General features: G+C 33.6%; 13 protein-coding genes across 30 annotated transcripts; 7 read left to right on the top strand and 6 right to left on the bottom strand.

Annotated features, from left to right (window-relative positions):
• Positions 1–3536: 3536 nt before the first annotated feature.
• LOC129807284 (DNA repair protein RAD51 homolog 3) lies at positions 3537–4839 on the bottom strand. The gene is made up of 2 exons (XM_055856451.1): positions 4800–4839; positions 3537–4478 (listed from the first exon to the last, which is right to left on the bottom strand). Exon 2 carries the CDS (start codon positions 4456–4458, stop codon positions 3616–3618), a length of 843 nt encoding a protein of 280 aa, XP_055712426.1. The 5' UTR covers positions 4459–4478; positions 4800–4839; the 3' UTR covers positions 3537–3615.
• Positions 4840–16115: 11276 nt separating this feature from the next.
• Positions 16116–35434, bottom strand: LOC129807283 (probable ATP-dependent RNA helicase spindle-E). Its single transcript, XM_055856450.1, has 7 exons — positions 35183–35434; positions 26771–28045; positions 22241–23911; positions 22061–22180; positions 16925–17595; positions 16474–16701; positions 16116–16370 (listed from the first exon to the last, which is right to left on the bottom strand). Exons 1-7 carry the CDS (start codon positions 35363–35365, stop codon positions 16229–16231), a joined length of 4290 nt encoding a protein of 1429 aa, XP_055712425.1. The 5' UTR covers positions 35366–35434; the 3' UTR covers positions 16116–16228.
• Positions 35435–35535: 101 nt separating this feature from the next.
• LOC129807281 (NECAP-like protein CG9132) lies at positions 35536–40266 on the bottom strand. 2 transcript variants are annotated; one of them, XM_055856446.1, is made up of 5 exons: positions 40055–40266; positions 39580–39785; positions 39319–39515; positions 39058–39251; positions 35536–36141 (listed from the first exon to the last, which is right to left on the bottom strand). In XM_055856446.1, exons 1-5 carry the CDS (start codon positions 40138–40140, stop codon positions 36084–36086), a joined length of 741 nt encoding a protein of 246 aa, XP_055712421.1. In that variant the 5' UTR covers positions 40141–40266; the 3' UTR covers positions 35536–36083. The 2 variants fall into 2 exon arrangements, with proteins under 2 accessions (XP_055712421.1, XP_055712422.1); XM_055856447.1 differs by having other exon boundaries at positions 39319–39509; positions 40055–40256.
• Positions 40267–42796: 2530 nt separating this feature from the next.
• On the top strand, positions 42797–44004 carry LOC129807279 (zinc finger protein 60-like). The gene is made up of 2 exons (XM_055856444.1): positions 42797–43556; positions 43618–44004. Exons 1-2 carry the CDS (start codon positions 42888–42890, stop codon positions 43942–43944), a joined length of 996 nt encoding a protein of 331 aa, XP_055712419.1. The 5' UTR covers positions 42797–42887; the 3' UTR covers positions 43945–44004.
• A 2945-nt stretch (positions 44005–46949) lies between these two features.
• On the top strand, positions 46950–48356 carry LOC129807280 (60S ribosomal protein L7a). Its single transcript, XM_055856445.1, has 4 exons — positions 46950–47138; positions 47207–47354; positions 47434–47804; positions 48001–48356. Exons 1-4 carry the CDS (start codon positions 47124–47126, stop codon positions 48304–48306), a joined length of 840 nt encoding a protein of 279 aa, XP_055712420.1. The 5' UTR covers positions 46950–47123; the 3' UTR covers positions 48307–48356.
• A 3492-nt stretch (positions 48357–51848) lies between these two features.
• On the top strand, positions 51849–127544 carry LOC129807275 (active breakpoint cluster region-related protein). Of its 2 annotated transcripts, none has more exons than XM_055856425.1 (9): positions 51849–52333; positions 72395–72990; positions 102875–103418; positions 108445–108903; positions 115443–116048; positions 119701–120591; positions 122385–122694; positions 122758–123007; positions 126105–127544. In XM_055856425.1, the coding sequence occupies exons 1-9, from the start codon at positions 52028–52030 to the stop codon at positions 126286–126288; spliced, it is 4146 nt and encodes a 1381-aa protein (XP_055712400.1). In that variant the 5' UTR covers positions 51849–52027; the 3' UTR covers positions 126289–127544. The 2 variants fall into 2 exon arrangements, with proteins under 2 accessions (XP_055712400.1, XP_055712401.1); XM_055856426.1 differs by lacking the exon at positions 51849–52333 and adding an exon at positions 60111–61330.
• LOC129807278 (protein Notchless) lies at positions 127545–134083 on the bottom strand. Its single transcript, XM_055856443.1, has 2 exons — positions 132523–134083; positions 127545–127739 (listed from the first exon to the last, which is right to left on the bottom strand). Exons 1-2 carry the CDS (start codon positions 133820–133822, stop codon positions 127600–127602), a joined length of 1440 nt encoding a protein of 479 aa, XP_055712418.1. The 5' UTR covers positions 133823–134083; the 3' UTR covers positions 127545–127599.
• Positions 134077–139708, top strand: LOC129807282 (ADP-ribosylation factor-related protein 1). Its single transcript, XM_055856449.1, has 5 exons — positions 134077–134390; positions 134467–134637; positions 134708–134789; positions 134849–135020; positions 139500–139708. The coding sequence occupies exons 1-5, from the start codon at positions 134298–134300 to the stop codon at positions 139582–139584; spliced, it is 603 nt and encodes a 200-aa protein (XP_055712424.1). The 5' UTR covers positions 134077–134297; the 3' UTR covers positions 139585–139708.
• Positions 139709–139998: 290 nt separating this feature from the next.
• On the top strand, positions 139999–179958 carry LOC129807276 (AP-1 complex subunit gamma-1). Of its 14 annotated transcripts, none has more exons than XM_055856429.1 (15): positions 140027–140311; positions 141383–141444; positions 147635–147965; positions 152769–153007; positions 155737–155813; positions 156331–156348; positions 161555–161650; positions 161722–161882; positions 166423–167018; positions 171350–171488; positions 171611–171875; positions 174702–175004; positions 175082–175222; positions 175337–175444; positions 178558–179958. In XM_055856429.1, the coding sequence occupies exons 1-15, from the start codon at positions 140256–140258 to the stop codon at positions 178657–178659; spliced, it is 2694 nt and encodes an 897-aa protein (XP_055712404.1). In that variant the 5' UTR covers positions 140027–140255; the 3' UTR covers positions 178660–179958. The 14 variants fall into 14 exon arrangements, with proteins under 14 accessions (XP_055712406.1, XP_055712412.1, XP_055712404.1 ...); XM_055856427.1 differs by having other exon boundaries at positions 141383–141450; XM_055856435.1 differs by lacking the exon at positions 140027–140311 and adding an exon at positions 140507–141293.
• Positions 179959–185388: 5430 nt separating this feature from the next.
• On the top strand, positions 185389–191226 carry LOC129807273 (brahma-associated protein of 60 kDa). 2 transcript variants are annotated; one of them, XM_055856421.1, is made up of 3 exons: positions 185389–185611; positions 185684–187091; positions 190769–191226. In XM_055856421.1, exons 1-2 carry the CDS (start codon positions 185495–185497, stop codon positions 187067–187069), a joined length of 1503 nt encoding a protein of 500 aa, XP_055712396.1. In that variant the 5' UTR covers positions 185389–185494; the 3' UTR covers positions 187070–187091; positions 190769–191226. The 2 variants fall into 2 exon arrangements, with proteins under 2 accessions (XP_055712396.1, XP_055712397.1); XM_055856422.1 differs by having other exon boundaries at positions 185394–185611; positions 185687–187091.
• Positions 190671–192944, bottom strand: LOC129807274 (sorting nexin-29). Its single transcript, XM_055856424.1, has 2 exons — positions 192776–192944; positions 190671–192700 (listed from the first exon to the last, which is right to left on the bottom strand). Exon 2 carries the CDS (start codon positions 192695–192697, stop codon positions 191264–191266), a length of 1434 nt encoding a protein of 477 aa, XP_055712399.1. The 5' UTR covers positions 192698–192700; positions 192776–192944; the 3' UTR covers positions 190671–191263.
• A 4711-nt stretch (positions 192945–197655) lies between these two features.
• Positions 197656–222733, top strand: LOC129807270 (chromodomain-helicase-DNA-binding protein 1). 2 transcript variants are annotated; one of them, XM_055856418.1, is made up of 9 exons: positions 197656–198106; positions 198840–198919; positions 198988–199255; positions 199377–199465; positions 205589–208577; positions 212674–214136; positions 217378–217608; positions 217675–217773; positions 221899–222733. In XM_055856418.1, the coding sequence occupies exons 1-9, from the start codon at positions 198098–198100 to the stop codon at positions 222104–222106; spliced, it is 5436 nt and encodes a 1811-aa protein (XP_055712393.1). In that variant the 5' UTR covers positions 197656–198097; the 3' UTR covers positions 222107–222733. The 2 variants fall into 2 exon arrangements, with proteins under 2 accessions (XP_055712393.1, XP_055712394.1); XM_055856419.1 differs by having other exon boundaries at positions 197678–198106; positions 221902–222733.
• Positions 222718–223510, bottom strand: LOC129807272 (mitochondrial fission 1 protein). Its single transcript, XM_055856420.1, has 2 exons — positions 223349–223510; positions 222718–223229 (listed from the first exon to the last, which is right to left on the bottom strand). Exons 1-2 carry the CDS (start codon positions 223391–223393, stop codon positions 222825–222827), a joined length of 450 nt encoding a protein of 149 aa, XP_055712395.1. The 5' UTR covers positions 223394–223510; the 3' UTR covers positions 222718–222824.
• Between the last annotated feature and the right edge of the window lie 1947 nt (positions 223511–225457).

Below are 225457 nucleotides of genomic sequence, written 5' to 3'. Positions count from 1 at the left end.
GCCTTTAGACTAAAAGTTTAGGCCAGTTTCCAAAGGCGTCAAAATTCTGAATAACGAGCATTTTTATTGCTTTTTGTGAGACTAATAGGTCATTTATCTTTAATAATTCAATCCTAATTAAAACGGCTAAACGGCTTATACGACCAATGATTCGGGATTTTCTGCCGTCTTACTCGATGAGGTCGGTTGTGAAGTTGACGGCAACCGCAGATGAAAAAGGAAATAAATTTATTATTACTAAAAACAAAAAACAAAAAAAAAACAAATAAACAAATTTCAAAATTTTCGAAAAAATAGTGATTGATAAGAAATTAGAGCAGTTAAACCATATGGCGAAGCATTAGGTCTGAAGCCCATATTAGGGTCGAAGGAACATCTACTAGCACTTTAAGAAATCGTATAAACCTATTGGCACCCTATTTTGTACCATCTGAAATATGAAAGTTTAACGCCTTTCCTTATAAGAAAAGGTAGATTAATTTAAAAAAAACGCCATATTACTTGCATTTTATTGGATTACATTAAATTATGATTAATATTTTGACGATATTGCTAATAAAAGTGTTCCCGGCCAAGCAGGTGTTCCTCCCGGTGGCAGCCAAAATCCCGAAAGCCAAAATGCCGAACGCTAAAATCCCGAAAAGGCCAAAATCTCGAAAGCCAAAATCCCGAAAATCCAAAATCCCGAATGTTAAAAATCCTGAAAGGGATGAAATTATGTGGAGGAAAATGTTTAGAATAATTTCCCAAGACACAGAAGATTTCCCTGAAGCTGAATTCGGGATTTTGGCTTTCCGGATTTTGACCGGGACACGTTCCTCCGATCCCATATATTTTCTGACATTTTTATTTAAAAATTCTGAAAATTTTTGCATTGGGACCTGAAGTCAAACTCTTGAAAATAACCATTCACTAGTGGTTACTGGTTAATGTCTGTTTAGTTTGCCGATTGCCTAGTTAATCAGAAATTTACCCACGATCAAAATTAATTATCTCGTACAACACTCCATTTTGTATTAGTCCGAAACAGTTTCCCTTGTTTTAAACAGTCAGACAATAGGGGAAAGTACTCTCCCTTTGAACGGTCATACCTTCGAATAATGTGATTTTTCTTTTAGTTTTCCTAAGAGATTTACACATTTTTAATAAATATCAGTTGTCTTATCGTCGATTGTTGATAAGTCCATGATAATTTAGTCCAAAATTTCTTACGAAAAACAAAAGAAATTCACATAATTCGAAGACATGAACGTTCCAAGGGAGAGTACTTTCCCCTATTATTTTTCTAAAATATATTAACCAGCAACCCGTCAGAAACGTATCTTGTTACGCTCGTAAGGTACAACTCTGAAAAAAAACACTTTGCGGTGGACAATGCATCTCAGAAGGTACATTATTATGTACTTCTAAACTCAAATCCAAATATATCCTGTTATCTGAAGAGTTAATCGTACTTAAAGAAAGAATTTTTGTTTCCCCGAAATTTCTAAAAAAAAAAAACTTAGTTTGTTATTTCAAAAGTTCTTTATTCAAATCGATTTATTGATTTATCTTGAAGAGAATCAAATAATAAGATTCTAACATAGATAATATTACTAAATAAAATGTTATTACTGTATTTATTAGGGAAAAATGTAGTGCCTCAAATAAATTACACACAAATTGTCGTTCTAATTAAAAATGTTTTATTCAAAATTGAAGAGATTTGTACAAGAGCCATGCTGCAACTGACCCAGTGGCGGAGGAAATGCTTATCTTCGTGGCATTCCTCCGCAACCACCGCAAGTGCCATATACAAAAATTTTCTTAATCAAATTTTCAAGAAATGGACTTTGATTATTATGAATAGGTTCACGACAAAATTCTAAATTTCCATTAACAGTGAAGAATTCCGATTTGAAAACGATACTGAATTAAGCTATTCTACCACCTCAAATAAATTTTATTATGTTAAAAAATAGAGATTATTTATAAAATATTACTGTTTTTCAGTCTTCATGACCCATGTAATCCCTTAAGGGGGTTCCCCTAATTAGAAGGCCAAAAACAAGTTGGTTTTCGCGATTTTTTGAAGAACAAAGAAACGACCAATCTCCTTAAAATATCTGGTAAATATTTAAAGCGTTTAATTTTTTTTAGAAAAAATATTAAATCGCGGATTATTACAGGGAGTCCAGGAATTATGCAATTAATATGGCTGAAAATCTGCAGCTCGTAATTTTTTTGAGAAAAAGCAACAAAAAAATTTAAATTCTTCGAAGAAAATCGTGAAATCATACCTTTTCTCAGGGTTTTTTTAATGATAGAGAGACAAAAGCAACCGAGTTTGATCGATTAAAATTATGGCTTATTCTCTTTAGAATTAAATTCTGAAACCGTAATTTATTTAAATAGGTCAATCTCGGTAGCTCTTGTCTCTATCTTCGGAAATTACTTTTGACATTTTTTGAGAATATCCTGAAGTCATTTATCTATCTAGAGATAGATAGATAGTTTTATTCATCACAATACTTTAGTAGTACAATTAATGAAGATGCAAGAGTGTGTACGGTTTTCTGCGGCCACCGCCGTCTTAGTGTTGATGACCAACCTCCAGAGTGAAAATGGTGGAAAACTCTTTCACAGGTTGTATATGCCAGTCATATACAACCTATTTAAATTTAAACAATAGAAAACATTCTTTTTTAATTAATAAATTGTAACAATAAAAAATAAATAATAAATTTAAATAAAAATCTTCTTTTGATCTTGTAATTAGGGGAACCCCCTTTAATAATATTTTTTAATCCCATTGATTTGTATGATTGGCTACTATTTTGAATTCTTCGAAAGCTTTGAGGACTGAGGGTCTATCCAAAAGCGCTATTTTGATCTTAAATTTTTTTTTAAATCAGTTAACAGAAAAATTAGATTTTTAAACTCGTAAAAACTAGTAAAATTTATAAATCCGTACAAAGTTAAATTCTTAATAATGATAACCAATTCCAGTAACACTTGATTAGCTTTAAAAAAATCAACTTAAATAAATTTACAACAAAATCAAAGTTCAAATCGCTCCTTGGAAATTACATAATTACTAATTTTCGGCCACTTTTCAGGAGACAGCATGAAAGATTCAACTTTGTTTAAATAAGTATCTCAATTTAATGACTTAACAAAAACAATTTATTGTTTATTTATTTAATGTTTTTTTTTTAATGAGTTAGCTCCTTGTCGTTCTAAATGATGTGCCTGAAATTAGAATGACAAGGGATCAACTTGCTTGAGTTAGTCTCCTGTTTCACAAAAATTTGAACGATGAATATATTTTGTGCCCCTAAACAAAATTATGAAAGTAATCAAAGATTAAAATTTTGAAAAACTTTTCTAATAACGAAATTTAATGATTTATATCATCTGAAAATTTATTAAATTGTATTTCAAAGTGCATTAGAATCTCAAAATCGCAAAAAAGTGAGTTGACCCCTTGTAATTTCCAAAGAGCGAAATTTACCAACTAGTTTATCCAAAATTCCAGATTTTCAAGTAAAAGTCAATTTTATATTATAAATTTTGGTATATTTTTTTATTTACATGAGATTTCTTAAAAACTACATAAATATAAATCTCAATATTTCAAAAATATGAAAAAGTAACGATTTTTCCAGCATTTTTGAAATTTTTCCTCAGCTCCGCTGCATATTTCCTGTCAGGAAGTTCAGTGAGGAGAAGCATATAGGAAATCTTGTGGCGAAAATATGTCCCCAGTGCTGGAATTACTTTTGATGATCCACCGGGTAAAATTCTCGTGGTCATATCATTAACAATCACCACAGCAAGATCATATTTTACAGCGAGATCTTCCAGGCGAAAAAGGACATCCATAATAACACAAACCCTTTGATAACTCTTGCCCTGGTAGCCGTGAAAAGGCATGATGAGAGAATCAAGAACCAGAAGTCGCACTCGTGGATGCGTCTCCAAGAATCCCTTAAGGAATTCAATCTGTCCAATGAGTTCTTCATGAGTATTATTCTTCATGTAATGGATTCTCTTCATAACGTCCTCATAGTTCATCCTGAAGCCAATCCTTGCAAATTGCTCTTTCATGGCTTGATTTGTGGACATCACCAAATTTCTCACGAGGTTGGGATTGAACAGCCGGCGACTGTCTATGTAAACTGATTCGCCATCCAGTCCGTGGAGAGATGGAGGAACACAGACGCTGATGCACAATTTGACACACATGGCTGTCCGGCCAGACCCAAAGAGACCACAAATCTCAGTGAGGTAGCCCGTCTGGATTCCATGAATTGTCGCAAAATCCAACTCTTTGATGTAATGCAGAATTCCGCGGGATCCTCTGTGATATGGATCTTGATACATATCCCACAAAGATTGCTGGAAAAAGTCTCTGAAGATATCTTCTGACGGTAGATCAGGAGGATCCAACAAATCTTGAGTGCTTGAGCAAGCCATGGTCAGGAAAACACTCTCACCTCTCTCTCTCTCTTCTTTTTATGTTTTTGGCTGTCAGACTCAATCAGGTCCATATTAGCCATTTCGCTCACTCTTATTTACTCATCTCTCCTTATCATTTTTCTTTTTGCTCCATCACAAATCCTATTTTTTGCTCCCTTATCTTTTATCATACTTCCTTCTTGATATTTTTACGTTCAATTTGGAGCTTTTAAGGACGGTGAAAAATTGTTTTCCAATTATTCACCGGACGCGCTTCGATCAAGGATCGAACCGAGGGCCTCTGCGTCACAAAGCCAACACTTTGCCTATTGAGCTACCGAGACCCCTAACACTCTCACCAATTAAAAAACAAACATCACTGACAGAAAAGGTTTTACGCGCGAACTGTAAAACGCAACAAGGTTATCACCCGTCTGACCAACCATCATCATCGGCATTCCTCTCACAAATCTATTACGATACAAATTATTAATAATTTCAGATTGCTTTTTTTAATAAATTTAAATGGTAATGATTTATGTGAAATACACAACATATTTCACATAAATTATTATGCTTTGCTATTGTGAACATCCAATTTTTAACTGTAAAAACAAAACAATATAAGATGTAACTTTAATATTTTGAAACGATACAACAGTGAACTAATAATTCTAATATTAAAAAATAATTAAATTTGCAAAGAAATTTTAAATTTCTTAAACATGGCTAAAAGCAACATTTTTAAACAGAGGAAAAAGAAAAAAATAAAGAAAAGAAAAATATACAGTAAATATATATATCTTTAATATATGTTATACTTAATTAAAAATATTTAAATCCGTCAGCCGTATAAATTAAAATAAAAAGAAAAATAGGACTTTGAGTCAAGAAACACGTAGACCTATAGGTCTATACCGGTGTAGGTCTATACCGTGTATCTTGACTCAAAATTATCCACAAAAGACCGAGAATACAATTTAAAAATAGAACTTTTGAGTTATTATTCATGTTGGTAATGAAGTTCTTTCTCGGAACATCAAATAAAAATAATGCTCTTAAAATTCAAACAATTTTAAGAACTATTTTTAATAATTTTCGGAACTAAGGTTTGTTAATGAGGTTTAACTGCTGTAATTATTTAATAAAATAATGTATTTTCTAAAATCCGAAGTCAATATATTAAAGTATTGTATATTAAAGTAAACTGATTTAACAGATTCCAATACATCATACTGCAACTACTTTGAATTTATAAATTCTTGATTATTTAAACGATTTAAACAATAAACACTGGGCTAAACTTTTCGTCTAGAAAGATCGCTTTATGGTAGCTAAGCCTTTTTTCAAGAAATCTTAAAAATCTTTGTATCTCGGAATGCATCAAATCGTCTGTGAATTGATTTTTTCAGATAAAGAGCTCTCCATCAGGGAATAATAATATTTTTGCTAAATTTTAACCGATATAAAAAGGAAGTGAAAAAGAAAGATGTGACAAAATCATGGCAAATCGTTGAGAGAAAGACGCTTTACTGGGCATGACCAGTGACTATTAGCAACCCAAGTACGCAAATTAAGTGATTTTCATTGCTAATTTGAAGTGAAAAGATTATCAAATTGTGATAAAAAAAAATCCTACTTGAACTTCTTTAGTGATCAATAGAATTTGAACCACTAATGTGCCCCTTTTTCACATTACGGGTCAGCAATTTTTCTTGAAGGTCTCTTGAAAACTCCGAACATACATTTAGCGAAAAGCTTAACATAAACGCACAAGCTTAGCTTTCTATAACCAATAAGTTATTATTCATAAAATGTTTCAAATTTTCGTTAAATAGATTTTACGCTATTATCTCACTTACTCATTAAATTTAATTGCGATTATTATTAATTGACACTAAATTGCGTTCAAATATATGATTTATGTTTCTATCTATAAATCACTTAAAATTTGAAACTCGTTTAAACCTAGTTTTGCTTGCTAAGCTTACCTTTTTATTTTAAAAACATCAATCACTCCAAACAGCAAACATCAAGTGATTCTAAAACACAACACAAACACACTTGAACGCACATTTTAGTATAACTTAATGTGAATCTTAATATCGACGGCTCAGAATATAAAACGAATAAGTTGAGAATGGCCAATTTTACAAGAAAACGATTTCAAGCTGAGATTTTACATGTTGAGTATAAGACTTTCAAGATTTGCAACCCATATAACTTTGGGAATAATTAACTTTCTGGTATAATATTCATAGGGTACATAGAGGGTATCAAGGAGTACCCGAAAAGCGAAAAAACGAATTATTCGACTTATTCGAATTATTCTGACAAGTCGATATGCAAGTGAGACACCGGGGTTAAGATTACGCCTTGCAAAAACAAATTATGAGAAATAAGACCCATTCCCATGCAGGAATTGGGATTCAATCCCATGCCCCATGGAATCTATTGCAGTGAAGTTCACTGGATGCAATTAGGACACCTTTCAGAAAATGTCTGGTGCTTAAAGGGGATTCAAACCCATATAATAATGTCATCACAGAGCGTGTACTCTACTACTTGACCGATAGAATAACCAAAAAGAATAGGAGTATCAGAATATGGCTTTGTTACAATGCAAATATTTTAAAATTCCATAAAACAAGGAATCTATACCATTTTTAGCACCTAGGATAGAGTACCTTTATCACCTACACAAGAAATACTTTATTTTGTATATTAAAACAACACGTAATATAAAATTTACATAAAAAATAGAACTACGCCTTATTTAACAAATACATTTAGAGAAACATTCAAAATATCTCAGTTTCAGATGATTTTAGTTTGTCCCGAACTATTATAAATTCATTCCACCAACTCTTTAATAAATTTTGTTCAAAATTATTCGACACACCCTGCATCAAATTTATCCCCCTCTACTTCTTTTAAATCTTTGGCGTCTGCGCCACAGATCTTGCCAAAAAGCAAAGGTACACGCAGCATCACGTTAATTTCAAAAGATTTAAAGGAGCATTATGAAGAAAAATGAGAAAAAATATGTTGTGTAGACTAAAATAAAAGAGTTATAAAAAAATGCAATAAAATACTTTTTTTCTAGACATTTCCTCTTCATCGAACATTTCACACAATTGGGAGTCTTCAGAGATTTTTGAACTATAATTAAAACCAAGACGGAAATTATAACAAAAATTTTCACACTTTTTGTCGTCACGTCAATTCACGAAAGATCTTATATATTAACATGGGAAAAAAGAGTTATGTTGTCACTAATTTCTCCCCTTGACAGATGCATAAACATATGATTTGCGACCAGGTGTGTCAACATCAACGATCACATGGATCTATCAACATGGTACTCTTCTAGGACATGTTGATGATGCACGAACACTACTCAAAGACATCACCGAGAATCACAAAAACCTCATGAAAATCCTCCTTCTACCGTAACTCAGACCATGAAATGTCGGAATCAACATGAAATTCGCTCAATCATTTTAACCATTTTCCCACCCAAAATCACCCTGAATTGCCATTATTGTCAAGGTGGACATCCCCAAAAATAGCTTGTTGATTCGAACACAAAATGTAATTATAAAACTGCCTGGATTATCACAAATGCGGTAAAGAATCCTTAATCCATAGGATAAAATTTTAATGAGTAATACATTATACTAAATCATATGTTTACGATTTAATAAATGTCTCCACTTATGTTGGACTTGAAAATTCAAATTTATAGACCAATTTGCTTGATTATTGCTCTCGAAAGGTTTTCATTACAAAAAATTAATATTTCACAACTCAATCTTGGTATTGCTATTTATTTTGAAATACTTTATTGCAGATGACTTTTCACCAGAATTTTTCTCATTGTGACTTGCTATTTGCTTATCGAGGTTAATTTACCATTTAAAATCTCTTTCAAAGCAAAATTAGTGACGTTAGAGAAATTTATCAACCGCTTCGAATGACCTCATTAGTGACCTATTCAGAAAATAAATCATATCTCTACTTGAGAACATTATTACAAGAAATAAGATGTACAGTAGAGTCTCCTAAATTCGAACGCTCGGGGGGTATTTTTGACATTTCTCACCTCCCAAATTCGAACGATTTTTTTCAAAACTAACGAAATTTGTGTGAGATTAAATTGTACTTTGAATCAAATTCCCGTACTTTCTCGCAAGTCTTAGTGGTAACATACTTCCTTTTCATTTTGCACGACCATAATGTATGTAAACATTCAGGAAGAAGCACATAAATGTGATTTTCATTCACCAAGAATACGAACTTTCTAACATAACCTCACAATTGACATTTTGAATCCAAACGGCGTTCGAATTTGAGAGATTCAGATTTGAGAGACTCTACTGTATATGTGCAATATATTAATACAATTCATGCATTACATTTCAATGCGACTTCATTACTATTATAATACAGTGAGGTTTTTATTTAAATACCGAGCCTATGATGGGGTTAGCAGAGTTATCAGTCCAATGATATTTGGAATTTAGTGAAATTAATCTCACTCGTTGCACGTTTAACACTTTAAATTCCAGAAAATCACTGTTGACATAAAGAGGATTTGAACCTGAGTCGCTTGGGTGGCTTAATAATAATAACAAACATTTTTCTGTCCATGAATTTTTTTGCAGAAAACTTCTGGGGAGCAATCTAGTGTAAAAGCACAATCTTCTTCCTCAAAAATCCACGATTACTACGGAGGAAGGAGCACTCAATGGAACAAAGAGGACGGTAAAGTACTTAGGGGAAACTGGGGCACCACCAAACACGGGGTACCACCAAACACTGCGATTTTTTAATCGGATATTCGACTTCAGAGGATTAGACCTATAGGAATTTATAGGCACTATAGGGATGGTTGTCCACTGAAGGAATGGTCGAGATAGTCCAAGTAGTTTAGAAATAAAAATTAGTGTTTGGTGGTGCCCCAGTTTCTCCTACTCTGTCATGCAATTGCTTTGTAATGTATTGTATTGTATTTATTCCGAATTAAGGACTGGATTTTGCCACATACATAAATAAAACTGTCAATCACACCTCATGATTTCACTTCCGAATATTATACAAACAGCAGAAGCCACAACGACAATAATATGTTTTATTTAACTGATACTAACGATTTAACACTTTAGAAAAGAATCATTGCGTAAAAAAATGTCTCCTAAAAATACTCACAAGAAAGAAATTAAAACAAGTATTTTAGGGTTGTTGTTCAATGTTACTACACTTTTGCCTACACGAAACACAGTGCCGCATATTTATTATTATTAATAAAATCACTCAAATAGCACAGAATCACTAAGAATCTTTGAATTACGGTCTAAGGAACACCTCTTCGACAAGGAACCCACTGACTGACACTTTTGTCAAAATGATGAAATTTATTTAATATATTTGGTAAAATGCAAGTAATATGATGTTTTAAAAATATCCTAGATTTGGACATCCTTATAGTTTGTAATCATCCACAAGAATCGGAATTTTATCGATTCTAAATAGTCCAAAAAAATTCTTTTTTCCATGGGTACCCAGAGTCCCAAAGGAGACGAAAGAGTTAAGCAACATCGAGCATATGTTTTCGATCGGTCGAGCGAACATAGAAAACTTTGAAACACGTATTCTCCCCTTTTCACTTTTACAAGTTCTCCAAATTGGCGGGAAAGACAAAAAACTTATTGACTGAATGAAACGGATAAAGGCTTCTCTTTAGAATTAAATTCTCTTCTAGTGGAACTAAAACAAGTGTTGAAAACCTCATTTTAGAAAACCCAGAAAAAAGTTCAGATTTCACGATTGTCTTCGGATATTCTTAGTTTAGATGTGAAATACATTTATATGGAAATTTATTGTTTTTAGGTTATTTTTTCACAAGAACTACGAACTGCATATGAACTAAAGCAATAAAATATATTTTAGTGTATAAAAAGATATACCAAAACTTGAAAAAAAAAACTTTAGTCATTTTATACCTTCTAAAAAAATATCGCGAAAAACAGCTAATTTTTGGCCTACTAATTAAGGGAAATTCTCTTAATCTTAAAGGACCCTATTCCAAAATTTAAACATTTCATCTCCAATATTTCTAGTACATTGTCTGAATGGGTTAAGAAGAGATAAATTTGAGATAGAATGAAATAGAGCAATTATAACTGAATAACTGAATAGTATAAATTTGCAAGAGTCATCAGACTTGCGATTTCCGAAGTAATCTATCAGCACACCTTTAACAAAGAAAGGTCATGTTATTTCGGTCTTTTGGTTCTAATTTAGCTTCATCTGGTACAATATGCATTTTTTGGTTTTACTGAAATTCTCTTTTAATTACACATACTGCAACGATACACTTGAAGATTTATTGCTCAATTTCAGCGTAAGCATATTTTTTTTTTTATTAACTATTTTTCAACATCTTGTTATAGTCAAAATGAAATCAAGGTAAATGACGAGGAAATAACATAAATTTGGTTGGATGCCACACAAAACGTTTTTCGTTTATATGCCACCTAGCGCCTGTGTTGTTTCTTATTAAAAATAATCCATATTCTAATAACACCTTCATTATACGGTGAGTGAGATTTTTGATAAATCATTGTATGTCCAATTCAGATAAATGATCAACTTATGTCAAGAAATAACTCGACTTGCAATAAAGTATTTTTAAACACACGAATATAATATCTTTAATAATATTAGATTTACCGTGTCCGAGTTGCATTTAATATGTACTTTGTGAATTGAATAAATGTCAAAGCAATTTACAACATCCTCGTCAAGACTTTTTATTTCTCAAATTCAGATAGAGACCATTTTGAATTGGTTGTTTTTTTATAACCGTAATCCCTTGCGGAATTCTAACTCACGAGTACTTGTCGTTATCGGTTTACTATCCTTCATAGATCGTAAAATCAATTGTATTGAAAATATTTAAAACGTACGAATTTTTATAACTTCCTAATTCGAGTGAGATTTCGGACCCAAATGCCTGAATTTGAGAGAGCCTACTGTACATACAACTCTCCAATATTCGGGTGACAGCTGTCAAACACGTAAAAAAAATCCCCCTTCACGAATGGGTGTCATTCTCAGACCCAATCAGCCGAATATCGGAGAACCCATTGTAGTCAGATTGGAAATTTTTATGCCGTTCAATAAATTTCAAACTTGACAAAATCGGTTTAAAAATAAACTCTCCATGGAGGTTAAACTTTGGTTTTGAAAAATTTAAAATGGCGAATTTTCCGTCATAAGTGTTTATGAGTGAAATATTGATGTGAATTAATTATAAAATCCGGAAATGAATTATTAGGTAATTTACCGAATCATTTCCAATTTAAACTGATTAAGTCTGAACGGAAATTGCGAGACCATCCCAAAAAATCCATAGAGGAGGGTGAGGCAGCAGGTTCACACATGCATTACAGTAGAGTCTTCTAAATTCGAACACTCGGGGGGTATTTTTGACATTTCTCACCTCCCAAATTCGAACGATTTTTTCAAAACTAACGAAATTAGTGTGAAATTAAATTTTACTTTGAATCAAATTCCCGTACTTTCTCGCAAGTCTTAGTGGTAACGTATTTCCTTTTCATTTTATGCGATCATAATGTACGTAAACATTCGGGAAGAAGCACATAAATATGATTTTCAGTCACCTAGAATACGAACTTTCTAACATAATCTCACAATTGACATTTTGAATCCAAACGGCGTTCGATTTTGAGAGACTCTACTGTACTTTCGAAAATACGCTTTTATGAGATATGGAAAACTTTTGCACCACCGAACATGGGGTAGCACCGAACACTGATTTTTATTTCTAAACTACTTGGATTATGACGACTATTTCTTCAGTCGACAAGCATCTCTATAGTTAACTATGGATTTATAGTACTCGTTCCCTGAAGTCTAATTATAACATTAATGATTTTGGGATAAAGTCAAGGAATAGCTCATAAGGAATCAGAGTAGCTTGACTTCTCGGTTCCCTGAAATAATGTATGCGGTTCCCGACATTCCCTTAGGTTCCCTGGAAAAATTTATGGATCCCCATGAGTGCTCCGGGTTTCTCGTAAATTCTTGGATTTCCCTGGGTGACGAAAGTGGCTCAAGTACCCCGAAATGAGTTTCCCTTTGGACAAAATAACCTACTTTGGAAGTATAATTTCAATAAATTAAAAATTTAAATTATTATACAGGAAGTTTGGCCAATCTAAGAAAACCAACTTAACCGGAACTGTTCCTCTCGTAACTCGCGGAACCTTGTGTGCTCGAGCACTTGGAAATTTTTTCTTTGCCATTAGTTTCCTTCAAATCCAAATTACACGTCACCGCCATGCACAGTTTCGCTACAATTTTAATTTTCTAAATGTCATTTTCGCAGATGGATATATTGTACTCATGCAAGGAAAAAAGTCTGCATTTAATAAAGTTTAATGTTAGTTTTGGAAATAAATGTGACAAGTTGCATTTTCATTCTGTCTGACACGTCTTACATGACTGAAAATGGATTGTAATGAAAATGTTTGTCTGCACATAAAACTACATGAGCAATTAATCAAATTGTCACATTAATATTGTCAAATTAATTTCAGTTAATTACGTGAAGATGTTGACTTAGGACACTCATTTTCGAACACTGCACTCCAATGTGCATGAACTTTTTAGTAATATCAAAGAAATTTGCGCTAAAATTAGGTACTTCTTCAATGAATACCGATGACACCCCATCATATGTCGCCTTTACATTTTCGTCAAGAATTTATATTTGTGATTTAGAATTTGCACGTGAAATTATTTTCCTCAATTCAGTTTTTTTTATTGGGGAATTTTTATAATTCCGAAAATGTGTTTCAGAGGCTGGAAATAACATTGCAATTTTTTTAAAAGATGCTCAAAGCCAGCGATTTGACTCGACTACGTTACACATTATAAACTTAAAATTGTATGCAAAACATTAAAGCCACTTTAACTCGATCAAAGCTTGATCACAGCAACGTCATATTTAAGTCATTAAAAAAATTACAAAAATCTGAGATTGCAAAAACACAACAATTTTCAAATTACACAAAAAATCAACAAGTCCAATATTAACCAAATTACATTCAACTCTCCATTAACCAGGCTGAAAGTGAAAATGGCAAAAAAATCCTATGTGGAAGGGTGATTTTTTGAATTTCTCGAAATTTTGACAGCTGTTAAAAAATATTGGCAACTGTGCAGAGAGGACACTGGGGCAGAATTAGTCAGGATAGAATTTCTCAGCAGGGTTTCTTTTAGGAAGTGTTGTTGTCTATTTATTAAGCGTAGTTAACTTCCTCTCTATTCATTGAAATTTTTATCAGTCCGAATCTAATATGTTTTTCACAAATTATACGTAAGGAGAAATTTCATTTGCTGACTAATTCTGCTTACTTACTTACTTAAGTGGCCACTTACGTCCCTTTAAGAGACATGGCTTCCTGCGCTTCACCTCACCATTCCACACGATCTAAAGCCAGTGTCCGCCAGCGTCGTAGCACCCCCAGGATCCACTATGTTTTTCCGTCTCGACCGGGGACGCCCCCTCCTTTTCGACCCCCTCTGGATTTCGCTCATACAGTTTCCTGGGCATCCTCTCCTCTGGCATACGGCAGATGTGACCGAGCCAGTTCAGTCTTCTAGCCCGAATAGACGCCACTATGTCGGCCTCTCCATAAAGCTCCTCCAGTTCATGGTTCATCCTTATTCGGAATTCCCCTGTAGTTTCCTCATGGAAAGGCCCGTAGATTTGTCGTAGGATCCGTCTCTTAAAGATCAACAGCTTTCTCTCCTCTGTACGGGTCAACGGTACTGTTTCCAGACCATACATTATGACTGGCTTCAGTTCTGTATGTTTTGATCTTTGTTGACCGCGAGACGTTCCTTGATCGAAATATCGACGAGAGTTCAAAGAAACTTCTACTCTCCGCCGTGAATCTCTCGTTCACCTCTATTCCGACTTCATTACCCGTCGTCAGTCAACACCGATCCGAGGAATTTGAAGTTCTTAACAACTTCAAAATTTCACTCATCCAAAGTGACATTCTGACGGGATCTGGAAGTTTTGTCGCCAGTGACCATGTACTTCGTTTTACTTTCGTTAACCTTGACTTCCATCCTCTCAGCTGCTGCAGTTACTTCGACGAAAGTTTACTTAACTGCGAGTGCGAGCATATACACACAGACACATTTACACACCGACATATGCGGTTGGAAACCATTGCGTTTAGACGCTACTGCCCTGTAAAAAGCCCTGACATCCTACCTTTGCTGTAGCGCCTCAATGCCTTCAAGCTGCTGTTTCAGAAATAGCCTCTTCTTACGCCGAATGAGCTTATGCGTTTTCGACCTCACTTAATTGTAAACTGCCGTCGCGCTCCTTGAGCATTTATCCAGTGCCCTACGCCGAGCTTCCGCTCTTTTGTTAAGTGCGGTCACACACTCTTCATCGAACCATGGCTTCTTTTGCGAACCGGGGTGGGGTCGATGTTGGTACTAGCGGCTTCGGGGATTGCATCCTTTATGGTCCTGCGATTTGCTGCATATGTGCTCCTCTACCATCTTTTGATAGCGTTCCGTACGCTCTTGCAGTTTAAGGCAGCCGGTGTTCCATTTCGGGATGGCTATCGCCTTCCTTTCACATGCAAGTGAGATTTTCCTTCTAACCATCGCAACCACAATGAAATGATTGGTATCGCTATCCGCTCCTCTCCGTGATTTTATGCAATTCTGTTTGCTGAGGACCTACGTCTCAGACGAATACGTGAGGACTGGCAGGATCATAGTCCTATAAAGCAGTAGCTTAGTATTTATGCTTAAGGTTCTGGACCGGAAAACTCTTGATAGACTGAAATAGGCCTTGTTGGATTTCAGCAGCCGTGCGCGGACTTCTGCTGAGATGTTGTTGTCGGCTGTGATTGTTGACCCATGGTTCAAGGAGTTGACAACTTCAAAGTTGTAGTCCCCCATCGGGAGCCCTGTTTGACCGATGCTCTCCGTGGATGTTGCCGGAGTTGCTGCTGACAAAGTCACCATGTACTTTGTTTTGCCTTCGTTTATCTGTAAGCCCCAGATTTCGTTTCAATCTGGATGAAGGCCTCCTGTACAGCTCTGGGATTGCGTCCCATAATATCAATATCGTCAGCATAGGCTAGGAGCTGCGTGGACTTATTGAGTATGACCCCCCTCATGCTCACGCCGGAGTCACGGATCGCTTTCTCCAGTGCCAGGTTAAAGAGGACGCCAGATAGTCCGTCCCCCTGTCTGAGTCCGTTGTTCACGCAAAATTCTCGTGACAGCGATCCATTCACCTTTACTTTGCTCCTCACATCGGTCATGGTCATTCTAGTCAGTCTAATCAGTTTGTTCGGGATGCCGAATTCTCCCATGGCTTCGTACAGTTTTACCCTGACTATGCTATCGTAGGATGCTTTGACATCGATGAAGAGATGGTGAAGGTTTAAGGAACAATAGGCGAAAAATCCATGGGAGGTGGTCTATATGGGATCCACAGACGGGACTAGGCGCATTTTATAGGTAATGAGTAAGATGAAAAAATGCCAAGACCCAGGACAATATTCGCCGGGAGTCCTTGTAATGTTTACTACTGCCTCAGTCTCCTCTAAATAAAACACTTTTTTCTTTTGTACTTCAATAATATTCTGTATTTCAAGATACTTCAAAATTGTCAAGAAATAATAATAAAAAAAAAGAAACTAATAATTAAAAAAAGTTTTCAATATTTTTGCTTAATGAAGCCAATTTCAGCCTCGCGATCCTGATGAAGTTTTGTAAAGACATGAAGTCGTACCTGAATAACGCCATTCAGATAAGCATCGCAGAGCAAGCATTTAACACCGTCCTTCTGGATGCGGTTGCTGTAGAAATCATAGAAAAATTGAATTTATAAAATAACATTATTACCAATTTAACAAATTTAACATCTAACAATCATTTGAAGCTAAAAATCACGCAACTTACATTGAAATAATCTCGTAGAGTTCTTTGCAACTCTTATTCAAACGCTCAGTCTGTTCCTCAGTGGCCATTGGATCCAATTTCAGCGAAGTCAGAAAGGGAAAAATGGAAGCTCCATTGTGAAGATCACTGATCTGAAGCAATTCCGTTGGCTTCACATCACATTGATTCCAAACAAAGGGCTTTGGTGGAAACTTCCTCTCGCAAAGTGGACGAGATCGTGTCAAAATGCTACGAATCAAAATTATTTTTATTACAGCTCTGGCACATCTTTCACATCAGGAAATTTTCACGTAACCGAAATTCACATCTCTTTATCCGGATATCGACTTAACTCTTTATAACCCTTAATTTTTCAAAAATGATCACGCGTTGGAATTTAAAAATCACTTAATAGGAAGTAAAATAAAACTTCAATAATCAGAAATTAAATGAAAATAAATTGAAAACTTACTTGAGCGTAAGATCTCTAATCTTCTGCTGCAACTTATATCGAGCATGATTCTCAAGTTCCGGTACATCCTGACCATTTCTCAGCAAGAGCAAACTGCTCATAGAATACCTCAGTTGATTGATGCACTCAATATCATCATGATCCAGTTTAATATCTAACGGAATCTGCATATCATGTTCCTCAAACATGGGAATCTTCGTACCAGGCTTACTTCCCAATCCCGTCAGCACTGAGATGAAACGTGAATTGTCAGAATCACGACAAAATTCTGCCGTTGGGCAGAAAATGAGCGACAACAGTGCCATAAGCCCCGGAATGTTTGGCATCACAGTGGTTTGATAGAGAAGTAAATCTCCATTGCCTGACTTCTTAATGTGAGTAGCCACCAGCATCTTCTGATGGTAATCCTGATAGTTATTATCCAGGAGTACACTGTTCACTGAATTCCTCTCTATCCTGCAATTTTTCATACTGGCACTCTTGGTAAGGGAAAAAAGATTTGCAGTCAACGGACTCGTTGGACCTTTGAGACTCAATTGTTTATCACAAATATTTTCCGGTGGTGCATTCACTTCGGCCTCTTGTGGCTTCACAATGGCATCAATTTGAACATCATCCAAGATATAGGGATGCTTGAGTAATTCACAAGCCATTCGACGGTCATGATCAAACTGAAATGTTTTTAATAGGCAACAAACAAATATAAATTTACTTGTTCTGAATTTACACTGTTGCGAATTTTATAGAAATAATGCATTAAAACAAAGAGAGATATTGACAACCGGTTTTTAGCAAAGGTTAAATGTCTATGGACGACTAGAAGTTGATGATTTTAGGTGCATACCCCCTCCCTCCGCCATTTTGAAACATCGCCAAATTTTGTTTTCTCAATAACTTATCCCCTATGGCATCGATCGGTCTCAGATTTTAGTATGTTATACCCGAACCTAAAACCTTTCGATTAAAAAAAATTGATCCACTTCGTTCCTCTGCCTGACCCAAGATTATTATTATTATTTATCGTGTCGAAGCATAAAATTCACACATGTCTTGCCCAATAACGGGCTACGCCAATGGTATGCGAGGTTGCCAACATCAAGTCCCCTACTTCGCAAGAAGCAGGAGACAAAGGACAAACACACAAGTGTGGGGTAGTTTGAACCACCCCATAGTCACCAGTGACGTCACATTCCGAGAAGCCCCATCGCCGCCCGTTGCCTCTCAATCTCGCTACGCCGCTCCTCAAACGGTTGAGAGACTTCCACGTGTCGTCCAGTTTTGATCACCACCAGGAGGAAGACTCTCCCTTAGTTCGACAAAATCTGGTGGAAAGACTTCCTTCCACAGATTAAGTCTAGCCTCCTCCGGAGATTTGTCAAGTGGTTTCACAGAGTGGCAAAAGCTCTTGCGAGACTTCAGCCTTGCTCTTGGTTTTTTGTGACCATAGAGAAGATGCCTTGGTTCAGTGAGAACCTTGGTCATCCCTCTACTGGAGATGATTTATCTCCTCACCCGTGGTGGAGCAATTCCTGCTAAGGGATAGAGTTTGTCCACTGGCGTGCCCTTTAGGCACCCTGTTACTATACGGGCGGTGTCGTTGGCGTGCGACCACCTCTCCCATACTTCACCTGCGTACTCTGATACAGAAAATGATATCGCAAGCGCAGACGTACGCATCAGTTTCGGCTGAGCTCCCCATTGAGCGTTGACAAGTTTTCGCAGTAAGTTATTTCTAGTTTTCACCTTGTATTTAACATTACTGCAGTGGGTCTTGTATATGAGAGTTCTATCAAGGGTGACACCAAGATACTTGGGCGTGAAATTGTGCTTCAGAGAATTTCCTTCCCATCTAACATTCAAGCGAGTTGTGGCCCACTTGTGACGCAGATGGAAACAACTTACCTCTGTTTTCGAGGGATTTGGCTTTAGTTGGTTCTCCTCGTAGAATTTCGAAAATTCAACAAGGAAAGTCTCAAGCTGGGATTCCACGTCTTGAAACGTGTTTGCCTTAACAGCTAGAGCCAAGTCATCCGCGTACAAGAAGGCCTTGGATGGAGACGGCAGTGGCTGATCATTTGTGTAGATATTAAATAAGATTGGAGCAAAGACACTACTTTGCGGCAGGCCATTTTTTTGCAATCTCCATCTGCTTTTCTGACCACGAAACTCAACAAAGAATCTACGATTCTCTAAAAGAACCCCAATCATCCTTGCGAGGCCGTAGTCATTTGTAAAATTGTAGATCTTGGAAAGGAGAATTCTGTGGTTTACTGTGTCAAAGGGTGACGAGAGGTCAACGAAGGCAACACCTGTCATTTTGCCTTCTTCGAAACCATCCTTAATAAACTGAGTGAGGTTCAAAGCTTGACCGGAGCTGGATTTTCCAGAGCGGTACCCAGCTTGCTCTCCAATCAGCATGTTCTCTACAGCAGGTGCAATCCTTTTCAACAGCATAATTTCAAGCATTTTAAAGAGATGTCACATTAGAGAAATCGGGCGGTAACTCTTCGGATCGTTGACATCTTTTCCGGGCTTTGGAATTGCCAGGAAATAAGCTTTTCGCCACTTATTCGGTATTTCGCGATAATACAAGGAATGCTTAAAGAATTTAAGGATCCAGTCAACAGTGACGGGTCCAAAATTTTTTATCTGTTCAGCGGACAGGCCGTCAATGCCTTCCGTCTTCCTGTCGCTTTAATAGCCGAAGTGAGCTCGTCGGAGCGTCGGCTGGTATACTACAAAGCTCTATCTAAGCATCACTAAAAGCATCCTCTTCAAAAGCCCGGTAGTACTCCGACACCAAATCAAGCTAAGTTAACTTTTAAGAATGGAGCCATCGATTTACACTGAGAAGCGCGACCTTCTAATGCGTCGGACGCCGCTCCTTTCTCATGACCTTTGTACTTGCTGCATCTGCCTTCAGATCAGAAATGCACCGCTGATGAAAGTTGATCCTTTTGTTCCGAAAGCACTCGCATCATTGTCCTTACATAAACTTCAGTTCAAGATTTCAGCAATAAATGGGAAAATTGGTAATGAAACCTATCTATGCCTCATCGCTGATGCTGGCTTAATCCCTAACTGGACTTCTTCCCTTTCTATATGTCTCATTTACAACAATATTTTGTAACTGAGTTCTAGACCTTTCCAACTATTCTTTCTTGAAAATGGGTATGATGACCCCATCTTACCAGTCCTATGGTGTTCTCCCACTTTGCTAAGTCACCTTAATGACATGCGTTAGCCAACTGACACCCGCTATACCCATGAATTTTAGCATTTCGGGACGTATTTCGTTAATTCCTACAGACTTTCCATCCTTCAACTTACTGATCGCATACAGGACTTCACTCTCTGCAGAACTACTTTCTTCCCTGCCTTCACTCGTGCGTACGTCACCATCAGTGCTTTGTTGAGGGTTGAGCAATTCTGAGAAGTACCCTTTCCAGCGACTCAAGACCTCTTTGTCTTTGGTCAGAAGATTTTCTTCGCTGGATGTTACTCCTTGGATGGAATTGCTCTTCTTCCCTCTGAGTCTTCGGAGTATTTGTCAGTGTAGGGACCACACGAATTAACTGTATTGTTGCGAACTAGGGGAGTCTTCTCGCACCTCTCGCAACGTCACGGATTTTAGTTACTTAAAATCCCCAAAGGAGATTTATTCCACAAAATAACAACCCTCTCGATCTTCTGGGGATTCGGCAGACTATTTAAATGGCGGTGGCTAGATCCCTCTTTCTCCTTCTGACGCACTGCGTTCAGCCTCTTGTCTTCTATGACGAAGGGGAATTTTCCAGTAGAGAGAGATGTCTTGATGAGTCACATGCCTCGTGGCAAAGGCAGCCCACAAGAGTCCCCGATAGATCCCCCACCGGGGCAGATTCTCATAGAATCACCCACGGTTCACCTTCCTCACGATGACATCACTCAGCCCTCAAGATTCCTCTATCAATTTCCAGTCACCGGGGGCGAATTCTCTGGGAATCGCCTTTGGATAACCGGGGCGAATTCTTGGCGAATCGCCCACGGTCAACCTACCAGAGATGACCTCACTACCCAAGGGGCTGCACTCTCCTCTCGTGCGTCGAACCACCTTCTCCAACTGCAACCAGAGTCCATCTAATTGGAGAGAGTGGTATCCTGTCTCCCCATCACCTTTCAATCAATTTTCCCCTGGTCCAAAATTGCCACTTGCCTGGCGCCCAACACCCACAAAATCGTAACAGTATTTATTTAAAAAATGTAAACCCCAGACTATCCGCGAGAAGGCATTCGTAAAAACGTCTGCACTGCACGACGGTCCACCATTCGTGCGAGCTTGATAGTCTTTCGCGCTTATCGTAACGATCACGAGAAAAATAATCGAAATAGTTACGTTTTATGTACAACTTGTAAGCCTTCCTTTTCTTTCTGAATCTCAAGTCTTTCCGACAATTGTCTTTAACGTGAGAAGCTGATCTGTGGTGTTTCTACCAGGTCTGAAACTGCACTGTTCCTCACTCAGTCTTGGCTCGATTATGCCTCGGTATTTTCTCTCAAGGGCTTTGCCGAGCAAACTCAGAAAGGAAATTTCCCTATAATGGACCTCACACTTTTCACTAAGGATCTAAGACCGTCACTTTTGATTTTTAGGAAATTTTATATTACACTTTGTACAGTCAAGACTGTATCCCAACCCTTACTACACCAAAGTGACCGGGCACAGTCTCTGGCGTTTATTAATGGATTTCTATCAACATTTATACTTTTGTTGGGATTTCTATCAAACTATTAAGATTAGGTGATGGTCAGGGTTTAATCCAGGTCAGCTTATATAGTAGCTGAGGTTCTTTTATAATTTCTTTTCGTTTTCAGTGATTTTCAAAAGAAAAACTATTCTTAAGATTGGTTAAAAACTTAGATCTTAATTTTTCAAAATTTCAGATACAGCATTATAAATTTTTAGCATTGTGATTTCTATAGAACCGGACGGACGGACGGGAACGGTTTTTAGCCATCCATATATTCGTGATCAGGAAGTGGCCAAACACATTCTGACAAAGTTTGGGGCCGATAGGAGGACATGAGATTTTGTTAGGATTATAGTAGGTGAGATTGTTAAGAATTTCACCTAAAAAAGAAATTAAAAACACTCACCTTAACCATGTAATTCTCATCAGAGTATTGGGCCAGTTTCATCCTAATTGCCCATTCATTGAGACTCTCTCCACCGTGATTGAGCGTAACGTAGGCTATTCCATCCACGAAGGCATAAACCTACTCAAAATAATTCAATTAGAAAGAAATTCTCAAGTCACCAAATTTACATGTTCTTACATCAGCTCTCACTTTGGAGTTAACAGGAATCTTATTGGTGAATCTCCTTATGGTCTCCTCCGTCCAACGTCCTCGAATGGCACTAATGGCTGTCGGGGCAATGCAGGCTAGACGACATTCTATAGCTCTTGGTGGCAATTGTTCCACGAGACAATCATTGGCGTGAAGTCCTTGGCGAATGAGCCGAATACATGCCATGGACAAATTAGCTGTATTGCCAAAATCAATGAAGAATACTTCAACTTTCTGTGGTTGACTGAAATCATTGTCAATCACACGAGCACGACAGAAGTAGAGATTATTGCCAAATTGACGCTGAGCAGCCACCATCATGCCAACTTTGAGTTGTTCCTTGCGCACACTTTCGAGATTTGCTGAACTATTGAGCAATGTTCTGATGCGATCTTCATCCTGAGCTTCCTCACGTGGAAGAATGAAGAATTTGTGCAAATGCACAAAATGCGTCAATTTGCCGTCAATGTAGTTCTTTCGAGGATAAACCACATAATCACGATTCATCTTTTCCTGCTTCTTCCACTGAAATTCACCAGATGTCCGTTCAGCAACACCATGATCGAGAGCATAATCCTGAGCTTTTCCCGGATTTAGCACATTCAACTTCAATCCCCGATTCAATTGACCATACTTAACAGCCTTATACACCTCCACCAGAACATTTCCGGACACATCGTGATTGTCCTGATATTCAGTGAGGTAGGCACCCAATTGGGAATCAATGTCACTCCTACTTGGAGTAAAAGTCACATAGACCTTTTCTGAATTATCAAAACTCACATCAATCTTCGTTGAACGTTCGAGAAAATTCCAAAATATCTCTTTAATACTCTTCCTGTACAACTGCCCAATGTGCTTACTGGGCAATCCCTGTAGTATAACCGTATTGCAGGGATTTCGTCCATTTGTAATACGAAAAGTTTCCTTCTCACTATCAGCATCATTTTCCCCATAAACGGCAAAATTGGGATAAAAAGCACCAGCAAAGACAACCTTCAGAATAATACAACGTTCATACTCATTCATCACACCGGCATATGGTGCAGGAATTGGCTGTATATTGAAATATGCCAATCTATGATTGATTTCCTGCACCAATTCCACCACTTCATGCATCATCCTCAACTGTATACCACATCTTTCAGCCCATCTATGATCAAATTCCCGCTGATTTTGCCTCACACGCTCCTGATACACCTTATAAGCCGTCAATAGGGCTATCAAGTCACTTCCTGTTCCATTGGCCCAAGCCAATTTTGTGGCATATGTCGTCATCTCACGATTGTAGTGCTCCGAAAAGACTCCCTGAACACTCAAAGCCGCCCCAATTATTACTGCCTCATCCACAACACTGAATGTATGTCCCAACACAATAAGTCGAGATACACGGATATCTACCGGTAGATGAGCCATGACTTTACCTATAAATGTCATATCTCCATCATTGAGCACAAATTCACCATTGACCGTATTCAGAAGGCCTCCCAACTCCTTCAGTTGCAGAATGGCATTGTGAATGTCAGATTTCAGTGGAGGATCCATGGCAAGGCCCAAAACTGTTTCAGGAGCACCCATATCGATCAGTTTGGACTTTAGGACAACAGTTTCGAGGGATTGACGCTGCATCTCTGGCGTAATATGCCTGGGGAGACCCGACTGAAACGCAAGATTTAGTTATACCTAAAGCAATTGCAATTATTGCAACAATAACGTTGCAATAACTCTCAAGTGGAAGATGTATGCCCTGGGAAAGTTTGAGACACTGCGTATTTCAAAATGGGTCTAAGCTGTCTATACATTAGTAGACATAATTTATTGAAATATTTCTTTTCAATATCAAATATTGACAAGGATTACCTCCACATTGCAAAGATTTATTGACATAAATGTTTCAATATTGAAGAAAATTGTCCAATGTGTAGGCAAATAATATTGAAATATTTGTTTCAATATGGAACATTTTATTCAATATTTTATTTCATTATTTTGAATGGCTACAAACTAGGCCAAATTATGTCAATAAAAAATTTCAAAGTCACATTGAAATAAAATTTCAAAGACATTGTAAATATCAAATTGATTTGATATTTCCTTCAATATTTTTTAATGGTCAGGAATCTTCTTCCTTCAGAACATCACAGAATTGCCGAATTTTCCTTGTTCATGAATGAAAACACATCCAAGATCAAAATCCAAGTCAAGACACATGCTCTCCCCCAGAAAATCTCTTCTGCTTCCCCCAGAAAATCCCAGATTCTTGGAATTTGGTTATATATTTTGTTCAATCCCCTCAAGAACCCAACTTGGTCAGCACTAATCACCTGCTTCCTCCAGAAAATCCCAGATCTTCTGGAATTCTCTTGTATATTATGTCAAAAACACTTCAGAAACTTTCTGTGGTCAGAGGATTCCTGGAGCTTCCTCCAAGAAATCCCAAATCTTCTGGGATTCTCTTGTATATTATGTACACTTAAACACACTTATGGACAACACAAAAATCTTTACTAAACAGTGGTCAAAAAGAGTTAATTACATCCTAATAATTTTGGAACTTTTCGAAATCTCGAGAACTTAAGATTCTCAGCTTCTGGGATAACATCCTCTTGTATATTATGTCAAAAACACTTCAGATACATTCTGTGGTCAGAGCATTCCTTGAGCTTCCTCCAGAAAATCCCAGATCTTCTGGGATTCTCTTGTATATTATGTCAAAAACACTTCAAAAACTTTCTGTGATCAGAGGATTCCTGGAGTTTCCTTCAGAAAATCTCAGAACTTCTGGGATTCTCTTGTATATTATGTCAAAAACGCTTCAGAAACTTTCTGTGGTCAGAGGATTCCTGAAGCTTCCTTCAGAAATCCCAGATCTTCTGGGACTCTTTTGCATATTATGTCAAAAACACTTCAGAAACTTTCTGCGGTCAGAGGATTCCTGGAGCTTCCTCCACAAAATCCCAGATCTTCTGAGATTTTCTTGTTCATTATGCCCAAAGCACTTCATATAAGTATGATTTTATTATACTAATTGGAATCCTACAGAGGGAACGACGGTTTGTGGTTGTGGCCATCCAGTCCTTCTGCTCGCGATTGTAAACTCTTCTACGATATGATACGAAGCATGATCTTGAAAGTCTGTGAGAATTCAAGTTATTAATTCTATTTGGCTTTTGTTTCCAATCTGAAGTGTTTTTTACATAATATACAAGAAAATCCCAGAAGATCTGGGATTTCCTGGAGGAAGCTGGAGAAATTTTCTGACCAACTTGGGTATTTTTGGGTGGTCTTGACAAAATACGGAAGAAAATCCCAGAAGATCTGTGAATCCCTAACTAGACTGGTGTTTTTAATATTGAAGTTTTAATATTGAAGTCAATTTGTTCAGTTTGTAGGCAATTATTGAAATATTGGTTTCAATATTCGCTTCAATATTGAAGTTTCTTTTCAATGTCACTTTGAAATGCTATTATTTCAACAATTTATCTAATGTGTAGACAGATTAAACAGAATCTACGTTGACAGTCTATAAAGAATATCAATTTACTCTCAATCTCGAGGACTGTTGTATTGTTTTTAATGGACTGTATTTACTTTTATCAACTGGATTTCACGCGTGGCGGACTGCAAGGATTTGAGTAATTGTAGCGGTACCCATAAACTCATTTCGGAAGTCTACAATTTCACTAAATCTTTTAATTTTAAATTTTTAATACGTACCGTCGTTGCGGGTGACTTTGCACGTTTTTTCGTTGTTTTTTCGCTGTCTTTGCCCTCTAAAAGTGGACAGTTAAAGTGAAGGGAGGGGAGTTGATGGGTAAAATTATTTATATTCAGTTGTTAATGAATGGATTTTGTGCCACTAGCATTAATTTTATAAAATTTTACTATGTTAAAAAAAAAATTAAGAGAAAAGGCTTGCACTTTTAGCAATTTTAACTGAAATCATATTCAAAATTTAACGAATTTAGTGTTAAAATCTTCCAAAAAGAACAAATATTTAGATAGAATTCATTATTCATCAAATGTTGAAATAAAAATCCATTATTTTAATCAATTTATTTTTAGTGTCCGATTTTACCCTCAAAGTGTCCAAATTTAGAAACTGTCAAAATTATGAGCTTACACAGTTGCGACCGCTAAATTCGCCATTTTGAATTTTTAAAGTCAAAGTTTAACCGCTTTGAAGGGTTCATTTTTCTATCGATTTGCTTAAATTCCGATTTTTTGGAAAGGTCTTGATATTTTTTATTCAGCTATATCAGTCCCAATTCGCAATATCTTTTTTATATGAAATTTTTGCTATTATGATGAACAGAAAGGAAGGAACGTTTTAGAAATTATAAATCAGTGACTAAACCTAAATCAGCTTCGTTACCTAATTTTTAACCTCGAAAAAAAGTATAGCAATTAATTTATATTCTGGTAAACATATAAAAGGTTCCAATGTGAAAAAGAATTCGCAGTGTTCAAAATCGTTATTAATATTTTTTTCTTATTTTTTAAAGTCACTCGACTTACCCTGTAAAACTGCTTCGTCACAAGTCGATACACCCTTCCATCCATTACACGTCCAGCACGACCAGATCGTTGAATGCAGTTATCCAGGGAGGCCCATTCCATCTGCAGAGAAGAGAAATTGGTCGTGGTGTCCACCCGGAGATTCTTGGTGAGACAAAAGTCCACGACAAACTTAACATCTGGCACCGTGATTGAACTCTCAGCAATATTCGTGGACAGAATGACTTTTCGTGCTGTGGTGAAGTGTTTGAAAACTCTGTGCTGCTCTTCATGCGTCAGGGAAGAATGAAGTGGAATAACTTCGCACCTAAAGTCTCCTTCTTGATCTGTCAATTTGTCCAATTCCTTGTGCAATTGATTGATCTCATTAATTCCCGGGAGAAAAACTAAAACTGAATTTCTCGTGGCACTTCTCGAAGATGACCCTTCTTCAGATTCCTGTGCCTCTCTCTTCTCCAAATTGTCCAATCCCAAAATCAATCGAGCAGCAAAAGAGTACATTTCGGCTGAAATTTCTGGTCCATCGGAAATGACAGCTTGATTGAAGCCAATCTTTTTGATATCATCAATAAAGTACTCCTTAACAACATATTGTGAAGTTTGAGTGAGATTAATAATGGGAACTCTTTCGTTAATCGTAAAATAGTCAGCAAATTTTTCAGATTTAATTGTGGCTGACATCATGATGATCTTCACGGGATTTCGTGCACGAAAGAAAATCTTACGGATCACAATCAAAAGGAAGTCCATGTCAATATCTCGTTCGTGAACTTCATCGAGTATTATGTGCGTATATTCACTCAATGATTGACTCTTCACCAATTTCTCCAGTAAAACTCCTGTTGTGCAGAATGTTATGCGTGTATCCTCTGTCACTTCCTTCTTCCGTCCAATCTGGAAACCCACCACATCCCCCAGCACCCATTCACGCTCCTGAGCCACCCTCTTGGCCACACTGACTGCCGCCAAACGTCTTGGCTGCGTCACAACAATGTTAAAATATTTCTTTTTGGCAAATGCATCTTCCATGATATACTGCGGAACCTGCGTGGTCTTTCCACAACCCGTTGGTCCCTCAATCACCACCACGGGATTCTCGGAAATTGTATCGAGAATCTCTTTGCGGTGAACCTGAATTGGGAGACGTTTTCCTGCTGTCGCCTCAAATTTGTATTTAGAGTAAATGCCTTGATTGAGATTTGCACGATCATCAAAATCACTTTCCTCAACCATACTCTCCTCATCTTCATCGGCATCCATGAATGCCTCCTCATCCTGCAAGAAATCCTTTCGTCATCAACCCGGAAAATATCTCTAAAAATTCTGAAATCTAATTTTGATTGTCACGAAACGAATTAAAGAAGTTTTTAAATTTTTAGTCTAATCGCAAGTAAAGGACTTTATCTAAATATGTTACTGTGCATCAATTTTAGTTCTATGATTAAGTTAAATATTAATTTTGATTCTTAAAATTGAAGGTGTATTTCAAATATAATGTTCGACAATTCGACGGGTCTACGAATCATAGTAAGTGAAGCTTTTTTCAGTGAAATATTGTTCTATTTTGCAACAATTCCTAAAAGTGTGTTTTCCTATTTTATTTTAATGAATTCTTAATTTTAAGTGTTATCCGTGAGGTATACAAAAAGCCTAAGTTAAATTAATCACTTTATAGTTTTGTGATTAATTTAATTTTAAGAAAAAATGGGTGGTCAATTAGAGAAAAACCCAGGCGGTTGAGTAGAGGCACTCTGATATCAAAGTGGTGCAGTAGAAGAACACTTCGCATTTTTGAAACATTTTCGATTTTAAGCGCAATCTTAACCGTTTTATGATTGAGCTATGTGTGTTTTTAAGTGCAATATTGACCGTTTTATTATTGAGCTGTGCGTGATTTTAAGCCCAAGTTTAACCGTTTTATGATTAAGCTGTGCGTGTTTTCAGCACATTGCAATAAAATGTTGCTAAAAAAATAAATTTCACTATTCGTCTCGTTTTCTGCGTTGCAAAATCAATGCAGGGTTTTCTAATTATCTTTTCAAAACAAAATTAAAATATGCATAAAAGTATGCATTTCAGAAACTCTGTTGCTAATTCTTGTTCTAGTAGTAAAGTAAATTTAAAAAAAAATGTTTAAAAGAGAATGTAAAAAACTTTGTAATAAAATATTTTTTAACCTTAGGTATCTTGCAGAAACCCTGTTAAATTATTACAACTCAAAAACCAATATTTTATTCTGTTTCTTAGAAAAAGTCTAAAAAAAAACGTTAAGCGTTAAGTTGAAGAGAAGAAAAAATTGAATAATAATATTCAGACTAAGGATTTCTCACTTCGACCCTGTAAGAAACAAATAACCATTTTTTTTTTCACCCCGTTCTGCCCAAATTCACAACATTTTCATAAAGAGATGGGAAAGAAGCAAGAGAATTGCCTGTCCAGAACAATTCTGGGGATAGTCACTATGGGGATGGACTCAGAATTCTAGCAATTCAGGAATGTTGTCTTATGTTCAGAAACCCTAAAATTGCTTTTTGTTTAAAATTTCAACTCAGTTTTAGTCTTAGAAATATGTGTTAAATGGTTTTTATAAATCTGTAATTTTCCATAGCCGTTTTTAGTTCGCAGGATTTCTGCAGAGGGTTTTTGAAGTCACGACAAAAGTTACAGGTTTTTTTTTTGGATAAAGAGAATTATTATCGAAATGTTTTTTACTTTGTTGGTCCACTCAAGTTTGTGCTCCATGAAAATCACACTCGCTAAAGCAAAAATTTATAAGTTTCCAGCAATGTATCTATAAAACAGGATTCCTTAGCACATTTTTCTTTAGTCTAAATTGATCTAAATTCTCCTTTTTAAATAAAATAATCAGGTATTTTATTTATTTAATTTTCCGTTTGTTTGATGAGTTTTTCAATTTTTTTTCTTAAGACATCCCTAAATTTACTTCGGCTTTTTGCTTGATCATCTCTGAATACACAATGATCCTCGTGGCTGCCTACATTCACGAGGGAGAAAGGAGAGCAAAGTGACCTGTCGCCCGAGAGATTGAATAATCCTTGCGGAGAGTAACATTCCGAAGTAGCAGGCTAAAAATGATGGCATGCGACCGAGAGAATGTCTGAAGCCCTAAAACACCCATTTTTAGTGCAGTTAAAAATATATTTAAAAATTGATATGTGGAACCGGTTCCTACCCGGGTAAAAACTTCAGTGTAACCGGGTACCCGTCAATTTCAAATTACCCGGGTATTTGCGACCACTAGATTTAACCCATTTCCTTGCAGTTGGGAATCAGAAGCATTTATTAGCAATGAAAGAGAATGAATAAAAATAGTAAATTTTAAATTTCAAATTATTTATGGCCATACTTGTGGCCTCTTCCCAGAAATCTTCAATTTTTTCTAACAAAATGATTACAAAAAACCACAAAATTATCAATATTTGGTATGCTATCAGTAAATGAAAATTTTAAATTGATTTACTTTAATATTTCGGTACAATAATAAATAATTTAAGGAAAATATTATACTGATGCGAATGACGATTAAAAATACGTCAAATCGTTAAGAAATTTACTAACGATCTCAAAGATTTTAACAATTAAATATTGTACCTTCAAGTGAAAATATTTAGTACTAATTTTCAAAACTTTTTTCCTTAATAACCATATGTTCTTTTACTATTAGATTTTAATATTTTTTTTAACAACAAAAAAATTAAGATGGGGCCATAAGTTAGGACCAAATTGATAGGATTAAGGACTTGTGGCCACGGTATTTGTTGACGTGTGGTGCCCTCACATATGCCACTATTTTGATTTGTAGAGTTGTCAATTGTATTGTTTTTATTCAATAGTTCGGTGTTTTCTAGCAAAAATTTAATGAAATTTAAGGTAAGTAATGAAATTTTAATATAAAATTGTAATATAAAATTGTTTGTAAATAAATGTGGTGTAAAATATGATCTCAAGATTACTCGAGAGTTGCAGATTTATCTCATGAATTTGTATTTTGCTACAGATAACCTAACTTTTATTTTTCTCTCTTTTAGGACAATGATACCAGTAAATATAAAGAAACCAAAAAGAGCCTCAATATTCAACTCACAGGTATTAAGAGGCATTGATAATGCAATGACCGCAACCAGAGTATTTTAGGTGTATCACATTCCTCTCACAACTCTCCTCAATAAAGTCTCCGGGAAGCATCCGGAAGAAATATCAGACCACGAAGGCTTTCACAATGCCCTTACAAAAGGAGACAGAGGGAATTATGAAGCAGGTTTTTCATGCAGTCATGGATTTTTCATTATGAAAAATGGATAGCGGGCCTCAGTAAATAGAAGGATGAGAAGCAATTAATAGTGCAATGCTACAATCATGAATAAAAACTATAAAAAAAATAAGAAAAAAAATAATAAAAACATTTGAAACTACCTAAAATCTTCTTTTCTTTTGCACTTAAAATATTTTATTTCTAAGTTTATTTTGCATCATTTTACATTGTGGCCATATGTCATTCCACGAGCGGCCATGAGATCGTAAAAGTGGCCACAAGTTATGAATTTTACATTGTTGGAAAAATCATACTTTTTCTGAGACTTAAGGCAATTTCCTCATAAATTCACCTGGATATATCGAAAGGAGGTACTTTAGAGAAATTACAGTTAAAATTGTATCTTAATTGGTCAAAAAGAAAAGAACCTGTGAGCAAATCGCTCCTTGGAAATTACAAGGGGACAACTCAATCTGAGCCATTTTTCAGGAGACAGCATGAAAGATTAAACTTTGTATAAATAATTATCTCATTTATGTATGTTAATAAAAACAATTTAATTCTTTTCTATTTGTATGAGCATTATTATAAATATCGAAACATACATATTTTTACCTTTCAAAGTATGTTTTTTTATGAGTTAGCTCTTTGTCATTCTAAATGATGCGTAAATTTTCATGAAATTAGAATGACACGGGATCAACTTGCTTGAATTAGTCCCTTGTTTCACAAAAAATTGAACGATAAATCTATTTTGTGCCCCTTGGCTTCAAACAAAACCGCGCAAGCAATCATAACGAGTAAAATTTTGAAAAACTTTTCTAATAACGAAATTTATTGACTCATCATCTGAAATTTTATTAAATTCTCTGTCTGAGTGCATTAAAACCTCAAAATCGCCAAAAAGTGAGTTGGCCCCTTGTAATTTCCAAGGAGCGAAATATATCCTTAATGTGGCCATAAATAATGCCGCTACCCTATATGAAAGTTCTAAAAATTAGCATAAATTTTAAAGCTAAATTATAAGGACAGTTATGTCGAATTTCATAATCTCGAATAATTTTTCTATGATCACCATCAGATTATGATTTTTGGTATACAAAAGTTTTGGTACTCAAGAATAAATAGAAGAAAAGACTCGAGCATAAATTAGAAGAAGTTGACATTTTTATTACCCTTCCAGGCTGAAAAATGTAAACTCAACCAAAAGGGAGAAATTCAAATACAAAGATCTCATTGATGACTCACACTAATCTGGTGATCTGTATATTTATACTATTGTTTCTTAAAGTTGGGAATCAGAAACATTTAAAGTAGGGGAGACTGGGGCAAAAAGTCACATATCGAAAAATTCAAAATTCAATATCTTCCAAGGTAAAAAAGATAGCGGCTCAAATTTTTCTCTATAGATAGCCTCCATAGATCTTCTTCAATGTCGTAAGTTTCTTAGAATTCGAATAAGGAAATTAGAAAATAAAAAATATCGAAATTTTAGCCCTATTTTTGAAATATTTTCCTTACAGAAGATAACAATTATTACCTATTTATTTTCCAAAAATGATGCACTGGTGAATATTTTCTAAATAATTTAGATTTTTTGAATACGAATCCGCTATATATTTTAGAATTTCACAAAAGTTCTTTTCCCCAGAAATCCTTTTATCAAAAATGACCACTTGGGGTAAAAAGTAACAAAAGGTATAGAGCAAAAAGTAACAAAAAAGCAAAGCAATTTCTGATGTCTCACGGCGAAAAGAAACGTCATTATCATGTCTCGCCGCTTTTTGTTTGCATTGGTCAAACAATTTGCAGTCCTTTGTGTGTTTTTGTAAAATAGCTTGAAAAGCGCTTTTCCCGTTTTCTCACTTTTCTCGCAGAAAAAACGCTGTTTTACAAAGGTGTAGATGAATAAATTTTCTATGAAAATATGTCCTCTAGGTATTTTTTCAAATTTACGGAAGCCCGTAGTGAAGCGAATCAAAATATGATAATACCCAATGTCTGATACTTAGGGGAAGGTTTTGCACCTTCGTAATGTTACAGCTTCGTAAAAATTGATTTTTTTCCAAGTTACTGAATGAATTTCATCCATGGACATATAATCTAAAAGCAAGTCCTACTTCTCATATTTTCTGACAAACTTGGAAGCCTAGGCCTTTTTTCCTGGGTCCAAAAGGCAAAAATAAAAAATGGGCCTAAAAGCGTAATTCTGATGTGTAATATTTTATGCATTTTTGCACAGTGCAAGTGTCTTTTCAAAAAAGCAACTATACCAAGTTATAGAAGGTTTATTAGGGTTAATATTTACCGTGAAAATCTTTTGCTTGAAGGGGGTCGTTTTTGTGGGTGGAGGAAAATTCATAAAAATTACCACCCATGCAGCTCAGGAAAATTAAATTTTGCAGCTTCGTAAAAACGTCTATCAAAAGTACTGACCATCGAATTTGAGAATTCCTCATTGTTTTGGGTCACACTGTGCACACCGCTCGGGATATTTGACTCATCAGAGATTCCACTGAATAAATTCACAATAAAATTGGGATATTAAACAATTTTCACTGAAATCTCGAAGGAAAACATGCACTTCCTCATCAAAATGAGACTTCATCAGATGTTTTTATTTCACTTCTGTCAGATTAAACATTAAGCCTGAATCTGCTTATGGTAGGTGTGATTCATGCGGTGGGGTTTGAGAATTTTTCATCCAATTTGCTTTGTTTTCAAGCGGAATTTTTCACATTTTACTTTAAATTAATCATTGGTAATTCTAAGAATCACTGATGTTCAAAAAATGTTCTGTAAGATAGATTCGACACGTTAGAGAAAAAACAAGGATTACAATAGGTGTGATTACTACTTTCTGATTTGTGCAGTGATGAAACTAGACTGCTTATGGTAGATGTGATTCTTTAATTGCCACTTCGATGTATTTTGAGTATTTCTCATTCAATTTTACTTGTTTTAAAGTGGAATTTCCTACATTTCGCTTTAAATTGGTGGTTGATCATTTTTAAAATCAGTTACGTCCGAAATATGTTCTGTAAGAACCATTGGAAGTGTTAGAGAAAATCTGAGGATTACAATAGGTGTGATTATGAGAGAGTCTTACGTAACCAAGCTCTTAACTGACTGTCAGAATGCAGGGAAAAAATGGTTTTCCGAGTGTCAAAAAACATGTGTTAGAAAAATAGCTTAAAATTGATTTTTTAATGCGTGATACCTCCTACAAATGGTGAAAACAAGTAGATGAAAGTTCCATCTAAGTAGCGATGCCCAAATTTTTGTGTCGGGTGTAATGTTTTCGGGGAAAATGAGGCCTACAGAGGTGGGCAAAATGTTGTACGAAGCTGAGTTAACCAGGGCACCTTCGTAAAAAATGCCGCTACATTTTCATTTTCCTGTAGAGGAAAATCCAAGGACTTCCAGGAATTTTATGAGACAGAATTATGAACCCAATAAATAAGAGATTTTTTTGATACAGTGATATAATTGATTCGGTGTGTGTGGCATTCAATTAAAAAATCTTAAATCTTGGACTCCTTTTTTAATACGAACCTTCAAAACCTTCCCCTACTTGCCCCAAATTTTTGAGAATAGTCACAAAATTACCTTTTAGAAATTGGTTCGATAAACGTATTTCCTTACAAAATAGAGGAATATTACTTTTACATAGTTGTAGAGCGGTAAATTTCCTATAAAACCACTAATTCGACATTTTTGAAGCGCTCGAATAGCTTGTAAAAAAATAAAATATCCGTTTTGTGACTTTTTGCCCCAGTCTCCCCTACGGATAATTTTATAAACGCTTGAGAAATTTATTTATTTAATATTGGATTTGTTTGTAATCTCCACAAAACATCCGAGTGACCACTTTAAGAGTATTCTTCCACAAATGGGGATCATTTTTCAATAGTTTTTTTTTGCTGAAACAGCGGTTTCACCAGAAAATTCCCCGGAATCCAAATTGATGGTTGCCTTCTTGGCAATCTTTTTTGGCTTCCAGAAAATAATCACAGACAGTGAATGTAGATTAAGAATATTTATCAGTTTGAGAAGCAAATGTTTTCTGTTTTGAGCTAAGGAAATTGTGAAATAACTGTATTTTTCGTGGGTAAAAAAGAGTCAAAAAATTTGCTTACTTTGACATGGCGCATGGTGCGAAGCTCATGGTCCTGGAATTTTTCCGCATAACTTCTGTTGTCTTCTGGAATTGGCCTCGAAATCACATTTGGCTCCACGAATGTATTCACTCGGCCACCGGCAATGATAGGCCTTCGCTCAATCTTCTTATTTGGATTAAAGAAATCCAGGAGATCATCCATTTTTCACGGAATTCTGACACTTTTTTGTTTGCGAGCCGACTGCGTTTTGTATACTTCATCGATTTTCTCTTGGATTTCCCCTCTAATCGACTCTCCGACTCATCGATGTCAGCCATGTCAGCATTTTAAACGCGCCAAAATCAAATGCGCTGAATATATGAGAAAAACAATTTTCTTGGAATGTTTTCATTAAATTTATTTTCTCATCTAAATAATACATCTTCACACGTACTATCTTTCTGTTATAACGTCAATATGCAACATATTTTCCATTTTCTTCGTTTCTTTTTATCATTTGTCCTTCAAAAATAAGTACATTTTTTCACTACTCTTTTCGCTATTTTCTTTATGTTTTTTTCTTAAACTTTTCTCTTCACCTTTCATTCGTGATAAATGTTTTCTTTGTTTTACTTTGAAGCAAATATTCTCTAGAGCAAGATTAATACCAACGATATATTGTACAATCAAAAATACAAAAAGAAAAAAATAAATGCCAAAAAATATAGTTTTGGAAAATATATAAATTTGAAAACTTATCCTAAAAAAAAAAGTTTGCGGGCATTTCTTTGTCCTTACCACGTTAAATATATAAACTATATCGAGAGAAATTAGGTGTATACATGCTATATCTCGGAAATAGCGTAACACGTTAGTCAACGATATATTCCTTTGAGATGATTCCCGAGAATCCATGTCCATCAATTTTATGTCCAATTTATTAGAACTGCACCCAGTTTGAATTTGCCTGTTGGGGCTGCTGCGGAGCCTGTTGGCTTCTGGAATAAAAATTAAGCACGGTCAGTAAAAATAATAAAAGGGGTAAGTCAATGCAAAATTGAGAGCTAATTTGACCAAAAATGTTTCAAAACCAGAAATACATTTTCTTTATCATTCTAAAATCGTTACAAATTACGCGTTTTTCAAAATATTATTTACATTTACTGAGATTGAGAAATATCATCTATTTTATTTCCTCCAAAAAATTAACCTTTTGAAGAATTTGACTGTATTATCAATAATAGTCTACTGCTCTATTTACACTTGGCTAATCTGTATCCCATATCTGCAACTTAACCGTAATATTTTTCAGAAAAGTTCAGAAGAAATCTGAGAGGCGATTATTCCAAATTTTCATATCAAATATATCTAACCTCAATTTAACATTAAAATTTAATCAGTTCCTAACGTAAAAAATTATTTTCATAAACATACGGAACTCATCATGTTAACAATAAATCGAAATTTAAATCAGCATTTGTCGTACTTTCTTTTCACAACTTTTCAGGAAATGAAATTTGCCGTTCAGGTTTTTTATTTTCCTTAAAAATGAACCCCGAATGGGACACTTTTGAGTCAAAATAATAAAAGTGGCACTAATAAACTGTAATTTAACTCGAGAAAATCTTTATAAAATTATTTAATAGCTGAGATATTGAGATATATATTAGAAGAAACACAATAATATTTTATCGTAACTTCCACCGTTTATAAAGCCGTAACCGCCGTAACTTCCAATGTATGGAAATTTTGGAAGTTATGACAATTTTCTAAAATGCATAATATCAATTTGAATTATTCTAGTGATAATAAGCGCCTTTATTTGACTAAATCAGGCATCACCAAAAACTTTTATTTGATAAGTTTTATTGAAGAAATTTGTGAGGACACGGAAGATATACCCACTTTTTTTCTTACCAGACATTACCAAAATATTAAAAAAAAAAAAAAGAAGTGTCCTAAATTATTTGTCAGGAATCTCTTGTCTTTTTTCCATGAATCTCTTGCTCCCACCGAACTATTGTAAAAGCCATAATCTAAAGTTATACATCTTCATCTATCGCAATGTAATTCTGTGTACAGCCCCATTATCGTACTAATCTTTGTGCAGGGACACGAATCAGAAATATTTTATTATTATTATATTATTGTAAATATTGAATTAAATTGAATTAACATCGCATGATTAGCACTGTCTTAAGATATTTGAAAAAGTTTATGAATGTTTTATAGAGAAATATTAAAATTTTGCTGCAAATTACAAGCCACGGAAGTGAGCAAAAGAAATTACGGGAAATGCTGATTAGAGAGAAATTTTGTATTGAAATTTGTCGTAATTTCACAAAAAATGGAAGTTACGCCAAATTCTGATAAAGGACAATGGGCAAAACGGTCCAATCTTTCGAAACGATTGAGACCTATACCATCGAATAGGTATTGGACAAGGTAACAACTTTTGTTCTGGGACCAACCCTAAAAGTATATAGAAAAATCACTAAAACATAAAACATATGTATAAGAATTGTAATGATTTTTTTTGCAAAACTCCTTTTATACAATAACGGTTAATCGTATATTGATCCTTTTTAAGAATAGTTTGTAAATAAGGACTCAAAGAAAATTTTGCTGGAACAAACCATATTTTTATCTCTTCATTTACCCTGCAATTTTCCAGATGTTCCTTATAAATCTTTTACCATCCTTCAAATTCATAAAAAAAAGGATTGTATCTGGAGAAATGTCTCTTGTGCAGTGATATTCTACTTGAAAAAAAGAGTTAAAACCTCTAAAGATCGCAGGGTCCTAAAAGATACCGTTAATTGAATACTTTGAGTAATAAATTCAGAAAAAAAATGTTTTAATTATACTCAGAACCTTTTTTTTTAATCTTTAGTAACGGTACCTTTACAACCCTATGAACTTAAGCAATCCTAGCTCCTTTTTTCTGCCATACATTTCTGCCCATTGTCCTTTTATTAATTAAGGGAACATACGATATTTTTTTTAAATGATTTTTATTGGGCTTATAAAAGTTTCTTTATCGTACGTGCATTTAATAAACAAAATTACGCCGATTTCAAATATGTATATATCTCAAAATCGCAAATATAAAGTTACGACAAATGCTGATCTAACTGACGAAATGCAAAAATACCTCAATTGCGCTACAAACTAATTTTTAAATTTAGATAGAAGTTACATATTTTGGTAAATTCAACTCAAACTGTAATTCAATCAAATTTTGTCTAGAGTTAAAAATTGGATACGATTTTCTCCACCAATAAAATATTACAAAATTAAAGTAATATAAAGCACAAAAAAGTAAATAAAAACATAAGTTAAGAAGAAAGAGACAAGATAAGGAAAAGCAATGGAAGTTCAGAGAAATCAAAATGAGAAGAAAAATTAAAGCATCAACAAAGAGCAAAGAAAAACAAAAAAGAAAAAGAAAATGTAAAAATTTGTAAGAAGTGAAAGTACATTATGTGCAATATGGACCAGTGTACTGTACAATAAGTAAAATAAGACCTGTTTTTTTTGGTAAAATTTCTAAGGTATTATAATTACATAAATATATTATTTTTGTGCATTTAGGATGAAATTTAATTTTCATTCAAACTATTTTATATTTAATGCCTTTTATATTTTTAAGGCATAATAGGTAAAATTATTTTAAAATTCTTAGGTTTACGTGTAGGGTGTTAAGCCTACACCCGCTTAACCTAAACATTTTTGCTTAAATTTTTTTAGTGAATGAAAAGGTGAGTTCGTGTTCACAAATTTCGTTATTTGACCATTAAAAATATAGGAATGGAAAATATAATCCGTATTTCGCAGATCAGGAATTATAAGGAAAATAATCTTTTTATGAGTTGCCCCTTGATCAAAATTTCGAAAATTGAGGTTAGACTTACCCCGCGGAAGTGAAATCGCCCCATTCGGTCTGACCAGCGGGTCGATGGGAGGGTGAGGCTGCGGGGCTAACTTTCGGCTGTCCCGGTGGCGGAGCTATTTTGCTGGCCACCCCAGGAGGTGGAGGAAGAATTCCCACGCCACTGGCTCCTTTAGCCTTGCCAGTTCTCGATGACGATTCACTCCCGTCTTTTTTCTTCAAACACAAAGTAGTCCTTGACATTTTTCCGTGCGAACAAAAAATAATTGAATGTGCAACTTACAGTGATTTTCATGTTAATCTTGATAGTTTCGCCCTCTTTGAATCCCAAATCCAACTCCTGTCGTGGTGCCTCCTTTTCCTTTTCTATCTGCTCCTGATTCTTCACCCACTTGAAGTGATCCTGAAGTGCCACATTGAGATCAAAGGAATCAGATCGATCACCAAAACCCAGCCCGATGAATGCAGATCTTCCTGTTGCTCGAAAGATAACAAAAACCTCCTAAAGCTTGACCAGGAATTTAATAAAACACCCAATATCTACCATTATCGTCCTGAATCCGAATGACAAAGTATCGGGAACTGTCTGTGACTGCCTCAACAGCAACTCCCGGATATGTTTCAATGGGACAATTGGCAAACAAGGCTCCGGATGTCTTATCCTCCAGCTTCATGGATATAGCTGTACCTTTGGACACCAGACGCATACGCCCCGTCCAAGTCGGTTCCTGCAGATTCCAATCCGCAGCCCTGAACAACAGAGAGGCAATTGAGCAAGAAAAAAAAGCAGAGAGCAAAAGAGAAGCTGCGAGAGAAAGTCCCCAAAAGACTATCGCTGGTCTTTTTATCGTGTTCTGTGAGTGTCGAGGAAGTGGAGAGAAGGAGATTGAAGCAAACACCCCATACACAGTGGAGAGATAAGAGATTTATGGGCTAAGAATTTTGAAATATCATAAATCCCAGAAAAAAGTGTTGCAATGGACAAAAAGACAATGAAACAATTATTTCTCTTCTCACACCTGTATCCCCTGTTGGAGGTACGTGGGGGTATTTTGTACACAAACACCTCGGGCTTCACCAGCAGGATACTCTCGTACGTTTCCATTCTTTCACGCACGCAGCACAATTTAACACTGGGAAACTTCCGTGAATGAAGAAAAAACTCCACCAACAAATTCCAAAACCAAAACTTCGTGACACAAGTCAAAACTGAGAAAACCCAGCGGACAAACTGTACGTACCATTTAAATTTCTACTATTTTTGTCCACACGCGTAGGCAATTTGTGTCATGGAAAATTTTTGATTCGAATCACATACACAACCGACACAATTGCAAGAAAAATTGATAAAAATATTTTGTGAATTGTAAAAATCCAAAGTGAATATTTGGAAAGAAAAATTGTGGACTGATACAATATATCTTGATATTCTTTATATTCAAAATTCATATATTCTTATAAACCTTAGGGCCCAAATAGACTCAGGCTGATCCTCGAGAATATTTAGCCTGTATAATTTAGCAATAAAGATTTATCCCAAACTGGTTTACTTAGGGCTTAGGATCATCAGTTAGAGGTCCTTTGCATGAATTTCATTTACTTGATCCTTTATTATCGATTTTTAAAAGCTAAATATTCTCGAGGATCAGCCTGCGTCTATTTGGGCCTTCACTTTCATTTTATTTTTTTTATTCATTTACAAATTTTGGAAATACAGTCGAGTTGTCGAGTTCCTCAAATTTGAACGACAGTTGCATTCAAAATGTAAAATATAAGGTTATGTAAAAGAAATTTTAAATGGAGTCTGAATTAGAACTATTTTTCTCTGGTGTTTCCTCAATATTGTCGTATTATATTAAGTTCCTCAGCAAATTCCATCTATTTAACAAGAAATTCAATTGATAAAAGTATCTAAAATTATTTTCCTAAATTTTAAAAAGTGAAAAAGCATTTAAATTAATTTCGTTACATTTTTGAAAATATTGTTCAAATTGAGGAGTGAGAAATGTCATCTATACCCCCCAAATGTTCAAATTTGAGGAACTCTACTGTACACTCGACTCTTCGTTGCGGCTGACGTGGAGACAAAATGACATTTTGGTTTTTTGAATCTGGTCAACGTTTTTTTTCTATTTTCTGCTGTGGGAATTTGTTTTCTGTCGAAAAACAACAGAATTTTCTTTGTGGTGTGTTTATGTTTCATTTTGTAGCACGATTGTGTGTTAGAAACTTTAATAAAATGAAAATAACACATTAATTCACTCTGGACAAACTGCATGCTTCGTAAAAAAATCATTTTGAATACATCAACCGCCAGCGTTTGGCAGATGTCACCCGGATAACAAAGTGCCGGATAACGAAGAGCCGTGTGTAATGTAAATTATTTTTTTAAATTAACAACAGATATTGTATCAAATTCATTACTAAATAATACAAAAAAAATGGATCCGAAAATCTATTTTACAAAACAAAATGTCTAAAACTGATAAGATTAAAAAAATATCAATATAAAAAAATTGAACTTCGTGTTATATTGAGAATCAAGGATGAAGAGAATTTGATCAATGTTGCATGGTGATCAGCCAACTTATAATTTCGGCTACTATCTTTATTTCTCACAATTCGATATTTTTTAATTTTTTTTTCATTCACTAATGAAAAAATACAGAGAAGTGTAACCTCTACAAAAAGACTGATGTGGAACAGACATTCGAAGAGTTCTGGAAGGGCAAAGAACTACGGAAATCAGTTGGCTGAAATATTATCCAAAATACTGTCAATGTCTATATTTTTATTCGTTTTAAAATGTGATAAGAATAATTTTAAGGAAAATGAAACCGTCAAGTCGTTTTTGAAAAATTGATGCATTTACTTTTTGATTTAAAAAGAAATATAAACAAAATTGATTATTTTGAAGAAAAAAAATTGACGGAGCAATGAGTTTTTTTTTATAATATTGTGAAAGACAGGGGCTACAACTAGATTTTTTCGGGCGGAGAAATTCGGGCGAATAATTTTTTGAAATGCAACGATTTTTTATTCATCTGCATACACATATTGAGTTCACTTACTTATATTTATGGTAAATTTCATGAAAACCCCTTAATAATGCAAAAACACATCAGAACTATGACAAACCATGGAAAATTTGAGCATCTTCATTTGATAATCATAATCAAACTTGAAAAATGTAAACTAGTTTTTTCAAATTTAACTGCTGCCCGAATTAAAAAAGTATCCCGATCTTAAAAGAGCCGAATTAGCGATAGTCTACTGCATAACTGAAAAAGTGTTAACATTATTTATTGGGTTTTGTCAATTGAAAATTCATACCAAATTTTCGCAAAAATAGTGAAAAATGTGAAAATATTAGGAAATTAATTCATGAATCCCAGAACTGTTGCAAGAATTTTGCAAAATGAAAATCAATTGAAAAGTGTAGTTTTTTGAAGAGTGTGTTCACTTGGCATTTTATTTCAATTTGGTTTCCTTCATGAATTTTTTGCCTTGAATTTTTAACACGGTTGAAAATTTCTTCAAAAATAATTAATTATCCGAAATCCGAATTTTTCAATCTTCTGAAAATATCCTACAATTCGCATCAAAAGCTTTGCTGATGTTTTTTGTTATATAAAAAATAATAATTTTTAAATTTACAATGCTTTTCAAGTTGCACGTTGCAATTTTCGTTGCGACTGATCACAAATTTCAAACCCATACAAAAATAATACAAATGTGGTGAATAGCAAGATGAATGCATGGCACACCGGGATGTTTTTGTCAGCAAAATGTCATTTCGATTTCGATCGTTCCTAGGGAAAAATTGTTTTTAAAAGGAAAATTGTCTATAAAATGGCAACAGCAACATCCAGGAAAAGGCGGAATGAAATCAATCAAAAGAGTGATACTTCGACTACGACTGTGAAGGAATTGTCGCCAGAGAAAAATACTTTTTCCTGCATTATCTGCAACAATGAGTTCAGCGATCGTGAAGAGCTCCGGAAGCATTTTTTGAAGCACGGAAGCAACGAAATTGACTATCGTGGACGCCCAAAGCCAACACAGAAGGCATTAGCGAAGAATATTCATCCAGCAGCCAAGAATACAGCCATACAGTGCGAATGGTGTCCGGAAAAATTCCCAAATATCTCCCAAGCCATTCAGCACAAGCATCGGAAGCATAATAATGTAGCCACGAATTATCACTGTGAATTCTGTGGCAAGTTGTTTCCCTTCCGGATTTCACTGATTCAGCACCAATTCAACTGCCTGAAGCAAACGGATGTTCCAATGATGGGTATGCCACAGACAACTTACAATTGTGAAACCTGCTCAGCCATATTCCTCACGATGCAGGCAAAATTGGCCCACGAGCAGAAATCCCATTTTGCCGAATATCATCGCACGACAATTGTGCCTCCTCCATCCAAGAAGCTCAAACGGATGAACGACGGAAACTTCTATTCCATCTACTTTTGCTATCTGTGCGGAGCTGAATATTCAATGAAGCACAACCTCAAGGTGAGCTTTTTCTTGTTTTCCTCTCAGGAAATTCTAAACGGTTTCTTTGGATGTCTTTCAGACACACTTGGAGAAGCAACATACTCTGGAGCAGAGAACAATGTTCCCTGCCAATGGGATCATAAAGTGCAAGGTCTGCGATGCTATTTTCCACACAAAGAATGCCTATCGTGTCCACAATTTGCATCACAAAAAGGACGATGTAATTATAAAGTCGGAAGCAGAGAGAATGAAGTTGGTACAGCATGTTGACCAGGATATTGATATTACGAGAATTGTGCCCAATCCCAAACTCCCAAAAACGATAAGTCTAACATACCAGGGAAAGATTTCCAAAATAGTAAGCCAAGGAGAAACGTCTGCAGAAAAATCTGCAAAAAATAAATAAATAAATTTGACTTAATTTAATTTTACAATAAAATAATAGACTTTTTTTTGATTATGCATAGATGCGTCTTTTATTTGGTAAAGGGGTTAAGTGTTGAAGAATTTCAGGTTATGTATGACATAACCTTGAAAATCACATTTTCAATGAAGATCTTAAAGAAAAGTTTCGCGAGTATATTTGATTTGAGTCCAAAAATCGAGACTTTTCTATTGAAAATTGCTATTGCTTGTCTCACTCACTCATTTGCTATTTCCAAACAAGTGAGTGAGAGGTTATATAGAAATTTGAGGTTGCATTTCTAAATTAACCCCTTAAGGACGATTGGAACACCGGTGTCCCATAAAGAAAATAATTTTTCCTGACTACCTAAAGTTATTTTTTTTCTGATATCTGTACATAATTATAAAGTAGAAGGTTGAAGGAATCTAGAATATTTTTTACAAATCTCTAGCTATTTGCTATGTAGTAAGTATTTAAGCTCAAAAATGGCGAATCTTTAAATTCTCAAATTCATCAATGATTTTATTTATTTTTCTTACTTCCAATTTTTTTTAAGCTAAACTGTTTTGGCAATAAAAACTACGATACTCTTACGTAATATTTTTTATTAAAGCGAAAAATATTATTCATTGGTATTGTCAGAAAAATTTTTGGGCTACTTTTGTCCTTATCATTCATAGAAGCACAAAATACACCGAATTAGACTCTATTGGGCTTTACAAGGTTAGATGTAAGGGTTATCATTGATTATGTTTCTCAGTTTAATTTTTATTGTTGATTTTCAGTCCGTAAAAAGTGTCTCGTCGTTAAAAGGTTAAGCGACGAAGAAAGATTAGATTTTCTTATTTATATGAAGGATTATTCACGAATTTCAGGTTATGTATGACGTAACCTCGAAAAAACGGCAAAAATCTACAAGCAATTTCTTAAAAAATAGCCTTTTTTAATTGTGAAATTGCTGCCTACAATGAAAGATAAATTTTCTTTAAAAAGAGGCGTTTAAAATGCCCCTAGAACGGTTATGTGTTGTGGTAAAGAGGTTAGGTTTTTAATAGAATGTCTGACGACCTAAATCTAAAAATTGAAAAGGAACAAGAAAAGAAGAGTAGGATTTTCTTATCTACTTGAGGGATTGTACTTGTATACGAATTTTAGGTTATATATAACGTAACCTAAAAAAAAAAACAAGACAGGAAATTCCTAGGTTCGATATAATATTAAAATGTTTTTTTTTAATCATTCGAAGGTGTTTAGTAGTATTACAGTAGAGTCTCTTAAATTCGAACGCTCGGGGGGTATTTTTGACATTTCTCACCTCCCAAATTCGAACGATTTTTTCAAAATTAACGAAATTTGTGTGAGATTAAATTGTACTTTGAATCAAATTCCCGTACTTTCTCGCAAGTCTTAGTGGCAACATACTTCCTTTTCATTTTACATGACCATAATGTATGTAAACATTCAGGAAGAAGCACATAAATATGATTTTCATTCATCAAGAATACGAACTTTCTAACATAACCTCACAATTGACATTTTGAATCCAAACGTCGTTCGAATTTGAGAGATTCAGATTTGAGAGACTCTACTGTATTACTGAATTAAAAGAATAATATAATATTTATTTAAAAAAAAAACAGATTCTGCTTATGTTTCTTTTATTTTGAGGTTAAGATTTTGCATTAAATACCTTAATTGATTTTAAGATTAAATTTTAGCAATGCAATGGAAAAAGAACAGAAAAGCCTTTTATTCGACAGAAAAGAGATTCTTCCACACAAAGTATGTCCTTATTTATTTTTTTTTAGTTAGACTTATCATAACCTAAACCAGAGGCGTGCAAGAACCGTTGAAACAGACCTAAACCTAAACCTTATTGGATTATTCTATTGGTTAAGAAAATGAAACCGTATGACAAGAATTTCTCCCATAAAAATAATTTGCATATTAAGGGCCTCTGTAAAACGCCTGTGCAACGTGAGGTTATGGTAGCATAACCTCTAAAAGACATTTTTAAATTTAATTCAAATAGAATGAAGTTTAAACTACCCTTAGGAGTCAATTTATGAAATCATTTTTGAAATACGCCTGAATGTATACTATTTTACGATGCGGGAAATTTGAAAACATTTTGCTACTTCTTCAGAATAAAACTTTAATTTCTTTTATTAAGGTAGCTTTTTTAAACATTCTAAACATTTATTGAAGAACACTCTGGCCAAAAAGTATTGTTTGTTAATGCATTTCTATTAATTAGTTGAATCTTTTTGTTTGAACTACTTTTACTCCGCGCGAAATTCGTTCTACGGTCGATTTATTTAAAAGAAAGCCACTGCAATCCTGAAAATGTCCCGAAAATGTGCATAATGCCGGGATCTAGTGTAAAAGGTTTTTATGCAATTTAGAGTTATGTATCAATTTAATTCAATTTATTTTCATCTCATTTCATCTTTTTACTGCCCCTTTCATGTGTCCGTCGCCGTTTTAGAGTTGATTCCAACCTCTTAGGACCAAACGTTGGAAATACATTTAAAAGAAACGTCAGTTTTTCAAAATATTGCCTCATTTTTAAGGTTAGATGCAACATAATTTCACAAATAAAACAAAACCATGAGAAAAATATCTTCAATCGCTAGAATAACTTGAGAATTTGAACTTTTGTTCAGAATATAATAACTTTTTAAAATATTTAAAAGATATTTTGTGTTTTCGGATTATTTTTTTTCGAAAACGTAGGTTCGATTATAGTTTTTTTGTTTTTACTTATAAGATTCAGCTATAATTAAAATGTGTGAAATTTTTGAAGTTATGCCTTACCTAATACTTTTCATATTCGCTTTTTGGGTAAAAAAATCACGGACATTTGTTTAAAATTTAACTTTAGAAATTTGTTTCATTCTCATTTGCATGTTTAGATCATCTAAAAAATCTATCCAACCAGAGAAAGCGATAAAATTATTTTTAACCCTTTTAACCTTATTTTTTTACGAAATTTCATTGCAGAGCCGTTGCAAAAATTCAAACAATGTAAATTCAGCGAAGTCAGTTAATTTGAATTCCACCGCTAGAGGCGCTGTGTGCTGAAAAAATTCACCATTTTTGCTGTCAGCGCCGCTGTCGTTCTTTTCAGTAGACTTCCGCCGCGTGTCGACATTGATTCGCAAAGTTTTTGAGCAAAAATGGTAATTAAGAAGGTAAATATCCAGGAGAATCGTGTGAAAAATGTTAAGAGACAGTCTTGCTAACGTTTTGTGTATTTTAGGGAGGACCCAAAGGCCGCCCAGGAGGCAAACACAAGAAGAAGCGCGTGGGAAAGAAAGTTGCGCCTCCGCCCCTCGCTGTGAAGAAAGTGGAGCCCAAGAAGGTCACCAATCCACTCTTTGAGAAGCGCCCCAAGAACTTTGGCATTGGTAAGTGTTGAAATAATTGTGGAAAAGTGCATGGGAGGGCATCAAAACAATCACTGAGTGACATAACCTCAAAATGCAGGTCAAAATGTTCAGCCCAAGAGGGATTTGGCCAGATTTGTCAAGTGGCCCAAGTATATTCGCATCCAGCGGCACAAGTCAGTGCTGCAGAAGCGTCTGAAGGTGCCCCCGCCTGTCAATCAATTCACCCAGACCGCAGATAAGCAGACGGCCGTGCAGCTGTTTAAGCTTCTGGAGAAGTATCGTCCGGAATCTGAGATGGCCAAGAAGGCACGTCTAAAGGCAGCTGCTGAGGCTAAGGCCAAGGGTAAAGAGGTTCCACCATCCAAGAAGCCCAACACCATTCGTTCCGGAACAAATACTGTCACCAAGTTGATTGAGCAGAAAAAGGCTTCGATGGTGGTTATTGCTCACGATGTGGATCCCATTGAGGTGAGTTCTCAAAGTCAAAAGGTCCAGCCTTTCATCCTCCAACTGTGATGATTATAATTTCTTCACCTGAAGTGTGAGAAATCTCACAATTTCTCACGCAATTAAAATGTTGCAATTTTGACCCTGACTTTATCCGGAACTTATAAAAATCCTCTTAATCTGGGTTCTGGGTACTCAATTTCGATCTATTTTTCAGCTGGTTCTCTATCTGCCTGCTCTGTGCAGGAAAATGGGCGTTCCCTATGTGATTATCAAGGGAAAGGCTCGATTGGGTGTTCTGGTCAGACGCAAGACCTGCACCTGCGTTGCTCTTACTCAGGTGGATGGCAATGACCGTGTGACTCTTGGTAAGCTCGTGGAAACTGTAAAGAACAACTACAACGAGCGATACGATGAGATCCGTAAGCACTGGGGAGGAGGACTTCTGGGCTTCAAGAGTATCGCGCGCCAGAGGAAGCTGGAGAAGGCTAAGGCTCGCGAATTGGCCCAGAAACATGCATAGATATCCCGTGTATTATTTGAAATTTGAAATATACAAGAAATCATGGGAAATTTGGTGTTTTTATAATGGAAAATCGGGAAAATCTAAAGAAAATGATTTCCGGAAAGAACATTCAATCAACCCGGTTGACCATGCGTTCATCCTCTCGAAACCATTATTCGTCATCTCTTGGAAAGTGATTTATATACAAGAATTGATTCGCAATTCGCGAAATTCATCCTGTTTTTCGCTTGCTCCACCAACACCGCGTTTAAAAAGGCACAAGTAGGGGAGACTGGGGCAAAATTTGTCAAAATGAAAATTTCAATATTCACTATTTTCTAAAATAAAAGAGACTGAGGCTTGAAATTTTTATTATAAATAGTCTTCATGAATTTTCTTAAACTTAAAAAGTTTGAAGGGATTCGAGGAAGGATTATTTTTTTTGTCCCCCCTCCCCCTTACCTCTTTGTAGGTCTAAAGCCCTTCGGCTTATTATGACCAAGAACCATGCAAAAAATACTAAATAAATAAATAACAAACAACACAAATAAATTACAATTTGTCTCCTTATAAAATTGACTCACACATATTTAAGGCTGTCTCTCGGAAGGATTATGTAAGATAAAAAATAATGAAATTTTGAGCCCTATTTTTGGAATATTTGAGCACTTTTCTCGTTAAGATAGAGAAAAATTATATTCGACAAAGTTATAGAGCACATTTCCTATAAGAATATGCTCATTATAAGACATTTAAGTTTTCTCAGAGCTCGTGAAAGAATGAAATATGCGTTTTGACAAGTTTTACCTCAGTCTCCCCTATATGCAGAGCAGACTGATCCTCAGCATGTCATATTCGACAGTGAAAATTCCATCCAAACTGCCATACAGTGAAGACTTAGGATTATCTAATTAGAAGTCATTTGCATAAATTTCCTTTACGTAATCCTATACTGCCAAATTTTACACGCTAAAATATATTCTCGAGGTTCAGCCTGAGTTTTAGTCCCCAATTGTCGTTTCTGATTTATGGGATAAAATAGAAGATCTCTTCTCGAGTTGTTAAAATATATCAATTATAATAATATTATTACAAATTAATCTAAACAGAATTTGAGAAAACCCACTTCCGATCCTGATTATGGAATATTATGAATATTCAGATTATGGAATATTGTAAATACAATTAAAATTAATCAAAATTTTAATAACTGTCCACCAAACACTATGTTTTTAGTCTTTAGTAAAGTTTGAGTAAAGGAATCTACACACTCGGAGTAATTCTCGTCAAAAATTGCATTTTTGACTGAATTTTGACGTTTCAACTTACACATTAGTGCGGACAATTTCCTTCAAGAGGAATTTTTGCGAATGGCTTAAGTTAAGGGCATATTGGGGCATATGCGAAAAAACAAATTCTAAATAAATGGAATGAGGAATGAATATATTTAGCAGCTGATCACCATACGGGATCAGTAAATAAATTAAGGAAAGTCAAACAAATTATGGAAAATCAAATGGTCAAGTTCTATCAGAGAAAATAAAAAGAAGAAACATTACTCTCTATAGAATCAGGATCGGCTATTCGAGAGCCACTCATGGTTATCTAATGGAGAGAGGACACTTACCTTCAGTTTGCGATGTTTGCCACGTTTCAATTAAAATGAATCATTTAATTTTTAATTGTGCGAAATATGATAGAGGAAGAACTTCAAATTTAATCAATCTAAATCCTAAAATAGCTTTATCAAATGATGAAAATGAAGTTAATAAAATAGTTAAGTCTATAAATTCCACAAATTTAAACCAAATATTGTAACGACTATTTTTGTATTATACGATTATACGGGAAATCGTCCAATCAGAGGCCAGTATGGCCTCTACACACTAGGACAAATTTCTTTAAAAAATGCCTTTTTAAAGAAAATTTCCCCTATCATTGTAGGCAGAAACGTTTCAGAACTTTTTAAAAAAAAAGACATTTTTTTACGAAAATTGCTTCTAGTGTGTAGACACCATTAGGGGGAAGTTGGGCACCTTTGAAATTATGATTTTTCACCTATTTTTAAATACCATTGAGCATCATCGTGATATAATTTAGCTGCACAAACATATTGAGAAGCTAAATTACATTATGATATGGCTCAGTTCCACTTAAACATAGTAAGAGAAAAATCTTAATTTTAAAGGCGCCTCACTTTCAAAGGTGTACCACTTCCCCCTAGCTCAGGCCTGTTTTAAAGTAGGGTAAATGCCCTAATTCAAAACCATTTCCAAACGCTTTTACTTTGACAGAAGATTTAACACATTAAGTTCATATTTTTTTCTGAAGAGAATTACATAAATTTGCTCCTTGACTCTTCTAGAATGTTACTGTTTAGTGAAAATTCTTCAGATATAATTTGAAAACTTCTTAAATACAATAAAAATACGCTAGCGTAAAATGCTTCTATTGGAAACATATTAATCCAAATGGAAACAAGGGAATGTTTCTAATTGGAGACAGACAGTGAAAGTGAAACTACGACGAAAGGATTACAAAACCTTGTTGAGTTGCTCCTGAGTACAGGATTTGTTCTTATTCTTGGTATTTTCTCCTTTCCCATCTAAAACAATAAGAAAATCTCTTTAAAAAAAAATTATATTTCCGGGGTTTCCTATTGAAGCATTTGCAGACACTTCAGAAAAACCTTTTTTGTTCACGAAACTTCACGTACCGTTAACAATAAAGATTAGCACTTAATTTAACAAAAAATAGCCAGAAATATGGCTTAAATGTTAAACGAAACGAATAAAAATCAGTCATCTTATTGTGTTTTTCATTGGAAAACATGGACGATCTATGAAAAATTCGATGGTGAAAAGGTACACTTTTAATTTTTCTGATAAATTAAAAAATTACAGTAGAGGTCCTTAAATTTGAACATTTGGGGGGTGTAGATGACATTTCTCACTCCTCAAATTTGAAGGATATTTTTAAAAACGTAACGGAATTTATGTGAAATGCACTTTCCGTAAATTAGGATAAACAACTTTAGAGAATATATCAATGTAATTTATTGTGAAATAAATGAAATTTGTTGCGGAAGTTAATATAAAACGATAATATTGAGGAAATACCAGAGAAAAATGGCACTCCACGCAAAACTTTCTTCACATAACCTCAAATTTTACATTTTGAACTCAACCGTCGTTCAAATTTGAGGAACTCGACTGTAAAATTTGTTCTCGCTTTATTTGGAGCAAAATTAACTAAATAAAGAAACTGTGGTATAGAAAATGTATGAATATAGTAATTTAGTACTGTATTTATCATGAAAACAGTGACATTTCCATTTGGAATAGTGAAAAATTTCCATTTGGAGCAGGTTTTGAATTAGCTTAATTTACCCTATTATTTGATATTTGTAATGTGTGTGCTAGCTGCTAGTAAACACAAACTGATTACTGTTGGTCAGCCGGGTTAAGTTTTCTCATATTTTCCGTTGGCGAGCGCTGCCATCAATTTCCGATCGTAGCGCCACAGGTGACGAGAACCGCAGTATCAGTGACAACAAAAAAACAACGTCAGTTGTTTTCGGAGAGTCTGACGAGCAAGCGAGTTTTTGTGTATCCTCTTCGCGAAAAAGGAAAAATAGGTGGAAAAGTGGGTGAAAAATGCAGTGAGGTGAGCAAAAAGTGCAGAAGGATGATGAAAAAAGTGTTCTCAGTGTGTTAGACCAGGGCAAAGTGTGTGAAAAATGAGTGTGTTCAGTGACTTTCAGCGGATGTGGGAACAAAAGTTCCCCCACAAGTCCCTATCGGTGGCTTGGGAGCAGGATGTAAGGGCGAGCCTGTCTCGCCATCGTCAGAAGATTGAGGAGCTTCGGGAGGAGCTGGAGCAGGAAACACTGTATGTGGAGTACCTCGAAAGACTGCTCAGTGATGTGGAGAAGCACCGGGAGGCTGGTGGTGACCCCAAAGCCCTCATTGAGGCTGCTACACCATCTCCCGGACACCTCAGCTCCACCGATGCCGCCAATGATGGACCCAGACCTGATGATGACGTTAGTAGACATCTCTTGTGCAATATCCAACAAGTTTTTTTTTAATGTTTTAAAGTTCGTTTTGGTCGATTTTTGGGGCCAACCCAGTAAGAGATCTTTTTACATAACTCGGGCGCCTGCGGTGAAAGTTGCTCACAGAGACGCGATTTCTGTGGCCCCGGGCGTGTTTCCGGAAGTATGTGTCCACTCAACTGACCAATTTGCCCAATATTTCCTCGAATTTGCAATTTGATTGCACGGAATTTCTGTGTGATATGGTGCTAGCAACCAAAACTTCCTGTTCAACTTTTCTGCAATTTTTACTCTGCCAACACAAAGACACCTTCCACTTCTTCTTTAACACCATTCTGGGTTCGATTTAACTTTAGGCTGATAGGGCAAAAGGCAAAAGTAAAACCCTCTTCTGCTTACCACCTGTTTCTCAGGTAACTTTCGAACTTCTCAAAAAAATTCCCAGTCTCTTCAAGAAAAATCCCCTGAAGCATCCAAGTGTTCTAATTGGGTCTCAATGGGTGAAGAATCAGAACAGGTTTATAGTGGGCAGGAAATGGTGACGGTGATGAGGTAAATATGTTACCGCAAAAGAGCAAAAACTTACAGATAAGACTTGACCATTTCAAAGTTGCTGTGAATCTCCAGTGAATTAAACTGAATTATTTTTGGGATTCCTGATTAAAATCTTTTTAAAATTAAACTGGATTAGGTTTTAGTTCACGCGATTTTCAATTTTGAATTTTCTATGTGAAAAATTTAAAGTTTTAAGCAAAATATTTTAGTTTATAGGTCAAAGGGTACGAGATAATGATTTCCTGTTTTAGGAACCCCCCCCTCAAATAAGTGAACATTCTCTCGAGACGTTCGAGACGTATTTTCTTCCTTTTTTTTTTATTCCAAAACTGTAGAAAGACATCACGTCCATAGATGAGTATCACCAGATAATTTGCAATTTTTAATTTTTCAAAATCAAAATTGAATTAATTTAGAAAGTTCTAAATTTCTTAATCGATTTTGCTGAGACTTAATTTATTTGACAGACATTTGTTTCAAAAGAATCGTAAAATCAGTTATTGATTCACTAAAAGCACTCAAATTTTCGATATCCGGGTTCTCTTTATTCGGATAATACCTTTTGAAAATTAGAACAGAGGTTATTTTCACCTACAATCACCCGGATATCGGATTTGAGTAAATCTCTGTTTTTTTTTTAATGTGGGTTTTTAATGTGAAAATTGCTTAATTTCTTAGAGGTTAGTTATTTTCACAAGAAAATACTTTTAATAATTTAGTTGAATACAGTTATTTGGGTTAATTGTGAATAATTGTCGATATTACAAAAAAAAATTGGGATGAAATTTTGAGCTGGAAGACTCATTCTTTTGAGCTGTCCCAAAATTCAGGATAGGTTTGAGAAAAACCCTTTTGTACAACCCTATTTTGGTTAATAAGGAATGCAAAAGTACATCTTACAAGAAGGGACACGACCTGCTTATAAGGATAAAATAGAGAAGAAAATATTTTGTCGCATTTCAGAGATTTTTTGCAACCGCAGCGCCGCCAGACGTTTGTCAAATGAGTTATTTGTGTCTCAGAGAAAGCCAAAATCTCGAATAGTTAAAATCCTGAAAGGGACGAAATTAGGGTAACATGCACCTTGCAATTTCGACCACTTCTTTGTTCCCTAAATTTCTATGAATTTTAGTTTTTATAACTCTAGAAATTATGCAATTAAAAAATAATAATAAAAAATGACGTTTCAACGAACGAGATGATGTAAAAAAGACTTTAAAAATATTCCGGAAGGGCAAGGAACTATGAGAATCAAGGTGGCCGAATTACTCCCAATATTTTTATTATAATTATTTTTATTTATTTTAAAATATATTAAGAATGATTTTAGATAAAACAAATACGATAAACTATTTACAAAGTTCCGAGCAACACTCTTTAAAAATAAGTAACAAAAAATTTCAATTTGTATTAAAAATATTACGTTTCAAACTCAAGACCGTAAGCGCGGGTATAATAGTGATTATACTTATGACACTTTCAAGAATTCGGGATTTTGGTTTTCGCAATTTTGACATTTTCGGGATTTTGGGGTTCGGGATTCTGACCGGGATCTATTATTTCTAGTATATAGTTAGAAATTTGTCGTGTGCATTTTGTCATTCTACGGGACGTAAGGGACAAACTGTAATAGATATCGATTTTCAGCTTTCAGTGACCCCCCTCTATGCCTAGAATTTTTCCCCTTAACTTCTCTTTGACATTCAAATTAAATTGAACAAAATTGAATTTATTTTGGCATTCAGGAGAAGAAGAAGACTGCAAAAGAATGGGATAGACATATCAAAACCTTTGAGAAAAAAGTATCTTAATTTTGATTTTATAAAATGTTCCTGATTTAAAAATTGTGAGGCATAACTAATAAAGGAATGGCAGCTTTTCTTTAATTTTTACTCAAACTTACTGCAGCAATGTAATTTTGAGTGACAAGTAATCTGACCTGAAAATTTTAAATTATTCCAAAACTTCGTAGAATTTTGAAAAAAATACTCATTTTCTAGATTTAAATATTTTTTTTAATGTCATTTAATTTTTTCCTTAATCAAAGTGTTTTTACTTTGTCTTAAGTCTAGCATAAAATAATTTTATATTAATTTTCTTGAAAATTTAAATATTTATTTACTTTTAAATAATTTTAATATTAGTTTTGACGTTTTTTTTTCAATTTTATCACTAATTTTAATTTATCACTAGTTTTGCAAGATTTTACCTTGCAATATTGCCTTTTGTTGATATGGAGTGTTTGTTATCCATCTCCACGTGAACTTACTTTTTTTACAAGTTAATTAAGTGGAATACTTAAGGGAGATTAACATTGCGGAGTTAGGCAAGATTTCAACAAGTTACAGTATCTGTGACTTCTTAATTGTCAAAGGCACAAGCAAAAGACCACGCCAATCGCGGCCTAAAAATCGAGGAAGGAAATTATTGAGTTAAAACAATACTTCTGAATTACTCACTCGGCCTTATCTAATATTGCTGTCTCCTCCCTCTTTACTCCCTCTTCTGCTTCGCTACACTCTCTCCCGGGAATTCTGTGCGGAAGATAAGGCGCCTCATTGCAAAACTAATACACCATATTTACATTTCTGCCGCAGCGATAGACTATAGTAGAGATATACAGAGACCGAAGATTACCAGGAAAATTTGCCATTTGTACGAAAATTCAAGATTTTTTTTTTGCATAAATGCCCTCGGAAGTTGTCAAGGAAGTACTTCAAGAAGATTCATTTAAAATTTTCAATGAGGATCTCACGTTTAAGTGTTTCATTTAAACTTTCTTCAAAAGATCCTCTAAATTGTTTATAATTTAAATCAAAATATTTACCTACTAATTTTCAGAGCATGAGACTCTCAAAATGATAATTTAAGCGGCTTTAGAATTCTAGCTAACTCTTAAAGAAATTTTTGTATAGAAAGTTCGGTTTGTTGTATAATTACAAAAATTCAAAACTATCAAAACGTTTTCTTTCTTGCTATTCTATTTCTTGAGTAACATGTTCCTAAAAAAATGTTACTAAATTGTCGAGAAAACCTATTGCGATTATAAGCAGTCTTTAAGCAGAAAAAAAATACTGCAATGGTGATTAATATACGCTTTTGAGAAATAGACCATTGAAATAATAAACTAAAATGTTCTTTCTCACCAGAGTAAGTTTACGATTGAAAATTGCTATTGAAGCTCATTCAGTTGAATGGAAAGACTGTATTTTTTCAAGTGTGCTATTAGAGTGATTTTTATAATGTCATTTATTACCAATTGTCCTTCATTTCTGTGAAGTTTTTCTGCAAATACGATTTTGTGAAAAAAAATACAAGAAAATTTCTTAATGTTTTTAGGAGAATATGGTTATACCTTTACCTTTTTAAATTGAATTTATAATTGATATTCATTATCCTGGTCTCCCTAAAATCCTGAAAAAAGTTCTTTTTTATACTATTTTATAATATTTTTTATATTATTTCAGCCTAATTTTAAAGTCTTTAAATCAAACCCTAATTCCAGAAATTATTACCACAGATGGAATTTTTTTTAAATTTATTTTCAAATAGTTTTCAATATTTTAGTCTTTTAGTTTTGCTAATATTTTAAAATTTAGAACGAGAGTATCATATTAATTACATATTTCTGAAACCAGCGGTCGAAAACCTGCTACTCTTTCATAGATTTTATAGATAAAATAATTAATAACTTATTTTATTACTTTTTTAAAATTTTGATTTTTGGAAACCCGTGAAAATTGTTATAGTACACTCTCTTAATCGGGCATATGGGGCAAAATGTCATCCAAATTATCGAGAGATTTGGGCATGAAAATCATTGTAAATTCCACAAAAAGCGCTCAAATATAAAGGATCACGATAAAACAAGAGGAATTCCAGAGAATTTGAACAAATTTCCTTTGAAACCAAACGTGAAAATTGTCAAAAAAAATTTGCGCCCGATTGAAAAGAGCCGATTGAGCGAGAGTCTACTGTACATTTTTTTTTATTATTTTTAAATTTCTTTTTGAAATCTTCTTCAATAAATTTTCGTAATTGTTTTAAGTATATTATAGACCTTTTTTAAAACCTTGTCATAGATTACATCGATTTATTTGCCAGATGTTAGAATTTTTTATTTTATTTTATTTATGATTTTCATATGTTATATAGCGCAAATGAATCCTACAAATTAGAAGAAAGATAGATACTTGGTAGGGGAATGTTCCCATGCTTCGTAATGACTAATTTTTTTCCAATGCTTCTGGATAAATGTAACTTTCACAATATATTTTAAACAATGGACACGTTCCCCAAGTTTTTAAAATATGGGTGCGATGATTCAAATATTTTCTCTGTTTATAAAATATATATTGTAAGATTTATTTTATTTCACTCTTAACCATTTTAAAGACCCACGTTTAGACTTCTTTTCTGAAAATTTGGATTCAAAGTCTTCAAAAATTCAGCTGCACTTATTTTTTTGAAGATTCCGTAGATAAAACCGTCTACGAATTGTCTAAGAACATCTAAAACCAAAAAAAATATATTTTTGCTATTATGTACAGTAGACTCGCTATAGTCCATATTTGGTTTCAAATTTGACACTTGGGTCGCACTATAGTCCATATAATTTTTTAAAATTATCAACGACTTTTAGTATTGAAATTGCTCGACGGCTTCCACTTTCTTTGCGATTGTGGTACTTGTCCTTTCTCTCTTCATTGTGGATCACAATTATCACAACTATTTAATAAAGTTTGCCAAAAATATTAAAATAATTATGCATGTCGCATACTAAAAAACATAACCTAACTTAAAATCAGTGTTTTGAAATCAACGGTCGATAAATTGTGGACTATAGAGCGATGGCTTATAGCGAGACTCTACTGTAACTACAGAGCTCTTGATTAAAAAGATTTTAAAGAATTCGAAATTTGAATTTCACAGTGCAAAATTGTCAATAAATTTAGTGTAGGAATTTATTGTAGTTAGAATTGTGAGAAATTCTAACTAATGATTCAAAAACGAATTTTAACTTAATTTTAACTGATAATAATATATTGTGTCGAAAATATTTTAGAAATTCCAACTTTTGGGATATGAAAAAGCAATTTTAGAACAAAATTTAAAAAAGTGAAATTTTTGGGAAAATATAAATACTTGTATAAAATTTCTGATACTTGTGCAAAATGCATGAAAGATAAGATTTCCAAAGACAAAGTTGCCCAAAAACAAAAATTACTGAAAACAAATATTCAAAAGACAAACTGTGAAAAACAAAATGGTAAAAACAAAGATTCCCGATCCCAGAGTATCCACATTTTCTTTTGAGTAGCCCAGAGTTCCAAAAATGGGAAAGAGTTTAAATAATTTTTATCCATTGCTAATTTCAACTGATCTTCTTCCATCACAGTTTGACACATATCTAATTTCAAAGTGACTTTTCTTTCTTAATTTTTTTATATAGAGTGTCCCATAAATTACGCAACATTTAAATTAAATAAAAACACATTTTTTTCTCAATTAAATTTTTTTTTATAAATTGAAAAATAAAGTACATAAGATAGGGTTTATGTATTAAATATCGCATCCAGTAATTAACCTCCATAGCTCTGCTGGCATATGAATCCTTTCGTCGAAAGTTTCCCTGACATTTTTGGACAAATTTCGATGATGCAATGTTAAAACTTCTCTTTTAATGCACAGAGGTGGATGTAGGCCTGTTGACTTAGGCTTGTGACTCCGAATAACCGAATAAAAAAAATGTAGTGGTCTAAAATTACATGATCTAAGGGACCAATTCTAATCCCCAATAGAGAAAATTACAATCAGGAAATGTCTTAAGGTGTCTACACTACACATTGAGCACAATTTTCGTCAAAAATTGCTTTTTTGAAGGAAATTGGCTGCAGTGCTGTAGGCAGAAACGTCAAAATTCTGTCAAAAATGCAATTTTTGACAAAAATTGCTCCCAATGTGTAGAAGCCTTTATGCAGGAATTGCATTATTTCATAGGCTATATGACATGTCACACTATCATGCTAAAGCCACTTGTCCTCAATATTAATGAATTCATAATTAATTAATTTATTAATGAACAAATCCTCCAATTTAGGCTTCATAAATTCGTTCATCATGTCGCGATATCGAACGCCAGTAACAGTAACGTTTGATCAGCTTTATTTTCAGATAATACACTGCTTCAATATTATTAATCATTTGAAGGGCTTGTTCTTGGATGGCAAGTGTATTTGCCTCCCCAATTGACTCAGTTCTGTGAATTTTTCATTTAGACTCTTCATAGTTGACGAAGTTAAATCAATTTTCTGACCAATTCTCGAACCAAATTATTTAATTATTTTTAAAAAATATTTTTTAAGAATAAAAACGCGTTGGTCTGGCATTTAGTTTTAAAAACCCTAATCTATAAACTGTCACGTAGTATTTTTATTATTCGGTGCGGACCTTTATTTCAGAAATGTCGCTAAATTTAAATTTTTCGTGATTTTTGGGACACCCTATAGTTTATAATTTAAAGCAAAATTCTGAAGTATTATATAGATTTAAATCCTTATCTCTATATACTTACGGCTTAAACCTCACTCACGACTTAAGCCGAGAAACGGCTTAACGTAATTATAATCAAAATTATGATTAGATTACGTTCTTTTAAATTTCCCACTAACTAAGCCATTTCTCGACTTAAACCGAGAGGCAACTTAGTCAGAAACTGATAGAAAAATAACTTGATCATTATTTTGATTATAATTTCGTTAAGCCGTCTCTCGGCTTAAGTCATATGTGTGTCCAACACATTAAGTGACTTGGCTAAACCTCTTATCTGAAGACTGCTTTAGAATTGTACTTGTCGAATGGCATAACATCCATAACATTTCTCAATCGTATTTAACATTTAAATGTCCAAAAATAGAACAAATTGCAATTTAACAATTTGATATTCTAAATGGAAATTTGGGCTTTTAATCAATGTCAAGTTCATTGAGAAAGCTACAGTGTATTTATAAAAATAAAATACTGTAGAATTTCCGCTTATGTCCAATCATTTTCATCGGAGTTTCCAGAACAAATTGAGATCCACAATGGGCCATTCATATAAGTTGGCAAGAGAGAGAATTCAATTGTAATTGTTTCCTGATAAAAATCGAACATGATTCTCCTCTTGTGCGGGTGTTAAAAATATGAGATGGGAGAGAGAGAGTGAAAAGATTCAGTGTTGATGTATATTTTAATCTGAATGGACGGTTTGGTTGGTTAACATTTTCTGTGTGCACATGTACTTGTGGGTAAAATTCCAAATTAATTTATCAGAAAAGTCCCCCAAGGGGGACAAATACATATGCACATATATATATATTGGCTGATATGCTTTTTATTTTCGCCACCTATAAACGTCTCTTTTGAATTCCGGTGGAGCTTTTCCCACTTTGGATAATATCATCGCATTCAGTCGGTGACACTCTATCGTGGAATAAAGTCACAAAAGAGATTTTTACTATCACTTTTGTGGTGGAGGGAGCCCTATTTCGCTCTCATGTATTATTCTGCAGTTTTATTTTTTTTCGCGTGATATTCCATTGAAATTTTCTGTTTTAGTGTGACATCGGGAATTGCACAAAAATTAATTGTGAATGTGATTAGAAAACACAAAGAGTGCTGTTGAGGTATTTTCCTTTCCATTGAGCTCACACGTGAACATAAAAAGAAATAATTTTAACTTTTTTTTTTTGGGAAGTCTGTCAACCGTGAAAATTGTCGGACACTCGAGATAGTGAAAGAGTTTTTCGGTAGTGAAGAAAACACATTAAATGGTGATACGCGGGGAGGAGAGATATTATAGAGAGGAAAAAAAAGTTAAATGTAATTTAGGAAATTACCTCATTTACTTAACAGAGGGTATTTTCCCGCATTAAATGCGTAAAGACTAATGTAACAAAGGAAAATTTAACTATATATTCCTAGTTTTCTCCCGAGGGAAAAACATTTATTCTCTCTCATACTCTCTTCTTCTTTTTCTCTCTCTCATGTGGATTTGAGGAAAAATCAATATCTGGAATTTCCAGTATATAGATAGTTTTGTGTCTGTGTAGCAATTTTTCTTTACCTCACACCTTAGCGCAAAAAATATATGTGCAAAGTGAGCTCAAAGTTTCCTAGTCACACGATGTGAATATTTTTTTTTATCATGAGTTGATAAGAATTTTATAGAAGAAGTGGACGATACAGAAATGTTATAGTCTAACAGCAGTGCTGAGTTTTCCTCAAAAACCTCCACTTGTGTATTATATGGATACTCTTCCAGTCAGTACAAAAAGTGCCATACTCTCTCCCAATAATACTCTCAAGGACAATAAAGGATATCATTTAAAAAAAAAAGTGGAAAAAATGCTCTCAGTGTCGGATAGAATAAAGTTGTGGTCGAATAAGGTAAAAAGCAAAAATAACAAAGATTTTTTTTATCTATACTAAAATGACAAATAGATAAATTATGAAATTTTTCCTCAATAGATACTTATCATTGTAAGCTTTTTTTTTGCGCAATTGTCTGTCTCTCACTGTATCTCACTCTGTCAGTTCAAGTTCAAATTCACTGAGAAAAATTATAATTAAAGATTTATTTTTTCAATGTTTTTTGTTAAAGAAAAAGAATCGCCGTGAATTTTTATTACATGTTATCGCGTGCAACTCTCAATTGTGATTAATATAAAAAAAATGGTGGTGTGATAGTGTTATCCGCTAAAATTATGACCACTCATTCTGTTTTTCTTTTATGTTCCACTCTCTGTGAATCAATCCAGGTGTATCAAAAGTTAATGTTCGAAATTTCTTGAACAATCTTTCAAATCAGTTTTTACGCAATTGCTGGAATCTCACAGTGTATTTTTTCAGAAAAACAAGAACTTTTTTTTGGATTTTACTTAAATGTTTCATAATCCATTTTTTACACTTGAGCTCAAAGAATTGGTTATCTAAAGCCCTACAAGTTTTCAGAACGTAAACTATTCGTCCGAATATCACTAGTGGCGTCAAAATCCTTTTTTTAAAGTATTATATAACAATAAAAATAAATCAGGGTTACAACATCCCGAGAAACTAAGCCCTTCCGTCTAGGCTAGTTTTCTAGATATGCAAATGCATGATAATTTTTCTTTAAGATAGAGTTTTGAGTCTCTTATTTAATTGAATTACAGTAGAGTCTCGTTATAGTCCATATGTGGTTTCAGATTTGACACTTGGGTCGCACTATAGTCCATGTAATTTTTTAAAATTATCAACGACTTTTAGTATTGAAATTGTTCGACGGCTTCCACTTTCTTTGCGATTGTGGTACTTGTCCTTGCTCTCTTCATTGGGGATCACAATTATCACAACTACTTAATAAAGTTTGCCAAAAATATTAAAATAATTATGCATGTCGCATACTAAAAAACATAACCTAACATAAAATCAGTGTTTTGAAATCAACGGTCGATAAATTGTGGACTATAGAGCGATGGCCTATAGCGAGACTACTGTAAATACAATGAAGTTTATTGGATACGTTTTGAATACGTTTAGTGGGAGTAAGGTTTTATCGGTTTTATCCTATTTTGAAATGAAACTGAGCTTCATCATAATTAATCTGCGAAGCTAAATTAAAAGATGATAAGCTCAAGTTCTTATTAAAAATCGGACAAAGAGTCCAATTACAAAGATGCTCAACTTTTCCCTACTGCAGAAGTTCTAATCTTAAAGATGGCCTAAATGGAAGTTGAAACTGGAACACTTAGATTATACCCTAGACACACTCACGGCTTAAACCGAGAGAAGGTTTAGTGGGGTCTAATCATTATTTTGATTATAATTACGTTAAGCAGTCTCACGGCTTAAGTCGTAGATGTGTCCAGCACATCATAAAGCTAAAAATACTACTTAAAACAATGAGTGGCTATAATTTTATACACAAACTTGTTCTGGTTTATGCCTATATCTTCAATAAATAGGGCTCGCAATGGGCAAGTGCTAGAGCTCTTGCTCTATGATGCAAATTGCAAGTGTCCGGAGTTCGAATCGACTTTAGGTCACCAGGAATTTTTCTGGCGTTAAAACGCAAACATTACAATTTATAGCCAAAAGATAATTTAAAGATCTTTCAAGTTTGTAATTTCGGGTTAATAAATTTCGAAGAGAACTGAAAGAATCCACTCTGTCATTCACTTTTTATATTGAAAACTAAATAAAATTTAATTTAAATAAAACACTACCTATTTTCATGCTAATTTAAAGACAGATATCACATGTGATAGATAAGAATTGTAGCAGTTTTATGATATTATTAATTAAAATGTTTGGAAAATAGTAGTCTTCAAATATAAAATAAAAAGTTCAGTTTGCTGTGAAACGAGAAAAAAACAAGTGTTTTTTTTTATGAAAAATTCGGTTAATACAAGATTGCAAGTTGCTGATACAAGAAGAAATAAGGACTTACCCAAAGAACAAAATGCTACAATCCACAACAGCTACAATCTTTTTATTCAATTTACCAGATTCAATTGAAATTACTAATTATATCTCGGATTTGACTACAGGTATTTAATTCTTACTCAAGAATAATTAACATTTTATTCTTCTTATCTTCTATGTTTTTTCTTCACACAGTAAATATGCACAATATTTAAAATGGTCAAAGTGTATAGGAATTTTTAATTTGTTTTGGCGAAAACAAATTCAAAGTTCCTACAACCTTTAATAACCCTATATCTTCATCATTTTCAGCCGCTTATCCCTATTGGGGTCGCGGGACATAATAATCCTATAATATCCCCTTATTAATATTTTTTATTTCTTAAAAAAAGTAATAATAATCAGGAGAAGTGGGCCACCTTTTAATTGGAATACCTTCAAAATTATGACTTTTATCGCATTTTTAAATGGAACTAAGCCTAATTTAATTTATAGCTTTCCAATTGGTTTGCGGAGCTAAATTATGTCATTGTAAAGTCAAGTTCAATTTCAAAATAGAAGAAAAACCCTATTTCAAAGGTAATCCAATTTAATCGTGTCTTACTTTCCTCTTTTCTTACTTTTTCTTACATTTAAATAGGGGAATGTAGGCATGGTTCGCACGGAGTGAACCTTCAAACGATGCGAATTTTCTTCTTCTTTGAAAAGAGTCGACTTACCATTTCTCAATTTGTTTCATGAGCTTAATGATTATCTGGCTAAGAAATGACGAACTAGCTCTATACAAACGAAAAGAACAACTTTTTCATGTTAATTTTACCCTTATAAAGGTGTAAAATTAACATTAAAAAATGTTGATACGTTTTTACACCTAAAAAGTGTTAAAGTTATGAGGAAAAAAAGTTAATCGCACCCTCTTTTTTTTCTCAGTGACGGAATCTTAATTCTATCAATATAGGAATTTGATTTTTTTTCATACGCCATATAATTATTATTTCGTAAATCTGTATATTAGATCTTGGTTCGAAAGAACAGTTCACTATTATTGCTGTTCAATCATTTAGCATAAAGTAATATAAGTTGCACATAGTGTTACAAGTTGGACAATTCGCCGGTACAAGTTGGACAAGGCTTTTTTCTTAGTAAATACAGTACAAAATTTGTTTTTAAGCACAAGGAACCAAATTATAAAACTAAAGCATTAAAAATATACAAATAAAAATGAAGTACTAAATTTATCAAGAGAAAAACTCCTGTCCAACTTGTACAATTTTACCCTACTCTCAAAATTCAATAATGACCAAACTTTGTGTCCTGGCTAGATTCACTCTCATCTTTACTTTTTCGTTAGATGTGTCTTTAATTTTATTTATTCATTTTTTTTAAATTTTATGTAAATTTCATAAAACCTGTTTTACGGTATTAGTAAGGATTTTATGTTGAATATTAATCACTCCTTACCTGAAAATAAACTACAAATAAAACAAGCGTTCATTCAGCTACAATTAAAAAAGCGTTCATAGTTGAGACAAAAACCTTTAAATAATATTTTCTCTCTGAATTATTTGTAAAGTGTTAAAATGAAACTAAATTTGGTTTTTTGTCAATTTTTTATTTTAAATTGTGATAAAAACGACTGGGCCATTTAAAACTTTCAATTAAGTAAAAAAAATTATCAGACACCTGTATCAATACATCCAGCATTATACTAATTCTGTTCCTTCCTCTATTTTCTAAACAATTTTATCCATTTTCCTGGCTATTTTAGGGATATAAGGTGTCACGCAAAAGTGTATTTTATACCAATTTATCTCCATTATATTTTCTTTTCACCTAGTACTTAGTGAAATGTCCGGGAAAAGTGAGGTGGCAAAGAGAAGCACTATATAGTAAAAACATGAAATCAAGTTAATTTGTCAATGAAGGAAAAAAACACGAGCATAAACGAATAATAAAGTGAAGGAGAGAGAAATTTCATGCGAGAAGTCAAGAAAAAGATGTTGAAAATGAGTTATTGTTAATATTTAATTATCATCAATGGAGTGGCGCCTTTTTCTTATAATGCTCTGTCTCCTCTGTCTCTTGTGTAGTAAGACATCCAAAATGCATATCAGAAAGTCACTCAGTCGAGACATTCTCCTACTATATTAGGAAAATTTGTAATTTTGTTAAGGCACACTCACATACATTTTATAACGCAACAGTAGAAACTCTTACAGTGTTGCACACGAAAATGTAAATTGAATGAAGATATGAGCAAGAAGGAAACTTTGACGACATTACAAAAAACATTTTATTTCCTCACTAATGTTTTTTTTCACTTTTAGATGTCTCACATATTGTTTTTTTTTCTTGCTACTTCAGAGAAAAAAATCAGTAGAAATTTGATTTAATTGAGTTTGAGTAGTTTAATTTGAAAGATAAACAATAATTTGAGTAATATTTCTTCATACAGCTGATCATTATGGATATTCAGTTTTGTGTTTATTTTTGAAGGATTTTTTTCTCTTGTAAGTAGTGTTTTATTGAAAATTGTCTATTAACAAAATTTATTCATAGTTTTAATCTAGGCGTTTAAAATAATTAGTAGGTAATTGAAAGATACTCCCTCCGTTCCGAAATAAGTCGTACGTTTGGCGAAAAATTAGGGATTAAGGAATGGTTTCAGAGAATATTTTTGTTATTTGCAAATGTCTTGTGTATGAACTATCCTCCATGTTCAGGGATAATATGGGGATCCTATCACGATGGTAAGTTGAGGAATCGATGTGTTGAAGATGTCCGATTTTCGCGTTTTTTTTCAAAGAGCTCCGGTAGATAGTTAATTACTACATAATGGACTGTGATTAACATTACAGGCTAGAATTTGTTCTACATTTTTAGTATGCACAAGTAGAACTCAACAGTTATTACCGATATGACATTTTTTATATCTCAAATTTTGCAGAATGAGCAATAAAAAGAACATCCTTTTTTATGTATTTGAATATCTGGATGCAAAATGGTGAGAGATAGGGATTTGGGACCTTCAGCGGACGCTCCATAAGTTGACCCTGGGACCATTTATATGTTTCTCTAAAACATATCCAGAATTGAAAAAAGAAATCGCACGACATGCTTTCGAGCAATCACAAAAAACATGATTTTGGAGGGTAAGGGGAGGGGTGGGGGCAAAATAAAGGACATATTAATGGTCCCAGGGTCAACTTATGGGGGGGTCCCCCGAAGGTCCCAACTCTGTATCTCTCACCATTCTGTACCTATTTTAGATTGAAAATAAAACGCCAAAAAAAAGACATTTCTAAGACATTCGTTCCTCAACATACCATCAAGACTGAACCCCAATTTTAGTACTGGACATTAGCAATAGTTCTTTACAAAAGATAATTGTTGAGACACAAAACATTTACCAACAAACTTTCCCTTAATCCCAATTTTTCCCAAACGTATGACTTATTTCGGAACAAAAATTTTTCTCAAACGTACGACTTATTTCGGAACGGAGGGAGTATTACGTAAATCTCCTATAGAACTTCCTCGAACTCTAATATGCATCGTGATTTATCGGTATTTAATCGGATTTAAAGACTGTACCTGAGACACATTATAAGGTATTTTATGAGTGTAAGTAGAACACTCGCTCAATGATTTAATTGTTCCGGGTTCGAATCCCCTTGTGTCGTCAGATATTTTCAAGTAAAGAGTTTGATTCTAAAGCTTTGTTTGAAAAGTATTTAAATAAAAACTATCCAAATATACGAGAACTTAAGACAAACTACTATACAATTCTCCGCCATTTTGAATAACTATCAAAACCTAAAAGTCAACCGATTGAGCTGAAATTTTAATATGTTGTAGCTGATATCAAGACCTTTTCAGAACATTTATGTAATCTGATATAGGTCAAACGACTGCCTAGGTATAGGGGTTACAAGTTGGAATTTTTGACACTTGGATCAACGCAGAATACAGAACGATGAGCCGATTTTTTATAGATACCATAACAAAAAAAAAACAGCGCTATCGTTAGGTGACAAGATTTAGCAAATAAAAAAAAAATGTTGTTTCTGCTTACAATGAAATGTTATTTGACGATCTGAAAAAATGTTGTTGCGAATATAAAGAAATAAAAAAAATGAACTAATTTGTTTATTCTTTCAAATTTTGTAACATGAAAAGCTTCAACTATTTTTAACGCATATTGAGGCATTTTGTTTAATCTTCATATATTAAAAATTATATAAAAATGACCGAGAAAATATGATTATTTAAAAATTTTAATTTTAATTTGAGCCTCTGTATCTTGGTAATTACTTGACTTAGACAAGAACATAGATACGTTTTGAAATTGAAACGGTCTTATGGTATCAGCTACAACATACTAAAATTTCAGCACAATCGGATGACTTTTAGGTTTTGACAGTTATTCAAAATAGCGAACAGGAACGTCAAATCAAGATGTTGACCGAGCTATCTCGTGGATTTTAAACGTCTTACTCTTGGATGTGAAGACCTCCATTGACGTTTATTTTATATTATGTAAAAATCCAAAGCCATCCGCATCTTATCGCAAATGCAAGCCTTTTTTCTTTATCTTTTTTAACATAGTAAAACTTTATAAAATAAATGCTAGTAGCACAAATTCCATTCATAAACAATCGAATACAAATTACTTTACTCATTCACCCGCCTTATTTCATTGTAATTACCGTAAGTGCGTCATCCCTACGTCACGTAAGGCGGTCAAAATCAGCCTTACGGGTGATTTTGACCCCCTCCTGTTCGTAAGCTTTCTTTTACGGTATTTACCAGCATTTACGGTAGGGTAAGTGTGTCAAATTCCGGCCAGCTTGCAATTTCGGCCATATTTTTTGTTCCTCTAATTTCCATGAATTTTTAGTTTTTGTATACTTTTGAGATTGTACAATGCAAAACCCTATGTACAATGCATTACCCTATGTACTTTTATAATTTGAAAAAAAAAAACAGGGAATACTTGTAATTTCACCCGCAACAACGGTATGTTGAGTGATCCTCTTACTTCATTCAACTTATTTAATCATTTTATTTAAATTAATTCGTTAAATTCGTCACTAATAAATTATTTCTTATCATTATTGCTTTTGTAGCAATAAGGTAAAGCATTTTCAAGCACAGAAAGTCTTTTTTTTTAATTCATTTGTTAAACGTTTGTGAACCATATTCTTGATAATTAATTCTAAGTAGTTTCTCTTGGATTTTGGCTATTTGAAAATATTCAGAACATTTTTTTATAAATTGTATTTTCAAAAGTCATGCATGTCTACAATTGCCTCACCTTCTCCTGTTTGACGCATCAGAAAATCTTTGTATCGAAATACGGAAAAATATATTAAAAAAACTCGTAAAATCATGTTATTTATTTTGACTGTGATTATGTTTAGCCCTAAATGCACTATAAAATTCAGCAATTAAAAAGTTCAAAATTTTCGAAAGTTGAATTTAATTTTGTTAAAAATTAATAGAAGATCCTCTTGTACGATTGTACACAAACATTTATTTAACTTTCACTGAATTTATTGGAATTTTTGTTTTTATATATTTTTGCACATTTTGCGAAAAATTTCTTCAAACACTCTTGTTTACATCACTCTGCGCCACATCTCATTGAGTTCGAATCATGGAGATTTCTCACAAATTTCTTCTTCATATGAGAAAGATGGTCAAAACACATTCAATAGAAGTCAATTTGAATTAATTTGAGATAATCTCCCAGATGAGACAGTTTTGTAACAAATTGAATTGATCTTTTCAATATAAAAAGTCACTCAAATAAATTATATTGAGACAGTTTTGGTAGATATATAAATGGAAACAAAAAGCTCTGCAAAAGGAGAAAATAGCTTGCAATGAAAATTTCTTTCCGTGACTCTTTCAAAGAGCTAAATAAAAGATATCAATGAATGTTTTTTTTTCATTCTACATTATATTTGTCAGAGGTATTATAGGACAATAAGTGAAACCAATACCGTACCTCGGTATATAAGGAGTTAATATGAAAAATGAATAAGTAATAAATTCAATATTTGTGTTGTTTCAATAGTTGGCAGAGGGGATAGTGGGTTAGTTTCACAATGCATAGAAAATGAGTTTTTTAAGTCATAAATTGATAAGAAGTGTGCAGGATTTTTAGGTATCTAATCAAGATAAATAAATAAAGCATAGGGTAGAATCACAGTTTGATTTAATATTTCTTTTATCCGCAAATTAAAAATAGCGTACGAAAGCTATGTGATTTACTTATTAATGATAGTCAATGTTTTTCCTGTGTCCATCGGTAGAGGGCAATACTAGCATTGAGATAATCTTTGAACATTTTGGAAATATTAAACGATCATTCTGAGAGTTTTTAGGCTCTCTCCAATGTGAAGTAATATTTTCAAATTTATCGTGACTCGTAATGATTTTGCTTTTAACAATTTGTTTTAATATATTCTTCAGAAGAAAATGGGCAATAATTTTTATAATCTTTGAATTAATCATTGCCTTTTTATATTTTTTTTACTTTGCATTTTTTATTTACTTTAGAGAATTAATAAATCAATTTGTTCTGTGATTGACAGTTCGTATTTTCCATATTTTCATTTGGCACAAAAGTCCTAAATAAAACGCGCTAAGTTATAGAAAAATTGCCCCATATTCCCCTATATCAAATATTAAATAACTTTCATACGTGACTCAAGTTATTGGTCGAGGAAAATATTGTGAACTGTAAATTTTCTAATGCTTCCTAAGATGTACTTGGGAGACATTGTTAGTGTAGCGTATTTACAGAAAATAATGCTAAATTGATTTTCATATTGCGTAAGAAAGCGGACGCGGATGACAACCGGCCGAATTGAATAAACCTAAATATCGTGATATTTTCTGAATACAATTGTTAGTGTGTTATATGTGTTTAAAATTTACGTGACTAATTTGTCGCGAAGATGCCTTTTAACAGAACTTTAATCAACACACACCTTATCGCTAAAACCTCTCTCCAACACATACTCATTAATCTCTTTCGGTGACTGGGTCACAAGCAGTATTCTTGAAGAAACGGTTTTTCGTCTTTTTTATATTCTCCTCCACCTGTGTTTGCCTTGTCTCAATTGAAAATTATACTGGTTGAGAAGAGCGAGAGATCTTCCAGCTTTAATGGGGAGTAGGAAGTTTCAAAAGAGAGACGAGTCAGTTGCAAAATGTGGGTAACATGCAAAGTAATGAGAATTTACAAGTATTACCCAGCAATGGGAAGTTCAATTTCAAAGTGAAGAAATAACATGAAAACAACACTTGTCACATATAATTCTCATCGTGACACTGTTGCCAGACACTTCTTGTATTAAATCTTCTAAAAGCAATGAGATTCTTTCCTATTGAATTTCCCATCAGCAAGAGATCACGATGAAAGAGAGGAAAGAAAGAAAAATGAAATGGATAGAGAAAATTTGCAGAGTGCTCGAAATCAAAAGAATTAGCTTAGGGTAAAAGGAAAACTATTGACACTTTAAGAATTTATCATGCCATATTTATTGACAACTTCAGTACTAATTTAGGATATAAAATTTCAACATTTCTTTTTATAAAAAAATGTAGATTACAGAAAAAATGTCGTAGGGTAAGTGTGCCAAATTTCGGCATAGTTTGCATATAAGCACCGAAGTCCTAAGTTTGAAATGCAATATTTTTAATTCATATTGATATTTTTTGTTACTTCCTTTTCGGGAGGGTTGTGTGGAACCTTGAAAACTAGTTTATCATCTTTGTTTTCTTTAAATCACTTCCTAAAATATTGAAAAATTAATAAAAATATGGACCTTGCTTTGGGTAATATTCCGAACACTTTGAGTGAAATACCGGCCACCTTTTTTCTGACCACCTTTTGTGACGCAACGGATAGAAAATTTCAAAACGTCAAACGGAACGAGTTTAATATTTAGTTTAATACGTTTATATGACCCACAAACCCTGAGATCTTCCGCTTCATTTGTCCTGAAGACCTGAAGAGTAGCATCTCAAATTTATGCGCAGATTCCTGTAGCAATTTGCCCTTCCTGAACTCTTCCAATGCCTTTTCCACATCATCTTTTTCATAGAAGCGATGGTTTTTTTCTCTGGACATTGTAGAACTCAAAAATTGAGAAAAAAACATAAAATGAATAAGAAATTTAGGAAAGCAAAAGATGTTGCCGGAATAGGCAACACTACCTTATCGGAGCGACGCTCACAAAGTATATACTTTTTTACGCGAAATACAGGATCTAGCTGCGAAATTTTACCCGAAATTCAAAGATTGATTCACTATTAATATAAACAGAAACAATCTTTAATGAAAACTAATCAATTTTCATGAAAAACACCGAAGGAAAACCTTCTGCACTTCACCAGAAATCACAAGACTGCTAGAAACACAATCGATCTGTCACATTTTTGTAAGACTTTCCAGACTGAGTTTTTACAACGCAATTTATATTCAAATTATACCTAAAATTTAACGATCTTTGTGTTAATACATACTAAAATGAATAAATATTTAAAAGCAAAATGAATTCATTGACTCTTCGAAGATTACATACATAATTTTAATTAATTTATTTGCATGGCCGAAATTACACTCAAAGTGGCCGAAATTAGAAGCTAGACGAAATTTGGTACACTTACCCTAGTACAACAATACTTTTTTTTTACTTAAAATCTATGGTTTTTTGTATTGTTGATTTTAAATAAGAGTTCGAGCAATAGAGTAGCTTGCGGAAAGAACGAGTGAGTGTAGATAAAGTTACGGTCAGAATAATTGAGGCGATAAGTTGGAGCGGAATACACAATTAAATGATTATCATAATAATGTGGAGGCAATGTGTGTGGATTGTTGATTTTCTCAAATTACCAACTGTGTCTTATATCTGTGTTGTTTAATGTTTTCAAGTTGATATAATTGAAATTGTTATTAATATTATTATTATTATTATTAAATCAACATTACTTCATCGTCCAACTTTCTTCATCCATTTTCTAACCATATAGAAGACGCTGATATCGGCGGCACCGAGTCTAGACACGTCAAATACATCAAATGGATCAAAGTCCTCCAGCAATGGCAAAAGTGGTGAGGGTGATGAGGGATCAAATAACACAAAAAGAAGTTTAGTGCAATTGCGTCGAGATGGTCCACTCAATCAGTGTATTAATGAATTGTCATCGAGAAAGTGCTTCAGTGAAGTGCCACAGGAAGTGCGAGATGGTCAAGAAAGTGTGGCTAGTCCAACAAAATCGCGCAGAAATAGCCAAAGTGATGCAGTCCCATCTACACCCTCGCACTTTGTCACTGTCATCGAAGTGAAGGAAACTAAGCCAATCGATACGGCTGCATCTGTGGCTCCAACGGCGACAGCCGAGGATGATGATGAGGATATTGGGGAGGAGATGGTGATTACGACGAGAGATAGCTCAGCTGCAAGGAATATTTGTGATGGTGGGGATGATTTTGGCGCCAGTAGGAGTTCATTTCTGAGTGATGGACGCAATGTGGATGCAGGCGAAGGAACTTTCTTGGATAAGAAAGTCAAACCATCACTTCCACCTGGATTGCCCCAGGATGTTAAGAAGAAAGTTCCACCTCGGTAAGTTTAATTACTCAATTTCTTTTATTAATTAGACTTAGTCAATTTACAGCTTTCGAAAACCGTTTTTAATAAACAAATTTATTTATTTGCATTATTTTAACATTAGGAAAATTTAGGAAAAAGTTAAAAACGGAAAAAAACCGATAGAAAGTGCATTATAAATTTTATTAGACATCAATAGCAAGTTGTGTTCAACTACAATTAAATGCAAAAAGATATTTTTTACTGAATTTCTTTTTTCACAAATTGACGATTTTTCTAAAGTTATAAAAAAGTATATATGTAGTGTATAAAAAGAATTATTGAGAACCATATCTTTTTTCCCTTGTAACACGCTAAATGCGTAAGATCACTAGTTGCTTTATGGGCATACCCATATACGTTGCTCTCCCGACGTATAATATTAAGTGTAAAACTATGAATCCAATTCAAAATACTTCGCTATTACCCCTTTAACGACGAGACAGTTTTCGCGGACCGAAAATCAGCAATAAAAATGAAACCGATAAACAAAACCAGTAAAAGGTCTTATATCTAGCATTGGAAAATCCAACAGAGTATGATTCGGTGTCTTATTTAACTCTATAAACGATAGGGATAAAAATAGCCCAAAAATTTAAGTATTTTTTCTGAAAATACCAATGAATGAAAATTTTCACACTAATAAAAAATATTATATCTGAGTATTGTAGTTTCTTTTTCCAAAACGGTTTTGCTTAAAAAAAATAAGAATTACAAAAAAAAAAATTAAAATTAATTTTCTTTGTGAGAATTTAAAAATTTATCATTATTGAGCTTACTTAAAAATTTACTATATATAGCAAATACATAGCTGTAGACTTGCAAAAATTATCCTAGATTTCTTCAACCTTTTACTTTGCAATTACGTACACACACAAGGCAAAAAATAACTTTAGGTAGTCAGGAAAAATTATTTTCTTTATGGGACACCGGTGTTCCAATCGTCCTTAAAGGGTTAAAGAATCGAAGGAAGCAGAAATCAAAAACATTAAGTTGTTTATTTAACTCTTTCTAGCATTTGAAAAAATTAGGAGAATATTTGAAAAAAAAAACATCAGAAAACCAAAAGTTAGGACAATGCATTATAAATTTTATTAGAAAAAAATAGCAACGTTTTGTTCAGCTGCAATTAGATTTAAAAAAGATATTTTTCTGTGTCTGAATTAATCACTGTACAAATGACCAGTAATGCCTTCTCAAAAGATTTGCATATGTCTATCTCACTCTTTCGGTATCAAAATTGGACTGAACTAAATTTAATTTGGTGTGATGTTCAAAAGAAGAGAAGAAGAAGTATGCGAAAGAGCAGGAAAGAACGGGATGTGAATTTTGATTTTATGAAATTTTCCTGATCAGAAAGGTGTGCCGGAACCATAAAAAATTAAATTTGGTCAGCGAAAAATCAATTTTGAGCGTTAATTGATGTAAAACTTTGAAAGCAGAGAAATTATTAGGCATCTTTTTGCATAAAGAAAATAAATAGTTTTTCATTTTACTATTAACTATCTTAAATGTTAATGCCCTGAGGACACCTTTTAGAATGTATATTAACCAAATTTCACAAAATCAAAATTTATGTTACTTTCTCAATTATATTGCTTATGCTTATGCCTTCGACAAACCTTTTAGATCAGGAAAATTTCATGAAGTCGAAATTGGAAACCCTTTCTTTCTTACACGTTTTGCGTATTTGTGTCTCATTTTTTCGCTCTCTAAATTAGATTGAGCTAAATTGAATTTGGTGTGATGTTCAAAAGAAGAAGAAGAGTGCGAATGAATGAGATAGTCATATGCAAAACGTCTTAGAAAGAAAGTGATTCGAATTTCAACTTCATGAAATTTTCCTGACCTAAAAGGTGTGCCGGAGCCATTACGTCTATTTTACTTTTCGCATTCAAATCCAAATTGAATTTATTGTGATGCTTAAGAGAAGAAGAAGAGTGCGAAAGAGTGGGATAGACATATGGAATATGTTTGAGAGAGAAATGGGTAGAAATTTCGTTTCATAAAATGTTCTTAATCTAAAAGGTGTTTCGGAGGCAAAATATACAAATTAGACTGCTTTGTGATGATTTAGGTTTATTACTGATCAAATTGACTAAAAGTAAATTTTTCAAGTCTCCGGCACATCTTTTAGATCAGGAGGATTTCATGAAATCGAAATCCTTTCTCAAATGTTTTGCATAAGTGTATCACACTCTTCCGTACTCTTCTTTTTCTTTTGAACATCACTATAAATTCAATTTAGTTTAGTCCAATTTTAAGTGGGAAAGAGTGAGATGGTCAAATTCAAAACAATTCAGAGAGAAAAGGATGTGAATTTTAATTTCACTAAATTTTACTGATCTTAAAGGTATCCTGGGGTCACTATTGTTCAAATCTAAATTTTATTTAAAAAATTAAGTTTTACTAACCAAATTTAATTTTTTAGGTCTTCAGATCAACTTTTATTTCAAGAAAATCTCATTAAAATCAAAATTCACATCCCTTCTCTTTCTCAAACCTTTTTTACATGTCTATCGTCGTCTGTCGCGCTCGAACTTGGATTGAACTAAATTCAATTTGTTATAATGTTCAAATGAAAATACGAAATAATGGGATAGATGTACACAAAATATTTGTGAAATAAATTGATGCAAATTTTGATTCATGAAATTTTTGTAATGTAAAAGTTGTTACTGGAGCCAGTTCTGATCAAATTTATTGTTTTCCTTAAGGCTCAGGCACACCTTTTAGATCAGGAAAATTTCATGAAACCAAAATTCACATCCTTTTCTTTGTCACAACGTTTTGTATATGTCTTTCTCATTCTTTCACATTCCAAATTCGATTAAGCTAAATTGAATTTGTTGTAATGTTTAAAAGAAAAAGAAGAGAGCTAGAGAATGAGATTGACATATGCAAAGCGTGTGAGAAAGAAAAAGATTCGAATTTCGACTTCATGAAATTTTCCCAATCTAAAAGGTGTGCAGGAGCCATTACTATTTTTTTCTCATTTTTTTAAGTCTTAAAATTATCGTAAAAGTTCTCTGAACATTTATAGCTTGAAAGTTTCTACAAAGGGTGTGTTAATGCCGTTAGAGGCAATTTTTAAGCAATTTTTCAATTTTCTTGTTTAGGTCTATCGTTGATATATTTTTCTTAAAGTCATGATGAAATTGTTTCCGTCTTTCCGGTTTTACTTGACAAAAACGGATTTAGGATTCACATAACCTCAAATATCTCGTTGTTAAGTTTGAAGATGATCTCTTCGGAATTATTCTAGAATCTAGAAAGTAATTTAGAGATATTTTAGGCTATGTTTTTGAGAAATTGTCCATTGCGACTAAAGTCCCTCTATACTTAGTTTGTTGAACTTTGAAGTGTCAAAAAGCGTGAAATTTTGACAAATTTAACGCAAAAACCATAAAATTGTAGAAACTGATTCCATGATGAGAATTTTAAACAACTTTCACGTGCATTCTAGTAAATTTACAATTTTCATAATAAATGCACTTTATTCATCTTGACCTCAATTGTTTGACTAATTTCTTATGTGGTTTCAAAGCGAGAATTTTGCGTGCCTGAAAATACGTGGCTTTAACGTCTATCGAAGATTAAACTCTCAATTTCATTGCAATCAATCATTTAATATTTAACATTTATGAATGTTTGTTATTACATATTTTAATAATTAAATCAATAAGATAGTAATTCAATTAAAATTAATCAATGAAATTTTAAATATAAAAATCATTCAGATGATTTGAAGAAGATCTTTTGAAAGAAAATTCCTCTCAATGACCTTTTTTTTCGTTCAATTTAGCAACTTTAATTGCCATTAATAAGGTATATTAGCAAAATAAGTATGGGATAATTCTATTGCGAAAGATTTAAAACATTTTACACGGAATATTTTGTGCAGAAGAAAAGTGCATACAATTGAGAGAACAATAAAATGACTCCACATTGGCATTTGATTGTTAATTTCATTGAAGTATTTTAGCCAATTTATATTTTTTTCTGTATTTGTTTGCTGTCTGAGTTTTTTTTTCGATATTATAAAGTCTGTGTTGTGTTTTTTACTGTCAATGTGCTTGAGTAAGATCTCTTTCCACACATTTTTTGCGATTATTTACGATTATTTGCTATGGAGAATTTTTGTGGGAGGTTTTTGCATAACTGACTTAGAGAATAAGATAATTTTTCCGATAGAAATGACGACAAAGAAAGAGAGTTGATAGATAAGTAAAAAAAGGCTAAAGAATTTATCTAGGGCAGTGTGATATTTGCATAAATTAAATAACATGCTTGTTTTTTTTTTAGTTCGTCTTTGAACAATAAAGAGCCTCTTTTAGTGCAAAAAAAAAAGATTGAATCTGTTCTGTTTATAGAATTCTTGGGATTTGCCGTTCTGAATTCAATTAAATTCAAGCTCATATTATTGTTATTTCTGTGCCATGTAAAGACGCACCCTTTTTCATTTTGCACACACAACAGAGTACTTTCATTGAGAGAAGAATATGATAAGATAAGAAATGTATAATGTGAATAAGTTATATTTTGCGTCTTAAGAACTTTTCATGCAACTTTGTACAGTATTCAGAAGAATTGATTGCTCTCTTATATACGCAAAAGTTTCTATAAGAGATTTTTTTTTGTGATGTATGTGGGAGAAGTTGAGAAAATGAGAAGAATATTAAATGTTTACTTGTGAGAATATTGTTTCAATATCGGTTTATTCAATTAACTTTAACCACACAAAAAAAAGTTCTGTGAGAGGAAAAATTACTCATGTAAAATATCAATTGGTTTCTCTTGGTAACATTATAAAAGAAAGAGAGACGGTCTGAAAATTATTCATTTATTTTTCCTCTATTGACTTGAGAATATACATTAAATATTGATGCAAGATTTGTGTGGATTTTAGGATATATCTTTTCAATAGAATTTTTCCAAATGGCCTTCGTGTGAGAATGTTCTTTGGAAAGATGTCTGCAAAATCAGTGTTGAAGTTATTTTAGCTTATGTTGCTTTAGATTCTTGATTATTCAATGTGGGAATGCAAGGAAATACGATTTAGAGTTGGAGTCGAAATTGGGTACTTAAGGCTCCGGCACAACTTTTAGATCGGTCAAATTTCACGAAATCAAAATTCACTTTTCTTTCTTTCTTAAAAGACTTGCATAAGTCTACCCCACTCTTACGGTCTCAAAATTGGACTGAACCAAATTTAATTTGGTGTGAGGTTCTAAAGAAGAAGAAGAGTGCGAAAGAGTAGGATAGACATATGCTAAACTTTTAAGAAAGGGATGTGAATTTTGATTTTATCAAATTTGACCGATCTAAAAGGTGTGCCAGAGCCATTAGGAGTTACTTCTGAAAGTTTTTAAGCCTCTAGGATAAATATTTAGAGGGGTAATTAGGGGTAATTTGTGACATTTTGATTCGTTTCATTGGTCATCAAAAATGAACCCCGATGGTTTGCAAAATTTTCAACTGGATGCAACAACTTAAGGACAGAATCACATTGACAGTAAAATGCTCACCGTATTTCGTTAATTTACGCATTTTTATTGCAATTCTTACACAAATTCTCGATTACCGTATTACCTTATCTCATACTCGGTGGTACTAGAAGAAAATAATATAAGAAAATTGAAGAAATAAAACGAAAACTCGATAAATGGCGAGCAAAAAAAACTGTAAGAGAAATTAATCGTAGTTTTTTTGCTCACCGTCTATCGAATTTTCGTTTTATTTCTTAAATTTTCTTATATTATTTTTTTCACCTAGTGCCGCCGAGTATGAGATAAGGTAATGCGGTAATGGAAAATTTGCGTAAGAATTGCAATGAAAATGCGTAAATTAACGAAATACGGTGAGGCTACGGCGAGCATTTTATTGTCAATGTGATTCTGCCCTAAAAGTACTTTCGTGCGAAAGTACTTTTAGGGCAGAATCACATTGACAATAAAATGCTCGCCGTAGCCTCACCGTATTTCGCAGCATTTACCATTTACACGTTCATATTTGATATGTACAGATTCTTAAATTACTCAAAAGATCACTGAAAATAATTGAGGATGAAGAAGAATACAATTGGTTTCCGGAAAAATGATTATTGATTTATTACCGCTTCATAACGGATTGGAACTGATTAAATCCGATTTAGACATGTTAGAAATTCAAAGACCTTTCCAACGAGCCCAATCATGATCCTCTGTGGTTGAGAATACACTCTCTAGAGAGCCTCATTAATCTTTTACCTTGTAAAATCGATATTGGGAATGATCCAACTGCATTTTCGAATATACATGAAAAAGCCGCATAGGTCATCTCTAAAACAGATCGAAAAATGAGAAAAAATCGATTTGAATATTTGCCAAAAGCGTGTGTTTGTAGATGATAAAGGGTGGGGTTGGGGAAAATGAGGTTATGTTAATGATCTTATATGAGTTTCCAACTTACGGCTTAGCTATTTGGCTTAACTCCTCAAATTCTTTATCAGGCATGTTTATTTTTTACAAAAATTTTTGTTTATGATTGGATATTAAGGACAAATGATCCATAAGATTTTGAAAAATGAGTAAAAATGCTTGTTTTTTTTAGATTTTTGAGACCTTCAGGAACTGGGCCAAACCTCCAGTCTGAAGTAGGGTTGACTTATACGGGCTTCAGACCTAAGGTTTAGCTATATGGCTTAACTACTCTAATTTTTTTTTATCAATTACGATTTTTTGGAAAAACTTAGGATTGGATTATTAAGGACAAATGATCTATTATGCTCTCAAAAAGCAATAAAACTGCTCGCTATTTAAGATTTTGAGACATTCGGGAACTGGGCTAAACCACTAGTCTGAAACCGGCCTTATGGGAGACTCCTCTTAACATTACAAATCGCTAGACTTGTAAAGTTTAAGACTGCTTAAATCCCAATTTTTTCCCAAACTTGCGACTTTTTTGGAACAAAAATTTTAACCAAACGTGCGACTTTTTTTTATCCGGAGGGATTATTATTTAGGACGTTTACAATTACGAGATCTTTAGAAACTGGACTAAACCCCCACTGTGAAACTCATATTACATGATAAACGATCTTCAAGTTCAAATGGCTGAAAATATACTCTCAATGACTCTAATTTTTAAACAATTATCTAGTTTGATGATTTGAAAGATTCGGAAAGAACTTTTTCCCCTATTTAAGTGTTGAAAGTCAAAAATTCTCCTTATTTTTACTTTTTACGAAAATAGATAAGTTAAATAATTTGTGGTTAAACTTAGTTTCTTTACAAAAAAGAACACTTGCGCCTTCTTTTGTACTGTCACAAATTCTTTTATATACAAGAAATAGAATATTGAAATATTAAAATTGAAATATAAGTAATTTATCAGACTGCAATTTGGTTTTCAGAAAAACAAATTATTTGATATCAAAAAATTATCAAAAAAAAATCTTGTAACTTGTTGCTTTACAACATTCGAAGTAATTTTCGTCAAAAATTGCTTTTTGTAAGATTTTTTTTGCACTTCTCTAGGTGAAAACGTCAAAATTCTGTCAAAAATGCATTTTTTGACGAAAATTGCTCCTAATGTGTGGACCCCTTTATAGCCAAAATCATGTATGTTACCCTCCCGAAGTATAATCGTAATTGCAAAATTTTGTCAAGTTAACAATACTTCGAAGTTAAACCTGAGGTAGTTATGTGCGAATGTAGGAGAAGCTTGTGAAAGGAGTGTCATACATAATTAACAAACCATAGGCTCTAACGTTGCACTATGATAATATTCTAGTTAATTTATCTCCAGTATATGAAATATCGAGGAGGAACATTTGAGAATCAAAGATATTGGGATCCAACTAAAATTTGATGTTAGTCACTCTAAAATATCGTTTAATCAATCGAACCGGCCGGTATATCTTTAATTATTTAAATTTCATAAAAAAAAACTATTTGAAAAAATTGAAGAAGTTGAACTATATAAATAAAATGCTGGATCTGTGTATCGTTTGATGGTGACTTTCATTTTAAGTTGAGATTCTTTATAATCATTTCGTGGTCACTACAATAGCTGGCAATATGAGATCTCACCTACAAAAAAAAAAGAAAAAGAAATGGAGGCAACTGTAAAAGTCAAAGATCCCTGGCAAATTCTATCCTCTATCTCTTCAATAGTCTATGAATAAATTTAATATCATCAACCAATGTGAGAGAGAGAGGCTCTGTACATGCTTGGAAATGCAAATATTGTAACCATTTCTTTATATTCCATTCGTGTTTATTATTACCAGAAAGCCCCACAGTCTCTTACATCAAGAGTGTCTCTTACTATAGTTTAATTTTAAATATTTCTCTATATAATGAAATAATAACAATAATATGAAAGATATATTTAAATAACCACGATGAGAGAACTTTCTCCTGATCATTTTGAGCGGATGGGACATTATTTTCCACTGCAGATGTTGATGATGGCATAAAAGCCATGCTAAAATACAGTGAAAGAAAAAAAAACGTGAAGTGTTAGCAAAAAAATGTCTTGCCTTGCCGTGAGGCAAGAGAGAAAGAAAAGAAATTACAAAAAAAGCGAATATAATCATAAATTGCTGAAGAAGTTACTATATAGACAGTGTGTCTTAATGTCTTAATGGAATTATACAATAACTTGTTGACATTCTTTTTGCTCCAACACTTCCTTCATGCATTAAATTTTCACTCTTGTGATGTTATCCAATAGCTGAGGAAAAGTAAATAAATGTGTCTGACTTTATGATATTTGAGTCAACTTTAGCACTATATTACATTAGAGAGTCTCATCTCATTTAAATGTAAAATGTCCACTTTTGAGATGGACATTTTTATACAATTAGTTATTCTTGTTGTAATTGTCTGACATCGTAAAACATGTACGATGTGTTGGAAGATTGTTAACATATTGCGAGAATGATCTTGCCGAAAGTGAGTTCGTGGAAAACTATAAATATATGATGCATTTCGGTTTTTTTTGTTGTCTTATATTGATGTTGAATGCACCAAATGTTACAAAAGTTGTTAAAAAGGCAAACAAGTTGGGAAAATAAAATCATAAAAAAAAGTAAAACCCTCTAGTTGAGTAGAGACCTTCAGACAAGAGTGTGGCCAAACAAAGAGAAAATGCAATTCAAGATGAAGGTCTGTGTGAGTTAAGCAACTTCTACTAAAGTTTCTTAAATTAATTTATTTTTTTTTTTTTGAAATGGAATGATTTTTTTTTAGTTAAGTTGTAAAGCATGGCTTTTAATTTTTGTAATTTATGTTTTTACTGAATTACTTTTAAATTCATAGATTGAAATAAAAGACTAAAAACATGTATAATTAATTAGTTTACTAAAACATATTTTATTGTTCGACATTTTTGCAATTCCCAGCAAATTAACTTTCTAAAAATGACCAATATTCGAAACATTATCTCACAATCGCTATAGTGGTGTTAATATTTTGAAGGATTTTTGCAAGCAATTGAACCGATTTTTTCTACACAAATAAACAACAAACTCAATGCCAGAAAAATTATTAACATATTAAAATTATATTATATAATAGTGCCCATTGTCTCCACGAAAGATTATTCAAAATATAATCATCATGTAAGAGGAAAAAATTTGCCTTTTATATTTGTAGTAGTGTATGCAATCTCAACTTAGTTTATAAAAAACTTCAAAATTACGGAAAAATAATTTTTAACAATAATAAAATTAAAAGTATACCTTTTTCTTGGATTTTGAATTTGAAAGAATCTTTAAAAAAAAATATTTTATACTATGAGAATAAATCGATGAAATATTTATCCTGATACATTCGATAAAATATATTGTCAAAAATATATATATCCTCTTTTATTTTTTTTAGTTCTATAACATAAATATAAATCAAATTATTTTAAATAATCTATTTCATATCAGTTTTTTTAATTAAACGGAAATTTTGTATGGTCAAGTGCGTAAACTTTCTTAAGGAATCGTTATACAGGTACAAGGTTAATAAGAGTGTTCAGTAGAGTAGTTTTCATTAATAAAGGTCCAATGGGTAGAAATGTATGGGAGCTGGTCCAATCCTTCGCCAGAGATAGGACTAGGCCTATTTTGTAGTATACTGTCAGTCCTTGGGAAATTGACGATATCCTTCTAAAAATTTACAAGTTTCACATTTCATTTCTTGAAAACTATTAAACCGATCTTAATGAAATTCGCCGACTTATGACTTAAGCTTTAAATATATTTTTAGATTTTCTTTCTGACTAGTTTATCTGATAGATCCCATACAAACTAATCGCGTTTTAAAGCCATCGAGCAGTACAGTGCAATAAAATGAAAACTTTTTACGTGTAGGGTAACGTGTGGTATTTCTGGACAAGGTGCTTTTCGAGACATAATATTGGTATTTCTGGACACATCAAAAATCCTATAAATATTTTTTTTCCTATTATTTTTAAGTTCTATATGAAATTTTAAGCTCTTTATGTATCAGATAAACATAAAACTTCTGAAATTTTATTTAATTTAAAGTGTGAAATACGCGTGAATTGTGAGTGTCATATTCCACTTTTTACAAAACCTTCAGTGCTGTCAATTTTGCAGATGTCAATACAAACAGTGCTCAGTTTTTTTCGATTTAAGCCACTTTACAAGTGAAATTTAAACAAAATTTTTATGAACGAGTGAAGTTTAGACCTTCTATTTAAAGGTAAATAGTCAGGCTAATTGAAATTTATTTTCATAATAGCGATTTCTGTTTGTCTCGAAATACCCAATTGTCCCGAAATACACCATTCTTACATCTTTACATTTTTTGCTATTTTGAATAAAAAATGATGCATTTTTCAACATTTTTCGGTAAGAATCATATTATGGATAGAATAAGGAACATAAAAATTTTTATCAACAAGGAAAGAAATAATTTGAGAAGTCATTAGGCTGTTTGAAATTTGAAAGTGCTTAAAAGTGTCCCAAAATACCACACGTTACCCTAATGGGAAACCATCGGTATTTTCGGAGTCTTTAATGTGTCTTGAACATATATCCCGAAGAAACTTATAGTCCATCAGATCAAGTTTCAGAGATATCTTAAAGGAAAAGTTCTTAAGAAATAGGTAGAATTATTTTATAAAATTTGCTTTGTTCTCGACAACGATATATCGTTAATTGTTGATACCAAAGACCGATTTCTAAAGGAAAACTCAAAGAACATTTACCCAAAAGAAATCATATTTAGGAAAATGAAGAGATTTGTTTTAAAAACAAATCCAATTATATATTGCGAGAAGACCAAAAGGGAAGTTACTAATTTTGCAATCTCGCGTGTTAAAAGTCGATCATTTATGTAGAAAATTTGCTATCAAAAGAGTGCTGTAGGTTTATATTATAAGAAATCCCCGCATGAGAAATTCAATAATATCATTGAAATGTTTAGATTGAAAATATTTACATTGGTGATTATTTTTGTTTATTTATCTCTAATGACTGTGCATGGCAGTTTTGTTGCATTTCCAATTGGTTTTCCAATAAAGATGAGATGAAAATGTGTAAATAAAAATAGAAGAAAAATCAAGTGTCACGCAGAGCAATAAACATTTATATAAAAAGTGTAACATTTGTTTAAGTTTATACGTGAAACATGAGTAACATGATCAAGTTGATGACCTCCAAAGCTATTAAATTGCAACTATACATGAGTGTACATTTTCAATTTCCTACACAATTTTCGCATGTGTGCGCAGAAAAAGTTGAAGTCTTTTATGTTGCTGGTTGCTTGCAATTTAAATTCTTTTGACCAATTCAAGTGTTAGCACTCCCTCTTTTTTTTTAGTACGCTAGCTCTCCATGAGAAATCTCTATCGTATTGGTAGTAATTTTTGTCACAGTGACTCGCAATTAAATGGTATAAATCACCCTCCTGAAATTGGAGTTTATTGGGATGATGCAAAAAAAGGGGTCACAGCAAATGGGATAATAGGTTATACGTCAGGATATTAAGAGAATCATTTTTACAAATCTCATTTCACCCCTGGAAATTAACTGTTTTTTTTATTCCTGGGGATTTTGGAAAATATTCCAAACACATATTAAGCCCTTTATCAATATTGCAAACGAATTCCCTATTCGTCAGACCAGACAGACAGCATACAATTTTACCGGTGCTCATTTCCTATTCTGCAAGCATAAAAATTGCCTGTGGTGTGTGAAGGATTAACATGAAGTTCATATTGCACCTTTAATAGCCTAGCTATATATACAATATATAGATACTTCAATATCTGAGTGGGAAAGGTAAAAAAAAAATGATGAAAAAGTAGTGACGAGGAGGGAAGGATTGAATGGTTTGTGGGATGTTTGGGTGTGAGTATCAGAGAGAGAGAAAGAGATAGCGAAAAGTGGTCGATGTTTCTATGCTAGCAAGAGTATTTTTAATCTCATATTTCCACCTAACACTGCATTTTGTGCATACAATATGAGCATATGTTGGAAGAAGAGAGTTAAATATATGTGTATATATGGGAGCAAGTATAATAAATTGAGTGAAATATTGTGGAATGTTCGCTTGCATAACACAAAATAATGTATATCTATAATATGGAGGAGTAGTGCAGCATATGGGGAAAATACTTTAGTTGACTATATCCAATAAAGGGAGGGAATTGATATTACTATGTTGAATTTTTACACATTGGCATGAATATATTTCTATACGTTGTGTTAATATTAATTCAGTCAGGTAGAATGTGTGTTTTATGTTGTGCTAGAGGGGAGTCAGTAATAAAATGAGCAATGCATGCAAAGCAGTAATTTTGCAACGCAGATGTCTTGAGATCGAATCTCACACCAATCTCCGGTAAAATGTTTTTTTTTCGAAAACGTCTGATTGACTGATCTAAAGCTTAAACAATAAGAATTGTCAATTTCCGATTTTGGTAAACCCTAATATCCTCCTTCTTCACGTTCAAAACCAAGCATTTTTTTTTTTTGAAAACGGTTCCAACGATTTCTTTCATTTTCGAATATGTTTTGATGGTAGTCCATGTGAACATTTAGTCCAGAGGTGTGCAAGAAACCGTTGAAACCGAATTAACGTCAAAATAAGTTTGTTATAGTAGCGTTTTGACCATTGACGTACATGTTTCATTTGACGTTAATTCGGTTGCAACGGTTTCTTGCACACCTCTGATTTAGTCCATAGACACCTAAGACTGAAAAAGTATTTAACATTGAATTTTCGATGCTTAAAGTTTAACCACTCTGAAGGGTCCATTTTTCAACCGATTTTGTTAAATTTGGATTTTTTGGAAAGGTATAAAAAATTTCAATCCGGGTGCATCGGTCCCATTATGAATTGGCACAGTAGGGGAGACTGACTGGGGCAAAAAGTAACAAAACGGATATTTTATTTTTTTTTTTACAAGCTACCCTAGCGCCCCAGAAATTTCTAATTAGTGCAGTTTTATAGGAAATTTACTGCTCTACAACTTTGTGAAAGTCATTTTCCTCTATTTTTTAAGGAAATACATTTTTCGAGTTGTTTTCTAAAAGGTAATTTTGTGACCGGGCACTCAATGGGTCAAGTGGTAGAGTACTCGCTCTATGACGCAAGTGTCCCGGGTTCGAATTACCTTTAGGTCACCAGGAATTTTTCTGGCGTTAAAGGTGTTCGGATTGCATCCAGTGAGCTTCACTGCACTTGATTCCACGGGCATGGGACTGACAACCTCATCCCGTACAAGAAAAAATAATAATGCATGTCTAGAAATCCCCTTGTGGGAAGGCCTAGTTCCTTCATGGAATGTTGTGCCAGCATTATTATTAATTTTGTGACCATTCTCAAAAATGCTGGGGCAAATAGTACCAGATATGGGATATTATCACATTTCGATTTGCTTTATTACAGGCTTTCATAAATTTAAAAAAAAATAGCTAGGTGACATATTTTCATAGGAAATTTGTTCCTCTACACACCTTTTTAAAACACAGTTTTCTCTATCTGAACGAGAAAAGCGCTTTTCAATCTATTTAAAAAGAAACACACACAAGAGACTGCTAATCGTTTGACCAATGAAAAGAAAAAGCGGCGAGATGCGGAAATGATGTTTCTTTTCGCCGTAAAACGTCAGAAATTGCTTCAGTCTTTGTTACTTTTTGCTCTATACCTTTTATTTAAATATTTCAAAAATAGGGCTGAAAATTTCGATATCTTTTATTTTCTAAATTCCTTGTTCGTATTCTGAGAAACTTACAACATTGAAGAAGGTCTATGGAGGCTATCTATTCTAAAATTAGTAAAATTCTAAAATAGATAACGGTTTTGTATTCAAAGAATCCAAATCATTTAGGAAATACTTACCAGTGCATCAATTTTGGAAAATAAATAGGTAAAAATTGATATCTGGTGCAAGGAAAACATTTCAAAAATAGGGCTAAAAATTTCAATATTTTTTATTTTCTGAATTCTTTGTTCGAATTCCAAGAAACTTACGACTTTGAAGAAGGTCTATGGAAAAAATTTCAAGCCGCTATCTCTTTTATCTTGGAAGATATTGAATTTTCAATTTGTGACTTTTTACCCCAGTCTCCACTACTCGTAATTGGTTTATATTTCTTTAGGGTCGACGGAACATCTCTTCGACAGGGAACCCCTATTTACACTTTTCAAAATCTTGAAATTTATTTAAAGTATCTAATAAAATGTAAATAATATTACGTTTTTTTCTTAGTCTACGGTTTCTGATAAGGATAGATGTTCAAATTTCGTATTCTAAATGATACAGAGTCGGGTGTCAATAAGTCTTGACACGACTTCTTAAAGTGTCAATAGATGTTCTGGGTCCCGGTCAAAATCCCGAAAGCCAAAATCCAGAAAGCCAAAAACCCGAACTTCAAAATCCCAAAAGCCAAAATCCCGAATGGGCCAAAATCCCATATTCTAAAAAGTGTCATAGCTACTCTCACGATTGCACCCGCGCTTACTGGATGCAAATGCAAATTTTTTATGTCTTGGGAAATTATTCTGCACATTATTTTTCCTATAATTTCATCCCTTTCTGGATTTTGAACATACGGGTTTTTGGCTTTTGGGATTTTGGCCCTTTCCGGATTTTGGCGTTCGGGATTTTGGCTGCCTCCGGTTCCTTTCACCCTAATATTGTTTTATATATATTTGTTTTATTTACAACATATTTGTTTTATTTGCCTGATAGTTTGTTATCGATGCAAACGGTAGGAGATACTGACTTCCGGTCTTCAATGACGCCCCCATAAGTCAATATTATCTCGAGGCGTTTATTTTCTTATTTTTAACATCACACCTCTCCTTTCTACTTTTTGGAGGTCTAGGCGAGTATTTCGTCGATAAATGACCAAAAAAAATTTTCGATATCGAAAATTTTGTCTTGTAAATTCAAATTGAAGACACAACAGTGATGTTTACAAACTGATTTTATTTTAGTAAGTTAATAGCCTTTAAAATATTTTAAAATTATGTAGTTTGTCAGACCGCTATGTGGCGCTAAAAGTTAATTTTTAGAATCCAACAATAACCAAAGCAGAACAACAAGAAAGATAGTAAAAAGTATGTTGTTGATGTGAATAAGAATTCGCGGAATCCTCAACTTGTGAGTTGAATGACAATATTCTCTAAAAATTCTTTTCACATTATTTGTTCACTCGGTTGAGAAAGCCTTCTTTTCCTGACAAAATAAAATTAATAATTTTTTTTTTATAAAACAAGAATTCGAATGTAGCAAATAGGTAACGCGTGGTAAATCGTAATTTGAATTATTACTGAAAATACTATATTTCTAGGGAGAACTTTGTATTTATCTTAACGATAATTATTTCAGAACGCCCCAAATAATTTGTTATAAATTTGATAATTGCACAAGCAATTAAAAGAAACGGATTTAAATAAAATCTATGCTGTGGGGCAGATTTTATTTAAATTAAGATACTCCTCCTATTTTACTCCCCTCATTAAATTTTAACATATTTTTTGGAATTTCTTATTAACTAACCCAAACATTATGCTGGTTATGTGCTTTCCGCGAAAACATTATAAATCATCTCATAATTTTTTTGGCCTCTTGATCTTTTGTTACGTACTTAAAAAAAGAGATCTAATAAACTAATCTTTTCCTCAGTCCAAGAAACTCCAAATTGATGAGAGATGTGAATTGATTAGCCGTGGAGATTTATGATGATGAATCACAAAATTTATAACATTAAATTTCAGTGGCAGAAAATTTTCATATAAATAGTTTTTGGAGGATTTCTGTCGAATATTTGTTAATAATTCTCAAATTTAAATTAGGCTTAGTTAGTAAAAAGTTAAATAGTAAAGTGCACGAGTATAACCTTCTATGAAATATCTCCCCATGGTTTTGATATATGAAATTTGTAATGGCAATAATGAATGAAAATCAGGAAGGGAGACTTTTCTCTCTTACTCTACTCATTCATTTAATGATTGTTGATTAGGAAGTTTTCATTCATGTATACAGTGAGGGTTTTATATTGCATTTTGCGCTCTCTCTCTCTTTCTGTCTTTTGAACAATGATAATTTAAAATTATTATCATGTAAAACGACAAATAGGGAGAAGTTTTGTAAGGAGAAACTTTTCTTGTTTAATGACACTTGTCAATTTCTTGATGATAAACTTTTGCCAGAGGAAGTATCAGAAGCTGATGAACATTCTCTTGAGCTTAGGGGAGTGTTCATGAGTAATCTTACTAAACCAAGCTCTAAAGTTAAATTGTCGGTAGTTTTTTGTTTCACTTTAATCCGATGAAAAATTATAAATACTTTAAGCTGAAAATTACAATGGAAGTTGAAAAGAATTGGTCTAAAAACACTCTCTCTTTCTCACATAATTAATTTTCTGCCGATGGAGGAAAAAAAAAGAATGAAGAGTAATAATATACAATTAATTTACATTGTATTTGAAGAGAATAGTTTAGGATCAAATCGATTTTGTGTTATGATTAAAGTAAAAACTTGCTGATATTTATGTAAGGCTACTGGTGGAAAAAATGTTGAGATGAATGAAGATGAAGATTATGTTTCAGTTCATTAACTAAAGTACAACTTTATCCAAAAGTTGTTAAATAAAGTCGCACCTAGAAGGTTGCGGAAGGGAAAGAACAAATTTTGGGGTGAAAAAAAAAACTAATAGAGAGAGGGTGAAAGTTTTCTACGATAGTCCAAAAATAAATGAAAGAAAGGTAAAATGTGACAAAGAAAGTAAATCCAGTTGAATGAAAGAAAAATTTGTTCTGAAAGTCTTTTCTTTCACTTCAAATGCAGGAGAGAACAATTGTTTTCACAATATATAATTAAGAGAAAAACATTCAACACGATTAACTTAATTAGATTTTAGAGTATGATGAAAAATACGAAAAAAAGCGAAAAGAAGAAGAAAAACTTTATAATACAATTTGTCTTGTTAATTAAATGAACCAAGAGTTGAAGAGAGTCGTGAAATATTTTAAGAAGAGAGTATTTGAACAATTTAAGATTTTGTTTTCTTCCACTCTGGAGTTTGAGTTGAGACTTGTATAAAAATAACTCTTCTGAATAAGCAGAGAGAAAGACCTTTAAATTGATGAAAGTTCAATTTAAGTGAAATTGAATAGAATGAAAATAAATAAGAAGTCGTTAGCAAGAGAGGGGTTCTTGTACTCTCTGAAGTGAGTTTTAAAGTTTCATGAAATTTAAAAGGTTTTTTGTTGTTGACTTTTTCCAAATTGTCTTTAAAGGGCCTAAAACTTTAAATCTTTTAAATTTAATTTGCTAACGCATTAAAAAAAACCACCCTTAAAAAACTTTAAGGGTGGAACCTGAATTAGAAGACTAAAATTATCTATTTTTCGCGAACATTTTTAAAAGAGAAGGAAATGTACAAGTCTCATGAAAATTTTGGTATACGTTTTGCTTATGCATATTTAAAGAGCTTAAGTAAAGTTTTTAAAAAAAATATTACACAATGGCAATGTTATTAGGGTAAGTGTACCAAATTTCGGACAGTTTGCAATTCCGGCTGCTTTTTTGTTACTCGACCTTCCATGAATTTTTAGTTTTTGTAAACTTTAGAGATTATACAATGCAAAAAATAACAAAAAAGTCGCTTGGATAAACGAACTGATGTGAAAAGACATTGGATGAATTGCGGAAGGGAAATGAACTACGAGAATGAAGGTGGCCGAAATAGGGCACCAAAGCCATGTCTACATTTTTATTCATTTTAAAATGTGTTAAGATTGATTTTAGAGAAAATAAAGACAATAAACTATCTACAAGGTTCAAATCAACACTCTTCTGGAAGAAGTAACAAAAAAATTAAACTGGTATTAAAAATATTACATTTCAAACACGAAACTTTGGCACTTTCATGCAACTATGCCGAAATATGGCACACTTACCCTAGTAGTTCACTGGAATGATTGGTCGAATATGTCCCTAATTAGTGAAAATGTAAAGCTCGTAATTCAAAAACATGTCTCAATTCTCATATTATAAGTGTATTTTATAGTTGAATTAAGAAAACCCGAAGAAAATCATGGAATCTGAACTTTTTTCGGATTTTTAACATGCTATGAAAATTTAAAAATAGATTTTCACAATTGTTTTAGTTCAAATAGAAGAACATTTAATACTGAAATAAACAAGCCGTTATTCATGTCATTCAATCATTCAGTTTTTTCTTAAACTTTCCTGCAAATTCGAAAAATTGTAAAAACGAAGAAAGAGAAAAACGCGCTTTGAAATTTTGGATATTAGCCCGAGCGCATGAAAATCTACTTGGCTCTCCTTTTCTTCTTATATACTTAGATAAACTTAGGTAACTTTTTAAGATAAGTTTATTTAAGTAATAAAATATATCGATTATTTTTTATCTTGTAGTTCAGGCTACCCCCTTAAGGTGGGAAGAATGAGAATAAGACCCTTGACAGACTTGAGGATTAGCCTAGAAACGGCTTAGCGTAATTATATTAGAAATAATGGTTAAACTATATTCCCATCATTTTCTACTAAGGCGTCTCTCGGCTTAAGTCGTAAGTGTGTCTAGGGCATAATTCCCTTTGAAACAAAAATAAAATACTTTTCTGTATAATGATTTCAACTTAATAACGATACGTAATATTGCAATTTTGTGTTAAATCAACCGATATAATGTTTTGAAATGGGGCTTAGGCTTACACTTGATATTTATTCTTCCAGTTTTATTCTTGGCTTCAATTGAATTTTATTTATGTATTCTTTACCCTTATGATTCGGCTTTTATGGCCATTTTATGTCTATATAAATATCTAAATACTCTGACTCATGAGATAGAGCATACCGCGAATTTTGTTTCGTTAATATTTTATGGTGTGTCCCTGTTTATGGTTTAAAACTGCTTTAATCATCTAAAAATCGTAACAAAAACGGATCTAACGTTTTAACTAGCGCGGAAAGGACTCCTTCTTGGATACAGAGTATAAACATCAGACCTTAATCTTCCCAAGAAGTAATTTTTGTTTTATATAGTTCTGTTAAATAGATTTTCAGCAAGACTATCAAGATTTTTTTAATTGTCTTGTTTGTAGACTCAATAATGATGGTTCACAATTTCGATTTCATATCTGATCATTCATACGTCCAATTTATTCTAAATTACGACATTCATAATAGCCGTACAGATCCTTAACTATGTCCGACAATTTTTACTTTAATTGGATTTCTTTTAAGGCTGCTCTAGTTTGAGTTACTCCAGCTTAAAAGTCAGTTGCCATTACTGTGTTATCAGACTTTCACAATAAAGTTTTAATGCATATAACATCCAGCACACACCACATACACAAAAAGGAAGGAATTTTTGGAGTAAAAATAAACATTCATAAGTTTTATTTTAACACATCCGAGTGTTATTTCAATACATTATTTTTTTAAATTTAAATTAACATAAAACGATTTAGAATAGGTATTTCAGTGTTCTATTGAGCATTCATTATATAATGTTTTAAATAGCCATTCATTCCGTAACAAGTTTATTTTGGGCTATTTTTCCTCAGTATGGTAAAGACGCGAGTGAAAATTTCAAAGAGTTGCAAAGGAAATATGCCACAATATCTTCCCCAAATGTTTACTACATCTCAAGAGTTGTTTTTCCATAGAATGTGAACTCGATGAAATCACAAGAGAGACATTATGATTGATTAATATAAACAATTACTCAATTGTCTAAACATTTTGGCTGCAAGTGCAAAGTGGCTCAAAAACAGTGCACAGAAGCCACTCAAGTGCACCAAATCTGGAAGGTATCAGAGTGTAATAGGATTAAGAACAAAGTCATTAATTGATGCGGTAGAAGGCACAAGTTCTGTATGAGAAAGAAGGGGAAAGAAGCAGAAGAAGCAATATACAATATATAGAGAGTTCTTTAACATATTCTGCGTATGTATGTGAAATGTAGAACAGGAAAATTAATTTCCAGAGTATTAATCTCGTCTTCAACATACATAACATTTTTTTTTTCGAATAATTTGAAATGCTTAGCATGAATTTTATGACGATTTTATATTATTTTTCCGTTCTTATGAGTTGTAGCCTATATTTTTCAATCATGTGGTCGAAAAAAAACTGTAACAGATGATGTTCAATTTATAATATTTTATGAGCTTTTTGTATTTTATTTTCAAAGGGGTTTGCACTTTTTTCCTCTTATCTAGAGGAGGATTTTAACTATTCGTGTAAGAAAAATTGTAAATAAAACAAGTCTAGACGTAATTTGTCGGAAGTAGTACAATGGAAAAAGTGTTTCAGTATTTATAGTGCATTCAATTATTGGATGATAAAGTGCAATTCTGTCAGGTATTTATCATTATGCTTCTCACTCACTCTGCATGATTATAAAGGCAATAAGGTAATAGATTAGTCTTTCTGCAATATTTTTAATAACAATAATTAGTTGCGTTGTGCTATTTACGCAGTCGTAAAGCGAAAAATTGCTTAGTGAATTCATTGATCCGACATTTCTTTTTCACCCATATCAAAGTATTTTTTTTTATTTTTCCTGAGAAAGAAAAATTTTAGAAAAGAAATGACTAATAGCATGAGAAAGGGGGAAAAAGAGTTTAAATTGATTATTCGGAAATGATTTTTCAATAATTCAACTAATTGACTATTCCTCTTGTTTCTCACATCAATTGACCACGCTAGATAACACTATAGTAATAACATGAAATAGCATCAAGACAAAAAGGGTTAATACTATTGAATGATATTGTAGAAACATAACACTTCCACTTTTTTTTGTGCTCACGATGGATCATTTAATCACATGAATATCAATATTTATGAACCTTCAATATACTATTTACTATTGACACAAATTACATAAATACTAAAATAAAGAGAGTTTTTTCTTTCATTTCAACGAACTGAAAATATATTTTATTAATGAATTTGTTTCACCTCGTAACTTATGCACTAAATGTCTTTTTTAACAACTTGGATGAATAGTAAAAGAGGTGATAAAAAAGCTTCACAAAAAAATAGAAATTTTTATAACTCAAAAACTTTAAATTTTCAGCAACATCCACTATCAGAAAATTTTCTGCTGTCATTTTGTCCTAAAATTCACTCTTAAATTATTTTGATTCCAATCTGTCCCACTGGGAAAGTCAATGAGCTTAATAAATTCTCAATAATCCTATTTTATATAAGTCACGCACATTCAGACAGATGAATCGTATTTAATGGGAATTTATGGTATTATTTGCACACTCTTGATCGCACTATGGGGAATTTTTATGTCACACTTTATGTGTTATAGGAGAATCAGTGAAAGAAATATGCATTTAATTTTATTAGCGATTTGCTAAAAATAAATGGCATTATGTGCGGAAATAATATCAGCTAATAATAAATACTAATAAGCGATAAATGGAAAAAAACAACAGAATATAACAAGAAGATACATGAGGTATCATCAAAAGAAACCTTAGTCGTTTAAACTAGCGTTTCGTCACTTTTAAACTTAACCTAAATAACCTCACTTTCAAAATTAGTCAAAGTTCTGGAAGAATGTTATTTAAACAAACTTTTTTATCGTTATTTAATTGTTCTCACTAGTTCACCAGTTCATTTAGAACACCGGAAAATTGAGAAAATTACTGTGTGTGAGGAATTTTGGAAGTTATTTAACCTAATTTTCTAATACGCAAATTGCTAAATTTCTTTACAAGTTTTCTTATGCAAAATTTATCATAGAAAATTATAGTAAAAAAGAAAACTTTTAAAGTTCCTTAAATTTCTGTTATAAAATTTTTAAGCGAAAGACATAGATTTCATATAATTAATATTTTATTTCTAAATATTGTTGATGAAATTCTGGTTTAAAATACGAAAACTTGAAAATTCAAATTTGAAACTTCAGACATTATACTGACCAATTAACAATACCCATCTATTTTTACTGCTGGAACTCTCAGAGAGAGTAGTAATAATCAGCTGTTTTTCTCAACTTGTTATCGGTCTGCTGCTAAAATGGTAAGATATATTAACGTCTGATCTTCGGTAATCCCCCTAAAAAAGCATTATAAAACGAAAACGTATCGAAAACGACTCCCGGGATTTCTTTTATTGTCATCTTTGTTTTGGAGGTAATCCATACGATTATTTTTTTTAGTCCATATAGCCATCTATGATCGAAAAAAATTTTCGACATCGAATTTTCGGAAGTCAAAGTTTAATCACAGTGAAGGGCGAATTTCTCAACCGATTTATAAATAAACTATAGTTTATTTTGGATTTTTTGGAAAGATCTTAAAATTCCCAACTCAACTTCACCAGACCCAATCGGTTCAATCACTATAAAGGGCTTAGGGAAGGGTGGAGTAATTTCAAGTATGCATTGCTTTCGAAAGTAAAGGTTTTAGCAGAAGAAATAATTAATTAGGAATTGTCCTATATATTTTCAGATAGTAAATTCTCAAAATTTTAGCTTAACTGGTTCATATTTGTTTAGCAAATGAGCACTGAAAAATAGTTCATGTCTCTTAACATTCCGATACATTTTTTTTTCAAATATCCCATTTCTCTAAAATAGTTTCCCATATAAAAATGTTTCTTTCAAGATAGTAAGTCAAAGTATCTGAAAATTCTTGCATTTTGACCTATTTTCAAGCATTCCGCAAAGATTATATAGTTATATCATTATATAGTTCAAGCATTCCGCAAAGATGGGACGTTTTGCCATGTTTTGTTTTTTTTTTTTTAATCTATATCTCTTCATCTATTTAATAAATTTCGTGCAGAGTAAAAAGCGTTTTAATTTTGCAGTGATAGGCATCTCATTTAGGGGAAAATGCACATAATCGTACAATCCCAAACTTTGTTAATGACTAAATTTTTCCTGTATTTCTCAATAAATGTGATTTAACGCACCCATATTTTAAAGGGACAGATAATCCTAACCGGCTTATGTAGGTGAGATTCTTAACGTGAGCTAACTCGGAGTGCATGCAAATTCGATTTAGAGCTGAAGTTGGGAGACGCCATTCAGTTATCTTGAATAAAATTCGTGAAATTATACAAATTTTGTATTTAAACCAAAATATCAAGGATTTGGATGAACTGACAGAAAAGTGTTATATGGGTGAAATGTAGACCAGAATGTTCTCTATAATTTTTCCATAGAACATGATCTCATCGATTACTCAGAAGCCAAGATAATCGAGGTTTTTTGTTTCTTAACTCGTTTTTTCATCCATCAGAGTGCCCCAAGTGTTCATTTGTTGAACTTCAACTATATCAAAGAATTGTTGTATTCTGTGGGACTTTCCATTTAAAACCCTATTTTAAGTGTCTTGGTGGAGTAGAGGCAGTCAAATTGGCATCTGAGTGATTTCAAAGCGTTATTATGGGAAAAATCAATTTTTTCACACTTAAACGGCAAAATCGGAGTGATAGCGTAGTCTGACCGGAAAATGATGTATGGACGAAATGTAGAGACAAATGTCCTCTACAATTACGTCGAAGTAATCATCAAAATCGGTTCAGCGACAGTCGAGATAATTGAGGTTATGTGATATTGAAATTGGTTTTTTGACTGTGGCGCCCCTGGTGTTGGTCCCACGAAGTTCAAATGTTCTAGAAAGTTGTAGTATTTGGTGAGATCTTTCGTTTAAGCCCTCATTCATCAAAATCGGTCACATAGAACCGGAGATATGATTTTTTAAATTTTGTGAACTTTGACCCCTCATATCTCCGGTTCTATTGAAACCACAGCGCACATACGCACCATTTTGGAAACGTCCTAGACTGGACTACAACATACTAAAATTTCATTAACTTGCACAATGCCGTTTTTGAGAAAAGTGACTTTGAATTTCGATGAATTTTGACGCTATCACAGCGCCACCTGTGGTGACTTTTTGAACTTCCGTCTGAAAGTGCTCATCGAGACGAAACCAAAAAGGTAAAATTTATGTCGATATGTTAATTAGAACCGGAGATAGAGGCCGGTCAATGTTCGAACTTTGACCCCTTATAGCTCGGGTCAGGGGTTATGGATCGACTTAAGGTTTTTTTTGTTTGATAGGTATAATCAACGGCTACAACATACTAAAATTTCAGCCCGATTGCATAAGGAATTTTTGAGTTATTTAACTTTTAAGATTTAAAAATTTTCTTTTTAATAATAGCGCCCCTAGCGGTGGTTTTATGAACTTGCGATGTTAGAAGAGGAAGTGGCATTTCACGAGAGCTTTCCAAAAAGCCCTCATTTTTTAAATTCTGACAATTAGAACCGGAGTTATGGCCATTTTAAGAAAATTTTTTTGGACCCTTATAGCTCGGGTCAGGGGGGTCGGGGGACCTTAAGTTTGGTATTGATGGAAAGCTCTAAGGCCCAGCTATAACATACTAAAATTTGAGCCCGCTCGATGCCATAGGGGCGGAGCTATTGAGAAAGCAAAAAAAGGGGGGTCTTCAAAATGGCGGAAGGAGGGGTGGGGGGTGGGGGGTCAATGCACCATGTTGCAATTTTCATATGATATTTAACCTTTGCCGAAAACCGCAAGTCGATATCTTTTTTAGTTTAGGAGCTATTAAGCTCCAAAGAGCGGCCGGACGGCCGGACGGCCGGCCGGCCGGCCGGCCGGGAACGTAACTTAGCCCCCCATATATTCGTGATCAGGAAGTGGCGAAACACATTTTGGCCAAGTTTGAGCGCGATCGGAGGACATGAAATTTTGTTAGGATTATAGTAGGTGAGATTGTTAAGAATCTCACCTAATACTAGGGGAAAGTACCTAATGATTTGCGGAGTCACATTTTTATTCAGAAGCTAGGAAAAATTTAGTCATTACGAAGCTTGGTTGGGATCGTACGAAGCATAGGCGCACTTTCTCCTAAATGTTTGTACTAAAATTTTTTTATCAGTCTCATTTAAGGTAGTCTTAGCTTCCAAAAATGTCGATCTTTCAATACTGTATTTTTTCTGAAACAAAAATATTCTACTTTATTAATCTAGGGTTCGGTAATTAGTTTTCGAACAAGAAATTATGTTTTGGTAATTGAGTTATTTTTTTAGAATTTGAAAAATTGCAATAATCCAATTTTATTGTTTTTAGAACTATGGAAGATATTCATTAATTTTTCCTTAATTTTGTTTGTAATATTTTTGATATTAAGAAAATCTTGTGAAGTAGTGTGGTTATGCACAACATATTTTTGAGGTTAAAATATAAGCACTGTGAGTATTTTTTTGAGTTTATCAGCATTTTTGGCATTTTATAAAATTTTGAAATTATGATGCCCAAGTCACAATAAATTTAATTTTATAACCTCTTCCCTCTTAAGGATAAGACGCTCAAAAATTGAAAGTCCGAAAAAACACTTTTTCTGACTTCTTAGAGCTTTAAAGATAACTGAAGAAGGCTGTAAGATTTTTTTGGAACACCGGTGTCCCAATCGTCCTTAAAGGCGTCTACACAGTGGGAGCAATTTTCGTCAAAAACTGCGTTTTTGACAGAAATTTGACGTTTCCCCATACGACGCTGCAGGGAATTTCCTTGAAACAAGCAATTTTTGACAAAAATTACTCCTAATGTGTAGAGGCCATAAAGGGGTAAACATATTTTCGAAACTACCTATGAGAGTGAGCGAGGTGACTAGATGTGAATCTCTTTCATTCTCATAGGCAATTCTGAAAACATGTTTGCCAAAAAAAAGTTATTGTGCGGTGATCATAGGTTTTAGCCACAACTAAATGCTTAGTTTTTTAAGTAATTTTTAAACTCCAAGGGATAAAACCCATCGTAGATGTTTATACTAGTGAGAAAAACTCTGTGTTATTATTTGAAGATAGTACAGAAGCATTTCTTTTGTATTATTCATCACAAAACTTTCCAGATGACAAAGAGGAATCGTTTAGAACTACTCAGAAACTCTTAAAAGCGCAGAGAATTCTGTAGAATTGATCTTAAGTGATAAATTTATCTCACTAATTACTCACTTTCATGTGCACTTGAGACTCATGAAAAAAGACAATACATCCAGACTATATGTGCATTTGTTGTAAAAAAAAAAGAAAACATAGTATAGAACAATAAATTGGAGGCGTTATTGTTGGAATCTCTCTTAATCAATTGCAATGATGGCATTGAAACTCAATACACATCATACACAGTAATTTGCATGTAATTGATGAAAAAAAAAATTTATGCTCAGATTAAGCTTGGTGAGAGAAAAATTGCAACATGTGTGAAGGTGTTGGAATAAAATTATAGCAATTTCTATGTAGATTTACTAGTTAGAGATTTTATTAATACATTTATTTTTTAATAATGATTAATCAAGGGCGGAGGTGAGAGTGTCTATAATATAAAAAAAAAATTGTATTTTCCTCTAAAGAAAGAAAAAAAAAGAAAGATGAAATTAAAAGTAACATGACTGTGTAATTGAATTAGAGCTTAATCACCAATTATGTTACAATTCATGAGGATGGAGAAAAAAGTGAAAATTCAATTGGTCAAGTTGATGATTTTTCATCATATATATTTCACTTCTTGTTATACGCAAAGATTGAAAAAAATAGAGATTGAGGCACAACTAATGTGATTTTCTGTTTGGCTAAAGTTCACTCAAATGGAAATTCACTTCACATTGTTAATTTTTGCCTTCTAATTTAATTTCTCTTGCCATCACACTTGTGTCGTCTTACGAGAATTTCTCCGCAGGAGGAATATCCCAAGTAACATTTTCTTCTTTTTATTATCTTGCATAAACTATGAGACCACACATTAGCGTTATTCAAGATTTAATCTTAACTCTTTAAGGATTAATGGGTCACTGATGAACCCACTGATTCTTACAGGATCAAGGCAAGTCTATTTTTTCGTATGCAGAAACGTAGAATAGTACAGTAAAGTAGGGGTGATCAGAACCGTTTGAAATCGAATAAACGTCAAAATAAGTTCGTCCAAAGTAACGTTTTCACCTCTTCTGAAGTAGAGTCTTCTAAATTCGAATGCTTGGGGGTATTTATGACATATCTCACCTAATAAATTCGAAAGCTATTTTAAAAACTAACGGAATTTATGTGAGATTAAATTGTACGTTGATTCAAATGCCTGTACTTTCGCACCAGTCTTTGTGGTGACGTACTTCCTTTCGTTTTATACGATCCTAACGTATATAAATATTCAGGTATCATCAGATACATATAATTTTTAATCATACGCAACATGATTTTTTTTAACATAACCTCATAATTGACGTTTTGAATTCAAAAGTTGCCGTTGTTCGAATTTGAAAGATTCTACATTTTTCTCCCACGGCAAACCTTTTTTGAATTTATAGCTTTTGTCATTTTTTGAAAATTCAAAGATCTGAATATCCTATAAACCGAATATTCAAAAACTCAGATATTCAAAATTCGGATAACCGAATTTATATACTCCCTCCGTTCCTAAATAAGTCGTACGTTTGGAAAAAATTCTTGTTCCGAAATAAGTCATACGTTTGGGAAAAAATTGGAATTAAGGGAAAGTTTGTTGGCAAATGTTTTGTGTATCAACAATTATCTCTTGTAAAGAACTATTGCTAATGTTCAGTACTAAATTGGGGTCCAGTCTTGATGGTATGTTGAGGAACGAATGTTTTAAAAATGTCTTATTTTTGGAGTTTTATTTTCAATTTAAAATAGGTGCAAAATGGTGAGAGATACTGACTGTTGAGAGATAGGGACTTGGGACCTTCAGCGGACCCCTCCCCCATAAGTTGACCCTGGGACCATTAATATGTCCTTTATTTTGCCCCACTCCTCCCCTTCCCCTACAAAATCAGCTTTTTAGGATTGCTCGAAAACACGTCGTGCGATTTTTTCTCAATTTTGGAAATATTTTAGAAAAACATATTAATGGTCCCAGGGTCAACTTATGGGGGGTCCGCTGAAGGTCCCAAGTCCCTATCTCTCAACATTTTGCATCCAGATATTCAAATACATAAAAAAAGGATGTTCTTTTTATTGCTCATTCTGCAAAATTTGAGATATAAAAAATGTCATAACGGTAATAACTGTTGAGTTCTACTTGTACATACTAAAAATTTAGAACAAATTCTAGCCTGTAATGTTAATCACAGTCCATCTTGTAGTGATTAACTATCTACCGGAGGTCTTTGAAAAAAACGCGAAAAATGGACAACTTCAACACAACAAAATTGACGGAAACACTAGACCTTTCTTGACTTTCGCAATTTTATTCTTTACGACGAAGTTCACCATTCGGCTGATCGACACAGAAATTCTGTGTCGATCAGTCGAATGGTGAACTTCAAAGTGCAATCTGTGATCCAAGTCCAAAAAAAAAATGTAACCATTTCCCGCCTGTACGTGATTTTCCCAACAAAATTCGATACCTGATGAAGAGGACATTCATCCTCGAAACGTCGTAAAGAATAAAATTGCGAAAGTCAAGAAAGGTCTAGTGTTTCCGTCAATTCTTGCTACACCCCATCGGACCGAAATTCTTCACGACAACTTCAACATATCAATTCCTCAACTTACCATCGTGATAGGATCCCCATATTATCCGTGAACATGGAGGGTAGTTCATACATAAGATATTTGCAAATAACAAAAACATTCTCTGAAACCATTCCTTATTCCCTAACTTTTCGCCAAACGTACGACTTATTTCGGAACGGAGGGAGTAATATATAGAACACAAACTTATATAAAGCACGTGCACGCTGAAAATTCTCCATTGAATAATGGCTCTCAAAAATTAACCACAGCATATAAAACAAAAACAATAATATTTTCGGAAAGATAATTTTATTGGAATTTTTCTGGGATTTTGTTTTTTTTTTAGACCAATGGCTTCTCACCACTGAAAAAACGGGAGTGCGATTAATTTTTTTCCTCATAATTTTAACACTTTTTAGGTATAAAAATATATCAACATTTTTTAATGTTAATTTTACACCTTTTTAAGGATAAAATTAACATAAAAAAGGGTAACATTAATCCCTAATACACCTAAAAAGCATAATATTTACACCGATTTCGGATCAATACTGCAAGGTAAAATAAACATTTCCGGAATGTTATTTTAACTTTTTTGGATTTCTCTCACAGTGTAATGATAGCGCTACACGGTAAAGTTAGAAATTGTATTGCCTGATGCAAATAAATTAGCGGTGAAATTTAAATTTAAAAATTCTTAAAATTTTTATGATCTTCTTGGAATCTTATTTAAAACCTGAGAAAAGAACTTCAAAATACAATATTTTGCTTCTTGGGATGTAATTTTGTGTTCAAGAAGATTTCATTAATTGACGACTCTCTCTATGTTGGAATTCCTTTTAGACCACCACCGAAATTTATTCGAAGAGCAGCACCAGTTGATCCACCCACAGTGCCAGGAACTGCTCCAGTGACTGCAAGAAAGAGTGCAGACTCAGATAGTCCATCCAGTTCTCTGGAGCGAAATATCAAACCATCTGATATTCAACGTCAAAAGTCATCAGATTCGCTCGATGTAAAATTGGGCGAGCGCAGAACCGTGAATGATGTTGGTAAAGTGCCCAAGGGATCGGATAATCAGTCTGCAGACAGTAGAAAGATAAAGTCGGAAAATTTGGAAAAACCTCGCCTTGCTTCGGAATCAATTAGGAGCAACAATAGTTCGCAGAGTCCAACGGGATCACTGGGCAAGGCAGCTAGCCAAGTGACAACGACGGCAACAACGAGTGGTGCTTCACCGACTGGAAGTCTAGGGAAAGGCCCTGGAAATCGAAGTACTGAAAGTCCCACGGGGAGTCTCGAGAAGATGAACAACAGAACCAATGAAGGCCTCCAGAGTGTCGGATCTAAGGAATCCCTAGCGTCGCAGGGAGCAATTTCAGAAAGGGTAAGTGTACATGTGATTAATTTTAATTCACGCAATAGTTAGACTGTGGGCTGTATTGTTTATCATTTCTTCTTGCGTGATATTTATTTGATTCATGGTAAATACCACGTAAGTTTGAAGAAAAAAAAAATCACCGATAACATCGCTTTCAGTTATCATTAGCGACATAGAAGGTGAAAGAATTTCTTATCACTTTTGATATAATGGCTCGGTAATTAATTTATTTTTACCTTGATTTTTGCTTTCAAATGGAAGTTCAACCAATATCAATAAATCGTTCTGTTTACTCAATTTATTTTATTAATAATTATTACAACAAACAACTATTTTGATGAAATCAGATTAATGGGTTTACGCACAAGTAATTTTTTACATAAAGAGCTTGAAAATTTGAGGTTTCTCTATTTTTCATCATTTTTGTGGTGTAAACAGAAATGTCGTAAATTTTTTTGAATGCATTTTTGTTTAATCTTCTTTTTCAGCCAAAGTTTGTAATACTTCTTATCAGAAATATCAGGAAATTAACTAAAAGATTAATCAGAAATGCACGGAGTTACCAACAAATAAGAGTCAAAATATTGTGAATTTATCGTATAAACTCATTATTTTGCGATAAATTTTTACAATTCCCAAACATCAAAGGATTAAACAAAAATTATTTTTATTTTGCACAAAATAAAAAATTTTTAAACATTACAATTTCATAAATAATTTTATCCTCATAAACTTTTTGTAGTTAGAATTTTAAATTTTACTAAAACTTTTACATGAAAAACCTTTGAAAAGAACAAAAGATGCTTATGGCTCCGGCACACCTTTTAGATTAGGAAAATTTCATGAAATCGAAATTCGAAACGCTTTCTTTCTAACATGTTTTGAATATGGCTGTCTCATTCTTTCGCATAACAAATTAGATTTAGCAAAATTGAATTTGGAGTGATGTTTAAGAGAAGAAGAAGAGTGCGAGAGAATGAAATAGATATATTCAAAACATGTGAGAAAGAAAGGGATCCGAATTTTGACTTTATGAAATTTTCCCGATCTAAAAGGTATGCCGGAGGCATTAAGAACTAAAATAAAAATTTATTGTCCTGAAAAAAAAAAAGCAAAAGTAGAGAAAATATAGTGTTTTCCAGTCTTTCTGTCCCACGTAACTCCTTAATGTCACTCAGAACTGATTTTTGTCATTTTTGGAAAAGGAATATGTGAAGAAAACATCACTGGGAAAATCTTAAAACGATCATCTGATTCGGATTTTAAAGATCTAAATATTATTATCGAAAGACTCATACCTAAATGCATAAATTATGGATAATGAGTAGGTTATAATGGTCAAAATTGGTAATATCTTCGGAAAAAAAAAAAATATTTTGGAAACAGGGCTCAAATTTTGACTTTTGATTTTCAATATTTTTAATTTGAATTCGTTAAAACTTTTAACAATTAAGTATGTACGAATTTTGAAATTTTTGAGTTGACACTTTTTGCCTGAGATTTCCCTACATGGAAAAAAAAATTGTAAAATTGTTCGTAAATGTTTGTGAATTTCTATTGGTGACTTACAGAATGCTCGTAAATCGTATAACCCACAAACAAGTTCGTAAAAGTTTGTACTTTCTTCACAAACATTGTTCGTAACATGATCACTTGACGAGCATTTTTTGTGCTTTTACAAACATTTGTTTGTAAATGTTTGTAAAAACACAAAAAAATGTTTGGAAAATTTTGTCATCTGTTCGTAAATGTTTTCCAGACAAACAAAAATTTACGAACAAATCACAAAATTTTACGAAAATTTTTTGTGTATTTACGAACAAATGTTTGTAAAGGTACAAAAAATGCTCGTCAAGTGATCGTATTACGAACGATGTTTGTGAAAAAAATACGAACTTGTTTGTGGGTTATACGATTTACGAGTATTTCGTAAATCTTCAATAGGAATTTACAAACATTTACGAACAATTTTGCGAAATATTTCTCAGAGATGCTTTTAAAACAAAACTATTTTCTAAAAATAATTATTTCTTTGGTTCAATTTTAAGGCATATTAAGCGGTTACATCTACTAATACGTCTAAAATTAATGGTTTTTTTGAAAATTCCTCTAGAGAATCTATCTAAGCAGCTAGCCTTGATTGGATAAAAATTACTTGAGTTCTATTGCTAGCCGAGGAGCGCCTTAAAGTCAGATAGGAGCAGTAAAAAGTCAAATTTGGTCAACAAAAAATTCGAAATGATCAGTAAAAAATAAAACAGGGCAGTACAAAGTTAAAAATTGGCAGTATAAAATTAAGAAAGGAGCAGTATTTTATTAAAAGCGGTCAGTAAAAAAAAATGAAAAGCAGTCAGTAAAAAGTGAAACATGATCAGCAAAAAATAAAAAGCGTCAGCAAAAAAATAAAACATGATCAGTAAAAACTAAAGATGATCAGTAAAAAATGAAAAGTGGTCAGTAAAAAATAAAAAGTGGTTAGTGCAAACTATAAAGAGGTCAGTGAAAAATTAAAAATGAGTAATAAAAAATAAAATATTATCAGTAAAAAATACAAAGTGGTCAGTAAAAAATAAAAAGTGTGAAAATCTTTAAAGTCGATTATCTCGGAAACTATGAGAGATAGAGGCCTCAAACTTTGCATCCGTTAGAGCCTTCTTTACGCTTGAGATGTACAAAATTTCACTTGAAAATGAGGAAAATTGGATGACAAATGCTTAAAAACCTGAGAAATATCTGAAAAACTTTGAAGTCGATTATCTCGGAAACTATGAGCGATAGATGGCTCAAACTTTACATCACATTAGAGTCTCCTTTAGGCTCAAGATGTGCGAAATTTCAAGTGAAAATGAAGAAAATTAGGTTAAAAATGCAAGAAAAAATATGCAGTGTGCGAAAACTCACGAAATATTTCGAGGTTTGCGAAAAATTCTGTGGCCAGCGAAAATCAGCGAAAAATTCCACGGTCCGCGAAAATTCGCGGCCAATTTTTATTTGACCAGGTTTTATTTTTTTCTGTTCATTTTTTCATTTTTTGCTGATCACTTTAATTTTTTACTGATCAATTCGAATATTTCTGCTGATCAGTTTCAATTTTTTACTGACCACTTTTTATTTTTTTACTGCTCATTTTTAAGTTTTTGCTGATCAACTCGAATATTTCTACTGCTAATTTTTAATTTTTTACTGAGCATATTTTCTTTTTACTGACCTTTTTTTATTTATTTATTTTTTGCTGATAACTTTTTAATTTTTTACTGATCAGCTCGAATATTTCTACTGGTTAAATTTACCTAAAATGTTCCTCTTTTTTAAAAAGAAGATTTTTGAATTTCATAAGTTAAATAACTCAAAAATTCCATTGTGCATCGGGCTGGAACATTAGTATGTTGTAGCCGTAGATTATACCTATCAAACAAAAAAATACTTAAGTCGATCGATAACCCCTGACCCGAGCTATCAGGGGTCAAATTCGAAAATTAACCGGCCTCTATCTCCGGTTCTAATTAACATTTTGACATAAATTTTGGGTTTTTGGTTTCGTCTCAATGAGAATTTTCAGGTGGAAGTTCAAAAAGTCATCACAGGTGGCGCTGCGATAGCGTCAAAATTCATCGAAATTCAAACAAATTTTCCTCAAAAACGGCATTGTGCAAGTTAATGAAATTTTAGAGTGTTGTAGTCCAGTCTAGGACGTTTCTAAAATCTGGCGTAAGTTCGCTGTGGTTTCAATAGAACCGGAGATAAGAGGGTTCAAAGTTCACGAAATTCAAAAAATCATATCTCCGGTTCTATTTGACCGATTTTGATGAGTGAGGGCTTAAACGAAAGATCTCACCAAATGCTACAACTTTCTAGAACATTTGAACTTCGTGGGACCAACACCAGGGGCGCCACAGTTAAAAAACCAATTTCAATACCACATAACCTCAATTATCTCGACTGTCGCTGAACCGATTTTGATGACATTTGTCTCTACATTTCGTCCATACATCATTTTTCGATCAGACTATGCTATCTGTTCGATTTTGTCGTTTAAGTGTGTAAAAATTGATTTTTCCCATAATAACGCTTTGAAACCACTCAGATGCCAATTTGACTGCCTCTACTCGACCAAGACTCTTAACATAGGGTTTTAAATAGAAAGTGTCACAAAATACAACAATGTAGGGAACCGACGTTAATATTAAATCAATGGACAAATCCGACGATCACCGGATTTGTTCATTGACAAAATACAACAATTCTTTGATATAGTTGAAGTTCACCAAATGAACACTTGGGGCGCTCTGGTCGAAAAAACGAGTTCAGAAACAAATAACCTCGCTTATCTCGGCTTCTGAGTAATCGATGAGATCAAGTTCTACGGCAAAATTATAGATAACATTTTGGTCTGCATTTCACCCATATATCACTTTTCTGTCCTTTCTGTCTGTCCATCCAAGACCTTGATATTTTGGTTTAAATAAAAAAATTGTATAACTTAACGAATTTGATTCAAGATAATTGAATGGCGTCACCCAACTTCAGCTCTAAATCGAATTTGCGTGCATTCCGAGTTAGGTCATGTTAAGAATCTCACCTACATAAGCCGGTTAGGATTATCTGTCCCTTTTATAATTGGAGTTGAACAATTTATTGCAGCAGCATCAAACATTGGGCTTATCGATTTTTACAACTTTTTGGTTTGTGGCTTGACTTTTATAATTTTCTGGTTCTGACTGCCAATGTGTTTTTATTTTTAAATTGTATTTTAAAAATATTAAAACATAATCAGAAGAAAATTAAAGATTACCACAAATGTAACAAATGAATAAATTTTTGATTCAAAAAAAGTTCTATGCTCTATATATTTTTCTTTCGAAGAACCTGAAAGTAGAGTAATTCCTACAGTAATTTTCTAGTGAGAAAATCTTGCTCTAAGCTAAATTTAATGTTTTAAAAATGAGTTAACAATTTCGTGAATAATACAGCCCTGGGTGTCTTTAGCCTTGAGACAGTGCGTGTCATTAAGCAATTTCTTTGCTGTCGACAGATCAAAAGCTACGAGTCCATCTCCTCCCTCAGTTCAGACAGCATCAAAGCCGGTGGTCAGGTACTGGACAATGAGCCTTACTATGACACTGTACCGATGGATAATGGTGATGGGGACTATGTGTACATTCAGGCGGGTGGGGGAACAACAGGAAGTGGCGGAGGTGCTGGAGGGACGGGTTCTACGTCTAGTCGAGATGACATTTCAACGGCGGGCAGTACACTGCCAATGCCAGCGTATCCCCGGAGTCAGAATAGTAGTCAGGCTAGTGTGCATGTTGAGCCAGAATCTCCCGGAAAGAGTTCCAACTACGTCAATATCAACTATTTTCTGATGCAGAACCATGAGACCCGCAGTAGCTCAATCGACAGTGACGACGAAGGTGATCAGCCGCCACTCATGCGTGCAATATCGCACGATGATAATCCAAATACGCCGGGAGCATTTAGAAAATTGCAGGTAAGTGGAATAACGGGCTAAATGTATAATATAAGAAGCATCTCTTCATCTCAAGTACATCCAATTTGTCTTGTATCGTTGCTTTGGTAAATTTTTTGGCTTCTTCACCTCTCTTGTTCTTCTCTTATGAATAGTTCAAGTGAAAAAACTTTTCCAACAAGAACATGTATAATATATTTTCTAGACGGTGAAATTTTTAATGTTAGATGAAGGAAAAATTATAGTTCTCTCTCTCTCAAAAGAGGAATGTGTTACAATCTTTCTAAGTCATTTGAGAGAAATTCTTGGAAGAGATGGAAAATTGGATACAAAATTTCTGTGCCGAATTCTCTCAGATTTATGTATTAGCAATTTAAATAAGTGATTTGCATTACTATGCTCTGGCTATTTGACTGTGGTATATGTTTAAAAGAATTTGCTATTCTGCAGATTTAATAAAAAAAAAATCTCTCGAGATGAAAAAGTTAGCATAAATTTGTGCTTCAATTCAATTAACAAATTGAAGGAAAGCATCTATGACGAAGTTTTATGATTTGTAAAATACATAAAACCCATGCAAAACAAATTTCCGAACAATTTTTTACTAGTTACATTTTCTATAATCATTTTTTTTTATTATTTTTACCCTTTATTATTTATCTGATAACTCAAATTTAACACAAAGCTACTAGATATATTGGCTCTAAATTCTTCAAAACAATTGTCCTACAATTTAACGCGGGAGTACATAAAAACTGATTTTTATTAATAATGCAAAAATAACCACTTTGTCGCCACTTTTCACTACTTTTCGCCAGTTTAGTAACCACTTCTCGCCACCCACTTTTAAAGGTTCAAACTCGATTATTTTGAGCAATAATATGCAAAGAATAACATTCAGCATTTCTTTTTCCTCATGATCACCTTATTATTACTCACATTAAATGATTTTTCTTCACTTTTATTAGAGAAATCAAATTATTAGACTATTGCAGAAAGTAAACAAAGTAGATTTGACAACTAAGAATCTATGAAGTGAAGTTAGCGTCGCCTATTGAAAAGCTATGGCGAAAGGTGGTGAATCAATTTTAGAATATTACCACTTTCCGCCATGGCTCATTTTTACATAAAAATAATATAAAATGAAATATTAACTAACTAAATACAAATTTTGTGTATTCATCGAATGTAATTAAATGTTCAATAGACAAATTATTGATTCAAAATCGGAAATTTTGTTCGATAAAAGTTTCATGACACTTTCTATATTTGGTAAGAAATATTGGATTCGATGCACTTGCTTAAAATATTCCTCTAAAAAATGCTCAAACATTTTAATTCAAAACAAAAAATGAGTGTTTTTTGACTCTATATGTAGCAGCAATAAAAATACAAGTAACTTTGCGGCTCATCGTGAAAAATAGCGATTTCAATATAAGTGGCGAGAAGAGGGGCACTGGCGAGAAGTGGTGATTCCACCCTAACACAAAAAATCTTTTTTGTAAAATTAGTTCGTAAATGTTTGTGACTTCCAACTGGCAACTTACAAAATGCTCGTAAAACCCACTAAAAAGTTGGCAAATATTTGTACTTTTCTCACAAACATTGTTCGTAACATGATCACTTAACAAGATTTTTTTGTTCTTTTACAAACATTTGTACGTAGATTTTTGTTTGTTTAGCAAAACTTTACGAACAAATGACAAAATTTTACGAACATTTTTTGTGTGTTTACGAACATCTACAAACAAATATTTTTAAAAGAATAAACAATGCGTCAAGTGATTAAGTTACGAACAATGTTTCTGGGAAAAGTACAAACATTTACGAACTTTTAGTTAGTTCTAAAATTCACGAGCATTTTGTAAGTCCTCAGTAGGAATTCACAAACATTTACGAAATATTTTACAAAATATTTTTTACTGTGTAGACTTTCCAAAATTTCAAGCGCTCATTCACGTTTGGACAAAAATAGGCAACTGTTTTGATTATTATTAAAACATTCTAAAGATTCTTAATATTTCCCATTCCGATCGCAATTTACTGTCGTTTTGTAGTTACTATAAAATCTGCAATATTTCCATTTATTCAATAAAATGCTACTTTTTCTTATTAGGCAATAATATTTCAGTGAATTTATGAAAATTTCACAAATATTTTAAATCAATTCAATCAGTTCAATTCAGAAATCAAGAAATTGTCATTTAAATTCCATTAAAAATTTCACTAAAAATCTGAAAATTTTAAAAATATTAGGGTCAACGGAACACCTCTTCGACCGAGAATCCCTATTGACTTTTTTGTCAAAATCTTGAAATTTATTTAATGCATCCAGTAAAATCTACGTAATATAGCATTTTTTCATTAATCTGCGTCTTTCGATAAGGATAAGTGTTTGAATTTTGTATTCAAAATGAAATGGAGCAGGGTGTCAATAAGTCCTGACACGGAGTTCTTAAAGCATCAATAGGTGTTCCTTTCACCCTAGAATACTGTCAATACAGGCTCTCAGAGAAAAAAAAAACTCTAAGTCGTATGCATTTCCCTATTAACCCATTCCTTACCATGGTATTATACATAATACGCAAATTTAGTGATTTTAAATGATTTATTCCTAGGCAATTGTTATCGGAATTGCTGTCGGGAATGGATTTTTAGTAAGTTTAGTTTTTCAATTACTTCGGAAAAATAGGCCGACAGAGATGGGAATACATTTTGTTAGTATTTTCTTGCTTCGCGGAAGGTCATACAAAATTTTTGCTCAAAATGGCGGCTGAAAATTCGACATCCCGTCGAATTTGTTAAAATTGTCCTCCTTCCTCTTTCCTGATTTGAATTCTAGTTGCCGGTTTGTTTTCTTGAATAGTTACTTTATCTAACCCAATAGAGTTTGTATTGAATTAATGCACAGAATTTATATTCAGTGACCGTTAAGACGTGTGTTTGACAGGGGCTCCCCGCACCCCCTTAATAGGTAATTTTTTTTTTCTTTTCAAAAAATTCATCTATTAATCTGTAGGAAACTACTCCCAAAATATGAAATTCTATCTCACATATTTCTGGTACATTAACTAAATGGGTTAAAATAGCGTTTTTTTGCTCTGAGCTCCTCAATAGGAGTACTTCATTTTAACAGGATTTATTAAAATATTTAGATTTACAGTAAAAGTGTTTCAAATGTTAAAAAAAAAACTCGAAATACACAGGAAAAATATTTTGTAAAATTGTTTTTTAAATGTTTGTGAATTACTACTGGAAACTACTACTGAAAATTTTCGTATAATAGAAGAATTACTACTACTGAAAATTTTCGTATATTGTATAACCCACTAAAAAGTTCGTAAGAGTTTATATTTTTCACAAATATTATTCGTGACATGATCACTTAACGAGCATTTTTTGTTCTCTTACAAACGTATTTGTTCGAAAGTGTTTGTAAACATACAAAAAAAAAGTTCGTAAAATTTTGTCATTTGTTCTTAAAGTTTTGTCAAACAAATAAAAATCTACGAACAAATGTTTGTAAGAGAACAAAAAATTCTCGGTAAGTGATCATGTTACGACCGATGTTTCTGAAAAAATACAAACTTTTACGAACTTTTTTGTATGTTACACGATTCACGAGTATTTTGTAAGTCCCCAGTGTGAATTCACAAACAATTACAAACAATTTTACTCAATATTTTTTTTTGGTGTAAGTTAAAATATTAATAAATAAATAAATTAAAGACATTTCTTGAAATATGGGCGAAAGTAAAAACAAAAAATATATTTATTTTTTGTTTTTACTGTTATTTATTTTTTTCTTGTATTTATGAGATATTTATCTTGAAATATGAAACCAGTGGAGCAATTAAAATACAAAAATTGTATTTTATTAGTTTTTTTTATGATATTTCTAGCCATATTTAAAAACTCTATGCAACAATAATTTTATATTTAATTTATTATGCTCTTTGACTCATTATATCCATTATATAGTTCAAGTCTTTATGACATTGAATGCATTTCAATTTGCTTGTACGCCAATAACCTACACAAAACCTTTTCTCTGTTTTTATTGACAGGGTCGAAAAAACACCTGTTCAGTAAGAAAAACTTTTTGGCAAATTTTGTTAAAATTTTTAAATTTATTTAATGTGTCAAATTAAATGCAAGTGATATGACATATTTTTTTTTAATCTACATTTTCCTGAAAAGAGATATGTTCAGCTTTGCATTTCATATTACAAATGGTACTGAAAGAGTGCCAATAGGTATTCTTTTCGCCCTACTCAAATCAGCGTAACTGCAATTTTACTAGGGGAAAGTGCCCATGCTTTACACGGTCCCAAGCTTCATAATGACCAATTTTTTCCTAAGTTTTTAATAGATGTGACTGATCGCACCAATATTTTTAAAACTAAGGGAAAGTGTTCTGTTTTTAAAATATATTGCGGAGTCCCATTTATTCAGAAACATTTTTGCATTGTATAATCTCTAGAGTATGCAAAAACTAAAAGTTTATAGATATTTGAGGAACAAAAATGTGACCGGAATTTCAAGCTGGTCGAAATTTGGTACATTTACCCTAAGTTCATGAAAAGGACATTTTAATTGAATGAAATTTCAATTAAAGCATTCTGTCATCATGAAATTCCACAAAACTATACAAAAATTCACTTGGCAGCAAACGTTTACTTAAATACTGTTATTGACATTGTTAACGATAGAAAGTGTCAAGAATATCGAAATTCGAAATAGAGCAGAGCCTCGTTATAGGCCATATTTGGTTCTAGATTTGACACTTGGGTCGCACTATCGTCCATGTCATTTTTAAAATTATCAACGACTTTTAGTATTGAAATTGCTCGACGGCTTTCACTTTCTTTGCGATTGTGGTACTTGTTCTCGCTCTCTTCATTATGGATCACAATTATCACAACTACTCAATAAAATTTGCCAAAAATATTTTTAAAAAAAATTATGACAACATTGCATGTCGCGTACTAAAAAACATAACCTAACTTAAAATCAGTGGTTTGAAATCAACAGTCGATAAATTGTGGATTATAGAGAGATGGCCTATAGCGGGCTTCTACTGTAGCAGAAAAATCAGTGCTAAAGCGGCGAGTACGTGAACTTGCACTTTAGGCTTTTGGTGGATTTTCGAATAGGTTTGGTTTGACTTTGTCTCTTCGAAAGGTTATTACTGAACAGAGTCATTCATGATTTCTTAATAATGGCTCCATCTATGTGTCATCCTACGGGTTCTGTTCTGAGTCCTACGGCCTTATTGAATGTCCTGGTAAAGCTCAAAATCGTAAATCGTATTGTGCCCCTGTAAGTTCTAATAGAACCATATATTGTTAACTTTTCGATATTCGGCTAGTTGAAGGTGAAAATAATCTATTTCTATGGATATGCTCCCGTCAAATAATTTCGTCAGATATCTTTAAGATTTCTTTAGAAAATATCTACACCTCTGCAGAAAATCTGCCGAGAAATCTGTAGATATTCCTACGAATTTAATTTTGGGCTTGGGACAAAACTCGTCAGAATTTTTTGCAGATTTTCTGACGAATCCTGGTGCATACTCTGACGAATTTCTGTAAATATTTTGCCGATTTTCTGTAGATTTTTTCTACATTCCAAACTTTCCAGACAGCTATGTCTGAAAAGATGGAATATTTTTCACTGAAGTTTGCAAAATTCAATAAAGTTATTCTTGGTGATATCACAGTGTTTATAATAAAATAAAGAATTATGCGACGACGTGTTATAAATAGAGAATGGTGAAGTGAAAACTTTAAGCAGAGTGACGACCTAAATTTCGTGTTTTTGGATCATTCCATTGGAGATTTTTAAGAAATTAGTATTTTTGCTCTCATCTTTTTACTTATCTAAAATGTTTAATCGGTAATGCTTGTTAAGCAGAACATACCATTTTCTTTGTAACTTCTACAGTTTCTTGATAAATCAACAATATTTTTGTTGAGACAATGGAGACTATGCAGATTTCCTATGCCGAAATTCTGCCGAGAATCTGTAGATTTTCGGCAGGATTGTCTGTCGAAAATCTACAGATTTTCTAGACAGAAATTCTGCCGAAAATCTACAGATTTTCTCTGAATGTACTAGGATATACCGTTACAATTCAAAAAATCTCCGAGTAAAATCGGCAGGTAGACCAATGATTTGACGGGCTGTTTTGAATCCGTCCAAATTTTGACAGCTACCATTCGAAAATCCTGGATAAAAATATTAAAAAGTTTTTGCATGTACTGATAACATTCAAATGGTAACAGATATTGACGTAATTACTAAACTATAAATTCTATCGCTATCTGAATTAAATTTCAAACTTTCAGAAATGTTTCCAAAATTTCCAGAAAGTTTCATACACTAATACACTTTAAGAGGCAATTGGATAATTGAAAAAAATGGAAATTAAAAGTCTTTTGACATTTTCATTAAAAAATTGCAAAATAATAAAAGAAATAATTTCGATCATCAATCTTTTAATTAATTCTTTCCTTCTCTTTCTTTACAAAAATTAAAAAACAAAAAAAAACGAAAAGTCTGGGGCCAGTAGAAATACAACAATTCGCCAAATAATTTCCAGTATTATAACAAGTGAAACATTCTATGTGGAATGTTTGGGTAAGATGATGCAGTATATGAAGGCAATAAGGGCTACCTTGACAACGTCTCAGCCTGTGATAAGTGATGAGGAGTTTCAGACGATGTTCTTCAAAATTGAAGAACTCCATGGTGTGCATACGAACTTTCTGGCTGAATTGCGTGCCAAGGCGGCACAGCAGGATGATGACATTTGCATTGGTGATACATTTAAGAAGATGGCTGGCCATATCAATCTCTATGGGGCATTTCTGCATAACTATGGCCGAGCCATTGACACGGTGAAGAAGTGCGGACAGAATAATGTGCAATTCAAGGAGATTGTGTCACGGATTGTGTTGAATTCGAAAAATGAACAATCACTGACTTTGGAGGATTTACTGCATAAGCCTGTGGCGAGGGTGCAGAAGAATGCACTTGTGCTGGAGGATTTGCTCAATCAAACACCGCCAACACATGCAGATCATCCACCACTGAAGCAGGCACAGCATCTTATCCGTAGTCTACTGGCGGAGTTCAATAACATCCAGACTAAGAGTTTGCTGGTGAGTTTCGGACTTTCTTTTACTATATTTAACACTCTTTTAATTAATCAAATTTACCAAGCGCAAAAAGCCAGATTGACAAGCACAATTTATTATATTTAATACATTGATTAAAAAAAAAATGCAACTTCAAGTATTAAAAATTCAATGAATTGCATTTTCGAACTCATATGATATGACAAAAAAAAGCTCGAATGGTATTGTCAGGTTTCGAACCCACGCGTGACAATGCCACGAAAGTTACAGAATTCCCCTACTGATCACTTGACGAGGATTTTTGTTCTTTTACGAACATTTGTTCGTAGATTTTTATTTATTTGACAAAACTTTACGAAGAAATGTCAAATTTTACAAACATTTTTTATGTGTTTACAAATATTTACGAACATATTTTTTGGAAAAGAATTAACAATGCTCGTCAAATGATCATGTTATGAACAATGTTTGTGAAAAATACAAACTTTTACGAATTTTTTAATTGGGTTAGACGATTTACGAGCATTTTGTAACTTTACAGTAGGAATTCACAAATATTTCCAAACATTTTTCAAGGAAATATGTTTTTTCCGGAGTAAATTTCATTTTTCCAAAATTCTCGAAATTTTCGAAATATTGAAACATCACCTGATTCAGCGCTAATTCTGCCCTCAGGCGGTGGACACAAGAAAAGTACTCTTTATAAATAATAAGTTATTAACAGAGCTTTCGGAAACCGTTTTCTTTTGTTCGCAGACAATTTTTTTAATTCTTTAAATCACTCAATTAAACAGTATCTGTACAAAACACTAAGATAGATGTCCTTTGTGGACTATAAAAAGTTTTAATCAATATTACAAAAACTAGAAAATTGCTTACGCTTGTGTTGGAAAAATTGTCAAAAAGTCTTCAATATATTCCAAATTTTGATAGAAATTTCACATGGTGTATGCAGATGTTACAGGCTACAATATAATTATCACAAAATAAAAGAAAGCAAAACATAGGGTAAATGTGCCAAATTTCGGCATAGTTGCATGCAAGCGCCAAAGTTTCAAGTTTGAAATGTAATATCTTTAATAGAAATTGATTTTTTTTTATTCCTTCTACTTAAGGAGTGTTGCTTAGAACCTTGCAGACCGTTTATAGTCTTTATTTACTCTGAAAATCATTCTTAATACATTTTAAAATGAATAAAATCGTAGACATAGCTTTTGTGCCCTATTTCGGCCACCTTCATTCTCATAGTTCCATGCCCCCTGGGAATTCTTTCAATGTCTTTTTCACGTCATTTCGTTTGTCGAAGCTACATTTTTTGTTATTCTTTTGCATTGTATAATCTCTAGAGTATGTAAAAACTAAAAATTCATGGAAATTCGAGGAATAAAAAAGGTGGCCAAAATTGCAAACTGGCCGGAATTTGGCACACTTACCCTATGTCTGAATATTGCTATTGCCTCAATATATGTAAGTAGGTTTAGCGAATGAACCGTGAGTAGTAGATCGGCTGATTGGTCCCAATAAGTCTCCATGATCTGTTAATCGCGCCGATTAGTCTTCATGTTCGGCAAATTTCGCTTATCAATCTCCATGATCAGTAGATCAAGCCTATCTGTCCTAATGATCGGCTGATTTCGCTGATCAGTCTCCACGATCATTTGATTTCGTTGATCACTTTCCATGATCGGTAAATTTCGCTAATCAATCTCTATGATCGCCAGATCGCACCGATCAGTCTTCATGATCGCCAGATCGAGCCGATCAGACTCCATGATCGGCAAATTTCGCTAATCAAACTCCATGATTAGCAGATCAGGCCGATCAGTCCTAATGATCGGTTGATTTCGCTGATCAGTATCCACCATCAGTTGATTTCCCTGATTAATTTCCATGATCGGCAGATCGCGCTGATCAGTCTCCGTGATCGGCTAATTTCTTTGAACAGTCTCTACTTTCGGCTGATTTTGCTGATCACTCTCCATGGTCGGTAAATTTCGCTAATCAATCTCCATGATCGCCAGATCATGGAGATTGATTGGACCTTGTCCTACACGGTAAAAAATTTCGGCACATATTTGTTGCAAAATGTAGCTTGTCCACGGACACCGAAAATTTTTGGAATAAATTTGTACATTCTAGGAGAAACAAAATGATACCCAATATTTGTTCCAAAAAATAGCTCGTCTAGTATAAAATCGTATCCCTCCTCGTCTCACATTCAGTCACCCGTCACGGAAGTGAAGAGGACCCCAAATCTATTGTCAATTTTCGTGCTACATAGTTATTTCACTTTTTTAATTCGAGATTCGCTTCCTCTCCTGCTGCCAGCACTCGCATATGATTTCGTCATTCACGCGTCTGTATAAAACACTCTGAAGTTGATTCTTATTTGATGTTCCTTATGAACTTTTGCCACCGAAATCCATCTCGACTGAAGTATAGGCCTTAACTGTAAGACGAAATCTTTTACACGAATTTGTTCCCGACAATGGGAACAAAAAGATTCCCCATATGAGTAACAGTTTCGTTAGAAAAATTACCTCGTCTACGGACACCGAAAATTTTTGGAACAAATATGTTACAGATGTAGGAATAATATTGTTATAAAAAATATGTACCAATTAGTTCTAGACAGTGAGAACAAAACAGCCGAGTGCAATAAATTGTATTCCAACTTTTAGGAACAAATTTGTATAGAACGAAATCAAATCAAATCTGTAGACATTCCACCGTATTAGAAGGGTCCCAAAGGAAAACTCTAACAAAATTGTGACTATATTTCGTAACAAAACTGTAAAGAAAACTTTTGCTTCCAAAAAATTGTTCCAAGGAAAACTTGTTCCAATATTTTGGTCAGTGTCCAACAGTTTTTACCGTGTAGGTCTGCCCCGAGGTCAAGGTGTCCCCACAATGGCATACATAGCTTCTCTCTTTATATCTGAGAATTTAACAAAGCCGTAGAGGACAGAAGAACCGTTCCTAGAGAGCGACAATTTATGAGGGGTTCTTCGAATACCCCCGGCCGATATCTTGTATTGATAGACCTATAACAAACTGCAGAAAAGTTATTATAATTGGTTTACCTTTAATTTCAAACAATTAAATTGGAATATCTGGAAAATGAAAATTACTGCATTTCTGTTCTGCAAAAATATTGTTTTCAGAGTTAAAGGGGAAAAATTATCCCAGATTTCTTCTCAGAATAAGCTTTAGCTTTAAGGGCAGAATCGCATTGACAGTAAAATTCTTGCCGTATTTCGTTAATTTACGCATTTTCATTGCAATTCTTACGCAAATTTTTCATTACTGTATTACCTTATCTCATACTCGGTGACACTAGGTGAAAATAGTATAAGAAAATTGAAGAAATAAAACGAAAATTCTATAAACGGTGAGCAATAAAAAGTGTAAGAGAAATTAATCGTACAGTTCTTTTTGCTCACCGTTTATCGATTTTTCGTTTTATTTCTTCAATTTTCTTATATTTTTTCACCTAGTGCCATCGAGTATGAGATAAGGTAATACGGTAATGGAAAATTTGCATAAAAATTGCAATGAAAAAAAAAATTAATGAAATACGGTGAAGCTACGGCGAGTATTTTATTGTCAATGTGACTCTGCCTTAAGTCTGTAATTTTGGAAGTGAAAATTACGGGTTTTCAATTCGGTTTTGCAGTCGGACGATAAGACACTGAGGCGCCTGGTGAAGCATTCGACAATTGTGGAGCTTGTGGATGGTCATCGGAAGTTGCGACATTTGTTCCTCTTCAATGACGTGATCGCATGTGCCAAGTATAAAGCGCAGCGCCAGACTCATTTTGAGTTCGAGGTGAAGTGGTACATTCTCCTGCGAGACATAAATGTACTACGGGAGTCACCGTATGATCCCAAGGAGGTCAATCCAGTGAATATTTTGCAGTTGAAATCACAGGCGTGCACGGTACGCGATCAGATTCAGCTGGAAAAACACGAAGAGAAGATGAAGGGGAAGGGAAATGCATCAAAAGTGGGTGATAAACATCGGAAGAAATTGGCTGAATTGGAGTCTCAGTTGGTTCTGGCATCACCAAATCTCGTTTTTCGGCTTAGCAATAAGACCACAAATAAAATCATGGTATTCTTCCTGAGTTCGGACTTTGAACGAACTCAATGGATTGGATCAATTCTGACACTGCAGGAATCGTGCAATTTGCCAGGAGTACAGCCGGTCAATCTCTATGATCTGCAGATGTCCATTGCAGCATGCCAGGCAATTGTGCAGAGTGAAATGGGATCGTCGTATTTGATGCTGAAGAACAATGATGAGAGTCTCCTGTTTGGTGATTTGCATTTGACCATTCAAGGACTCACAGGATTGGATCATGCAGCTGATCTCTTTATCTGTGTAGAAATTGACTCGTACAGTCACTATTTTCGCAAAGCCAAGACCAAACTGATCTGCCGAAGCTCCAGTCCGCTCTGGAATGAGTCGTTTGTGATGGAGCTGGAAGGGAGTCAGAATGTCCGTTTTCTCCTCTATGAGGATCATGCACATCAGGCAGTATTGAAGGCCCACCAAGTGCTTCCGGTGAGTTTTTTTTTCAGAAGAAATTGAATCACCATTTTTTTTTTAAATTGAAATGATTAAATGGAAAAAAACTTTGAAGTTCATTTGGGTTTGAAAAATTACCAGAATTTCAGATCAGCGACAGATAGCCAAGACAGCAACCTTTTTTCGGCTCAGTTGCTGTGATCAGCGACAGAATTTTTCGGGTATGGTTGGGATCAGCGATAAAGTAATAATTTCAACAAATAAACATGAAAATGCGCTTGACTTAAAGAGAAATGATATTTTTAATTAAAAGAATTAATTATAATGCAATTTTGTGTATAAGAATTTATTATTAATTTTTTCAGTTGAAATAGTTCTTTCCGGTAAGTCGCTAAGATCAAAGACCGAAATGTTTCGGGTGTCGCTGTGATCACAGATAAAGTGATTTCTAAGCAAATAAAATGAAAAAGAGATTGAATCAAAAGAAAATTAAGAAAGAAAATAAAAAATACACTTATCGTTAAATTTAGTTTCTTTTGCGATTGGGTTTATTTTGCATGAAAAAATAACGGAAAGAAATATTCATTAGCCAGGACATCCACCATTTTTCGGGTCGTGTACCTTTTCTTTCCGTACAGAAGTGAACCCAAACAGAAGTAGATTTTGATTCTCTAATAGTGTCTTGGATAAAAGGTAAATGGAACTCTATTTGCACAAAAAGTCGTTGATGTTCGAAGAATTCAAATTCAATTTCGAATTTTCATACTAAATTTTCGAACAAGGTTGGGAACATTTGTCAAATATCACACTAAAAAGCTGGCAAAAGAGTTACTCAGTGATTATGGAGTGATTAAATAATGAGACAGAAACAATAAACGTTGTTGCTTTGTGTTTTTCCTCAAAACGTCACATTTTGGCACTTGAGCACTTCGAAATTCGAACAGGATGTAACTTCCGCCACTTTGTGAAAGTATTAAGGAGTAAAAAAGTCTTTTGGATCTACAAATAGGTTTTCGAATTTTTCAAGATCTACTTCTGTACGGAAAGATTGAATCAAAAGAAAATTAAGAAAGAAATAATAAAAAATACACTTATAGTTAAATTTAGTTTCTTTTGCGATTGGGTTTATTTTGCATGAAAAAATAACGGAAAGAAATGTTCATTAGCCAAGACATCCACTATTTTTCGGGTCGTGTACCTTTTCTTTCCGTTTAGAAGTAGATCTTGAAAAATTCGAAAATCTAATTGAAAATCCAAAAAAGAGACTTTCTTCTTTATACTTTCGCAAGGTGGCGGTTTTCACATTGTTGTGAGGAAAGAAACAGAACAACGACGTTTACTGTTCTTGCCCCAGTATTTAATCACTCCATAATCACTGAGTAACTCTTTTGCCAGATTTTTAGTGTGATATTTTAAAATTTTCCTTACCTTGTTCGAAAATTTAGTATGAAACTTCGAAAATGAATTTGAATTCTTCGAACTTCAACGACTTTTTATGCAAATAGGGTTCCATTTATCTTTTATCCAAGACACTATTGGAGAATTAAAATCTACTTGTGTTTGCGCTTTTTGGGTTAGCCAAGACACAATCCATTTGTCGGCTTATAGCCTTTCGGATGAGCCAAGACACAAACTATTTTCGGGTGGATTTCGGATAACTTTAACTACATCTTTTCTTTATTTAAAATACCTTAAAGATCAAAATTTGCTGAGTTTTATGCTTCTGTAAAGAGCTCAGTTTCATAATTGTTTTAATTAAAGATTTTTACCAAAAAAATAATAGTTCAGTGACATAAATATCTTCATGATTCCTCAATAAATAATAACAGCTCAGCAGAAGCTGGCTCCAGGATGTGCCAACCAACAAGACTCTCAATCTTTCGGAATCAATCAAACTCAACACCACCATTAAATTCCTTCCGGACGAGGGTGTCCTGAGGCGAGTTCCGACCTCAAAACCTGGCGCCTTGTTCGGCTCAAAGATGCTGCAGGTGGTGAAGCGAGAGAAACGCAATACACCCTTCATCATCAGTGCCTGCATCCGCGAAGTGGAGCGACGAGGAATGTCTGAGGTGGGAATTTATCGGGTCAGTGGATCGGCGTCTGATTTAACGAGACTTAAGAAGTCTTTTGAGACAAGTGAGTTCACTAAATTACACTTCTATTGTCGTGCAAAGTCTAATCGGGAGAGTTTCTTTGAAGATCCGTATGAGGCGGAACAACTGCTGAAGGAGGTGGACATACACTCAGTTACGGGGATTCTCAAGTCATACCTGCGGGAATTGCCAGAGGCACTCTTTACCGATCAGTACTACCCCAAATTGTCTGAGACTTACAATAAGTACAGCAATTTCAATGAAGCCGAGAGGAGTAAAGAACTCCTCACGATCTTCAATGAGCTGCCGCAACCAAATAAAGACACAATCAATTTTATCCTGGACCATTTAATAAGGTGAGTGAAAAATTGTTGCTGTGAAATAATTTTTAGGGCAAATCAAAATGATAAAAATATTTCTAGCCAATATTTCAGTAAAAAAAATTTCGTCTGTAACTAAAAAAAATGAAAAGTATAAAAGAATTTTATTGATGCGTGAAAAATTTCTCTGAGCAATAAAAGTGTTGGAATAATCAGTAAAAGCATAATTTCGGTCAGTAATAAACTAAATTTGATTCATAAAAATCGATCTTGTCAAATTTGGTCAGTAAAGTGTCAAGTTTTGTTAGTTAATGGCTCTGGCACACCTTTTAGATCGGTCAAATTTCATAAAATCAATATTCACATCCCTTTCTTTCTTAAAAGTTTAGCATATGTCTATCCAACTCTTTCGCACTCTTCTTCTTCTTTTGAACATCACACCAAATTAAATTTGGTTCAGTCCAATTTTGAGACCGATAGAATGGGATAGACTTATGCAAGTCTTCTGAGAAAGAAAGAGAAGTGAATTTTGATTTCATGAAATTTGACCGATCTAAAAGGTGTGCCGGAGCCATAAATATCAATTTTAATCAACAAAAATGATTTTTGATTAGTAAAAAAATGGTTAGTAAAAAAATAATTTTCGTTAGTAAAAAAATCAGTAGTCACTAAAAAAAATAGGACTTATAGAAATCGAATTTGGTCAATAGAATAGCAAATATACTGTTAGTAAAACAATTAATTTCGATCAGTAAAAAATCGAATTTTGTTAAAAAAAATACTAAGTCAGAAAACAATTATTTTCTTAGTAAACAAATAAATTTCAATTAACAATAAAATTAATTTTGATCAGTACTAATGACTTAACTAAACATGGTGTTCGTTAGTACGGCTCCTGCACACCTTTTAGATCAGGAAAATTTCATAAAATCGAAATTCACATCCTTTACTTTCTTAGAAGTTTTGAATTTGTCTATACCCCTTTGTCCCCATTTTTGAATTTGTCTATCTTTTGCACTTTTCTTCTTCTTTTAGAAATCACACCAAATTAAATTTAGTTTGGTCCAATTTTGAGCCCGAAAGAGTAAGATAACTTAGATAAATATTTTGAGAATGTAAGGGACACGAATTTTGATTTAATAAAATTTTACCGATCTAAAAGGTATGCCGGAGGTGTAAAAGAATACATTTTGATCGGTAACAAAATCAGTTTTGGTTTGTCAAAAGTGGAACTTCGCATTTAAACATAAACAGTCTATTTTAGACTGAAATATATGTATTTTTCCTATGGAAATTGAATTTTGATCAGTAAGAGAAAAGAATTTTTTTCAGAAACATTTTCGATTTTCGTAAATAAAAACCTAATTTTTGATCAGTAATGATTCCGATTTTGGTCGGTATCAAAATAAATATTGATCAGTAAAAAAGTGAAACTTCGTCATTAAAAAAAAATCAAATTTCGTCAGTAAATAACTAAGGTCTTTTCTGTAACAATTAAATTTTGGTCAATTAGTAAATCAATTTTGGTCAGTATAAAAAAAGTTAATTTTGATCAGCAATAAAAAGCCTTTTAGATCAGGAAAATTTTATGAAATCGAAATTCTCTTCCCTTTTTTTCTGAAACTTTTTTCATATGTTTCGCACTTAAAATTCGATTGAACTAAATTGAATTTGTTGTGATGTTCTAAACAAGCAAAGGGAAAAGGATGCAAAATTTTTAAGAAAGAATTAAATGTAAATTTCGATGTCATGAAATTTTCCTAATTTAAAGAGTGTGTCGGAACTATAAAATATGATTTTTAATTAGTAAAAAAGATTGATTTGTGTAAAATCAATTTTCATAAATACAAAAACCTTGACTGAACTAGATTTTGGTTAATAAAAAATCTATTTTGGTCGGTAAAGAAATTGAATTTTTTCATTAAAAAAATAAATTTGGTCTATAAAACAGCGCATATTGTTAGAAAAAATATCAATTTTGTTTTGATCATTAATAAACCCGATATTGGCCAGTAAAAAAATCGACCTTGATTAATTAAAAAATAGAAAATCTCTCCAAAAATATCATATTTCCGGGGTTTCCTAATGAAGCATTTGCAGACACTTCAGAAAAACCCTTTTTGTTCACGATATAGGTAATAATTTCATTTGAAAACTTCACGTACCGTTAACAATAAAAGTTAGCGCTTAATTTAACTAAAATTAGCCAGAAATATGACATAAATGTGAAACAAAACGAATAAACAGTCACTTTATTGTGTTTTTCATTGGAAAACATGGTCGAATTATGAAAAATTCAATGGTGAAAAGATACACTTTTAATTTTTCTGAGAAATAAACAAATTAAAGTTTGTGAATATGAATGGATTTTCGTTTTATTAGGAGCAAAATTGACTAAATAATGAAACTGTGGTATAGAAAATATATAAATATAATAAATTAGTACTGTATTTATCGTAAAAACAATTACGTTTCCATTTGGAGTAGCGTAAAATTTCCATTTGGAGCAGGTTTTGACTTAGCCTTATTTACCCTAAAATTTAAATCGATTGAATTTCACTCAATTCAAAAGGTTTGCCAGTGCCAATAAAAAAAAACAATTTTTGTCAGTAAGAAAATCAATTTTGATTTGTTAATTTTGGTCTGATCCGTGAAAATAAAAATGGGATTTCGATTAGGTCAACATTTCAAATAAAAATAAATTTCAAAAATAGAGTTTCAAATAAAAAGAAGTATCAAATTAAAAAAAAACAAACAATTTGACTACAGTAAATAAAATTTGATTTCTAATTTTATTTACTATTCTAAATTTGAAACAAAGCAAAGTTTCAAATTGTAACTCAATCACTGAGAAAAAAAGAGGGTGCGATTAACTTTTTTCCTTGTAACCTTAACACTTTTTAGGTGTATAAATACATCAACATTTTTTAATGTTAATTTTACACCTTTTTAAGCGTAAAATTAACATGAAAAAGGGTACCTTTAACCCCTAATACACCTAATAAGGGTAATATTTACACCGATTTCGGATAAATACTGCAGGGTAAAATTAACATTTTCGGAATGTTATTTTAACTTTTTTGGATTTCTCTCAGAGATTTAATAAAAATTGGGCAAAATTTTGTATTTGCAGAGTACATCAGCAAGAGGCTGAGAACAAAATGTCTCTGCACAACTTGGCGATGGTATTCGGTCCCACCCTCCTGCGCCCTGGACCAGTGACAGGAAAGCAGAAAGATGGCCTGGAGACGAGTACGGTGGGAGTAATGGCTCAAGCTGGGATCCTCTACAGTTTCCTGCAGGCTCGCTTGAAGTGATGAAGAGGCTTTTCCTGCGCCAGGTAAAAGAAGCAAAATCCCGCGATTTTTGGGCACTTTTAATCCCAGAGTTTCCAACGTAATAATCACATTCAAGTATATTTTCTCTATGATTTTTACGTCTCTTGTATACATTTTATATATAAATAAATATTTATTTTACCGTAGAATTTATTGAATAATTTTTTTTCTCATTATTATTAGTATCGCGACCATTTTACACATTCATCGAATTATTTTGTAAGAGTGAATGAAGATAAGCACCACAAGAATATCGGAACTTGTTATCAATTTCCTTTTAAACAGTTTTATAAAGAATAATATTGTGTATCTTAGAAGAGAAGGCAATCAAATAGATAAAACAAAAAAAGAATAAACCGAAAAATATCTTAAGGAACTTAATAGAAAATTCATTTAGAGACAAAATATCAATTCTTCACCATTTCATGCACTTTTAATCCAATTTTTCAATTAATTTTCTTATGATTCCTTTTTCATCGAATGTTTATAATTTGTATAGATTTTTTTTAACTTTGTATTTAGTTGGATTTGAGGCTTGTAAAAAAATCTGTTGCATCTCCCAGAATTTTCCATTGAATGGATTGCTGAAGGTGTGAAAAAAAAATGAAAGACTTTTAACAAAAATTTGAAGCCTCATTCCATGAAAAAGAAACGCGAAAGAGAAGCAAAACCTACATCTAGTCACGGATTTAAATATTGTTGATTTTTGTTTAATTACTTTTTTCATGAAAACCTTCATAATTTTGAAGATAAACACACTGCAAAAAAAACACGTAAAGAAATGGTATAGAAATAGTGGAAATATTGTAATTAGAACCAGCAAAATATGAATAAAATTAATAAAAAAATAGAGCCTGACACAGAAAATTAAAAAAAAAACTTTTACTTATTAATTACTTATTGAATGTAGACTATTGAACCTGTAGACTGGTTTCCGGCATTCAACTGTAGACTTTTGAATTTCAATAAAAATTCCAATTTTTTTCCAGCAAATATAATTCCAGCAAAAATTTTTGAATAAAAACACAAATTGTGCAAAAAGTAAATAAAATTAAAATATAGCGATAAACTGGGAATAAATATACCTGCAATTTAGGCATTTTTTGTAATTTTGAGCGATAAAATTAGAGTCTCGAGAAATGCTAAATTTTCCAATTTTGTACGTTTGACCTTTGGTAGAGAGTTTGTATGATGTAAAGTGAAAATTATGATAAACAATAAAAACCATCAAGATATTTCTGAAATTATTTTTATTCAAAAAAAAAAAGAAAAGATAAACTGCCCTTGAGCTTAGTAAGCCCACATCTTGACGACTTTATCCTTCCCTCCGGAAGCCACTCTGGAACCATCAGGAGCCCAATCGACAGCAAAGACTTCATCAGCATGCCCAGGAAGATCCTGGGCAAGTTTTTTCGTCTGCACACTCCACACTGAAACGGAAAAGAGAATATATCGTCTGATTTACTAATTCCACTTTACTCGACGAAGAGGTTTTACTAGAATTTGAGGTTATGCTTGAGTTAACCTCGTAAAAAAATCATATAAAAAATATCCAATTTAAATTCAACCTTATTTCAGAATTTATACAATTTTTATTTCAGAAATTAACACACAGAATCAAGAGGATCAAGATATGTCTTACATGTTAGATTATAATTTGAAGCTTCTTTTGAATAATTTGAATAAACTTCTACAAGAATTTAGAAATTCGATACTAATTTCTTCTACACTGAGAAAAAAAGAGTTTGCGATTAACATTTTTTCCTCACAAATTTAACACTTTAGGTGTAAAAATATATCAACATTTTTTAATGTTAATTTTACACCTTATTAAGGGTAAAATTAACATGAAAAAGGGTAACTTTAACCCCTAATACACCTAAAAAGGGTGATATTTACATCGATTTCGGATCAATAATACAGGGTAAAATTAACATTTTCGGAATGTTATTTTAACTTTTTCGGATTTCTATCAGTGTCTGAGCTAACCTCGTAAAAATCCAAAAAAAATCTTATAAAAACTATCCAACTTCACTGCAACATTATTTCAGAATTTACAATTTTTACTTCAGAATTTAACAAACAGAATAAAGAGGATCAAGATATGTCTTACATTGTAGATTAGAATTTGAAACTATACTGAATAAACTTCGACAAGAATTTAGAAATTCGATACTAATTTCTTCTACACTGAGAAAAAACGGGGGTACGATTAACTCTTTTTCCTCATAATTTCAACAATTTTAAGGTGTAAAAATTTATCATCATTTTTTAATGTTAATTTTACACCTTTTTAAGGGTAAAATTAACATGAAAAGGGTGACTTTAACCCTTAATACACCTAAAAAGGGTGATATTTACACCGATTTCGGATCAATACTGCAGGGTAAAATTAACATTTCCGGAATGTTATTTTAACTTTTTCGGATTTTGTTAGTGTACCTGTTTACTATGTATTTTCAACACTCCTATTGAAATGCCTATTTCCAATCGCTATACCTACAGTAGAGTTCCTCAAATTTGAACATTTGGGGGGTATAGATGACATTTCTCACTCCTCAAATTTGAACAATATTTTCAAATCGTAACGGAATTCATGTAAAATTCACTTTTCCTAAATTAAGTAAAATAACTTTAGAGAATTTTATCAATTGAATTTGTTGTTAAATAGGTGGAATTTGCTGAGTAACTTAATATAATACGACAATATTGAGGAAACACCAGACAAAAATAGTTTTAATTCAGACTCCATGCAAAATTTCTTATACATAACCTTATATTTTACATTTTGAATGCAACCGTCGTTCAAATTTGAGGAGTTCAAATTTGAGGAACTCCGACTGTACATATTTTTTTGAGGTTAGGCTTAATATAACCTAAAACTTTTCGAATGATTCTGATAGATGAAAATAAGCAAATCTCGGAAATAATTCAATTTAATTCAATTTATTGAGAAATAATTAGTACAAGCTGTTCTCTGTACAAAAAAGTTCCCTAAACAATTGATTGTGCGGGATTTAAAGAGTATACGTGGTAGCCACAAATCTGAGGATAAGCTCCCTCTCAACAAAAAGGTAGTTGCGGAGAATGCGACACCCCGAACGAACCCGGCACATGGAGACATGAAGCCCTAGTGGACGAAACAGACATCACAAACTCCGCGAGATACCGTGGCCCACTAGTGTACAATGATCGGGAGACAAAGTCAACAGCACGAGCCTCCAGATAAGGGTCAAGAGGAAGGCCAAGGATAGAGGTAACCCAAGGAGAAAATAATGCTCATAAAAGTTCGTTTTCCCCTTCGCTGTATTTTTCTTATCTAAAAATTGATGGAAGAACGTTCAAAACACTTTGCAAAATACTCGAAGAGAAACCAAATGTTGAGGTACAGTAGACTCTCGCTAATTCAGCTTTTTTAAGATCGGGCTACTTTTTAATTCGGGCGGCAGTTAAATTCAAAAAAAGTTTGTTGACATTTTTCAAAATTGGTTATGATTATCAAATAAAGCAAAATATGCTCAAATTTGCCATGGTTTGTCTTAGTGCTGATGTGTTTTTGCATTATTAAGGAGTTTTCATGAAATTTACCACAAATATGAGTATGTAAACTCGATATGTGTATACAGATGAATAAAAAATCATTGCATTTCAAAAAATTTGTCACCCGAATTTCTCTCTAATTCGGTTGAAATTTCGGTCCCAAATGCCCGAATTTGAGAGAATCTACTGTACAATCATTGCAAAACACATTTTCCAAACTTTGCTTTACAATAAAATTATAAATTCCTTTCGTTGAGAAAACGAAGATTTATAATAATGATCCTTAGGTCGGCTTAGACAGAAAAATGAATATTTAAAAAAGATAGGGAATTGGTAATTTCGAGACCTTTCCAAAAAATCCAAATTTAACCAAATCGGTTGGAAATAGATTCACTATTTTTAATACATCAAAATAAAATGCTTAATACACATTGCAAAAAATATTTCAAAACATTAAATTATGTTGCACAATATTTTCAAAGAAAAATTCGAAAGTTTGTTTTTAACAAACTTCAAAAATTTTGAAAGAATAAAGAGCACGTATATTTAAAAATCACAGAAGAATATCTAGTCTAGATGGAGCCTAGTTCATTTATTTAAGAAGAAGTCTCTGATATGAGGTTAGGCTGAACATAACATTGAAAAACTTATTGAAACTTTATAATGAAAGGTAACGAGTAATTTACTTTTAGTAACTTAATTTTCTTCAAAAACTGTACTAAAATCAGGGACTGGATCAAATGTTCAGAAGTTATAAAAAAAACATTATTAAAATTAGTACATCATTATGTTGGTCTTTTAAATGTTTGAATTGCTGATCTCACGAGTGAGTGAGAGGTTATATAGAAATTTGAGGTTGCATTTCTAAATTAACCCTTTAAGGACGATTGGAACACCGGTATCCCATAAAGAAAATAATTTTTCCTGACTACCTAAAGTTATTTTTTTTCTTATGTCTGTACATAATTGTAAAGTAGAAGATTGAAGGAATCTAGAATATTTATTGCAAGTCTCTAGCTATTTGATATATAGTAAATATTTAAGCTCAAAAATAGCGAATTTTTAAATTCTCAAATTCATAATTGATTTTATTTTTTTTTTGTAATTCTAATGTTTTTTAAGCAAAATCCTTTTGGCAATAAAAACTACAATACTCATGCGTAATATTTTTCATTAAAGCGAAAAATATTATTCATTGGTATTGTCAGAAAAATTACTTGAATTTTTGGGCTATTTATGGCCCTATTGTTCATAGAAGCATAAAATACACCGAATCAGACTCTGTTGGACTTTCCAAGGTTAGATGTAAGACTTATCATTGATTATGTTTCTCAGTTTAATTTTTATTGTTGTTTTTCAGTCCGTATAAAGTGTCTCGTCGTTAAAAGGTTAAAGGGTTAAGTACCATACAAGTACAACTTTTATGATAACCTTTTTTTATCAAAAATAAAAAAATTTGATCAATGAAATTACAGAGATAAGGTGTTTAATAAAAAGTAGTATTTTTTAGATTTGTAAGAGAAAGTGGGGCAGTTCACGCAGTTGAACTTCTTATCAGGACTGAATTGCTAAACGAATATCAACCATATTAAAATTAACTGTAATGCGCTAGTCTCTTTTAGCTATTGACTATCTGAAAGTATATAGGACAATTCCTAAATAATTATTTTTCGTCTAAAAAATCTTGATTTTCAAAAATAATGCAAATGTGAAACTACCCCACCAATGATTTATATCTTTGAAAAAAGTAGCAAAATCGTTTTTTTTTTAAATTAGTGTCTTGATGATTTAAAAACTAAAATAAATAATACAATATGAAAATGATAATAAGTTTTATTTCAATTATTAAATTCCCAAGAATTTTTTTTTGTATTTTTATTAATAAAATTAGGTTAGGTTATGATAACCTCAAACGCAACAATGATCTCTTTCGTTAAATAATATAGGAACCCAGTAAGAGAATTATGTAACAGTATGACAATGTCATATGACAAACTTTCTTGGTAAATTCTAGAGAGAGTAAAATAAACTTAAATCCCAGTGATAATTAAATTGTCATTGCAAGCAACACTATGAAGCTTTTAGTAACTGATATGAGATGGATTTTTGATTATTTCTTCCGCATTTACCACTTTAAAAAAAAATTTGTCATATGACATTGTCATATTGTTCAGAATTCCCCTTTATAGTTTCATTGTTCAAAACACGAAATATTTTGGCATTATCTTCAAGGTCTTCAAGTGTATGCAATTTTTGTGACTGATTTTGTTAATCCTAATAACCTCAAATATTGAAAAAATCGACCACTTTTAATAAAATAATTTTTTTTTTAGGAGAAAGGACATGGCCGGACGAAAGTTTGGATTTTTTAAATATTTTCTTCAGTTTATCGTTTATTCAGGATTTCTGGTTATTTTCAAATAACCTCATATTTGCCATAAAATTGGGGCAGAATTGTACAACAGTGCGGTGTTCTGTTATAGTTTTCCTTAGGAAGGATATTAAACAAATTATTCAGAGTAATAACCTCTCTCTTCTTCCTCCAAATTCCTTGAAATATTTGTGAGTCAGATTCAACATATTTCCCACAAAATTTCACTTACTGGCTTATCTGCCCCGGTATCCCCTATATGATATCAATACGTTTTATGTAAATATTTCCATTTTACTCACCTTTGATAGTTGAATCCTTACTGCCACTGACCAAAAGCCTGGAATCTGCTGACCAGGCCACTTGATAAACTGCCTGCACATGGCCCCTGAAAGCACAAATAAAAGCCCCATCGTGAGCCCTCCAGAGCCTCACGGATTTGTCAAAGGAAGCTGAAGCGATCATCTTAACATCCGGAGAATATTTAACTTCATTCACCACATTTTGATGCCCTGTCATCCGCGTGATGCACTTGGTGCGATTGGACTGCCACAGGTATAGTGTCCTGTCGTCTGAGCAGGAGACAAAGGATTCAATTCCATCAGGACAAACAGCCTTGAATCTTGCAAGAGCTGATTCCTTCATTTCCTCCTTGCTGGCTGAATCTCTCTTGTAGATTTTTCCTTTGTCCGTGACCGGATGGAAAGGTCCTGTTCTTATGACGTAATCTGTGCTGAGAGCCAGGCAATTGACCCAGTGCCCATGGCCAGTTAGAGTCCGGCAGAGAGATCCTGTGCTTGCTTTCCAGACTTTTATCGTTCTGTCCTGAGACGCTGTGTAAATCAGACCAATGCCTCCCCAACGGACATTTGTCACAGCCTGCGTATGTCCTGCTATGACCATTTGGCACTGCCCCAGCATCACATCCCAAATCCTAACGTCATTGTCAGCTCCAGCACTGGCAATCCTCCTGCATTCTGCATTCTCATGGTATGGTTCCCAGCTCAAGCACTTGATATATTTCTTATGACCCACCAGTGGACGTCCCAGTTGCTTTCCGGTGTCTGGACACCAAACCCTTATTGCTCCAGCTTGACACGAACTGGCAATCTTTGAGCTATCCGGAGCCCAAGCTATACACAGAACAGGCTGTGTATGGCCAGAGCAAGTGTAGTGAGGGGTTTCTGTGTTCAGATCCCACAATCTAAGAGTCCTATCACCTGATCCACTGGCCAAATGCTGCCCATCCGGACTGAAACTCAGGGAAACGACAGCTTCTGCGTGTCCGGGCATTGAACTTGTACATCTTGTCACCGGACGCACCCGAAAAACTGCTTGAGGCTGATAGACAATATCCACAACATTCTCTGTATCTGTTTTCTTGAGATTTATGGTCTTTTCCAGGCTCTCCTTGATCTCTTCTTCATTGACGAAGAATAGAAACGGAGTTGGTTCTTCATTTTTCAGCAGGGCATTGCAAATGAGACCAAGTTGGGTTGTTGTTGTGACTGTTGGAAGGTCTAGTGGAGGTCCAGCTTCCTCCCCGGTATCTGACACAAGCCGGACTTGCAGAGTTTGAGGCAAATTCTTTTCTATTTCCATGATATCCTGGAATTTTCTACGGATCCGGGACAAAAACTTTTGAGGTTATGCCCCTTTAAAAACACTTTTAACTGTTAAACCACTTATGTATCCACCAATTTTGATATTTTACCAAAACACACTCAATTACTAGATCTGATTTTCTAATTTTCACTAAAATATTTAAAGAAAATACTAAATATTGAAGAGAAAACACTTTTCGCGTGATCCCCATGCAAAATGTAAACACGAGGGATTTTTCTTTACTATTTTATCCACTGGCGCTGCAGTCGAGTCGCTAACCTGTCAGCAAAATTTTCCAAGATAAAAAATACCTCAAATTAATTCAATTAAAATATGCCCTAATTAGGCAATTAAATTAAATCCTGTGGATTCCAATCAGTAGTATAATCTCTAAATTATCGTGCTACACTGTGAAAAGTGATTCACTACGGGTGAAAGTATGGTAGAAAGGTGATTAAAATCTGTGACTATCATGTTTACACTTTTGCACGGTTTTTATAAATATCTCAAGCAAAAGGACGAATATTGTGTATTAATTTTAGGACTAGACAATGCTGGAAAGACAGTAAGTAGAGAATGTCCAGGAAAAACTTGAAGAACCCCAAAAATATCAAACATCTATTCTAACCTCACTTTCACAGACTTACCTGGAGGGAGCTAAAACGAAATTCACGAAAAACTACAAAGGGATGAATCCCAGTAAAATAACCACAACTGTGGGATTAAATATTGGCCAAATTGACATTCAGGGAATACGTTTGAGCTTCTGGGATCTGGGAGGGCAAGAAGAATTGCAATCACTCTGGGATAAGGTGAAATTTTTTAGCTTATTCCCTCTCAAAGTGGAAGATTTCTTATTATTTCCTTCGGATTCTCTTGCAGTATTATCAGGAATCACATGCAGTGATCTATATTATAGACTCCCACGACAGGGATAGAATGAATGAGTCACAGGAAGTCTTTGGTAAGTCAGGATAATCCATATACGCTTCCATGAATTTTCTCTAAAATATTCCTTTGCAGATAAAATGATTTCAAATGACCATCTGTCGGGAGTGCCACTCCTCCTTCTGGCCAACAAACAGGACCTGCCAGATTGCATGGGAGTGCGGGAGATCAAGCCAGTTTTCCAGCACACGGGGCACTTAATTGGGCGCCGAGATTGTCTCGTAATGCCCGTTTCGGCTTTAACTGGGTAAATATTATGCAAAGAAATTGTACCAGTTTATATGCTGTGCACGTTTATATACACTAAGAAATCCTAGATCTAAAATATTGAACCTTACAAAAACAATGTTCATGTAAACTTTTGCAATTTAGACAGCTTTCTGAATCCGATTTTCCTATTCGTCACGATTATTCGCATTCGTAATATATTTTGTAAACCAAACCAATTTCACGTTTTTTTTTTTAATCAAAAATATCTTTGTTCAGGAGTTAAACAAGCTCCGGCAAAAAATATACTAGATTTGGATATCCTTGTGAAATCATTCACAAAAATCAGTGATTTTATTAAGAAAGGAATTAATTAATTAGGATTTTATTAATCGCCAAAAAGTGTTTAATTAAAAATTATAATATTTCCTTTCAATATGGTAACTTATATTGAGAAACCCTTGTCAATTGTTCGAGAAATGCTTTGCGAAATCCGAGAAACTCAAGAATTGAATCACGAAACCCGAGAAACCTAATTTCATCGTGAAACCCGCGAAGCCCACTCTTTTCATCAAGAAACCCAAGAATTTCATCGCGAAACCCGAAAACCCCAAGAATTGCATAAAGAAACCCAAAAATTGCATTGCCAAACTCGAGAAACCCACTGTTTGCATCGCGAAACACGAAAAGAAAAACAAAAAATGGATAGCGAAACACGAGACACTCATTTTTTATATCGTAAAACTCGAGAAACGAGAAATCCATATCAAGAAATAGGAATGATTTACCCCTTGTCTTCCACAAAGTAGTATACCGGAGATATTTCATTCAAAAAAGCAATACAGAGGGTACCGCGATTATGCATATTTTTGGGACAGAATAAAGCTGCGCGAAATGTCTATGCATACAAATAAATTTGCATTGCCGCATGAGATATCTTTCGAATAAGTTATAGGAACACCGCGTTAAAGAACAAAAAAATCTATTTTTAATACTGGGGATATTTTTCTCAAGTCATTAAAGGACTACTTTAAATAAAAATCCTTTCCTGCTAGCAATTTGGATATCATTTGATTTTTCAAAATCACCTAATTGACGTTATTTTAATTGATTAGTAAATTATGGTCATTAGTAGGATAATAAATTTACCTATTGTGAACCCATAGGACGATTCAAAAATTAGGTTATTTTAACTTTTTTTTAGAGTGTTTTTAATGCTATATGTTGGATTATATTGAAATATATTGGATTCTTATAAGAGATACAGTAGACTCTCTCAAATTCGAGCATTTGGAACCGAAATATGACCTGAATCAGAGAGAAATTAATAGGGGAAAGTGAGTCACCTTTAAATATGACTTTTTCTCTTATTTTCTTAAATGAAACTGAGCTCTATCAACATCTAATTTGCTTTACAATTGGTCTGTGGAACTTAATTATATCATGGTAACGTCCAATTCTATTTAAAATAGGAGAGAAAACGTACAGTTTCAAAATTCCTTCAGCCACCTTGTCTTATATCTGCTCCCAACTCGAGGTTTCTTCATAATGGCTTGTATACTTCTCTAGGGAGACTTTTTTGTTGTTATAAAATTTTAAAAATGTTCAAGGTATTTTTAGCAAAGTTCACAAGAAAATATTAAACAAAATGAAAGAAAGGAACTAGAAAGTAGAAATTCTTCAAATATTTCCTCGAACATTTAAAGCGGTTAAATAGCATTCAGTTTTAAGCTTTCTTTTTTTTTCTACAGAAAATAAATTGCTAAATTTGTCAATCTAATAAAAAATTAAAAGATATGAAATATATTTCGAAAACAAATTCTTCTAGAAATCTACTGCTATTTTTATTATAAAGATTACAAAGCGTTAAACCGAAAAGACAAATTATTTGTAAGAATACAAATCATTTAGTAAAGAAATATTTTTAGAGTGGTAGATATGCATTCGTGAAATGCATAAGATCTGCAGATTTGCAGTTTTCTTCACGTCAGAACACTTTAAGAAACACTAGGGGAGACTGGGGCAATAAGCAACAAAACGGATATTTTATTTTTTTTACAAGCTACCCGAACGCCTCAGAAATTTCTAATTAGCGCAATTTTATAGGAAAATTTACCGCTCTAAAACTTTCTGAAAGTAATTTTCCTCAATTTTTAAAGTTGTTTTATTAAAAGTAATTTTCTGACGATTCTCAAAAATTCTGGGGCAAATAGTACCAGGCAAGGGGCATTATCACATTTTCATTCGCTTTATTACGAGCTTCCGTAAATTAAAAAAAAATACCTTGATGACATTTTTATAGGTAATTTATTCCCCTACACTTTTGTAAGACAACGTTTTCTCAATCTGAACGAGAAAAGCGTTTTCCAAGCTATTTTAGAAAAAAAAACACGCACAAATGACTGCAAATCGTTTGACTAATGTAAACAAGCGACGAGACATGACAATGACCTTTCTTTTCGCCGTGAGACATCAGAATCGGTTTTTGTGACTTTTTACCCCAAGTGGAGGTTTTTAATAAGAGGTTTTCTTGAGAAGAGGATCTTTGTAAATTTCTAAAATAGATAGCGGCTTCGTTATTCAAAGAATCCAAATCATTTAAGAAATATTCACCAGTGCATCAATTTTGAAAAATAAGTAGGTAATAGTTGATATCTTCTGCAAGGAAAATATTTCAAAAATAGGGCTAAAAATTTCGATATTTTTTTATTTTCTAAATTCCTTGTACGACATTGAAGAAGGTATATGGAGGCTATCTATGCAGAAAAATTTAAGCCGCTATCTTTTTTATCTTGGAAGATATTGAATTTTGAAATTTTCGATTTGTGACTTTTTGTCCCGGTCTCCCCTAAATTTCCATGTTTCTGGAAATCCAAATGACATGTTATTTTTTTTCGTTGAAGCTAATGAGTTTCACGTGAAAAAATATTTTCACATGAAATAGTGTTAATTCCAAGAAGTGGATATGTGATTCTAAAACAATTTCTCGGTACGTGGTTTGTGTTTCTAGAATAAGTTACCCCTCATACTCTTTTATTACACATTTGGCGCCTTTGAACTTGCCAGAATGAAAGTTTTTTTTTTAAATTAACTCTTTCGCGTCACACTTTTATTCAGCAAGTGAAATCATGTAAAATTGAGTTTTTCCTAATGCTTTATGATTAAATATAATAGTTCTGAGAGGACAAAAATTTTGCATTGCGTGAAAACTCAGTAAAAGTTCGGGTCATATATGACTCTATTGTCGGCAAGGAAAGTATACACACCATTTTGAAAATCTATATCACGGGCTTTCTAAGAGTTTTTTTTTGCTTCAAGTTATTAATTTGGCCAAAACCATAACAAACTGGATTGTTTTTATGAACACTGTACTTCTGGTGTTCAAGGAATCTTCCTGGTAATCCCTTGAACTGTCTCTGTCACAATATATTGAGTGGTATTTAGCAAAAATTAACTTATCTACATATTTATTCACACACAATACAATTGCATATTATGGGACGCTTGCAGAATACTCTAAAATATTGCAAAATATGCTATAATTTATTAGATATAAGATTAAATGTTCAGGAACAAGATATATTCCTTCTGGATTTTATAAAGAAAAAAATGTCCCAACTGTTCCAACTACATTGTTGGCACGAAAACACTTGATAAACTTTTCCCTTGCCGACTGGTATTTAGCAAAAATTAACTTATCTACATATTTATTCACACACAATACAATTGCATATTATGGGACGCTTGCAGAATACTCTAAAATATTGCAAAATATGCTATAATTTATTAGATATAAGATTAAATGTTCAGGAACAAGATATATTCCTTCTGGATTTTATAAAGAAAAAAATGTCCCAACTGTTCCAACTACATTGTTGGCACGAAAACACTTGATAAACTTTTCCCTTGCCGAATAGGGTCATATATGACCCGGAAAATTCTACGCGCTTTTCTGGAAAATTGAGAGTAGTTTATTATATCAAAATATACAACAATATACAATCTTTGGATGTTCTATTTTGTGTTTCTAAACAACTTTTTGCTGAAAAAAATAAATGAATATAAAAAATTTTGAAAAAGAAAAGTCATTTCACAAAGTTCGAAATTCGTGACTTTTGATCTCAAATATTTTCTTTTCCTGAATATATGGAGTCTTGAGAAAATTAGCCAAATATCTTATATCCTTCTATTATGATGTCGTGCACAAACCGATAGATTTCAATTAATGTAAATAGTCAAAAAAAAATTTTTCTCCCGGGTCATATACGACCTTAATGACGTGAAAGAGTTAAAGAATAGTTATCTATAGTAAACACTAAATCCTATAAGATTTCGTTTAGGAACATTTAACTAGAACGTACTTTATAGTACATTCAGTCCAAGTATAAACGAATCTGAATTGAAGTGATTATAAAATATTTTAGGTTTGGTTGTATAAATTTAGAAATGTGTATAAACGGGCACAAATCTGATGTTTGAATGAATCCGGAAGTTTCTTATCATGCTTCTTGTTCTACAGGGAAGGTGTTGACGATGGCATAAAGTGGCTGGTGGACGCCATCAAGCGGAACAGTGTTGTGAGACCAGCCCGAAGCACTGATTAATTTATAAATACAAAATAATTATCTCATTGTTTTCCATTCATTCGCCTCTCCTTTTTGTACAGATGAAAAAAAAAGAAATTGATGAAAGAAAATGAAAAATATAAATGATGTTCTGTTGGTAAAATTTTCCGGCTTCATGAGATCAAAAATGTTATTGGGGGCGGGGAATGGTGGAGAGAGGGGTATTTGGGGAGAAACTTCCATGCGTCCTCCAAGGTGGATGAAAGTGTGTAAACTTGCTGGAGAGATAGCAAAGAGATAAGCGCTTCGTGCAACTGATAAGCCCAATTCTTCGGCAATCCACACCGTGAATCCCGATTGTTGGCCACTCATTCTTTTTTCCCGTCGAGTAAATACGTGAAGGCAATGAGATGTGTAAATGTAGTTGGTTGATAAGAAATGGTGCCTTATCAGCTCCAGAGCCAACACACACTGCGAGACGTTTTAAGTTACCTGCAAAAGGAAATACACTTTTTAGGGGTACAATTAGTGTATCAAAGTGCCTCATTATTATTCTTTGTGGGTGACAAGTGGCGCAACAAACAACACCTGTTCCTCAGTATCCCCCGAATTGTGGAAAGTGTGTGAGGAAAAGTGTTCTTACCTCTGCGTGTGTGATATCTCCGTGGTCAGAGAGACAAGAGGAGTGTTTCCTATAATTGCATTTCAAAATGTATCCATATTATGAGCCAGATTGGAGTGTTCTTCCACCTGAGAACAATCGCAGGTGGGTGGGAGAATTTTCATTCTCCTGGCGAGATGTTGGTGAGTGGATTTCTGGGCTAAACCCGTGATGATGAAAATTTTTCTTATATTCAAATTGAGCGCGTTTTGAGGTGGGGAAAAAATGTGGGATAGAAATGTCAGATTTCTTGGATAATCTTTCTCTTTTGTAAGAAATTTGGTTGAAACTGTAGCGTGGTCTGTGAACCCCCCTGAAGTTGGGAAGAAGAAGAAGATGGCGATTGTGGTGTAAAAATTGTTGGTGGCGAAGAAAATATCAATAATTTTGTGGATTTGTGATAAAAAGTGTGCACAAGAGGTGTTGTAAATCGGTAGATAGACGTGTGTGTCATGTTTTTAGTGATAAATCACTGAGGAAGAACCCACCAATTGGGCTAGAAGCACATCTCGAAAAGTCTGACCAGCAGATTTGTGTGTGTGGCAGCGGTGACTCCTGTGTCTTTTTTTTTGTGCTCCCCAATTTTCCCCATTTTCACGGACTTTTTGCCAATTTTCCACCTGGATACTACTGACCATACCCTGGTCAGACCCTTTATTAGCTGCTGAGAGTGCATTTGACGCCTCCGTAGTAGCTTCCGGAGTGAAATCAGGCGAGCAGGGGGCTCAGAAGTCCGCGAAGGAAAAAAAGAAAGATCAAAACTCAGAGACAAATGACATGACATACTTTGACATCGTGCATTGAAAGAAAATCACTTGCTTTTTACAAACACAGAAAAATTCATTCTTTTCCACGTTCAGAATTCTATGTCCTTGCACTCTTGATTTCCCTCCGTCCTGTTTTTATTTTCTGTTATTTTTTCTTTGTGACTCACCTGAGCCAAATTGTCCGCGTGTGTTGCACTTTTTTTTCTATCTGTTTGTCAATCGCGTGTCTCCTAAGTAGACACAAAGAGAGCCCCTTCTGTTTTTTTTTGGCCGCAAAGAAGACACCTGCCACCAGGAGTAACAATGAATTCAGAGCACGGGTAATGGCCAGAAATCCCTCACAGACAAGGTCTTTGCATGCTTCTGTGTGGCTTGGCTTATTCCCCAAAAAAATCCTTGTTCGTTCCAGATTCAATCCAGCCTTTAACATGGCCAGCATCCGGCAGGTCATCAATGAAGCCGTCGAAAGGGGTATAAGTAATGAGACTTTTTTTATATTCTCTCCAAACTAACCAAAACACAATCGTCCCCCCTCAAAGAGTGTTTATTGTGATGTAGCTTTTGTGGAGAATATTCTCTGGGAGGCACAAGATGGGGCTTTCTGTGTATTGGGCTGCTGGGCAGAGATACTGAGGAGTCAATGTATACGTAAAATCTCGTGTGGAAGGCCGGAAATAATGCGTATTGAGGTGCTCTGGAACGGGTTTCCTTCAGAAGAAATCACAGATGTTGCAATTGAATTAAAAACAGGGCTGCTAGGATCGCAAGAAAATTTCAAGTAAATCAAAGTAGAAAAGCGTAGGGGGGAAATAAAAGTTTAAGAATGGGGCAGTCTTTTTAAATGTTTTTAGAAAACAATAAAACAGGTAAAAAATCTGCAAGAAAACTAATAAATTATTATTCAAACTATTTGGAAAGCTTCTCGGATCTGAAGCCGTTTACAAACTAAGAGTTTTAGCCCATACCCGAAGATCTCTAATTCGTAAACAGCAACCAATAAATTAGATTCTTGAAATTTCATGAAATCAAAATTCACTTTTCTTTCCTTCTTAAAAGACTTGCATAAGTCTATCCCACTCTTTCGGTCTCAAAATTGGACTGAACCAAATTTAATTTGATGTGATGTTCAAAAGACGAAGAAGAGTGCGAAAGAGTAGGATACACATATGCTAAACTTTTAAGAAAGAAAGGGATGTGAATTTTGATTTTATGAAATTTGACCAATCTAAAGGTGTGCCAGAGCCATAATGGCTCCGGCACATATTTTAGATCAAGAAAATTTTATGAATTCGAATTTCGGATCCCTTTCTTACATGTTTTGCATATGTCTATCTCATTCTCTCGCACTCTTCTTCTTCTCTTAAATATTACTCCAAATTCAATTTAGCTCAATCGAATTTGGTATGCGAAAGAACCGAAAGAATGAGATTGTCATATGCAAAACATGTGAGAAAGAAAGGGTTTCGAATTTCGACTTAATGAAATTTTCTTGATCTATAAAATGTGTGCCGGAGCCATAACGATACCGACACACCATTTAGAACAGGAAAATTTCATAAATTTAAAATTCGTTTCTCTCTTAAAAGATTTGTATAAGTCTATCTCTCTCATTCGGTCTTAAAAATGGATTGAACTAAATTTAATTTGTTGTGATGTTCAAAAGAAGAACAGTGAGAAATAATAAAATAGATATATGCAAACCTTTTAAAAAAGGATGTGAATTTTGACTTTATGGAATTTTCCTGATTTAAAAAGTGTGCCGAAGGAATTAGAATCTAATACAGTAGAGTTTCTCAAATTTGAATCTCTCAAATTCGAACGACGGGCGTTTGGATTCAAAATGTCAATTGTGGGGTTATGTTAAAAAATTCGTGTTCTGGATGAATGAAAATCATATTTATGTGCTTCTTCCTGTATGTTTGCATACATTATGATCGTAAAAAATAAAAAGAAAATACAGTCAAGTGTGCTAATCCGGGCACTTCGCTATCTGGATCGTTTATGACTAATCCACTTAAAATAATATATTTTTTTCCGTAATATAGTTACTACAGTAACGTAATATAACTATTCAAGTTTAAGAAAAAGCAAAAATAATATTTTTATCCATTAAATAAATGAGTGTAATCGACTCATTTTAATCTTGTGCCAGCTGGGTTCTTCACTAAAAAAATTTCTAGCACTGATATGTTTAATTAATAGTGAATTAGCGAAAAGGCGACCCAGTTAGAGCATGCTGACTTATTTCAGTATTATCATTATTTTATAAATTTTCTTTAATATTTTTGATAATTTTTTTAATATTATGTTTCTAAATGAAACAGTGAATAATTCTATGGATTTAGAAGAAGTAAAAAAGAATTTCATCAGTCCAAAAACCAGCGTTTAAGTAGCACTCTTCGGAAAACGATCCAATTACCCCACCTTACTATATGTTACCACTAAGACCTGTAAGAAAGTACGGGAATTTAATTCAAATACAACTTAATCTCACATAAATTTCGTTAGTTTTGAAAAAATCGTTAGAATTTGGGAGGTGTGAAATGTCAAAAATACCCTCCGCCCCCCACGAGCCTTCAAATTTAGAAGACTCTACTGTAGATCATTTGCCTGGCTATATGGACCCGAGTGAGTCCGACAGCCTTACATAAAACAGAAGAAGAAGAAGATCATTTGCCCTTAATTATCCAATCCTAAATCAAAATTTTTCAAAACATATTGCCTGGTAAGAAATTAAGAAGCAAAACCATATGGCTAAGTCTTAAGTCTAAATCCCGTATAACAGTTGGAATGGTCCTTCAACAGTTAACAACTTGTATAAAATGCTTCAAAAATTCCTCAGAAACATTGTAAATAATTCATTTCTAGCTCAGAGAGGAGTAAGGTCCATTAGGAAGGTCATGACTGTTTTTATATTGACTTTCCTTGATTGCTTTTAAAGCCCCCTAAGCACTACCTAAAATAGAGGGAAAATTTGCCTTGAATTATTGCTTTGAAAAATGCTATCTTTTTGCTTTTCAACACAAAATATATCTGTTGAAATTATTTACAGATTATTTACAGAAATACAATTAAACTTCCAAGAAAAAATGACGACCAATAGAAAACAAGTTCACCTAATATGGCGGATTTTTTCTGGCTTCTCATTGGTTGAAAAGCTGAAATTCTATGAATTTTGTTGATGTAATAATAATTTTACGGACATAACAATTGACAAGATTTTTCCTTTTTAAAGGTTAAACATGTTACTGCAAGCAGAATTAATATACCTTATTGTGCATTTCCCTATTAAAATAACCGGTTTTTGCTTTAAGCGTGTCAAATGATCCTTCTTATCAATAAAATTAAGGACGATGTAAAGAAATAAATGTCACAATAGTTTTGATACAGTTATTAGGAAGATCCGTTTTATTGTATTTTACCCATTTTACCCATTTGAAAAAGGTAAATTTTGCGTTATTAAAATTATTTCCGATATTAGAAGAGCATTGCATAAATGAACAGTAAAATGTTAAAATTGAGCAGTAACAAAAAAATTGAAACAGTGATATTGTCGTCCAAATTTTGGCAAAGGGAAAATAAAGGGCTTTTCATTCTATCTGCAACTATTTTAAATGTTTAATATATAAATTAGACCCATTTTTGTAAAGATTTAAGTTTTTTACTGACCATAATTATATATTGTACTGCTCATTATTAATTTTTTAATGCCCATTTTGAATTTTTTACTGCTCGTTTGTTTTTTGCCTATTAGAAGTAACATTAATTACATCTGAGTAACATTACGTTCTTAATGGATTATGCTATTCCAACGGTTACTGAATTTAAATTCTTTGCATTAAATTAATTCAAACATAGTTTAATTATATAATAGTGCAACTATCTAAAAAAAAATTGTCACCCAGAATTCAAATCAAAAAAGGTAATCTAGGAAAAGATTATCAAAATCTATGCTATATTCAAGCTTTCCGTACGTAATTTCATGCAGAAATTTGCATTTACTTTGCATATCTGTATTTTTTAGTTCTGTTGAGCTATTTTTCCCCGTCATTAAAGGATTAAATTGACCAAATTGTATGGAAATTTATTATTCCAATTCTCTAGCTTAGATATACTCGTCAATCTTATACGTTAAAAAAAGTTCGTAAAAGTTGGTACTTTTCCACAAAACATGACCACTTACCGAGCATTTTTCTTTTTTTATATAAAAATTCGTTCATACATGTTTGTTTATCTGGCAAAACATTACGAACAAATGACAAAACTTCTTCTCTTCACACAGCCCTGACAAAACTTAATGAAAATTATTGTGTGTTTACGAACATTTATAGTAAATTAAGCTAATTCAAAACCTGCTCCAAATGGAAATTTTTCGCTACTCCAAATGGAAACGTCACTATTTTCGTGATAAATACAGTACTAAATTACTATATTTATATATTTTCTATACCACAGTTTCATTATTTAGTTAATTTTGCTCCAAATAAAGCGAAAATTCATTCATATTCACAAATTTTAATTTGTTAATTTCTCAGAAAAATTAAAAGTGTACCTTTTCACCATCGAATTTTTCATCGATTGACTATGTTTTCCAATGAAAAACACAATAAAGTGACTGTTGTTTATTTGTTTTGTTTAACATTTAATGTCACATTTCTGGCTAATTTTAGTTAAATTGAATGCTAATCTTTATTGTTAACGGTACGTGAAGTTTTCAAATGAAATAATTACCTATTTCGTGAACAAAAAGGGTTTTTCTGAAGTGTCTGCAAATGCTTCAATAGGAAACCCCGGAAATATGATTTTTTCGGAGAGATTTTCTTATTGTTTGAGATGGGAAAGGAGAAAAGACCAGGAACAAGAACAAATCCTGCACTCAAGAGCAACTCAACAAGGTTTTGGAAGCCTTTCGTCGCGGTTTCAATTACACTGTTTGTCTCCAATTAGAAAATTTCTCTTGTCTCCATTTAGATTAATTTGTTTCCAATAGAAGCATTTTGCACTTGTGTGTTTTTCTTGCATTTAAGAAGTTTTCAAAATATATTTAAAGAATTTTCACTAAACAGTAACATTCTAGAAGAGTCAAGTAGCAAAATTATGTAATTCTCTTCAGAAAAAATATGAACTTAATGTGTTGAATCTTCTGTCAAAGTTAAAGCGCCGGGAAATGGTTTTGAATTAGGGCATTTACCCTACGAAATATTTTTTTCTGTACACAAAAACGATTTTTTTATCATGCTATCCGGAATCTTGGTTTTCTGTCGTTTCCTTTTATGAGATCGGGCGCGGTAAGTCGGCGACAACCGTAGCAAAGAAATAGTTGTGCCGCTCAAAGCAAAAGTGGGCTATTTTAATAGGAAAATGTGCATACCATAAGTCCTCGATAAAATTATATTTCAGTTATATGCTGATTATATGGCCAAAATCCATAACTCTACGCTATAGTCGAGAAAATTTCAGCAGATGGCTTTAGGGCAGAATCACATTGACAGTAAAATGCTCACCGTATTTCGTTAATTTACGCATTTTTATTGCAATTCTTACACAAATTCTCGATTACCGTATTACCTTATCTCATACTCGGTGGTACTAGAAGAAAATAATATAAGAAAATTGAAGAAATAAAACGAAAATGTGATAAACGGTGAGCAAAAAAAACTACGATTAATTTCTCTTAGTTTTTTGCTCACCGTTTATCGAATTTTCGTTTTATTTCTTCAATTTTCTTATATTATTTTCACTTTTAGTGCCACCGAGTATGAGATAAGGTAATACGGCAATGGAAAATATGCGTAAGAATTGCAATGAAAATGCATAAATTAACGAAATACGGTGAGCATTTTACTGTCAATGTGATTCTGCCCTTTATGTAAATTAGATTCAAATATTTTTGGACTTAAGGTACCCACACATTCAGAACAATTTTCGTCAAAAAATTATTTTTGACGTTTCCATGGGAGCAATTTTCGTCAAAAATTGCATTTTTGACAGAAATTTGACGTTTCCCCCTACAACGCTGCAGGGAATTTCCTTCAAAGAAAGCAATTTTTGACAAAAATTGCTTCCAATGTGTAGAGGCCATAATGCAGACAATTTTCTTCAATAAATCAACTTTTGACGAAAATTGCTCCAAATGTGTAGAGGCTTTAAATCAGAAAATTTTAGAGAGATAACTATTATATTTATGAAGATATTTGGAAAGTAGAGAACGTCTTATGCAACTTTTCTATTTCCTTTCTTAGAGTTTGCTAATAAATTTAAGACACTTAAGCAATACATAGAGGTGTAAATAAACATTTTGTAAATTTATTTGTCAAAAAAAAATCACACCTACCATAAGCTTTTTGTCTCCTCCCATATGAGCTTTTTGTCTTTCACATTCAAATAAGAGAGGAAAAAAATAGCCGGATTGATGTCGTCTCATGTCGTGGTGATCGCAATTGAGTGACATAACACACGTCTAATAACCGTACAAAGTCCCAGAGAAAAAGAAGTAAATTAGACGAGAGTTCCACAGTCTTGTGCCTCGCAGGGAGAGAGCGAGAGAGTCCAAAAAAGAAAAAAAAACTCCACAATCTCCAAGAGTGCCTCCCACATTTACAATTTCTGGTGAAGTTGGAAATAAAAGTCTCAAGGAATTTCTGTTTGATCCTCTTCCCAGTGAGAATGCCAACTCCTACGCGCCTCAGGGATCTCATCAGGCAGATCCGGGCGGCTCGGACGGCGGCTGAGGAGAGGGCGGTTGTGAATAAGGAGTGCGCATACATTCGGAGTACATTCCGTGAGGAGGATTCAGTTTGGCGATGTCGTAACATTGCCAAACTCCTCTACATTCACATGCTGGGCTATCCGGCTCACTTTGGACAATTGGAGTGCCTCAAGTTGACTGCAAGTCCACGATTTACAGACAAGAGGATCGGATATCTCGGTGCTATGTTGCTACTCGATGAAAGACAAGATGTTCATCTACTTATTACAAATTGCCTCAAAAAGTAAGTAAATTTCATTGATCCTTTTTTTCCCCAAGGGCTGTTTACTTAATTCATTTTATTAAAATTACAATTCAATTTAAGGAAATTTCAATCCAAAACCGAATTTCTAATTCGGATCTGACATTTAAATATTTGATGAAGCTTTTGCCAGGAATTTTTATGGCCATTAGAGAAAGTGATAATGCCTCAAACAAACGTTTCTTGAGCAAATATCACTCACATTGTAAGCTAAAAAAGAGAAAAAGAACGAAGAGTTCTCAATGGCAGGTTTTTGTCAATGGAAAGTTGTTTACGTCAAGCTCAGAAATTTCCTTGGAGATTTAAAAATTTTATGAGAACTTTTAAGAAGGCGTCAATGAAGCATTTCCAGTCTAGATATATAGGTTTTCTGAAATTGTCTGTCATTTTTTATCAATATTAGGGTAAGTGGGCCAAATTCCGGAATTCTACCAATGTCTTTTTCAAAACATCTTGTTTGTCGATGCGACATATTTTGTTATTTTTTGCATAGTATAATCCAGGGGCATGACGTTTCCTATGTTTCTAGCGTGCCGAAAAAACTTTTGAGTTCATTAGCTATTTTCTGTCATTGTAGAATGAATTAGTAAATAATACTAATACAAAAACAAAGCCAATTTAATGTGGAAGAGGCAACCGATAACCCCAAATTGGCAACCTACGTAGTTTCGGAGATATCTCGTGAAATGTGTACGAAAACAGGGAAAAATTCACACTAAAACTGGTCGCATTTTTCAGAGGTAATATCACCCTCCTGGTATAATCTGTAGAGTATGCAAAAACTGAAAATTCATGGAAATTCAACAAACAAAAAATGTGGCCGAAATTGCAAGCTGGCCGGAATTTGGAACATTTACCCTATTGTGCTTTTTTAAAATTTAAATAAAAAAAGGTTAGAAACAAGCGCCTGGTAAGTTGGCGTTTTTATATGGAACTATTTGAAGCCAATTTCCTAAATTGATCTCGGACTCAGCTCACAGTGCTCCAAGGAAAAAATTTATTTAAACAAAAATTTAGTAATATTTATTCCTCCATACGGTAAGGTATCTTATAATGCGAAAAAACTTCTCACTTTTTAAATATTTAGCATAACGGTCGTCGCGAGTGCAAAAAAAATCCCATACAAATTTTAATCGAAGTAGGAGAAAGTGACTTCAAATTTCAGGCAACTTTGCTTAGAGAAAAATTTATGACAATTTGGTGAATATTTAGCCCTAAAAAATGTTGGTGTTTTTAAATTCAAAAATCTCTGAGCCAGTAATTGTTACAACTTTTAAAGCAAAGAATCAATAAAATTAATATAAAGTTGAAGAAAATGGCTGAAAAAATAATTTTCGGAAGGAATAAAAAAATAAAAATTACTTTAGAAAACTAGAAAATTATTTCTGTTTTAAGTAATTTTTGATTGTCAATAGAAGATTTTTCTTGTTAAATAAATATTTCGTAAAAACTGATATATATTTGTTTATGGCCTCTACACACTAGAGAAAAATATGTTCATATCGAAGAGTTTTTCCTACACAAGCGTAGGGAATATTGCTTCAATATGAACATAAATTTCTCTAGTGTGTAGAGGCCATTAAGCGAATTGTTGTGTAGAGTGTATTTTATAAATAAACGCTTCGAATTAAAAGTGAATTATATTAATAAGAAGACTTGTTCAAAATATTTTGAAAATTAAAACTACTTTAAAAGAAATAGGCTTGGCACACATTTTAAAGCCTTTTCAAATTAATAGGAATTTTCGTCAAAAAAAATTTTTTTTTTGAAGGAAATAGTCGAATATGTCAAAAATCAATGTCAAAATTCCGTAAAAATGGTAATTTTTGTCAACATTGTAGGTGAAAGTCCCTAAATAAAATCAGGCTGATCCTTGAGATTATTTATTCCGTGAATTTGGCCTTAAGTGATCGGCCTAAACAATCGTACATTGAATTTATTTATTAATTTGAAAAGAAAAAAGCTTTTTTTGAAGCTTTACATTCTTAAAGCCGAAAAAACAGGCAAGAAATATTTGCATTCACTGCTGTCTTAGCGGTGGTGCCCAACTTACAACGGATTTAGGGCAGAATCACATTGACAGTAAAATGCTTATCGTATTTCGTTAATTTACGCATTTTCATTGCAATTCTTACGCAAATTTTCCATTACCGTATTACCTTATCTCATACTCGGTAGCACTAAGAAACGATGAGCAAAAATTTGTAAGAGAAGTTAATCGTACAGTTTTTTGGTCACCGAATTATCGCGTTTTCGTTTTATTTCTTCAATTTTCTTATATTATTTTCACCTAGTGCCACCGAGTATGAGATAAGGTAATACGGTAATGGAAAATTTGCGTAAGAATTGCAATGAAAATGCGTAAATTGACGAAAAACTGTGAGGCTACGGCGAACATTTTATTGTCGATGTGATTCTGCCCTTAACTCTTTCGTCTCTTTTGGGACTGTAGTACCCAAAGAAGCATATACATCTTCTATCAAAAACAATGTTTTTTAATTATTCAGAACTGATAAAAATCCGATTCTTGTGGATGATTACAAACTATAAGGATGTCCAAATGTAAGATATTTTTTGTAGGACTTCAATTAATTCCTGAGCTTAGATATTTTTGATTAAAAATTGTGAAATTGGCTTGCAGCATATGCTGCGGTCCGGAAAGAGTTAAACACTAAAAATGCTTCTTTCTCAAAATGTATAAGCCATTGAGACGGTTGTAAAATATAGCAAAAGACCAAAAAAACAGAACTGGGTTGGAATGACTACTTATCGCCATGTTTAGGAAAAACGGGAATTAATTTTATTTTAACTTTTGAACCCTTATTACAAGATAACTCAAATTTGACACAAGGATACCTAAATGTATTGGCTCTAGATTCATGAAAACAATAGTCGTACTATTTAACATTGGACTAGTTAAAAAAATGGATTTTTATAAACAATGCAAAAATAACCACTTCGTCGCCACTTTTTACCACTTCTCGCCACCCACTTGGAAAAATATCAAACTCGATTATTTTGAGAAATATTATGCAAAGAATACATTTAGCATTTCTTTCTCGTCATGATCACCTTTTTAGTACTTACTTTAAAATATTTTTCTTCACTTTTATTTTGAGAAATCAAATTATTAGACTATTGCAGAAAGTAAACAATGCAGATTTGACAACTCAAAATATACGAAGTGAAGTTAGGGTCGCCTATTGAAAAGAAATGGCGACAGGTGGTAAATGAATTCCAGAATATTACCACTTTACGCCATGCCTCATTTTTATATAACAATAATATAAAATGAAATATTAATTAACTATATACAAATTTCATGTACTCCAAAAGTGTAATTAAATATTCAATAGAAAAATTATTTATCAAAAAAGGTATATTTTGCTTGACGAAAATTTGATGACACTTTTAGTATATTTGGTGAGAAATATTGGATTCGATGCACTTGTTTAATATATTGCTCTAATAAATGCTCAAAATCGTAAAGCCAATACGAATAATTATTATTTTTCGACTCGCGAGAAGTGGTAATTCCACCCTAAAGTAGAGGAAAAGGGTGAAGCAAAGCGTCCCAGGCTTTGCGGAATGCGCGAACTTGTGATTTAGATGCTATACCTCAAAAGTATTTTCACATTTTTTTTAATGTTTACCGGTTCTCAATCGATTTAAAGATCCCCAAAATAGTTTGAGCAATAGAATTGATTTTCGGACGAAAATTACTTATCGGTTCATTACCAGTCCAAAACCAATTTGAGCCGATTTATAAATCACTCAAAATATTGTCCAAAATACACCTCAGGAGTAATATAATTGAATTTCGAATAAAAATTAGTTATCGATTATGAATCGGTTCATTACCGATTCATAACCAGTTGGAAACAGTTTGGTTTTATCGAAAATTCCAAGGCCTTTCCAACGAGCTTAAAATGATACAATTCGGATGAAAAATACGTTCAGTAGAGCCTTTTTAACCTTTGACCTTGAAAAACTGTTATTAGGAATGATTCATCGGTATTTTCGTTTAAGGACGAAATGTCCGCCTGGATATCCTTAAAATTTGAAACATATCAGAAAATGACAAAAGAATCGCATGACGCGTTTTCGAGCAATTCCAAAAAACATGTTTTCAGAAGGAAATGAAAGGTCGACTTGTTTGGGAGGGGTCTCCCGAAGATCTAGATTCGCTATCTCTTACCGTTTGGTTTCTAGAACTGACGACAGCCGAACGGACAGACAGACAGACGGGCAAACAGCGTGACGATATTTCTCAGAAATTGTCTGATACGCGAAGATTAGTTGAGATAATTGGTCTCCCGAGGGAGAAAGGTGGAATTTTGGAAGGAGAGTTAAAAAAATCCAGGGATTATACTGCTGGAATAAAAAAATAAATTAAGCTTCATAGTAATATTCACAATCAAAAAACCAGAAATAAATTTTCGAAAATAAAACACCAAGAAATATTATTTCTACACAATTGTCTAATGATGCGTAGATAAAAGTATGATGCAAGATTCAAGACAAATATCAAAAACAGCATCTCCAAAATAATATGACCTGGAAGACTTGAAACTTTTCGACAATAAAAAGTAATTCAATTCTATCGACAATCTATTGAAAAATTATTCACCCGAAAAGTACTAATGAAATCAATGGAGGGGAAAATGAAGGGAATATTGTGTGATTCATTCGGTCAGTGAACAGCCCTCAAAGTTAATTAGAAAACAAAAAGAAAGACTGTTTGGGGGGAAATATATCTAAAAACTGTTTTAATTCTTCTTCCAGTGATTTAAATAGTCCTACACAATTTGTGGTTGGACTAGCACTGTGCACTTTGGGTGCAATTGCCTCACCTGAAATGGCACGCGATCTGGCCAGTGAGGTTGAACGTCTTATGAAATCACCCAATGCATACATCAGAAAGAAAGCTGCTCTGTGTGCTTTTAGGGTGATTCGGCGTGTTCCGGAACTTATGGAAATCTTTCTGCCCGCCACAAGATCACTTCTCAGTGAGAAGAATCACGGTAAGTCTTTTATTTTAATATTTATGGGATTAATTGATTTCTTTTATTGCTCGAACACTTCGGAGCAATTATATTGTCAGTTATTTCAGCAACTGTACTTCATGCATTTTTTAAATTTTATGACTTACATATTTTGAACTCAATGAATATTCTCTTATTTTAATTGTTTTACTCAAAAATCTTGAAATTTTCGAACTGAAATATCTACCAATTTTTCTGCAAGCCCTGAAAAAGAAAAACTATATTTTCTTGTGAAGTTAACAAATTCGTGTTTTTCAAATTTCTTCAAGTTCATTTAGAATTTCCTACTCGATAAGTTGAAACATATTTTTTTTTAGACACTGCTGCATAAATTGCTACTTCGAAAATTGAATTGCAAGTTTTTTCGGGTCTCGGTAAAAATTACGAAGCCGAATGAAAACTCGCGAGTGCGCCGAAATTTCGAATTTACCGATATATTAAAGAACCCAAATCCCGAATGACTCGAAATCCCGAATATGGGCAAAAATCCCAAAGACTCAAAAACCCGAATAGATCGAAATCTCGAATGCACCGATATCCAGAATGAGTTCAAATCTTAAATGTGCCAAAATTCCGAATATCTAGAATCTTAAATGTGTCGAAATCTGGTAGAGGAAAAATCCCGAATGGATACAAATCTTAAATGGATCAAGACTTCGAATGGATCGGTATCCCGAAAGGCCAAAAGCGCGAAAGCGTCACAATTCCGAATGGGTCGAAATTCGGTAGAGGCAAAATCTGGAATGGATTTGAAATCCTGAGTTAGCCAGTATTTCGATTTGATCGGTATCCCGAAAGGCCAAAATTCCGAATGAGTCGAAATCCCTAATATGTTAAAATTCCGAAGCGCCAAAATTCCGTGTGCGTTGAAATTTCGAAGAGTCAAAATCCCAAATGGGTTGAAAGAAATCCCGCAGAAGTAATAACTCGATTGGATTGAAATTCCTAATGGGCCAAGATCACCAATGGACCGATCCGAAAGGCCAAAATCCCAAATGAATTGAAATCCCTAATACGTCGGAATCCCGAATAAACCGATATCCAGAATGAGTTGAAATCTCAAATGTGCCAAAATTCCGAATAGTCCAAATCTTGATGTGTGTCGAAATCCCGATTGGGTCGAAACAGACAGAAATCTGAAATGGACCAAGATTTCGAATGGATCAGTATCCCGAAAACCCAAAAGCGCGAATGGGTCACACTTCCGAATGGGTCGAAATTCGGTAGAGGCAAAAGCCGGAATGAATCTAAAATCCAGATTTAGCCAATATTTCGATTGGATCGGTATCCCGAACGGCCAAAAGCTCGAATCGATTGAAATTCCGAATAGGTCGAAATTCGATAGATGCAAAATCCGGAATGAATTTGAAATCCTGCTTTAGCCAATATTTCGATTGGGTTGATATCCCGAATGGCCAAAAGCGCGAATGCGTCACAATTCCAAATGGGTCGAAATTCGGTAGAGGCAAAATCCGGAATAAATTTGAAATCTCGAGTTAGCCAGTATTTCGATTGGATTGGTATCCGGATAGGCCAAATTTCCGAATGAGTCGAAAGCAATATCCCGAATCGATTGAAATTCCGAATGGATCAAAATTACCAATGCGGATCGACCTGGAAGACTAAAATCCCAAATGAATCGTAATCCCTAATAGGCTTAAATCCCTAATACGTCAAAATCCGAAAAGCTGAAATCCCGAATGCGTTGAAAAATCACAGAAGGAAAAATTTCGAATAATTCAAAAACTCCCGCAGAAGTTAGATTCCGATTCGATTGAAATCTCGAATGATCCAATATTCCGAATGAATAGGTATCTCAGAAGGCCAAAATCCCGAATGCGTCAAAATACCGAAGAGCCAAAATCCCAAATAGGTTGAAATTCCAAGGAGCCAAAATCCTTAATAGTATATACAAAGTTATAAATAAATAAAAAATCAATTGTAATTGTAAATGACTAAAAACAAATGAAATATTTTTGGCAAAGGGAAAATTAAGAAGTTATTAACTGTATTGGGATTTTAATTTTGATTTAAAATGTTGTTATTTAATTTTTGCTATTCTGGGATTTTGACCGATTCTGGTTTTCGATCCATTCGAGATTTTGACTGCCACCATAGTCTTTGCACAATTAGCCACAATTGCTAATTTAAGCGACGATAATTCTTTGATTATTTGGCACCTAAAAAATTCTGTTTTCTGTCCTTCGGAGATTTGAGAAGTCTTCGTGTATCAAACGATTTCGTTTGATACACGATTTCGTTTCGTTTGTTCAGCCGGTCATTAGCAAATCGAGGTTAAACGGTTAGAGATAATGACTTGTGCTTTTCGGAGGATCCTCTTCAATTTCATTTAAAGATTATTAACAATATTTTTATTTTTCTTCCATCCAAAATCTTTATTTTTTCAATATCTAAGGCGACTTTTCGTTAGCATACAAAAATGCCCTTGAATCAGTCCTAACAAAGATTTTTCAAGGTCAAGAATTAAAAAAGAAACTCTTTAGAGGGTATTTCTCAAACTATTGCGCAAAGTTTGAATTCGCTGAAGAGGTTTTTAAATTTCTTAAAATTTATACTCGAATTTGAGCATTCTGCAAAGCTGGAATGCTTTGGTATTACATTTTCTGTTTCTACATCTTTACAAATGATGGATTTTTATTTCAAATGATAATTATTGATGTGTCTTTGTATTTCTTCATTTTCTGCAGGAATATTGATAACTGGCGTAACACTCATAACAGAAATGTGTGAAAACAGCCCAGACACTCTGAGCCACTTCAAGAAGGTAATAATTGAATTATTTAGTAGGATAATATTTCTTTTTTAGCCTCTTTTTTTTCGTAATGTCTCCGCGCGCGTTTTCTCTTATTCGTGTTTGGGTGTTATATATTTTTCTTTTGGTAACGAAAAAAAAATAGCAGGGAGAGTGAGAGAGAGTGAAAATGAGATGAAAATGAACTTTTATTTCGTAAGAGAAGAAAATCCAACATTATGCTTGAATGAATAAAAAAGATTTTCTTCTCATCTTAACACTAACTTATCGTTAGATTTTGCAAAGGCAATTAAATGCAAGTAAATTAACCCACAAACACAGTAATATTGGTGCAAATTTGAAGATTACCATGTAGAATGAGTTTGGTAAAGAGTTGCAAGACAAAAACAACAAAAATATGTCAATCAAATCACCCCAAATCCACTTTATCTCATAATATAACTGTTGAATGTGATAAATATTCCCGATAAGCTAGTTTGTGTTTTAATGAAATAATAATAATGAATGAATAACTCAATTTGCTTGCCAGGATAGTGGAAATCGAGAGGTAGGATCCTTTGCAACATGCTCGTGTAATAAATCAATGAACTATTTATTATTTGTTGTTGCATTGAACGTGTATACATCGAAAAATGATTTATGGAAATGATTTACAAAATAAGCTCAAAAATTGCTGGCCTCTGCATGCTGCATAATGTATAATCGACAAAAAAAAAACAAATTGTTGTATGCAAAATGACCAAAAGCACACACCCCTCATTGAATTTAATGTACAGTGTGACAGAGAAGTCTTCATGGAAAATTTAATACTCTTAGGGAACAATGTCATATAAAAATGGTGCAGTTTGGAGACGTGACAGAATACAAGGCAATAAAAATAAATGCAAGTCGTAAAGTTTAAGGAGTAGAAAACAACTAATTCTACTTTTCATTGGTTCAACGTTAGTTCAAATAAAAGTTTTAATTTAATATATTTCTTATGAAGATGATTAAAAAAAAAAATCCATAAAATTCTAATGTAATCGCACAGACTGCAATGAGGCAACTTAAGCCGAGAGGCGGCTTAGCGTGATTACAGTCAAAATAATGAATAGACCACATTACCATCAGTTTTCCAGTAATGGCCACTACACACTAGAGAAATTTATGTCCATACACTGAGAGAAATCCGAAAAAATTAAAATAACATTCCGAAAATGTTAATTTTACCCTGCAATATTGATCCGAAATCGGTGTAAATATTACCCTTTTTAGGTGTATTATGAGTTAAAGTTACACCTTTTCATGTTAATTTTACCCTTAAAAAGGTGTAAAATTAACATTAAAAAATGTTGATACATTACACCTATAAAGTGTTAAAGTTCTGAGGAAAAAAGGTTAATCGCGCCCTCTTTTTTTCTCAGTGTATTTCTTACCCAAGCGTAGGGAACTTACTTCAATATGGACATAAATTTCTCTAGTGTGTAGTGGCGGTAGTGGCCATATGCCGTCTCTCGGCTTAAGCCGTAAGACTGTCTAGGGAATAATGAGCCAGTATAAATAAGGCCTTTTTGATTCGGACGTCAAGGTTCGAGATTGAGACTTGACAGTAACAGATGTCAGTTATCTCATTTTAAACTAATTAAACCATTTCAAAAACTTACTGTTTTTCAGTGTGTTAATATTCAACTTCTTCATTAAACCAAAAAAAAATTTAAACCACGCCTCTTAAATGATATGAAAGCTAATGATAAGCCTAGATCAGCTTGTTGTAGGTGAGATTTTTAACGTGAGCTAACTCGGAATGCATGCAAATTCGATTTAGAGCTGAAGTTGGGGGACGCCATTTAGTTATCTTGAATCAAATTCGTGAAATTATACTATTTTTTTATTTAAAGTGAAATATTGGTGAAATGTAGGCCAGAATGTTCTCTATAATTTTGTCGTAGAACAGATCTCATCGATTAATCAGAAGCCAAGATACTCGAGGTTGTTTGTTTATGAACTTGTTTTTTCGATCAGAGCGCCCCAAGTAGTCATTTGTTGAACTTCAAGTATATCAAAGAATTGTTGTATTTTGTGAGACTTTCCATTGAAAAACCCTATTTTAAGTGTCTTGGTCGAGTAGAGGGAGGCACTCAAATTGGCGTCTGACCGTGGTGTCACATATAAGATTAATATTAATAGCCGGAAAGAGAAGTAAGGTAAAGTACCCTTACTCGACCGGGTTCCTCTATTCGACCGGTGGGTCAATTTTTGAATATTTGATGGTGAATTTCATCAATTTCTATGAATTTGTCACTGATTCGTATTATTTAAAGAATAATTGACCTATTAATGTTAGATCATACACAAAATATTATAGCAAATATAATTAAATTGAATAAATAAATCTACCGGTCGAATAGAGGAACCGGTCGAATAAAGGGTACTTTACCTTATAGTATGCAAAATTTCAAATGAAAAATCACGTGTGTTAGAAAAAGTACACTCTAGTGGAGTAATACATTGACTAAGATATTACTGTTCGTATTAATTGTTTTCTGAATCGTATTCGAGCAATTTTCCATGCGTGCCAACTGTGATGCGGTCAGTTTTCGAGCGATTGTATTGCTGCCAACTTTGTACGCAGAGAGAGGCAAGATAAAACAATTGCTATCTTTTTTTGCCATTCTCGCAGTTCAGAAAGTATTAATCTTAATATTAATCTTAAATAATATGTGACATGGTTATGAGTGATTTCAAAGCATTATTATGGAAAAAGTCAATTTTCTCACACTTGAACGGCAATATTGGAGAGATAGCGTTGTCTGAGCAAAAAATTATGTTTTGACGAAATATAGATATAAATGTCCTCTACAGTTATGCCGAAGTAATCATCAAGATCGGTTGAGCAAGATTTGAGATAATTGAGTTTCTGTAATATGAAAATTGTTTTTTTTCGACTGTGGCGCCCCTAGGGTTGATCCTACGAAGTATAAATGTTCTATAAAATTGTAGCGGTGTGCGAGGCCTTTAATTTGCGCCCTCACTCATCAAAATCGGTCAAATAGAACCGGAGAAATGGCGTTTTGAATTTCGTGAACTTTGACCTCTCATATCTCTGGTTCTATTGTAACCACATCGAACCCACGTCACTTTTGGTGAACTTCTACAACACTCTAAAATTTGATCAAAATGCCCAATGGCATTTTTGACAAAAATGAGTTTGAAATTTGATACTATCGCAGCGCTACCTGTGGTGACTTTTTGAATTTTGATTTGAAAGTGCTCATCGAGACGAAACCAAAAACCTAAAATTTAGGTCAAAATGTTAATTAGAAATCATTTCAGAAACCAATAAAACAAATTTTAAAGGGATTTTAATGGGAATTATAAACTTTTGACTTGAACTAATTTAAATTTCGAGAAACGTAAGCGAATTACCGGTATTTAAATGATATATTGCTAAATGAGACAAATACAATGAGATTAGAAATTTCAACACCCTTACAAAATTCAAATTTAAGTAAATTTCAAGTAACAAGTTCAAAAATAAACCCTTTAGAGTGGTCTAAAATTTTAAAATTATGCATAAACCACATTCAAAAGTGATCGAAAAATCTTGGACCGATTTTGAGAAAACCTATAAACACAGTATTGGTGGGCTAGAAGGAGTTTAGGAGAGTAGAAGAATAAACTTTTTGTAGGGGGGTCACCGAAACCAGAAGTCAATATCTCTTACCGTTGCAGCTCTAGACAGATAACATATTGAAAAAACCAGATTTTACACAATGCGGAAAGCAAGTAGTAAAAAAAAACGAAAGCATTACAAGTCAATCTCTTATCGCAGTTGTGGTTTAGTAATTTTCAATGTGACTTTATGACTCATCTATTCAAATATGAATCAGAAACATTATTCAAAGTAGAAAACCAATTTAAAATATGTTTTCAAGATATATTACAAAAGAAATTCACGATATCTTTTACCATTTGATATAGGGTAAGTGTGCCAAATTTCGGCATAGTTGCATATAAGCACCGAAGTCCTTAAGTTTGAAATGCAATATTTTTAATTCATATTGATATTTTTTGTTACTTCCTTTTCCGGAGGGTTGTGTGGAACCTTCAAGACTAGTTTATCATTTTTGTTTTCTTTAAATCACTTCCTAAAATATTGTAAAATTAATAATAATATAGACATTGCTTTGGGTAGTATTCTGGCCACTTTGAGTGAAATACCGGCCACCTTTTTCTGTCCACCTTTTGTGACGCAACGGATAGAAAATTTCAAAACGTCAAGCGGAACGAGTTTAATATTTAGTTTAATACGTTTATATGACCCACAAGCCCTGAGATCTTCCATGTAATTTATCCTGAAGACCTGAAGAGTAGCATCTCAAATTTACGCGCAGATTCCCGTAGCAATTTGCTCTTCCTGAACTCTTCCGATACCTTTTCCACATCATCTTTTTCATAGAAGCGATGGTTTTTTCTCTGGACATTGTAGAACTTAGAAATTGAAAAAAAAAACACAAAATGAATAAGAAATTGAGGAAAGCAAAAGATGTTGCCGGAATAGGCAACACTACCTAACCGGAGAGACGCTCACAAGGTATATATTTTTTTACGCGAAATACAGGATCTAGCTGGGCAATTTTACCCGAAATTTAAAGATTGATTCATTATTAACATAAACAGAAACAATCTTTAATGAAAACTAAACAATTTTCATGAAAAACACCGAAAGAAAACCTTTTGCACTTCACCACAAATCAGAAGACTGCTAGAAACACAACCGATCTGTCACATTTTTTGTAAGACTCTTCCCACACTGAGTTTTTACAACGCAATTTAAATTCAAATCATACCTAAAATTTAACGGTCTTTGTGTTAATACATCCTAAAATGAATAAATATTTAAAATCAAAATGAATTCATTGACTATTCGAAGATTACATACATAATTTTAATTAATTTATTTGCATGGCCGAAATTACACTCAAAGTGGCCGAAATTAGAAGCTGGCCGAAATTTGGCACACTTCCCCTATCTGAGGTCTTTATAGACGGATTAATAAAAACTTCTTTGGAATTTGAATGCGCAAACTCCACAGAGAGAGCAGTATATTTCTGTCACGCTGTTTATCCGTCCGACCGTTACCACTTCTAAAGGCCAAACGGTTAGAGATAGAGACTTGGGCCTTCGGGGGACCCCCCATATGTCGACCATGGAATCATTAACATGCTCCTCATTTTGTCCCCATCCCTGTCCTGGATCTTTTGAGTGATTTATAAATCGATTGAGAACCGGTTAATAGTAAACGATGCGAAAGTACTTTTCATGTATAGCATCTTTATTATTATTTAATCATTAATATCCAAGAAGAATATCCAAGAGGAAACATAATCTAAGTTTAATTGCATTCAATATTGTTTATTATTAATTATCCAAACTAGCTTTAAAAAATAGAGCTGCATAATTAGAGCTATGTCACCTAAAATAAATAAATCCTTGTTGAATAATATTAAAACTCTTTTTTAAATCCCTGAAGACTTTAGTGTCACACTGTGAGTAAATCCTTCTATTCCAAAATTGATGAAGCATTTAAAGCAGAAGAGCATGGCAAAAAAAAGGACATGATGATGGCAGTAAAAGCAACAGAATATATTTGATTATATTATTGCAGGAATAATTGAATGTTTTGCATGTTCAAATTGTCAGCTTTATAAAGAAATGTATGGTTTTAGCTCTGTTGCTGATTTATTTATTTTTTTATTTTCTCTTCCATTCAGATTGTTCCGAATTTAGTCCGAATCCTGAAAAATCTTATACTCGCCGGATATTCACCTGAACACGATGTGAGCGGAGTCAGTGATCCCTTCCTTCAGGTTTGTATTTGATTAAATTAATTAAGTGTCGCGGTAATGGGGAAAATTGATATTCCTGGAAAATTTATTAGGTGAAAATTTTGAGACTCTTACGAATTTTGGGGCACAACGATCCGGATGCATCGGAGGCAATGAATGATATCTTGGCTCAGGTGGCTACTAATACAGAAACGAGCAAGAATGTGGGAAATACAATTTTGTATGAAACTGTCCTATCAATTATGGATATACGGTGAGTATTTTTACAATTTTTCTATTCTAACTTCACTCTTCAATATATTGAATGAAATTATAATGAACTTATAGTCTCATATATTCCACTTGAATATTGAACCATGAGAATATTTATTTCAATTCAACCTCAATAGAACTATTGAGAATGATATTTCTCGAGAGCCTTTTTTTTCGTCAGATTTTCAGTGTAAGAGAACGCGAAAAATAACTCTTCATTATTCAATGACTTTGCACAGATCGATTTTCTATGTTGTGTACGTCTAGTGACAGTGAGAGAGAGAAAGGGAGAGAACAAAAAAAAAGCTTCAAAATTTTTTGAGTCTCGGATTTTAATTCAATTGCATATTCCATTTCATTAAGCTTTCGTATGAAGAGTGCGGGAAAAAGTTTATTGATTTTTACAAAAAAAGTAAATTCATTGAAATTTCATCAATTGCAATTAAATTGTTTTGTAAAATTAATTATTATTTAAGATATAGTTTTATGAATGAAATGGATCTTATGTGAAAAAAAATCAAAATTTCGAGAAACGACTGAGCAAAGTATAAATTATGTTTTTTTTTACATAATAAAAGTAACTTCGTTTCTCAACTTCACGTCTAACATGGAATTCTCTTGAGTTTTATCTAATGGTTCGGGTTTCCACATTTTTGCGATAAGCATTGATTCATTGCATATTGCTTTCATGGAGAGAACCATATTTAAGACACAAGGGAAAGGCATTCAAATAATTTGGTGTACGTGCATAAAAAAGAAAATTATAAATGATAACGTATTCGATTTTTAACTATTTTGTTTTTATGTTCTTTATGCAAGAGCAGTGTTTAAGTAAAAATATCCAAACCAAGGAATTTAGGCAGAAGGAATTTAGGAGGGATTTCAGGCTTCGTATACACTCACTCTGCACATTTCACATATCCTATATTTCTTTAATAAATTTGACCTAATTTTTCAGGAATAGTGTGACTTAAAATAAAATTGCTTATAAAAATACATAAAAATAATTTTCGGGATTTTTACGTACGGAATTTTGGCTTTCGGGATTTTGACCGGAGCCCATAAAAAACTATATGAAGTGTTCGAAGCCAGAGTGTGTGCGAAACGTGAAAGCCTTACCATATGCCCAAAATTTGCTTATGCAATAATTAGGTGTGGAAACCGGTGAGCGTCGGGTAAGAAGAAGCAAAGAAAATTCTCAAATTCTTCCCAAAGCTTTCGGCTCGGACTCCAAGCCTTCCTCAGTGGTCAAATTTTTAGTCTTTTCTTGCTTTGTCAAATGGTCTTTTTTGTTCACAGGGCATGGGATTTGGGGCACTGCACTTAATTTTCTACTTATTTTGAGTATTTTAGCAATTTTTCTTCTTTTTGTGTCTTCCTTAATATTTCTTTGTGAGACTACTGGTTTCAAAGTTCAATATTTGAAATTTTTGAATTTTCTCAAATATTGAACTTTGAAACCAGTAGTCTCACAAAGAAATATTAAGGAAGACACAAAAAGAAGAAAAATTGCTAAAATACTCAAAATAAGTAGAAAATTAAGTGCAGTGCCCCAAATCCCATGCCCTGTGAACAAAAAAGACCATTTGACAAAGCAAGAAAAGACTAAAAATTTGACCACTGAGGAAGGCTTGGAGTCCGAGCCGAAAGCTTTGGGAAGAATTTGAGAATTTTCTTTGCTTCTTCTTACCCGACGCTCACCGGTTTCCACACCTATTGAATTAATCGTCGGAAATTACCAAATATGCAATAATTCTTTCAAAACAGAAGTTAAGCGGTATAAAATTGAAATAAAAGTATTAATCACACAAGGACAAGTTTTCCTCGTTTACACTAGAATTAAATCTACACTGAGAAAAAAAAGAGGCTGCGATTAACTTTTTTTCGTCATAACTTTAACACTTTGGGTGTAAAAATATATCAACATTTTTTAATGTTAATTTTATACCTTTTATGGGTAAAATCAACATGAAAGAAGGGTAACTTTAACCCATAATACACCCAAAAAGGGTAATATTTACACCGTTTTCGGATCAATACTGCAGGGCAAAATTAACATTTTCGGAATGTTATTTTAACTTTTTCGGATTTCTCTCAGTGTATTGACAAACAACTTCTTGCCCAATAATTGCGTAGACGTTATATAAGTGAATTTTGTATAAAAATATCAATCACCGATCCATTACCGATTAAAATCAGTTCATACCTATTTATTTTTTTTGCATCTCCGGAAGTGCTGGTTCTCAAGATGTCCCACGATGGAGCCACGAAGGCTCGAAGACCAAATATTTGGGATTTACCTATTTAACGTAAATTAAATATCAGAACAAAGTCCCTGCAAAGGGAGGCTCCCTGCTCCTCAAATAGAAATTTCCTATTGAAGTATCGAAGAAGAGATTAATTATAAAACTCTGGATTCCCCTGATTGACCTTCCAATGTCATTGACTCTTTACCTATAAAAGATGGAATAATCTCTTAAATATTCGGCGAAGGAGGATCAAATGTTTGATCCTCGAGACCTCCACAGTCTGAAATTATCCCTCAGATGTGAAAAAAAACAGCCTTGCACAATGAAATAAAGACATTTTTGAGTTTATTTTTGATGATCACTTTATTCTCACTTTATCTCGTGGCACGCAACGAAAGGGAAGTAGAAAAATTTCATTTGACAAGAAGTCCCGTAAGGGCGCCAGCAAGCAGAAAATGACATGATAGTTGTGAGTGGTGAATATGAATGCAATAAATTTAAGTTACCAATATTTCATGAAATTTACTTTAAGAATTTATGCTTTGATTAACGGCCGTAACAATAGGAAAAAGAGAAAAAAAGATAAACTAGGGTAAATTAAGCTAATTCAAAACCTGCTCCAAATGGAAACGTCATTGTTTTCATGATAAATACAGTATTAAATTATTATATTTATATATTTTCTATACCACAGTTTCATTATTTAGTTAATTTTGCTCCAAATAAAGCGAAAATTCATTCATATTCACAAATTTTAATTTGTTAATTTCTCAGAAAGATTAAAAGTGTACCTTTTCACCATTGAAGTTTTCATCGATCGACCATGTTTTCCAATGAAAAACACAATGAGGTGATTGTTGTTTATTCGTTTTGTTTAACAATTATGTCATATTTCTGGCTAATTTTAGTTAAATTAAGTATTAATCTTCATTGTTAACGGTACGTGAAGTTTTCAAATGAAATAATTACCTATTTCGTGAACAAAAAGGGTTTTCCTGAAGTATCTGCAAATGTTTCAATAGGAAACCCCGGAAATATGATTTTTTTGGAGAGATTTTCTTATTGTTTTAGATGGGAAAGGAGAAAAGACCAGGAATAAGAACAAATCCTTCACTCAGGAACAACTCAACAAGGTTTTGGAAGCCTTTGGTCGCGGTTTCACTTACACTATTTGTCTCCAATTAGAAATTTTCCATTGTCTCCATTTGAATTAATGTGTTTCCTATAGAAGCATTTTACACTCGCGTATTTTTCCTGTATTTAAGAAGTTTTTAAATTATATTTAAAGAATTTTCACTGAACAGTAACATTATAGAAGAGTCAAGAAGCAAATTTATGTAATTCTCTTCAGAAAAAGTATGAACTTAATGTGTTGAATCTTCTGTCAAAGTCAGTTAAGTAACTAATCAGTTAAGCCCAGTTTGGAAATGTTTCTGAATTGCCCGTTGAGAGCTACGTGCCTCACGGGGAAGGGAATTATATAAGGCAACTCCTTTTACAAAAAGAGTGCGGTATAAAAGATCTTGCTCTGCCCTAGGCACCAAATATCCCTGAACCCTAGCCGAACACCCTCCTCGTCAAGAGGGAAGCCAGGTAAAATGTAAATATTCAATTTTTAACCTCGTGGTGGAAGGACTAGTCAGTCCCCGGGGACTATCCACTATTTCCGACTATTCCGGACTATTTAGTTCCGAAAAAAAGTCCTACATTTTGGTAGATTACTGACGACAATTAGCATAAGGAGGTTAAGGAGATGAACTCCTTGACCTTATTAAGATTAATACTTTCTGAACTGCGAGAATGGCAAAAAAAAGATAGCAAGTGTTTTATCATGCCTCTCTCTTGCCTTTTTCTCGAAAAATGACCGAATCACAGTTGGATCCCATGGAAAATTGCTCGAATTGCCTGTAATTCGATTCAGAAAACAAATAATACGAACAGTAATATCTTACTCATCATATTAATCCACTAGAGTGTACTCTTTCTAACACACGTGATTTTCCATTTGAAATTCTGCATACTATATGCCTCTCATTCCGACTTTTCTTAATATTAATATTAATCTTATATGTGACACCACGGTGAATGTGGTGTACGTTTATTTGTAAAACAATGTCAACCTTGTTGAAGAAAATATTCCCATTAAATATCCATTGTTCAATCTGTATGAGACAGAGAAAATTAAAAGCGTAGGATTACCCAAAGATATGGAAGGATATTGAAGGATTAAAATGTTCCAAAATATCCTTCTTCATATCAATAATGTTGTAATTTATTTTTGTCTTTTGGCAGCTCCGAAGGTGGATTACGTGTTCTGGCCATAAATATTCTTGGACGCTTTCTCTTGAATAGTGATAAAAATATTCGCTATGTTGCTCTCAATACACTCCTAAGGACTGTTCATGCGGACACTTCGGCTGTCCAGAGGCACCGTACAACAATTCTCGAATGCCTGAAGGATCCTGATGTTTCCATTCGACGTCGTGCCATGGAACTGTCCTTTGCCCTGATAAATGGCCAGAACATCCGATCGATGACCAAGGAGTTGTTGGTGTTCTTGGAGAAGGCTGATTCGGAATTTAAGGCACAGTGCAGTAGTGGAATGGTTTTGTCTGCTGAACGTTTTGCTCCAAGTACACGATGGCACTTGGACACGCAACTGAACATCCTCGTGGCGGCTGGAAATTATGTGAGGGACGATGTGGTATCGTGTACAATTCAACTGATATCCAGTAGTCCGGCTGTGGAGCAGGCATATATCACAGCTAAACTCTGGGAAGCTCTCCAGACGCCCAACAATTGTGAGGATAAACAGCCACTTCTGCAAGTGGCTGTTTGGGCAATTGGAGAGTATGGGGATTTGTTTATGTACAGCGAAAAAACCGACGGTAAGTTTTTGCAGTAATTCTTTAATTAAAAATTCTCCATTCCTCCAATTCCTTCGTTTATTTCTCCTTTCTTCGGAAAATTATGGCTGGCACAGTTTAATACTGATGTAGTACAATTTACTTGTTATTCATTATCGAATTATTTTTATATTTGTAATTGAATTCTTCCTATTTCAGTAGGGGAGACTGGGGCAAAAAGTCACAAAACGGATATTTTATTTTTTTTACAAGCTACTCGGGCGCTTCAAAAATTTCTAATTAGTGCAGTTTTATAGGAAATTTACCGCTCTACAACTTTGTGAAAGTAATTTTCCTCTATTTTGTAAGGAAATACGTTTATCGAGCTGTTTTCTAAAAGGTAATGTTGTGACTATTCTCAAAAATGCTGGGGCAAATAGTACCAGTCATGGCGTATTATCATATTTTGATTCCCTTCATTACGGGCTTCCGTAAATTTGAAAAAATACATAGAGGAAATATTTTCATAGAAAATTTATTCACTTTGTAAAACACCGTTTTTTCTGCGAGAAAGTGAGAAAACGAGAAAAGCGCTTTTCAAGCTATTTTAGAAAAAAAACACACTGCATATCGTTTGACCAATGCAAACAACAAGGGGCGTTTCTTTTCGACGTTTCTTTTCGCCGTGAGACATCAGAAATTGCTTCGCTTTATTGTTACTTTTTGCTCTATACCTTTTGTTACTTTTTACCCCAAGTGGCCATTTTTAATAAAAGGATTTCTGGAGAAAAGAATCTTTGTGAAATTCTAAAATAGATAGCGGATACGTGTTCAAAGAATCCAAATGATTTAGAAAATATTCACCAGTGCATCAATTTTGGAAAATAAGTATAGGTAATAATTGTTATCTTCTGCAAGGAAAATATTTAAAAAAAAAAATAGGGATAAAAATTTTGATATTTTTTTATTTTTTAAGTTCCTTGTTCGAATTCTAAGAAACTTACTACATTGAAGAAGGTCTATGGAGGCTATCTATAGAAAAAAAAATTGACCCGCTATCTTTTTTACCTTGGAAGATATTGAATTTTGAATTTTTCGATTTGTGACTTTTACCCCAGTCTCCCCTATTGTTACCTATCATTATTTTTGTAACATTTTACAATGTAAGTGACTTGTCTTATTTGATCCGTGATTTAAGATTCTTCTGCCATTTTTTCAGATGAGATTGGCAATGAAATGTCGACTAACCCATTAAGTACTTAATAAGTCCTTAAATCAATTAATTTTTTTTTAATAAATTATATAAAATTCAACTCCGTAAAAAATGTATCGAATAGCGAAAATAACAAAGTATAGCCCAGTCTTAACATTAAGGACTTAATTAAGGCATTTATTAAAATTCCTAATTAAGTACCCAGAGACAATAAAGGTACTTTTCACTAAGTACTTAATAAGGGATTTTGAACTAATCACTTTTTAAGTAGTCACCTTTGTGATATCTAATATTTTTTGATTCCACATTTTTTCTATTTCTCAAAAAAAAAGAAACATAAATAAAAGTAAAGAAATATTTTTGTCGCTATGGCACGAATATCGCAAATTTTAAGTCGATAAGTCCGTACTGCTTAAGCATAAAATTATTCAAAAAAATGATCAAATATTCGCTAAATTATTTTTATTACTTTATAACTTGTAAATTTTGAGGCAAAACTTTGATCCTCAAATATTTGACTAACAATTTTATGATTACCATTTTTGGGTTAAAAACTTGATTCAACATTAGTTTAAAAAAAAATTGAGTAAAAATTTTAAGTCAACATTTTGATCACCAAATATTTAATTATCAAACTGATTGTGCCACGATTGATGTTGAGTCAACATTCTCAATCAAAATTTCGATAACCATTCAGTGTCAAAATGTTAAATGTTTTGAATCTAAATTCCTTTTGAAGGAAAATTTTGACCCAAAATTTTGCAAATTGACCATTGTGTGCTATAATTTTGAGTAAAAATTTTAAATTATAATTTTGAGTCGAAAACTTAAATCAACATTTAAAAGCCAGTGATAAGCCTAGATAAGCTTATAGAGGTGCGATTCCTTCATTGCAAATTTTGATTGTGGCAAACTCGAACGATATTTAGACATAAATAATGCAAATTTCGTTTAATAATTCTTAAAGTGTATGTAGCGTATTATCGTTATTAATAAGGAAAATTGGATGAGAAATGTATAAAAATGTCTAAAAAAAATGTAAAGTTGATTTTCTCGGAAATTATGACAGATAGAGGCCTCAAACTTTACGTCCATGTGGAGCCCCTTTCAGGCTTGATATGTGCAAAATTTAACTTGAAAATAAGGAAAATTGGAAGGAAAATGCATAAAATTGTCTAAAAAGCTTTAAAATCGAATTTGTCGGAAACTATGAGAGATATAGGCCTCAAACTTTACTCTTTCATGCTTGATATGTGCAAAATTTCACTTGAAACTGAGAAAAATTGGAAGAAAAATGCATAAAATTGTTTAAAAAACTCTAAAATCGATTTTCTCAGAAACTATGAGAGATGAAGGCCTCCAACTTGACTTCACACTAGAGTTTCGTTTAGGCTTAAGAAGTGCAAAATCCGCGAAAAATTTAACGACGTGCGAAAATCCGCTAAACAATTCACGCCTCCCCCCCCCCAAAATCCGCTTAAAATTTGAGCCCCGTGAAAATTCCCAAAAAAAAAATCGAGACCCGAGAAAATTCGCCATTTGCGAAAATACGCGTAAAAATTCGCGAAAAAAATCACGACCCGCGGAAATCCGCTTAAAAATTCGAGCCCCGCGAAAATCCGTATAAAAAAACAATGTTTGAATATTGACTCACTATATAAATATATGGAGAGATAGAGAAAGAGAGAGTGCTATATATACTGGAAAAGCTTGTTCTACGCTGCTTCTCCCGCTTTTTTCCCGCCTGACGCTATTAGCAAACTTTCTTAAATTTGATATCTACGAGACATTTTTTACGGACTGAAAATCAACAATAAAAATTAAACTGAGAAACATAATAAATGATAAGTCTTACATCTAACCTTGGAAAGTCCAACAGAGTCTTATTCGGTGTATTTTGTGCTTCTATGAACGATAGGGACAAAAATAGCCCAAAAATTTAAGTAATTTTTCTGACAATACCAATGAATAATATTTTTCGCTTTAATGAAAAATATTACGTATGAGTATTGTAATTTATATTGCCAAAAGGGTTTTGCTTAAAAAACATTGGAATTATAAAATATAAATAAAATCAATTCTGAATTTGAGAATTTAAAAATTCGCCATTTTTTAGCTTAAATATTTACTATATAGCAAAGAGCTAGAGACTTGCAAAAAATATTCTAGATTCCTTCAACCTTCTACTTTACAATTATGTACAGATATAAGAAAAAAATAACTTTGGGTAGTCAGGAAAAATTATTTTCTTTATGGGACACCGGTGTTCCAATCGTCCTTAAAGGATTAAAGTGAAATATCTCGAGAACTACTCGACGAATTTTTTTTTTTTTGAAATTGGTCTAAAGTTTCTGGGCTACAACATAAACATAAAATTGTCAAGATAGCTAGCTTAGATTTTGAGATAAACTACAAAACGTGATTTTTAGCCGGTTTAGAACCGGTTTGTCCAAAAACTCATGGCACAGAAATCGTCGTACGCGCGAGTAGATAAAAATGAAGATATCTCTTTCCAAATCAGAGATATTGCGTACTACGGACTGCCAGACTGATATTACCGGCTTATGATGACATAAGGGATGTTCAAAACATAATCCTGTGAATTTCAGTTCGATCGGAGCACTTTCAGAAAATCAGATGATTACAATAGATGTGATTAGAATCACCTCAAAATGAATAAAATTTTTAGGTCAACATTTTGATCTCCAAATATTAGATTATCAAATTGATCGTGTCTCAAAATTTTTAATCAAAATTCCTTTTTCAGGAGGGTTTTGAATTAAATTTTTGAATCAAATTTTCAGTCAAAATTTTGATTTCCAAATATGCTAATCTCAAAATTTTTGATAACTTTGTGCTCCACAATTTTGAATCAAATTTTTGAGTCAATATTTTGTGTCCAAATTCCTTTTGAAGGAAAATTTTTATTTTTTTACTGGTCATTTCATATATTATGGATCATTTTTAGTTTTTCAAATTAAATATTTCTACTTATTGATTTGAAAGTTTTATTGTACATTTTTATTCTTTACTGACCAAATTTCATTTTTCATGTTCGTTTATTTGGTTTCTAATTAATGGCAAAACTTCTTTACTTTTTCTGCATCTCTTTGATTCATGTCCAAATGATTCTTTCAATTGTAAATCTTTTCGATTCTAGATGTAACACGGCCTATGGAAAAGGATATTGTGGAGATGTATCAGAAACTTCTGTGGGCTCCACAGGGATCCATATCCAGTAAACAGTATACACTGATATCGCTGGCAAAGCTCAGTACACGTTTACAGGCGGCACAAGAGTAAGTGTGGAAAACACCCCAATAAACTTGTTATCTTTCTTTTTCTTCTAAATTCTTATCTGTACACTGAAATTGTGATTGAAAAAAAAACACATGTGGGTTTTTTTGGGTTTGTTTTGCAGTGAAATCAAGCAGATAATTGATGCTTTCGGGTCACACTTGAATGTTGATCTGCAACAGAGAGGTGTGGAATTTTCGCAATTGTTCAAGACTCACAGTCACTTGCGTCCGGCTCTGCTGGAGAAGATGCCACCCATGCAAATTAATCGGATGTCAGCGCAAAATGGTGCTGGTGGCAGTGCCACGTCGCCAGATGAAAATGGAAGTAGCGGGGATCTGATTGAAAATGGCCTTGAGGATGAAAGTGCGACGATAACAGAGGGATCAGTAAGTGACCTTTTCATTTTCTCTTGTCAATTTCTTTATCTCTTTTCTATTTATCTGATCAGCTTATTTTCACTGTAATACAATAACTTTACCTATTGTGAGTGTGAAATTTTGGAAATTTTCATGACATTTTGGGAATCTTCGTGAAATTTTGGAAATTTTCTTGAAATTTTGCGAGCTTCTGTGAATTTTTTTTGGTAATTTTAGTGTAAAATTTCTCATCTACATCGAAAAATTACATAATACATGTTGCCCTTACATTGAACATTCATTCAACCTTTGCAATCTTTATCTTGAAATTTTGGAAATATTCATAGGATTTTGGAAATTTTGGTATTTTTTGGGACAAGTAGCTCATCTTCAGTAAATACTCTGTGTGATAATGTGTCATGCCTTTTAATGGCGAATGTAACATTTGGAAATGTGGTTCTGAAATTTTGGAAAATTTCCGTAAAATTTTGTTATATTTTTTTGAGAAATTGAATATTTTTAGAAAATAATTTCGCAATGGCAAATAAATTTTGTCTGAAAATCGTTGCAATTTTTCTCTTGAAATTTTATAAATTACCTTGTAATTTTTAAAATTTTCATAAATTATTGAAAATTTCTATCAAGTTTTGTTAATTTAGCGGAGTCTTCAGTAAAAAATGAAGTACTTACCATTTGTTTTTTCGTTCCTTCATTACTAGTGTTCAATCTTTAATACTTATCTTGAAATTATCATGAAATCTTTTAGTAATTTCCTTGATATTCTTAAAATTTTCATGAAATTTTGGTAATTATCGTGAGAAATTGTATATCTTTAGTACCTGACCTGGTTTATTTTCCATATCATATATATTCTATCCTCTTATTATTAATTCAACTTTCACAACTGCTATCTTGGCTATCTTGAAATTTTCGAAATGATCGTGAAATTTTGATTTTTTCTTAAAACCCTGATTTTTTTTTTAATTTGTGGTAATTATTTGTAGAAATTGAATAATTTCAGCGAAATATTTCTCAATCTTTGTCATATGTATATTGTCCCTTCAGTCTTACTTCAACCTTCGTTACCTTTATCCAGAAATGTTGAAAATTTTCTTGAAATATTAGACACAGTCTTGAAATCTTGTAAATTTTCACGAAGTTTTGTCTATTTATCAGTAAAATTGTATAAAATCTTCGGAGATTTCCGTTTTATATTCGCCAGGTACCTTGGTTTAAAATTTAGAAAAAAAAAATCTAAAATTTCAAGATTATTTTCAAAATTTCAAGATAGGAATTGGGAAAGTTTAATTAATAATGTAAGAACAGGATGTACATGACATGGTAAATAATGAGAAAGGAGACCATAGGCAAAAATGTATGGGAGTTGGTCTATGTGGCGACCACAGATGGGACTAGGCACATTTTATAGGTAATGGGGTAGGATAAAAAACTACCGAGACCCAGGACGATATTCGCCGGGAGTCCTTGTAAAAACGCCTTTATCCTTTCGAAAAAATTCTGAGAAGAAGTAGAAAGCTGAAACTTGGTATGGGATCAAGGTTTATGAAAGGTTCCTTAACCATTTATATAGGCTCCTCTCCCCTCCGCCCCTTCTTGTAGCCCCCATACAAAATAATGACCTTTTCCACTATAACTCCTCTGTGAAAAGAAGTAGAAATCAGAAACTTGGTATAGGATCAAGGGCAATGGAAGGCTATTTAACCGTGTATATATACGTTCCCCCCACCACTCCTTCCAGCAGTCCCCATACATAATGAGGACTCTTTGTACTATAACTCCTCTCTGAGAAAAGATAGAAAGCTGAAACTCGGCATGGGAATAAGGTTTATGGAAGGCTATTCAGTCATATAAAATCTGATTACGATTTCAAAAAAAAACACAGTTGGAAAAATAAGTTAAAATATGTAATGATTACATCATTACATATTTAGGTTTATTTTTCTAACTGTGATTTATTGAGTGAATATTAGTGAATAGCCTTCCATATACCTGAAATTGATGAATACAATGAGGCCATATATCACTCTCTATAACAAATTAAAAGTATCAGATATGCGACATACAGATTATAAAATCATTAAAATCGGTTGAGAATAATTTCAAAACTTAAAACTTTCCTTATTATTTGAAAACTTTGATAACCTGGAGCACCTTTTGCGGTCGACTTGTGGACTTATCCATACCGCCATTTTTTAGGATTTTTCGAGACCTTTCGATTGAGTATTCATTGATTAAATTCGGTTAATAAATCTCTGAGATATAAGGCTTTAAGTTTGGACTTTGGGCTCTTATGTTTCAATGTCTTCCTACGCATGTTATGCATTGTAAAGACATGCTTTTATTTCGAGAATATGCATTTATTTAATACATTTTATGTTGCAATTATGTATTTCCTTAAAAAAGACAGTATAAATACGAACATTTTGTATAAGAAGTTATTTTCTTCTACGAAAATAGTTTTTTTGCTTTAGAACTTGATTTAGAAATTTGGTCCCGGAACAAAAGTTGTTACCTATTCAATAATATAGGATAGGGCTCATTGGTGGTCGCACCATAGACCACTTTTGCCCATTGTCCTTTTTCACTAACTGTCCCTTCGTCGCAGCGCTCGCAGCCTTCATATTGAAATTTTGGAAATCCACGTGAAATTTTGGGACAAATTTGAATAATCTTTAGAGATAAATTGTATAATAATTTTTATGTGTATCCATGATTAAATATCTTCGTAACTTAAGATTTGAAATTTTTGAAAATTTCATGAAATTTTCATGAAATTTTGCATTTTAAAAAAGCGGACCATATATAAGTTTTTTGTTCAATAAATTTGCTTTTTAGAATGCTTTACTTGAACTTCTTGGTGGGACTTCGAGTCAGGAATTGAGCATTCCTAATCCAGCTAAACAAGTTTCGACTGGAGGAAGTGTGTCGAATAATAGGGATTTAATGGATCTCTTGGGTGATCTTGATCTATCAGCTACAAACAGCAATACAGCTGTTGAGAGTAGTACGAATGGCAATGTGATGCCAATTTCGTCAATTGTATCACCCGTTGGGGGATTGAATTTAGATATAAATATGAGCAATTCGTCACTTATAACTGGGTTTATGGATGATCTTTCGACGCCCATTGAGAGTCAGGTAAAATTGTTCAAGTGAGATTTCACCAAAAGGAATTTATTTGCTAAAAGAAGATGCATATCTTTTGGGTGATTTAGAGTACAACTCCCAAGTTAACTGCGTTGGAGAAGAATGGTTTGTCTGTGGTATTGCAACCGAGAAAAGCATCTGGATGCCTCCATGTGATTATGACCGCCACAAATTCATCGCTCAACACATTGGAACAATTTCTGTTCCAGGTAATTTTTTATTTTTGTGATTTTTTTTTCTTTCCAAAGTCACCGAACTTTTCTCTCTCTCGAATATTTGTGGATTTTGTTGTTATGTAAAAAAAAAATTTGACTGAATTTCAGGCGGCCGTTCCCAAGAGCTTCACTCTGCAAATGCTCTCACCGTCCGGATCGACTCTACTCCCAGGAGGTGTCGTCACGCAAGAGATGAGAGTCACACAATCAGCAAAGGTAAAAGTCTTATTTGTATTTTTCAATTTAGAAAGACCATTACAAAAAAATGTAAAATCCAAAATCGGGGATAAAATTGTGCAGCGTTTGCTCTATGATGCAAGTAACACGGTTTAGAATCTTTTAGCAATTTACGACATAATTTTTTTTTAGAAAACAAAACCATTTTTCAAGTCTGAAAATTAGATTAAAAAAATATTTTACTGTTTTAAACTTGTTAAGACATACAATAGCAGACAAAATAATAATACTACAAAATCTATTTTTTAATTTTAGTTAATTTTTTTTCAATTCAATTTTACAATTTTAGCAAGGAGTAATTCATTTCAGGAAACTCGAGCTAATCTGGCCAGAAAATCCTAGGTGCCCATACATATTTTTTTCAAACAGCCACTCAGGATACATATACATTTTCAGGAGACTTAGGAACCTACACAATTTTTCGGGATACCTGAGAACCTATACATTTTTCAGAAAACTCACGTAGAACACGAAGAACCAATATAATTTTCGAGGAATCTGGGAAACCTGGAAATCCATACATTTTTTTTAGAAAACCACCCAGGGAACCTAGAGATTTTTCAGAGAACCTGGGAAGACATACACTTTTTTCATTAAACCAGGAAGGGGACCTAGATATATTTCAGGGAATATAGGAAGCTTTACAGATTTTAGGATTACCTGAGAACCCATACGTTTTTCAGAAAACTGACAGAGAACCTGAGGAATCAATACAATTTTTAGGGAACCTGGGGCCATTTTTTCAGAAAACCACCCAGGGTTACATAGACATTTTTCAGGGTAACTGGGAACTTATACAATTTTCGGGGTACCTGAGAACCTATATATTTTTCAGGAAACTCACAGAGAACCTAAGGGAGGAATCAATATAATTGTCAGGGAAGTTGGGGAATCTGGGAACCCATATATTTTTTTTTCTATAAAACCTCCTAGAAAATCTAGACTAGACATATTTCAAGAAATATGGGAAGCTATACTGGTTTTCGGGGTACCTAAAAACCTATTGCGTTTTTCAGGAAAGTCACAGAAAATCTGAGGAACCAAAACAATTTTCGGAGAACTTGGGAATCCATACGCTTTTTTTTTTAGAAAAACACCAAGAGATCTTAGTCATATTTTAAAGAACACGAGAACCCATTCATTTTTCAGGAAACTCGCGTAGAACCTGAAGAACTAATATAAATTTTCGGTAAATATAGGAAACCTAGAAATTTATACATTTGTTTTTTAGAAAACCACTCAGGGAACCTAGAGATTTTTCAGAGAACCTGGGAAGCTTTACATTTTTTTCATTAAACCACCCAGGAAACCTAGACCTAGTTTAGGGAACCTAGGAACCCATACATATTTCAGGGAATTTGGGAACCTCTACTGATTTTAGGGTTACCTGAAAACCCATCAAGTTTTTCAGGAAACTCACACAGGACCTGAAGAAGCAGTATAATTTTCGGAGAATCTAGGAAACCTGGAAATCATACATTTTCTTTTAGAATATTATCCATGGTACCTAGATATTTTTCGTAGGACCTGAGGGTCCATACAAGTTCTCGGGCAACCTGGGAACCCAAGCAATTCTTTTCATTAAACCACCCAGGGAACCTAGACATATTTCAGGGAATCAGGGAACATGGGAACCTCTACAGATTTTTGGGCTACATGAGAACCCACACGTTTTTCAGGAAACACATGGAGAACCTGAAAAACCAATACATTTTTAGGGAAGCTGGGAAGCCATACATTTTTCATTAGAAAACTACTTAGAGTTCCTAGACATATTTCGGGGAACATGGAAACCCATACATTTTCAGGAAATTCACGGAGTAGCTGAGGAAGCAATATAATTTTATGGCAATCTAGGAAACCTGAAAATCCATAAATTTTTCAAAAAACCACCCAGGGAGCCTAGATGTTTTTTCAGGGAACCTGGGGACCCATTTAATTTTCCGGTCAACCTGGAGACCCATACAGTTTTTGTTATTTTGGAAATTCACCCGTAGGGAAACCTAGATATTTTTTAAGGGAACGCATGGGGAACTGGGAAACCCGTACATTTTTTTAGTGAATTGGGAATTAAGTCACTCTGATTATTTGTGAGTTATTAGTTTATTACCTGATTTGTTATTACCTGATAAATAAATACCTGATATATATATATATATTATTACCTGATTTTTCATCAGGTGACGAAGTAAAATGGAAGACACGGATATCAGGGAAATTGCACTTTGCAATTTTTACACCTGAACAACGTTAACATTATCATGAAAATAATCAGATTCATTTTCCATTTAAAATGCAAGATTCGATAAGTTGAATATGTATTAAAAATAGAGAAATACAAGGTGAAAATTGTGAAAAGTCATCACAAAAGCTAAAACTTCACGAAATTTTGACAGGAAAACACCTCTCCACAATAAGGAGTATCACCTCACTGATGAATCACTTAGAAAATTGCCATTATTTCACACGAAAAACATGATTCACGGTTAAATGTACAAATCACCAGTAACGTGAATCAACACAATATTCAAGGAATATTTAATAATAATCACTCAAAAAAAACGAAGAAACATTGTTAGTACTTCACCACAGCTAAATAAGGGAGAAGTAAACACGAAGTTCTGTCATATTTCTCGTAAGCAAATGCTCACACTGAATTTTCAACAAAGCAATTTTAACTCAAATCATATTCAAAATTTAACGAATTTAATGTTAAAATCTTCCAAAAAGAACAAATATTTAGATAGAATTCATTATTCATCAAATATTATAGAAAAAATCCATAATTTTAATAAATTTATTTTTAGTGTCCAAATTTACCCTCAAAGTGTCCAATTTTAGAAACTGTCCAAAATTATGAGCGCCTCCCCTAAATTATTATTTCTTATTATATGAAAATAAGTTTGTTAGTCACATGATCCGTGGAAACAAGTGAAAGAGAATAAATTGGATGTGATTCAAATATTATTTTTATCTTGGGAAAATTCTGATGATTGAAAAAAGATTCGAACCCAAAACACTTGCATCATGGATCGAGCGCTCTGTCACTTAAGCGATTGCGTTTTTAAAATATGATTCATTGGTTGTTTTAGGCCTTTTTGAGGATGCGATTAAGAATATCATACACAACTGATGGGAATCCAGTGCTGGAACAGACGGAAGTTAGTGGTTTTCCGGACGATGCATTCGATTGAGATGATGGATAAATCATAAAGATTTTCTACTGTGTGGTAATTAAATCAACATCCATTCATTTATTTTCACGTAAAAAAAAGAAACACATTATTAGTATCGTCTCACATTAAGGAGAAAATAATAGAGAGTGAAATAATTAAAAGACGATTAATGCCTCATTTACGATAACTTGATAGTATATCAAAGAAAAAAATAATTATAAAGAGAAATAATAACTATAATTATATTGAAGAGTTCACTTAAATTGAGAAAAAAAAGTAAAAAAAAAAGATCGATGTAATAAATTAAATGATAAATATTTGTTATAAGATAGAAGTGGATGAGAGATATCGTTAGAAGATGAATCAAATAGGATTTTTTTTTAGTAATTATTTAGTGTTAATTGCGGATCATGAGGTAATGAAGATTATTGTTTAGGATTTTATTTCTGTCCAGAATCTTTGGTTTTTTTATTCGTTGAGTTTTAGACATGAATAAAATTATGAGTTTTTTTGGATTAAGGTTATCCGTCAATAAAAAAAAACTCCGAAAGTAAAATTAATCAAGAATGCAGAAATTTTTCCAACAAACTATCTTCTAATTGCTAAGAATTTTTGGTAAAGAGAACGCGAAGAAGAACCTCATGGAAGATGGTTGTAAATAACGTACTGAAGTCAATAATATATTTTTCAATACAATAACTAGCAAGAGTTTGTAATAAGTGAAGATAAGCGATAGAAAAATGGCTCAATGAATGGGATGAGATTTGTTGAAGATAAAGAAAAAGACATGAAATCTTGTAAAATTTCGATGTTGCTTTGTATGAGCTTAAATTTCCAGAGTATTTTTTGATGAAAACAAAAAAAAAACATAGAAAAAGTTTAAGGGAAAACATTTAACACGAAAGTAGGCAAAAATTTTATTTAGTATCATTTTTAATTCACATAAATATTTATTGATTTATTTATGGAAGGGCTGGGCTCTCCCCTATTTCCTCTTTTCACAAGGAAAGCAGTGTAATTTATTGAAAGGAGAGGCAAGAGAGGATGTTGAAGGAAATTGTGTGTAAAATTTAACGTTGTACTTAATCAGTGTCTTTTATTTTTTTTTTAGGATATTAGATTTTTTTTGAGTTTATATTTTGCGTTTTTTTGAAAACTCTTTCCTTTTTTCATCTTCTATTTGAGAAAAAATAATTTAAAATATTGAAAAGAAAATTACTAACAATGTTATTGACATCTTTTTATACAAAAGTATTTATCTTGTACATAGAGATCATATAGAATAAACTATTAACATTTATGCGATATAGAAATAAAGTATTTTAATTATTTTTCCAAGTTTTCGTTTTCAGGATTCCCAAAATTTCACAAAATAAATTATAGTTAATTCGCAGGTAATTAAATATTTTATGCCATTAAATGTTTAAATATATGTAGATAAAGCTTAAATAATTAATATCTTCCAGACTCAATTGAATTAATCATTTAATCATTTCCAATTACTCCAATGTTATGCTCTTGTTTTTTTTTCTATTCATTACTGTTAATTTTCCCCTCCTTTCTTTATTATTTTTTTTCCAAAAATTGTAATGAAAAACGCACAATAACTTTTATTTGGAAACATATTTTCAAAATTTCCTATGAGAGAGAGCGAGATGACTAGTTCTGTTTCATTCACTCTCATTGAAATGTCAAAACCATATTTACAGAACAAAATTTATTGTGCGTTGGACATAAGTAGATTAGTAAAATCCCAAATTCCAAATGTCTTTGCTGTCCGACTATGCAATACTTTGGATCAGAGGTGAGAAAGAACCGTTTGAAACCGAACAAACGTCAAATGAAATTGTACATGTCAATTGTCAAAACACCTACTTTGATAAACATATTATATTTTACGTTTATTCGGTTTCATGTTTGTTCGGTTTCAAACAGTTCTTGTTGCACGCATGCACACCCCTGGCTCAGACGAGCAACAATTATATCCTTTGGTGAATTTTCCTGAGATTTTAACCGGATTTTCGTTTTGTTTCGGACATCAGGCAGCAGGACCAAAAGTTCAAAGAGGCTCCAGGTTTGTGAGCATGTTAATTATAGAGGATTTTTGATGGCATTTTCCGAGGAAAATTACCGTTTCATTTGCCAGAAAAAAAAAACAAATTTGCTGACAATTTTCGAGGATTTTCCACAATGAAGAAGCCTGTGGAATTTTCGACAGATTCTTAGGGAAATTTATGAGCCTTCCAAAGAGAGGAGGATGAAGTTCTAAAGCAGACCTGTGCTTATTAAAAGTCGTGTAGGGTGGAATAACCGTCTATCGCCATGTTTAGGAAAAAATTAAATTCATTTAATCATCACTTTTGAATCCTTGTTACAAGATAAGTCAAATTTGACACAAAGTTACTTAGATGTATTGGCTCTAGATACGTGAAAACAATAATCCTAGAACATAACGCTGGACTACTTAAAAAACTGATTTTTATTAATAATGCAAAAATAACCATTTCGTCGCCACTTTTTACCACTTTTCGCCAGTTTTGTAAAATTTGTAACCACTTCTCGCCACCCACTTGAAAAGAACCACACTCGGTTATTTTAGGCAAAGCTATGAAAAGAATACGTTCACCATTTCTCTTTCCTTGTGATCACTTTATTGTTACTCTCTTTAAATGATTTTTCTTCACTTTTATTTGAGAAATCAAATTATGGGGCTTTTGCGGAAAGTAAACAATACAGATTTGACAACTGAGAATGTACGAAGTGAAGTTAGCGTCGCCCATTGAAAAGATATGGCGACAGGTGGTAAAATCAATTCCAGAATATTACCACTTCTCGCCATGCCTCATTTTTATACAAAAATAATATAAAATGAAATATTAATTGACTAAATACAAATTTTATGTATTCTAGAAGTGCAATTAAATATTCAATAGACAAATTATTTACCCAAATAGGTATTTTTGGCCTGATGAAAATTTGACGACACTTAGTACATTTGGTAAGAAATGTTGGATTCGATGCACTTGCTTAAAATATTGCTCTAAAAATTGATCAAAATCGTGAATCCAAAACGAATAATTATTATTTTTCGATTCTATGCGTAGAAGCAGAAACAAAGCAAAAAAATTGCGATTCATTTATTTCATAAATTGCGAAAAATAGCGATTTCAATGTAAGTGGCGAGAAGTGGGGCACTGGCGAGAACTGGTGATTCCACCCTAGTATCGGAAATTTTGTGTTGATAGTTCTAATGGAAATTGCAGATTGACTTTCTGGTAACACTAATCCCGCAAATTAACGGTGCCATGATGAATATTTTTGCGCCAAAAAGACATAATAGAAAGAAAAACTCTCATATAAAAATAAATTGTCTTCTTGGTATCTTTCTCAAAAGATGGATAGCTCGGTTCACTAAACACTCTTTAACTTGAATCTTCCGGAAATATGAAGAAATTTAAAGAAAATATCATTTCAAATTACACAAACATCCTAAATCGCACGCAATTCAACTCGAGAGAGAGATAGAGACACAAATAACTCACTTGACAAACGTCTGGCGGCGCTGCGGTTGCAAAAAATCTCTGAAATGCGACGAAATATTTTCTTCTCTATTTTATCCTTATTAGCAGGTCTTGTATCTTCTCGTAATACGCACTTTAGTATTCCTTATTAATCAAAATAGTATTGTACAAAAGGGTTTTTCTCAAACCTATTCTGAATTTTGGGACACCTAAGAAGAATATGAGCCTTAAGCTCAAAATTTCTTCCCAATGTTTTTGTTGTAATATCGACAATTATTCACAATTAACCAAAATAACTGTAATCAACTACAGTAGACTCTCGCTTATCCGTGAGAGCGGGACCAAAATGTCATACGGATTTTGAGAGTGATACCCATCAAATTGTTTGAAATCCAACGATTTTTTTGTTTACATTGAAAATTTATAGGGTGAATCCTGACCTGACTGAATCCGACAGTCTCTCTAAACATGCGTACTATCCAAAAATGTTACAGTTAGTAAGAATTACAGTAGATAGAGCACATTTGTTTAACAAAAAATACCCAAAACGGGAACAATGTCATCAACATTTTGAAATTTCAACTGCCTCACGGATTTTTTTATGTCACCCGGAAAAAGAGTCCACGGATAAGCGAGAGTCTACTGTAAATTATAACAAGGATTTTTTTTGTGAAAATGACTTAACTTTAAGGAATTAAGCAATTTTCACATTAAAAACCTCTCATTTTCTCTACGTGAATTTTCGCGGCATTTCGAAGAATCCCAACTGGCACCACCAAATTCACTTCGGCTTTTATTTTAGCTCAGGCCTGTATCTAAAGTATTTGTTAAATAATCATTAAGGTATGCCCAATTGAAAAGTGATCTTAATTATTTTTAGACATTTTTCATTTGACATTTGAGCTTCAGCTAACTTTATGACAGAATTCTCCATCATTCCAAAAGGCATTCGATCATCAAAATTGGTTTTAACACTTTAAAACCCGAGTCAAAAAATCACGTAAAATACCAAATTGGCATAAAATGCCAGTGTAGATATTCTCCACAAAAAACCAAATTTTCAAGTTTCTTGTTCCGTAAGACTTCTACAGCAGTTCGAGGACTCGTAAATTATTTTTTGAATAAATATTTTCCCAATTTTCTTGTCAATTTTATATAAATTTTGTGAAAATGGACAAAAAATGCCAAAGTGAATTTTTACAGATTTTCGTAGAAAAAAGCCAATTTCTATTGAATTTCCTTTTTCTTAGCAATTTGGTAAGGATCTTAGAACACATATCTATATATTTTCCTGTAAAATTTTCAAATTCTCATATATAATTTGCGCTTTTTGTTTAATAAAATTTTATGAGAAGTTCCAGTAGGAATTCGGAAAAGAAAAATAAGACGTAAAGTGAATTTTCACCTTATTTTTCTCTGTAGTACCACTTTACAATAATTTTAGGTCTTATATTACTTAATTTTTAATAATTATTTTTACTTTTTCAGGTATTTTTTAAGATTTTTTCGAATCGTGACAAAATTCAAAAAATATGGTAACATTTTTAGGTTATGTAGAATAAACCACTCAAATGTCCATTTCGTATACAAACTCCATATAAAAAAAAGGTGGCATTTCACGCCAATTTGGTATTCTACGCCCATTTTTTGGTTTTTTTCCCAATTTTTTAAATAATAAAAAAGTTATCAACTATTTTTTTGGACTAAATGAAAGCTAATTAAATTCTCTACACATTCTTACTACACGCTTACTGGGCGGCGGAGGCGTGACTCTGTGTGGGATATGTTCATTTCAGTGGAATATTTTCCCCGTAAGATATATTTTTAAAATTTGCGTGCTTAAGTCCTTTTTCACTCGCAGTGGTTATTTTCAGTCTCGTAGACTGAAGAGATCTCGCACAGGGTTAGTAGCAGAGTTCCCTAGACCCAAGACCGAAAGATTTAAACGTTCTTTTGTATACTCTGGTCCGAATCTGTTCAATGAGCTGCCACATTCTATCCGAAACTCTGTATGGAAGCCTACTTTCGTGCGGGATGTCAAGGGATATTACAGAGATTGTGTTGCATTGGAGTACCAGGCTTCTGCCTGTTGAGGTTACGGGGCCACTCTCTCGATTGTCTCCCTGTCGATGCTTCTGCCTGCGAGAGCTACAGGGCCACTGTCTTGGTTGCCTCCCGACCGGGGGTGTCCGTTAGAAAAACTCAAAATTAAGTTATGTTTGAACGGGGCGGAGAATCCTGGCTGGTAACAATATTTTTATTAACCCATCCTCCCAGAGTTGCGGCCCTAAGCTATGGGGTTTTTCTCTTCCGAACTTGCCGGTCTCTTTTCCCCAATTATTAAGCAAATTGTGAAGTGGCTGGCTTGCGATTTTTGGGGATTCTCCGCTGCGGGGTACACCCTTGATGGGGTGGCTGGTGGTCAGGGTCCTGTTCCCTCTTGGGCAGTTGCTTTGACTTTGCTCCCATTCTAACTCATAAGTTCCACTACTGCGCGCGGGTCTCACTCGGTTCCCTCTCCGAATTTTTGCATGGCTCCCCTTGTTTATGGTGTTTTTTTTGTTTTCCTATTAAGTTACTTTTATTTTATTTTATTTAAATTTAAATGTAATTAATTAATTTCAATTTTAATGATTTTAATCCTTCATAAAGACCCAGACAAAACGTGTTCTTTTCGAACCTCGTCTGGGTCTCTAAACTCCCCTCCACTGTCCTCAATGTACAGTTCAAAACGAAATTGTTAAAAAAAAAAAACTTCAGTCATTTTTAATGATGGGGTTTTTATTATGAGAGTTCCATAAATTTTCAGCTTATACAACCTATGAAAGAGGATTTCCACCGTTTGCCTCTGGAGGTTGGTCACCAACGCTAAGACGGCGGTGGACGCAATACTGTACATTGTAGATATTTTTCTGGAGAGTGAATAAATAATAATAATAATAATAATAACATTCGTGTTATCACTTTAGTATAATATTGAATAGAATTCCTACTATGAAGCTCTAAACTTAAAATTGGAGTAAAATGCCACTTTGGGTTTTAAAGTGTTAAATAGATTATTATGGAAGACCTTCCACATCCACAGGTTTCCACCTCAGTGTACACTACTTCCAAGCTAATATCTTCCCCTTGAACGTATTTCAATATTTTTTGAAGAAAATTTTGAAAATAATTTTGATGTTGCTTGTGCAGTGTGTGTCCCGCTTTAAACAACTTCTGCTTCTGCCATCTAGCGGAGAATTGAGCTGTCAGACGGTGATTTTGTGGCGTCACTTTTTCCACACTAAAAGTGAATTTTCTTTATTTTTCGTGGAAAATTCCTGTGAAATCCAATGTCTCAGCGTTTTCCGCCCTCCTCGGGGGCTCCTGTACCACCCGGCGGGCAGCCTCGCTACCAGCAAGCCCCTCCACCGGGCAGCATGAGACCCTATGCTGGACCAAACTTTCCGGTAAGAAACAGCCTCAAATGTCAGCCCATTCTGTGTCCGGAGGGATAAAAGTGCTCTTTCTGTGTTTATTAGCAGCGTGGGTTTACTCCTCCGCCCCAATTGGGATCTGGCCCACCTCCTGGTGGCCCAATGCACCCTCGAACGCCACAGCCTCCCTTCCAGGGGCCCATGCGTTCAACAATGCCCAGTACTCCGGGTGGGAAGCGCCCACAGGACAGCCGAGTGGGATCCATGGGGAATCCGCAGCAGAAGAGTGAGTATGGACCGTCGAAGAAGAAGAAGAAGCTGGCAGATAAGATTCTGCCGCAGAAAGTCAGGGATTTGGTGCCTGAATCGCAGGCTTATATGGATCTGTTGGCATTTGAGCGAAAGCTCGATGCTACCATCATGCGGAAGCGTCTAGACATCCAGGAGGCCCTGAAGCGTCCCATGAAGCAGAAGCGGAAGCTGAGGATTTTCATTTCGAACACCTTTTACCCGAGTAAGGAGCCAACGGAGGGTTCAGAGCCAGGAGCTGAGGGTACTGTGGCTTCGTGGGAATTGAGAGTTGAAGGACGTTTGCTGGAGGACACCAAGAGTGATCCCAATAAGATCAAGAGGAAATTTTCGTCATTCTTCAAGTCGCTGGTCATTGAACTGGACAAGGAACTGTATGGACCGGATAATCATCTGGTGGAGTGGCATCGTACGCATACCACTCAGGAAACCGATGGATTCCAGGTGAAACGTCCTGGCGATCGCAATGTTCGCTGTACAATTCTCCTGTTGCTGGACTATCAGCCGCTTCAATTTAAACTGGATCCGAGACTTGCTCGACTCCTCGGGGTGCACACTCAGACCCGTCCGGTCATCATCTCAGCCCTGTGGCAGTACATTAAGACGCATAAGCTGCAGGATGCTCATGAGAGGGAATTCATCAATTGTGACAAGTATTTGGAGCAGATTTTCACGTGCTCTCGCATGAAATTCGCAGAAATCCCTCAGCGACTCAATCCCCTTCTCCATCCTCCGGATCCCATTGTCATCAACCACGTGATCTCCGTGGAAGGAGGGGCAGAGAGTAAGCAGACAGCCTGCTATGATATTGATGTGGAAGTCGATGATACCCTGAAGAATCAGATGAATAGCTTCCTCCTAAGTACAGCCAGTCAGCAGGAGATTCAGGGCCTGGACTCAAAGATTCACGAGACCGTAGAGACGATCAATCAGCTCAAGACAAATCGGGAGTTCTTCCTGAGCTTCGCCAAGGATCCACAGACATTCATTCACAAGTGGATCATCAGCCAGACCAGAGATCTCAAGACCATGACGGACGTTGTGGGGAATCCGGAAGAGGAACGCCGAGCAGAGTTCTATTATCAGCCCTGGACTCAGGAAGCAGTCTCAAGGTACTTCTACACGAAGGTCAATCAGAAGAGGGCAGAATTGGAGCAAGCTCTGGGCATTCGCAATTCCTAAAATGGATCTCTTAAAGGGGACGGTAAGTAATTTTTCTAATGACAAATTTAATCAAGAGGCATTTCACTAATCAAAAATGAGTGTCCTGTTTTCGCTTTTATGATTTTATTGTAATGTCCTTTTAAGAAATTCGAACTTTGTCAAATTATCGAAATTATCCAATTTCTTTATAAAAGGGGTGACAAAGCGTACCAGGCTTCGCGAAATGCTCGAACTTGTGACATTGCTACACCTCAAAAGTAACCTCGTATCATTTACTGTTTACCGCTTTTTAACCGATTTATAAATTACTCAAAAGATCCCACAAAAGTAGAATTGATTTCCGGACAATAATTACTTATCGGTTCATAACCGGTTTAGTATAATTATAACAGGGAAAAGTAATAATTATATTAAATTAAATTACCGGCTCACAACAGATTTGACCAGTTTTATAGGCGACTCAAAAAATTACACAAATACCTTAGGGGAAAATATAATTGAATTTCGCATAAAAAGCAGTAATCGGTTATAAATCGGTTCATTACTGGTTCATAACCGATAGGAATCAGTTCAGACATGTCTTTACAGTCTAGTTAACTCCCAAAGCAAGTGGAAAAGAACCTGGGCGGATGGGGAATTGAATTATGCTAAAAAATTGCATCCGTTTTAAAGCTATAACTGCTGGACAGCGCGAGGCGTCTGTGAAATTTACAGAACCTCTTTTTGGTTGGACGTCCAGATAGTTTTTGGTAATTAGCGTTCCTCAACTGTTACCCGGACATAAAGGAGGGATTAACATAACCATCAAATGTGCAAGTATACGCAGAAAACCCTCAACATTTGATTTTCTACATGTTTTGTATGATATTTTCTCATTAATATCACTATGTCCAACTTTCCAAAATTTTGTCCATCTTTTCAAAATGTGTTATTTTTTAATTTCTGTGAATTTTCCGATTATTCGGTTGCAATATTTAATAACAACTGTTAAAATTCTGTTAAAATATTTATCAAAGAATCCCATTATACAAAACAATGGTAAAAAATAATTATTTATTCAGTTTAAAAATGCATTTGAAATTGAATTTTTTCTTAAGTGTCTCGCTCTCCACCATTCACCCTATTTATCATGAAAACAATGACGGTTCCATTTGGAGTAGCGAAAAATTTCCATTTGAAGCAGGTTTTCAATAAGCTTAATTTACCCTATTATATTAACTTCCGCAACAAATTACATTTATTTCACGATAAATTACATTGATAATATTCTCTAAAGTTATTTATCTTAGTTTAAGGGAAAGTGCATTTCACATGAATTCCGTCACATTTATGAAAATATCGCTCAAATTTGAGGAGTGAGAAATGTCATCTATATACCCCCCAAAATGTTCAAATTTGAGGAACTCTAATGTAATTCCAAGATTATACAGTAGAGCCTCGCTATAGTCCATATTTGATTTCAGATTTGACACTTGCGTCGCACTATAGTCCATGTCATTTTTTAAAATTATCAAAGACTTTTAGTATTGAAATTGCTCGACGGCTTTCACTTTCTTTGCGATTGTGATACTTGTCCTCGCTGTCTTAATTATGGATCACAATTATCACAACTAGGGGAAGGTTTTGAAGATTCGTATTAAAAAAAGGAGTTCAAGATTTAAGATTTTTTACTGAATGCCACACACACCGAATCAATTATATCACTATATAAAAAAAATCTATTACTTATTGGGTTCATAATTCTGCCTCACAAAATTCCTGGAAGTCCTTGGATTTTCCTCTACAGGAAAATGAATATGTCTAGCATTTTTTACGAATGTGCCCTGGTTAACTCAGCTTCGTACCACTTTTTCCCACCTCTGTAGGCTTCATTTTCCCCGAAACATGTTCAGTGCATGGATAGAAAAAGATTCCCCAGAAAAACTATGCAAGCCATTGTGAGAAGGCGTCGACCTCGAGGCAGACCTAGGACAAGGTAGCTGAATTAAATTCAGAATCTTGCCTTGGGATCGAACCCGAACATCTTCCTGAAGTGGCGGAGGATCGACAAGCATGGGCTGCTAATTTGGATGTCATGAAAATGGTTTAATATCCCAATTTTCTTGTGAATTTATTCTGTGGAATCTCTGATGAGTCAAATATCCCGAGCGGCGTGCACAGTGTGACCCAAAACAGTGAGGAATTCTCAACTTCGGTGGTCAGTAATTTTGACAGATGTTTTTACGAAACTGCAAAATTCAATTTTCCTGAGCTGCAAGGGTGGTAATTTTTATGAATTTTCCTCCACCCACAAAAACGACCCCGTTCAAGCAAAAGATTTTTACGGCAAATATTAACCCTAATAAACCCTCTATAACTTAGAATAGTTGCTTTTTCGAAAAGACACTTGCAGAGTGCAAAAATTCATAAAATATTACACATCACAATTACGATTTTAGGCCCATTTTTTTTTATTTTTTTTCCTTTTGGACCCTGGAAAGAAGGCCTAGGCTTCCAAGTTTGTCAGGAAATGTGAGATGTAGGACTAGCTTTTAGATTATACGACCATGATAAAATTCATTTAGTAACTTGGAAAAAAATCAACTTTTACGAAGCTGCAACATTACGAAGGTACAAAACCTTCCCCTACTCAATAAAGTTTGCCAAAAATATTAAAATAATTATGACAACATTGCATGTCGCGTACTAAAAAACATAACCTAATTTAAAATCAGTGTTTTGAAATCAACGGTCGATAAATTATGGACTATAGAGATAGAGCGATGGTCTATAGCGGGGCTCTACTGTATTATTTTAAGTGGATTAGTCATAAACGATCCAGATCACTAAACTGTATCACTTTTCTGTCAGTCCATTCAAATCCTTGATATTTTGGTTTAAATACAAAATTTGTATAATTTCACGAATTTGATCCAAAATAACTGAATGGCGTCTGCCAACTTCAGCTCTAAATCGAATTTGCATGCATTCCGAGTTAGCTCACATTAAGAATCTCACCTACATAAGCCGGTTAGGATTATCTGTCCCTTTTGATTTATAATTACGTTAAGTAATTTCTTGACTTAATCCGTAGGTCTGTCCAGTTAATTAGGGTTTCCATAAGAGGTTTAATTATTCGTTGACGATTGCAAAGCTCGTTGTTTATTATTTGGGATAGATATTTTTATTTATTTATTTTTTTTTTTTTGAGAAAATGATGAAAAAAAATCAATTTATAAACTGAAAAAAATCCCTGTTATACGTTTTAAGTGTTTTAGGATTAAAGACTCATCATTCCGTGAGGTCTTCTCTCTAATGATCCAGTAACTCCCTTTTGCTGTAAATATTGCATCTTTTTACACTGTTTCTGCTGATTTGGTTAAATTATTCAATATAGATGCAAGTTCTAATGAGAATCTCCCTGTCAATTATTCAAATTATTTGAGACCTTTGATTCCTCTCGGTGTCGTGTCAAGGATTCTTTTAGAAAATAAAATTCTTATATAATTTTCATTCTTCTTCAAATAATTTATGCGTCTGTCGTAAATTAAATCAATAGACAGCATTTGTCGATTGACTGCGCAATTTTAATAAATTAATAATCGTGTCATTCAATGCAAAAAGCAAATCAACAATAATATTCAACATTTGAGCACAATTTGTACTCGCGCATTATTTATTTGAACAAAATAATCTCACTTTGAAACTTTTACAATAGTTTATCTCATTTTGTTCCAGATTTACATTTTTTCCTGCCCATTCCCCCGATAAATTTTCATCCGCGGAAAAAAAAACAGAGAAATGATAGTGTGAACTTGGTGAGGCATTATCTCGAGGGGAGTTGCAGGAATAATTCCAGAGAAACTCGATAAGGCGTAAGTTTTATCTTCAATTGCAACAAAAATAGTAATATCTCCACATTTTTTTTTTGCAACATTTATAACTATAATCCAACGTAAGAAGAAAGTGAAAAATTAAATAAAGGCGCGTCTACACATTGGGAGCAATTTTCGTCAAAAATTGCGTTTTTTGACAGAAATTTGACGTTTCCCCCAACAACGCTGCAGGGAATTTCCTTCAAAAAAGCAATTTTTGACAGAAATTTGACGTTTCTCCTACAATGCTGCAGGGAATTTCCTTCAAAAAAGCAATTTTTGACAGAAATTTCTCCCAATGTGTAGAGGCCATAAGGGAAACTTTGTGAGGCATTATTATCTCTTTTTTGGGAGTTTGTTATTTGAAGAATGGGAACACTTGCTCGAGACTGGTGCGACTCGTGCAAGTGGCAACGTCCGGGAGCATTGTGAGGATGTGTCTTAGGTAGAGTTGAAGCCTCTGACGACGTTGCTCCACAAAATGAGCCTCCATGTTACCGAAACTTTTCTTTGGCGGAAAATCCAGGCTCCGGACACTTGGATGGGTTTTTTGGAATTGCCGATGGAGTCGATAGAAGTCACTGTAGCGACGGAGGATTGTCCATTCGTCACCTGGTTGATTTGTTGGAATGATGTGGACTTCGTAGAGATAATACTTGCGTGATCCGGATTTTTCGAGGCGAACCCGGGGAACGCTGACTGTAAAAGTTGATCCGGAGACGATGTGACTGGCGCTGAGACCTCGTAGTCGATGATTCTCCAGGCTCAATTCAGCCACTCGGGCTTCGAGGCGCTGACAGCGTTCTTCAGTCTGTTTCAGACGTTCACGGAGTTGTTGGGAATCACTGTGAACGGAGCTGGAGGAGCTGTGAATAGAACTGCTCTTGGAGGTGCTGCGCAGGGAGGAATCATCGAAACTGCCTTCAGATGTTGTGGGTTCCTCTACGACAATTCCCGAATCACTGGGTGGGGTAAAAACTTCTGCTGGTCCTTCCTCTGTGGCTTCTTTCTCAGAGGTACTTTTCACAGCCGGACTCTGGACATTCGGACGTGGCCGGGGGACACTTTCGTGCTTCAGACAGAGACTCGATAGTGTTCCACTTGCCACGGGGCTTATCGAAAGTCCAGCTTCGTCAAATTCAATAACTTGATGCTTTCCATTCTTCCGGATGGGTCGAATTGGTCTGGGAACAGCAATAATAGGTTCAGTTTTCATTTCTCGCCTCGATTGAACATTGAGATCTGGGCTGTCCACGGTGATGGCAAAGAGAATTGAACTGAGTCCAGCTGCTAGATTTGGCAGTAAATTTGTCGATTCCTCATCTCGCATCAGAGCCCAGGATTCATAGTACTGACCAATATTGACATCTGCCAGCCACATGAGAATATACCTCTCCAGGGCACGTTCATTCAATGCTGCCCGGATGAAGGCACGACACTTTCCCCGATCTGTCCAGACGTGCCTCAATGATGAGAATCTCTCCCTCTCATGAGCTGTCATGTGTTGATAGGCAAATGTCCAAAACACCGGAGGTTCCTGATTTACCCCAGACACCAAATCACTCACATTTTTCAGCAATGAACCTGTCCGGAGACCATGGCAGAGGGCGTATTCCCAGCTGTCGCACAATTTCAGTACATTGTGATCATTTTCCGTGGCCAATTCGGTTTTCCCGCCAAAATTCTTCTGGAGCTCCTTCACCACGGACATGAGGTGGTGCAGGAGACTTTTTCTACTTGACTCATAGGTACTCTTGGTCTGGGTCTGCTGAATGAAGCCACTCATCGCCATTGCCTAAAGAAGAAAAACCTTGAGGATAGAAAACGGGCCATTTTCCCACTCAATATCATAGCTAATTGCACAACTTACACTCTATTGTCGTACATAGTCTTCCTGTGAATACTTTCAGCCTCTCTTTGCACTCTCAGCAGCTATCTTTTGATGATTTATTTATCGAAAACTTTCTTTTGTGCAACTTTTTCTCTGTTTTGATTCCTTGCACGCTGTGTCACTCACCCTACAACTCATAGGTAAGGAAAACAATAGGATTTTCCGCAGACGATTCTGTTAACTCTATGGATTTATTTGTGAGGCGTCAAGTCAAGCACAATAATTTATAGGGCTTAGGGAGAAGTGGGGCATCTTTGAAGTTGGGGTTTTCATCTTTACGTAGAAAGGAGCCATATCATAATGTAATTCAGCTTCTCAATCTCTTTACCTAAATTATATAAATAAAGATAAGGCTCAATTTTCATTTAACACTTTAAAACCCGAGCCAAAAAATCACGCAAAATACCAAACTGGCATAAAATGTTAGTGTGCAGATATTCTCAACAAAAAGGTAATTTTTCAATAGTTTTTCGTTCCGTAAGACTTCTACAGCAGTTCTAGGACTCATAAATTCATTTTCCAATTAAATATTTTCCCATTTTCTTGTCATTTTTATATAAATTTTCTGAAAATTGACCAAAAATGCCAAAGTGATTTTTTACAGATTTTCGTACCAAAAAGCACATTTCTATTGAATTTCCTTTTTCCTAGCAATTTGGCAAGGATCTTAGAACCCTTAGAACACATATCTATATAGCAAAGGAGTGCAAGAACCGTTTGAAACCGGAAAAACGTCAAACAGAAATTTGGGTGCAACAAATTAATTTTGACGTTTTTTCGGTTTTAAACGGTTCTTGCACTCCGCTGGTTTACAAGGCGGCGTAAAGTACTGAAACATGCATTGTTGCAGGAAATGTATTTTTTTCAACTAGATACTCAAAACTTTCCGGGAAGTCTCCTGGTTCAATAGACAATGCTTCAAAGCACTTGTACACAAAATTTCTTTTTATTTCGACAAAAAGTGTAAGAATTATAAGGGTGTCAAACCTAAGGTGGCGAAAAGTACTCACCCTACCCTATTTTCCTGTAAAATTTTCAAATTCTCGTAATATAGTTTGCGTTCTTGTTTGGAAATTTTATGTGAAATTCCAACAGGGAATCAAAAAAGAAAAACAAAGCCTAAAAAAGTGAATTTTATTAACCTTATTTTTCTTTACAACCACTCTACAACAATTCTAGGTCTTATATTATTTAATTTTTAACCATCATTTTAACATTTTCACGTATTTTTTGTGAGTTTTTCGAATCGTGACAAATTATGTGCTGCATATTTTCAACTTTGGGGAATTTAAAAAAAAAAAAGAAAACTAACCGAATTTCGCACTTTTTGACTATACCAGGTTTAATTTGATGCCTTTCTGCGTAGTTGAGCAAAGCCCCAGATTTATATGAATTTGATGACTCGAGTACTTCCTTTGTAAGAATATTTATACATAAATAAAAAAATTAAACGCGATTACCATAAGCCGGCCACTTCCTAAGTATCATATATCAAATTTAAGAGTAGATATTGCTTTCCCTCTATAATAATAATATATTCTATATATAAGTATCGTTTTAAGGCATTTTTTCTTAAGAAAAAATAAATTTTAACAGAAAATATGGTCTCCTGGAAAGTTGTCAAGAAGAAACGACTAATACTAATTTAACCATTTAACTGACGATAATTAGAACACCTCAGGGGTAATTTACGAAATATCCAGATCCAGGCAAAATTGACGGGACGGCAAATTGACGGAGACATATCTGGTGCGGCGAAAAGTGAAATAACACTACTTTTCATTCCGTTTTTATTCGCCGAAAAGTAGGCAAAACGCAATTGGCAGGTTATTTATTAAGGAGCGTAGAGTAAAGTGATACAAGTTGGACAATTTGCCGGTACAAGTTAAGCAGGGATTTTTCTAGATAAATACAGTACTAAATTTTTTTAAGCACAAGAAACCAAATTATAAAACTAAAGCATTTAAAATATACAAATAAAAATGAAGTATTAAATTTATCAAGAAGAAAACCCCTGTCCAACTTTTACCACTTTACCCTATTTAAAATTGGAACATAAGAATCATTTTTATAATTTAGGAATTTAAAGCATTCTAAGATAGAGGAAAATTTTCAAATACCAATGTAATTTTTTTATATTTTGGTAAGCTTTGTTGAACATTAAATTGTACAACTATATAGCTTCATATAAAAAAAAAATATTGCAATAATGGTCTAGTGCAAATATAAATGTTTACATTTTAAACCATTTTTTCCAAAAACAATTTGACTTCCTTTTAAATTCTAAGTACAATTTCAATATTGGAAGGTTATAAAATTATTTGGGTTTTAATCAAGATGTCTTCACATAATATTTACTGAGAATTAAAATAAATGTTGTAAGTCTGTAAAGACCAATTACCTCTCAGAAGTAGCATCGAAAATATTGCATTTATTCTAATAATAAAGATTATATTCATTTTGTACATAAACGTGGTAAATGTTATTTCAAACGCTGAAAATATGTTATTTTTTATGAGTGCAGGATCAGGACACATTTTGCAAGAAATTTGCTCAATTTTAAATAGTGCCGCGAGATTTTTGATTGTGAAGGACTGTAGAAAATGTGTAAATCAGTACTTAAAATGTCTTATAAGTCACTTATCTGTTTTGCAGAAGGATCCCCAAAGCCAGAAGAAAGAGTTGTGGGCAAAGGGGCTCATCTCATGCAACGACTCTCATTACAGTCTTGTTGAAAGTCTGTATGAAGTATGAAGTCATACAAATTTGAGATTTCTTCGAATGGCTTTGGAGGAACTTAGCAAATTACTCCCGATACTGAAGCTTCATTTTCGTATAAGTTTATCACTAAATCACTGTACTTATCTTTTTTTGGCCAGAAATAATATTAATTACGAGTAAATAAATTTAATAAAAACAATTTTCTTCAAAAGACTACTTGTTTAAATGCAATGAAATTGAAATTAATGAGCAATTTTATCACTTTAATTTGCTGAATTTAAATTATTTTGAGCAACCACATTTAGGTATGTTATTTTAACATATTTAAACAACTTTTTGTGGACCTAGTATTAGTTTTTATATTAATAAATTTCTATTTTTTGGAAAAATTTGTGTTTTTTTTTAGTTACACCCGCAACGCTTGCCGGTTCTCTAATCTAAGTAAATTATTCGTTGGCATTTTCTGCTAAGCACATTAAAGTTGTTCGAAGCTTGAGTCATCCGAATGTAGCACACCTTCCCCTATTTATTAGGTTCACTGGTATTACTAGGACAATTTGTTAGTATTATATAAAAAAGCGATGTGCGCCCTGCCTCCTGCCTGATATATAATATTAGAAAAATCGACTAAATCTAAAAGAAGTTGGGGGTAGCTAGCAGAAGCAACAGAACAGTTCCAAAGGAATCAATACGACTATAACGGCGTTATCACACTTGCACATTAAAATTTTAATGTAAATCACATTAATTGTCGCTTGTGAGCGTCCAATGTTATTTGTGTCTTTGAGTCACTTAATATTTGGGGTTTTTCTATTTATTAATAAAGAAGTGGACTTAGCTTGCAAAAATAAGTTTAAATTCACCTGAAGCATAAATATTTTTCACATTACAAAATTAAAGAGAGAATCGCATTAATTTTTCGCATTAATGCTATAAATCAATTTATATCAAATTTTGTGGGCCAAGTCTACCTTTTTATCAACAAATAGATCAAATTTTGAATATAAAATGATTCAAACACACAAATTATACATTTGAACTCTCACCAGCGACAATTAATGTGAATCATATTACAGTAGAGTCTCTCAAATCTGAATCTCTCAAATTCGAACGCCGTTTGGATTCAAAACGTCAATTGTGAGGTTATGTTAGAAAGTTCGTATTCTTGGTGAATGAAAATCATATTTATGTGCTTCTTCCTGAATGTTTACATACATTATGGTCGTGTAGAATGAAAAGGAAGTATTTTACCACTAAGGCTTGCGAGAAAGTACGGGAATTTGATTCAAAGTACAATTTAATCTCACACAAATTTCGTTAGTTTTGAAAAAATCGTTCGAATTTGGGAGGTGAGAAATGTCAAAAATACCCCCCGGAGCGTTCGAATTTAGGAGACTCTACTGTAAAATTTTCATGTGCAAGGTGTGCAAGTGTAATAACACATGTTATAGTGGAAATCCTGTATTAATTACAGTTTTTATATCCTTTATATTTATATCTAAAACTTACCATCTTTTTTTATTCTTTTATTTTTTTTTCTTCGGACGCAACAATATCTTTAAATTACTATTTTCTCACATGAAACAACCCATTTCACTTCCAATTCTATAACTGATGCACCGGCCTTTTTTACAAAATCTACACAAGAAAAATTTTCCCGGCATTTTCGATTTCGAAATACACAGTGCTACCAACATTCACATTTTTAAAAACGCGCTGTCCGCGTAGCGGAAATCAAGTGAACTACTGAAATTATGCGTTTCCACGGTAAAGTTTTTGCCAAGAAATCATGCACTACAAAAAAGAAGATTATAAAAGCTGAATAATTGTTTTAAGCTGAAATACATAAATTAATTTTATGTAAGTTCGTGTAATTTGACCATGTAGCACTGAAAAATGATTATACACTGAAAACTTTTGAGAACAATCATTGCTAACTCAGTTTTCAGGATGACTTTTTGAGGCAACTACTGGATTTATATATATTTTTCCTGGGTTTTTCGTAAAATTGCAGATATAGTAGAGATTTTATATTTATTTTTAGTAAAAATAATATTTATTTCGCACCTTATTTTCATATCAATTTTGCATTATTTGTGTCATAACGGAAATTTTGAATATGAAGTGCTGTCACCTTCAGTGAAAACTTCAGTATGGTCGCATCTCTTTGGCAAAGTGTCTCTCGAAAAAGAGTTTTGTGCGAAACAATAAGGTGGAACAGGTGAAAAAAGTGTGATTTTTGTGTTAAAAACATACAGCAATTGGGGTTTGGGACGCATGGATCAACTGGATGCTGTTAAATTTACAAAATTGTGGATATATGGTGATTTTTTCGCACAATTTCTGCCGTACACATTTGTCGCCATCGAGTGGCCTGAGAAATAAAATGGCGACTGAAAATTGAGAGATTTTTTTAACATTGGGAATGTTGAGAAAATTATTGTGAAAATTCCCATCATCTCTGCTAATACTAATAATGCCAAAACCATTTAAAGTGTTTTATTGTGATAGAGATAGGAATTTTGGTGGAAAAATCATCCGACACAAGAGATATTCGTATTTTTTTACGTAATCATTAAAATGAATCAGGTAATAAATATCACTAAAATATCTCAATTATTCTCTATTTCAGCTGAAAAATGTACTATTTGGCTTCTAGGGATGTTCACGGGTGGATTTTTGGTGAAAATGGGTGTGGCTGCCATTGAAGAGTCACGAGAAAAAGAACATTTCCTCCAGACTCTATACCAAAAAATCTTTGTTTACACGGATAAAAAGGCTTAAAAATCCTATTTATCCTCATTGTTCCACCTTTCTGTCCATTTCTGTGGATTCTACAGTTTTTCAGCTTTCCCCCAAGGTGACTTTTGGGAAAATTGAAGGGGGACCCTTTTTTGCAATTTTCACTTTTATTCAACAATGCAGGCAAATTTTGAGCTTTTCATCACAACAAATCATCAATTTACCTTCATTTTATCCAATTTTCCTAGATTTTTCATCAAATTTCCCGTAGAAATGCGTCATTTTCCATCCGGATGATCTTTTCCGGGGACTTTTTGGTGGAAACTTTGTGAATTTTGAAGGGTTTTTGGTCAGAAAACATAAGAAATTGCTTCCTATTGGGGTTATGTTTTGCTTTTCCCGCCAATTTTTTCTCATAAGATGTGTCCAGAAACTCCCGGAAGTTTTTGATTGTGTCTAAAAGTCCCAAAAATCCCATCTAAAGTCGCCCAAGAAGCCTTTTTGGTGTTACAAATCGTACTAGGAGGATGATTTTTGGCCAAATTTCTGATTAATCCTCTCTATCCTTTGTTAAATTCAGGATAAGGAGGACAAAAGTGATTCTGACAATGAGTCAAGCAGTGAAAATAGCAAAAGCGAATCAAGTTCAGAATCTGAGAGGTTCGTAGAAGTTTTTTTTAGGGGTCTTTTGGGTTAGAATTTACGGTTTATCCTTTGGTTTTGAACAGTGAGTCGGATTCTGGGAGCTCAAGCTCAGGATCAAGTCAGAGGTCAGATGGGTCAAAGAGTGAGAGTACTGTTAAGACCCCATTAAATCAGTCCAAGGATGATAAGTCTCAAAATACGTCCGAGGAAGAGAATACGGGCAAAAATAGTGATGAGGATGAAGATGAGGAAGAGGAAGAGGAGGAGGATTCAAGTGATGATGATATCTACACAAATACCCGCACAGGAAATCGCGAAGATTACCAGAATTCCGAAAAAAGTAGTCCCGATGTAAGTCACAGGCTTTCCCTCCCTCAATCTTTTTTTTTTGTTTCATTTTCAAAATATTTATTCAAAACTTCTTTTTCCCTTCGGACCCTGTCCCAATTCTTCTTCTGATCGTGTCCCATAGGATGATGAGGACTACAAATACAGACGAAAACCACCCCCGAAGAAGAGACCACCGGCTACGAAAGCCCCAAGTCGACCCAAAAAGAAAAAGTAAGTGACTTTGATCAATTTTAGATGTTGTGTTCTCTTAGGACCTCAAATTTTGAGTGCTGATTTCTCAGTGGAAAGTGACCTTTTTCAGAAGAATTTTCAAGTGAAGTGATTCAGTGTGATGACAGTGCTTAAGATTTTTCGATAGCTTTTTCAGTTCTTTTCTTAATTTCTTATTTTTTTTAATTTTTTTTAACATTTTTTTTTTAAATCCAAAAATTTGGCAATTTTATTTATTCTCTTCTATTATTATTTTATTTAGCCTAAATGCTTTGGTGAGTAGTATAATTTTCTTTTGTGTAAAATAATGGGGGGCGATACTTTCGGTTTTGAATAATGGAATTTTTGAAAAATAAATGTTTTTAAATTTTTACTTTCATTTTTCTTTCCATTTTCGGATATTTATTTTCGCCAAAGTGTACTATAGTTATATTTTTTTAAAGTTGCCTGAGGTCACTTTCTGAATAAGAGTTTTGGTTTTCGATTTTGGAATTTTCCATTCAAGGCTGCTAGGACATCCTTACTTAGCCCCTAATTAAAATGGATTTTTTTTTAATTCCTGGTTTTCAGCATAATATTCTAAATTATTTTGAACTCAGAAAAACTAATAATTTACGGGATTTATCGTAAGTCGGATATCTGGCCTAAAATTTAGACCAGTTTACAAAGGTGCCTAATTTCAAATGAACGAGTAATTGCAGTATTTCTTCAAGAATTTAATTCAAGGTCGATTCCAAAAATCTTGGAAAGAACTTGTGTAGCTAAGCCATAAGGGTAAATCGGAAGTCTGAAGCCCCAATAAGATTTATATTTCTAAATCGATAAGGAGTTTTTGGTTTTAGTAACTTAAGACGGTTAAGACTTTTTAATTTTATTACTACATTAAGATTAAAATATTTCAAAAAATTATATAGCTTTTTTTAAATTTATTTATTTATTTAATCTTATAATTGAATAACTTCCGATTTTGGAAATAATGAAACGTTATCAAATTTTCAAAGTTAAATAATACGAGATTGATGGTAAGATTTTACCTTTCTAAATCGAAATCGGGTTATTTCAATACTAAACATTAAAACAAAATCCTTTTGTATTCAAATTCAGTTTTTAATTTTTAGTATAATATTTTGAATTCTATTAAACAGAATATTTTTTTAATATTTTAATTCCTAATAATGTTTAACCTGTTCAATTAGGTTTTAGTTTTGAAATAGAAACTTCTCTTAGACTTAATTTGTTTAAATAAACTAAAATATTTTACCAACTTCAAGATTGGTTTTGACTTATTGAGGTAACTAAGCACTAACTAACTAAGCTAAGTGGTAAAAAAAAAACTTTAGACAATTTCGAATATTTCTTATCGAGCACTTTCTGCAATAATTTATAACAAATATATAAAATTAAAGGATATGGAATTTGTAAATAAAACATTTAAAAATGGAACAATTTTCAATTTAGAATTAATAAACACAAATTTCTGCGTTATTTGCGAAAAATTTTAATTATGACGATTAGAACTTAAATTCATCAATTTGACAGACTAGCACTCGAACTCCTCAATATCTTGCAAAAAAGTATAGGGGAAAGTGGGCACCTTTGAAATTGGCATTTCCACCTATTTTTAAATAAAATTGAGCCTTTTCGTGATATAATTTAACTTCTCAATCTGTTCGTGCAGATAAATTGTATTACGGTAAGACCCAATTTTATTTAAAAATATGTGAAATATCCCAATTTCAAAGGTAGGGGGAGGCTTTGATGTTTCGCATACAAAAATGATGTCCAAGTTAAGTAATTTTTTCTGACTACAACACGAACCGTATCAATTCACCAACTATGCCAAAAAAACCTCTTACTTACTAGGTTCAAAATCCTATCTCACAAAATCCTGAGAAATCCTCACATTTTTCTCTAGAAGAAAATGAAAATTTAATGGCGATTTGTCCGATAGTTCAATCAAGTTTCTATTTTCGCATATAATTTACATCACTCAAAAACGTCCCATTTTCACCGTAAATTTTGCACCCGACATTAAAAGTTACACATCATTGTTTAGACGGAACTCTAGTCTATCTGATTAAATAGTTTATGTGAGGAATAATATCTTTTAATATTACTTTTATGAAGATTTGTAAAAGGCATAATTTTATACACTGAGGAATCCATTTTCTTTCTTTGATTTTCAAATTCCATGAAAATGTCACTTTGGCAACCCCAAAATGTATGTGGAAATTTGAAGGTTATGTTGCATCTTGACGTCCGCAACACACAAGTGAGGTTATGTTAGAACATTAAAATTATAGTGTTGCCAGATTCACTATGCGATACATAATAATTCTTAATATCCGATCGATGAATATGGGTCAAGTTTGCGAATTTTTTTCCACCCACAAAAACGGCCTTCTTCATTCCAAGAGGTTTTTATACAAATTTAAACCCTAATAACCCCTCTACATCCTGTGATAGTAGTTTTCCAAAAAAAGTGATAAAAATTGTGCAAAATTGTACAAAATATTACACATTAAAATTACAGTTTTGCACCTGTTTTTAATTTTTGTTTCCTGAAACTAGGAAAAAAGAATTAGACACCCAATTTTTTCAGGAGAGGTGGGATTTAAGAGTAGCTATTAAAATATATAGCCATATGTGAGATTCATAAAGGAATACGGAAGAAATACGAAGTGTTTGATGGTAGCGTATATGCGAAACATCAAAGCTTCCCCCTATACCCCACTTCCCCCTAATAGTAATTTAAATTATCGAAAATAATTTTAATATCTTGAAAAAAAAATACAAATTTGAAACGTTCGATTTTTTTCATTTTTTTTTAATTAAAAATTCTTATTTTAAAAGGCTTCAAGTTATAGAACAATTATTCATAAAATAAATTTAGGGTTAATTAAAGATATCCGAAACTTAAATTACAAAGTAAAACAGGATTTAATTTTCATGACGATATGAAACTCCACATGCAAAGTTTTAAAAATAGAAACAAAGATTTATTTGTCTATTTAATTGTCAAAAGCCAATAACAATTATCAAAATGCAAAAAAATCTTTTGAAACTTGATTACACGGCTTCAATTTTTGTTAAAGTTTTTTATCACAATAAAATGAAATATAAAAAATACATTTAAACTGTATAAATTTAAAATGAATTAGCGTAACGGTATATTAAGTTCATAACTTAAAAAAAATTCAAAGGATTTATGTTGAATTTCCAAAATGTTTCGACAATCGACGTATATATAGGTAAAAAAAAGACTGTATGCCCCATAACAATGCAGATAATTCGTAATTATGTCTGATCTAAAATATTTCTGACTCAATATTGTATAGGGGAAACCGGGCAGAATTAGCCAGCAAATCAAATTTTTCTTTGTTTATAATTTGTGAAATTATAAATTTATCAGGCTGATAAATATTTAAATGAAGAGGAAGAAAGGTATTTATAGCGGAAAGTAGGGCACTTTTAAAACGGGATAACTCTAAAATACATTTTTTCGTTTTTAAGTGGAGCTAAGCCCCCAGCTGAGCCCCACTTTATGATGAAATGCCTTTACACGATTAGTGATAAATTGATGACCCTAGTTCTTATTTTAGGATCTAAACGCCTTTGTCCGAAATCAGTCTGACACTGCAATTTTGCTCCCAAAGTCTTAGGCAATTTTCTTCACTCTAACATTCACTACCTAGGACTACTGCAGAGAATAATGGGTTTATATGCGTAAAAGATTATTACAAAAAATTGATTCTAGCAAAATTTGTTTTTATAATTGAGCAAAAAAATTTCAGAAGTGTGTCTTGGGGCAGCTTTGAAATAAAAAATGGGGTTCCTTTGAATCACAGCTGGCAAGACTATTTTGATGTGAGATGTGACCTTTCTTCCAGAAGAAATACACAGAGTCCAAACACAAAACAGCACAATTAAACACAAAATAACTTTAGTGGTGAATTCTTTTTAATTTTCTCGATAGAATTTCCTATTATTATTATTTTATTTTCTATTATTATTATTATTACTGATTATTGCCAAACGCAAAATAACTTGTTTTGTAGACATATTTTTGGTATTTCCGGTATTTCAATAAGAGTGAATGAAACCGAAGTCTAGTTAACTCGCTCTCTCTCATAGGAAATTTTGAAAACATGCTTACTAAGAAAAGTTATTGTTCGTTGAGCATATCCCTGATCTTTATTGATTTATTTATTGCATTGAATTTATTGGCAACTTTCCGGATTTTCCGCTGAAACTATTCCCACTTCTTTCTTCAGCGAGATCTTTGTGCTCTGATTCCTAGTCTTGGCATACTTCACGTTCACAGAATCATGGAAGATTTCTTCCGGAAGCACTTCCTTCTTGGCCGTAGACTTCACTTCCATTTCTTCCTCGTTGTTCTTGACATTTGTATTGCACATAAGAGTCTGAAAGCATTCCAGATAATGAAATTCTTTCTAAACATTTTACCGTACCACGGAGCAGAAAATTCCCCGAGGATTTCTCGAAATGCAAAAAAATCACAAAGTACGAACTTATTAAGTTCTTTACACTCTGTTCTATCCCTTAGACTGCTCAAGATTTTACTAGAAAATAATGGATAAAAAAGTGACTTTCAAATGTACCCTGAACCATTTCAAAGCAACCCCACAAGGGATACCTTTGACAGAAATATTGTAGTGCAATTCTCTATTTAAGGAAATATCGGAAGTTTTTACGTTCCAAAGTTAATGATGTTTTGAATTATAATAATTAGCAAGAAATTTTCTTTGTGATATAATTTGATTTCTTTTATTATATCTATAACATAGGAAAAGAGTCTAAAGTAGGAACTTCATTTTTATATCAAAGGTTCCCCACTTCAGCCTACTTCTAATAAATAGTGGTTTCCTCAATATTCCTTTTAAGGAAAACTAAAACACACCACTAACTGCCTAATTTTATCTGAACATGTATTAATAAAAGTAGTGAGACTAACATTCAATTCATTTTCAACCGCTCCCTAATGAAGTCGCAGGTCCATAGCATTCAATTTAATAGCCCACGCATGTCGAAAATTTATGGTATTAATGCCTTCAAATTTTCAAAAATACGGGAATATAATGAATTTTAAAATAACAGTAATATTTTTAGAAAAAGTGAAAGTGTGCTATTTAAATTGGCCGCACAAATTATACCTAAACTTATAAAATGATAAAAACACATGGCTTTATTTAGAAGATATAAATATTAAATGATTATTATTTTTATTTATAGTAGGCATTATGTTTTCTGAAAAATAAAGCATGACCAGGTATAAATATTAGTATTGTATCATAAAACATCAAAAGAAGAAAATCGCAAAAGGTGTGCAATTTATCTTGTCGCCACTGTAGGTCTCTATAAAACACTGTTAGGAATATTTCTAATTGATGGTTCATATGATCTTTGTCACACAAGAAAAAACATTTTGACTGAATTATATTCTTAAATGAAAACATACTTCAGTCGAGATGAAATCTTACATCGAAAAAAAGTTTGGGAAGGCTTTGAGGCTTTGCATACAACTCTAACTTCGAACACTTCATATTTTTTCCATGTTTCTTTAATGAATCTGACTTTATTGCGATATATTTAAATAGCACTTTAAAATATCATACATTTTTTCATAAAAAGTACGTCAGATTGATCAGATTCGTTCAAATAGGTCAGAGCGTGTGCGAAGTCTGAAAGCCTTCCCCTCCGGGTTTTTTCTTAGTTATGGCATAGGTCTCATTCGTGCCGAAACGTCGTCCTTTATCTCAGAATTGAGGAAGATGTTGAAAATTTACTTTACATTATAAGGAAAAGAATGACAACTTCCAACGCAACATAATCATTTTCAATTTGAATTCCATTTATATATTTTTTTCTATCAGAAGAGTAATATAAATGATATGGGAATTTTGTAATAAATATTTACATAATACATATTTCTAATCTGAATATTTGCTGAAGTCTGCAATTGCAAGCTTTGTATTAATGATTTATTCAGTGAACAAATGTGCTAAGTTCGAATAGTTAGCAGTCTTGAATGGAATATTATGAGAAGTTTCCTTTGAGGAAATGATGGGGATTATTTTTTTTGTTGTTGTATCAAATGAACAGCAACCGATGGCATTCAGGTACATCGGAGAGTGCTAGTGAGAGTGAAGAAGATGCTACACCATATCGTCGTCCGGTGAGTTCATCCAAGAAGCGTCCAGCCAAGAAGAGGGTAAAGAATGCCAACTACTCATCGGACTATAGTGATAGCGATGAGGGTGGAAAGCGTGGTGGTTCCAGGAGAGCCGCCACGACAACAGTGAGCTACAAGGAGGCGAGTGACGATGAGAAGACTGGATCTGAAGATTTAATCGATGTGGATTACGATGAGTCTCCGCCAGCTGATACTGAGGCTAATAAATCCGAAACAATTGAACGGATTATTGGTCGTAGGGATGGTCGTAAGGGTATTACGGGAAATCAGACAACGGTGTATGCCATTGAGGATGCTGGTGGTGATCCCAATGATGAGGATGATGCGGGAGATGAGTGTGAGAAGGAGGAGCAGTATCTGATCAAATGGAAAGGTTGGTCACACATTCACAATACGTGGGAGAGTCAGGAATCACTGAAGGAGCAAAAAGTCAAGGGTATGAAGAAATTGGAGAATTATATCAAGCGTGAGAGGGATATTGAGATATGGCGTAAGAATGCTGGTCCAGAGGATATTGACTATTTTGAGTGTCAGATGGAATTGCAGCAGGAATTACTGAAGAGTTACAATAATGTTGATAGAATAATTGCACAGACGGTTAGAAGTGATGGTGGTATTGATTACTACTGCAAGTGGGAATCTCTGCCGTATGCAGAAGCCACATGGGAAGATGCTAGCCTAGTCAGCCGAAAGTGGCAACAGAAAATCAGTGAATTTAATGATCGTGAGGGTTCAAAGAAGACCCCATCGAGACACTGCAAAGCACTGAAGTATCGACCAAAATTCCATCATCTCAAGACACAACCGGATTTTCTTGGGATTGATCGTGATCTCATACTGCGAGACTATCAAATGGATGGTTTGAATTGGTTGATATTGTCATGGTGTAAGGAGAATTCGGTGATATTGGCGGATGAAATGGGTCTGGGAAAGACCATTCAGACCATCTGTTTTCTCTTCTATCTCTTCAAAGTGCAATCTCTCCATGGACCATTTCTCTGTGTTGTTCCACTGAGTACGATGACAGCATGGCAGAGAGAATTTCAACTGTGGGCACCGGAAATGAATATCGTGACATACTTGGGTGATGTACAATCACGTGAGATTATACGGCAGTACGAATGGTCATTTTCACCGTCAAAACGACTAAAATTCAATGCAATTCTGACAACGTATGAAATTTTGCTGAAGGATAAAACATTTTTGGGTTGTATCAGTTGGGCTGCTTTACTCGTTGACGAGGCGCATCGTTTGAAGAACGATGACTCGTTGCTGTACAAAGCACTCAAGGATTTTGATACAAATCATCGACTACTCATAACGGGAACACCCCTACAGAATTCTTTGAAGGAATTATGGGCTCTACTGCACTTCATAATGCCAACGAAGTTTGATACATGGGAACACTTTGAACGAGAACATGGCAATGCAGCAGACAAAGGGTATACCAAGTTGCACAGTCAACTTGAACCATATATTCTAAGACGTGTCAAGAAGGATGTGGAAAAGAGTCTTCCGGCTAAGGTGGAACAGATACTGCGTGTGGAGATGACGTCAATTCAAAAGCAGTACTACAAATGGATACTAACGAAGAACTTCAATGCATTGCGAAAGGGTGTCCGTGGATCACAGTCAACCTTTCTCAATATTGTCATTGAATTGAAAAAGTGCTGCAATCATGCAGTTTTGATACGTCCACTTGAGTATGAGGCACAGATGACGCAAGAAGATGCAGCTCAGCAACTTCTCCGGGGATCAGGGAAGCTGGTACTGCTGGATAAATTGCTGTGTCGACTACGTCAAACTGGTCATCGTGTACTGATTTTCTCACAAATGGTGAGAATGTTGGACATTTTGGCGGAATATCTGCAAAAGAGACATTTTCCCTTTCAACGTCTCGATGGGAGTATCAAAGGGGAATTGCGTAAACAAGCCCTTGATCACTTCAATGCTGAGGGATCGACAGATTTTGCCTTCCTCCTGTCAACCCGAGCTGGAGGATTAGGTATCAACCTCGCTACAGCAGACACAGTGATTATATTCGATTCAGACTGGAATCCACAGAATGACCTACAAGCACAGGCCAGAGCTCACAGGATAGGTCAGAAGAATCAAGTGAACATCTATCGATTGGTAACAGCGAGGAGTGTAGAGGAAGAAATTGTCGAGAGGGCCAAACAGAAGATGGTTCTCGATCATTTGGTAATACAACGAATGGATACAACGGGTAGGACAGTTTTGGATAAAGCAAGTAATAGCAATACAACACCCTTCAACAAGGAAGATCTCTCGGCAATTCTCAAATTTGGCGCTGAAGAACTCTTCAAAGATGAACAGGAGAATGATGATGATTTGGTGTGTGACATCGATGAGATTCTCAGGAGAGCCGAAACAAGGGATGAAGCACCAACAATGGCCGGGGATGAACTCCTGAGTGCCTTCAAAGTAGCAAGTTTTGCAGCATTCGAGGAGGATAAACAGCAAAGTCCAGTAGATGATAATGCTGATGATCAACATGATGGTGATACAAAAGATTGGGATGATATAATTCCAGAAGATTTCCGAAAGGCCGTTGAGGAGGAGGAAAAAAATAAAGAGATGGAAGATTTGTATTTGCCACCGAGGAGAAAGACTCTGCATCAACTCAATCAGGCAGATGACACAGGAACTGGATCATATGGGGGAAAGAAGAAGCGTAAGCGTCAAACTGATGATTCAGATGATGGTAGTGAAGCTAGTGCAGAAGATCGGCCTACGAAGAAACGTGGAAGACCACCGAGTAAAGAGAAGATTCTCAATTTCACAGATCAGGAACTGAGGAGATTCATCAGGAGTTACAAGAAATTCCCAGCACCACTCAAGAGGCTAGAGGCAATTGCTTGTGATGCAGAGCTCCAGGTAAGATTATTTAGAATTTATAAGTAAGCCCCGCCCATAAATATTTTTGGCCACACCCCTTTTCATACTTCTATTTAGAATTTTACAGTTGAAAATAGTATTTTGTGGCACTTCTTCAAAACATACAGCCTCTATTACTTCAATGAAGAAGAACGATAGAAGGGTACCGCCTACTTAAAAAGATACCACGCCCCTCTTAACTCTTTCCGGACCACAACATATCCAGCGAACGAATTTCAGTAAAACTCACTTTATTGTAAGTCTTAGTGGTCAAATATGATACTTTTGTAGAGAAAGAATTTTCTCCGCCTCTGGGAAATTGGAAAACTCATGGGAACTCTAGTCCCCTAAAGAACGCAAAGGATACAAACTTGGACAAACTTCAATTTTCCAAAAGCCAATAATATCAATTTTGTGAATTATTTTTGCATGTCAAATGACTCCTTTACAATGTTGATCACTAAAACAAGAAGAATTATTGACTAGTATCTTATGGGATGTCCAGGAAGTGCTAAAAAGGACACCCAGCTCCTGCTTGCCAACAGATTCCTCAAAATATTTCACAGAATAACACTTTAACACACATTTCTCTCAGTAGGATCATTGCCGCTCTGAATATGGATAGGGAAGTGAGCGTGTCATACACGCTCACTTCCCTATCCATATTCAGAGCGGCAATGGTAGGATGTTATTGCACACACAGAAAAATTTTGACTCTAAATTTAAGAATATATAAGATCCTGGGAACTTAAATTGGACGTGAATCCCCGAGGCGTTTAAGTTTAGAAGCTCTGAGCGAAAGAAATGAGCTAGAATCCCTAGCGCTTTCAAATTAAGAGATCGGGAACTTAAGTTCAGCATTAGCTGGAAAATGAAAAATGTCTACAGATTTGCAAATTGCAACTAAATGATCAAAGGATTTAGAATTAGGGCATTGGCATTCATTGGATGGGATTTGAAATTAAATTCCTGGGTGTTTCTATTTAAGAATTTTCCATTTTTCTGTGTGATTTTTATTAATTTTTGACCATTGTTTGAGGGCTTGGGGCCCTCCCTGGATGATATCCTCTGTATTTCAAAGCCATTTGGTGCGTGAAAATCTTTTTCCAACATTTAAGCCTGCGCCGAGATTTGAACACGCGACCTTTGTGATGACAGCCGAGCATCTTCCAGCTGCGCCACGAACTCCTATAATGTATTCAAAGCATATCGGGAACCGTTGCATCGGCACACACGATATTCCAAAATGACATTCTAACAGCAGGATGGCAAATTTTAATGGCTTGGATAGTAATTTCAATCGAAATTACTATCCTCCGTTAAAATTTACTGTCTTCCAGTTAAATTCTAATATCTAATATGCGGCCAGCAAAATTTACTACCCGGATATTAGAAAATCCCCGAGGCGTTTAAGTTTAGAAGCTCTGAGCCGAAGAAATGGGCTAGAATCCTTAGCTCTTTCAAGTTAAGATGTCGGGAACTTAAGTTCAGCATTAGCTGGAAAATGAAAAATGTCTACAGATTTGCAAATTGCAACTAAAACTAAATGATCAAGGATTTAGAATTAGGGCATTGGCATTCATTCGATGGGATTTGAAATTAAATTCCTGGGTGTTTCTGTTTAAGAATTTTTCATTTTTCTGTGTGCAGACACATTAAGCTTTCTCAAGAGCCAAAAAAACACTTCCTGTACAATCAGAATTCACCAAAATTTGGAAGAATAGGAAAAAATTCCTCGAAAGCAATCTCCCTCGCTGCCAAATGTCAAAATTATCGGCCATATTGACAAAAATTTCGCTCCCGCTTGAATTTTCTTACAAGGTTGGTGTCAAAAAGCAAATGGCGGGCATTGGCGGGATAACCTTACATTTGACCTCTAGATTTATGCGGACGAGAGTTCCCATCAAGTTTGAACAAGTTTTTTGAAAATTTATGAAAAAATTGTTTTTCGAATTTATGTAATCTGTAACTGTTAGTTATCATACTTATTGGCTCCGAGAGGTTTTTCCTTATTCGGGTCTAGAAATATCAAAAAAGTCACGATATCTGCAAGGAAGCAGAAAATCGAAAATTCACGATTTTTGACCAAGAATATCTTAGCTCAGGAGTTAATTGGGATCCTGCAAAAAATATCCTAGATTTGGACATCCTTATAGTTTGTAATCATCCACAAGAATCGGAATTTTATCGATTCTAAATAGTCTAAAAAAATTCTTTTTTTCCATGGGTACCCAGAGTCCCAAAGGAGACGAAAGAGTTAAAGGCTTGAAACACAAAATCCACATGGTTTTTTGGAAATAAATAATTTGTAAGGGAGATATCGAGAATACTTTTTAAAACCAATCGTATTTTCTTTGTCCATTTAGGGTAAATTAAGCTAATTCAAAACCTGCTCCAAATGGAAATTTTTCGCTACTGCAAATGGAAACGTCACTCTTCATGATAAAATACAGTACTAAATTATTATATTTATATATTTTCTGTACCATAGTTTCATTATTTAGTTAATTTTGCTCTAAATAAAGCGAAAATCCATTCATATTCACAAATTTTAATTTGTTAATTTCTCAGAAAAATTAAAAGTGTACCTTTTCACCCTCGAATTTTTTATCGATCGACCTTGTTTTCCAATAAAAAACACAATGAGGTGACTGTTGTTTATCCGTTTTATTTAACATTTATGTCATATTTCTGGCTAATTTTAGTTAAATTAAGTGCTAATCATTATTGTTAACGGTACGTGAAGTTTTCAAATGAAATAATTACCTATTTCGTGAACAAAAAGGGTTTTTCTGAAGTGTCTGCAAAGACAAGGAATAAGAACAAATCCTGCACTCAAGAGCAACTCAACAAGGTTTTGGAAGCCTTTCGTCTCGGTTTCACTTACACTGTTTGTCTCCAATTAGAAACTTTCCCTTGTCTCCATTTGGATTAATTTGTTTCCAATAGAAGCATTTTACACTCGCGTATTTTTCTTGTATTTAAGAAGTTTTCAAATTATATCTAAAGAATTTTCACTAAACAGTAACATTCTAGAAGAGTCAAGGAGCAAATTTATGTAATTCCCTTCAGAAAAAATATGAACTTAAAGTGTTGAATCTTCAGTCAAAGTTAAAGCGTATGGAAATGGTTTTGAATTAGGACATTTAATAATAATAATATTAATGCTGGCGCAATATTCCATGAAGGAACAAGGCCTTCTCACAAGGGGATTTCTAGACATGCATTATTATTTTTTCTTGTACGGGATGAGGTTGTCAGTTCCATGCCCGTAAAATAAGTGCAGTGAAGCTCACTGGATGCAATCCGAACACCTTTAACGCCAGAAAAATTCCTGGTGACCTAAAGGGGATTCGAACCCGGGACACTTGCATCATAGAGCGAGTGCTCTACCACTTGACCCATTGAGTGCCCATTAGGACATTTACCCTAAGTATAATTCGCAGGGGCGTGGTCTAAATATTGGACTAAGTTTCTTCAGGAAAACCAATACAGATGCCTTCTCTTGAAATTTAAGGTTTAAAAAAATGGTGATCCGCAGCTGTATCTATTTTAATAAAGGTGGGGTTAAAAGTATATTTGAATGAAAAATTCACGCCATTTACTTCTTACAATGCCTTTTGTTAGGGGCGTGGCCTATTATTTATTGACTAATGAAGTAAAAAGGAATGCTTTGCTCGAGAAACTGCAAAGCGACTTCTGCATATAGATCGTATACGGAAGTGTAATTCTTGTTCGGCAATAGTTTCTCTAAGGGGCGTGGTCTAAAATTATTCGTAAGCGAAATATATACGCCCCGCCCCAAATTTACTTTTCTACAAATTTTTTTCAAAACAAAAATTTTATTAGTTTATAAAATGAAGCAAGAAAAAAAATTCTGAAGATGTCGACGGTTGCGGCTACCTCTGTCGTATCTGCATTTCTTTTGTGTCAGCATTTCACGCAAGAGGGGACGTCTGTATTGTAGCTTGCACTAAATTCAGATACGACAGAGGTAGACGCAACCAACGATGTATTAAAAAAAATCTTTTATTTTTCAATATTGATTTCAATCCAACGATCTCTTCAGTATTTTGTTTAATTTTGCAATTTGCAGGAGAAACCTCTGGCGGAATTGAAAAAGATGGGTGAGTTGTTGCGTAAGAGATGTGTTACATTTCTGGATGAACATTCCAAAGAGAATGACAATGATACGAACGGCGTAAAGAAGAGAGGTGCACGAGCTGGCTTCTCGGTGAAATTTGGTGGAGTGTCATTCAATGCACGCACCTTGATGGCCTGTGAAGAGGAACTTCAGCCACTGGATGAGATGATTCCAGGTAGTGCTGATGAGAGACTCAAATGGGTTCTGGATATAAAGACACGTCCGGCAAATTTTGATGTTGAATGGCGTGTGGAGGAAGATTCGAAGCTTCTTTGTGGAATATATCAGTATGGTATTGGATCGTGGGAAGCCATGAAGATGGATCCATCACTGGGATTATCTGAGAAGATTTTGTCAAATGATAATAAAAAGCCACAGGCGAAGCATTTGCAATCTCGTTCTGAGTATCTTCTGAAGATTATTAGGAAGAATGTGGAATTGAAGAAGGGTATTATGAAGCAAAAGAGACCAAGAAAAGCTAGAGATGCGACAAAGATTGTGTCTAAGGAGATTGTTGAGCATGAGGATATTTCATCGGGAGACGATAAGAAGAATGTGAAGAAGGAGAAGAGAATCTCCGAAACGGATACGAGTGTTAATAATGTCGAAGAAAATTCGAATGGTGTTAAGGCTACAGTTGAGAAGAAGACAAAAATGAAGCATCAGAAGGAATCGAAGAAGGGTAAAAAGAAAAATTCTGATGGACCAATGCACTTTACAGCCAACAATGAGCCACGTGCTCTTGTTGTTCTGGGTGATCTTGATCCATCGGTGTTCAATGAGTGCAAAGAGAAGATGCGTCCGGTGAAGAAAGCCCTCAAGGCTCTCGATAATCCCGATCAGAGTCTAAGTACTCAGGAACAAGTTAATCATACACGAGCCTGTCTTCTCAGTATTGGAAAACAAATTGATGAATGTTTATCACATTATCGTGATCCGGACAAAGTTAAAGAATGGCGTAGCAATTTGTGGTATTTTGTGTCAAAATTTACGGAATTTGATGCAAAGAAATTGTTTAAATTGTACAAACATGCCCTCAAGAAGAATGATGATAAAACGACCGATGGAACGGAAGCAAATGCCAAACCATCACCCAGCAAAGGGACAAAGAATGATGCAACGAACACCAATGACTCTGAAGTCAAAAAGGGATCGAGTTCAGAGAGGAAACGCGAGAGGAAGGATAGTAAAAGGAGACATCAGCAAGGTCCACAGCAACAGAGCAGTGGAACATCCTCGGGAGTCAATAGGACGAAGGATGGGAGAATGGACCAGAAGATGGAAGCCAACACGAGTAACAGTGTTGATGGGAATAGGAGTGAGATGGATGGGGTTAAGAGACGCCTGGAGGAGGGTGAATGTGAACCTGATGGAAAGGAAACGATCAACTACAAAAGACTGAACACGGATTCAAGGTAATTCTTTTGTTTGCATTTATATTTTTTTTTACAGCTTCGGATAAAATCGGTTAAACTTCGTTTAAGTCTGACAAAAATTTAAAAGATAGATGACGTAAGTGTGCCAAATTCCGGCCAGCTTGCAATTTCGGCCACCTTTTCTGTTCCTCGAATTTCCATGAATTTTTAGATTTTACATACTCTAGAGATTATACAATGCAAAAGAATAACAAAGAATGTAGCTTCGACAAACGAGATGACGTGAAAAAGATATTGGAAGAATTCCCGAAGGGCAAGGAACTATGAGAATGAAGGTGGCCGAAATAGGGCACCAAAGCTATGTCTATATTTTTATTCATTTTTAAAATGTATTAAGAATGATTTTAGAGTAAATAAAGACGGTGAACTCTTTACAAGTTTCCAAGCAACACTCTTACAAAAAAAAAGAATAAAAAAAAATCAATTTGTATTTAAAATATTACATTTCAAACTTGAGACTTTGACGCTTGCATGCAACTATGTCGAAACTTGGCACACTTACCCTAACAGAAATTTTTGTCTTCCAATCCAAAAGTTCAAAAAGACAACAAAAATATTTTCTTTTTTATCCGTACAAAAAATTACCGCATCATAAATTTATATATTTTTTATTATCCGCTTAAGATTGACCTTTCAAGGTCAAAAGTAAAACGGTTTTTAGAATCACTTGATTTTTTTTTTTTTGATAAATCGGAAGTTTTACCTTTACTATCTCAGAAGCTTAAATCCTAAATTTTAGTGCTGCAAAACGAAATTTTATTGTAGATGTCTTGTGAAATGAAAATCCATTGACATTTTAAGAACTTATGTCATGAGCTATTGACATCGTTCCAGTAACAATTAGGATACGAAATTTGAACACTTCTCTTTATAGAAAAAAAAACCCATAAAATAGCGAAAATAAAACGCTATCCTTACTTGCATTTTATCAGTTAGGGTAAGTGTGCCAAATTCCGACCAGCTTGCAATTCCGGCCACATTTTTTGTTCTTCAAATTTCAATGAAGTTTTAGTTTTTGCATACTATTGAGATTATACAATGCAAGAAAAAAGGAAGGACAAGGAATTATGAGAATAAAGGTGGCCGGAATAGGCCACCGATGCTACGTCTACATTTTTATTCATTTTAAAATGTTTTAAGAATGATTTTAGAGAAAACAAAGTTTTAGAAAACATTTTAATAGTTTATAAAAAAGTAACAAAAAAATAATCTATTTGTAATAAAAATGTTACATTTCAAACTTGAGACTTTGGCGTTTGCATGTAACTATGCCGAAATTTGGCACACTACGTTAAATAAATTTCAATATTTTGACGAAAGTGTCAATTGGGAGTTCTCTGTCAAAGAAGTGTTCCTTTGATCATACATTATGCGTATTTATTTCATTTTTGGAGATATTTTTGCTAGATGGATATTTCGTTCCCAAGCGAATGTGACCTTGAATAACTCATAATGACGATTTTTCAAGGTTATTTCATAAAAAGACCAGAGAGCTTATTTCCCAACCGATTAGGACAAGTTTGAGTTTGTTAGAAAAGCCTTGGAATTCCTAACAAGTTTGAAACAGTTCTAATAGGCTATGACCTTTTAATGAACTGATAAATAATTTTTATCCAAAATACAATGACATTCTGTTCAAAATTGTTATTTCAATAAATTTGCTATAAAAATTGTTCATTAAAATATATATATTTTTTAAATTAAGTTGAGCTGTACAAACCGCATGAAAAGGGAGTATTTTCTATTATTTACAACGTTAAAGTTATTATGAAGAGTTATCCTTTTGACATAAATATTAAATGGAATGATCAAGTTTAGTGATCGACTGTAATTGTTGACCCAAGGTAGACAAAGGAGTTAACAACTTCAAAGTTCTAGTCCCCTATCGGGAACGGGAACCTTGTTTGACCGATGCTCTCCGTAGATGTTGCTGAAGTTATACCAACGACTTCTTCTGTACACAGAAAAAAATATTTTGTAAAAAGTTCGTAATTGTTTGTGAAATCCTATGGAGGACTTACGAAATGCTCGTGAATCGTTTAACCCACAAACAAGTTCGTAAAATTTTGTACTTTTTTCAAAGACATTGTTCATAAAATGATCATTTGACGAACATTTTTTGTACTTTTACAAACATTTGTTCGTAAATGTTCGTAAACACACAAAAAATGTTCGTAAAATTTTGTCATTTGTTCGTAAATTTTTGTTTGTGTGGCAAATTAGACACCAAAATTTTTGGCACAATCTTGTTCATTTTACGAGACTCAAAAAGATAATAAATATTAGTAACGAATTTGTTCCAAAACGTAAAAACGAAAATTTTTGGAATAAATTTGTACCTTCTAAGAGAAACAAAAAGTTACCCAATATTAGTAACGAATTTGTTCCAAAAAATAGATCGTCTAGTATAAAATCGTATCCCTCCTTCTCACACTCAGTCATCCGTCACCGAAGCGAGGAGGTCGCCAAATCTATGGCAATTTTCGTGCTACATGGTTTCACTTCTTTAATTCGAGATTCCCTTCCTCTTCTGCTGCCAGCACTCGCATATGATTTCGTCATGCACGCGTCTGTATAGAACACTCTTAAGTTGATTCTTATTTGATGTTCCTTATGAACTTTCGCCACCGAAATCCATCTTGACTGAAGTATAGGCCTTAACTGTAAGACGAAATCCTTTACACGAATTTGTTCCCGACAATGAGAACAAAAGAGTTCCCCATATGAGTAACAATTTCGTTCCAAAAATTACCTCGTCCACGGACACCGAAAATTTTTGGAACAAATATGTTACAGATGTAGGAATAATATTGTTATAAAAAATATGTACCAATTTGTTCCTGATAGTGGGAACAAAACAGCCGAGTGCAACAAATTTCATTCCAAATTTCAGGAACAAATTTGTAAAAAACGAAATTAACTCAAATTTGTAGACATTCCACTGTATCAAAACGGTTCCAAAAGAAAATTCTAACAAAATTGTAACTGTATTTTGTAACGAAACTGTGAAGAAAACTTTTTGGAACAAACAAATATCTTCTCTAGGTACAAATTGATTCCAAAAAATTGTTCCAAGGAAAACTTGTTCCAATATTTTGGTCAGTGTCTAAAAGTTTTTACCGTGTACAGAAAATATTTTTAAGTACCGACCTTTCTGAGATTTTTTTAATTTATACCTGAGCTAAGGGATTTTCAGCATGGCAATTGTTTCTACTTGTAGAATCCGCGATAAGGATGATAGGAAAAAGTGGGATGACTACAACTCAGGAAATGATCGAATAAGAAATCGGCGAAATTCAGGATGTCAGTTATCCCCATTGATGTCCCTTCCACGAGCCGCCCCCATTTCGTCGGTTAATCAGAGAGTTCCTATGTATCCGGGTGATCCACGAGATACACGACTTCCTTACCCAGATACGTCGTTGGAACCTCGTTGGAATGTCAGAGAAAGGTGATTTTTGCAATTGACAAATTTATTAAATCCGACCTTCTAAAAATTGGTTTAATTTTGAAATAGATTTAATGATCACAAGAGATATGAATACGGAAGACCTCCGGGAGGATATCACAGGGATCGTGATCATCGCGATAGAGATCGCAGAATTGATAAAAGAAGGTAAGTTCTTGATTTATATTTCTTTTTTTTCGCTTTTTGGATGGTATTAAATCTGAAATAAGTTCCTTCTTTCTCACTAAAATGATCATTTGACCAACTATAATTCTGTTAATATTTGACTTTTAGTGATAATTGGAAAGTGATAAGAGGTCAAAGTTGCTGTTGTCTTCTAAATAAATCAATAACAACATTTTCTGATAATCATTTATACGAAAATTCTAATAGATTTTGGTGATTTTAAATTGCGTGATTGATCAAAATACGCCATAAATGTATTATGATTGACTAAGTAATTATGTTTATATCACCATTTCTTCCTTATCACGCAATTCCACAAGCTTTTCCCTTCGCAGCCATTGAAATTATTGATTAATGACAGGCAAAATATTGTGATTAAATTCACAAGCTGTGATTTTTTTTGGCACTGAAAGAAATTTCATACTTGAGAAGAGCTAAATCTAAAAATAATATTACCTCAGAAGATATCTTTTTCTTCAAGAAATTCTTTATTTTGCGCACTTTTCTTCAATGTCTGTTTTTAATCTGAAAATAGCTATTTTTGCCCCAACAAAAAACCATTGAAATATTTTATCATTGCAGATTTGATAAAATAAAAGTGAATATTTCAATTGTTGTTTATTTTTGTTTTGCAGAGTGAATGTTTGCGAAACAAGTTTATTTATTTTTGAGATCAAGCTTTTATACATATTGCCTCATTTAATTAAGTGGAAATGAAGGTTTTAAGAAACCTTATACGAAATAGTTGAATAAAATATTCGTGATTTTTCATTACGAAACATTTCACTTTCTTTAAAGTTCTTTCGAGATATTATCTGAATTATTTTTTTAATTGAAAATTGAACATAAAATAAATAGAACTTAGCAAGTTTTTAATTTGCTGAAGCTCTTAATTACGCTGTTTAGCAAATAATATAATATTTCCATAGTCTCAGCTTTGCAGACTGCTCGAACTTACAAGATGAAGCTTTCGCAAATTATCCTTTCGCACTAACTGGATGTAAACCGGATTACTGCCGAATTAAAACGGTAAAAAAGTTTTCAGAAAACTTTCAAAATTGAAACATCGAATTAGGTCTGTGAAAATTTTTAAATCATACGACCTTTAAATTTAAAGCAATCTTACAAGAAGAGAAAGCAACTTTAATGCCCTAGACAGACTTATGCCCTAGATACGCTTACGACTTAAGTCGAGAACCAGCTTAACGTAATTATAATCCAAATAATGATCAGATAACATTTCCACCAGTTTTTGACTAATCTGTCTCTAGGCTTAAGACGGAAAACGACTTTTTGGGAAACTTTTTTCAAATTTTACATTTTGAATTCAACTGGTCGTCGTTCAAATTTGAAGAGGTCAAATTTGAGGAACTGTACTTTATTTTTAAAGTTGATATGTCGTTTGATTCATACGCGCAAACAAAGTACAAACGAAAAGCAATCGAACTAAATATATCATTTACGAATACTTTACCGATTCATTACCGATTAAGACCGATGTATCCGGGTTGAAAATTTCAAGCCCTTATAAATAAATTCAAGTTTGACCAAATCAATTTAACAAATATTCCCTCTAGACTGACTTATCTTTGACCTCGAAAAACTTAAAATTTTGAATTTTCCGGTCGTAGGTACCTATGTATGGATGAAATCGTTGGTACCACTTTTAAATGAATCACAACACATCGTTTTGGAGAGGTAGAGGGGAGTGGAATAAGAAAGATCCAAGTAGACAAAGGATAAGATGAAGTCTTGGAATTTCCGATAAAACTGAACCGGTTCGTAACCGATAACTAATTATCTTGCTCCTAAGGTTATTTTGAGCAATGTTTCGAGTAATTTATAAATCGGTTCTAATCCATTATGAACCGATTAAGAAATTTCGTTCGAAATAAATTCAATAATCTTAAAATAATTTCGGGAGATCTTTTGAGTGATTTATAAATCGGGTGAGAACCGGTAAACAGTAAATAACGCAAAAAGATTAATCAGATTAGCTTCATCTAAAGTTGGAAACCAAATATTTTTTGTAAGCAGATGAATTAAACTCGTAATTAGAAAGTAAGAAAAAATACAGCAAATATAATATAAACACGACAAACACTATTTCTTAATATAATACAGCAGTCTCTCTCATTTTTGCATACACTTAATCAAATTTACAAATTCTTATTTATTGCAAAGTCAATGAATAATCCTCAATATCATTAAAAAATCATAACCATGGCAAATTTGATCATATTTTGCGATAATCATAATCAAACTTGAAAAATGTCAACAAACTTTTTATTTATAATTTAATTGCTACCAGAATTAAAAGGTAGCCTCGGTTTGAATTCGGAGATTGTGAGTTTATCATGTGATAAATTCACCGATCTTAGATCGTGTCTAATCTAAGTATTTCAAAACACTTTAATAAAAAATTATCATGTTGATCCTAGAATACCGTGATTATTTCACATGACACTTTTTATGATAAAGCTCATGAAATATTCACAAAGGGCGATTTAAAAGCTGTGAATTTCTCACGTGAAAAACTCATGAATTTCAGAATTCACTCCCTGGTTCTAAATAACCGAATTAGCGTAAGTCTACTGTAGTGTAGCTACAGTAGACTCTCGCAAATTCGGCTCTTTTAAGATCGGGCTACTTTTAAATTCGGGCAGCGGTTACATTTGAAAAAAGTTTGTTGTCATTTTTCAAGTTTGATTATGATTATCAAATGAATCAAATATGCTCAAATTTGGCATGGTTTGTCTTAGTTTTGATGTGATTTTGCATTATTGAGGGATTTTCATGCAATTTACGATATATATCAGTGTGTAAACTCAATATCTATATGCACATGTCGCCCGAATTTCTGTCTAATTCGGCTGACATTTCGGTCCTATATGCCCGAATTTGAGAGAGTCTACTGTATCTAATGGCACCGGGACACCTTTTAGATCAGGGAAATTTCATGAAATCGAAATTCGAACCCCTTTCTCACATGTTTTGACCAAATTCGACCAAATTCACCAAATTCGATTGAGCTAAATTGAATTTGGAGTGATGTGTGAGAGAAGAAGAGTTCGCGAGAATGAAATAGACATATTCAAAACATGTGAGAAAGAAAGGGATCCGAATTTCGACTTCGTGAAATTTTCCTGATTTAAAAGGTGTGCCGAAGGCATAAGAAAAGAATTTTTCACTTAGAATTCAAATTAGGATAGGGAATGTAATGGCTCCGGCACACCTTTTAGATCAGGAAAATTTCATGAAGTCGAAATTCGAATTCCTTTTTTTCTTACATGCTTTGAATATGTCTATCTCATTTTATTGTACTCTTCTTCTTTTTTTGAACATCACTCCAAATTGAATTTAGCTCAATCGAATTTGCTGTGCGAAAGAACGAGATAGCCATATGCAAAACATGTGAGAAAGAAAAGGATTCGAATTTCGACTTCATGAAATTTTCCTGATCTAAATGGTGTGCCGGAGTCATAAGAAAATATTATCAAAATTGACTCAATGTCAAACTTTCCGATCATAAATTTGGGCACAAACTTTGTGCAGCTTTCTTTGAAACGAAAAAAACTGTTGGGCTATTTTTCTTTATTATTAAGGGATTAAACTAACTAAATATCCTTTTATTTCAATGTTTGCCTCCAACTTCTTTTCTTTATGTACTTAAGGGATATTGAAAAATACATTTTAATAAAAATAATGATAGTTTATTAAACAAAAAAAATTTGATACATAAATCAGGCAAAAATTTGCATATTTTCTTTATATTATTATTTAAGCAATAATTTATTTTTTTAAATTTAGACTGACTTATAAGAAGAAAGGAACATTTTTCAATTTAAAAGCCTGGGATAGACCTTTTTTGGATAAAGGAAAGTTTCACGAAATCGAAATTGACATCGTCTTCATTCTTTTCAACACAAAATTCGATTGAACTAAATTAAATTTGTTGTGATGTTCAAAAGAAAAAGAAGAAAGTGCGAAAGAGATGTGAATTTCGACTTCATGAAATTTTCCTGACCTAAAAGGTGTGCCGGAGTCATAAATTTCACTGAGAAAGGTGAAGCTTTTATCACTGGGATCTCTTGATTTTTTTTTCAGTAGATACCCATCAGGACACGGAAACTACGGAAGTGGTCTCTACCTGCCAACAGGCTCCTATTACCAATCTCCAGCCGACATGGCGCCCGGCTACCGGGATCGATATGCCCCACCGGGTGGAGGCTCAATTGATTGGAATAGAGACCGAGAGTATGTCGACTACCGTCGAGACTACGACAGACGACAACCGCCGGCCAACTCGCAGTAGTGCGTCGCGTCGGCGGAAATGAGAAAATTTAAAGGAAAAAAACAACACATTTAAAAGAATAGTTGAAATAGGGTTTAAATGTTAAGAGAAATCAATTGAAAAAAAAATATTACAGTAAATTAATAATTTTCACAAACTGAAATTTCAATTCTCAACATTGAAGGATTTTTCTTTCTCTATCAGGAGGAAGAATTTATGATATCTCTGTTTCCCTCTCTGTGCATTTTCTTTTCTACAGTTTGACCGTGAAGGGGGAGGACAGGAAACAAAAAAAAACATGCAAAAGAATAAAATGTGTATTATTGTAATTTAGTGATGGCGTGTTTAGTGAGATTTGGGGGAACATGTATTGATGGATTATTTAACAGAAAAGGATTTTTAGAGATGGAATAGATTTTTAGCATGAATGGGTGCATGAAATTCCAATTAAAAAAGAAATATAATGGAAAATTCTTTGGAAGCAAAGAAATCTGAAATGCGTGAATACCGCGTAGGGTTATCTAATTTAAATGACACTGGAGATAGTAAAAAAGAAAATGAATTATTGTAAATAAAAAAATACAATAAAGAGATAAGTTTTAAGTTTGCCAATAAAGAAGAAAAGAATAAAATTACATAGAAATTCAAGCCTTATTTACTTTCAATAAATCTTTTCACATTTTCTTTTTGCATCTTTTTTCGAAGGGATTATAGATCACTTTGGAATATTTTTGGTATGTCATTTCTTGGCCAGCGCTAGTCCTAGACCGAGAAGACCTCCCACGACCAGAGCAGCTGCTCCACCGGCCACAGCTACACCAATCATGCCCTCCCGTTCAAGTTTCTTCTTGATGATCTGCTCCAGGTTGATCACTTGCTGGTTGTTTGGTTCAATCTGCAGGAAACTCCGGACGTACTTGAGTGCCACGGTGTACTCTTTGATGCGTGTGTGTCCAATGGCCAGGTAGTAGATGTAATCCCTCTTTCCTTCAGCATGCCTTGTGGCCAGATCTTCCAGCAGGATGATACCCTTCTGGATGTCAGCCTGATAGTTGCTCCTCACCAGGCACCATGCATACTCAAATTGTGTCTTGTGGCTGACATTTTGTTCCTCCACCTCCTGCTGATACTTTTTCTCGAATTTCTGACCAGAAAACAAGGCAACAAATGAGTCAGAGAGCCAGAACACAAAAAAGGCATTTCACACGCCATCACTGAGATTGCGTTTTTGGAGATGGAGAAAAAAAGCCCATTTTGACTCACCTCAAGTTCCGCTGGGGGCACAATTTCATTCAGAAGTTCTTCCATTGTTATTATTCAATGAACATTACACAAATTATTCGATGATAAGGGCAAAAAACATCAATATTTTCCACCAATATTTTCCTCTTACATAAAACGTCACAGGTTGACTGTCAATTTTGTTGGGGGCCTCTAAAAAATTTACAGAGAAATTTCCAAGGAATAATCCAATGCTTCCACGGAAATTTTTCCCACTTTTTGATACAAAATCAAAATTCAAGGAAGGAAATTTAGATTTCAATTAGGGTAAATGTCCTAATTCAAAACCATTTCCAGACGCTTTAACTTTGACAGAAGATTCAACACTTTAGTTAGTTCATATTTTTTTCTGAAGAGAATTACATAAATTTGCTCCTTGACTCTTCCAGAATGTTATACTGTTTAGTGAAAATTCTTTAGATAATTTGAAAACTTCTGAAATACAAGAAAAATACGCGAGCGTAAAATGCTGATATTGGAAACAAATTAATCCAAATGGAGACAAGGGAAAGTTTCTAATTGGAGACAAACAGTGTAAGTGAAACCGTGTCAAAAGGCTTCTAAAATATTGTTGAGTTGCTCTTGAGTGCAGGATTTGTTCTTATTCCTGGTCATTTTGCTTTCTCATCTAAAACAGTAAGAAAATCTCACCAAAAAAATCATATTTCCGGGGTTTCCTATTGAAGCATTTGCAGACACTTCAGAAAAACCCTTTTTGTTCACGAAATAGGTAATTATTTCATTTGAAAACTTCACATACCGGTAACAACAAAGATTAGAACTCAATTTAACTAAAATTTGCCAGAAATATGACATAAATGTTAAACAAAACGAATAAACAATAGTCACCTTATTGTGTTTTTCATTGGAACACTTGGTAGATCGGGTAGATCAATGAAAAATTCGATGGTGAAAAGGTACACTTTTAATTTTTCTGAGAAATTAACAAATTAAAATTTGAATTTTCGCTTTAATTGGAGCAAAATTAACTGAATAATGAAACTGTGGTATAGAAAATATATAAATATAATAATTTAGTACTGTATTTATCATGAAAATAATGACGTTTCCATTTGGATTAGCGGAAAAATTTCCATTTGGAGCAAGTTTTGTATTAGCCCTATTTACCCTAACACCTTATTTTCGAGAAAAAATTACAGTAGAGTCCCTCAAAGGGAATGGTCAAACCCAGTCCCGGAATCGCCACGACCGGGATCTATGTCAATGGATAGACATTGGTATAGTTTTGTTCTGGAACCGATGTTCTAAACTATGGAGGAAAAGTTCTAGACTAGAGCATAAAAACTATTTTTTAGAAGAAAGAATGGTCAAAAGTATACATGGGCACCGATTCATCTTTATCCAGAGTTGAGAGTAGGCGCATTTTGCAAATACTGGTATAAGATTAAAAAAAATTCTCGGGACCCAGAACGATAAACGCTGGAAGTCCTTGTAAAAAAGCCTCTGTCCTTCCGATAAATCATTATTTTGACAACAAATTACGCAAAAACTGTTAAAGTGATCTTGATGAAATTCGGTATAACGTCAGTGTATTACTTAAACTTTTTATCCATGCATACCACCCCTCCCCCCACCCTCCATTCTGATAGCCCCCATACAAAATGAGAGCATTTTACTTTATAACTTGTTTCTGAGAAGAGGTATTTTCAACAATCCTCACGAAGAACTTTTTGATCGAGCTTGATTGAATGAAAAAAATGAATAAGTAGTAACGTTAACAATAATTTTCCAGATTTTTTATATTTCATTTTTCGCCTCATTAAGATCTGCTTTTACGTGAAAGATAGAAACATATCCTCATATAATATAATTGGCATTAGTGGTGATTTTTTTGATATTGTAATCAAGGTTTTGGAGTTGCTTCTCGATTTATTATCTACAGAAGTTGTACTAATATGCAATTCAGTGGATTAATAACAATGCGAAGAAATTCTTTCTATATTGGGACTATCAGACAGGTGGGTGTTGGGATGGTATAAAGTTAAAGAGTCTTCCCTAAGCTTTGTTCCCATGTCGAATTTCAGCATTTTACCTCCTCTCAGAAAAGAATTATAAGGTAAAATGCTCTCA

This window comes from Phlebotomus papatasi, chromosome 3 (assembly GCF_024763615.1).
Source record: "Phlebotomus papatasi isolate M1 chromosome 3, Ppap_2.1, whole genome shotgun sequence".
In the NCBI taxonomy this organism is placed as follows: Eukaryota; Metazoa; Arthropoda; class Insecta; order Diptera; family Psychodidae; genus Phlebotomus; species Phlebotomus papatasi.
Note: the sequence above shows the minus strand (reverse complement) of the source record. Positions and strands in the feature narration are given on the sequence as shown.

What these genes read in the sequence shown, in the direction of transcription:
- LOC129807284 (XM_055856451.1), bottom strand. Translation starts at nt 4,458, where the DNA reads ATGGCTTGCTCAAGCACTCAAGATTTGTTGGATCCTCCTGATCTACCG.
- LOC129807283 (XM_055856450.1), bottom strand. Translation starts at nt 35,365, where the DNA reads ATGGATGATCTCCTGGATTTCTTTAATCCAAATAAGAAGATTGAGCGA. An exon ending in GCACCATGCGCCATGTCAAA is followed by an intron (nt 28,046 to 35,182) that starts GTAAGCAAATTT and finishes GATTTCTTGCAG; the next exon opens with GATGAGGAGGCATTCATGGA. An exon ending in ACTCCAAAGTGAGAGCTGAT is followed by an intron (nt 22,181 to 22,240) that starts GTAAGAACATGT and finishes TATTTTGAGTAG; the next exon opens with GTTTATGCCTTCGTGGATGG.
- LOC129807281 (XM_055856446.1), bottom strand. Translation starts at nt 40,140, where the DNA reads ATGGAAACGTACGAGAGTATCCTGCTGGTGAAGCCCGAGGTGTTTGTG. An exon ending in ACCTCCAACAGGGGATACAG is followed by an intron (nt 39,786 to 40,054) that starts GTGTGAGAAGAG and finishes TCTGTTGTTCAG; the next exon opens with GGCTGCGGATTGGAATCTGC. An exon ending in AGATTAACATGAAAATCACT is followed by an intron (nt 39,252 to 39,318) that starts GTAAGTTGCACA and finishes TTGTGTTTGAAG; the next exon opens with AAAAAAGACGGGAGTGAATC.
- LOC129807279 (XM_055856444.1), top strand. Translation starts at nt 42,888, where the DNA reads ATGGCAACAGCAACATCCAGGAAAAGGCGGAATGAAATCAATCAAAAG. An exon ending in CAATGAAGCACAACCTCAAG is followed by an intron (nt 43,557 to 43,617) that starts GTGAGCTTTTTC and finishes GATGTCTTTCAG; the next exon opens with ACACACTTGGAGAAGCAACA.
- LOC129807280 (XM_055856445.1), top strand. An exon ending in CCCCAAGAACTTTGGCATTG is followed by an intron (nt 47,355 to 47,433) that starts GTAAGTGTTGAA and finishes CTCAAAATGCAG; the next exon opens with GTCAAAATGTTCAGCCCAAG. An exon ending in ACGATGTGGATCCCATTGAG is followed by an intron (nt 47,805 to 48,000) that starts GTGAGTTCTCAA and finishes TCTATTTTTCAG; the next exon opens with CTGGTTCTCTATCTGCCTGC.
- LOC129807275 (XM_055856425.1), top strand. Translation starts at nt 52,028, where the DNA reads ATGAGTGTGTTCAGTGACTTTCAGCGGATGTGGGAACAAAAGTTCCCC. An exon ending in AGGCCCACCAAGTGCTTCCG is followed by an intron (nt 120,592 to 122,384) that starts GTGAGTTTTTTT and finishes AAATAATAACAG; the next exon opens with CTCAGCAGAAGCTGGCTCCA. An exon ending in ATCCTGGACCATTTAATAAG is followed by an intron (nt 123,008 to 126,104) that starts GTGAGTGAAAAA and finishes TTGTATTTGCAG; the next exon opens with AGTACATCAGCAAGAGGCTG.
- LOC129807278 (XM_055856443.1), bottom strand. Translation starts at nt 133,822, where the DNA reads ATGGAAATAGAAAAGAATTTGCCTCAAACTCTGCAAGTCCGGCTTGTG. An exon ending in TAAGGATTCAACTATCAAAG is followed by an intron (nt 127,740 to 132,522) that starts GTGAGTAAAATG and finishes TTTCCGTTTCAG; the next exon opens with TGTGGAGTGTGCAGACGAAA.
- LOC129807282 (XM_055856449.1), top strand. Translation starts at nt 134,298, where the DNA reads ATGTTTACACTTTTGCACGGTTTTTATAAATATCTCAAGCAAAAGGAC. An exon ending in TAGACAATGCTGGAAAGACA is followed by an intron (nt 134,391 to 134,466) that starts GTAAGTAGAGAA and finishes TCACTTTCACAG; the next exon opens with ACTTACCTGGAGGGAGCTAA. An exon ending in TGCAATCACTCTGGGATAAG is followed by an intron (nt 134,638 to 134,707) that starts GTGAAATTTTTT and finishes ATTCTCTTGCAG; the next exon opens with TATTATCAGGAATCACATGC.
- LOC129807276 (XM_055856427.1), top strand. Translation starts at nt 140,256, where the DNA reads ATGTATCCATATTATGAGCCAGATTGGAGTGTTCTTCCACCTGAGAAC. An exon ending in AGCCGTCGAAAGGGGTATAA is followed by an intron (nt 141,451 to 147,634) that starts GTAATGAGACTT and finishes TCCTCTTCCCAG; the next exon opens with TGAGAATGCCAACTCCTACG. An exon ending in TGGAACAATTTCTGTTCCAG is followed by an intron (nt 175,223 to 175,336) that starts GTAATTTTTTAT and finishes ACTGAATTTCAG; the next exon opens with GCGGCCGTTCCCAAGAGCTT.
- LOC129807273 (XM_055856421.1), top strand. Translation starts at nt 185,495, where the DNA reads ATGTCTCAGCGTTTTCCGCCCTCCTCGGGGGCTCCTGTACCACCCGGC. An exon ending in ATGCTGGACCAAACTTTCCG is followed by an intron (nt 185,612 to 185,683) that starts GTAAGAAACAGC and finishes TGTGTTTATTAG; the next exon opens with CAGCGTGGGTTTACTCCTCC.
- LOC129807274 (XM_055856424.1), bottom strand. Translation starts at nt 192,697, where the DNA reads ATGGCGATGAGTGGCTTCATTCAGCAGACCCAGACCAAGAGTACCTAT.
- LOC129807270 (XM_055856418.1), top strand. An exon ending in TCAAGTTCAGAATCTGAGAG is followed by an intron (nt 198,920 to 198,987) that starts GTTCGTAGAAGT and finishes GGTTTTGAACAG; the next exon opens with TGAGTCGGATTCTGGGAGCT. An exon ending in CCGAAAAAAGTAGTCCCGAT is followed by an intron (nt 199,256 to 199,376) that starts GTAAGTCACAGG and finishes CGTGTCCCATAG; the next exon opens with GATGATGAGGACTACAAATA.
- LOC129807272 (XM_055856420.1), bottom strand. Translation starts at nt 223,393, where the DNA reads ATGGAAGAACTTCTGAATGAAATTGTGCCCCCAGCGGAACTTGAG. An exon ending in TGCCCCCAGCGGAACTTGAG is followed by an intron (nt 223,230 to 223,348) that starts GTGAGTCAAAAT and finishes TTTTCTGGTCAG; the next exon opens with AAATTCGAGAAAAAGTATCA.